This window comes from Epinephelus fuscoguttatus, linkage group LG17, assembly GCF_011397635.1.
Source record: "Epinephelus fuscoguttatus linkage group LG17, E.fuscoguttatus.final_Chr_v1".
In the NCBI taxonomy this organism is placed as follows: domain Eukaryota; kingdom Metazoa; phylum Chordata; class Actinopteri; order Perciformes; family Serranidae; genus Epinephelus; species Epinephelus fuscoguttatus.
This window is the reverse complement of record NC_064768.1, coordinates 27522524-27810881: the sequence shown is the minus strand read 5'-3', so window position 1 is coordinate 27810881 and position 288358 is coordinate 27522524. Positions and strand designations below refer to the sequence as shown.

The 288358-nt window shown below is 42.3% G+C and overlaps 15 protein-coding genes and 2 long non-coding RNA genes across 19 annotated transcripts; 5 read left to right on the top strand and 12 right to left on the bottom strand.

Annotated features, from left to right (window-relative positions):
- Positions 1–1769: 1769 nt before the first annotated feature.
- npvf (neuropeptide VF precursor) lies at positions 1770–3475 on the bottom strand. The gene is made up of 3 exons (XM_049602427.1): positions 3314–3475; positions 2107–2474; positions 1770–1845 (listed from the first exon to the last, which is right to left on the bottom strand). The coding sequence occupies exons 1-3, from the start codon at positions 3473–3475 to the stop codon at positions 1776–1778; spliced, it is 600 nt and encodes a 199-aa protein (XP_049458384.1). The 3' UTR covers positions 1770–1775.
- Positions 3476–63745: 60270 nt separating this feature from the next.
- nfe2l3 (nfe2 like bZIP transcription factor 3) lies at positions 63746–72086 on the top strand. Its single transcript, XM_049602659.1, has 5 exons — positions 63746–64631; positions 66930–67010; positions 67968–68081; positions 68266–68734; positions 69741–72086. The coding sequence occupies exons 1-5, from the start codon at positions 64116–64118 to the stop codon at positions 70517–70519; spliced, it is 1959 nt and encodes a 652-aa protein (XP_049458616.1). The 5' UTR covers positions 63746–64115; the 3' UTR covers positions 70520–72086.
- Positions 72087–72356: 270 nt separating this feature from the next.
- cbx3a (chromobox homolog 3a (HP1 gamma homolog, Drosophila)) lies at positions 72357–75996 on the top strand. Its single transcript, XM_049603099.1, has 5 exons — positions 72357–72506; positions 73375–73528; positions 73726–73882; positions 74053–74147; positions 75351–75996. Exons 2-5 carry the CDS (start codon positions 73383–73385, stop codon positions 75475–75477), a joined length of 525 nt encoding a protein of 174 aa, XP_049459056.1. The 5' UTR covers positions 72357–72506; positions 73375–73382; the 3' UTR covers positions 75478–75996.
- Positions 75997–81167: 5171 nt separating this feature from the next.
- LOC125904756 (sorting nexin-10A-like) lies at positions 81168–84899 on the top strand. The gene is made up of 7 exons (XM_049602368.1): positions 81168–81538; positions 83161–83208; positions 83409–83495; positions 83582–83682; positions 83771–83869; positions 84090–84284; positions 84372–84899. The coding sequence occupies exons 2-7, from the start codon at positions 83176–83178 to the stop codon at positions 84517–84519; spliced, it is 663 nt and encodes a 220-aa protein (XP_049458325.1). The 5' UTR covers positions 81168–81538; positions 83161–83175; the 3' UTR covers positions 84520–84899.
- Positions 84900–151718: 66819 nt separating this feature from the next.
- Positions 151719–176287, bottom strand: LOC125905223 (uncharacterized). Its single transcript, XR_007451628.1, has 5 exons — positions 176142–176287; positions 173301–173389; positions 172218–172303; positions 155228–155341; positions 151719–152217 (listed from the first exon to the last, which is right to left on the bottom strand). It is a non-coding gene; the product is annotated as an uncharacterized LOC125905223 (long non-coding RNA).
- Positions 176288–177070: 783 nt separating this feature from the next.
- Positions 177071–180016, bottom strand: hoxa1a (homeobox A1a). The gene is made up of 2 exons (XM_049603104.1): positions 178857–180016; positions 177071–178337 (listed from the first exon to the last, which is right to left on the bottom strand). The coding sequence occupies exons 1-2, from the start codon at positions 179461–179463 to the stop codon at positions 177970–177972; spliced, it is 975 nt and encodes a 324-aa protein (XP_049459061.1). The 5' UTR covers positions 179464–180016; the 3' UTR covers positions 177071–177969.
- A 4229-nt stretch (positions 180017–184245) lies between these two features.
- Positions 184246–186757, bottom strand: LOC125905214 (homeobox protein Hox-A2a). The gene is made up of 2 exons (XM_049603103.1): positions 185906–186757; positions 184246–185317 (listed from the first exon to the last, which is right to left on the bottom strand). The coding sequence occupies exons 1-2, from the start codon at positions 186267–186269 to the stop codon at positions 184584–184586; spliced, it is 1098 nt and encodes a 365-aa protein (XP_049459060.1). The 5' UTR covers positions 186270–186757; the 3' UTR covers positions 184246–184583.
- Positions 186758–189854: 3097 nt separating this feature from the next.
- hoxa3a (homeobox A3a) lies at positions 189855–197315 on the bottom strand. 2 transcript variants are annotated; one of them, XM_049603101.1, is made up of 3 exons: positions 195667–195810; positions 194442–195018; positions 189855–191599 (listed from the first exon to the last, which is right to left on the bottom strand). In XM_049603101.1, exons 2-3 carry the CDS (start codon positions 194899–194901, stop codon positions 190806–190808), a joined length of 1254 nt encoding a protein of 417 aa, XP_049459058.1. In that variant the 5' UTR covers positions 194902–195018; positions 195667–195810; the 3' UTR covers positions 189855–190805. The 2 variants fall into 2 exon arrangements, with proteins under 2 accessions (XP_049459058.1, XP_049459057.1); XM_049603100.1 differs by lacking the exon at positions 195667–195810 and adding an exon at positions 196958–197315 and having other exon boundaries at positions 189856–191599.
- Positions 197316–205304: 7989 nt separating this feature from the next.
- On the bottom strand, positions 205305–207846 carry hoxa4a (homeobox A4a). The gene is made up of 2 exons (XM_049603110.1): positions 206963–207846; positions 205305–206434 (listed from the first exon to the last, which is right to left on the bottom strand). Exons 1-2 carry the CDS (start codon positions 207378–207380, stop codon positions 206106–206108), a joined length of 747 nt encoding a protein of 248 aa, XP_049459067.1. The 5' UTR covers positions 207381–207846; the 3' UTR covers positions 205305–206105.
- Positions 207847–216150: 8304 nt separating this feature from the next.
- hoxa5a (homeobox A5a) lies at positions 216151–219416 on the bottom strand. Its single transcript, XM_049603106.1, has 2 exons — positions 217045–219416; positions 216151–216415 (listed from the first exon to the last, which is right to left on the bottom strand). Exons 1-2 carry the CDS (start codon positions 217628–217630, stop codon positions 216165–216167), a joined length of 837 nt encoding a protein of 278 aa, XP_049459063.1. The 5' UTR covers positions 217631–219416; the 3' UTR covers positions 216151–216164.
- A 2341-nt stretch (positions 219417–221757) lies between these two features.
- LOC125905220 (homeobox protein Hox-A7-like) lies at positions 221758–225223 on the bottom strand. The gene is made up of 2 exons (XM_049603108.1): positions 224345–225223; positions 221758–223404 (listed from the first exon to the last, which is right to left on the bottom strand). Exons 1-2 carry the CDS (start codon positions 224838–224840, stop codon positions 223103–223105), a joined length of 798 nt encoding a protein of 265 aa, XP_049459065.1. The 5' UTR covers positions 224841–225223; the 3' UTR covers positions 221758–223102.
- A 196-nt stretch (positions 225224–225419) lies between these two features.
- Positions 225420–250661, top strand: LOC125905222 (uncharacterized). Its single transcript, XR_007451627.1, has 3 exons — positions 225420–226783; positions 246505–246611; positions 248475–250661. It is a non-coding gene; the product is annotated as an uncharacterized LOC125905222 (long non-coding RNA).
- Positions 227981–233104, bottom strand: hoxa9a (homeobox A9a). The gene is made up of 2 exons (XM_049603107.1): positions 229524–233104; positions 227981–229146 (listed from the first exon to the last, which is right to left on the bottom strand). Exons 1-2 carry the CDS (start codon positions 230074–230076, stop codon positions 228902–228904), a joined length of 798 nt encoding a protein of 265 aa, XP_049459064.1. The 5' UTR covers positions 230077–233104; the 3' UTR covers positions 227981–228901.
- On the bottom strand, positions 233711–236725 carry LOC125905213 (homeobox protein Hox-A10). The gene is made up of 2 exons (XM_049603102.1): positions 235658–236725; positions 233711–234748 (listed from the first exon to the last, which is right to left on the bottom strand). Exons 1-2 carry the CDS (start codon positions 236517–236519, stop codon positions 234474–234476), a joined length of 1137 nt encoding a protein of 378 aa, XP_049459059.1. The 5' UTR covers positions 236520–236725; the 3' UTR covers positions 233711–234473.
- hoxa11a (homeobox A11a) lies at positions 241120–244334 on the bottom strand. The gene is made up of 2 exons (XM_049603105.1): positions 243419–244334; positions 241120–242613 (listed from the first exon to the last, which is right to left on the bottom strand). The coding sequence occupies exons 1-2, from the start codon at positions 244077–244079 to the stop codon at positions 242381–242383; spliced, it is 894 nt and encodes a 297-aa protein (XP_049459062.1). The 5' UTR covers positions 244080–244334; the 3' UTR covers positions 241120–242380.
- A 2914-nt stretch (positions 250662–253575) lies between the features above and the next one.
- Positions 253576–256160, bottom strand: hoxa13a (homeobox A13a). The gene is made up of 2 exons (XM_049602264.1): positions 255390–256160; positions 253576–254861 (listed from the first exon to the last, which is right to left on the bottom strand). The coding sequence occupies exons 1-2, from the start codon at positions 256048–256050 to the stop codon at positions 254614–254616; spliced, it is 909 nt and encodes a 302-aa protein (XP_049458221.1). The 5' UTR covers positions 256051–256160; the 3' UTR covers positions 253576–254613.
- A 7571-nt stretch (positions 256161–263731) lies between these two features.
- On the top strand, positions 263732–269026 carry evx1 (even-skipped homeobox 1). 2 transcript variants are annotated; one of them, XM_049602370.1, is made up of 4 exons: positions 263732–263926; positions 265087–265826; positions 266813–267048; positions 267561–269026. In XM_049602370.1, exons 2-4 carry the CDS (start codon positions 265463–265465, stop codon positions 268086–268088), a joined length of 1128 nt encoding a protein of 375 aa, XP_049458327.1. In that variant the 5' UTR covers positions 263732–263926; positions 265087–265462; the 3' UTR covers positions 268089–269026. The 2 variants fall into 2 exon arrangements, with proteins under 2 accessions (XP_049458327.1, XP_049458329.1); XM_049602372.1 differs by lacking the exon at positions 263732–263926 and having other exon boundaries at positions 265053–265826.
- Positions 269027–288358: the final 19332 nt, after the last annotated feature.

Sequence of the window (288358 nt, the reverse complement as noted above, 5' to 3'; positions counted from 1 at the left end):
AATCATTTCTGTACCTTGTGAAAATATTGTCTTTGTACCTCTTTTTAGACTTCAGATATCTTTACTTTGTTTGATTTCTTCACCCAGTGCGTTCCACAGAATCACCCCACAAAGTGGTACGAGATTTAATCTACCTCTTAAGTTCTACCCCTCACCTGTCCAAGAACATTTTTTGTATGTTGCCAGGCAGTAAGTATTTCTCGCCTTGCACATGACACGTGGCTTAAAAAAAACAGGATATTAGTGTGTCCCAGATATCCAACATTGTGTAAAATTCTTCTGTTCTTCAAAAAATATCACAGTGACACAGAGAAAAGATCCTGTGCACTGTTCCTGCTCAGCATTACAGTATATTGGTTATACCAACATTTAGGCCTTGATGAAGGTCCAGAGGGACCGAAACGTTAGTATAACCTACAAACTGATGGTGAACAACAGCAGTGCGCTGGATCATCTTTTCTCAACACTCAAGTGATACTTTCTAACGCACCTGCATCTGAGGTAGCTGGATGTTTGAATAGCTCCTTTTAGAAAATATGTCACAGTAGTAAAATTTCAGCTCTGAATAATGAAATGCATCACAGGTGAATTCCAGTTAGCTGCTTTGGTTTCAGGCTCCTGGTGTTGTGCATGCTGGCTCACTCTCACACTGTCAGCAGAGTCGTATTGTTAAAGGGGAACTACACCCAAAACTCATACGTGTTATTCCTCTGGTCTAAGGCAGTCCAAAAATATTAGTAAACATAAACAACTCTCCCAAATCCAAAAACTGGAGTACTGAATCTCTGAAAAGGTCTGAGATGCACTTCTCAGTAACTCATGTTCACACTTATTGACTGAACTTGCAGTTGGCAGCCCGTTATGTGGCTGCCAGCTGCATCACTTGCTCTCAATATGGACCAATTTAAAAAATGTTTGTTCGCATTAGTCACTTGGACACAAAAGCATGTGATCTAGGTTTGAAAATACCCAAATTCCCCTTTAATGTGATCAGCAACACCTGTGTAATATCAAGTCAAAATGTCTGCTGTAAAAAAGGCTTGTAGATCTTTTTCTCTTTAAACCAGTTACTATCATTTCTGATGCCTCCGTTCCATTTAGGTATCTAAGTAATCCATACTAGTGACCCAGGGCCCTAGAACTGACACACCTAAAAGGAATGCAGCCATAATTAATGTTATTAATTTGACAAACACCAGGGCTTTTCTAGTCCTGACAAGTGTCTGCCCTTGAAAGAGTCTATGAGTGCTGATTATTTTGTCAATGTAAGAGCAAGGATTCAAAACAGCACCACAGCATGTTGGCCAGATGAGTGCTAACAGTGTTATTCAACAGGACATTTGAAGAGTCTGTGATTTGTAACTGTGATGGTTTGGGAACACTGGTGGTAATCCTCCATGGTGTTTGTCTCCCTCTAGTGGTCAATGATTGTAATGACCTTCCCTGCTTTCTTTATGGCAGCTTTGTTAGATGCAAAACTCATTTGTCCATCAATATGAGGCAAATATCTTTAGATTAAAAATAAGTCTAAAGACTCAATAACAGAGCAAAAGAAAACCAGAACGACCACTTGAAACTTTTAATATTATAGTTTAACAGGTTTTCTGTCACAATAATAACAACTTTATTTATTTAAAAGTGACAATAAATTTAAAATACTTCACCTTATTTATTCTTGGACATTTTAACATTTAACGTTTGTCTTCACAGTAAAAACAGGGTATGCTGATATTTACATGTTATAAGACCTATGTGTTGGCCTTTCTCATCCTCTTTCATCCTTTAAAGCTCTTTTCTTGCATCTCCACCTCTTCGGAGCTGGTTGTAAAGTCAAAATCTTCAGCCCTGTGGGAAGAGCATACATAGTTTGTTATTCAAAACAAGCACAACTGATAGGTGTGTGAGGATGTTAAACTAAACTGGAATTAAATGAATAACAGCTGGTGATCTGTCACCTAAAGTATGATGAGGGAGGTGATAAGTGAATTTGTCTAACTGTATGGTGATGTAAAACATCTATACAGATATATGTGCAAACCAAAGCGTTATGGCATCCTCTTTTGAATTAAATATGAATGTCAGTCATTATGGACAAGAGTTGCCTACCAGTGTAAACCAGTGTTTAACAACCAAGTATTGTCCAGAGTCCTAAAGAGGCTCCAGTATGGACTTCTTCTCCCCAATCTCTGCGGCAATATTGGGTTCTGTGCTTCTCGAACATTGAGGCACTTGGCACACATTTCCCATGATCGCCCAAACCTCTGGGGCATGTTGGGGGTCGAGTTTGGGGCACTGTCATCACCAGGAACACTCTCCCTCCCGAAGCGCATCGGCATGTTGGCGTGCAGTTGGAAAGGTTTGGCAGTAGGCGGGAAGAGCCTGATGATGGACGGGAGGCTGATTTTGCTGGTGGTGGGGGTCACGTGTACGCTGAAGCTCTCAAGATCCAAACTCCTGCTGATTTCATTTTTTGTCTGCGAACAAAAACATGGTGAGGTCCAGATAGGTCTCATATACGAATATTTGTCAGTTCATTAATTAGTGAACCAACAGAAAATTATTCAACTAGTTTTATAATCAGTTAATCTTTTTCTTTTAATCAAAATTTCCAAACATTTGCTGGTTCAGATGTGAGTATTTGTTGCTTCTCATTGAAATTTATAATAGTAAATGACGATGGTAGCAATATCTTAGAAGTAAACTGCACAAAGCAAGCAAATTAAATCAGTCAGCTTAAGCTGACCTTAAGTTAGACCTTAGTTATTTGAGAGAATAGTCAAAAGATTATTCAATATTCAAAATAATTCTTAGTTGCAGCCTAGTTTTTATTACTAATTTTCCTTTCTAAGTGAGGGCACATCATTTTATGTTATTTCATACATATTTAAGGGCAAACACCATCAAAATACCCTCCAGTAAAAAGGTTTTATTTGACTAAATGTGTCTATTGTCAGTAATTTAAGTCCATTTGCAAATGGTGTTATGAAAGCAATAATGCATTAACTATTGCTTTGCTATAATGTAAAACAAAAATGGGTAAATGTGATATAGCAGATCCACTGGTATGTGTCGTAAAAATACAGTTGTATCCAACCAGCAGCCCCCAAATACCCAAAATACTCAGTTTACTATCATATACGACAACATTAAATCCTGAAAAAAGAAAAGGAATCAGAGATAGTTTTGATTTTTGTCTCAAAGATGAACCAGTTGTCGATCAGCAATTAATGAATCGACTAATCTTTTAAGCTGGAAAACCTAATAACGTGGATGGAATAAGCATCTCTGTTCTGCTAATTGAAATAGATCTTACCTGTTGGTATGGCTGTGTTCTCACGGTGTGTGTTCCATCATTGCTGCCCGGCAAAGTTTTATCACTGTGGATTGATTTCCCATGGACCTGCCGGTTGAATGCTGCTACCCCTCCGAGACCTCCCAGCATCAGGAGCGCTGACAGAAACACCGTGGTCAACATGTTAACAGCAGGAGATCTGTTCTTGCAGGACAGCACCAGGACACGTGTCTTATTTCCTGCCAACCACTCTGTTATTAAAGACCCCTGAAAACATACGTCACCTGTCGCATGTGATAAAGACACACACACACACACACACACACACACACACACACATGAAACGGACACATACACACATATCTTCTGCCTCTCATTTATACTGAGCAAATTCCTGTCTCAATAATCATCCAGCTCTGAAGAACACATCTGAAAAGACATGTGGCCTAATTGGCAATTCAAAACAGGCATTCAGTGGAAATACTGACAGCAGCACTATTCACATTCAGTACTTGTGATATACCTTGTATTGTCCAGTTCTAACCAGGCTGTATTTTTTCTTTACTGTAGGCTTTGCTAATTATTTCCAAGCCAGCAATTCCAATTAGGAAAAAAAAATCTTATGTAGCAAGCTTCACTGAAAACAATGTGCACATCAATTACACATCAATTAATGAAGAGCTGCATATATATTAGCTGCAATAGGAAGAGGAACACTGAAGATTACTGGTCAAAGGCTTGGTATTATGCTCTGGCCTGTACTAAACAAAGAAGAGAAACTAAGTGCATTATGGGAAGTGCAGGATCCAGTGTTTTTCCCCCTAATGACCCATAAGACACACTACACAGAGGACGGAGATGTCAATATTCTACACTTATCAGCCACAACATTAAAACTACTGACAGATGAAAAGAATACCTTCCATCATCTTTGAAGATGATCATCTTCATCTGGCGGGAAACATTGTTTACTGGCATTTATGTGGATGCCACTCAACATGCACAACCCACCCAAACATCATTACAGACCAAGCACACCCATCTCATTGCAACGGCCCCCTCAGCAGGACAATGTGCCTCATCACACCTCAAAGCCGGCTCAGGAATGGCCTGAGGAACATTGTTAAGACCTCAAGGCATCTACCGGGCCTCCAGATTCCTCAGATCCCAATCCAATCAGCAAGCATCTATGGGATGTATCAATACCCCAGAGGTCTTGCTTCCACAGGTCAGACCTAAGTCGGGGCCTCTAACCTGTCGAGGCATGGACACAGAACCTCTGGGGGTGTTTTGTGGTGTCTGGCACCAGGGTGCTGGTGGTGAACCCTTTGAATCCTGTGGGTTGTGAGGTGGGGTATTGGCACGCTCCATGGATGCTTGATTGGACTGGGATCTGGGGAATATGAAGGCTGAGTCGATGCCTTGAGCTGTTTTTAATGTTCCTCAGGCCATTCCTGAGCAGTTTTTGTGGTGTAGCATGGTGCTTTGTCCTGCTGAGAGAAAACTACCACTGGGGTGTGCTGTTGCCACGAGGGGGGCTACTTGGTCTGTAAAGAGTGTTTGAGTGTGTGCGTGTCAAGTGGCATCCACATGAATGCCAGTACCCAAGGTTTCCCAGCAGAATGTTGCATTGTAATGAGATGATGAATATTATTTTCTTCACCTGTAAGAGTTTTTAATGTTGAGGCTGATCAGTGCATAATTTTGTTAAAACAAATCCCAAGAAAAGACCAAAAACTAACAATAAACTAGAGACCATTATGCAGTGGAATCACTTTAGCTGCACTACAGCTATCCATGACTTAAAGCCACAGTGTGTAGGAATTTCTCCTATCTAATGTTGAAATCATATATTGCATTCAAACGGATAGCGCACTCTAGCGCCTCACTGTTTCAAATGCGTAATTGCAACAGCGGTAGCCGCTGTGTATCAAAAAGCTATGATAACATTGATGAAACCACGTCATCCGGTACTTCATGGAGTATTCATTCAGGCTCCTACAGACACACGCAACACAAGTCGCCCAACTTCACACACCTCATCCCTCTCCTCACATGACTCCGAAATTCTCCTTTTACAAGAATAAGTCAGATTATTGGTGGAGGGAATAGTACATCAATGATGACATATTTATGAATGCAGACATCAATTTTTGCCAAAAACAACTGAAAATGCTACTCACTGTCCATTTAAAGCAAATTTTGGCCAGGGGTGTAAAGAAGGGGCAATTTCCCCTTCGCCATTTCCGACCCTGCTACTTCCCGCCACCCTTGCTTGGACTACGCTCATCTTTCGAATTTGACCTTCATTTTAATTTCAGCTACACACCTGTAAAGTTCTGTGAATGCATCTTGCATGATCGCTACATCATCGTGTTTCTAAAAATCTGTCCACAGAGAGACGTATAAACATCTACTAAAGTTCTCAACAGCTTCTGTGGTAGTTCCTGCTACAGTATTTGTCTCAAGGTCAACGTTTTGCCGTGATGATACACATACAGACTTACAATACCAGCTGTTGTGACGTTGGCTGTTAATTAGTCCATCTCTCTATACTTTCCAACCCCAGCCTGGGGCCGGGCTTAGGAATTTCATAAAACAGCTGCGCTCTGTCTCAAACAGGAGTAAATTCTTAGCTGCCTTTTTGGTGCACTAGTGCCTCCTCTTTTAAACATGTAGAGTAAAAACTTTAAGCGGTAGTTACTTGATTTGGCATTGTACCAACATAAATTCGGGAGAAAGGCAGATGAAAATAGAAAGGTCATAAGCAATGCAGCAGAGGTCGAGGTATCCTGACACTCAGTTCCTACTTAGCTCAGTCTCCAGAATAAAATGTTGGCATTGTAAGGTTTCTCGCAAACCACAGATATGTTACATTTGTACGTACGTATACGTTCATACGTACAACAAAATTCAAATTACGTGTCGATAAGCTTCTACAAATAGATAGGCTTCTCACTGGGAGAATAAGGGGATGGTAGACAGCGTGACACCTGGGCAAGAGAGCAGACAGCAGCAGACCAATGTTTGAGACAGGACATTCACAGCCATGTTTGTAGTGGAGTAAGCCAAAACATGATCTTTCCTAACCCTAACCAAGTGGGATTTGTGCCTAAACCTAACCACACATTTACCACCTTAGAGTTTCAATATATCCGCTCCATATGAAACGTACAAATACAACGAAACGGTGGTTTGCAGAAATATACAACACCAACGTTTACTCTGGTGATTGGGTTGTCCTTATTAGGGTCAACCTCCACTGAATACACTCCGTAGCTTTTTTTTTATCAGACCCTCCATAAACACCTACATCAACTGGCTTTTTATTATACATTCCAAAAAAGTCCGAGCCAAACCCTAAATAAACCTGATGACATCATTGGGGTTGTCTTGACCAGACTTGACCAAGTTCCTGCAGAGCCACAGAAGACTTTAAATACTCTTCAAAAGGTACTCACATTGGCTCATATCCTGTCTTGCAGTTATGTGTTATTGGTTTTATTTTGACGCAAACCTCAGAGGAACCTAATGACAGAAGGAATTTTCCTCTTCTCTTTTTGTTAGAACTGCTGTTCATCTATTAAAACCTATTTATCTAGCGATTGCTGGGCAATTCAGCTTTGACAAGTATTTGCAACACAGGAGTGGGGGCGACACACTCTTCATTCCTGTTTCTGAACGTGTTGAGGGTGTATGTACATGCACAAATGACTCACTGGAAATGTGTTTGCATCTCAAGCAGACAGAATGTGAAGAACGCCTGCTGGAAGACACAGGTTGATAATAACAACCTGCGGGGAACTTTAATTTGAACCATGCATCATGACCCTGACATTGTTTCCATTTGCTATGTTGCCATGTCCAGGTCCACCTTTAACATGACGGTTTGAAGCATCTCAACGGAAAAGTATCCCACCCTCATCTGGTTTAAGTGATTCAGTATCAACCTTAAGATGTTTTTTATGGCTACGGTTTCTGTCTATCTTTCTGTATTATCATTTACCTCCCACCTCTCTCCAGCCCTTCTCGTTGTGCTCTCCCTCCCTGACCCTGGCCCCAGCCTGCAGACTATGGGGTTTGGGATTTACGATCCTGTCTCCAACACTTATCCAGAGTCTTATCCGCAGAGGGCTTCCCTATACCTCAAGCTCTCCCTTTGTTCTTTCGCAGAGCTCTCTGAGCACTCCCTCAAAGACCTTGTTCTCCGCCACTGTAATTCTCTCTTCTTAATGTTTTTAATGTGCATCCCTCGCCACCCCGGCGGCCTTTTCATCTTTCCATTTTCGTGCTTTCAGGCCTCCTCTCCCTCCCCTCTTCTCTGCCTCTACATGCTGTCCACTTGCTTGAAAACAGACGCTGCTGCTTTGATAGAAATACTGCCCTGCAGGTTTAATTTAACACACCTTGAACCTCCACATATATAACATGCTTTTGACTTATTTTGCACCCATGATTCATGTTAGTTGATTGAGATGTAGAATTTCCTGAAATGTTCATCAAAAACTAACCAAGAATACATAGAGAGAGACGTGAAGAAGTGAAGATAAAAACAGATAGACCCAAAGAAGAGACGGAAACAGGAAGCAGAATGAAACAGGCTGTAATGACTCCGCTGATCCTCGCCTGTCTCTCTCTCTCTCTCTCTCTCTTGGATCTGGCAGCCTTCCCAGAATTCCTCTCCAGGACTGGGACACCCTCGGATTCCCGGGGATGATTTGTGGGAATGTGCTGTTATCCCCCTGCTGAGCTGATTTATGTTGAGTTTTATCTTCCGCCTCACTTAGACATCAGCCGGGTCATCATCACAACACTTTACATGTCCGTACACTCAGCGAGGAGACACATTCATCAAGCCCTTGTGATGGGTTATAGTTTTATCAATGGTCAAATCCATTTCTGTGGGATCACTGCATTATGATGTATGGGAAGACATGCTGACGCCGGGCAGACAGACACATAGGCTCATACCACTGTATGTGTGGCTGGTGTAACTGTGTTGTGTTGTGATTGTGGCGGATAAGGAGTGATTCATGTCTCTCTTGCCCATGACCACATCCAATGAAAGACGTGACAGAGGTTCAGGGGACAGGAAGTGTACATACGGTACCATTATTTCCTCAGAAAGACAGAAAGTTTTATGTTAAAGTATTTAACCTGCTACACATGCAGAGGCCTGAGCTTTTTTTGGGAGCCGTAAGCAGAATTTGACAACCACCTACCCACCGCCCCAACCCCACTGAAAGGATGTCAGGAAAAGACAATAAATTATCCTGATTAGTTTCCTTCTTATGACAGCTAGTGAAAAAGTATAAAAACAGGACAAGGCTGGTAATATTCTATTTTTCAACAAGTCAACAAGTGCCAAGAAAAGAACAAAACCCACAATGTGTTAGTGTGTTTGTCAAAACTTTCAAACTTACACACTCTGTTAGAGACTCTCAGTCCCGACATACTTGATTACTACTAAAGGCATGAACAGTGGGTCAGAAATATATAATTACATTTTTAAAAAAGGCTAAATATTTGATTAAAAGCTGGACACTGTAGTTTAAAGCAAAAATTACTAAAACAGAAGCAAATATTGCATTCACTGGGGACTATTTTCAGCTGTGGATTTGTTACCATTGTAAGTATTTATGGCATCACGACAGTCTATGTGTCTCAAAACAAACTACAATATCCATGTTCATCGTAGTGAAGAAAGATGTCAAGAGGTGCAGTGATGTGTCACTGAAATGTATCAGGTTTTGGATACATTAAACTGTATTCCTTTGTGACAGCACTTGTTAGTAGGATTTCCAATTTGGTGGCATTTTCATGTCTTTGAATAATATTTTTCTTAGCTCCTAAAAAGCGACTATTTTGAAAACAAAACAAAACTTTTCACCTCACATCAGCAAATACTAATGTGCTGATTTGGGGCCCCCTACATGGCACCTGGGGTCCTTGAGCAGCTGCTTAGTTTGCCTGTGCCTTTGCACAGTTTTGCATGCAGACATTAGAAATATGCACATATTTCTTGACTCTAAGTTAATATAATATGATTTCACATGACATAGATTTGCAACCAGTGATGCCTTTTCTCCTGTGGGATGGAATGAGCTCCAAAATGTTAATTTGGAAGCACTCCCTTTCTTGAATACTTTTAAAAGTCTATTAAAAACAGACCTGAAGGAAACATATATTGCTGCTTTATTTAATCCTTGACGTAGGTGAAGTTTGTATGGATGTCACTGGTATGGCCTGTAAACCCCTTTTCTTTTACTATTTTACCTTGTGTTGCTTTTATATATTGTATGTGTTTTATGTTGGTTGTGCCACCATCTTGACCAGGACACCCCACAGGAATAGATCATATATCTCAATGGGATCTTCATGGCTAAATAAAGGATAAATAAATAAATAAATAAATTTAGTCAGTTTTAGTCATTGTGCAAATAAAATGAAATAAAATAAAACAAAATAAAATGAATTAAATTAAACAAAATAAAATAAAATAATAAGTCCAACAATTTTGATTGTGGTTTTTGCCACCTGAAACAATCATGTATCTCTTTTCTTTTTTTACTGTATTAATTGAAAAGTACATTTGTAGCCTGAACTCACTCTTTGTTGGGAATAAAGAGCCAGAGATACCTCTGCATCACATAACAAGCCAGTTTGGCTTAAAATGTACTTTTGCTAATGCAATAAAGGCCTTGAGTCATTATTAAATCTGGCACAATAAGGTCTTGATTCATTCACATTTTCAGTTTTAAATCAATGCTACTTTTGTTCATTAAATACAAACAAGAATCAGATTGTTTGTATGATTTACCCATTGTTTATTTAAAATAGTGTATTCCCTCTGATTTCTGTCACAGTTCACACATAAAACCACTAGATGGCACTCTAAGTTTGGATGATCACCTCCAGAGTTTATAGATTAGTTTTTCAGAGCCTCCTGTCGATTTCTGTTTGTGAAACTATGTTTTTTCTGTTAGGCAGGCAGGTTAGTTTTAGTTCTTTTGTTAAGGAAATTAACCTTTTGTTGTATTGACTGCAGAATAGTGTGAGACTTTAAACATTAAAGTGCACAGTGTAAAACACGTCGTCCACCAGGAGGCGCTCTGACACCCATCTTCTTGGTCTGCAGAGGAGGAGGCGCATTTAAGAAGAGGCGGGGAGTCAGAAGAGGAGGCCGCCCCAAGAGAAAGAAGGAGTGCCCCTAAAAAGGGGGAGGGGTTTTCATAATTGTTAACAAGGGGAGGCGCTGAACGTACTGACCAATCAGAGACATGCGGAAATTCACCAATCAGAGATGGAGAGGAAAAGCCAGGAGAGGCAGGCAGGAAACTGAGCAAATGACCCTTGATGAGAGAGAGGAGGTGGAGAATGGGAAGGATGAGGGGAGGAAAAGGGGCCCTGGGAGAGGGGTGTGTGTGCATGTGTGTGAGAAGTGTAGGCTTGGGTGAAAAAAAAAATCTGCCATAGCATTTTGTCTTGTGTTTTTATTATAAGATATATTCCTTTTCCCAAACATAAATGCTAAAGCTCCGTTGAAGTGTAGAGAGATAAATAACACGTAGATGATGAAGAAAGTGAGTGATTGAGCTGCGGTAATAAAGAAGCAAAAATAGAATGATGAAAGAAATAGGTGAGAAAATGTGATATGTGCAAAGAAGCGCATGGAAATTTGTAAAATATGGAAGACAATTTGATACAGGTTGTCTGGTAATAACAGATTAACATGGCGCTGGATGAGTAGAGACGAAAATGGCAGGTAAAATGACAAATTCCTACATTTTAGGTGAAAGAAAACAAGTCCCTGCTGCGTTGTTGTTTTTCTCCCCCCTACTTGATTTAAATGTTTACATGGCCATTTATCTGTTGACTGAGTTTCATGATCCTTCGGCCCTGGGAGCCTCTTAAAACCATGGTGCATAAATCCCACAGACACTCTTGTCAATAAGAAAATAAGCATATTTTTCTTCACTCTTATTGCTAAAATAAGGGCTTAGTTTTTGCACATTAAGCAGTAACAGCAATGGGAGGATAAAGTGAGGAAGAAATAAGAAGCAGAAAATAAAGTTGTGAGCAGAGACAGAGGCTGAGAAAACACTCCTTCTCTCAGTGTTTCTCCTGACCTCTGGGCTCTCTCTCTGTTCCCAGTTGGAAGGCCAGTTTGGCTGCTGTTCAGCAGGTCAGAGGAGGTCAAAAGTCATTGCAGACACCCACACGGAGATCTACACCGTGACCTCTAACCTCTCTCCACCGTGCAGCTGAACCCTGCACAGCGCCTAAAGCAAAGCAGGGAGAGAGTGGGAGAAGGGAACACTAAATTTTTGAGCACAAAAAATCAGATCAGTTTTACTCTTAAGATATTTTCAGTCTTGTAAACTGTGAAAAAAAGCCAGGCTGAAGTAAAAATAGAATTGAAGGATTCTCTCTAAGCATAATTATGGAGATGGGACTGCTCCACATTATCGCTGATTAAATACAAAACTTTCATACACTAAGTTGAGACAGGAAGCATGTGCTGCCTTGATTCGTTCACTGCTCACTTTATGTTGCGTGTTAGATGGGGAGGAGGCTCAGCAAAAACATGAGAGGAAAAAATACCAGACCTTGATCAAATAAATATTTCTTTTCTTACCCATAGCTACTTTGATCATTTCATGGTGGGTCTTTTTGCTGTTTTGCAGTTTTAAATGGGAGTGCAAGGGGACAGTTCTCAAATAATAACAGCCTTTGATTAAAATATGAAACTTTATTATAAGCAAATGTGGTCATCACACAAATAGGATGTGGGGAAAAACATCTCTTGTTTGAACATGATACGCTTTGGTTAGTTCATCAAATAAAACTAAATAAGACTGTTGTCATTTCAACTAATGCCAAATTTGTTTTTGTATTATTCAACTCAAGTAATGCCAGCGTGCATGTGGACATACTGTATGTACTGACGTCGTAGTGGTGGGAAAATCACACAAAACCCTTAATTAAATCAAAGCAGTTAAACACAGCAGCCCTCTAAAAGTCCTCCATTCAGAAAACTGTGTCAGTCCCCGTCCTGAAGTGCATGCACTTAGCTGCATTCAGTTACAGTATGAGCACTCATGTTTCACTTCCAGGAAGCTTTCAACCTCTGGTGCGTTAACCTCCATGAATTAAGAGCGTACAGTTGTTGTGCTATATTAAGTGTGCTGTTACATGTACACAGTGCATGTGGAGCTTTATTTTTCTGAATCTGTGTCACTTTTTATTAAAAAAAACACTGTATATCATGAAAATACTTGAGCTTTAAGAATTAAAGCAACTGTACTAAAAATACATTTTAATGCTATCTGTAACAATTGATGCAGTGGTTTTTGAAACATTCAGATCATAAAATCTGCCCACAGGGCTAAGAGGAAATTTGGTGTATCTGATTGGCTTCAATAAAAATGTCTGCATTGAAAGAGCTCATCTGGTTGGTTAAAGGGGTGTTTTTCCATTTGTTATCAAAACCTTGTTCCATAGCAGTCATATCATCTTACTTCCTGTGGTTCAAATCTGGACCACGACAGGTTGCGGGGTGGCCTGCCAACCATTTTCCAATTTACAGTAATAATAAACTAATTTCACACTGGGATTTTTTTTATTGTACTTTGAATGTATAAATGAAGCTAGAGTGCATAAAAAGTATGAAAATAGAGGGTGTTTCTGAAAAAAAAAAAGTGTCAGGGGAGGATTTCCTGGACCCCCGACAGGGCTGAGCCCCGTGTGAACTCAAATCCTAAAAACGCCACTGCATACACATGACCTGTGCCGGGCTACTGTGACTGGATTTGCCTCTTAGCAAAGGTGAGTGAGGACAGCAAACGTTAAAAGGTTCATTTATTACATTATATGCATTTATTTTTATATACTGATAAATGTTATGTATGCTTTTTTTTAAAGTGGCCCCTGGGCAAAGCAAGCTGAGTCCTAAAGAAAGTACATGCATATTAAAAAGTATGCATCTAATTGATTTGTAGATTTGACATCAGAACCAAACATGTAATTGATCCTAAGTATTTTTGATTTGCCTTCTTTATCGTGCAGCAGTTTCTAAGCTGTCTGAATGCTTTGCTCATAAATGGAACCCACAGAAACCTGAGTACTGAATATTTTTCCTGATCTAATATTTGATGATATTAAAGAACACAATGATTTAAACGTTTTTGTTGTTGTTGGGTTTTTTTTAAATACTGCTGATATACAAATGTAGAAAAAAATTCCTTTAATTCTTGTAGTTGTTCATTTCTCATTATATAATTTATCATATGATAATATTGGCAATCATTTAGCCACCTCTCTATGAGGGGAAACAGCTTTGAAACAGAATTCTGTTTGACAAAACACAATGAGTGAGTACAGCACTCAAGTGCAATAGCTACTGTCCATATTGAGTTTCTCTCTATTTCCACATATGCACAAGCTCAGTATACAATGTGTGTGTGTGTGTGGCCAGTTATGTGTGAATAAAATACTGTTATCCTCTGATGGTTTGTGATGGTTCTGCTGTAAAAGCATCCCCACTTTCCCCTCATTTCCCCTCCCTTTCCCACTCTTCCCCCCATGCCATTCCCGGCAGCTAGAATTGGAGTATACAGAAAGTGCGTGTGTATGTGTGTGTATGTGTGCGTGTGTGTCTCTGATACACACAGAGGGAACTTGATCCGTACCATGGCTTTCAGCACGGTTGGTAGGATCCCCAGAGTTTTGAAAGAAGACAGAATTAAAGAGAGGGAGACAGGGAGAGAGTCCAATTTGACCTCAGCAGAGCTTTTCACACGCGCACACACACACACACACACACACACACACACACACACACACACACACACACATGCACATGCACAGTGTAGTGCAGCACTGAGTGGTAGGGACAGCTGTGGGATAGTGACATCATCTTTAGTTGCCGGCTGGTGTACTTGATCTGGGCTGAGGAGAAGATTGAAACTGAAACACCAAACTGCTCTCTGGACCCACATCCCCTGCCAGAAAAACCCAGTGTGTGTGTCCACGTGTGTGTGTGCTTGAATGCATGCATTTGTGTGTGTGTAAAGATTTCAGAGCACCAATAAAACCACCGCACTGAACCATACTCCACTTTCTCTCTCTTTCTGTCACTCGTTGTCTCTCTCCCTCCCTGCCTCCCTGCTGACTGATGCGTTGTATATATTCCTCGTGGTAATCAGATCCTTTTCTTCCAGAGGTTTCTGTAAATACAGTCTGCTGAGGTGCCAGCCTGCCAGACAGTCAGCCTGACTGTCTCTGATGGGGATTTAGCCAATGCTCTGAAGCCTGGCATTGTGCTGTGGAGGCCCCTGAGGGCACGAAGGAGCATATGATGCCTCCCCATGACAAGGCAGGCACACGCTAACTGTGATTTGTGTGTGTGTGCGTGTGTGTGTTTGTAAGGAGGAGAGGGGTCATCCAAGGTCTCTGTTAGCAGAGATGTGTAGATTCATTAGACATCTGACTTGATCTGAGCAGTAAATTAGCTGTTACATGGAAATGAGCAGAGCAGCGAGGTGGTGCACTGATGTGACTTTTTGCGGCTCGGTGAGGATGAAACAAGAGGGAGCACACACACAGACACACAAACACACACACGCATGTCGCACATTTTGAATGGCATCTCTGTCTCCCTCAGCCGTCAGATACCTACATAGTCAGATCATCACCACTATAATCTTCCAGAGCCTTCACCATCTAAATCATCCTCTATGCTCTCAGAATAGGTGCAGCCAAACCAGCGAGCAAGAGATACGTGTGTGTGTGTGTGTGTGTGTGTGTGGTTTTAGAAATTAAGCCTGAGCATGGGAAAAAGTGCAGCCTTAAACATCATAACAAGCAACCACCACCACAAATACCGAATTCCACAAAACCTCTTAAACAAAACAGCATGTTTGGGGCGGCACAAAATGCACATACTCACACAGAAGGAGGACCTTATTAGCAACTACTAATGAAGTAACAAATAAATAACATGGTCTGACATTACTTAGATTTGGAGACAGTGTAGGTTTTATTAACAGACAGAGCAATGAAGTCACATCATAATGAGTATAAAAGTCTTTGCCCCATGATGGTCATTAACCACATTTCTTGGTTTGCCCACTTTTAATGTCCCTCTGCATTACTGCGAGCTATGTGATTATTTGGACAAAACAACCCTGACTCAAGGTGCACTTAATAGATTTTTCTTGAGCTTTCAGCTGCGTCAGATGGTCTCAATCAGTGGGACTATTTGTAAAAAAAAAAAAAAAAAAAAGAAAAACTTGGTTGAAATCATAACAGGCACTGAGCTCACATGTCAACAGATGAATCCCCATGACAGTTGAAAAAAACTATTGTGTTACGGTTGAAAGCTCCAGAAAGGCTGGTAAGTGGACCATAGTTGTTTTGTAAAACTACTATTTCTCAAGTTTAAGAACGAACTTTGATGTTATAATGATGGAAAAAGTCATGACTGTCCTCCCCCCTAAAAAACAATCCCATAAATCACTGGCAAAAGCAACTTTTACAGCCGATATAGCAAAGGAGGAAGTCAGGTGACGCAGTATAAAGAGCAACAAAGTCTGTGTAGGGAGGAAGTTTGAGTGGATGGACCATTCAAACAAAGACAGGACTTGGACCCAGGAGACTGCTGTTTGTGTCCTGTGTGAAACCAAAAGTTAATGCTGAGTTATTTATGTAAGTTAACTAACATAACCAAGTTGTTTTGGTGCCTTAGCCTAACCAAACTGTGACCGTTTCACAACATTAACCACGTTTTTAAAACTGCAACTGTTAATGGTCATATATGTCATTTTTGTTTAAGTCTTCCACCACTGGGTGGGGCGCTTATTTTAGAAACGCTCCTCTGGGTTATAGTAGGGGGTAGGAACAAACAACCTATATGGATGTATGGGTTTGAGGATTTGTTGACAGCTACAGTAAATTTTGATGCAACAAACATGCATTTTTCATAAGAATCTCTTGCATTTGGTTATTAGAGTGTTTAAAGTTGTCAAAAACAGCAACAAATACAACAAATATAAATTAAACATGAAATAAAATAGGACCAGTGCTTGGATTATCTGTACTGCAGTCTAGTTACTTACCAGCCAACAGGTAACCTGATATGTACATAAATATGTCTAAAACCATGTGGTCACCTCTGTCCACATACTTTTGTGTACTTTTAGCCTGAGGCTGTTTTTCATGGTTTGGTCTGGAATATAGAAACAGAATTAGAGTAAAACCTACTTTCCCATTCAAATCAATGTATCAGGATGGTCAGAGCAGCAGCCATTTTATGTGTAACAGTGCTATTGCAACCAGTGCCGGAAGCTAACTTCCATATAAACTTGTGGATAAACAAAGTGACTTGCAGCAAGTCGCCCGCTAACTGAGGTGAGGTGAGGTTTTGTTGGAATGACCAAACAAGCAGTGGAGTTGTATGTTTTCAAATATGCAATCCGTTTCTTGCGCCACAAACAGTCTGGCAATCAACATATTTTTACATCTAACGTGGGGGATTAAGGGTTTATTTAGACCAGACCAGAGCTAGTGATTTTTTTTAACACTGGACAAACTAATGAGATGACAAAAAAAGACGGTTTTGGTAAGGGTTTTTTTTTTATGTCAAGTGTGAATGAAGTGTGTTTTACGATGAGTTAACAAGGCAATTAGTGTTAGTAGTGAAAGAAAGAAACTTGGATTGGTGTATGGTTGTATTTTTCTGTTTAATAAAGAAAACAGGTGTAAAAATAGACCAAAACAGAATTATCAATGGTGAATTGACGCAGTTTACGGCTCCGCTCTTTAGTACCAATTAAGGGAAATTGTTATGGTAAAGCATATGATTATCTCATATATGTTGGCAGCTGAGTGCCAATAGTTTGGAGAGGACACTTTCCTGTTTCAACGTCACAATGCCCTTGTGCCACAGCTTCAGGATCACAAAAAACTTGCTTTCCAAGATTAGCATGTATAGCCCTGAAATAATACCTCATTTAACAGCTTTGGGGTGAACTGGAAGTCCAGCTCTTTCCACCTTTACTAATGTTCTCGTGGCTAAAAGAGAGCAAGTCGCTGCAACCAGGTTCCAACAATGTGTGGAAAGCCTAACCCAGGCTCCATCCATTTTCTTGGTTTTAGTGTCCACATACTTTTGGACACATATGGGTGTACATTGGGCTGTTCTGTCAACATAGGTTTATATGTTTATTTTGCTCTGGCAACAGTGTTTTCAAACCTCCATGCCCATAAAGCCCATTCGAAGTGAACTGAATCGGCACACTGAGAAACAAGAGAGTGAGAGACAAAGAGACGGAGAGAGAGGAGCTAATGAAAGCGAGCAGAGGGCTACCACCCACTGGAGTAGACAGCATTCACTGTCTCACTCTGCAGAAAGTCAGCATAGACACAAAAGGTGCAAATGCCATCTGGGCTAGGAGGCTACGCTACATCCAGAGACAATAGGGGCTCATTCACGCTGCTCAGCCCAGCCAGGGCCATCTGCTCTTGGTGAGAGTGAGTGGGAGAGGGGACCCCCTGTACCTCCAGGACCCCCACAGGTCCCATAATACAGCAGGATGGTAGACAGAAATCAGCATAATATTAGAATCGGGGTATCAAAATATGAACGAAGATGATCCACTTCTCGACATGAGCTGACACAATAGAGGTGGTGACTGAATGAGGCGCGTGAGGCTGTGCAAGCCTCCTACACTGGGAATGAAAACACGTGTGGTGCTTTTCTGAGAAACAATGGTGAGAGGAGAGCAACTGTTACAACAGCGGGGGAGAGGACGGTGGAAAGGGAGAATGGATGCACGCAAAGCATCTATACATACAGCACGCAGGCACAGATGCACACACAGCACAACACAACAGTGGTCATTCATCACACAGTGGAAAATGAAACAAAGACACTGAGAGCCAAAGGCTTTGACTTTAGTTTCATCTTGTCTGTGACTGCCTCGCTAACTTAACCTGTTGTTGTTTGAACTCAGAAGTGTGGTACAAGATCGGCAATCTCTCTCTGTATCTATGACCAGTGTGTACTTTGGAACGTTGAATATTTATGCCGTGAAATCATGTCACGCCACCAGCATGACAGCAATGCAGCCAGTACGAAGAAGCATCTCAAGAATCTAAGTTTGGGATGTGCAACTGGAGGCACTGAACCCACAAGGAAACAAACCTGCACCGACACACGCAGGCAGATATACTATATGTGTACAGTGCGTGCCACACATGCACATTATAAACGTGCAGTCATGCAATCCATGATGACACTTACGATTCATCCACCAGCATCAAACAAGGTTTATTTTTTCCATCTACACATCATATCTTCCACTCATTACTCACAGAGCCTCTGCTGAGCTTTAAGCCTTTAGTTTAAGATCAAAGCAGGCCAGGGTTGGGATATGTTAAAAGTTTGTGTGTGGGTAGCCTTAGTTTCACAGAAAAGGAATTGCTGATCACTTTTTTTTGGTCTATTTTGTTTTGCATGTTAATTTCTGTAACAGTCCGTTAAGCTTTCCTTAAAGGGGCTGTATGTGACATTAATACAGCAGCAAGGGTAAGCAGAGAATGAGAAGAGAATGAAGTCATATCTGTGTTGTTATCCGAGCTTATCTGTTCTTTGTTGTAGTAGGCGGCCCAGCTGTGCATACGTGTTAGTGCATGTGACCCCCTGTGTTGTGTCACATTGGCTAGCTAATCACTACTGGTCTACACTGCGCTCATACTGTGGTTATCACTTAAAACGCCATCTCGACCCACAGTGGTGGAACAGAAACATTGCGGAAGCATAGCACCCAGCCCCCAGCCCCCAGCCCCCAGTTTCTCCCAAGGTTAAAGGACAACTTCGGTATTTTTCAACCTGTGCTCTATTTCCCCATGTGTATGTGTGCTTATGATTCATGGGTACCATTCGTTCTAAAGTTGGTTCAGTATTGAGCTGCGAAACGAGCTAAAACGGTAATGGGGGCAAATGTGTCTCGTATATAAGTGCTTACTTTTCGCCACTGATCGATTCAGAAAGCCAGTGCTATCTCTGTAAATAGCATATGGTAGCGGCCCTGGGGCAGTGGTGAGTGTGAATGAATGGAGTCAGCTGTCAGTCAGTGTTGGAGCAGAAAGGCGTAAGTTGTCCCCGCTTGGTAATGTAAATAAGTATGTGTGTGTGAAGCGTGTGTTACGCTAGAAGAGTCAGAGGACGGAGTCTTTTACGTGCTACCCCCTGGAGTGTTACCGGAGGTTTTGGAGTGCTCAAATAAACGGCCCTTTTTCCCGAACGCAAGAACAGGATGTTGCGCAACACCCCGTACAGCTTTCATACGCTGCCTTTGTCGGACGGCGAGATGCTGAAGTTGTGGCTAGTTGTGCTACAAATGGATGCTAACACTCCTCTCTAGACACTGCGCCTTGCAGACCATCAGGTCTGCAGTGCTCACTTCTCCCAAGATGACTACTGCCAGCCGAAGAAGAGAAGACATCCAATCCTGAAACACCTCTTCCTCAAGAAAACAGCTGTCCCACGAGTAAAGAGAGCTACAGACACAGTGGAGCAAAGCTCGTGACATCACACAGCCCAGAGGTAAGGGAAAGGCTAGCATGCTATTTACAGAGATAGCACACTTCACACACACATACTCATTTACATTACCAAGCGGGGACAACTTACCTTTCTGCTGACTGACTGACAGCTGACTCCACTCATTCACACTCACCACTGCCCCAGGGCCGCTACCATATGCTATTTACAGAGATAGCACTGGCGATCTGAACCGGTCAGTGGCGAGCACTTTTATACGGGACGCATTTGCCCCCATTACCATTTTAGCTTGTTTCGCGGCTCAATACTGAACCAATTTTAGAACGAGTTGTACCCATGAATCATATGCACACATACACATGGGGAAATAGAGCCCAGGTTGAAAAATACCGAAGTTGTCCTTTAACACCACAAGCTCTGTCAGCACTGTGGCAGCTAGCCTCTTGCTTAGCCACTTCCATGTTGAGAGCCATGTGCAGGCAACCCCAGCCCAAACTCTGAATCATAGATATAAACAGCACCTTTAAACTTGTATGTAATGTGAAAGGAGAAACCCACTGTGATGAACCCACCTGTTGCAGCAGTTCCTCTCAAGAAGGGTGTAGATGTCATTTCAACTTTGGTGGGGACACATATGAAGTAGGACGTATGAGGGTCCTCAACTGCAACATTTTGAGCACCAGGCACTACATTCCCTGCATACTGGAGAGGATGTATGGTGGAAATGTCTTTATTCATCTAAAGAAAAACACAAAATTCAGGTAATAGGTGACAACCAAAATCTAAAAATAGAATAGGCTATAATCAAACATAATGCAGTGATGTTCTCAGACATTTTGTATTGCTTTCAAAGATTTATTCTCCTGTAGGTCAACTTTTCTAACCTAATGTTATTCCAGATGAGTCAACACACCTGTGGCCATCATTTACTCTTCAGTCCTCTTTTGCGTCTTGTGTTTGGCACTGATTCACCACAGTGATAAATCAGTTCATTTTAATTCTTTTATAAACTGTGGACTTTAATAGCTCATATATATCTGCTCATGTTCAAAACTGTCTGCACATTCAAAACATACCCCACATATCTGTGTTCTCTGAGACGTCTAGAAAAATGTCATAATATTTTGAGATATAAATTGTAATATTCAGAAAATACACTTGTAGATTAATGACAATAAAGTCATGTTTTAAGAAAAAATCCTGACCTGCCCTATAGTCTGCTGTGCCTTTTGCTGATCCCCTTCAGACCGTCTGACAGACACAGAAGCTCATTTTAGGACTGTGTGAATGAGGCATCCTAGGTGGAATTCCGAATGTAACCTAAAACACTTTTGATCAGCCATGATAAGTGATCATCCTGTATTGAAAAATATATTGCACTGTCCCTTCCTGAATCAAGATGAGGCCTGATTTGTCCCATATTTTCGTGCACATAACTGTTGGAACGAGGATAATGGGAACAAGTTTACTAATAGCGAAAATTCTGTCCTCCCAAAATGCATGTCCATATGCAAACCTGTGCTCTTATTTTAGTGTCTTTCAGCTCATTGTTTTGGTTTCGCAGCCTGTAACTTCACTTACATGTTTTGGTCCGACCTTGCCACTTTTATTATTGTGATTTACAGCAGCAGCAGCAGACAGCTTTAGTCAGCGAGAAAGCGAGTCGCTGGTGAACACAGCGGAGCGTTTAGTAGCTGAAGAGACAGATATTTCCCTAAGGAGTTGGTGGGGAACATTGTGAATATTGGACTCAGATTCATCAGGTGGACAAACATACAACTCCTAGTAAATGTACATGTGAATGTCCTCAATGTGTAGGCTCAATATGCAGCTGTTTTGTTAACTATATCAACATTATGAGATGATACTGCGTTAATGTTGTGTTTACAGTGTGTTGATCTGCCCCGATAAAAGAATTATAGCATGTTTCCAAAAAAGGTGTTTCAGATTCTTATCATTTTCGCACACCAAGACGCCCTAGTTAAACTTGCAGGTCAACACATCCACAGAGATTATCTGACTGTATCAGACGTAATGAAAAACATGTCAGCATTCACTCTTCACAAATACTTTTATGTCAACATCATCATTTTCAATCCTCTCAAATCTGGCTGCCACTGACTCTTCGCACTCGGTGGATTGTGCCGACACGTTAACAAATGTTTTCGGCCTGTGTATGAAGTGATTTAGTGAGAATTGTTCACTCTCATAGGTGTGACTTTGAATGCATGCAACACTGTATCTGTCTGCCTTAAATTTACAAGCACACAGCTCAAAGGAAAACACCTGAATTAGTTCAGAGACGCGCAACGTCAAGCGAGCCACTGATGAGAGATCCCAGCTCAAAATTTATGCCTGGCTCTAATGATCGGTTTTGTTCTCAAACACAACCAGTCGGAGAAGGTGTGGAAATTCCCCTCAGCTGCTGACAGACAGTTGTCAGAGGCCTCAGATTAATGAACGAGTCTCTCAGTCAGCCAGTTCCCAAAGGCCAACACAGCTCACCCCTGAGGGCTGAGGTGGCCTTTAAGTGGTTAGAGGTTCAAGTTGAGCACAGGAACTGTGAAAGCTGACAAATACTTTGGCAAACAAGCTTTTATAGTTTAAAAATAGAATATTCATACAAAGAAACATGAAATAGAGTTTCTACAGTCACAGCTGGTAGTTAATCTTTATGTCTTCAGTGTTTATGATGCGATAAATTATTCTGCTTGCAAAAGATTTGTTTGTATACAGTATATTCTGAGGATTGAGCTTGTCGTATTATAATTTATCTGCATTGTATATGATTCAGCATCTGCCTCACATCTGGGCTAGCATGATGTGATGAAGCAGAGTGCAGCTCAGTGAAGCACTTCATTTTCCAATATTTTGCTGGTGTGCACCCACAGGGACAGACGATAAGGGCAGCAGTAGAATAAGCAAACACTTACAGATCGCTAACACTTACAGTTGCATGAATACAATGACACGGTGGAAGGTTCAGATGGTTGATGTTGCAGGTGTAATTGAATTTAATAGAGCCTTCAAGTTCACCCACAAGTTCTTGGTGATTTGCTGACCATCTCTGTTGACTGAGCCATTGGTATATTTTCTTTTACAAAGCCATTTCATCCTGCACACATTTTTTATATCATAAGCCCCTTTTACACTGCCAGATTTTCGGCAAATGTTGGGCCATTTTGCCGGCACACTGCAAGCATTTAGACACACAGAGCCGGATTGGTGAGTTGATCCGAGGTGCCCAATTTTCTGCCTCGTAGGGGTAAACATATTGGCGGAACCTTTTTGGTTTAAAGAGAATGAGGCGCCCTTCCGCCACAGGAGGGGCTGTTGATGACTTCTGGGACGAGCTGTTGATTATGCAGCACGTGCGACCCACTGGAGGTGGACTAACAGGAAACAGCTGATAGCAGGAATTAGTGAGCACCTAGTAGCAAGAAGGAAATGCAAACCTGAAAGACACTGTAAAGATGAGCAACTGGAGAGACAAGGAATTGCGCGCCTTCCTTGCCCTCGTAAACGAAGAGGCCATTAACCGTCAAATGACGGGGATGGTGAAGGACGGGCTAACTTATGAGAGAATTGCCAAAGGACTGACCAGCCACGGCTTTCCTCCCATGTTACTATTTATGTCATACACTGAGCTACACATTTTGTTACTTGCTCACGCGCCCCATTGCCCCGAAAATGGCACATTCTGTATGAGCAAAAGTAGGCAGGCGGCATTTCGCTGCACTCCCCCATTTTGTTTTTATACTGCCAATGCTGAAAGAAGACTGATTGGGCTTTCCTGCAAATTTGCACAATTCCTATTTAAAAAGGGCTTTAGATAATTTATTACCATCCATCTGAAAAGTGAAGCCAATGCCTTAAATCTGCATTCTGTCTAATGGCCAGCAGGGGGCGACTCCACCAAGTCTGAGGAGAAGTTTTTAAAGAAATGACCCTACTTCTCACTTGAATTATTACCTCTGTAAACATTTTCTTTATGAGTTTATGGTCTCAGTCGCTAGTTTCAAGTCTCCTTCAATACAGCATGATGTTTATTTTTTAAATTGTGGTCCAATTTAGAGTAAAATAGATGATAAAGCAATTTTATGCTTCAGGGCATGGCTACCTCATGATTGTCAAGTCGCTACCACAACAGTATTCTTGGGTTCTCTGTCAGGAAACTCCCATCTCCTCTCCAATTCCACCCTCTTGTCCAAATATGGTCACTTCTGGCTCCAAAAAACCAAGATGGTGAAGGCCAAAATGTCAAACTTGAGGCTTTGAAGCTTAAAAACCAATTGGTGATGTCACAGTGGCTACGTCCACTTTTTTTTTGTCTATGCTTATTATACAGACTTCATTTACATTATCTCAGATCGTTAGACATGAGTCTGCTGTCTGTATGTCTACTCTACTAAATGTTTCCGTTCTTTGTTTACTTTAAGTCACATTTTAGTATCATCTGTTAGTATTATTTTATTGGATGTCTGAGCTTGTCAGACTTTAGCAGGGTCTCCTCTACAAAAAATGTTTCCAATCTCAATGGAACTTACCCGGTTAAAGGTTAAATAAATAAATAAGTGTAATCAATACGGGTGCTATACATCATTTTAACAGCCACAACAACCATGTTGATAATTCCTCCCTTAACAGTCATTTGAGCCAAATATGTGCCGTGTGTATTTGGTGGTGATCCGAAAAGTCATGTCTCATCTGAAGAAGCAACATCTGTGTTCCAAATCATGTGCGGGTGATTTACATCGAGCGTCCTTACTGCCAATGAGTCTGGAATTTCATTTCTGCTCGTGAAAGTGAAGATGGGTTCACGTGGAAGTATTCGAGGAGAACCTTTCCAACGTAACCAGTAGAAACCCACCTACGGGTCTACAATAAACTCCTCAAGTCGGGAAAGCTAAATCCAGCAAGCTACTTTGTTCAGCCATTGTGATGACAGTTGACAATCTGCTGGCTAACAGATTGAATTTGCAGAATGTATTTAAAAAGTGTGCTCTTTGGACACACTGAAAATCAACTATTGCTTACAATGTCATGGTTTCCACAGAGAATTCAGAGTTTTACACTAGTTTAGATGATGGTTTCCGAGCAGTTTATCATATGTTTACATACAATCATTCAAAGACAGTCTCTCCCTCTCACGCCTTCTGTTTCGGTGTGTGTGTACCCGCAGGGCAGAAAGAGGTTTGTGACAGGCTTTGACAGGTACTGCATGGTGGCAGACCTCCCAGCTGTCAAACAAACAGACAAACCAAGGAAACTAGAAGATAAAGAGCACTGATACGAGGAGAGTGACTGACTTATGGTCGAGCAGACTGGGATGGGTATGTACAAATGACTGAAAGGCAAAACATTATAATAATAAATTACCTTCTGTCACTCCCCAATTTCTGTTTTCCTCCACCCTACCTCTCATTTCTTCACCTGCCTTTGCTGTATGATTTCTCATTTAGCTCTCTCATCTCTCAGCACCTGGCCCTCACCTGGATGAATTGCAAAACTGCAGCCTTCTTTGCACAGGCTAAATCTAAATACACCATTAATTGGTGCAAACTTGCCTGAGCATGAGGGAAGGCGATCTGTGTGTGCAAGGAGCTGCTGCCAAGTATGAACTCGCTGTCAGAGGCAGGGGGGAAAGAAATTTGCAGGAAAAGACTTTCTGGAAAATGTAATACAGCGTGGAAGGAGTTGTAAAAAAGAGAGGGAGATCTCTATGTTTTTGTGTGTGTGTATTTCCTTGGTGAAAAGCTGTTGACGGTTTTGTCGGAGTGTGCTGTCAGGGCTTGTCACCTTGACAACCAGGCCTGTATTTCACTCACTCGCTAAAGAGAGACACCGAGAGAGGGCCCCTGGCTTCTAACCCCCTGTCAAACCCATGCATACACTCACACACTCTCTCCCTCTCACACACACACACACCCACACCCACACTAACTCTCTCACACACACATAGCAAATTCATCCTCCCTATTCATTTAGCTCACCCAGTTCACAATTCATTTCACAGAAGTTACACAACCTGTTTACCTCGCACTGAAATCCTCCAGTGTGTCTCGTTCAAGAGCGACAGCTCACCTGGCATGTAAGGTGAAAACAACAGGCACATAAGGTCATGGGAAACAGCATGCTTCTGTGTGTATCTGCATGTTGGGAGGTGCACAGGTGTGTTTGGCCTTGTGTAAAAGCATGTGGCGGTTGAGTCATTTTCTACGACAAATCTGTCACCATAACTCGGGCAGAAAGAAGTCGAGATCACAGCGGCAGCCACAACAACGTCACCGTGCACAAAAGACAGGATGGACAGATGAATGAATAAGGGACGTACTGAAAAGTAGACGAGTGCGTGGCTTGAAAGACGGATGGCCTAATGGACGGATGATTTAAGTGACAAGACAAATGACAGATGCTGCCGGATAAATGGATGGATTGACAGATAGATGGAAGGGCAGACAGATGAATAGAGACGCAAAGTGAAAGAAAGAAAAATGAAAGCCACAGATAGATGAGCTCTAAGGTAACAGCGGAAAGAAGACATCGTGTTTAGCTAGTGAGTGATGAAAACAATGACCACCAAATTTGACTAATACTGCTGATTTATTTGCACACATTTTTTATGGCTGTAGCCTGAAGTGTTGACAGCTTCCAAAGTAAGTGCGAACCAGCATCTAAACTAGTCCTGGCTCTCTGTCGGAGAGTGGACTTCCGATTTCTTCTGCTTGACTGGATGGGTAGAAAGGAGGAATGGGATGGGGGGGTGCTGGCATTCCCCTGACTCTTCTCAATAGAGCCATCTGATGCTGAAAAGGGTAGATCCCCTCACTCCCTGCCTCGCCCCGTCACATCTATCAATGCTGTGGCTGAAAGGCAGGACGAGAGAGTGCAAACGGAGAGCTCTCAGAGAAACACACTTCCCATCACACACACACACACACACACACACACACACACACACACACACACACACACACACACACACACACACACAGGAGATTGAAAGGAGGGGTGGGGACGTTTGACTAATACATCTGTACTTCATAATTATGTTGCGTGCCTCCAACCCTCATAAGGCTTTTGTCAGTGCCTTGCTGTGAGTGTTGACGTCTTGCTATTTATGTCCCCGGTGTTGCCCATTTGTTGTTGCTGTTGTCTCGCTTTACTGTCTTTTGTCACTTGAGACAAACTGTCTTGTAGAGGCTGTGATATTAATCAGTCGTAGGGCATATTTATTGTGGATCCAGCACACGACACAGGCATAAAGCAGTACTTCATTTTGGCTTGTAACTGTCAACACTTATAATCATTAAATTTTATATCCCCAAAACATCTACTCACATATATAATTAGAGACATGTCTATGAGTAGATGACTCCCTCTAATGAAACTCAAGTTTGTTACCCTTGTTAACATGTCCATTTGATGTCTTTTATATGCTGCAATCATGGGCAAAATAAGAAGCGCAGGGTACCAATGACTCAAAAACACAGATTCTGACTTCCAGGGTTTGTTACATCACAAACCCAACGAACCAATCCTGTCATCATGAGAGGGAAGGCTTTCAAAGTGCCACAGTGAAATGAGGGATATCAGAGGAGAGGCCAGGCGTGCAAGTGAAGTTTCACTTTCACTTCAACTTGTCAGAGCTTCTTCTTCTTCTTCGTAATCAGTTTCCAGTTCAAACATGTATGCCTGGATTACTCCAATATTACCACTTACCATTGTGTAGTGCACACTAGTTAGCAAAACAGAAAACAAGCAGAGGTTCTAAACACATATGTCATTTGATGAACAGAGATGAGTATCAAATGTCAGGAGTGATTTTAAACTGTAAATGCATAAAATCTGATTTCACACATTACTTTCTGCACTGGCATCCTGCTTTTATTTCTGCGTTAGCATATCTTAGTTGGGATTAATGGACAGTTTATCCCTAAAGCAGGATTTAAAGCTTAATATTTAGCTATGTAACAAAACATTATGGACTATAGTGGAGCTCCAGGTGGAGACTACAGATGTAGTTTGCATTGTAGGGGGCACCGTGGTGGCTGTTTAGCCCCCCAAAAATGCACGTGGGTATTTAAATATTATCCATATTTCATATTTAATAGGTGGCACGATGGTGCAGTGGTTACTGTGGCATTGTCGGAGTTTGCATGTTCTCCCTGTGTCAGCGTGGCTTTTCTCCTGGTACTCCTCCCACAGTCCAAAGACATGCAGGTTAATTGGTGACTCTAAATTGCCCATAGGTGTGAATGTGAGTGTGAATGGTTGTCTGTCGCTATGTGTCAGCCCTGTGATAGTCTGGCGACCTGTCCAGGGTGTACCCCGCCTCTTGCCCAGTGTCAGCTGGGATAGGCTCCAGCCCCCCTGTTACCCCAAACAGGATAAGCAGTGACAGAAAATCAATTAATGAATGAGATAATAAATTAATAATATCAACTTTGTTGTGTCTTCTTCTTGACAGATTAACAAACAACAAGATAACTTTTTCTGGTCTTTTTATTTGCATGTAAAAGTGAATTTAATTCCTGCACTAGGTCAGACAGCCCCTGCCTCTCTTAGCTGGTGGCATGGGTGCATTTGTAAATCCAATCTGACACTTGACACTAATATAAGAGCACTGTTGTTTGAAGGAATAGACCATTCTATATTCTATATGAATTAAAGTTAACGGTTAAGTTGAGTACATTCACTGCACTTGGTGCTCTGCTGCTCCATCTCCTCAGACAGTGTGCTAATAGTTTGCTCAGCATCTCTGAGAGTGTGGTACTCTGAATAACCAAACCGTATTTTCCACCAGCACTTCGAATTTACAAACGAAAGGCTCATCTCCACAGGTAACGCTAAAGGCCAGGATCTGTATGTGGTTTACTGTTTGGTTTTTTGGTTTGTGCAGGTTCAGTTTCTATGGTAATTCTCACAATATTCCATCACCACTCAGGATATGAAAATGCAACAGGTATCCTAATTATTAATTTTCGTGTAAACAAAGCACAAAGTCTCTGTTGTTCGCATCACATTTCCTCTAGTTTTTTTTGTGAACCCCCAACTTTTAGGTTCAAACTGTGCCTATAGTGAGGACTGCAAGAACTGTGCAGTAAACTGTTAGCCTGTGCTGCAAGTTTTCGGTATGGTAGAGTTCATTAACAGTGAAGACAACATGAACACACTAAAAAAAACATCAACCAACACTGAACTAGTAATAAAACCTATTCCATAGGTATCTGTGGTGGGACTCTCTTAGTCCCTTGCGTCAAATATAAAACTATGTAAGTGCAGAGGGCTTTAGCTATTGCTTTAAGGTTTTATTTTGAAAAGGAAGACTGAAATTGGACATATAGTGATCAAGACACTGTGGGAACAGTTTGGCATTTTGGGAAATAAGCTTAGAGATAGTCCTGCACATGTACCCTGGCAAAATGCTTAACTGACATTTTTGCACTCTGGTTTTTGTACAGATTAAACAAAGATACAGTATAATGTGTTAACTGGCTGCTTGCTCCAGCTTCATAGTGACGGGACAGACCTGAGAGTGGTATCGATCCTCTTGTGAAACTCTTGGCTAATAAAGCTAATAAGATTATTTCTCAAAATGCCAAACTATTCTTTTGAAAGAAATGGAAGTGAGTCGTCCCTTCTATCTTGGCTGCAGTGACACAAAATGTGAAGCAGTGACATTTGCAAAATGTGATCATCAGCTTACAACTTTCAGGATGTGTTATTGGTATAAAATATATGAGGTAAATATTTGAAAAGGCAGATTAGCCATTGATACACATCTTATTTTGCAAATTGTCTCTCCTATTATGACTCTTGAACCACATGAATGAGCCTTGAACTTTTGGAAAGTTGATTTTTGTGGCACATGCATGTAAAAAATGTCCCAGTGAAGCACTTATGTGGTAAATGTGCTACAAAATACAGTAGCTACAGTAAAATAGAATCACTGTAATCCATTAAATCTTCTTAAAAAACAGCAGATGCAATAAATGCACCGTAAAGGTCAGAGATCATGAAAATGTTTCATGGTATCATATCCAAACATATTATGGTCTTATTTGTTATTGTGTCCTATTAAATGAAACAAACTCCACTTCTGTCCCACCAAAACTTTTGTGGGAGAGATAAAGTTTTACTACACACACATTGTTTATGCTCCTTGGCTCTGAAGAGCAGCATTTTGCTTCCTTCAGGGTTTCTCAGCATTATTATGATTTACCGTTTGCATAGAACAACATCTGCCAAAGATATAAAACCAGCTTAGCTGTAATTTTCTTTTGATGCAGGGACTGATTCATTCTTTGCAACGTGTGCATCACAGTTAAAGCTACAGTGATCATTTTTAATCTGAAGACAGAGAAACATATTTTTTCTGTCTGCATGTTGATAGATGTGGAGCAGCCTGGACTTTTCACTTGTCAGTCAGTGAGTTTGATGTTAAAATTGTTACAAATGTACACATGCAAATAATCATCCCTGTCCTTTTCTTTTCTTTTCTTTTCACACACAGAACAGACAAACACACACACACACACACCACACCCAGACGAGAAGTAGAAGCTTCGGACTTGTTGAATCGTGTGATTACAGTGAAGCTTTGTGAATTTCTCTCATGTCACTCTGCACCTCACAGCTGTGGGACAAGAAGTGTTGAAAACCTAAATGATACAGTGTAAACTGGCACACACACACTTAGAAACCAACACACACACACACACACACACACACACACACATACATACTGTAGGTAAACACAAGCTCCAGTTTGTGCACTCTCTGACATGCGTCCGCTGACCCTTCAGTCTCGTCCACACACACACATTCAGGTCTCTTATTCATTAATCTTCATTTCAACACACACTCTGGCCGCCGTCAGCACATATGCTCCCAACAATCACTTGGCACTGTGCGCTTTCTCTCTCTCCCCCACACACACGCACAGACACACACACACATAAACAAGCTCTCAGAGGGTGAGATCTGATTGCTGACACTGATATCAGGTCCCCCCCTGCTGCTGAGCTGTCCATCTGGCTGCCCGATCAGAAGACAGAGTGGGGTCCTCACAGCGGGGCTCCCGTCACTGCGCATTAGGAGAAGGCTGACGGCAGATCCGAGCTGACATTGAGGATAATATTGGCATCAACAGAATCCTTTGGTGCCGGTATCACATCAGGGTTATGGTGGAACATGATGACATCCGAGGTGGCCAGGTCGAGTCGTTTCGAGGGCACAGCGTTCCCAGATGATCCAAGGGATCTTTTCCTGGAGTTTGCAGGAGTTTGGGCCGCGTCCAGGGGACAAATTCACGTGGTGTGTGTGAGCTATTAGTGGATAAACTTTAAAAAGCTGGGACGCCCTACTTTTAGTCCAGAATTTCATTTGACAAGAAGTGCTAGCCTATTCTTTTCCATCTTACTTCTGTGGTCTGATCAGTGAGTTCTGTTGAATCAAATCCAGACCTCATGAAACATGTCATGTCGGTAGAAAATCACGAATCACCCACAGAGATGAAGTGCCAACCCACTCAACTTTTACAATGTTGTTTACAAAGATCCCCAAATAGTGGGAGCCGTGTGTTTGTTTGAATCATTTTGCTAACAGGGATGACTGAATCCAGTCCTCTCCTTGCCTCTGATTCACTACAACAGAGACAAATAAACTCCAAGCCTGCGTTTGGCCAAGCAAATCAGTGCTGTTGAATGATTCAATCCCACCGTTTATTATGGTTTTTACGCCATGCATTCCAAATGAAACCCTGAGCACGAACAGGCACGTAGGAAAAACCAGGCACTTATGCTTTGTATATTTCTCTCTCTCCCACTCTCTGTCTGTAGCTCCCTCAATAAGCCTCTTGTTCTGAAAGATAAATTAGTCGCTGTAGTACTGTAATAAATGCAAACAATGGCTGAAAAAATTTTGAAAAGCTGTACCCCCCGTTTTCACACCATTGACTGCTCATTCACAAATTGTACTGAACAGAGAGGGTTGTGTGGGCTGTAGTATTTTACGTTGCTGTCCCCAGCTGTGACTTGGCTGTCAGTGAGACATTTGGGGTGCTGGCTGGGGGCGACAGGAAGGTTTAGGTGTCGTAATCAAACTCCCCTTATTCCCCCCAGGCTCGTTACAACGCTCAAATTCTGCACTAATTGGCCAGCGAGTCACACGGCAGCCAGGGACCCTGTCTGCCCGGTAACCCCCTAGAGAGAGACAAGAGGAGGGGAATTTTATTATTTTCAATTTGTAACAATATATAACCTTTAAGTTGATTTTCTGCATCGTGAGAAATGTAGCTGTGGAAGCGGCGAATATAACAGACTCCCATTATTGTGGTTTAAGTGTAAAAGTGACTCAGGGGCTGAGCATTCGCCGGGCTGTCATGTTCACAATAATGGATAATGTGTGTTTTCATAAAGATTTCTCAAGGATATTGCAGATGGATTTTGAAACTAAATGGATTCCGACGTGGCCAGGTAGTAAAGATAATGAAGTGTAACACATAAAACTGGGTGATGCAACTATGGTTTTTCAATAATTGGAATTGGAAGATAAACAATCTTCCTTTATCTGCTCCTCTATCTCTGTAACCACCCCCGCCTTCGCCGGGCCCCCTCCGCCTTCTCCTTCAATCTTCCTTGTTCCCCTGGTGCCTCCCTTTCTGAGGTTTATGGCTCGCAGTTCTTTGACTGCTGAACCATTACCCCAAAGAGCAACAAACTGATCCGCGGTCACACTTTATAAGCTGTCAGCTGAACCGTGCTCCTCCGCCGACAGGTGAGGAATGTTTTCATTCACCTCTCTGCCTCTCTGTGGGTGTCTCACTGTCTCTCTCCCTCACACACACACACACACACACACACACACACACACACACACACACACACACACACACACACAGAGTTAAATGCATCTTCTTCTCTGCACCTGGGTGCGGCACTTGAAAGATGAAAGGAAAGGGACAGCAGAAGACAGAGGATGAGAGGTGGAGGCGAACGGGAAATGTGATCCATCATCACACTGGTCTTCCTTTTCAGCTCCTGAGCCACAATTCCTCCATCCCTCGTTTCTGTGGGGCAGTGCTTTAAGTGGAAAAATATAAGTGCCAGTGCTCCCCTTATTTACACGATGGCATGTGTATCGGTGGGGCCGTATCAATCTGCGAGTTGTTTCACGTCAGTTTTCAAGTGGCACCATGTGAACGACACGTACTGGGCTGCTTACAAGCACTGCTCTTCTAATCACTAGTGGTGGCCGTGGTGGTTTTACAGATGCTAACGTTACATCAACAGGCTCTCCGCTGCTTTGAGTGGCACTCATGTTAGCTTACTGCTCCCAGCCTGCATGTGGTAACGTAGGATTTGACTTTTGAAGTTCCTCTGACTCTGTACGTGTTCTCTTTGTGTTCCCCTTTTGGAGGAGGCCAACATTATTGTAGCGTAATATTACTAGACCAGCTGCCTGAACGCCGACAGGTGAGCCACGTAGTCATGGGCAGATTATGGGACACTGGGGTCTTCAGTCGTTATGTCTTTTTTGTTTGTTTTTTTTGTGTCCTCTCGAGTTCATTTTGTATCTTTGTGGTTGTTTTGCTCATTTTTGTAGTATTTTGTATCTCTTTACAGTTCCTTTGCACTTCTTTGTGGTCGGTCTGTGTCTCCGTGGTACTTTTGAATCTCTTCTCGGTGCCTGCTGGGCTTGTTCAGTAATCCATCCATGCACATAGTGACCCCTGGGTAATGCAGTTTATTTAGGGGCATTATGAACCGCCCCAAGAACCTGATATTGAGATGGCAGAAAAGAGTACCTGCTGCTTTTGAGAGGTGCCAGTGCCAAGTGTAGAAGAGCTGGTAGTGCATACCGTTGAGTACCAACCCACTCCAAGCACTGCTCTTGGGTGTTTCTAAATCAAAGCAGACTTTTATCCACCTTTCAGTGCCTTTTACCAAATAAGTCCTCCAACACAAGTGGCTACAGAAGTGACTTGGTTAGGTTGTGGAAAAGATAGTGGTTCAGGTTAAAATGACTACTTCCTTAAAGTAAGAGGACCTTTGCTGTTGGGCTGACAGTAAACACCAATTGTTGGGTTAGGTAATGAGTGCAGTCATAGTTAAACAAAACCAAAGTTGACTGTTGGTAGAAAACACGGGAGGAATAGGGGTCTGATGTTTTGTTGTCCCATCCATCCACCCTGACCTCCTCCTTCGGCAGACGCTACATCCTCCTTCCCTCCTGATGAAGAGGAGTAATAATTTCTATGTCTGCTCGAGGGCCTTCATACTTTTGAGCAACTGATTCTGTCATTTTTCTGAGTAAGACTGTCTTCTTTTACCACACAAGAGCTCCGAAAGCACTTCCAGCCCAAACATCGCCAAATATAAACTTCCCTCTGTAATTCTGGCATGCCACTGCCAGACAGCTATTGGCCGTTTGATCTTTGCGCTGATCCATATTAACTGTGAATTAGTTTGTGCTCGTGTGGCTGATTACTGTGCGTTTGATGAAGGCTTAGGTTTCTCGCTCTGACTTGTGCCCACCCAGCAGCCATCATGAGTAGCTGCTAACGGAAGAGAGGGATTGTGGGAAAACACGGAGGCCTGGGGTCAGCGTGTCACCTTCGCTCAGCATCCTTTGGCCTCAATGCCAGTCTGCAGACGCACACACACACACACACACACACACACACACACATAAAAATGTCCCAGCCATCAGCTTGTATGTGACATCAGAGTTCTGACAAAGACAAGCTGGCCCGGCAGTCTCGATTTTAACAAGCTCCAGCTGAGGGTGGACGTAGGCCACTGTGAGTGTGTGTGTCGGTTGGTACCCACGGTGACACAAGGCAGCCTGTGTATGTGTCTGCTCCTTCATTTCCTGTTCCTGTGAGGCAGACTTTCCTCTCACAGAACATGGCAGCTCACCGTCGGGGGGCAAATGGGCCTGTTGTGAGAATTTGAGTGTGTGTTTGTCAGCGTGTGTGTGTTCTCTTACTGACGGGAATGAAAAGTCATGCACTGCAAAAGGAATCAATCGCACTTGTTGCTGATTGAGCCGTGACTCCACCCCTTTGCTCTCCTACTACTTCTGCTTCTTCTCCCCCCTCCTCCTCCTCCTCCTCAAGCTCTCCTCAGCTGTGAGTGATTAAGTTGAGCCAGAGGGGCGGGTGGTGGTGGGGGGCTGGAGGGAAGGTTGGAAGGGTGAGAGGAGGGGACAGGGTACTCACTCACAGGCTGAGTAATGGCTTCCAGAGACCCCCGACTCCCTGGCTCTGTGCAGCACGAGGGCTAATCAGGAGTGACGGCTCGGCCCGTTTGGACAGTGTAAAGGCAGCCCCGCTCCTGTCAGGCACAGACATGGACAGCCAACCCCCCCACTCTCACTCCCTTCACCACAGGACCCCCACCGCTAGGCTGCTAGTCCCTGCCACAACCATCTGACAGGGAAATGTTGGGTAAGAAGGAGGAGGAAGGGCAAAAATGGGAGAATAACTTGAGCAGATTTGAGGTTGAGAAAGAGAAAAGACAGCCAAAGAATAGCGCACAGGGAGGTACATGGAAAACTGATGCACAGTGGAGTGGTTGCTGCGGTGTGTTGGTTTCATGTTTGTGCGTGCTTGTGTATCAGACTGACTGTGTGTGTTTAATGGAAGCTCGGTGCAGCTGGGGAAACCCATCGTGTTCATTTAACAGTACAGATCTCAGGCAAAAGCAATACTGAGGTTACCGTGCCTATGTGTGTGTGCATCTATGCGTGTGTGTTTGCGAGGGTTACGATGCGGTCTGCTGATTCGTGCTGTTTCCACGGTGATTGGTTTCCATCACGCGTCCGAGGGCTAAACCATCGACAGCGCTCCCTCTTTCCCAGCGACCTGACTTCTTTTCATTTTTCAATTTCACTTTCATCAACCGCTGCCGCCTGTTTTTTCATTTTTCTATTTCCAGCCGATGACAGAAAGCGTGTGAAGTGTGAAATTAGAAAGAGCGCGTGTAAATAATGGCGTGTAACACAGAGAACACACACGTGAACAAATGCGTATGAACACACACATACGCTATTGCATAAGCCATGAGACAAAACTCATTACCTTCAAACTGAGCGATGGGAAAAAGTGAGCCGAATGCAGAGACTTGCCTCCAAATGACATAATTACAAACAGGAGATGATAATGGGAATTCTTCTTCTTTGATTTTATCAGGTGGGATTTCAGAATACTGTGCAAAACATGCACAAAGAGGCCTCTGTTACTTTATGGTGCTGTCTGAGACATTATGAGCAAAGTTGAAGTGTGTTATTCCGTCCTTTTGGGGTCTCTCTGTGAAGAAGCCCCTGTTCTATGTTGCCATTTGGTGCATACACACACTTTCACACACATCTTGTCCCCCCACCTGGGTTTAACTGTCTGACAGAGTGAGATGTTAGCGCAGTGGAGGGCTGGAGAAGGAGGTCAGGGGCGCAAGGGCAGTCAGGTCCCTCAGACGTCCATCAAAATGACAGGTACCCCAGCCTTAAAACTCCCCTACCCACCCCAAAACCTAGTTTCCCTCCTTTTTTGCAGACACACACACAGACACACACACACACACACACACACACACACACACACACATGTGCAAACACATACACACTGAAATACCAGGCCTAAAAAAGTAGCCCCGCAGCGAAGGAGACCAGCTCTCCGCAATTAGGACATTCTGCGGCCATGAAATCATTCTGAAAATTAGCTCCAGGAAGCGAGAGGAGGGAGACAGAGTCCTAAAGAGAGACAAAAAGAAAGGGGAAAAAAATGAGAGTGAAAGAAAAAGGGTAAAGTTTGGGGAGAAACAAAGTGTTCTGGATCTCCTCAGCAGTCAAACGGACAGGCCACATGTGCTGGCAAGGCGAGAATGAAGGAATTTCGAATTATCCCAGATAATGACGGCTGTTAAGATTAACAATTAATCCTCTGGCCTCATGACATGTTAGATTTGGATCTGGGGAAACGGCTCTAAGAGGTGTGAAAGGGCTCCAACAAGGACTCAGTCAGCTGAAATACTCTCTGTGTGTATGTGTGTGTGTGCCTCCGGTGGCTGACAGTGTCCAGGCCCTGGGTCCTGACAGGAGAAGGAACCAGGGTTCGGATCTCAGCTCACGACCGAAGAGACCTGCTCTATGTTCTCCTCTCATCCTGGACATGGCTACAACAACGTCCGTTGTATTTTCTGCAGATCTGCAGCGCTCCTGTCGCCCCTGGTTTACCCCACTGTGACCTTCTGCCATTACACAAACAGCATCTGCCAGCAATCAACCCCCGACAAGCCCTAAGTAACGCTGGGACAACATTACCCAGTGCCACCCCAAGCCTCAGGCCATGCTGTCTTTTACACTTGGCATTTGAGAGATAGACTTGGGGATCACTTGCTGCTGGCCATTTCTACTAACTTTAGAATAAATGGATGTGTGTGTGGGAGCCCAGCTGTGGGTTGTTAGTAGCGAACTCAGCTCAGTGGGGAAGGGGCACCAGATGGTTGGATGAAACGATGGAGAGTTGAAAGGAAGAGGTGTAAATCGCAATTAGAGATGACGAAGAAAAGCCTTCAGAATGGGCAAATGTGGAGAAATTGCAGAGCGCAGCACAGACATGGTCCAAAGCTGAACTTTTCCATCGTCCTAATCCAGCGGTATCCCGCTGAGGCACAAAAACGATCACATCAAAATAGACACACAGTTGCTAGGAAATCAATAAACAACAGCTTCATTAACTGACGTAGTGTCTATGCGCACATGTGGGCATGTGTCTATGGTATGTGCGAGGGGGCCCGTGCCCATTCATGCATTACTGTGATTGTGCAAATGCAAAACCATTCTGCGTAATTTTCTACCTCGGCATGTTCTTTAAACTCTGGATTTTTCCCATGTAGCTCTGCACATGTTGGAGGAAAAAATTGGAGGACATGTGGCTCCATGGTTCTGTAATTCGGATGTTGTATCGTTACAACATGTGTTTTTCTCGACATGGGGAGAGTCTGACAGTCGAGCGTGGATCACGCGATCTGGTGAGCTGCTAATCAAGCAGTGGGAGAGGTTGGGAATTCCTTGGGAGGCAGACAATGGAGGCAGCGGGGTGTTTTTGTGGTATCCGGAGCAGCAGGCATTGGGAAATCAAGTTCAGCTGAACAGTCACACACACACACCCACACACACACACACACACCATTATTTGACAAACATTTGGCAAGAGAAGTACCCATCTTGATTAAAGGCTGTATGCTTGTGTGATGTATGTTTCTACTGATGACAAGTTTCTTTCCCAGTGTTGTCAGCGTGTATGGACATGCGAACTTTTCCTCTGTGTGAACGTGCTTGTGTGTGTGCATGTCTCCTGTCTGATTAGCCGTCGTTTCTTTCAGGTGTCCCTCGTCCTCCTGTTCTTTAATCAGAGTTGAGGCCCAAGGAAACCCTGTTCCAGGAAGTGCCGGCCTGATACTGCACAGCTGGCCTGGCTGTGCCCTCAGTGCCAATCAGACATCTATTCATCTGAGGAAAAGGAAAACCGCCATTCCCATCCTAAGTCATTCCTAAATCCAGCTATTGTAGAATCCTGTCCTGAATAGGAGGTGTGGTCTTCTGTGTTTGTTTTGAGCTCAGTGATTGGCATCTTGCTGATGGGTGTGACAGAAATACACACCGGTTACAGTCCATGACTCAACACCCCTGCATAAAATTTTCTACGGAATGTTCTTTTTTTTTTTTAACAAGTCAAACTCGAGTTGCATCTGAAGTGCACCATGGGTCATCGAGCCCTCACTCAGGCGCTGAGTGATGATGTCATACTTAGGAAACCACCACTGGGACAGGAGGAAGGAAAATAAGAGCTGTAGCATGAAAAGAGGGGAAAAGACAGAGATTGGAGGCGACGGTTGTGATGTGAAAGAGTGTTTCTGGGCGCCGTGGCTGAGAGTGTGCAGTGCGGTTGCTGGCAGGCTGAGGGTTTTTAATAAACAGCCTGTTGAAACATGACAGGAATATTGGGTGAAATCATGGTTGTTTTACTGTGATGACTGCAGTGACTCCTTGGACCTGGGAGACAAAGCAGATGGGTGAAATGGGATAAAAGCACGGATGTCGGTTTTTATGATTGTCAGTGGTGACACATTTTGTCCCGCTAAATTTCAACAAACTGGTGTGTTCAGTTCGAAGTAACAATGAGCCTTCCGATTCTTTTATCACCAAATATCAGTCCTTTGGCTACCAGTCAGGAGTCAGCTTCTCAAATTGTTAAACAGCAACCTTCTTCTGACAATATTTGCGCCTTTCAGAAACGGACAATTTTACTATCAGGCCTACTTCACACAGCGATTAGCCAGGTGCACAGAGGTGAAACAGGCAGAATTTGAACTTTTTCATTCTTCACACAATTAGTTGTATAAGTATTTGTATGTACAAGCAAGTGCAATGCTGTGGATGCCTTAGACAAGACTGTACAAAAGTGTCAGCTCTAGGATGGCAGGTTAAGGCACCTTTGACTTTGAATGTATAAACCTAACTAGCTTTGAACCTTTGCCTTCAGATGAAGCCAGAGAACATGTCATACAAACAAGAGCATGTGAGAGGAGTGTGATTGAGTGGGGACCCCAAGCAGAGGGATTTTGGATGGAGTGCAGATTTTTTAAGAAGTTGGAGCATCGCCTTATCTCCTACGCCACCCTCCCCAGTTTCACTCCACTATTGCTCACACAATGAGTTCAAAGCATGCCTGACCCAGAACGCATCTATGTATAGACTAGTGTATAAAGTAAAATTAAGATACGATGCAGTGATTTTCTTTTTTTATGAGAGAGTGGTGAATGATTATAGTGGAGCTGGGTTAATTCTGAATCCAGTGTGAAGCGATATTGAGTGAAACACCTGGAGCAGTAACACAGGTAAGGTTTAGTCGAAGAAACATGGATGATCTGTAGGTTTAGGCAAGTAAAGTGACTTAGGTTAGGTTTAGAAAAAGTTACGTATTTTGAAGACATACCTTAAAATAACTCATACTTGGTTTCACATGGTGCAAGAGGCTCTTGCCTTTTGCCAGGCTGCCATTGTAAATAAGAATTTGTTCTTAATGACTTGCCTGGTTAAATAAAAGTTAAATAAAACACTGGTCTCCTGGGTGAAAGTCCTGTGTTTTGTGACCCATCCACAAGCCCAGCCTGCCTCCTTACTTGGACTACTTCCTTCTTTCCTCCTGTCAGCACATTGGTCACATGATCACAGCCGTCCTGATTACAAGAGTTATAAACAAATTACTGGCTCATGATTACATGGGTTAAATATGAATTGTGGTGCATTACCTTTTGTAGATATATGTACGAACACTGCATTCCCTTAGTTTTTATATGACATACACTTTTAGCAATGAGTGGATCCTTAAGTGTTTACATAAATTAATTTCAGCTGGGTTATGTGAACCGCAATATATATATATTCTAATCCTCACTTTGAGAAAAAAAAAAGCATTGCGGAACGTAGTTCCTGTGGACTCCGGCAACACTAAACCCCCGAGCTTGCCAGAGAAGGACTAAATGTACAGAACCATGGAGAGAGACTCTCACTGCAGCCTGTTTTATTTTGTTCTGAAAATGTCGGCGTGCAGCCTTTCTGTGGCTGCTCTGTGGACGATAAACGAGGCGCAGACTTCCATCTGTGTCACCACTAATGAGGAAATACTGTGAGTACTGGATGAAGCGGTGAGTGACAATAACCCCGCCCACATTTAAAGGTACTGTTTGCAGTGGAAACGCTGTGGTCTAGGTACCAGGTCTGAAGGTTTACTTTTGGTTCCAAAGGTACCATACCAAAAATGTTTGATGGAAATGGGGGTTTAGTAAGTCATTTTACGTTAAGTATGTAACTTTATGTTCAGTATATAACCTGGCAACGCTCAACCATGTTTCTTCTCCTAAACCTGACCTACGTGACTTTGTGTTATGTACGTAATGTGATTTGTGGGGCAATAATTCATTAGATATCATACGCACTACTGTATGAGGATACTCTGGCTTGTTTGAATCTACTCTCAGTTTTTCCAATAACATCGTGTACATCATCGCACCACCTCTAAAACTGACTTTCTTTTCACTCTGACCACACCTTAAGGCTCTCAGTATGATTACACAACAGCTTCTTCATGTAGTCACGCAGTGTGTCTCTGCCATGCAAATACTGCAACCACAGAAAACAGAACAAAACAAGGTATACCACCCCCCCATGGCACTAAGTGCTTTCAAAGGCAATTTGGAGGACAGAGAGGATGCTGATGTGAGCAGAAAGCAACCTTGCCTACCCTGATCCTTCAACAGACGTATTATGCTGCTGTTAGGGTGAGGGGTGAGAGGTTAGAGGTGAGAGGTGAAGGGGAGGGGGAGGTTGCCTCTGGATGACGGCTCTCTCCCTCATCCGCAGACCAGCTGCCCCTGACGCGTACACATACACACACTTATGCTGACATTCATGCGTAAGCACACTCTACACATTAACCCACTCAACCTCTGTCCCCCCAAGCTCCAATCACTTCTATTTTCAACAAACACTTTTTCACCATTTGATGCCAACATTTTTCACCTTTTTTTCATACAGGTGCTCGATGTCTTTGCTAGATCTGTCCTGCGGTCACAGTTTGACATTTCCCCAGTCCCCTGCTCTCTGTGTGATGTCTGATAGGTTGTCGTATACAAGCACTGGTTTCTGTCTGATGGTGATGCCACACTGAACAACAGTGGCACTTTAATTGCAGCTAATAAGGGCTGTTTTTGGTGCAACTACAGAGCACCATGGCGCTGCAACACTGAGCGAGCAGCGATGGGTGCTGAAAGGGTTTGAGAGGTACAGGCCTACAGGGCAGATGTTAAACACACTGTGACTGAGGGGAGACAGAGCGAGAGACAGGGCTACTGTCAGAGCCCGACCGCAGCACAAAACTGAAAAAACCATACAGCACCTGCCACAGAGAACAAAAAGATGGTGGGAGAAATGCTTTTGTTGTTTTAAAGAAAGTGAGTTCATCTTTCAAGGCCTCAAAGTGTGAAACATCTGCACGCCGAATCAAGTCTAATCAAGCTGTGATCAAAGATCTCACATCGCTGGGAAAGGAACTGCATATATTTGGCGGAGAGGCCACGTTCTCGATTTCTTCCCCGGTGGTGCGATGTAGGTCTGAGCCGTCAAGGTGATGGAAATGAGCACAGGCGCTGATCCGTGGGCCCGATCGACACGTGTGCTGGCCCGTGAGCACTCCCAAAGATCTCCCCTTCTCCTCCTCCTCCTTCTTCTCTGTCATCTCTCCGTCTCTCCCATGGTTTCCTCCCATGGTTTATTATTACGGTATAATCGCTTCCATCTGCCTGTCAAGCCACCGGGTAGACGGAGATCAGGAACAAAAGACAGTGAGAGCGAAAAAGAAAAAGAGGGCAGGAGGGATTTTTCTCTCCAATACAAACACATCCCCTCCCTCCCCTCTCCTCCTCTCAAAGTCCCTCGTCAGACCAAATCAAAATGCTGCAGAGTCACTTTTCTCTTTCTGTCCGAGATATTATAATTCAGTATGACTTCTGGACAGCTTCATGCACAATTAGGAATTCAGAGGCTCTGGGCAAGAAAATGTGATTCAAATTAGTGCTGTATTACATTACTGTTTACTTATGATCTCTCCTGCCATCTCACACCCTCTCAGTTTCTCTTTGAGGCCGTTTCACGTGTGTATATGTGTGTGTTTTCAGACGCATGAATGCACTTACACATATGATGCGTACACATACCCAGCAGGGATTTATCTATATTCATAAGGAAGTAGTTTGCAATTTAAATTCTTACAGACTCAAAGCATTGATAGGGAAGTTGTAAAGAGCAACCAAAATATATAAGAACTTGCAACGTAGTTCTACTCCCAAATCACACGGCAATGACCGGTAGCAATCAGCTGTGTTACAAACACACGTTTGATGTGTACATCTTGGGTCAGCAGAGGGGCGAGGGAATACTCACTCACAAACCACACAGGACCCCCAGTCCTCTGATCTTGAATCAGATTAGCCCATCGCCCCAATTACAGCCAATCAAAGCCAATTAAATGCAATTATGACCAATTATGGATAATTAGAATGCCCCGGAGATTGATAGCTCAGAGAGATGGGGCAGCCGGCTGTCACTTTCAAGATATCGTGACACTCATCGTTTTTATTTTTCATTTTTTTCGCTGCGGTCACTCACTCCATCTCTGTCCAAGGCAAAGAGCTGGATCGTTTCAAAGGATGCCTGCTGACTTCAAAAAGACTTCACGATAAGTCAGCCTAAAAATATAAATAACACAGGACTGCGTCTCCGTTTTGCTCGCTTGCCCATCGACGTTCTCTCCTCCATTGCCTCCAAATTATGGAGGTTCCCGCTGAAAACTGGAACAGTGGAGCACTGAAATGAATGACCACCAAACGGCAGAGTGCCGCCAGTTCAAGATGGTTTTCCTCGCTGCTTTCTGAAGACGTATGACCACTTTGATTGTCAGCCATTTACCACAAAATAATCCGCTCTTTCGACAGTTGGGTATTTTGGTAATGTGGTTTGCAAGCTTCAAGTCAGTGGAGGCAAAGAACTGCTTTCATTCCCACTTCCAGATCATTTCGAGAGTAACGTTCTTAAAAATATCAAATGCCATGCCCATGTATTTTCTAGGGTTTCCTTATATGTTTAATGTTTTTGCAGTAGTTCAAGCCCTCTCACTGGGTGCTATAGAATGCCGTTGGGTTGTGTTATTGTATGGCTTTGAGTTTCGGACTGCCAGGGTGTTGATGTTTGACTTGGATTGATACGCGTTATACGGACACACATTAGACATTGCACAGACATGGAGAAATGTGGAAAATGAAACAGGTCTTCAGTTTAAAGTCAAGCTGACATTCTTGAGCTCCACAGGTCCATCGCGTTTGTCCGTCAAACCGCGGGGCTCCTGTCAGTCAAAAGGTCACCCTCTGGCCACACCCTGTCCTGCCCTCTTGTTATCATTCAGTCCACTTAAGGTAGTTACAACATAGCCTTTCATTTCAACAATTCTGTTTTCCATTCCGCAGAGCAACTGATGTTATCGTTTTGATTAAAATCACTCCTCAGATATTTGGCTCTAACGGCTGACAGAGAATAATGAGACCTGTTCCAGAAAAAGTCCAGCCAAGATAAAGTGCATAAAGTGCGGAGCCTAGTCTTTTAGTGTTTGGAGCATTTTGAAGATTGAAATAATTACTACAAAATACTCGTGTAAAAGCTTCCTTCTGTTTCACTTCGTCAGATTTCTGAGATAGTGCCTGCAGGGTTTTCTCTTTGCATGGGAGCGAAGCGGGACTGAAATAACCTCTGCTAGTAAAGCTCCATGGTGACCCAACTTTGGATGAACCCCATAGTTGGTCATCAGGTGGAATTTGGGTTGTTTTGGGTGTCTTTTTTTTAAATTAATCAGCCTTTCTCTGCATGTCTGCCTCTCTCTGTCACACTTAACTCTTTTCTGGGTTTCTTTCTTTCTCTCGGGTTATATAAGTTCACATATATCAGTTTGTGTTTGGGGTGGAGGGGTTCAAAGGAAACATGAGGATAAACAAACACAGACTTGCAGAACTGTAGAAGGCTCGGCAATGACTGCCCGGCTCAGACTGACTCTGCCCTGGTTTATTTGTCTGTGTCACTGAGATAAACATCACGGCAACCCTTCGACAAGAAAAATGAACCCACGACAGGATGAACGCTCACACTGCTGAGCAGAAAGCACTCACACATGTAGTGGTGTACATACTCAGATGTAAAAATGCACCCACAAACACACACTCCCCTTATTTTACATACACATGCACAAACACACACACATTCCTTCATGCCTTCCCTGGCCCCTGCGATAAAGAGACCTCTGTAAGAGCTGTCAGTCAACGCCGGTCACCATGGAAGTGACTCGAGCTCGTAACAAAGACCCTTAAGAGTTTCTCACAAGGCAAAGGGAAGGCACACCGAGCAAAACAACAAAGGAGAGGACAGAAACAGACAGCGAGAGACTCTCTGGGAGACCCATCAGCGCAAGCGAGGAGCAGAGATTGACTGACTGAGCGAGTGAGATGCCACGCAGATGAAGATGGATTGAAAGGAGGTGATGGACAAATGAGACAGAAACATATTGAGATAAAGAGGTTGGGAGTTGAAGTTGGCAAAGAGGAGAGAGAAGCTGGAGAGAGAGACAGAAGCAGATTTTCCTCTATTGGTAGACATCCCACCACACTTCATTAAACACTGCTGGAGACCCATTCCTCCTTCCTTACACACACACACACACACACACACACACACACAAATGTATATATACAAAAATACAAAGTAAACACACACATATATGGACTCCACATGTACCAGACAAACTTTTCCAAACTTTTCGTGTATATTTTAGGGGTTGAAGGCCCAGCGTGGGTGGTGGTTGGCTGAGGTGGCAAAAAGAGCCAGAAGGAGCGTGGGACAGTGGGTCAAGAGGTGAGGGGTCAACGGGTGCAAAGGGGGCCGGGGCAATGGGCCTGTGGCTATAGGGTCAGATGGGTGTGTGGGCCGCGGGCAGAATGCCAGGCTGAAAGGCACTTGGGTGGGCTTACTGTGAGTCTGATGGGTGAGAGGGGCATGGAGTGAAGGGCGGAGGCCCGGAGGGTAAGGGGTGGAGATACACACTGGAAGATTTCCTAAAGCCAACTGAGCATCAAAGTAACCTAACTGTGTGATGTTTCCAAGAAGCTGATGCGCCAGTAAAATCTGCGTTTGCCAAGAAACCTCCGACTTTGGGTGGGGCAGCTTTACATTGAGCATGATGTATTTCAGGAGTGTGTTCATGAAACAGTGTAGGTGGTGAGGACAGAAGATAAGCGGTAACAGAAGGATCACTTCCTCCTAAACAAACACACACAAACTGAAGTCCTTCTCACAGTACGCTGTGCCTATTTTGACTCAGTTTAAACCACTTTTCACCCCAGTTTTGACTGAGAGACAGAACTAAGAGCTAGTCAAGCTGCTTCTTAAGACTCAGTGACACAGTGATAGAAAACAGCACAGAGCAGTGACAGACAGAGTGAAAGGGAGAAAGAGAGGGGAGGAGGAGAGACAGTGAAAAAAGACAGAGGCCTTCAGTGGAGGAGAAAAATACCCACAGAGAACGAGAGAAAGAGTGACTTTTTTTGAAAAGAGGCTGAGAAGATGAGAAAGAGCCAAGGCGAGGAAGAGGAAGGAGAGGCCAAGAAGAAGGAGAAAGAGCGAAGAAGCAGTGCCGAAAAAAAAAAAGAAAAAAAATAAAGAGAGAGAGTTAAAGAGATTACTTTCAGGTTCAGAGACGCTCTTTCTGGCCGCTTACTGGCTGTCACTCAGTGCCTGGCTCCTAGGGGGAGGGACGGCTGGCTCTCATTGGTGTCATTCACCTGTCAATCGGCCTGACAGGCGGACCATAGGGCCCCATGTTGTGGTGCGGAAACTGTCTGTCAGCCACGCAGCAGCTGCATATGACATCATCCAAGATCAGGTTTGGAACACGCATACACAAACCGTTTGTGTGACAAAGAACATATATGTTAAATTTGGAAAATTCAAACTATGGAAATAACATACCATAAACACCCTCTGCAGCCCAACAGCACGCACATGCACATTGAGACACACCGCTTGACCCCCTGTAGAGTGCACCTCACGGCCTTGCCAATCCCCTGGCTGTCCTCCCCTCCACTTTGCTCCCAGAAAGCCCTCGTTACTGGCAGGACAACAACCCTACGACATCTGCACACCAGAACACACTCACACACACATGCATCTGCACATACGACAGCTGGACAGTTAGACAGCCAAAGAGGAAAGACAGGTTTTGTGCATATGTCTTAGCTGTAATTAGCCACGCACACAAACGTAGACGGAGATCAGTACATGAATAAACCCTGTCTCGCTTACCTACACACACACACATACACACATGCACAGGACACACACATAGCTCTCATAGAGAAGGCTTGGCAACGAGACAGCACCCATCTGTTTTGAGCTAATTTAACATGGTCACTAAAACAAAGCAGACAAAGGCCCGTCTTGTGAATAATGATGAAGTGACTGTCAACTGAAAAACACTTCTGGCTCTCGCGTGCATGATTTACTCCATCCGTCTCTATTGGTTCACGTGGCACAATGCAGCGTTTTGGTTGGAACATCAGCGCATTTAAACCAGTAGGATGGGAACTCCTGTGGTGTACTTGTACTGCGTGGGAGGATTCAGGGTCTGATTGATGCATGTACACATTGAATTTGTGTATTGTAATCACTGTCTGACGGTACTGACAGTTATTGTCTGTAATATACTGTAAAAATAAGAACTTCACATATATGAAAAGTTGGTTTAGTCAAGGTTATGATAATCTTAATGTTATATTGTCACAGCTAACGTACATACTGTAAACATTTGATTTATACATTTATTCGTGTACTGTACTTAATGTACATCCAGTTTTTGATTTCTTTTTGACACAGAAATGCACTTTTTACTTCATTATTTCACAGCTATAGTTTTAAGTTAGTACTGAGATTAAAATTCTATGTTCAAAACATACAATTCGTTTATAAAATATGATGCATTCTTATAGATTCAACTACCCAAAACCATAATAAACCATTACAATTAGCTCAGTCACCTCTCTGTCAGCTCTGCTAGATTTGGGCTAAATTTATGCTCTTATTTCTAGTTTGCAAATATTGGTGTTACTTTTTGTGGCTGGCTTTGGACAGTGGTGGTGTGTGGCTGCCAGTCAATCATCGAGATGTTAAAATCAACCACCCAGTCTGTGAACTCTCCTCCTGTTACTTCTGCAGGCTAACCAGGTTGGGTTTTTATCAAATGTAAACATCAGTAAACATCAAGAAAGAGATAGAGAAGATGCCTAGCATCCTGCTACCTATTGTACAGGCATACTGTACATATCAGAAACTGTAACATCCTGTGAATCCACTTTTCATGTCTGGAACCTCCTGACTACAACAGGCTTGAGACATGCCCTCGTTGAGGACTTGGCTCAGATTCTGGAGTTACTATCTTATCCTGAGGCCTCCTTAAGGAATCTGATCCCGTTTGATTCAGCGGTAGGAACCTCTTGCGACTGCATGCTTTTGCTGACATCGACCCCAGCAGGATTCAAAACCCTGGACCTTCAGCATGGAAGACGAGTGCTCCAACCACTACACCATTGATTCACCAAAACTTGTCTAAATCTTGGACAGCGCCATTCAACCAGGAGGCTCTTTTTCTATATGGCAATCTGACAGAGCAAAGGACTGTAACCACGAGGTGCTGTCCTGTTCCTGTCGTGGATCACTGCTATATGGATAACCATGGTAGTGCAACAATCTGGAAGTGCACAAGTTAAAGGAGCTGATGGGATCACATTTCACTGGAGTTGTATCTTGTATGTGATTAATTTTAAAATACATGTAAATATAGTGGTCCAACTTATCTATTTAAGCTGTGCTTGTTATACTATGTACTGTGCTAGCGTCTACTCTACTGACACAAAAGGTAAGCAATGTACTGCTGTGGAAGGGGGCTGCAGCAAAACGTATTTTAACAATCTAAAAACAATCAGTTTTGAGCAGATGCCATATTTAGAAGATTTCCTCCAATTTACCTCACACACTAGCTAACTGAGGTGGCGGTAGATCAGCAACTCCCTTGTTCTCTGAAGTAAAATGACTGTTTCTGTGAATGGAGTCTGGTGGTTTTGAGATAACAGATTCAGTTTGCAATCAAAATACACTAGCTGACAGCAAGATAAAGTGGCAAAAATACTGTTTTTTTTTGTTGTTGTTGTTTTTTTTTAGATGGCTAAAAACGAACCAGCTGAGACAGCGTTTGACACCTTCTCTGTCAGCCTATCATTTTAATGCCCCTCATTTTAAATATGGTTCCTTCTCTGCCGTAGATCTTTCTTGCTGCCATCGTGTGCGCCCTCTACCTCCCCATCACCACCTAGTCTTTACGGATTCATCAGCCTCATCTGCCACAGCAGTCAGCAGCCTCGGAGTCATCATCCACCACCTCCACCAGTGTCTGGATTCCATGAGAGGCTGCCCCTCAGATGTCCCTCGATCAAAAAATATCTCCCTCACAAATCATCTGTTAATCTGTAGACTCATATTCTTTATTTTATATTATCTTTACTTCATTCTTTTTAAATAAAGGGTGAAAATAATGTTCTTCTTCCACCACTAGAATTAAGACACCAGTATATTTTCTTTATTGTGTTTGCCATGAGATCAGGCTTGTGTACATACAGACAGGCCCACATGTGTGTTCCTGCAGGCACACTGAACACACACACAAACATACACAGCAGATGGGGAAATGGGAGCTGTTGAACCATATCATTGTGACAGCTATTATGACAGATGACTGTATCATCTTAGAGAGGAAATCCCTCTCTCGCCGCGCTTGTGTCTTTGGAGGTCTGATTACTCTGTCTCTCACCAGCTTGCCTCTGGTTTTCTGTATTGGGGTCAAAAGGCGACATTTCAAAGGTTGCTGAAAAAAAAATAAAACCATTAAGCACATATAGGCAGACTACGTAAAGCAACGATGATAAATAAAAAAGGTTAAACGTGCCTATGTATTGCAACCAAATAGAATGGAAGTCTTTTTATCTCAGTTTTATGAGGCTGACATTAATCTTTGACATAAATAAATAAAAAATAAATTCTATCAGATGTTGCTTTTTTTTTTTTTTTTTTTAGAAAAATATGTTTTCTTTGAAAAGCTGTTTGTCTTGTTTTCATTACTTATTGCAGGTCATAGTTTAGCCAACTATTTATTTACACTGGTAATTATAGAGAAAAAATGTTTCTTGTCTTCATATAACCCCATTGATGTTTAGCTTACACCAATCAAACACAGGCATGCAGACATCCTTTGAAGACAACAGGCAGCTCTGCTGAATGTCCTCGCCTCTGTCTGTGATGTGTTGCCTGCTGACAGTTTTGTGCATTGGCGAAAGCAGCCAGGAGGCTGTTCATACACCATGACAGTCCACAGATTCTCTGAATGCTTTGCATGGATGCTCAGAGGGTTCAGAATGGTTGCTGCGGACACCGTTGCTCACAGCTACATCTCATTCGGATCACAGACTCACAAAAGAACATTCTGCTATTTATATCGCTTGTATTATCTCCGAAGTGTATGTCTTGGTGTATCAGCTGAATGAGATCAAGCTGATGACTGTAAATCTGTACTCTTATGGCAGTGACCTTTGGAGTTATAAAAATGAAATACGGCATGGACAAAACCAGTGATTTCTCGTAAGAACTGCTGAGTGGGAATGTTCCACCGCAGATACATGCAGGGAGCAGGGAGCCTTTTGTACAGACTTCTCAGTTCCTCTCTTCTTCCTCACTTTCCTTCTCTTCCCCTCATCTGTTTTTCCTCCCTGGTTCTGCAGCTTAAAGTGATGTTGTTATTCCAGATGGCTTGGTGCTGTATGGAGAACAGACAAAAGGAATACTTCACTGAAAATATGAAAGTATGTCAGCATGCGGACATCATTATGGCAGCCTAGATCATTTAAGCGCCCCTAAAATTACCTCCAGGCCTCATGGAAAAAAATAATAAATGTGTGTGTGCATGCACGAAGGCTCATATGTATGCCTCTGCATCTGTACAGAACTCAGATGTGCAGATTTCAAACACATGTCTGCCTGTTTCTCAGAAACCTTGATAGCAAATCATATCTAGCGCTAACCCAATTAGCTTTACATCTGGTTTAGAAGTCCAAATCCTGTGACAACACAGAGATAAATAAAAAAAAACATAAGACCATGTTAGACACACAGTCTCCAAGGCAGAAATGAAGTGCAAGAGCAAGATATATGTTTTACAGTCCCTCTCTGCTCACTGTTTTATATCACTCAGGTTGGCGCAGGAAAGCCAGTCTCCATGTGGGGCTCTGTCTCTCCCTAAATCTGCCTCTGGTGGGTCCTGAATGTGCCCCTGTGCCAAATGAGCAGCGTAAAGCATGCCCCAAGGCATGGCCCAAAACGACACCCAAACAGCAAAGCTGTCAGCCCATGAGCCAATGCACTAAAACATGAGTGCAGTCAAACCGTTGGGTTTTATAGCCTACAACTCCCAGTCACAAGCCCTCTAATGCCCCGTTTAACAAGCTGAAAATCCTCCATTTATTCCCCCTCCATCTCCCTTTAGGAGCTCCTCCATTACCATTCACAAACAAAGGAGGGCTGAAATACACTCCATGTAGTGCTTATGTGCTGGTGTAAATGGTGTTAATGCACGGGTGAGGTGAGGGAATAGATGGCGCTCCGTGTTTGCATGTGCACATGTTTGCATTCATGCATACACAGTGTATGCATGCAACAGTGTTTACACAGGAAGTTTAGCCCCAGCAGGGAGAAAAAAGCTTCTCTTACAGCAGTTAGATCAACAATGGACACTGACACTGATACTGATGATGGTGTGTGAGCAGTTTTTTAGGCTAGGTAGGTTTGTGTGCAAGCCATGCGCATACAAGGCTGATCTCATGCACCGTTTGTACATATACCTACTGAGAGTAATGCACCACAATTTGTACATAACCCACATAACCATGAGTCAGCAATTTGTGGTGCATTACTCTCAGTAGGTATATGTACACACAGTGCATGAGAGTAATGCACCACAATTTGTACATAACCCACGTAACCATGAGTCGGCAATTTGTGTATAACCAATGTAATCAGGAAGTCTGCAATTATGTGACTAATGTGCAGACAGGCGTAAAGAAAGAAAATTATCCACCTACGCAGGCAGGCTGGGGTGGTAGATGGGTCAAACAACACAGGACTTTCCCGAAGGGGAACAGTGTACAGAACTGCTTGAAATCAAGTGAACTTTGACTTAGTTTCAAAGTACGTCACTGACATATTTCTTTTCCTAACCTAACCAATGTACCTTTACTTGCCTAAAGCTAACTTATGTAACTCTATGTTAAGTAGGCTACATATGTCTTTCCTGGGGCTCTAATTTGTTAAATATCATATGAACCATTGTATGAGGGTACATTGGTGCATAGAGATACACAAGTTGTGCTTTGCCTCATTTCAATGCCATGGTTCAGCTTGACTCGACTCGACTAAACTCAATTTTTTTTTTCCATTTTGTTTTCCACTGCGGTAAGTACCTGCTCAGTGTAGGCGGGATTCTCAGCTGATTGTCGTAGTGCAGGCTGTTCTCATGCATTGTTCATGCATGAATGAAAAGTAATGTAACAAAATTCATACATGTCCCACACAGTGATGAGCCAGTAATTTGTACATAATGTATTTTGGAAGGCTCCAATCACATGACCAATGTGCTGGTGGGAGTAAGGAAGGAAGCGGTCCTGAGGTCCATAAGGAGACCGGTTGGGGTGGTGGCTGGTCACAGAACACAGGACTTTCCCCCTGGAGACCGGTGGTCACAACCGTGTAAATCTGAGTGAACTTTGACTCATTTTAATGTACCTCAATTGTGCGGCTTAGAGTAAATTGTAGTTTTGTGGGCTGTCATTTTTTTTTAAAAAAAAAATCCTGGTTGGGTGAATAAAAACATTGAGGTCACTATTGACGGTAGCTTGGCTATTTAAAAAATGGTGGGTTTGTGCAGGATGCCATGTGTTGCACTTAATTCTCTCTGACCAGTCAGTGGTCTGCAGTGTTTCAACTCCAACATCAAGTATCGGCTAAACTCGCTTGGAACCTTGACCGTGGTGGCAACAAAAAAAAGTACCAGGCATGAGGTGCTATCCACGACTCTTGCTAATGGAAAAACAAAAAAGACTAGAGCTGTGCTGTTGCAGTGGAAATGTGGCATGACTGGATTGTAGCATAAGGGGAGGGAATTGAGAGAGGAGAAGAGGAGATAAGAAAAAAGAGATAGTGCTTTGGGGTTTAGAAGTTCGGGGGAGGATAGGGGTCACTCTGTCTGCTCGCCCATCATGAACACAGCAGATTGGATGAAGTCTTCATCAGCGTTACACTCCACCAGTCACAGCCGTGTGAAACCAGCACCGTGTCCCCAGTACACACACACACACACCTCCTCCCCCTGCAACAATGGTGTCACTCATGGAGGCCAAAGAGACACAGGGAGGGCTCCATCATGGGTATTAGCTATGGGGATCAGTTGCTTTAAACAAGAGAGAAGGGGTGTGCTTTTGCAGCTGATCATGTAACAACTGCAGACGAATACCTTTGAAGTTTTGTCTCTATTTATCAGATGTATTTCCCGTTCAAATTGGTTTGCAAGGACTATACTGAAGCAGCACAGGCAGGACAAATACTCTGGATTGCCTGCTTCTAAAACTTGTTGAATCATTTCCAGGTGTATATTTTAATTTTGTTTCATTTTCATCATAGGTTTCACCACTTTCTTTTGAAGTGGTTCGCTCTTTCCACTTCATTTCATTTAACAACACATACTGTGGGGTCCTACTTTACCATCTCTGGGAGAAGAAATTAAATCAGGTTTGAATGCACGACACAAAATAGTAATGAAAGCCCTGTATTAGGCAGATCTGGATTCCTGAGTGGTTATATTTTCCAATGAGGTTTTGTTTGCTTGTTTGTTTTGGGGACTGGCAACATGCAAACTATACTGTCTCAGTGGCCTAACGAACCAGTCGTCTTGGAGTGGGAAACGCACTCTGCGAGCCAAATTGTTTTTCCCTCATAACACCATCTGTTTTCTCCTAGTCAAGCATGGCAAATAAGGGGTCATCATCATTAATATGCGTGCCTGCAAAGTCCCGCTCCACAATCTCTGCGCAAGTCCCAGTCAATTTAAGGTTACGTGATTTATCAACACTAAAATTAACTCACTGTATTCCAAACTTTCCCTTCGAAATTCCAAACAGTCTGTCAAAGGAAAAAGTGTCATCCCAAGTAAAGAATAAAAAAGATGGACTAAATGGGAGTTAGAAATGCCCAGAGGCATGTTGGAATTATGAATTCCTTCACAATTTTTAAGGATGACCGGCAGCTCAAAGCACAGACTGGATCAGCCACACTGATCTTCACCAATATGTCTCCAAACAATTTTTTTCTGACCATGTGTTTATAGCTTTGGGACGACATGTTTATGTTCGACGCCGTGACAGGACTAGAATCCTCAAGAGTGCTATGATGTGGACAGGAAACTCTGAATCTCTCTCCCTCACAAACATCGTACACATTTTCCCTCTCCTTGCCCAGCACTCTAAAATAACAGCTTTGACACGATCTGTGCCGGGTTGCCGGTAACTTGAGAGCAGCCTGCTCGAACACGGAGCACTGAGGAATCCCGTGGCTGTGAAAGAGAGGCAGTCAAGGAACTGGTCCACACTGAGGCGGGTAGAAATCGATGGGATGGATGGTATAGGGGGCCTACACAGGACCCCACTGGGCCTGAGCCCCTGGTGAGACAGACCCAGGCCATCTGGACAAGGTAGCGGCCAAAGATGCTGACAGGAGAGCCCAGTGTTTGTGCCACAGCAAAGAGGAGCATTCACCACCATGTCTCTTACATTAGAGATGGAGTGGACTGGGATTTTTTGGTGGTAGCACTGGTGTTGAGGTATATACCCCAAGCGCGCACACACACACACACACAAAATCCCTCTCCCTTCTTATGGTCAGGCCTCTGTAAACATCTGTCAGCTATTGCCTCCCTCATCCACCCCTCCTCCCCAGACCCCAGTAATTCAGTGTGCTCTTTGACCTTCCACTGAAGAAAGAGCAACTGTGACTTTCTGCCAAAAACTAGTTCAATTCTTTGACAACTCATTCAAAAGGGGAGACAGATTTAACTGCATGTCTGTATATGGATAAATCGGTATTATCATAACAGCAAATACTTGTTTGGCTCAGTGTTCACAGTCCAGGAAAGAGGCCTTTGAGAGCGCAGCTGTACGTTAGTGATTACCAGAGAATGTGGCGAAGTGGAAAGCCCTCGGGTTATTTAGTCTTTTCAAATGTTTTTAGACTTAAATACTTGAAAAGATGCCTAAAATTATCCAAAATAAGAGATATGTTCATCTGAAATACTGTGCTCAACCGTGCCAGTTAGCAGTTAAAAGACTTTTAATTGCATATGCCAGCAAGGAAATTTGAGCTGCTGCATTTAAAAGACAGAATATGTTATTTTTGAATCATACAAGATTTAGATTTTCTTTCCTTTTAACCAGTCAGTTCAGCTAATAAGATTTGTCTTTGGTTCAGAAAGTCAAGGCTCTGATCTACTGTCATCTCACCCACTCTACCTCCCATGGGACCCCGAGCAGCACTACAGACCCGCGGACACAGACCAGAGCCCTCATCAGCTCTCCCACTCCTGCCTCTCTCTGGGGCCTCAGGTTTCCCTTCCATCCCTCCTGCCCTCTCTGCTTCCAGCAGCCCCCGCAGGCTTCCCTCCTCCCTCCCTGCATCAATTACAGCCTATCCCCTGTAGCGCCGGCCCCTCCCTCTGTGACCCCAGGGGTTACCGAGTCAGGGAGGTCAGAGGTCGTTCTCCCCACTGCTACCTCAGGCATCTCTCAGAAGTCTATGCGTCTGAAGCCCTGCGGCCCTGCATGGTGGCACCCTCGCCCAGCCAGGGGGCACCCCTGTTTTCGTCAACAACGGTCTGTTCCCATCAGTCTCCTCTTGCAGGCTAATTGTTTCCCCTAAACATCATTTTCATATGCAAGTTTGCATTTAGAAATTATGTTACCTGCATAACAAGTTCCATGATAAAGTTACAATGCAACTTTACATGTTCAGTTACAGCATCCTGCACGTTTCCCTCCATTACCTGAAGCAAATTACTCCTGCAATGCCATCAATGGCCCAAACTGACGATTTAGTTAAGTTTCAACAAACAATTTCTTTTAAGTTTCTACCATAGGTGTATATTTGGGGGGAAGAGGGGGTGGTACAGGGTACACATACCCCTCAATATTAAGAATATGTGCATTTGTTTCCCCCCAATAAAAACATGAAAGAAGCAGAGGACTTTTGACAAAATTAAACAGATTTCCTTCATAAATTATTGCAGATAAGGCACAAATTGGTGCATAAAAATTAGGTGTTTGATGCCCAAATATTTTGGGCGGAGGACCCCCAGAACCCCGCCATTTCATGTGTGTCCCCCCCAGTGTCGAAATGAAACATACGCCCTTTGATTCTGCTGTGTCACTTTATGTTGGTACCATGTTGAAACGAGTGTTCTTACTTTATCACATGCAGTGTGTTTTGTGGATCCACAATTTATCAAATCAAAATTAAAAAACAACTGAGAGACATTACCTTCGAAACGACATGTCATGTCTCAACCAAACAGCGATGATATCAATATGGAAAAAGTCCATTTGTGACAGTGAAAATCAATGACTAATGGGATAAAAGGGTTTACACACATCAGTTTCCTGGAAGATACTGGAAAATCGTGGGTACCTTGCTGAGAAAAAGTGCCAGTGTGATCAATTGTAATGCCTTTATATTCATTTTCCCATGATTTATCCTCAATACTAAATGTTGTAGCAAGTTCTATACACTTTAAATCTTTTGAGTTTAGCATTAATTTTACCAAGGATATTGAAACAGAATTGCTTTTGAAATCAATGGCACTGATTCAGAGGTAAATCTCACAGCGAATGGCCAACAGTGAAAGGATGTAGCACACAATCAACCTGGTTAAACAGCAGGTCGATGAGTCAGGTCGTTTCGTTGACCACAGAGTTTTGACGTGGAACTCGGCCTCACAGAGCACAACTGTATTTCTGTCATAGTACCCAGACCGTGCAGTGTCAATACCAGACACATTATCTCTAATGGGAGAGTCTGAGGGTGGAGGGAAGAGGAGACAGTGGAAGAGAGAGAGGCAGAGAGACATGGAGAGCACAGAGGGACGGTATCTCTATTGATTAACTGGAAGAGGACCTCTACTCCACCCTCTCCTGTCCAGACATATGGGGTAATAAGGACCACTCTTCTCCACTGCCATCCCCCTCTCTTCTCCTCTTCTCTCTCCTCTCTTCTCCCCTCACCCCAGCTAGAAAGCCTTTTAATCAGCCCCCCGGGGAATACATGGATATGATATGGGAGAAAAAGGAGGGGAAGAAAGAGGGAGGAAAGGGAGACAGGGTGAGGGGAGTCCATTAGTGAAGCAGACACAATAGCTACAGGAACAGAGCGGGCACAGGGAGGTTTCCTTCAAGCGCAGAGAAAGGCAGAGAACACATATCCTGTGTGTCTGCACATGCATAATACGCACAAAGTCCCTCCGTCTTCTTCCTCAAAGTTACACATAAGTATCATTTCAACATCTCTGCAGTGCCGCACATGATGGCGTGCACATACACGTCTGAGCTGATACCGTTCCAAAGTTACCAGGTCACATCATACAGGATCTGTTTTTCTGCTCGGCCGGGGCCATTTTCCTCTGTTTATGCAGGGCCTTTCTGTTTTCTTTTCCGAGGAGAAGGCTGCCAATCTCAGCGAGCCAGACCGACTTTATCAAGGCGGCCATCTCAGTCTCTGACATCAAATCCATGACTGCTTCTCATGCTGGAAAAAAAATGTTTAAAAAACTGTCAGCGCCTCGCCCCACTGCTGGGCCCCTCGGCCCCTGGACTCCAGAGATGGTGAGAGAAAGGGAAGGAGGGAGGAAGAGCTCTAAAATTGTGCGTAGTTATGGCAGCCTTGATATTTTTAAATATTGAGCGAGACATTACTGATCATAATTATGTCTCCAGTCAGTTAAACAGCAAAGAGCCCTGTGGAGCTGCAACATTTCAATTAGTGAGCACAGGTTCCAGTTGTAAGGGGAGAGGTAAGGCTTTAAAATCCACAAAACTGGGATGGTGGCGCCTCCTTGTGGCCATTACTCTACTAGCGCTTTTTTTTGGTCACAACAGTTGCTTTGCAAAATATTATCACGTTAGAGAATTAAAATGGGGATAAAAGTCAGGTATTATTGTATGTTACATGTGGAGTGTGGAAATAAAAAAACAGCAGCTCTGCATCATTGCCAATAGGAGATGTGTAACTGCTGCTGGAATAAAGCAGAAACACTGTAACAGCGATGCATTTTTCACTATTACAACTCAATTTGCAGAGAGCGAGCCTGATGTAAAATTACTTCCATGTGTCTCCGCTGCGGGGCGCCACAGAGCCTGCCAGAGTTGCTATCAGAAGGTTTTATGGTGATTTACGCTCTGTGATTGGCTGCTGGAGCTTCCAATAGGAGGTCCGGATTCTGGTTCGTTCGTTTGATTGGCTAAGCGCGGGTGTCAATCAAGCAGCGACGGGGTCTGGAGGCAGAGAGCGGCCAGTCTGTTGTTTTGCTCTCTGGAGGACAGAGCTCCGCTGGCTGTGCCCTGGCAGACACACACACACTCATACACACACACACACACACACACACGCACACTCACACAGCTGCAAGTTGAAAAATAAAATAAAAATAATAATTATAAAAATGATAAAATAAATAACAAAATCAAATAACTACAATTACCAAAATATTTTTAAATTTAAATTTTAGTAGCCTATATTTTTTATATATATATATCTATAGATAATTACATTTTAAGGCAATTATAGCAAACCTTTAATATGATGGTAAAGCACCTATTCATTGACCACACAGTTAGACATGAGTATATATGTGGCACTTAACATTTTTGATCAAAATAACAATTATTGTTAAAATAATTTGGGTAGGAAATTATAATATTGTCCATGAAAAAATATTTTTAAATGTTTTATTTGATTTTCTAATTTAATTAAGGAGGGAAAAAATATATTCTAACGTAAATTTAAAAAGTCACATTTGTTTTGACTATTGACACCTAACTGGATATAAAGTTTTTTTTATCTTATTACTTTTTTAACGCCATCATTCTTTTTTTTTTTTTTTTGTCATCAGAAAAATAAAATCTTCAAATTATCACGTGTGTTATTTCAAATGTAATATATGTCCTGCAAAATTAACTAATCAAATAGGACTACATGTATGATATTTAACTGTTTTACTTTGCTAATTTTATCATTTAATTTACCTGGCAACTGACAAACACTAAGTGGATTATTGAATAAGGTAGACTACCTGGGTTTATGCTCAAAATTAGTATCTCTCGTCCACTTTTCATGGAGATTGTAATTATGTACTGCTCTGCCCCAAAAGTCTGATTGACTAATAATTCAATAAATAAATTAAATAGCCTAAGTAAAACATGATATTAAGCAGTCATTTTAAAACTCATTAAAGTCCTAAAATTGGCTCTAGACCACTGTGTGAGGACTTTCAACGCGACTTCAAGTTGTATTTCCCGATAATGATAAATAATAAAGACAAAATAGTCCCATGGAAGTCACCTCGAGTTCCCTCAGGTTTCCCGTGAGCCTTTGCGGGACCCAAACACGAGCGCATGCGCAGTGGCCTCCCATCATGTACCGTTCCACCAATCAGGCTCGTCCTCAGAGGAGTATGTGGCGATGATTTAAGAGCTCTCCCCCAATAAATCTGTCAGAACTTCACAAAGTTGATTTAAATGTGTTTCACATCGTTATGAAAATACTTGTGGATTAATCAAGTGGCTGCACGCTGGCCTCAGATCAGTCGGAGCAGATTACTCTTCACAGATTTTTTTTTTTTTTAAGCGACGCGATCTGGAGCGTTTAGGCTGGATTTGTCGGGCTACCGAGCCAATGTGTGAAGCTGGCATGAGGCGGACCGCACTTGTTTTCAATTGGGGGGTTTGTTGTAGCTTTGCGAGACTCCTGTGCAGCTTAGGACGCTCTTACACAACATTGCAGCCAGTGATGGACTACACTATGTCTCAGTGGACAGTTGGGCATTGTGTGAATATTACATTACTGTGGTTGGTGTGTGACAGTGTTGCAGCTGCATCCTAAACGATTCAGCCCAAAGTCAGATAAGCCCTACTAGACCTGTGCTCACTCTGTAGGAGGGCTCGGCTGTCTGCTGCTGAGACGGACTGCCAAGCTGACACAGGCAATGTGTGTTGAACTTGTGTTGTGCTGCATTGCTCATTATTGTTCCTGTAATTTCAAACTATTTTATAGACTTCCTTTTGATGCAGTGACATATAAAAGCCTGCAGACTATTTCCAAAAAGGAGTATTGTGGATTTACATTGCACAGAAAAACTGCACTGGCCTCAGAGGCAAGTAGGTCCGTACAGTATAAAGACTCAGAGGAAGTGTGTGTGTGTGTGTGTGTGTGTTTTTACTTCAACAGGTTATTCTCACATTGCATTAACCGGGTGAAGTCTTCTCATTTTAACGTCTTGGTGGATTTTTGTTTCCTTTTATAGCCTGCGTGCGATTCTGCCATAGGCGTCACGTCAGGTAAAGAAATAAGAAAAATATCTCAAATTAAATATGCATTGGATAAAATGCAGTCTATGCAAAAACAAAACAAAACTCCGTGTATTATTGTTTTATTTAGTATTTTAACTCGCGAGGCTGTTAAATATAAAATATATAATGTATATAAAAAATATAATAATAGAGCTTATATATTTAAATATATTTACAAGTTTACAAAGCCAAATTTTTATTCTCTTGATTTCTTTTGAATAGGGTGTAAGAGCGATCCACAAACAGATATCCATTGTTGTTACCATTATTCGCCAGCAGGGGTCGCAAATGATCCGGATCACTGACACTGACTGTGTCTCGGCCCTCAGCAAAGTTCTGCCCGGTGATTTGGAGCCTGTAGCCAGTCCTGTGTCTGCTGACTATTTCTGTCAGCATGAAACATACAAAAAAGCAAAATTGGATTTGTCCAATCATAGCTCACGGCATAATATACACAGTATGGGAGGTAGTGTGTTCACCTACAGTTTGTGGGTGCTTGTACTTCCCTTTAATATTGTTATTTTATTACATTAGATTAGATTAAACTTTGTTGTCATTGCACAAAGTACAAGTACTGAGACAACAGTTACAGTAGGCAATTTTCACAGTGCAGGTAAAAGTAAGTAAGACATTACATACAGAATAAACAGCTGAAGAAATGATATAAATACAGTACATACACTGTAGATAAGATTACAATATGAATAGTGCTGGTACAAATATGAGTACAGTATCGGTCAGACATATCCAGTATGAACAGTAGGCTAGTATAAATATGCATATATTAGAGCCCATATCAGGTTAGTGTACGTAGCAGTGTGGCATATGAGTCAGAATAAGCCTACTTCTGCTTGTGCATTTTTCTGTACTTTCACTTGAGTTAATTTTTGAATAGAAGACTCTAAGTTTTTAAGTTTTATTTAAGTGAAGGATATAAATGTTTCTTCCATCACTGGATATACAGTGCAATTCATGTATTCACCATTTTCCTCCACAATAAATGTTTTTTAAATGAACAACTAGTGTCTGTGTCTAATTCTGTCTTTTGTTTATCTGATTTCCCTAATCACACGGCATAGACTAAACACGTTTGAATATGCCTTGCATAGTAACAGATCAAGTGTTATTCTGGACAAACAGACCCTGGATGTCTGAGTGTATAAAGATGTGGCAAAATTACCCCTTTTGATATTGCCTTGATTAAAGCAAACTAGTTTATGCCCAAGAACTTGGAGGACAGACTGAGTGCCTCCAAAACAATGATGCTGTGTAACCCTTATCATTTGTTTTGTGCATGTGGTTCCTCTATGACTTCTGATTGTAAAGTTTAAATAAACAAACAGGAAACTAACAGATATATCATATAAGGCTTTCCGTTCCTTATTTTACTTTAGGATCAGTTTGTGTCCCTGTTGCAGTGACGGTTATCTGTGCAGGAGCCTATGGACAGTACATGTAGGTTATCAGTCTAACTCAGCTGGAGTGGCCAACCTCATGTGCAACTTAATCTTGTTTCAGCATGTACAGCATGAGCAATATGAACAGTATGGGGTCATTGTATATGAACAGGCTAAAGTGTATTCAAAACCATAACTATAACAATATGATTCCAATTAAATCAACAACATGCTTGACTATAAAATAACGGACATGACAGACCTTGAAACATCCAAACAGTTACTTCAAGGCCAAGGATATAATCTGACCTCATTACATCAACAACATCATCAGTCTGAATTGTACCATATTGATCTGAGACTAATATTTTAATTCAAATTACATAACATGTATTTTTGTGATAATATTGTGCTCAATTTAATAGTGAGTTCTATCTAAGAAGCCAATGCACAAGTATACCTCAAGATTAAACTTTTATAATGTAAAAATAGCCTCTTTCTTATTTCTAAGCCTATTACCATGAACAGTGCTGGTGTTATTTGAAGTATTTTATCTTTGTCCTCAGCAAAAGTACCAATTCCACAGTGTAAATGTGCTCTGCTACAACATTTCAGATTGTTATAGTAATAACCCCCTGAGGCCCCAGCTTTTGTTTGGTACGCATTTTTAATTTCTCTGAGCTATTTGGGATTGGGAAGACCTGGTAAGTATGAAAAACTAAGCATTGTCTTTGAACAGGAAGTAGTTCTTGGACAAAAAGATGTCCCCATATGGAGACAGTGGGTTTATTTTTATTAGTTGCAAGTGTGTAAAAAATTATAAAACTTTCCATATCTGAGCAGTGTTGTGCAAAACCAAAATTACAAACAATGCAACATTTGTTTAATTTGTTGTAACTCTGCAGATTAGGTGTCACTGTTGAAGTCTAAAACTGTTCAGAAACGGTTCATTTCAAGGCCGGACATAGCTGTGCAAAATTGCACAACAATTTGTTCATTTGTAACCCTGTATTATATTTTCTCTGCTTCCTACTCCAGTCTACGAATGTCCCTTTTGTCTGTAGTAACAGTCTGTCACACCTAACTGGCCTGTGTGAAATGCTAATTACAATATTTTAACTTGTTACTGTTGCTAAAATTGGTCAAATGTGTTGCCATATCAAATTACAGGTGTTTTTTTTTAGCACAAATAAACAAGTTTCAACCCTTAAATCTGATCAGCTTTTGCACCTTGTCCACTGTGTAGAAATCGGCTGTACAATGAGAAAAAAATTGCCCACAAACGAGGACAACAGGTCTAAATTAAGCGGAATTAAGCATAACATACTCATATGAGGACACATGGTCTCGGGAGGTTAATACATATGTAGTTGAATTATTATTGCTGGTGCGGTGTACGTAGAGGTGGAGCTGTTTTAGGTATTTCATATAGTGTTGGGTAGACAATAATTCATTTCATAAACTGGCATGTTTTTAATGAAAATGTAATCTGGAAAGTAGGCAAGCTGCCATTAAAATGGCCTACAGGAGCCTACTGGAGTGAGGACTTAGTTTTCACTAATGATCATGGGTAAGTATGACCTCATCTGTTGTAGATGCACAGTGGGCAAGGTGTTTTGTAGACCTCAGGATTCCGCCGTTGGCCTTCCCCTTTGTTAGGGTAGTTATGTAAAGTTGAACAAGTTCAAACTGTAGTTCAGCCACTTACCAGCAGGCCAAGCATGGCACAAATGCAGGTTAGTAGCACAAATGTCCCGGAACTGCAGCTTAACCAGTTCCAACTCCTGAGAAATCCCTTTATGATCAATGAACTGATGAATTCAATTATTTACAACGACAAATAAATATATTTGATTTGTATTTCTGGAGTAATATCAGTTTGGTCACTGCTATTATCTCTGTAAATGATGTATGTGGTTTTAAATGGGTGAGGGCTGGAGACAGTTAATAATCTACCCCTGCTCTCATTGGTCAAATCGACAAGTGACATTACTATTGTCCAATCACAATCTGTTGCGGCAAGCGCTTGCGTCCAATCAGCTTGAGCCATGCAAATTCTGAAACGAAGTTTCCTAGTAGTAGCACACTACTGTGACAGCATTTAGCTTTCAGATGTTTCACTTTCTGTTTAACTGTTAACGCCAGGAAGGTTTCGGTAGTTAGCGGTCACCGACGATTATCCTCTTCGCTGCAAAGGACTGAAGAGCAACATTCCCGCTATGTTTGCGCCAATAGGTTCCAATTAGCCGGTTATTAAAGCTGATAGCTAACTGCTAACAGCTAGCATTGCTATCTAACGATTTCGCCGGTACAGGCGGACCTCTTTGTCTGACAGGGGAAGGCGTGCTCTTTTGTTAGGCTTTTCCCTTTGTCCATACGGGAAAGAGGAACCGTTGGGCCACTATTTCGCAATTATCTGCAGATTTGAAAGTATTTAGAAAATGCAAATCGCGAAAAAATACTTCACAGAAGGCCTGATTCAGTTAACGATCTTACTCAGTTTGATTGGAGTTCGGGTGGATATCGACAGCTACTTAAGCGGCTACTATACGCCTCTGATAGAGATTAACTTGGGTCCTAGCTCAGCCTACACCCAGACACCCTTTCATAATTTGAGAGACACTCTTGACGGATACAGTGTGCACCCAAAATGTCCCGAATTGGACTATTTCTTTGCAAGTCGCCGGCTACTTGACGAAGTGAGGAACCTCGGATCACCGCGGTTCCCCACACAGTTGAACGCATGGCTGGTGCACCAAGTGTCTGCTACTGACAGTGCTGACTGTGGGCCTTCAACCAGCAGCAACAATGACACCAACACGGTGCTAGAAAGCAACGGGGACGAAGCAAGACATGACAATCAACACCTGTCTGACAGTGGCCAAGAGTTGTGCCAAACAACCACTGATCGCGGACATGGGCCTTGTAGAGCTGGAGCCAGTGGGTTTCTCAAAGAGGCAAGTGTGTGTGTGAAATGTAGCACAAAATTAAAAAGACTGCTGCCAACTAAGCTAACTTACATGACCAGGACAGTTGGCTGTCTACCCAAAGTAATTGACTGAGATGGTGAACTAGAGTTAAAACTTCCACAAAGCTAACGGAACAGCTAATGCTATCACAAGCTAACTAGCAACTCTAATCCATGCTAAACAATGCTGTGAGTCCATCCAACAAGGAATTTATTATGTAACATGTCCTGGTGCAGGAAACAAGACAAGCCAATATGATAACCTGTTGGCAAAACTTGATATGTACATTTACTACCAGTCCTGGGTCACAAATTGCAATAGTTAAGTTCTTGTCTGGTTAGATTAAATGACTTACACTCATTATGGCAATTTGGTGAATGGGTTAAAACAATACCTAACTGGTTCTGTTAAAGAAGTGACTAAATATAACCAGTTAACAAGACAGTCTAGTTAGTTGTACATCATCACAACAATTCAGTTAACTGTCTGCTGCACCTGTCACCCTTCACATTGGAAGTTGTCACACAAAGCCCTGTCTGAATAACCAGGACAGTAGAATAAACATCACAATAAATAAGACCAATGTATTATGGGACCACACAGCTGCAAAACTACTATTTGTCAAGAGGTTTACTCACTAAAAGCATTGAAGTAGTGACAATGATAACCAACTGAAATTGTGTTGTTTGACATTCCTTGTTGTCAAGTGCCATCTGTAATTTGTGACCGCGATTATATTTTCAAGACTGTAATCACACCCAGTGCTTTCTATTCAACTCTCCCAGTGATCCAGTTTTTCTAGCTCAGGCTAGAAACAGCTGCTTGGTGCATGTTATGTCCTGAGGGCAGTTGATGCCGCCAATTGTGTAACTATATCGCGTTTCTTCAGACTCAGCCGCCAGCTGTGGGCCCTGAGAGGTGGAGAAATGAGGCTTAGACCCGCACCCTGTTTGCTTACACAAAAGCGGTGGTCCATACTTGGATCACTGATCCCTCCCAGGGTTCTTATTCACATGGATAATGTGATGTTGACACATCTTTTATTCCTTACCAGCTCTTTTGTGAAATAAGTCAAAGCTAAACCGCTTGTAGGGTAGGATTTTGTAGTTTTTGGAAATACTGTGTCTTTAAAGGAGAAGACTACAGCAGTGATATGAAAGTAAAAATCAATAACTATCTACATGCACTCAGTCATTTGATGCAGAAAAGCTACTCTAGTAGAATTTGACAAGCTCAGACAGAGCCTAGGCAGACCAGGGCTGCTGCAGTTTATAGGCTGTCATATTTTTGCCTCTAGCATTAATGTACAAACTGACTCGGCAGCCTTTCTGTTTTTGGAATGAGTGAATCCATCCTCTGTTATCAGTTGGGCATTGAAAATAATTTTTTGTTTGTGTGTGGCTTTGTCGAGCATGTTGTGTCTGTGGCAGACAGCTTGTGACCTACATTAAAGGCCTTACTTGGTATATCAGGAGTGTCTGACAGCATCTTAACAGGGTTAGGTCTCAGGCTTGTTAAAGGGGATCAATATCTTTAAGGTATCACCTGAAATAACCCACTACCAAGCAGTCAAAGGATTCCTGCACTTGGTTCTTTTTGTACCCAGATCTAGGGAAAAAAAGACTATTCGTAAGGTTTTGCTTGCAGCCAAACACTGCAAATGTTTTTTGCAACATGTGATTGGCCCACTACTGCAGCAGTTACAACCCATACAGTCCCTGTAGTGGTGAAGTCAAGCACCCTCTATTTAACAGAGCTGGTGGTTGAGCGTGCCGAGATGTCACCAAAACGTAAAAGGATGGTGGCATTTTACTGATAAATATTGAATAAAGTAGAAAACAATGTGTAAAATGAAGTACTCTACTGGTATTGGTAGCGGTACTTTAATTTTTTAAACTATACTTAGCCGTCTCTGACAATAATTAGCCTTACTGTTAGCATATTAAAAAAATCTAAGCCCCACTTTCATACACAAATACACCAGCTCACACATGCCCAGACCTCAGTTAACAGGATGATGAAAGTAGTTAGAGTTGAATATAGTCTGTTCAGTCAGTCTCTGCTCCCTCTGCAGTTGCAAACCTTCTCTCTTTCACAACAGCTTTCATTTTCTAAGCTGTATCTAATATCTAATATCTGCAATCACCAAACCAGAAATGTCATGCCTTTGGATGTCAGCAAACAAATTGACCGTTTTTCTTTTCTCCCTCTCTTCTACCCTGAATCCTTTGACTCTTTTTATCCCCAATTATATCTCTCTCCATCTGCCTGTCTATGCCCTACCAGGAGGAGGATGCCACAGTTAAAGAGGAGGAAGAACCTGTCCCACTTACTCAGCTGGCTCACAGTTCCTCACTGGAACAAGAGGTTTGATCTTGGTTGTTCTAAGTTGCCTTTATTGGTAAATGTATACTGTTATAAATGCTTTATGGTTAACTGATATGTAGCTGTACTTGTTTTTCTTTTAGGAGTACACATTACAGGATTTATCTGTGTGTCACAATACGCTTGTCATGCTTACATAAGATTTACAAGCACGTGACAGTGGTGAAAATGACGTGGTGTCTTTTTATAAACCAGAAATTCACGTTCTCCCATGACTTCATTACTCAAATCAGTGTTCTGATGACTGTGCTGTTTTGTAACACTGTGTAAGATTAGGGACGGTTAAGTACAATAATTACTGTATGTCTCACGGGGAGTCTTTCATGTTTCAGTTCCTTTTCCCACTACTGTATACAGCTAGCTTTTTCAAGAGAAAGGTGCCATTAAGCATTTTAACGGTTTTCTCTTGTATTTTTATGTCACATTTAAGCATATAATGTGATACAATTATAAACTGGTAGAAATACTGTAAATCAACAATACAGCTGTATCTGCCTCAGAAGTATGTCAGTCAAATTGGATTTGGCTGTTCAATATGAACACATGAGAGTTTGAATGGGGTTAGGTGGGATGTGCAGGGTGACAGTAATGTTCATGTAATACAGTCAGCAAGCCAAGTTAGCCCTGTGAACTATTGTGTGCTAACTACGCTAATGACGGATTGGAAATGTGGCAGAAAACAGCATTAATTTGGAGCCTGAGCGGGCAAAGTCTCTCTTCCTCTAGACTCACCCTGGGTTTGGCCCCCGCAGCTGTCTGTACCAGAGAGCAGCATGAAAATGAGGAGGGCTCACTGTGCATCTACATCTGGGGACCGAATCGTCCCCAGAAGTTCACGGCACACTGACTGACAAAAAAAACAAACCAAAAGCAAAACAAAACCGCTCCACTTCCTCTGTCAGTGCTGTATTGTATGTTTCTTATTTCTGCCTATTTCAGAGTCTGCTTGAAGGCATCACTGCACTGTCTGATCCAGCACGCCATCTTCCTCTTGCCATTGATATTGACCAGCACTGGAGCAGTTTACTCTCTCTGTCTGTTACTGACCTTGACGTAAGTCTCACGTTCATTAGACACCTGAATTTTTCATGAAGCTTAGTATCGATATGCACACAGTAATGCAAAATCTATGAATCATCACAGTGTTACAGTGTATGCAGAGCTTTAGCGTCCTGTGATGATCTATGTATTGTTAAGTTTTTCAAAAATTCAACACAAATGTATGTTTCATGTTTAGGACTTGGACTCCCTTGTCACTGAGCGTCTGCCAGACCTCAACACAGACATCACCAGCGCCATCAGCCAGGATGTCAGTCTGCACGATGCTATGGTAACCAGTGCTGGAGTGTTTGATGCAGTGTCTGAAAGAATTGAGCCCAGGCCGGTCACCCAACAACAAAGACCCCTCTTCCGACTGGAATCCACAGGCTCCTTACACTCAAACGCATCACCAGGGATGGCAGTGGGCCTGGCTGCCCTCCCCTTTGCTTCAGTATGTAATTTAACTGGAGATGTGTCATCACATAGTGCGCTGAGTGGCTGTCTAGATGAGGCAGTGTTTGACCAGATCAATCAGCTTGGTTTGGAAGGCTTGGACACCCAACTGATGGGTTCTCTGGAGAGCATAGACCCACAGGTCCTCGGGGACTTGGACTCGGACTCTGGTCTCTCCTTGGAGAGCAGCTCTGGAGGTCCAGTCTCCCCAGGTTTGTTCAAATCTCTGCAAATAATTGTAGATTAAAGGGTAAGACTTGTATTTTTCAACCTGGATCCTATTTTCTCATGTTTTTATGTCAAGGTGACAAATGGTAGCAAAATTTTTTTTGTTCCAGTATTGAGGGGAATGCTGTAGCCAGCAGCAGTAAAACAGGCTGTCGTCTAACTACTCTGGGCATGTTGGCACTGTCAGTTGCATCCACTAAAAGGTCTTCTTTGTGTCACTGTCACATTCAGATTATTATTTTAAGTGACTCACAACTTATGGAGAGGATCCACACAGAGACAGATCTTTTTGTTTAAGACTAAGATCCTGTTTTTTAACACGGCAACAGCCTGAAATCAATATCGGCAAATCTGTTAGACTCCATTTAAGTAAACAGTCATTTTATTATTGTAAAAAAACAACAACACTTTTTTCAAAGTTAACAGAAACAAAATAAAACTCAAAAAATCATCTTGGTTCCTCTATCCAACATTCACCAATTCTGCTTTGGTTGAAATAAACTTTTAATGCACCCAGTTAGATGTAAATATATGCCAGCTTTATACATGCTAAAGTAACTGTTGATTAAAATGGAGTCTGGTAGGTTTGGCAATGGCAATGACAATTTTGGGGCTGTTTTACGTTAAACAAAAAGGTCGACCTCTGTAGAAATGGCTTCCATAAGTTGTCAGGCACATAGAATAATAATCTGTCAATGGAAAAAACATGCACTTAAAGAGGACGTACATTCACTGATTGAATGCACGTGCACTGAGTGGTTACATTGCAGCCTTATTTATTCCTGCCAGATGCTGCAGTCTCACTCAGTACTGGACCAGTTTCAAAAATTATTGTTCCCATTAGTCACTTCGACACAAGAATATGGGAAGACAGGGTCCAGGCTGGAATATATTGAACCTACCCTTTAAGTCTTTATTGCCATGGTTTGTGAAGCCAAGAAATTGTGTGTTATACATGCTAATACTATTATAACTTCCTCACTCATTCAGACTCATCCGAGATGTCGTCGTCATCCAGTTCATACTGTGAGGATGAGTGTGGAGCTACGGGCTACAGCAGTGAGGCGGATTCAGTCCCCTCAAAAGGCATCATAGACTACAGCTCTGTGTGGTCACCTATTGATCTGAGTGAGAGTGTGTGGCATGACCACAGCTACTCATCTCCTGCTTCCTTCAACCAGCCATCAGTGACGCTTCCTCACAAAGGTATCAAAGAGGAGCCTCTCAGCGATGATGATGATGATGATGGGCCAAAGTTTGAAGACAGGGAGCTGAGTCGTGATGAGCTCCGTGCCCGTGCCATGTGCATCCCGTTCTCTGTCCTGCAGATCGTCAACATGCCTGTGGAGGAGTTCCTCGAGGTCCTCGACAGTCACGGCTTCTCCCCGGAACAGGTGACCCTCCTGAGGGACATTCGCAGGCGGGGGAAGAACAAACTGGCAGCGCAAAACTGCCGGAAGCGCAAACTAGATGCTATCATGGGTCTGCAGGAGGAAGTGGAGAGGCTGCATGCTCAGAGAGATAGACTACTGAGGGAGAAACAGCTTACAGCCAAGACAATGGGTGCTGTTGGCCAGCAGATAAGGCAGCTGACCAGAGATGTCCTGGCCCGGCTGAGGGATGATACAGGACGGCCCCTGAACCCAGAAAGATTCACCCTGCAGTGCGGGGCTAATGGGAGGGTTGTGGTTCAGCGTGTAAGACGGCCTGCTGTCTCCACATCAACAGGCAACAAAACAGACAAGAGAAAGAAGGAGAAAAAGCAATAATGCAGTATTGCCAGCTGAGACTTGAGCTTTTAGGTTTTTGGATATTTCTGAACTTACTTGCCTGACTCTGGTTTTGGGATCTCCTCTTTTGTAAAAGTGTGTGTGGATTCACCGCTGTTGGGAGCCTAAATCGGCAAAAGCTGCAAAAAAGAAAAGAAATAAATAAAAAAAAATCTCTGTAAATAAAATTTCTCATGAGGGAAATGTAGCTTACACACTGGACATTTTGTTTTGCTTATGGAGTTGGACAAGGCACCCACAGCAGTTCAAGGGATCAGCTAAGCTGCTGGCGAAGCAGCCGGTCTCTCTTTGTGCCTGTTAACATTAAAGTAATTGAGTCTTTCTGTTTTTACAAGCAAAAACATGGACAACCAGGCATGTCTTTAGTCAGCATGGCCAGCAGTGTGACACTTGCTGGAAAGAGATCTCGGAGGAGGATTCTGTTCGTTTGTTTGTTTTCTTGTTGCCTCTCTGTGTATACTTTCTCAGTATAAGGAGGAGGGTAAAGATTGTATTTATTAAAGTTTCTGAGGTGTCTGAAATCCTTACATGCAACATGAGACTGTCGAGGACAGTATCTTTTCTTCATAACGGCAAGTTTATCTCAAAGTGGTGAGAATTATGGGACATAACCTATCTAAAGTTTACAGGTTTGATTCAGATATCTGAGGGCATGTACTGTTCAGTAGAAATTTGTACTGAGATGTTAAAAAAAAAAAAAGGATTTCCTTATGTCTGAATGACATACAATATACCAATGATTAAACTGAAAAGGCCTTAATTTGCATTGGAGAAGTGTTTTGGTTACTGTGTGTGCACACGTTCCACAAATGCACACAATGTTTTTAAGGGGCTACCATTTTATGTTTTGAATTAGCTGATTTGTTTTCAAGCACAATTTTGCTTCATCCTTTCATTTCAGTTACTTGAGTATTTTGGCAAGATTATATTCTACCTCACGCCTTAGTATAGATTTTGGTTAAATAAAAAAAAGTGGAGAAAAAAACCCTTCCCCTTTTTAGGGCGACTTAAATGCACTCACTAACCACAAATTCTTCATTGTGAAAATTTGGCCCTGAAAGGACCTAAACCATCCAGTTTCTGAAATAAATAAATAAATAAATAATAAAAATACAATCACCAACTCTATTTAATATGATTGAATGTTGTTTGGATGTTGCTTTTTTTTATATATATTCGAGATTATCTGAGAGTTGAAGTTAAGTGTTAAGACAAGATTATCCTATTCATGGGCACACCTCTATACAGTGGGCTAAGTGAGTGATTTAAATGGAGAAATGTGCATGAAAAAGTTAATAGTGTGACTCATTAAGTTTTTTTTTTTTTTTTAACCTAAATCCTCACAAATTTGTATTTAATTTTCTGGTTTGACCAAGAGTTTACTTTTGTTTGTTTGTATACATTTCACATTGCTTTTCTTTGTTGCTGGTTGCAAATGTTTTTGAATGCATGGTGACTGTTGATAGTATGATTATGCCTAGGGAGTTTGAAATGCTTTAGCAGACATTGTTTTTCTGATTTAAATGAAAAAAAGAAAACTGACAAACAGCCTGTCTCATTCTTGTGTCATTGTTTTAGGAGCATTGCTGCCCCTCTGTGAATAAACAGGACTGATGGCAGGATATCCACATGATAAATTATATTTTATGATGACAGATATTAAAGTCATTCTTACGGGGATATTATAAAATAATATATAGTCTGATTACTTAAGTAATTTAAGACCTAAGGCCCTTGATGAACTTCCGTTTACTCCAGCTATTGGAGGACGGAGCGGAGGCAGCGCCCAGTCGATCACGAGGCGCAGGGATAAAGAGCGAAGCGCGTTTCCCTTCCAGGCTCCCGTAGAGACATACGACGAGCTTTTGGCGCCTACCCTGCAGTGTTGCAGCTGCAGAGCAGAGACAAAGCGTAGGCAGACCGCGTGGTAAGAGGACATCAGTGAAGCCTTTCCTGGTCTTTTAAGGTGCGTATGCAGGAATAATTTATCTTAAACGCTTCACAGTGCAACGCTTCACGTACATTTCATTGATTAGCTTTTGCAAGCTAACGTTAGCTTACTTTTGTAACTCCTGTAGCAGGTAGTTTGCGGAGAAAGTGAACCGTAACGTTACGTTGCCCCAACAATATGAGCTAGCTAACTTTGCCATTTAAACCTGCTGTCGTGAGTACATTGTCTGTGTATGCTCACGTATCTTACAGTATCGTGTAATGTTTGGACAGAGCTAAGTTTATGTAAGCTGACAGCTAGCTAAAAGTAGGAGCGTCTACTCCAGGATGATGTGCGTCCTCGGGCCTTGAGCGTTTGTATCGAGACGAGCCTGGCGCTAACCGTACTTTGCTTATTGAAAATGCTTATGTAACATCACCAACTAAAGTTGTTTCTTCGCACAACGCATCTTTGTCAACGTTGTATTGCAGGTGGCACAATTAAGTCTAGTCTAGGCCTGTATTATCATCAGCTACAGCCGGGGCGAAGGCTAACTTACATAAACTTAGCCAAATCAAGACATAATGCTATCTTAAAATATGAGTTTGCACAACTCTTAGCTAACGTTACCTCGGTGCAACTTAGCATCATTAAAATGCTAGTGTGCACGCGTTGCACGTTTCTAGATACTTATTAGTCATACCAACATCAGTTAATACACGGAGTGGGTTTACAACCTCTTCATCTGTGGCTGATTGGGGCCGTGTTGGTCCCACTTTCTCCCCTTCAACTTTATGTGGATAACTTTAAGAGCAATGGCTTCATGCTCATCCATGCAAACTGTTGGGATAGCACACAAGAACCCGTAAACAGTTTGAGCTCTCGCACCCCTTTTTGTTTTTAGTGCAGAACATGGGCAAGAAGCAGAATACCAAGGGTAAGAAGGACACAGCGGACACACAGGAGGAGCCTGAGGAATTTGTGGTGGAAAAAGTACTCGACCAACGTCTTGTGAATGGGAAAGTAGAATTCTTCCTGAAGTGGAAAGGATTTACAGAGTGAGTTGCCTGGGACACCTGCCCCCTGCTGAGCTGGAAGTGCTTCCCTGGTATGGGGTTGTGCTATGCTTTTGTCCACAGTAATTTTGGTTGCATGAATAAGCTGCTGTTCTGCATAGGAACTAGTTAACTGTGTTGTTTGCATCTGTATGGAAGTCTGTGTGAGATGCAAATGGTGACTCTTCCTGCAAATTTAGGGCTGACAATACATGGGAGCCAGAGGAGAACCTGGATTGTCCAGAGCTGATTTCAGCATTTTTGGAAGCACAGAAGAATGTTAAGGAGAAGCCTGCCCCTGTTAAGAGGAAGGCATCGACAGACGAGCCGGAAACAGAAGCCAAGAAGAAAGATGTGGTGAGTTCCCCAACAATTTCACATGCCACATTTGGCTTCAGAGATGACACCAATGAAATTTAGTTTGTCAAAATTCAGAAAGATGTAAATTATTAGATGTCACATGTTAACCTTATCTTGTTTAGACAGTCCAAAAAGTGTTAAAGCAATTGTTGTCACAACTGTTATAGGCAGAGAAACCACGTGGCTTTGCTAGGAACCTTGACCCAGAACGGATAATTGGCGCAACGGACAGCAGCGGGGAGTTGATGTTCTTGATGAAATGGTGAGTATAGTAGGAAATAGTCCGCTTTATGTGCACATAGCTCAAACTGTAATCCTTTTTTGGCACTATAAACATTTAAATTTCAACTCCCAGGTCTGAGCCCAACCCCACCCACTGTATTTTATTATTATTAAAGTTATTTAATAACTTCATTAGAGGTCATTGACATACAAAGGTCCCAACTAGTCAACTCTTTATCCCTTTATCCTTCCGTTACGCCAGCTTTGCTTTTTTGCACAAAATAATGGAAGCATCGTGCCAGTGGGTGATTTTAAAATGGCATTCTGGCCTCCCGGAAGGAAAAGGGGCATGGCGTGTAACAACAGCGGCGGCCTCAAGTGTAACATACACAGGTCAACAGCACTTCCTAAACAATAACAGTGGACTTACATGGCAGAAAGGTAAAGAGCTCCTGGACTTCGCTGTCTCCCCAGTTTACAGACATTTTTGGCTGCTGTATTTCTTCTTTGAGTGATCTGCTAATTTCTGCTAGCTGCTGTGCAATCCTCTGGTAGTGGGTCACACATTAAACATGTCGTTTAACAATCACACCCGTCCCGTCCATGGTCCTGTTCTGCCAGCTGTCACTTTTACACAGTTGTTGGTACTGTTACTACCTTTGTTGCATGCTTGAAAGCAAAACAACCTTGTCTCTCCATTCAGTGGTTTTTATAAAGAAGGGTGAGGCAGAATAAAAGGGCTATAATTTATGCGTCTACTCAGGAGCCTAAGTAACGAAATCTCGTTTAATATGTGCACCGATGGTGTATTTGTTGAATGACAATAAAGCAAGTCTAAGTCTGACTTTAAGCTGTAGTTGGTGTGTTGGGTTGTTTTCAACCTATGAAATGCAGATTTTTGTTGTAAATTTGTGAAGCAATGTCAATACTAACACCAGCATTTATGTCTTTCATTACAGTACAGTCACATCTTGTAGTTAACGGCTTAAAAAAAACACATTCAAGTGTGAAGTGGCTCTGAAATTCTCATCAGTAAATCCATTATTGCTTGTGATGATGCTCCGGCTTTGTTTATGTCCCTCAGAGATATGTAAGCTTTACATTCAGCCAGATACTGCTGCTGTTACAGAACTTCGCCGTAGTTCAAATAAATTTTAATCTGAGGTGAAAAATAATGGATTTGTCATAAACAGAGGTCCACAGTTGCTGTAATGTTTTTCTCCCTCTTTGTCCTTTTCTTTAGGAAAGACTCGGATGAAGCAGATTTAGTCCCAGCCCGTGAGGCCAACACTCGCTGCCCTCAAGTGGTCATTTCCTTCTATGAGGAGAGACTGACATGGCATTCCTGTCCAGAGGATGAGGCACAGTAGTGCTGTCCTCTGGTCCCCTGCAGTTCCTTGTTCCACTTAAACCTTTTTCCTCAGGACTGAATTTTCTCCTCGGGCTTGGCTTTTTAGTTTTAGCTATCGTAGTTATTTTTGACGATGTTTCAGCCCTTGCAAATCATTGGCTGTCAAGGAGAGCTATGTTGTTGTACGTATTAGCTGAACTGATTGTGAGAGAGCAGGTGGTGGTGTGGTGTATGATGAAATAAGTCTTCCGTTATCATAAAAAAATTAATGTGACTTCAGTTTAGAAAGCATATTCTTTGATAAACCCCGCAACCGCCCATATTCATACCTGGTTCAAGTTTTTAAATTCTGAATGGCTACTCTGGTCTGTTACCGTGTCAGCCACCACTTGTGTCACCATCTAAATTTCATGTAAGATGATGTTTTTTTGTTATTTTCCCACAGTAGTGCTAATGTTGTGCTCTGAAAGTGAATTTTGTATACTCTGTCTGTAAATATTATTTGAAGTTCTAATAAAGGTTTTATGTGACCAAATTCCACTACTTGTTTTTATGCTTCCATGGAAACGTGTTAATGGGAAAAGCATAATAATATGCATATTTTACTGTGAATATTCATCTAGAATTTTACAACTTGAATTAAAATGGAAATGTTGACAAATTAGTGCGCACATTTCTTACAGCTGGGTTTTTGTTTTTAAGGTTTACTGTTTGTGTCTCTGCTGTAGTTTGGGTTTATTCATGCACTGTATAATGGTCCATGTACATGTTCAGATGTGTAGACCCAAATTTACTTTGGTGCCAGTTAATGTAATGAAACTAAATGATGACAAAATCCCAAAATTGGTTGTGTTTGACCACAGACATGACAGCATTGTTTAACCTCTAACTGTGACTGTTTTTATTTTCTTGTCTGTTGTTGCTGACTACAGGTCAAAGGGTGTAAGATGTTTCATAATACCACGCCACTCTTGGAAGAGCTGAGTCATGTTCCTCACTGGCGTGAACTTAATAGCCCAGACAAAGTATAAATACTGTAGACAAGAGAACATACCCTATAAGCTTATTAACACTGAAACAAGGTCTGCTGTACATGTAGATTGTTTGTTTATAAAGATCTCTATTAGCTTTGCATTGCAGCAGCTATCCTTCCTGGGATCTACAAAGTTACATAGCAACAAAACAAAACATCATTCACACTACACAATTGATGTGGTTTTGGATTTCGGTAAAGTAAAACAACTTCAAACAGTGCCTTCTATCTATCTGTACAAGAGGACAGTTGTGCTCAGATATGCACTCTCACTCCTTGTCTATCACCCATTTTAAATGTTATCACTCGATAAAATGACTGTTTAAAGTGGTTATCAGCCTCATAGATACAGGTTAGCAGGGCCTGCGATGCAAACTAGTAGGTTGAGAATGACGTTATCAGCCCAATATATGCTCGTTGGCATTTGGAGCAATTGTATGTGGTTAGGATTTTTAAAAAATACATAATGATTTGGCATAAAATATGTTACCTGTTAAAAGCGACATACTGTAAAACAACTTAAAATAACTCACGGTGACCTCTGGTTTGACACGGCACACAAACCCTGGTCTCCTGCGTCTTGTCCTGTGTTTGTTTGACCCCTCATCACCCCGTGTCCCTACACAGAGCTTCTCACTCTTTATACTACTTTAACATCACCCTACTTCCAACACCATCACATAACAATAAAGACAGGCGGCCAATGGGCTGATAACCCCTAATAATGCAGTTTAATCGACTGTTAACATTCAAACAGACCACCCACATGTGCAAATGGACTCAGTAACAAACTGATTTTACACATGTACAGTACTTAAGCACAGATTTGAGGCAACAGTGTTTCAGCTTTTTTACTTTAAGAGACTTTAAACTAATTTAGTATTTAATTACCAGTTCATTTGTACATCAAGAAAATTAGGAGGTCAGTGTGATGCATTGGTTTAGTTTAAAAAAAAATAACAGTATTTTTTTCTATTGTGCCATTGCTACTTTCACCTGAGTAAATCACATCCACCCCTGCCAGTCTGCAGTGACACCCTTTAATACCATTAAAGCTCAGTCAGCACCTCCTCTGACAAACAGCTGAAATCAGCAGTGATGGGTGTCTTTGAGCAACGTCGCCAGATGGCATGGCTGCGTCTGCAGCAGTGTGGAGACCAGTCTTATGACTGGCATTAGGGCACGGGAGATGGACTTTGGACCTGTGTGCATTAGTGTACATGACGTCTCCAAGGCAACACACAAGGGTTTGGGCTTTCTGTAGAAACATTCCTCATCCCTGAACAGCCAAAGTGACAAATGGTACTGAAAATGATTCTTAATTAACTTGTTTGTTATCCTATAATGTTTAGTGCCAAAAATGTTGATAAGGATCCTACTAGAAAAAAATTATGAGTCTAAGATGGAGGAACAAAAATGTCCATGTAAACATATTGTTAAAGGAAATGGGAGACGAGTTTAAACAAATGGGACATGATTCATATTACATCTGGAATATTCTGATTAAATCAAACCTGTAATCAGTGCTTGAGTGTCATCATTGTTATGGTAATCTCCTCAGGTCATGCCATACAACACACTACTGTACACACTAATCAACATGGATGAAGAAAGAGACTGTGTGTGGACATCCCTCCCTGTATTGCCTGAATATTATCTGTTGTTCTGTGTGTACAGCACATGATGACTGACTTAAGTCCAGGTCATGGAGCCAGTTCTGCATTTGCTTATTAGCCACAACCTGACAATTAGAATATTTACATACTTCAAAAGAAAGCCATCCTCCTGTGACTGATCACAACCAGTTGAAGGTGGAAAGCAGCCACTGAGACACCTTTTGTTTGCTGAACCAAAGATAAAAGGACCTTTATATGCAAATATGCAGACCATACCCTCCAAGCAATACCTATAGCTGAGGTGGAAGAGTACAGGTCACAACCCATTTTTTGTGCTCACCTCCACTCCACTCCCCCACCTGGAATATACCTCTGAGAACTTTGGAAAGAACTTTTTAATTGAACTCCTAAATGTAGACTGTAATTGCAAGCAGTGTTTGTATGTTATATCTGATGCTTTGGCAACTTAAGAGACACTTGCTGAATTGAGAGTTAAACTGTAAAAATCCTTCATGTTGGTTTAAATGAACTGTAATGCGGTGAGGACACCCCTGAAATCCTGACCCCCTACGGCCTGGTGCTGCTGTACTATGTTGTGTTGCAGTTATCTCATTTTCTCTAGGGGAATTGCATACTTTTAAATTGCTTAATGTTTAACATTTGCTTGTTGGGTATGATGTATGTTGATTTTGCCTAGTGTCAAGTCTCTATTTGATCATGTGACAAGACGATACAATAGTCCAGCAAGTGGATGTGCCTTTTAAACATAAAAGCAGCTGTAAGAAAGGACAAGCAAGAAACAAGCAAGTGGTAGAAGTAGCAGAGCTCCCTATATTAGATTATTAACAATTGCCTGTGGTATGTGTGTGCGCCTTATAACTAGTAACTGGTGTGCACTAAGGTCCCTGTCACTGGAGCCTGTGGCAACTACCTTACACCACTGAGTAAAGACATTTCTCTTTGTTCTGAGATAACATAAATATAATTTCTCTGCACAACTTGTTATCACAGTTTTTTCTGGATTGCTGACGCACATCTCTTGAAATTATGATTTATTTCCCCAAACTCTAATCAAAAGTGCATAACTACTCAAGTATCTTCACAAACTTCAATATCAAAACCAAACTTTCTATTCAAAACCATGCAATCTAACATCTAAATCAAACACTGCCCTTGGAAAACACGCACTGTCCGTGACACACTAGAGGGATCAGTTCAAAACACTACAACATGTCTAGAATAGGTTTTCAGAGAACTAATGTGGAGCTTTGTAAAATCACAGCACTGACTATCCAGACAGTCCTTTCAGGAACAGCCTGGTGAGAGAAATTTCAAACAGTGCTGGGAAAACAGTGAGGGAATTCTACTATATGCTGCTGACCTTTGCAATGTCACACTGACAAAACACATAAGGAAGAGTCCATGCACAGTGAAATACCCAATTTCCAGACACTTTAATTCCAATTACAGCAAATGTGCAGGTTACTCAGCATCAGCGTTCAGACCAGTGGATGGTTGCCCTCAGAAATGCCCTGTGGGTATCCATCACTGTGGTAAAAACTACACAGACAGCGGTACCTCATGACATGTATCATAGTAACAACGAGGCAAACAACTGTTTTGTCTTCTGAAAGTATGGACAATGGATGTAACCATGTAACGGTTCAGGCTGGGTTGCACTAGCTGTCCAGCGTCTCTCATAGTCCTCACAGGTATGAGTGCATGATGAGGGTGGCACAGAGTCTGAGATTACTTGTCTTTGTTGTTGTCTTCCTCTTCCTTTTTAATGTCTTGCAAATTTGACATTGTGTAAACTTCAATTAAAAGCCTAGTCCCAATTAAACGCCTTGTTCCTTTTACTACCCTGGTGTGGCAACACATTCTGACAAATAAATAGTTGACTCAATTAGACACCTGGTCTAGTTGCCAAGCAGTTAATTTTTTTTATTTTATTTTTATTTTTTTACAGTAGGTCTTTTGGATGTATAACACGGTGTTGTTGGCCACCTCAAATTACGTTTCCATTCCTTGATTACCCTGTAAATTATTCATATTACTTTAGTCTGTAAGGGTCCTCAGATCAAAAGAATCAAAAGGCTTTTTCATATAAACAAATCCAAGCTGTGAGAATTGTTTTAACAGGATGAAGTGGTGTTGTGTCGGTGCCATAACTCACACCCTCTCTGATGTGCTGTCTGTCGGAGCGAGATCAAATGAATGATTCATAATTGATTTATAATCTGTAGCCTAATTTTTAAACAAGTCAGAGTCATACTGATTAAACAATTTAAATGTATTTCCCAAGTTTTGCTGAGCAACATTTTTGTTTGAGAGGAATTAAAAGCCTGTCCCAAATATAGGCCTGTTGATTTCAGTGATTTAAGCAAATAAAAGCCTGGGCTATTAATTGAAGTTTTACGGTATGTTCACATTCTATGTAACATTTTGTCATATGGATTATCTTTCTGTACACATGACATCTACCACATGTCTATCCATCCTGGGAGAGGGATCCCTCCTCAGTTGCTCTTTCTGAGGTTCCATCATTTTTTTGTACCATTAAAGGAGTCAGCCATTGTTGTTTTATTATATACACCTGAACTCTTCCTACTGTGACATGTCAAAAGGCCTTCTGTGAAAAGGGCTTATTGAGAGCATGTGTTTCCTGAGAGAACGGTGCAATGAATGCTTTATTTGGCCACCTGTTTGTAAAGTTTACAGAAAGAGTTTTGAAAATTACAGCATGTGGAAACAGCTGATTAATGTTTAAAGTCTTGGATAATGGTCTTTTAGTAGATGGCATAGCCTGGAAAGCAAATAAATTCCACCTACAAGAAGAAATGGACTGATTTCAATGCTAATTTTATATATTTGTAATAATAGGTTTGGCTGTGGCATATTTTTTAAAGCTTTAAAAACTACAATATCTTTGATAATTACATTAGTGGTAGCCTATTGATGGTGAATTTATTATCCTAACTCCGGTCCAGGTATTTTCTGAGGCCATCATTCACCCACCCACTTTGCACTACATCACCATGAGGTCGCCTCCTCCCACCAGGTGATACCATTTAAACTGATCCCCACAGAGAGGACGGGTGAGGGGCAGGTGCTCATTGAGGACGCGACCAACACACTTATCTCAAAAAGGGAAAAATTCTTGTCAAACAATTCACATTTATTTATTTTACGACGTTTTATTTTGTGATTATTTTATGAAGATATGACCTGTAAGGCACTGAAAAGGCGCGAGCAAGCATTGAGGCAGAGGTCACACTGAGTGGTTAACAGTTTGCACTCAGTATTAGCAGTAGTTCAGTCCGTGCGGTGCTGAGCCTCGAGCCAAACCAAACCTGAGCTGCTCCTGTTGGTTCACAAACACCGGATTACTCCTCGGGAAGTGGAGACGGAACGCTAGGATCAAATTAGAAGTAAGAGAAATGTTTTGCTGTTTTGTTGCAGACGTTTACTGAAGCATGTGCAGAGTCTGTTTTTCTCTCAAAGGCAGAAGAAACTCGATTACCACAATCTAAAGTCAACTACAATCTCCTTTTTTTTTTTTTTTTAAGTTTTGCAATTTAAACAAGACAATTTAAAATGGTTTAATAGCTACTCATTGTCCATTTACTTATAGTACTTTAAATAAAATCAGTCACTGATACAAGTATCTTAAAATGAGAGTACCTCTTCAGGTTATCAGACTACGCAGCCTGCCTGAGTTCTGCCTTGTTTCAGCAGGGAAAGATTGACAGATGACTTTTCCAGTCCTAACTTGTTATTTATTGTCAAACTTGCAGCCCAAAGTAACGTGATCATATTATGCAACTCACAGTGGCTGAAACTCCATTGACCCATATGGCCTGAGAAGATTGTGTGGAATTATTTATTGCCTCAAGAAGCAGTGATTTTTTTTTTTCCTTTTTAAGCCTCAGACCTGGTTAATAATTGCACAGATTTTGGGGGACTAACACAGAAGACGGGTCCCCCTCATTAATCAGAACATGTGTGTTCGTCTACTCCAGTAGAAACATGAAAGGAGCAGAGGTCTTGAACAATATTTAAGACATTTACACCATAAACTGATGCAGAAAATATCCTGGCGGAGGATTCCCAAACCTCCATTACATACATATCACCCCACACTGTGAGAGGAAACCTATGCCCTTGTATAGCACTGTTACCACAGGCAATAAATTGTCATAATCAGCCATCTGTAAGGCATCATATTACAGGGTGTATCCAATCAGACCAGTTCATAATTGCCGATAATTGTGGGGTTTGGTTCAGTAGCTTTTTGAGGTCAACTCAGGACTTTGTTGTCAAACATTACTTATTGATTTGCTCTGCTTGGACTCAGTGTAAACACACAGTATGTGTCTCATCAAAGTGTCAAGGTGCAGAGGATCCTGCAGTTGTTGGAGCCTTTAGATATGCTTGTCAGGATGGAGCACTGTTGCAGAATCATACGGAAAAGTTGCAAGTCACATTTGAACATCCACGCAGCCACATGTCTTAGAAGAAAATGGTGTTTCGGCAGTTTTGCTTTGCTTGAAATGATGCGTCTTATTGTAAACTTTCATGATGGTTGATTAGTGAATAGATTTCTGCCTGTTGTGTTTCCGAAAAGGTTTTCTCATCGTTCCCAGCTGTGGTGTGTGTGTTTTGTGAGTGCATATTAAATTTAAGATTTCCCTCTCTCAAGCTAAATCCTCCCCTCTTGACCTTTGTCCCTGTGAGCTACATTAGCTCCAAATAATTGCACTTTTGAGTCGCTTAAGTAGGTCTATTAATCGTCAGCCAGGCCTGTGTTCTACAAAACAGATCTAGGGTTGGAAACAATGGACGTTGGCTGCCGGACTGTGTTTACAACTGTTTCTACTGTCTCAATGAAAACTTAACATAACAGATGAACTGCAATGACCTTTTGTTTTTGTTTTTTTAAATTGACTCTTCATCACATGAATTGCAACAGTCAGTAGTGTGTCTGTGCTGAAATAAATTGGAACACATCAATTTCAATGTGACATAATCAAATTATTTCTGTCTCTGGCAGGTTTTTGAACCCAGTATGGAGAGTATGCTGGACAATCTCTCAAAAAATGTAAGTGGTCAAGCATTCTCCTTCATGCTGTCTCTTCCTGTTTGTCTTGTATTTGTTATGCAACTTAACATTTTGATAGCATGCCAAAACTGAGGCCCAGTGGGAACTTTCTGAAACATATTTGGATGTGTTTCATTTAAAATGCATGTGTCTTTATAACACTTCTCATGTAATGAAACGCTTTGTTTTGATTTTTTTAGGAGTTTGTCAGCATTTGTGTTCAGGATCCAAGAATTCTCAAAGCTGACCCCTGGCACACACACGTCGACTACGAGATTTGTTTATATGTAAGTACTGCTTGGGAGAAAAATTTCTGGGTAATTTTCACTCGCAGCTTATGTGATAATTATTGAATTGCTGTCTCTTTTTGCAGACTAACAGCATGTGCTTTCGAAAGAAGACTTCCTGTGTCAGGCGGCGTTACCGAGAGTTTGTTTGGCTGCGTCGTTGTCTGGGACAGAATGCTCTAATCATGTATGTTCACAAGCTCGTACCTCAGATTCATTGACTTGAATTGAGCATGCGTAAGTTTTCTCTAAGTGCATCGTTGCTCTCTGCTCAGGGACCTACCCAAGTTGCCGCCCTGGAACCCTTTCTTCAGTCCAAAGAACACAGAGCAGGTCTTGCAGAGGATGAGGGGCCTCCAGCAGTTTTTAGAAAGGTGAGTTGCTGTGCAGTTAAAGCAATGGCAGCGATCTAATATAGTATTGCCACCTAGTGGTGCCGTTTTACACCCCAAAGGCTGTTAAAAATCAATCTGCTAAAAGCAAGAGCGCTGTTAAGATTGATGGTGACCTTGCTTCACACTTATTTTCTTAACTATTTGCAAATGTCCACATTCACTGGTTGACATTGTGCTATTAATATCCTCCTTCATCTAGTGTTCTTCAGACACCTTTACTGTTATCGGACAGTCGACTCCATTTGTTCCTCCAGTCAGACCTCAGCATCACAAAGATAGAAAAGTGTGCTCATGGCAAGTCCAGGTACACTGTGGCTGAAGCCATACAGCGCTCCAGCAGCGGCTACATCAGCAGATTGGAGGACAAGGCCTCCTGTGACTCTGACTGTGAAAGGTATGAGCATGAGCAAACTGGTTTAAAGAAGAGCTTTCAGTGTCTAATGCTGAACTGACCCCTCCATCTCTTTTCCTCCCACTTCAGCTCTTCTTCATCTGGCTTGGGACTGAGTGTGGACACTTCAGTGCAAGAAAGCCCCATCCCCTTCTTGGAGTGCTCGGACAGAGACTCAGAGCTGTTCAGAACTCCCCACCCTGCTCATTGCAACCTGACGCACAGCAGTTGTGCTTGATCAATGTGTTGATGACACTCTATGGAGCTCTTGCTTTCTTGGTTAACTCCCAGAGTGAAATGCATCGTTTTACCCTGTTGATAACTGGATTATTCCCCTCAGACATTTGTTGTTTTAATAGTTTGCTTTAGTTTTCTCTTAAAGCAACACCAAGGTTATTTAATTTAGTGTGTACTTGAAAAAAATATTATTTTAAAAAAGTTATTGTAAACCTACATTTATAATGGTGAATGCTTAAATAATATTTATTTTTATCTGCATTAAATTTGTAATAAGGTTAGCAAGGGATGAGTTTGAGTTGTAGAGAGGTTTTTTGTTTTTTGTTTTTGTTTTTTTTTAGAAAAAATATTTGAATACTTATGAGCTGTTAATTGATGAATAAATTGTTATTTTTAAAGACAGACTTAAATTCCATTGAATATTTAGTCCTTATTGAATTTGGTCAGCATGTTTCTTTATCTGGGTGTTGAAAGGCAACTAAAATCAGTGTAACAGTCATGCATTGTTTTAACAGCCCAGTAGAGGGAGTATAGACATCATAGGACTGGTAAGTGCAGCACAGTGAGATGTAGGTCTACAATGCTGATAAAGGTTGATTTTTACTGTAGTTGATTGGGTGCTGATCACCTATGGGGTGAATAACATTCCACCACTGACCCAAACGAACCACAGAGGACACATCCGAAACAATCAGATCCTCGGGATTTATTAATATAAGACATGCAAACAAGACGATAAAATCCCAGGCTGAGAGGTAGCAAGATCAGCATGCCCAACGGCAGAGGCCTCTCTCCTCCTCCTGGCACAGGAGCCCTTGAGCACCTCCTTCCGTGGCCAAGTGCACCTTGTTGGGCAATGTAACACACCTGGGCAGAGCTAGGATAGGGAAAAGGAAAGGAGAGTTCATTGTTATAAATTACCACCACACTATTTCATCATTGTTTTACATGTGGGGGTGCTGATTTCAAAGTTATCCCATTTTTTTTTTATTCTCTCTTTTTAGGCATTCTTGATGCAAGACACTAGGGTGCAATTGAGTGGTTCTTAGTCCATATCAATAATTTCTTAATCTGCAGTGGGTTTCAAAGATGCCTAGGAAAAAAATAAGTCTGGTGTTTTGTCAGAAAAGAAATTAAGTTTTGTTCAGTGGTGTCTCCTAATGATGCTGGTAACGTTCCCATCAATGACGATCGTCCATTCTGCCCTCTTATACACTCTTATTTGGTTGTCACAGTTGTACAAAATTATTCATATGCCAAATGGGACAGAGAGACTGCACTTTTTTGTTAAAAATATTCTAGAGAAGTTTTACTGAGATGAACTTTAAAGTCTAAGGTATCAATGAAGCTGAATCAACACCCTCACTTTTCAACAAAAGTCGAATTGTACAACCTTCATGAAGGCAGGATTTACTGCAAAGCTGTTAGGCTGCATTAGTTTCAAATAGGTGCACCTCATTAGCTGGTTTCCAACCTGGGGGTCCCCACCCCTTCTCAGGGTCACCAAAGCTTCTCGGGGGTTGTGAGGCCTCGATGATTTTAAGGGGTAAAGAGATCTCATCCATTTCTGTGAAGAAAACTAAAGCCCCTTTTCTACTGCACAAAAAAACACTAACACCTGCTGACATCTGGCTTCTGTTTGTAATGGGAAAGGTTATAATTGGTATTGTCACCGTCATGGTAGTTATCAGCTCTGGCTCCAAATGGCAGTGATGAAAATTCAACACTGGGTAAATGCGCTAATTTGAAGAGTTTTTACAGGTGAGATGCAATGACACACAGCCGCAAAATACCATACATCTCCGTCCAAGCAGCGCTCAAACATTGTTCCAAATTTAGCACCGAGCTGGAAAGAGAGACTGTATAAGAGATAAACAACAAGGACTAACCACCATAATGTTTTCACTGGCCTCCATGTTGCTTTCTGTTGTTTACTAACCTGTTTTCCGGCTTGTCCGTGATGTTGAACGTGACACACCAGAAAAGAAACACCAACATGCACAGAAAGGCATATTTGTCTGCTGCAGAGCTTTGTACACAGCTCTGGTCTACTGGCAATGGGTAAAGAGACAATGTTTAGTGGGTTTAACCATGTTTCAAAAACTGTTTCTATTATGCTAGGCGCATGGATTTACTGTAGTCTGCATTGCACCTTGAGTCTTATTTTTATTTATTGTTTCTACATGTTGTGTGTGGGACTACAGATGGAAATCAGCGTTTAGCTAAATCTGGTGCAACCATGGTTTTATTTCTTGTACAGGATTAATGTCATTGCACACTGTCCTCGTATAAATCAAATAAACTAAACTTAACTACACTAAATTTAACATAAAAAAATCTCAGAGTAAGTTTTATGCATCTAATATAATATGAAATGTCATTAAAATATGTTACAAAGTCAGAGGTCGTCAGTTTACTCAGTGATAGAACAGGGGTACGTTAATGAAAAAGACTGGGAACCACTGATCTAATGACTGGGTGTATGTAGCAAATTGCATTATCTGACTAAACTTTCTTCCAGGTTTAGTGTCCTTCACTGATCTCTACAAGCTGGAATCTCTGTTGCTACTGTAAGCAGGTGTTAATGTACCATATCTACTGTTTGCTGAGTCTATGTGCATGTTAGATTTTAAGTTAAAGTTGTGATAAAAGAGGTCCAATGGTCACTTTTCATCCCTGTGTCACCACTGTCCCATGTGAGACGGTCTAATTAAAGGAAGACAGCAAATTAATTTAACTATAACAGACTACTCTTGGGAATCACCTGCAAGAAACAAGACAGCTTCAAACTGTGTGTGTGTGTGTGTGTGTTTTACAGGGATGTGGATGGGGGGTGGCAAGAGTGCAGGACAGCCCCGTAAATTGAAAGCTGATGAAAGAAGCGAAGGCTCATTAAAGGAGACAGCAGCTGTCCTCACCACCCCTCCCTCCCACCAACTGCTGGACTGACGTGGGCCGGCCCAACAGTAAACCTGGCCTGTCCCCTGTCTCTGTCCTCTTCTCTCCTTCCCCTGGATGGTGCTGTCTCCCTGTGCGCACAGGCCATAATGAAGCTGTCAGTGACTTCACACACCAGCCACTGAGCTGTATTCATACGGCAAACACAGACACGTACATACACACAGTGGCGTGTCTGAAAACACTGACAGCTGTGAGCACAAACACACAGTTATATACGCTGGTGGGAACGCTGTGGATGAATGAACATTTTGTCTTTTCCTCATCCACTGTCATTTTCGGGGTCCCACTGGTTTGTGGTTGGAGCTCTCCATCTCTGTTTGCTGTTAAGGCTGACCTTATCAACGTACCCCATGACAGCCATACAAAACGACACACACACACACACACACACATACACTGTTTGGTTCAGAGCCAGTCAATTTTCCTGACAAAATGAAATGCAGCTGCAAGTGGTGGCATCTTGTGTTTTTGTGTGTGTGTACATGCACGCATCCGCCTTTTTGTAGCGGAGAACATCCAGCATTTGGATATTGAGTATTCACGGTACATGTCTATTTCAGCTCGGTAATTTATAACTCAATTTCCAGTGTGCATCGATGCGCTTCATACCTCCAAAACACCAAACAAAGCCCAAACCCAATTGTATTTCAAAGCAATTAGGGTGTCCACTGAGTTGTGAACGGTCCACGTCGCGCCGGCTCTGGGCCCGTGTGATATTTTTAATTGTTAATTTTCTGTCACATTAGTCAACTTCAGTGCCTCTGGACAGGTGACCGAGCTCCTGTCGGCAACACATAAAATGACACAGGACATATTCTGGGCTTTTTCATGCAGCATAGCGGATGGTATTTTTATGCGCGGGGTTGAAAGGTTTCGCTGTATGCGACGAGTTAAATGACGGGATGGTATATCACATTTACAGCTGTTTTATGGTAGGAATCCTTTCTAATGCTTTTCAATATGTGTGGTGGCCGTCAATATTAGTATTAGTTTATGAGTCTAAATTATTAGCTCATTTAGACTTCCACCTGAAGCCACTGCAGGGAATGGCTTCACCTCTTTGACCCTACAAAAACCAACAATGGCAAAATCCATATGAGCAATTATCCTGTGTAACTTTCCCCCTGCACACCCATAGTGTCTTTCCACCACTCTTCCTCTTCACTCTTTATTTTCCCCTCTCTCAACCCTCATCATCTCTCTATAGGCTGCTAACTTAATTAGCTGTTCTCTTTTGTTTCTTTTGCTGACACTGCACGCCCCGGCTCACTGTACCTCAGCTGTCTTAACTCTTGAGGAAGGAGGCCTGGGTCTCGACCTCGCAGCCAGCTCTCCTGCACGCCTACTCTCCCTTTTGCGCCGGGCGTAGAGGGGTGGGGGTCAAAGGTGACGACTTGCATTGTATTTGTGATTATTACCTCTAAAGTGCTATTGCATATAGAGCATCATTAAAAGTCAATGCATCTGCCTCTCCCTCCCCGACCTCGCCATCACATGGCTGAAACACACACACTCATTTCGCACGCACTCCGCACATCGCCAGCCATTTAACAGCTAAAATACGACCCGTGCACAGATAAATGTCACAGGGCCATCTATCTGCAAGTGTTAAAAGTCGGCTAATGGAGATGACATATTAGCGGCCCAAATGACTGCCATAAAAACTCCCACCCTACCTTGCAGCGCCACCCCGGCCGCTGTGACTGCAATAGGATATGCCACTGGCACTACAAGTATCTGTCTGCGGAAAGACGAAAGAGGAATGGAGGGTGATGTCATATCTAGATGGAGTTCTTTTGATTCAGTATATTCTGAGGGGTGCAGGTCTCTGAAGCAGTGATTGGAGGAATAACGACTCGAAGATAGATGTAGCATATTTACAGAGGGCCACAGTAATGCGGCATTACACACGCTCTAATAACACTTCTGATGTAATGCTGATGACCTCTCACCTTTGACCTTTCATAGAGTAGTTGGACAGAAATTATGAGCCGGGCCAGCTCTGTGTGTGTGTCAATAGCAAAGCTGCCACTACAATCAATACTCCAATACAACTTGAAGATCCTCCACAGGTACGTGCTCACCTCGTCTCCTCCTCCTTCATCCCTCCTATCTCTTTATTAATTACCCCTCTCTATCCATGCGTGTCTTCCTCTCTCTGAGTGAATGGAGCAGTTGTAATTGCTTCTCTCTGGAGCAGTTAGAAGCGGCACAAAGGAACCGTATAGAAACCACATTTGCATTCAAGATGAGCTGAGATGGAGAGGAGGGAGGGAGCGCTGCCCTCCTGCCCTATACTGAGCAGCACCACTTACACTCTCTCTCTCTTTCTCTCCTTCCCTCCCTCCTTCTCTCATCTATTGTCTCCCTCTCTCCATCCCTCCCTCCACCTTATCTACTCCCTCCACCCCCACCTCCTGCCTTTCGCAGCATGGCTCCCCTTGCATTGTCTTTCCAGAGAGTTCCAAGGTCGACGGGAGCTTGCTCATCAGAGCAGGGTATTGTACACTTAGTGCTGGTATGGACGAGCTAATTTGTGTGCGCGAGTGCGTGCATGGTCCTGGATGTGTGTTTGTGTGTGTGTGTGCATGTCCCGAGGCCTACATATGTGCATATATGTGTAGAAATATGTGGTTGTGTGTGTGTGTGTGGCAGTATTTCTAATGGCTGGTAAAAAGGGGTGAAGGAGGGGAGGCTGTAATTAATAACTCATAAGCTCAGAATTGCAATTTTTTATAACCACCAATATCTCACCACCTCTTAGACCTATGTCATCACTCTCACTCACTCCTGTGGAGCACACACACACACATGCACACACACCAACTCCTGAGGGCTCTTCTTTTCCAGCTTGATAAGCATTTCTCGTTTGTTTCAGCGTTTTGATCAATACAGTTAAAACGCCAAACCAAGCATAATTAGGTCTGAGATGGCTCCCACTGTGACTGAATAGGCTTCACCTAGGGAGGTGCTCACCATTATCATCATCACTCTATGTATGTGTGCGTGCCTATGTTCATACCACACACAGCGTGATCTAATAGAATTGACAAAGTGCACATCGGGACGTAGATTAAAGGAGAACTCTGAGCTATAGGTTGATTTTAGCAGGTGATGGAGTCATTCACTGTGCTTTTGCTCACCTTCATCTTCATTCCAGTAATCATTTAGACAACCTTTACAATGCATCTCTGCCAGCAGGTTCATTTCAATATGTTACAGGCCACCTCAATCATTTTTTATTGGTTTATTTACTCAGAACGATACATAGATGAAGACGAGAGAGACCATAAATTGTCCACAATTACCATTATACACAGTGAAGTGACTCTCCTTTGTGCTATAATCCAGGGTGAAAACCTTTGTAAAATCCATCTACGACATTAAAGAAGGACGACTTCAGGTAGTTGGAGCACATTTACTCTCACATCCACTGCGTTTACCCCTCATTAATACCAGACTAAACCTTAGAGGAGCTCCATGTGTATCATTTTTGTGAACAAAATCCATCATTCGATGCCCACAAAATGTGAAAGTCCCTGTCTGCTAAAGTGTTATCCTTTTATCACCTGTGACTTCTAGTTTCTGCATCATTTTGCAAGGGCTGATGGATACTTTTTACCACATGACAGATGTTTCATTTTGGTATAAAACTCAGAAGCTCATTCCTTTAGCGGGTGCATCACTCATAACAAAAAACTGAAATACTTTACGGGCTGCAAGTAATGTGACTGCTCTTTCAACCTGCCTTTGCACATTTGAATCAATTGTAGCAATTTGTAGATGACGTTCATACCATCCTTCATCTCTTCCTGCTCTCTCTCAAATAGAAAGAGCACTTTGTCTACAGGGTCACTGCAAACACTAAAGGCTCAGACACACCAAGCCAACATCAGGCACTAGTGGCATCACAGGGCTGACTGTTGCATCGCCTCACCCTGCCTGTGTCTCAGCCAAAAAGTTGTAAGCCTCCACAGCAGCAGGCGGTAGTAGTCTGTAGTCGTCTTTAAGAAAGGAACTGAAAGACCGACAGGACAGATTCAAGATGCTAGTTAGCCAGCTAGCAAAAAACAAGTAATTTTACTTCACATAACAGGTTTGTTTTGATCTCACGTCCTCTTGACTTTAGCTGTTTGTTTACCTTTTCACTTCTGTTTCTCTTCTCGTGCACTGACTTTAACTGCCAATCAATGAGATTTCATTCACTGAGGGGCTCAGATGCTGCCAATGCCGACTAATTGTACTGAATTTCCCGGGAAAAACAGTCGACAAAGGCTGACTAGCGCTAATGATGTGGGACACACCGCAAAAACTAGGCCGATAGGCACTCGCTTTGGCTCGGCTTTGACTTTGACCAACCGCCCACCTTCTGCTTGGTGTGTCAGGGCCCTAAGAGAAATGTAAGAGGGGCAGATGACAGTGACAGGTTTGTGTCAACATAGACTGGTGTTGCAGTTGAACTGTCCCTTTAATGACTGAGCAGGAGGAGAGGACGTCTCAATTCTGATCTCAGCCAACAAAGAGCTTAATGTGATGTGTGTGTGAGTGTGTTTGGAGGGTTGCACAGGTGTCTATGAAAGAGAGAGACAGAAAGAGAGTGAGAGACCCAAACTGCTGCTGTTTGGGGGGATAATTTCAGAGTAGAGGCGTATGTTGTGCATGTGTATGCATCTACAATCTGTGTATGTGTGTGTGTGTGTGCCAGGGAGCACGCAGGGCGGGAGGAGGATTTAGACCCATCATAAAGGAATTCTCCCCCCCAGCCCGTAGCTCATCCCGACACTTTTATGCCTTTTTATTTTCAGGCCCATTGCAGCCAAGCCCAGAGATGTGATTTATACTGCCTGGCAGCATGGGCACTGCAGCAAGAAAGACAGATGGAAGGAGAGGAGGAGGGGGGGGGGGGGTTTCGAAGGGAGTTGCCGAGGGAATGAGGGGAAGGGGTGTGAGGGGGTGAGGGGTAATAAAGAAAAAAAGGAGAGATGAGGAGGATGGGGTCAGGAGAAAAAGAGGAGAGACTGAAGTGAGAGGGTTGAGAGAGGCAGAAGGAGAGAAAGGAAACAAAAAATCTCCTTGCTTTTGAGGCAAGGAGCTCTCCCCTCATCTCCCTCTCCTCCTCGCTTCCTCTCTGCCACATCTTCACCTCTACATCTCTCTCTCTCTCTAATGAGTTATTGGCCCTGTCTGACTCAGGAAGAGAAGCCCCATCTCTCCACCAAACTGGCGCCCTGACAGCCTAAATCACCCCCTCCTTCCCCAACCCTCCATCTCCACCATTCCTCTATTTCTTCTCCTCCCCCCCAGGCGACCGGGACACTCCTCCTCCTCCTGCTTGCCTCACGCCTGCCTGAGGTGTGTGAAATCTTCATGGCGCTCCCATTGATTGGGATAGGAGGTATTGGGGGGGGGGGGGGGGGCAAGCGTTTGACGGGCTCAGGTCTGAGGCTATGAGGAAGACGAGAAGGCCGCCGCCCACAAAGAGACAGCTCACTTACAGGGAACATGGAGAGGGTGGGGGCGGGGTGCAGGAGATGAGAAGACAGAGGTGGTGGACAGAGGTGGCAGGGTTGTGAAATGGGAAGCTGGTGAAAGCCAGGAAGGAGAAGGGGATCTTGATGTTGCATTCAGGTGCATGCTTTGAATATATGTGTGTGTGTGTGTGTGTGTGTGTGTGTGTGTGTGTGTGTGTGAGAGAGAGACTGTGTGTGAGACTGTGTGTGTCTGACACCTGCCCGCCAGTGTGGCGGTTGTGCTGTCTCTGCGCTGTAACATCTCTCTCTGTCACACAGCCGCCTGAGAGGAGATGAGCTGCCATGCCGACTGTCATTCATCCATCACAAAAGACAGCACACGCACAGACACACAGACACACAGACACACACACACACACACACACACACACACACACACACACACATACATACACTCTCTGGGATACCAAGCTATGCCTTTTTCTGCTTTCATGTAAATTTCCACTTAGATAAAACACTTTTTTGTCTCTGTCGATACATTTTTTTCGCCTACTCTCTTTCTGTCTCAGTTCCCGACCATAACTGTCACAAAAGTATTTTACAGGAGGAATTGCCTCCCAAATTCAGCTCTAAATGAGAGCAGGGACTGCTGAAATGCCTTCGGTTTATTACCCCATTAATCTGTGGTTATTTCACCCAGAGACTTCAAATTTGATACTGAGCACTGTCTGATTCAGAGCATCCTGCGTAATCTCTAAAGAGAAATGCACTTCTATCAAAAGCAGAGGGGCACACTGGCACAATCTACTCTGCAGCTAGGGTCAGTTGTAACATCAGTTGGGGTTAATTGTAACGATCATAAAAAGTGCTCATTTTCTAATTAAACTGTAATTACTTTTGTCATTAATTTTAATGGGGTCATTTATAATGTCTCAACCACAGAACCATGCATGCTGCATGCCTCTGTGTGTTTTGAGAAAGCAAATATGGATATACGTACGTGTGTGTCTCCGGAGCTAAAATGGAAACAGCATGACACCAAATTAGAATCTCAGTCTCGGGTAACTGGTGTTTATCCCAGAGTGCAGCGGAAGGGCACATGTCACTTTGTTTAATGTAGATGAAAATTAGACACGAGAGTGGCAGCAGGAATTTGTTTGTCGAAAAGCAACATTTGCTCAGATTAGCACAAGGAATTATGAGCTTATGTGTTTGCTTTATACAAACAACTGAGCTGACATTAACTGGCAAAATGCTGTCTTGTATTAAAATAAGGTAAGTGGTTAGGGTTCATCTGAATGGCTTTGCTCAGAAAATACTTGCTTGAGAGCCCCAATTCCAAAAAGGTGGGATACTTGGTAAAACATTAATTAAAACAGAATGCAATGATGTGTAAATGTTTTATGACTTATATTGAATTGTTTACAGTACAAAAAACAAGATATTTAATAATCAAACTTTATAGTTTTTTGTAAAGACACACTCATTCTAAATTTAAAAAAGTTGTCCAAAGGGCTTGTTTACCTCTGTGTTAGGGCACCACACTCAGTAAACATCAACTGAAGACGCTAACTTTTGAAATTTTGAATCCACAAAAGGGCCCCAGGAAATCTTCAGGATTTAAAGACTGTGTGGAACAATGGGCCAAAGTCTCATCGGAACACTGAGAGATGACTTTACTCGTACAGGACACATCTTGAAGCTGGCATTGCAAACAAAGGCTTCGCCAAGTATTTAATACATTTCAGTTAGCGTGTTGAATATTTTTCACCTGTGTCAACCCACTTTATTGCACATAACTTTTATGGGTTTAGATTTTATGATTTCTTTATCAGAGTAGTTTTATTGAGTTAATACCAATGTCTGGTCTGAATTTTATATGAACTGCTGCATTGGAAAAAAATGTGTAATGGGAAAAAAATGACATGTTGAATGCATATTTTCCCTGCTGTATGTCGAAAAGGATCTGCAAACTGCTGCACTTCGCATTTGTATTTATGTTTTACACAGCGTTCCAACTTTTTTGGAATTGGGGTTGCTGAAACTGTGCAAAGATAATTTTTTTCTGTAAATAGAGTTTACATGAAACCCCTCATTTTAGAAGAGAAGACTGTTGTTATGCTGTACCTCCTGCCCCTGTCTGTGGCACACACCCCTATACCCAACCATTTTCCTAATGATGTGAGTCTTTGAAAACTGGGCCACCAGCATTTAGTTTCTTCTTCTATAAAGGGCTCATTAATTTCCTAAAACAGGGCACTGTAGTTTTAAGCAAACATTACCTCAATAGAAACTAGAGTGATGTGCACATTTCTATTTTCAGCTTCGGATTGATATATGCTTGTGATGACAACAAAACAACTACTGTGCCCATGTTCATCATGATAAAGGAACATCACCTAGTGAAACAGATTGGCTTACTGATATTTTTTGATAGTTTTTGACCCATAATAGAGGTCTGTGGCACAGAGGGAAAACAGAGGATCTGCAACATATTGAATATCACCATCCTCCTATAGTTAAGAGGTAGTTTTTAGGTTGGGGCTAAAGCATCATAGGCAGCCAAATAACTCTTGTGTTATTCTCACAATTGTGAGTTTTAGAAAAGTATCCTAAAATAGCTCTGAAACACCACTATGTGATTCTGGGTCACACTTCCCTTTTGCTCAAAAATCCATGTTGCAATTGTTGCAGGGGAGGCAAATAAAAATATAAACCACCTCTTTCAGTAGCTCCCTCCACCCCTCTGGCCTCGGTGGGAGGAGCCCTTGTGATCTCAGAAAGGTCAAATAGGTCTCTTAACATTAAAACGTTTTAAGGTGAAGGCTGCTTGGCTGATGACAAGGCAATATTTTTTCTGCTGGTGAAGATGATAGGGCGGTTTATGGGGCTGAAGGTACTGATTCTTTTCATTTCGTCACCAGCAGTTGAGCGTCAGGTACTTAGCAAGCGGCTGCAAATACCTGCTGAGTAAACGCGTTTCAGTCACTGCCTGCTACGTTGCGTTTTTACTTACAAAGGACCAGCCCATGCATTGGGTTTTATTTAACCATAACAGTCAGTTGGCGCTGGAGTTGTTTTAGCTCGGTAGAATTTATGGCCGCCCTAATTGCTTGCCCATTCCGTCTCATGGCGCGTATCTTTGAACGAACAAACACGTGCTGCGCTGTTTCTCCAACCACTCGTCGTCGAAGGCCTAACTGCCCTTACTGGCACGATGAATTTGATAAATCCCCTTATCGCCCCGGGAGACAATTAAAGCGCATGTGACAGGGGTCCCTATCTCCGCTCTCCTCCTGTAGCGCTTCATTTAGAAGCCATTTGTCTCCGCTATGGATTTCCTATTTTTAATGGCGTGCGTATGCAGGGGTCGGGGCCGTGCTGAATAATAGATGCCTTTCGCTCCCTCTCTTTCCCTTTCATTCCCAGCTCTCGCTCATTTCCTCATCGCCAGGGCCCCATGGGAGGGTGTCGGTGTCACTCTGGAAACCAAGGTGCAGCGCTCCTGGTGCTCTCCAGATTCTGGCAGGAGGCTATTCAATCTAGCGGACGATGCTTTTGGTGAAAGCTAGCGGCAGACAGTGAGCTGATATCAACGTGCACACGTTAACCCTCAGCCTCCCCTCCCTCCTTCCCCACATTCCCAGTAAAGGACGTTTATCACAGAAAGCGGGGCCGCTGCGCGGTGAGGTGATATATCGCCCTGGCCGAGCGCGAATGAATAGACTAGTAATTATCCCGTTAAAAGGGTGGCCAGACAAAGAGAGAGCCTCGCTATAATTTAAATTGTTTTGTTTCCCCCCACAGTCGAAGCCTGGCCCGCTGACTGACATCACGGAATGGGAAAAGTGAGCCTATTTATAGCCTGAGACGTTCAGCTAATTGTAGAATTTAATAAGGTTTCTGGAAGAGTGGGTTCTGTAAAAGCCAGAGGCCTGCACCTCCTCTCAAGTCTGCTCTTATATCTCCTTCACATCTTTCTTTGCCTCTGCACTTCTGCTGGCTCCCACATTTCTCTCGGTATCTTTCACTTCAGTGTATCCTCCCATCTCGCCTTCTTCTATTCCACCATCTTCACTTTTGTATCCTGACCTCTCCCCCCCACACCTCACCTCCCAGCAACCCCTCAATTTTTCTCCCCTCCCCCACCCTGTTATCTCCTATCACATAAAATCTACCTTAGACTAATACTCCTCTCAGTTTGCCTGCGTGACTCTGATTGTGTGATTCTCGACGTGTCACAGCGGCTTAAGGTGCGCACGGACATGTGTGTGTGCGCGTCTATGATTACAAGTGAAGATGCGTCCAAGAGTGTGTGCATGTGTGTGTGTTTGTGCATGTGGTCTCGTCTGGTGTGTGTGAGACAGGGGTAATTGAGCTCAGAGGGTTTTCTGTCTTTGGTGGCAGAGGGGAAATTGGAATCTTCAGAATCCATTAGAGAGACCCTCTCACAGTGTGTGTGTGTGTATGTTTTGTGTGTTTGTTGTGTATCTTTACACGTGCGTATGTGTCATGTATGCATGTTTATGTGGTGACAGAAACAGAGGGAAAAAGAGGGGCACCTAACAACTAACATGCAGCAAATGTAGAGTATAGATATCAAATATAAAGCCACAAATTAACCGAATGATTGTTTTGCTTTGTATTGTGTGTGTGTCTGAGTCTCTCTCTGTGTGTGGAGTCCCTGGTGTGTGCACGCCAGCTCTCTGACACTAACTGACTGAGTACCTTCATAGACTGCAGGGGAAATGGGGAGAAAGAAGAGAGGGAAGGTGAGCGGAGAGAGAGGGGGAACAGTAGGTAGCCAACAGCAGATGGTCTCATGCTTCCTCCCTGCAGAGCTATCACTCTCCTCTCTCTCTGCACTCCTGCCTCATGCTCTTCCCTGCATCACACGTTGGATAATGTATCACCTCACCTCAGCGTCCTTGGTCATGTATAGTATTTACCTTATTTACTGTCTTACGCTTAACTCATATCTTCTGTCGGCGGGGTTTTCTAGGGTTAACTTGATTTCTGTCACAGGTGTGGTTTGTTATTCTCAGAGGATAATACCGGTGACATTCCATAATTTTTCTAATGTCAGCAAAGCCCATAAAAATACCAAAACCAACAATGAATTCATCCCACTAGCAAGTGTTGCCTGCGTAGACAAAGTCTGATATATCTTATCCTTCTGTGCCATAGATCTATACATCTTTAAGCACTTGCCCTGTAGCACTGAACATGTTTTTTGTTTAAAAGTACTGAAGCCATGGAGTCAACATTGAGAGGGGGGGGTAATCTTCTAGGGAGTCTGCCTCTCCACCTCCAACTCCCCAGCTTTCCAGTACACTATGCAAATATGCACAAAATGAAAGCTACTACTGTCCACACAAATTACAAATGCAATGCAATATTAATGATTGACACTTTACTCAGACTGTCTGACAAATATAATGTCATAAAGACAAGCCTTCTTTTAAGTTAGCATTAAGATAACGGCTAGCGGCTAATAATAAAACGGCTAAAAAGAAGAGAAATGCATAAGAAACATAAGAAATTACTGTTAGATCAGCTCGGGGTCGGAGGGCGTCTCACAAATCAATGTACAATGTTTCACAAAAAAGTGAACATATTTGACAGCATAACAGCATTGCTCCAAGGGTCAGTGCAGCCAGTGTTCAGGGTCCCAAAACAAAGAAAGACAGAATATAAAGTTAGTTACAATGACATGCTGTTATGTTTATTTATTTTTCATACTGTATACAGATAGCCTACACATAAATATAGTGTACGATATGCTAACCCCGGATTTGTGAAACATTGTACATTGATTTGTGAGACGCCCTCCGACCCCGAGCCGATCTAATAGTAATTTCTTATGTTTCTTATGCATTTCTCTTCTTTTTAGCCATTTAATTATTAGCCACTAGCCGTTATCTTAATGCTAACTTAAAAGAAGGCTTGTCTTTATGACATTATATTTGTCAGACAGTCTGAGTAAAGTGTCAATCATTAATATTGCGTTGCACGTGTAATTTCTGTGGACAGTAGTAGCTTAGCCTTGAGCTTCATGCTAACTTAAAAGAAGGCTAATCCGAACTGAGCCGATCTCGTTAATGTTTGCCGCTTGTCAGGTTAATGTTTTAATACTTTATTCAGCATACAGCTGAAGAGAAAACTTTTGATTTATTATGTTTATTTCTCTCCTCAAACTCTCTGACGTTACAACCATTTCCTCAAACCTCCAGCCACAACCATGGCTACAACCAATCAGGATTTGTGACTGCCATAAAGCCAATCATAATGCGTGACATCATGAGATAGTGTGGGAGCTGCTTATTTGGGCTCGCTCTCTAAACGTCACCTTTCTCTATATATATTTGTCTAATAAGTTATTTAAACGCATGATAGTTGCTTCTTTCGGGCTTGTTTCCATAGCTCTGGTTGCTTGTTTCTCTCCCAAGATCTGGCAACACTGACAAGCCAGCAAGCAACAACAACAATGGCGGCGTCCATAGGATCGCGGGGAGCGTGTTGTGTTTGGACCCAGGCCCTGGAGGCAGATCTGATTCAACACTGGGAAGAATATCCATGCCCGGTGGAGAAATCTTGTGGTGTGCACACACAGGTTGTAACGCAGTTGGCGAGACTCCCGCTGACAGAAACACACAGGTATGAACACTCAAAAGATTACGATAGTCTCTGCGATGCAAAATCAGGGTGAAAATCGTGTAATGTGAACTAGACTTTAGGCAACTCATTGTTCTTCAAGGCTGGTTATCCTTTTCCTTAAAAAGAAACATACACATTTAAATTGAAGGGTTACATAGAGTGGAAGAGGACAAAATATTTACTGGGAACAAACCTGCTCAGGTTTAAAAACACCGCATAGGGGCCTCCCATGTTATTCATATGTGACTCAAGCGGGGTCAGCCCCCACTTTGGCCAATCCTTGGTGGTGCCACTGTCTTGGGACCCAATTGTAAAGTGTTAAATGAAAGGCTCAGGGCTGAGTACTGAGAGATTGTCAAACACATTGTTTTTTTTTGTTTCATGGGATTTGTTGACAACGTGTAAAACATAGAACTCTAGCTTTTTTTAAGTGTTATATTTTGAAGAATTTTGGTCTTATATCCCTAGGTTTTTAGATATACTGTAGATAGGTGACACACAAAAAAATCGATAAACGAGTGAAAACAAATGCAGTTGCATCCATATACTTCCATACAGGACATGGGGGGTCACTGATGTGTTTTTTAAGTATGAAAATTATATGAATCATATAATGCAGTGTGGCTTTCACTGTCACCTCATATCTGCCCAATGATGAGTGACACGTGACAGTGCTCTCCATCACTATCCAACACCTAATGAAATAGGAAGCACCATAAATTTGCAGAATACATATCAACAAGCTGTTTTGGAGGCTCATAGTGGGGCATTAACTTACTAGGACTGCATCTGTTTTCCTTTAACTTATACCTCTATCTCGCTACAGTGGGGTTGACATCTAAGAGAGAAATATCTCAAACCTTAGCCATAAAACCACACAAATCTGTAGGGCAAGGGTTTTTATGTAATTTAGGGATACAATCCTTTATATTTAAATGAAATCTAGTGCACCAATATGATATGGAGTTTCTCATTATTAATTTTCTCATCAGCATTATACAACATTGCATGGGCCATAATCCAGAGACATTACCATCCACATTGTCTCTCACAGGAATACTGTGGTAATAAAAGGTGAGAAACGTGTAAAATGTTGCTTTCTTGTCAATTAAAGTGATAAGTGTGGGTTTTGTTTAAGAGCAAAGTGTGTGTTGCTGAGGGAAACAAGCTCAGATCAATACAGTCACACTGTTAGCACTTGAGTCGCAGCTTCTTGAACATCCAGTGTGTGTGTGTGTGTGTGTGTGTGTGTGTGTGTGTGTGTGTGTGTGTGTTTGTTTGTGTGTGTTTTTAGACATGCCACCTTCTGTATTAAGTCCTGTTTATGTCGCTAACTGCGCCCAAATTAATATGAAACTGCATCCATGCAGTGCAGGAGCAACTTATGCATATGTATGTACCTCAATGCGTGTGTGTGTGTGTGTGTGTGTGTGTGTGTGTGTGTGTGTGCGTGTGTAATGATTAGCCTTCTCTTAATGGGAAAATAACGTCAGAGCCACTGGGACATTTAATCCATCTGAGCTGATTCTGTTTCCATCACAGCTATTGATCAACTCCAGTGACAAATCAACACAGGGGCTACTTGTGTGTGTGTGTGTGTGTGTGTGTGTGTGTGTGTGTGTGTGTGTGTGTGTGTGGTGAGGGGAGCACCTTACGCAGCATTTTACTATGTCACAAACACCTAATGCAACAGTAGACCCCAATAAGGTGCCTTCTTCTCTCTTTCTTCTCGTCCACTTTCTCTCCTTAATTCCTTCATTTATTTCTTAATTTTTTCTTCCTCTCTTGTTTTGTCTCTATTTTCCTGCTCACAGTCATCTTCCCTCCATCCCTCCATCCCTTCCCTCCCTCCCTTTCTCTAGTCGTTAAGTGGTATTGGCTTTAAAGGGGCAGCAAATCAGTTGCTGATTAATACTGAATTTTTGGGGCCATTTGTCTGCACCGTTGCCCCTGTCTGTGACACCCGCCCCCCTTTTTTCTCCCTCCCTCTGCTCTCCCTCTCTCTCTCCCGCTCCTCTCGTTCTCCTTCCCTCGGCGGTGATGAATGACCGGCCGATTGCCGAGGGATTAGAGTCGTCACGGTTACCTGTGCCTTGACAAAGTGGTCCTGATTGGTGACCAAGGCACTTCGGGGGGGGGGGGGGGGGTCACATCTCACAATGGACTAATGTGTGTTTATGTGTGTGTGTGTGGTCAGTTTCAGCTGAGGTTGTGTGTGGTCTGTATGTGTACAGGCAGGGTTGGTGTACGCAGTTTATCATGTTTGTTGCCGTGATTAGGGGCACGGCACTGCTGCGTATGGGTGTGTATGTGTGTGTCTGAATGGGGGCAGGGGTGAGCTGCTACCCTCCCAGACGCTGATTCTGTGCGACAGAGATTGGCGAGGTCCCGGCAGCGATGTGACCACAGTGACACCCGAGAACCAGGTAAATGGGTGCTAGTAGACACTGATGAATCGGCACTCAGAGGAATCGAACACAGGCCTAATCAGCGCATGGATCCCCCTGCAGCAACATTTTTCAGTTTTGTCCTGCCTTATCAGGTGCAGGCCGTCAGCTGTGTCAAATCCCATTGGTCCGACCCCTCTGTCACTTACACCTGTTGGTGATTAGGTGCATTACAGATTATCAAGCAAGGCTGTGATTTCTGCAGTAGGCCCATGTGTTCATAGCTGAGTGTTTGTGTGTGCAAGTTCAGCTGGACAACATTGTATGTCTATGATCATCTTATAACAGCTATTTTTGACATTTAGGTTGTTTGGAAGGTCTTTTACATCGGCTGAGAGAGAGGAGATGTCAGAGGTTTTTGTGTTTATGCTTAGCATCCACACCACTTTGGCATTTGCGAACCACTAAGACAGAGATTTTTGAAAATGCTGCTGACTCTGTTTTAGTTTGAAAACTCCAAAATTGCTTTTAAGTGTGGACAAGTGGAAACAGAGACTTTCGAAAACGACAACACAGCCACACATTTGCTTCCCGATTGGATCTTAGCAGCCAAGAAGTGCCAAAACATAGGCCTACCTTTTGTGATTTTTATCCTTCTTGTGTGGGAACTCATTTCCACTTGTCATGGCTCTCTTCACTGAGAGGTAATGGTCCCGGTACCACTCCAATATGTTGCGTTACTTGCTTTGCAGCAACTCCCTTCAATGTTTTCTGCCACCTTTATCACCTTATACTCAGGTTTGTTGTTAGTTCAGTGTCATCTCAAAAAGTTATTTTAAAATGAAATGTGCAAGTGTGGATGTAGCTTATGGTTTCTCATAATGTTCTTTACCTGGATTCTGACTTAACACATCATGAGCATTTGATGCAAACAACAGCTCAGAGAGCCAACAGGAAGCTGTTAAAATATACATAAGGGGGGGATCTTCAAAAAAAATGGAGACAGATGAATGTCATGAAGGTCACTGAATGGTTCAATGAGTATGAGAATGATACAAATCATATGCTTTGACCTTCACAGTCACCAAATCTCAATTCAATTGAACGCCTACATGGGAGATTTAGGAGCAATACAATAGACTGTGATCTACATTGCAGTCAACACCAGATGAGTAAAAATGTTTTGAAAAAAAATGCAGTTCATCCATCCAGTAGAGTTCTAGAGATCTGTGGAGTCTAAACTGGGGAACACTGACGTTTTTTTTGGTAGCTTGTGATGATCCAACATCTTAACTAATGCATGCTTGAAGCAGACCAGTTTATGTGGTGTGTTGTCTGACCATGTCTAAAGAAAAAAGTGTTTGTAGCTGTTCTAAACAGCTCAAAGGCAGGGCAAAAAGAAAGAAAAGAAAGAAAAGAAAAACTCAAAGGCAGGGCAAAAAGTTACTCGTCAAAGAGGGAGGAAGATACAGTGATCGTTTCAACAGTGCACGGTCCATACTCAGAGGAATTCGTAGCACTGTATTCATTTGCCCACAGGAAAAGTGCTGGATATGGTTTGTAAAGAATTTAAAAAGAGAGCATGACAGAGAAGTTAAAATCCCTCCTACCTCCTCACCCTCACAAACCTGAACAATCATTGTGTGAAGTAGATCAACGTATCCTCATGGAAAAATTCGTAGGATATCCTACAAATTAGTGCCCCTACTGGTTACGTTACGTTTAGGAAGAGAAACATGGTGGGGTGTTGTAATGTGATGCTGTAAGGTGGCACGACAATGTGATGTTATGTTACTTCAAAAACTCAACATCAACTTTTAGTTTCACATGGGACAAAAATCGAAGCCTCCTGGGTCAAAGTCCTACGTTTGTTTGACCTGTCCTCCACCCTGAACTCCTCCATACTGAATAGTTGCTTGTGGGACTGTCGGATACAGAAAGCTCTATCCTTTGACAATCGGACCGGCGTTTACTTTGAAGGTTGCTGTTTCTTTCTTTATTGTTTCATCCATTTATATTGCCTGAGGAGCAGGAAGTCAGAATCATAACAGTGAAAGCTGTATTTTCATACTTTTCTGGAAGACACAAAAAATCAGCAATGGATTTACTTTCAAAAGCTGAATTTAAGGCGTCTCAGCCAATCACTACCGGAGCCTGCTTCACTTCTGTCCAATAAAGGCATGCCTCTGGAAAAGTGTTACTTCCCAGCTCATAAAAATGACTTCGACATTGTGTGGAAAATACATAATCTGATGTATCTGTTTCTAGAGTTGTTTTGCCTTGTGCCAGTGTACTGTACGTATAGATATAATTTGGATTGCAGAGAGTGTGAAAGCAAGTACAGCTCTGGGATAACTAATCTAATCACATTTAATTTGTAACTATACTCATAACAACTCTACAAGGATCGAACTCTCAGAAAACACATGATCAGAAGACGAGACTTCAGACAGACAAAAGGAGAGGGCCTTTCTCTGGTGGGTTTCTCTGAGAAGCTGTCAGAGAGGGGGATCCAGGGAGGAGGAGGAGGAGGAGGAGGAGGAGAAGATCCCTGTTGTCCCTGCAGGCTACATAGAGATGAAGGATGGAGAGATGGAGAGGCGAAGGGATGTGTAGTTTGGTTAGAAGAAGATTATGTCAGGGCAGTAGAGGCTGAGGAAGAGCCTTGACTAATTATAGTCATCTATTACAGACACAATTAAAACCTGGCTAATTTACTGCAGCCCGACGCTCGCACACCCAGCTGATTTATACCACAGCTCAATGACACCCGGAGGACATACTCACACACACGCACACACACACACACAGACACACAGACACACAGACACACACACACACACACACACACACACACACACACACATCGACAGACTTGCATATACGAGAAAGGGAACATATGGGAACAAAATTGTTCTCCATGTTTCTTTCTTTTGGTGTAAAATATTCCAGGTCTATATTGACATTGTGTTCAATTGTGTTACAGCACAAAGATTTGTGAAACTAACAGTACCACCTGTGAGGTTATAAGTTGTCACCATAAAGCTTTGTCGCAGAAGACATTTTGACTTGTCTTCAGGCCTCGTCAAAACAGTGTTAAAACTGTGATATTTCATGAAGAAATCCATTCATTTTGATGGAATTGTCACAATCAGTGGATTTTATTTGAGGGGGCAAAGTAAATCTTGCACTACAGAGCCCAAAATGGAGGACGCTATCGTGGCGTATTAGCTATGTTGCACCATCCACTTCTATTTGAGCCTCCAACTGATTCCACAAAAGAAGAACTGTTTGCAGACAGGTACAAAACAAGAGTTGATGGTAAAAATGCACCTTTTGAATTAACTGCGTGAACTTCCCCTCTACAGTAAAACTTTTAATTTAATGAAATGATGTACAAATCCAAGAACGTAACATCAGGGGGAGCAAACGACACAGTGCAGTGAAATAAACACTATTTTGAGTGACTTGCATGAGCACATTTGAGCTGGCTGGCATATAATTGGCTAGCTCACCAGCTACAGTGGTTAACTGACTAGCATCATGTCATCAAGCTCTGCAGGAAAAGCATAGATGTTACCTTCAAAATAAATGATGAAAGCATGCATTGCCTTTTAATATGGCGGGGTTTATAAACACACTGCTGCTGACTGGATAACAACTCTGGCATGCCCACCAAATGAGAGAAAACAGACCTCAAAGCCCATTGTACACCTTTTTGTGGAAAACCAACCTAATCTCACTCCGAAGTCGTCGAAATCTAGTGCTTTGGGCAGTGACTTGCTGCATCAGACGCTGACGAAAAAAGGCATCTTTTGATGTTGGCATGATATGTCATCGGTCCCTGTGATAGTTTAAAGGTGCTTGACGGCATCAGGGGGAAACAGGGCAAGGACGAAAGTTAAGGTGGCAAAAGTCTGAGTAGGGTGGGTGGACACTGACTTTCACCTTGGAGAGCGGTGTTTGCGTCCTGTAAGATTATCAAGCCAAACCCTGTTCTTTTTTTTTACTAAACCTAACCATGTGCTTTTGTTGCTGAAACCCAACCATGTGCATTAGTTGTTAGAGGAAAAAAAATCTTGCGTTGTTGTATTCACGTAGTGAGTTTATTTTGAAAAAGACTGTATGTAAATGGTAAATTTCCTGTAACATTGGAAGTGTATTTTGAAAGAAGACAATGCATGTAACAGGCAGAACTTGACACTGCGTCCCAGAACGTCAACAACCAACGCACCAAGGGTACCTTTCATGTCGTATCTGGACGTGGAAGGTCCATAACCAAACATCAATATGTGATGGGAAAGCATGTTGTTCAACAGAGACTCCATAGCAAATCAGTGACACGCTATTGTCAGACTGAACATGTCTCAGGATTTTTGCAACTGGCATCATTAATGTCATTAATTACACCTGTGCTTTTCCTAATGTGTTTAACTCAAAAAAGGTCTATACAGACGTACATGAAAAACAAAAACAGTTTTGCAAGCACGGGAAAGTCCAAAGATGAATAATTTCTTTCACCCTGTCTCTTCATTTCTTAAATTTCTCTGATGCTATCTGCCCCCTCCCTCCACTGTGTGTTTCTACAGTGAGGTAAATGTGTATGACTTTATCTTTTGACCAGTGTGTAATGGCTGTCATTTTGTGACAACCACCCCTCACACACACTGTGAGTGCATGTGTGTGTGTGTGTGTAAGAGAGAGAGAGAGAGACAAAAAGAGATACTGAGGAAGGGAAATAAGGATGCAGAGGGAGAGAGAGAGCAATATGTCAGCAATTTTTGGTCCTCCAATAGGTTATCAAGGTGTTGGGTTGCTGCGGCAACCAAGCTCCGCCTCCTCCTGGGATAGGCCATGTCTGTCTGTGTTTGCTCCTCCCTCTGATTTATTAATCAAGGCAAAATTCTGACAGGAGGCCCGCCCATCTGGGTGGCTCTGCCAATAGAAATCTCCCTCTCTCCCTCTCTCTGTCCCTCTCTGTCCCTCGCTCTCTGATAGCAGCCCTCAGGTGATGCGGCACTTCAAGGGTTAAGTCGGCAGCATGCTGGATCTCTGCAGAGGTGACAGATGCTTCCTATCCCACCCAGCACCACAGGGGAACCGGAGACACTCAGCATACCAATGAGCCACCGTCTGACACACACACACACACACACACACACACACACACACACACACACACGAGCGCGCGCGCACACACACACATAATACATGCAAGCATGCACACACGGGCATAAATATGCATATGTGAACACACACAGATCACAAACGTACCCAAACACACACACACACACACACAAACACATGCATATGCTCAGATGCATTCACTCTGTACCTGCTGGGGTATATAAAAGATGTCATATTTATGATAATCATCTACATGCGCATCATTTGAACATCTTCCTGCTTTGTACGACTGGCGCTAAAACAAATAGATGTGCATGGCTCCCCTTCCAGCAGGAGTCAGGCAGATGTGATCCTTTGTCTCAACACATGACCTGCTACGGAGGGCCACTGCACACGGCTATACAGTAGCAGGCACACACTCTCTGCTCGCTCACACAAACGCACACATGCATGCGTATAAATTCAAACATATGGTACAAACACAGTATATGCACACAGCCGGACGCATACACTCACTATAAAAGTGACAGCTGTCGTTATGATGGAGCACTCGGAGAAGGGGAAGTGAAGGCTTATCCACCGCTCAACATGGTGTCGAGAAGACCTGCTATTCATTTTCAGCTTAATATGTTCCAGCCCATTGGAAAAACATTGCAGCATATAATGTAAGCAATTTCATATGCGCACACCACCTCTCACAGCTTTCTCTCTGAAGCGCCCGGCAAAATGAAGAGACCAGATTTAGCTGATGGTTGACTGATTTCAAAAATAACACAGCCCGGGAGTGCGTGTGGGTGGATGTCTGCGTGAGTCTGCGTAAAAGCATTTGAGTTCATATGGTTATGTGTGTGTGCGTCTATTTGGATATGCATGTGTTAATTAATCTGGTGCCATCCATGTCTCTGTTCTGCCTCTCTGCACATTCGCTCTCCATCGCAGCAGCACTTGATTGTGGTGTTTATCCACCAAAGCAGCACAGATGATCAGCAGAGTGGCATTGGATGAATGTCTCTACCATCACAGATGCAAATATGATATAAACACATAACACAAACACCATCGCACACACACACACACACACACACACACACACACACACACACACACACACACACACACACACTCACTGCCATCTCTGAAACCAAAGTAGCCATTCTCTCTTTGAAAACATTAGTTTACGCATGCACGTACACACACGGCCATATGATGAATAAAAGTCTCTGTCTCGCTCACAAAAAAAATGCTCATACACAAACACACATGCGCACACATACACAAACAAGCACAGTGAGCCCCAGCCGGTCCCCTAGCATCTTTATATGGGTAAATAAATGGTGTGCTTGGCAGTGGGTAAATGCATGTGCTCTCAGCCTGCGGGCCCAGATGGCAGCCCAGTCGTTTGCTTTACCTTGTTTTGTTTAATTACTACAATCAACTCTCTATTTCTTCAATTAATCACCACCAACCTGTTCCATTAGTCTCTCTCTCTCCCTCTCTCCCTCTCTCACACACGTGCGCACACACAGCTATATGCGCCATCAAATATAGAAACATGGCAAATACACAAAGACATGTTAATATTAGCAGAAACCACAAGGAAGGCATTGATGTAAATGCCACACACGTGCGCACACACAACACATGCAGCCGTGACCCCTGTCAGGTTATTAACATCTTAGGTGAATAAACTTTATATGAACCTTATGAAGAAAAAAATAAATAAAAAGGAGAAAACAAGCAGGAGCAAAGTGACGGAATGGAGAGATGGAGAGGAGGGGGAGGAGTGGAGCATCAAGGCAGCGTGGAGGTGGCTGACAGCAGCCGGGCACACGAGAATAACGGGGCGGAAAGCACTTCATTACGTCCTTTTATTCCGTTATAATCACCGCACGGCCATCACTCCTCGGCGACACCGGGGCCCAGGCACTGACACGAGGATTGATGCACCGGAAACGCGGGGCTCCTGCAACACAATAAACAACACCATTAACCGACGTGGCCCAGTCGACGCCGTAAACAGTTCATATTAATTATAGTCTGCCCGAAGCGCGCCTCCACGTTGCATTTAACCCGCCCTAATATGACGACAGCCAAGAAGATTGTCAATTATAGTTTTATGTGTAGATGATCACGGATGCAGGTTTAGCAGCTTGTAATAGAATTAGATGGAGTCAATTTGAAACACAAAGCGAGGCAGAGATGAATTGATACACAAGCAGGCCCCGGTGATTTTATCATCAAGCAACGAGGTGCATTCACTCCAAGTAAACACTTTATACACACTTTAGAAATTGGCTTTACTCAAGTAGAGCTCTTTTGTGAGTGTCTTAGGTCTTGTGTGTGTGCTGCTGATGAGGTATGTGAGAAAAGGCTGATGCATCCCTATTAAAACAGACCTAATCACAGCTTTAACGCGGCCATCAAAACATTACAGTGTTAATTTAGTGTGGAACCTCTCTAAACGTGATCTCAGGGTCTCTGTGTTCAGGTTTCAGCAACCAAAATGTGACATTAGGGCACAATTAACACGTAGTGGGAACTTGATCACAACACACAGCAGCGTCCTGGCAGATGGATGAGAGAGGCAGCCACTGGTTGTCTTCTACTGCCATCTATAGGTCAAAGTGCGGCACTGTGGAAATGCTGAGTTATTTCAAACATTTGTCCATTGCAAATCTGCATCTGTATCTTCCATTGTATTCTATGCTTTTACTTTTTAATTAAAATCTTTTCAGACATTTTGTGAATTAATTTTACACATTTTATTTGAATTTATCTTTTTACATTCTTCATGTTTTACTTATATTTCTGTTTAACTAATCTGTCCTGTTTCTTTTATGTGTCTTGGTAGTCCTTGCTTTTTTTTTTTAAAACTGGAGACATTTTTACATGTCATAGTAAAAACATGCACAGGTGAATATAATATAATTAATAATGGCTGAGTTCTGTTTAGCTGCTTCAGTGTTAGGGACCTGTTATTGTGCATGCCGGCCCACCTTGGAGCAAATATTAGTGCTTTTATTGACACCTGTGCTTTTGCTATACATCTTGTTCCTTGTGTATTACTACTACTACTACTGCTACTACTAATGGTAATAATAGTGATGATTTTGACTGATTTGATTTGATTGATTGATTGATTCTTAAAAAATGGGACTATATGTATTAATAAACAATTACTTGTAAATACATGAGATTATAGCCAGGCAGCTAATTTCCGTCTCCAGTCCCATGGCAGGCTGATGTTAAACACAGAGAAGGCAACAATGCCAACAATAAGAAAATAATCTAAGTAAAACAGAGTAAGACAAGCAAAACAACATACACAGAGACATAGGCCTACAGTAGTAGACCCAGAGTTGGGAGACCATAGGAAGTTTTAGATATCAATTTATAAAGTGCCTGAGTGCTAGTTAAAGTGACGAGTGCTAAAGTGTCAAGTGCAAGAGTGCCAAGTGCTAAAGTGTCTGCTTGTTTAATGATAACAATAATTTAATAATAATAATAATAATAATAATTATAATAATAGTAAGAACTGCCTCTACCATAGTAATGTTATCTGAATCTGTACCATATGGTCATATGCAGTAGTATGTTTATACCTGATCTGTTTTCATTCTATTAGCCACTTTGGCCACCTTGTGGTTGCAGTGTTTGCAATTTCTCATTAATCGTTATTTATGGTTTGCCGTTTTTCCTTCTTGTTTTTTGTTAGTTTGTGTTTGTCTGCTGTCTGTCTGTATGATTTATGATTTATATTGTTTTCTTTCTTTCTTAACTCTATAATTTCTCCGTGGTTACTTTAGTGATTATAATATATGATGGCACATCTCAAGTGGTTTAATTCTAAAATAGAAATTAAAACTGATGATCATCATCACAGTTCTCACCAACATCATCTCCATTGCTTCTTGGGACGGTTATTTGGGAACCTCATGTTATCTGAATGTTAGAGGATAATTACTTAGTTTACATGCCAATGTGTATTAAAAAGATAGGCTACATCCTCTGGTGTATATTATGACCATTCAGTCAGACAGAAAGCATGTAAGAGATTGATGTAATGAGATTAGGGTGAGATATTATTCAGAATTCAGCTTGACCTTATTTGCCCTGCTAAAGTGAGAGACTGCTACAGCGTGTTGATGTTAGTCAGACTGCAGCTATGAGGGTTTTGACACAGAAACTATCCTTGCCCTGCACCGAGAGGAAGAAGCATCTCTAAACAGGCATCATCAGCATGCATCTGTCCAACTTTGTGTCAAAAACACTCTAAACCGAAACAGTTCCTGCCGTTCAGTTTGGTCAGAAACTTAAAACACAAAGACAGGAATGAAAGTGAAAGTGAGCCTATTTGTCTAGGGTGATTTACAAGCCTACATCTGCATCAAGCTCTGGGCAAAGGTATTTTCTGTGTGGACTTTGACCTCATGGAGGCAGCGATATTCAGAGAAAATACAGCCAAAGCAGTGACCTACTCAAACTCCCACACGTATTTTTTAAAACCATAAAGAGTTTGAAATCCACTAAAACAGAATGTAAAAGATAACATATGGCCATTAAAGAGCATTATAATTGTAGCTCATGTTTACTCAGCACTCCCTGAAGGCTGCACAGAGCTCAAACTCTGCACCACTCCCTGCTTATATATCCTTCATTACTGCACAGTGATATCAGGATGAAACAATGCAATGATTTTGTGTCACTCCATCTTCAAAGTGATTGTGTCCATTCTCAGATGGATTGAATAACACGGAGGAATCTTTTGTTTGCTTGCGTTATAAACAAACTGTAAAATGATCCAGCGCAAAGATGCATCTCAGGCCATCTGTGAAACACTATCCCTCACGCTATTAACAGGATCTGTAAATATTGTGACGTTGGAACTGGTGGAAAAGCTTATGTCAAACATTTTCAGAACAGAATGAGATGGAGATGGCAGCTTATATTATGAGCCGTTGGTTATTTCCTCCCTTGTTATATATTCCCCCTGACATCTTTAGTCTCCTAATTTCCAGTTGGAAACTGCTTTATGTGGCATTAAGGATGGAAAATTACAGATTACTGTTATTTTTTTCAATATACAGTGAAACATCACCGCAAAATAAACTGTAACTGCCCTCCTCTTATCACATTATGAAGACAATAACGCAGTCTCTGGCCAGTATTACTGTGCTCAGCTCAGTCCAACATAATGTGGCCTTGGCCTACATGTGCAACCCTCGGTAATAGGCACTAACCCCCTCCTTCCCTCTCTCTGTTACATGCACACATACACACTCACACACACACACTTAAAACCTTTTGCCTTTAGCCCTGTTAAACTCAGGATATGAGTCCTGAGTGAGAGCAATAAAACCAGTCCAATAAAACGGCCCTCTGTTTCTCCTACTAGAGCTCCTTCTCTTCTCTGTACATGTACTGTATACATGTATGTATGTATATATATATGTATGTTTTAGTGTAGTCTATTTACTGTATGCGCAAGTATGTGTATGTATGCACACATGTATGTATTTATGTGTGTATGGATGGATGGATGCATGTATGTTTTAGTTACTGTATGTATGTGCAAATATGTATGTGTGTGCAGTATCTATCTATCTATCTATCTATCTATCTATCTATCTATCTATCTATCTATATTATGACATAGTTTGAATTTACTGAAGTAATCCTATTGTTTGGATAGTAGATTAAATTATAAATGGTTGTACTTTCAGTGACCAGGATGTAACTCTGATCCACGGCTCAAGTGCAAGTATTATAATATCACTAGTAAAAATTCACATCCAAAGTAAACAAAAAAGAGTCAGCAGGTATGGTTTTAATGTAAGAGTATGTTAGTTCATGTTAGTTTAATGTTTTTGCCCAGTGACACTCCACCAGGACACATGGCTGATTCTGGGATTAAACCTCATGCCCTAGAGAAATGCTTCAATTTTAAGATACATGATAAATCATTTTACTTATTAAAGGAGCGTGTCCGAAATGTCACCAGAAGACTCCAAATACCAACATGAATATTATCACAATTTTAATACTTATACTGTAAGGCCTATTTAAAGAAATATTTGAAGGGATATAACAGACATACTTTGCAGTTATAATATTATGGATACTCAAAATTTAAAAATAGCCACTTCTAGCACAGTATTTTGTCAAGGACTACAGATTCTCAGCTCTCACATCTGATGTTGTTATTGCAGTTTTCCGTCGCTAGATGGCAGACTTGAATGAACAATTCTTGCAGGAACAGAGGAGCGCGCCTGGAGCTCCAGTGAGCGCGCAGCTGCCGACTGCCTGCTCTCCTCCTACCTGCCTTCCTGCTTGGATCTTCCTCCTCTGCGCGTCGTCTCGCCGCCGTGCCGTGCCTGGGTGAAGAGTTCATGGTGCGGGCTCGTCGGCGGATGATGCGGGGCCCATGTCTGAGTCTAATCTCATTTTGCAAGCACGGTGAGAGCGACATGTTATATTACTGGAATCAGTGCGGGGGGACCTAAAGAAAGCATGCCAATAAACAAAAGTAACGGGCAGCCTCTCATTTATAACTATTAGGAACACTTAACCTTATGGTCAGGTTATGGTTATAGATAAATCCACCAGCCATTTACTGCAACGTTTTATTGAGAGGCTACACACTGAATCATCGGTATTAGATTTGAAAAAATAACAGATATTTTATTGAGCCTATTTGCATCTTTTAGTGTCCACTGAAACTTATGATGAAATAGACTCAGCTCTCGTGGTTCCACACAAACACAAACACACACACAAACACAGACGCACACATACACACAGTCAGATGCATTGAGTTATTCCACTATTAATGTACTGTTGATCTGACTTTTCTTAAAAACTCACTCTACAATACTCAGTGCACCTGTTCACTGTTTCTTCCAAATAAGAAGCTGTGTCTCAATCACACACACACACACACACACACACACACACACACACACACACACACACACACACGCACATAAAGCCACAAATTGTACCATAGTGTCAGAGCCAAACGGGGGTTTGCTGTGTCCTTCAGTGTAAAGATGCACTTGAATGATAATGGCCAGTGGGGAGCACTCTGTGTAATCATAATGACCTATCTCCTATGAGTTATATCAGGATTTGTCCATATGAATCATGTTTCTGCATCACATACATACATTTAGGATGATAAAGTCTACTTTTTGTGTTGCATCGGAGGTGTGTGGTAGTATGTGTTGTTATGCAGTGGAAAGAGGTGAAATTGCTTCAGATAAGAGAGCAGCAGTGGTCATTGTGATTGGATTTTTTTACTATGCATATAAAGAACAAACTATATTTTGGTTGTAATGTCCTGTAGTCAGATAGATATCCCTGATTTTGATGCAGCAGTATGTTTTGGCAGAGAACGACAGACCATTACAGGATGAACTGAGGGATTACTGCGCAAGGGGATGGAGTGACATTTAAAAAAATAAGCGTCGTATGCATAGGTGTAGATTTCGGAGGGGATGCAAGGGACACATCCTCCTCACTATTTAGAGCATATACATTTTTATCCTATTAGAAACACAGCAGAGGACTTTCTGGACAAAATTAAAGACATTTACAACAAAAACGGATGCAGAAAAGGTACATATTGGTGCATAAAAATTCAAAATGCCGGAAATGTTTTCTGGTAGAGGAGCTCCAAACATCCCGTTTCATATGTGGCCCCCCACCCAGTGTTGAAATGAAACCTGCACCCCTGGTCATGTGTCATAACAAAGCTCTTGTTCTTTTGACCACAAAGTCAAAAGAAAATGCTTTAATTCTTAAAAAGATATGTAGAGTAAATTCCAAAAGAGTAGAGTCTCAGAGAGTTGGATGTTTCTGCACTTACAGTAAAAGGTTTAATTAATTGAATATTAACCTCTTGGAAAACATAAACATGTTGTTCCTACATTTCGAGGAAAATATCGCTGCTTCTTTCTCAAAAAATCCCTGATAAATCCCTCCGCTACTAAATCTGATGCTTTGCATGTACGTGCAAATCCTCCACTGATAAGAAGTAAAGCTGTTTCACGATATGTAACAGCTTCGAACATTAACCATTTTCTCCACAGCATGCTTTTTTAAATTTATTTTATTTTCAAATTTTAGCAACAGAATAACAACACAGAACTAGACAAGACAGCCCCCCTCACCCTGAAACACACACACACCTATTACAGATTCACCCTGCCAACAGTGTTAACAAGGTCAAATAAATAAAGAATATAAGCCATAAACACTATAAACAATATATCATGAAAGACACTATGTAGGACATTCTATTACAGTTAGTTACAGTGAATGTACATCAGGTCTGGGTCAATAAATTGTAGAGTGAGACTCTGTACAATCAATATAGGGTTGCCATATCTTGATGAACTGATCATATCTGCACCTCAGAGCATATGTTATTTTCTCCAAAGATTTACATTTATTCATTTCTGAGAACCATTTGAGATGAAAGAGGGCACTCTGAATTACATGTTAGAGTTATACATTTTCCTGCAACAGCAAGTGCAGTTTCATAAACAGTGTTGCTACTGAGATTTAGACCAGTGGGGTTGCCGAGTGAACACAGACGTCTGTAATAGTCATGGAATCATGCAGGTCTTTCCAAAAATGCTCTACGTTCACACATGCCTTCTGTAGTGCCACATCTGAGACACATTTCAGATATTGCACTGTTGTATTTATGCAGCTTGTTATGAGTGAGAGAAAGCTGGTGCAGAAAATTATAGTGAATAATTATGAATCTTGAATTAATGGTTGCACAAACACTGTCTTGACAGAGATCTCCCCACAAGGCTTCATCTATGGTCACATTGGCTTGGGGCACTTCTGCATTAACAGTGAGTTTTGAATTCTTATGGCCCCTGGTTATCACGAAGATAAGTTGTTCAACACTGAATAAATCTGGTTAGGATGTATGCTTATTCTTGTATTTACAGTGGCTGTGGGTTCTGCAGAGAGAGAAGTCACCGAGAAGAGAAGAGGCTCTACAAATTCAGCATGAGTTTCGGCTGCTCCAGATTTCCACCAGTAGTTGGCAGCAGAGGACTAAAGCTGTGGACCACGGCTTCATCCAAGTACTCAAACCTCCTCTGCTGCTAACAGCGCCTGCATCTTCATCTCTTTTGGGACAACATGCAATTAAGTTGCATTTATTGTATATGCAACTAATTCATTTGCAAGTATGTGTCACATATTATTCTGAGACAGGATTGCAGATTGTGCTGTTAACACTTTAGCAGCTGTGCAAATTAAATATAGGAAGACAATGTGATGTGGAATGTAGTGATAGCATAGAAAGAAGGCTGAAAAGCAGTGGTGATACGCCATGTTATATATTTTTCTTAATACGAGCCTTTATTCTTCTTGTGTTGCACTGATAGAATAATGCTCTCTCTCTCTCTCACACACACACACACACACACGAGAACGAGATGGACACTACAGGCTGTGCTGCATGTGTCACCAGTCTGACCCAGACTGCACTTCCTGCTCACCAGACAACTATCGCCCTGTAGTGTCACACACACGCACGCTCACACTTGCACTCACACACACACGAGCAGGGCGAGCCGACACCAGATGGAGGTGCTGACATAGACAGAGCTGATAACAGGGTTACCCTCATCATTCCCACTTACACCCTGACGACTATGGGCCTCACACGCACACACACGCGAGTCAGCGGCGTGTTATCTGTGGTCATCGGCCCCTGCTCGCGTCACACTCCTGTCCCTTTATCAGCACCTCTTTGCCCTGAGCTGTATTGCTCATCCTCCTGAGAGAGACACAGAGACAATGAGACAGTGTGTGTGTGTGTGTGTGTGTGTGTGTGTGTGTGCATACAGTGGTTGTGTTTGTGGAGAAAGGGATAGACTTGTGGATGCCTGAAGAACTGATGGAGAGGGGAAGTGTGGACAGATAGTGCAGGGTGCAGAGGGCAGCAGACAGACACCCAAGCCTGGCAAGAGAGATGTTGTGAGAGAGGAACGGGGAGTGAAACTGCAGAGGATGTGTGGTCTGATTATTGAGGCGACTGTGTCGCCGGCCAGATGTGCTACACCTCTGTATCTCTCCCTCAGTTCGCCTGCTCTAATTCTGTCTCTCCGCAGCAGGCTGTACTTGGTCTTTTCTCACTAGCTTTGACTCCTGGCCTTTTGCTCGGCGCTGTATCCTTCCTGCTGCAGGGCCCCTTTTGCCTTCATTCTTTCCCACAGCCGCTCTCACTCATCTGTTGTGTCCTCATCCCCTTTTTCTGTAACCATCTCAGACTTTACAGTTAAAAAGACATAGAAAGTGGGATGTTAGGCAATACAGCATCTGTGCTGTTTTTAGGGGGTGGAAAGGGAAGTTCTTAGCTGCATGGGCATGTTTTGTGTAAATCTCTGTTTTTCTTTTCCCCACTTTTTCCACCTCTGAGACCCCCTCTTCCCTCACCCCCCTCCTCCACCTCCCACCTCTCTCTGACCATTTAGCTCTAACAAGTGCTCTCATAGTTAATGAAATTTCCCTGTCTCTGCTCAAATTTCTGCGATTAATCTTACTGTCCCTTCTCCCACTTCTCATCCTCTCACCTCTTAATAACATCTCCTCCCCTCCTCTCCTCAGAGAAACAAGAATTCCTGCCTTTCTCTCTCCCTCTCTCATCTCTTCTCTATTTTAGCTACTACAGACCCCCCACCCACCCCTCCTTTTAATTTGCTTGTGTGTAATCATATGCACAGGAGAAGAGGATGAGGAAGAGGAGGAGGAGGAGGAGGGCTCAGCCAACATTTGCCTAAGGCTCTGCAGCCTGGATCGATAAGTGGTCTTAAGTTTATCTGATTTTTATCAGCGGAGCCGACAGGGGGGCAGGTCGATGGGCTGTGCCCGCGTCAAGTTGACCTTTTCAGGGACGACGGCGAGAGAGCTCCCCCTGGGACCCCCACGGTCCCCTGTCACCGTCTGACTGGCACAAGTCTGTTGCACTCAACGACAAAGTCTGCAGAGACGTCTATATCAGCGCCCGGTGCGGCTGACAGGGCCTGGCTGTTGTATTTATAAACTGTCCTTTGGCCGTGACACTTTGCCAATGATCGGGCCCTAATTTATGCAGGCAAATCTCCTCGGTGCAAAAATGAAAGCTAATAGAGTCATTAGCCGCTAATTCGAGCCGGGATACCTTGTATAAATTGGCTTACTTTGTAAAGCCCTCCCCCGATAATACCCCCCTCCTCAACCCACCACTCTCCCCCGTCTCTCTCTTTCATCTCTCACCCAGACCACAGCATAGCATCACACACTCTGAGCACACACATTATTTTAGTGCTTAAATGGTTGATGGTGTGTGTTTGTTTAATGGCGTGTGAGGCAAGATGTCTAATGTGTGTGTGCTTGTGAATGTGTGTGGTGCAGAGCAGAGGTTGATTCCACCTCCATATAAAATATACATACTCAATGTACCAGAGATGTTACACTAAAGAAGTGCACTGTGTGCATGCACGTGTGTATGAGCATGTGCATCTGTGTATGTGCATGTGTGTTCCTGCCATCAGTGCGCAGAGCTGTTAGTGCTGATGTGTTATTGTGCCGCCTGATGGCTGATTATGACATTAAATGTTTATGAGCATTGATCAGCGATAGCCCCAAAGTGAGAGCCATTTCATATCCTCACTGGCCACTGCTTAACGGCATACTGATGGATGCACAATAATCTCCGATACTGGTGAGACCTGCACGTGCTGCATAAAAAGCACATTCACACACAATCACATATTCAAACACACACATACTCACATACAAAGACTTGTATATCCATGCTCTTACAGTTATACACAAAAATTAGAGAATGCATTGTAACCATGAAATCTTAAGTTACACTTAGATTATTACTTACTGGTGGACGACCATTTTCTTTTCTCGTGCTGTTTACATCTTGCACTCAACACTTTAAAAGATTTAAAAGCTGGACTGAATAGTTAGTGGATACTGCATGTGAGTGACAAAGGCAGTAAGACACCACTCTGTCCAGTTTCCTTGTAGGTCACAGTTCCCTCATTAGTTTGTGATCAAACAAGGAACTTTGTTGAATGTATCCCTATGAATAAAGTCCAAATTGGACAACTGGCTCCAACACAGAAAGCAGTGTGCCCTTTATGTAGTGAAAGTAAGGTGGTGGATGCCTGATTAAGATTTCTGTTTAAATGCTGCACAATAAAAATTGCTGGGAGCATTTAATACGCTGTGCAGATCTTTTGTCTGATTCTTGCCTTGGTTGCCTAACTTCATCCATACCTTTACCATAGTTTATTCACCATAATCATGACCTTAGTGTTGTCTCTTTATAAAATGGTGTGCCTTCATTTGGAGGTCGGGAGTCAATAATTCTGAGTGAGTTTTCCTGACTTCCTTCCTGATTTCTAAATGTGCCCTTAGTGCGTCTGCACAGTTTGTATGTCAGGTCCCTGAGCTTCACAAGCATCTGCAGAGGACCTACATCAGTTACAGCAGTGCCATTAGCAAAGAGAAACGCTGTATAAAGTAAGTCATCTGTGCTTGTCTTTGCTTTTTCAAAATTGTGTAAATGGGAGCTGAGCAAAATAGTTTGAACCACAGCCAATAGCAGAAAGTTGTGGAGTATGTGTGCATTCGCTTTTGCTGCTAAAATACATTTCACAACACAAAAACTACATAAAGTGAAAACTAATGAGAAGGTAATTCTCTGTTGCTGTGGCGTCATGTGTGTTTATGTTGGCGAACTTGGGCTTGGTGGATCTTACCCAAGTTTCGGACTCTGAATTCCAACTTGAATGACTGTTCCATTGCACTTTTCTGTTGGGAGATGAGGTTTTTTTTTCAGCGTACAGTGGATTACAGGGTATGGTCCATACTATTTTGGAACGCACCTGCTATCGGTGTGATGACAATTTAGCCTCTGGAGTCAATGGAAAATATTTCAGGGATTCCAATGTAGCCCGACTGGGCCAAGACTTCCTCTTCTGTGTCCCAGTCATTTTGGATAATCTCTATTTTCCATGTTGGATGGGTCTAAACTTTAGCTTCACAAGACAGAGAGTACAAGGTGTATCCATAACAGCCTCTCAGAGTTACCAGGCGAGTCATTTTAACTTACATACTGTGCGCAGAAATGCACAAAATAGCATTCAGAAGGTTTTATGTTTTTTTATGCTAGTGACTGTGGCCGGTGGTGGAATACTGTGGCAGCAGTGGGCTGCTCCCAGGTGTGTGTATGTCTAACTGTGCGGCTGTGAAGTGAGGGATAGCTGAAAAAAGAGCATGCACACTCAGCAAAGTCCTTCCCAGGATTAAAAAAAAAAGTTATAAAAAAAAGAAATCTGTGATTCTGACTTATTTTTATTAGACTTTAAAATGTTTCAGAAGAGAGAGGGAAGGTGATAAAACAAACACATGCTAAGACGAACATGGGTTGGGATTTGCAGACATGCAGTCATTGTGCTGTGCAGAATGTGCTGCTTTGATATCCAATAGCTGTAAATTTAAGGCAGCTACCAAGTTGACTCAAACAACCACTACATATGCCTGTTTATGACGTGAGTTATTGGAAATTGGAACAGACTTTCCATATGAGCTTGTGTGAAGTTATGACATATTCAGAAGCTCATGGAGGAAGACCACGCCAGCTTTTTAAAAGAAGATCCAACATTCCTGCATGTTTTCCCTGGAAAGACTCACAGTCCTGACAGCAGGTCCAGGAAACATCCCACACACCCTGCAACAGCAGGCAGCAGATGGAAAAGGCAACGTGGAGTCATAGAATCTATTTCCAGACGCACTGGGAGTCACATATGGGAATAGGATCACAGACTTAACTCTTCATTAAGATAGTTAATCATCTATATTATTAACAATATGAGAAAATGAAACAATTGTGTTTGGCTCAAACTGGGGAGCTCATGAGATGGGCTGCCCAGATGTTCATTAATCTGATCATATTAATAACAAATCATCCCAAAACTTTGGAAACCACTTTCACTTTGAGGGAATCTGCTTTCTGTAGGTGGAAAACATCACTCACATGTTCTGCAAAAAGGTTAAAAAAATTAGGAGTTTGTTTGCAGAAGGCTTGCATGTCTTCCACTTTGATCTGCGTACATGAGCAACACTGACTGAGACTCAAAAGCAGAACTCAGCTCACCTCATTGCACCCCTTAATTTGAATATGCAATCAAACTTTTCTCTGACTTCAAGGATTGAGAAATAAATAATTAAGTCAATCCAATTACTTAATTAATTATTTCATTAATCATGTGCTCACACATTTCCATCGCCTCCATTCGTCATGCGGCTCAATGGCTTCATTACGGATCAATGTGGAGCCGTCCACATCAAGAGTCGCACTGTCATCATCAAGATTAATCAAGATGTTGCCTGCATGCGGAATGGGCCTCGGAGCCATTGCTATGGTAACCAGCGTGTAACACTGGGAGCAATCTCAAAGTGTTGAGAGATGACACAGGGACTGAGTGTTAGCATGAACTAACTGATGTTTAAACTGAACAAAAAATGCAAGTTTCTCTCTTTTTTCTTAAACTGGTTTGTGTGTGTGAGTGAATTAATGAAAATGACATCTTTTATTAGTTTGGAAATGAAACTAAGAGATTAGGTGAGTAGTGATAAACAATCCAGCATTGTGACAACACATTCATTTAATGTGTTCAGTTGATGTCAGAGCAACTGTCTAGAGCAAGGAGTAAAATAAAAAAAAGGTTCTTGAGCTCACCTGTTAACCCACAAGATTATGAAAAAAAGAAACAAGTGCCAAATAAACACCCACAGCACAATCCAGAGAGGAAATCTGAAGGAAGGTGAGTTGACTGCAACAATCATTTGCCACTAAAACCTGGATGTCCCTCCGCATTCCTGATTGTGGGCAGAAAAATGTTCCAAGATTGAAGACTGCAAGAGAAATCAAATACCATAGTTATGATATCACAGACAGATGAAAGGATGTGTAATTCAGTCATCCAAGAAGAGCCATTTACTACATATATAACCAGCTGGTGCATCAAAACTTTCATCGTCAGGTGATCTGTTTTCTCTGTACACTTTTGTGAATCAAATGCTGCAACATGGATCACACTTCAAGGCCCCTTAAACATAGGATGTTTTTTTTCTTTTCTTTTACTCCTGAGTTTATGACACTATGTTCATTTGCACAGACACAGTTTAGCAAAGGTTTAAACAAATAATCAAAAGTAATAACTCATGAAGACATCAAATAATGTAGTAGAAGTAGAAGGACCAGAGTGGAGATAAAAGTTACACACTGCTGAGGTAGAGTACAGGATATTGCAATGTTAGCATGCTATTAATAGGGCCTGCCTGTCTTTCCAATATAACATGTTTATGCTCAAAAGACAAAGCCCTCCAGCAGACATAATAATTATGAAGGAATCAAAGGATGGAGTCAGGTGACGTTATTATAAGATGCCATGTAGAGAGGATAGATGGGTCAACAAAACATCAGATTCTCAGACAGGAGACAGCTGTTGGTTTTCCATTTTAAAATGACAGTAAATGTTGTTTTTTGCATGACCAAAATTGTTCCCTAATCTTAATCACTTGCATATTAATGCCACCATGATGACAAAGGTCACTTAAACCGCGGAAGTAATTTTAACAAGGGCCATAACGCTTCTCTAAACTGTCCTCCCTCAAAAAACAACAGCATAGGCAATGCGTACAAGAAGCTTATTAGGCCTATGACCCGTATTTACATTTGTTCTTAGGCAGTAATCTCGAGTGGCCATAGTCATTTTGTCAGAAGCAAAGGGGGAAGTCAGGTGACTTAGGGCCAATTCATAGTCGAAGCAAAGGCACACAGACACGAATGCATTGGGATGCATCAAGACGCATTGGCCACCATGATGTGTGCTTGCGTCTCAAAATGTCCGTTTTTTTGATATGCGACGCAGCGACGCGTGTACTACCATGCGTTGCCAGCGGGGGTGATAATGCAAGCGACGCACTTGAACTTAACCACTTTTTTTTTATTCACAGAAGAAGCAGGTGTGAAATATGGCGGGCGAGGAGGAAAAACTTTGTGGACTCATACGGGCACACCCCCATTTATATGACAGTTTTAGTGTCCTGCACTCTAATAAAATAGCAGTACTAGCTAGCCGGAATGTACCTGTGACTCTGCTACCCCCTATTGCGCGAGTGATGTATTGCATTTCAAGTGTCGCCCGCGTCTCTTGCGCTCATTGTGTTGACTATGAAAGGAAGTGCGTTGCTCGCGTTGCGTGCATCAACTATAAAACATCCCTTAGTTAGTATAAAGGACAACAAAGTCCATGTATGGAAGAGGTCAGGGTGAATGTTCGGGTCAAACAAACAGAGGACTTTCATCTGTTCGTGTCCTGTGTGAAACCAAAAGTCAGTGTTGAGTTATTTTAACTCACATATGTAAGTTAACTTAAGTGATGTCACACAGTTACTTATCAGTTAAATAAGGTATATAACTTCAGGTGCGTAACAAACATACCTATTATCCCCAAACCATGATCTTGTCCTAAACCTAACCAAGTAGTTCTCGAGCCTAGACCTAGCTAAACTTAATGTTTCACAACATTAACCATGTGTTTAAAACTGCAACCATTAATGATTACTGATACATATGTCACTGTGGGAGTCACTGGAAAATTACCTATTCTGTCACTTAGGTATGAGGATGTGTTGATGTCCAGCCACCTGTATGGGCACTCATTTAGGAAATGCTCCCTAGACTGAACTGTTCATCTGGATTCACCCAGCGACAGTTGTGAGAAGAGCAACTAACAGCTAGGGAAAGACCTGGTGACAGCCAGGAGGAAAAGACCCCACTGGGCCTGCCACAGGCTAGAACCCGGCACTGTTAGTGTACGGGTCCCACCCATCTCTGGCTATGAAAAGCTCAACAAAGAAAATACCCCCAGAGTCAGCCAGACAGGGGGCGGAAGTAGACTCACCGGCAGACAACACAGCAGTTGAGCCAGGAACGGAACAGGCAATGAGAGTGAAGATCAGCACTATACCTGAGTCTACAACACCAGCTCCAGGAATCAAGCTCCAGAGTTGCAGTTGTGGCTGGGCCAAGGTAACGTCCTCTGCAGGCCTGAGAATATATCATAGGTGTTTGAAGGCAGTGGGACAGGGAACTAGCATTGACCATTATTTCTTACGAGGCAAGTTGAGCTAGTCAAGTGAAATTCTGCAGCAGAATGAAAATCAAAGTCTGCAGGACATCAACCCCCCTGTCCCAGATGAAGAGGAAGAGTCAAGCACAGCAGAGCCCCTTGAGCCCAATCCACCACATCCTGCAACCGAGACTAAGATCCAGGGCTGAAAGTGATAAAGTGGCCAAAATCCTGTGAGAAACACAAGTGGTAAACGGTCAACACAGACTGTAGTAAACTACTGGAGCAGCTTGAAGAAACTGGAGACAATGCCTTCCTTATGCTCCTTCTATGCTCGTGGGTTGTATTTGAGGGTAGCAACAAACAACCTAGGTGGTTGTCAGGGTTGGAGGACTTGTCAATAAAGAATCTATTTTAACTCAAACAGGGATCTCTCCTTAAACCTGACCAAGTCACTTAACCAGACTTAACTAAACTTTAACCATATTGTTGTCCACAGTGATTTGTAATGCCCCCCCCCTCCCTACCTGTCTGAGCTCCTCCACCGGCACACTCCCTCCTGCACTTTCAGGTCCGCTAATGCCAACCTCCTGTCTCATCACCAGGACCAACCACCGCACCTGGGGGGACAGGGCCAGGGCTTTTCCATTGCTGCTGCCACCCTCTGGAACGCACTCCATGAACACATCAGAGACTAAACCGACACATACTAAAGTAAGCCACATCTTTTCCTCTCATTATTAGCCTCGTGTTGAGACAAGGAAAGTATTTTAAGGTAGAACTCTGAAATGCAACTGATGAAACCGGTATGTAATGTCATCTTTACAGTACTTGCAACACTTGTTTCTGTTGCTAAAGATTACTCAGAAGGCTATGATGCTGTAGTTCTTTGTTTGAATTTAACCAACAGCCTTTAACATTACCATTTCTGACTACTTCCTTTCTGCACTATGAAAGCAAACATAGGCCTGCAATAATGATCCAGAAGCCCCTGGAGGAGCCATTAACTCTACATTGACACAAAAAACATGCAACAGAATGCAACATGAACAGTGAGCTTGTTAGTGATGCTACAGTTGTCATGCCTGTTAACATTTAAGTCACAGGACTTACTATTTTACAATCAGTTGAGAGAGCAGACACTGAAATGTGTTAAGGTTGACAGGACTCATAGGAAATAGATTGCTTGACTAAAATTTGGATAGCAATCTTTACATTAGGAAACGTATGTTGTGGTTTAGTCCTGCTGTTCTCTGGTCCAGAGCAAAAGACGGCCTGACTGTGAACAGTTCCAGCTGACATGAAATAAAGGAAAGAGTGAGTGAGTGGATGAATGTCAAAGGTCTGACTAAAAATTGCTTTGGATGTCTCTGCTATCTCATCTGTGACTGCACAGTTAGCTGCTGCTTTTGCATTGTGTGTGGTGTGTCTGGATGTATGCGTGTTTCAGTCTGCAAGTGCCTGTGTCTCAGAGTGTAGATGGGCGCAAACACAGGAGCTGCAAGATGAGAGAGGCGGGGAGGGAGGGAGTGAGGGAGGGAGAGATCTTCCCTGTTTAAGTCTAAATTCCTCGTTTATTTGTTTGATTAATTTGCGCGACGGCATGCTGTAACCCCGTTCTGTCACACGCCTCCTTCACTGGGGTTTATTTTAGCAGGGCGGTAAGTGGCCCCATAATGTCACCGTAATACTGGGTCAGGCTTTTCCGAATGGAGGGATGGGACTAGGGGGGAATGAGAGAACAAGGGATGAGAATGTGTGAGACGGGAGGAGGAGGAAAACGTCCCTCGTTCATCTTCCGAAAGTGAGTGTTAAAATAACACCTGGCCTGACTGGATTCACTGTGGGTGTGCTGGAGGGATCTGCACAGCAGGCTAACAGGAATTGTCAGTGGAGATGCACACACACTCACTAAGAGAGGGGCTAAAGTCTATGCTAGACATTTAAAGTGAGAATTCATATTGCCAGCACACATGTGACGAACCTGAACCTGCAAGCCTTCATCTGTCACTACCCTCGGAGGTCAGAACCTCTTGGAGAGGATGCAAATGGTTGAAAATGTACCATTTCACAGGGCTGTGTGTGTGTGTGTGTGTGTGTGTGTGTGTGTGTGTGTGTGTGCATACATTTTGTGAGTGCATGTGTGTCTCTGAGGTAGACGGTAGAGTTTAGAGGGATAGAGGGAGAGCCATCTTGCATATTCAACGCTCTGTCGCCTGGCTGTCATCGGCCAACTGAGCAGTGAGGAGATAGGGAACTAGTCAAATTACCGGCCGTGCTCGATTCTGTCTCCCGCACTGACAAGTCTGTCAGAGATGGGATTTAATCTCTTAATAACGAACAGGGCTGGGGATGTTTTTTTTTTTCTTCTTATATCGCTCCCTCCTACTCTCACTCTTTTTCCTTTGACCGTCTTCTGATCACATCTGGTCATGTCGACAAATCACACACGCATCTCCGGAAGAGAAATATCCATGTCTGAATATCTTATATTCCCTGCTCTCTTCCTCTGTATCTCTCCATCCCTCCATCTCTCCGTCTCTAATACAAGCTGTCGTGCTAGATCATGATTGATCAGGGCCTTAGTGGCCAACGCCAGCTCTCCCTCTCCCCGCTGCGGAAATGAATGGGGATCAGATGCGCTCCAGCTATGAAGTTGGACGCTGAGTTATTGGTGACTCGAGCTCAAGAGAGGAAGAGAAGGAGAGATGAAAATGAGGAGGAGGCAGATGAAACGAGATGAAAATCTTCTCTGGGATGTATCAGCTCTTAGAAGTTTTGTGATTTCCGGGAGGACTTACGAAACACTTGAAATCAGAATACCAAGTCCTTGTGCCTGTGATACAAGAACAGCACTTACTCTCATCTCTCTGAATTTTTGTTTTTGTTTACCCTTAAAGACTTAACCTCTGCATATAATGCAGATGACTTGCTGACAACATGATGAGCTGGGCTTTGGGATTACCCACTGATATAAATGTTAAGGCCTCATTGTGCATCAAATAAAGTGCCTTTTGGATCATTTAACAGGATCTGAAACCCAGTGTTTGAATGACCAAGTTGTCTTTTTTATCTTTCAACCACTTTCTTTACTTTTTTGCATTCACAGGTGATTGAAAACTCATTAATGATTTTGAGGAGGCACTGTCTGAAAATGTGCGCCCTTAACCCATTTGTACTACTGCATTCCATTTCACCCCTCACCCTACCTTGATATATTGAATTTGTGACATCTATAAACATTTTAGATGCGGTCAGGTGACACTGACATGTTGTAGCCTACAAACTAGTTTGTTTGAGTAGTAATGGATGATCAAAACCTCTCTGCTTTGATATAAACACTTGAATAAGGTTTAAAAAAAGAAGATGAGCTGTTCTTTGCAAGTCACCCAAAGAATCCTCAAAGCAAACCCGCAGGGTAATACATTTTGTTTTCACCTTCATATCTATCGCAATTGGTTCTATCCAAAGGTGCAACAAACACAAGTAGTCAGACAATCAGGCAGGTTATATACAAGCTGACAGATTAACTAAACTACTTCATTTGGAAAAACAAAACACAAGTTTGCACAAACTCCGGCAAGTACAGTTGGTCAGAGTTGAACTAGGAGGTTGGTCTGTAAACTGTGATGATGTTTACAACAGACAGTTTTGGAAATAATTCAGTCATCTGCCTTTGTTTGGTCTGCCAAATAAATTCTAACTTTCAGGTTTGACTGCTCTTGTTTGTTGTTCAGTTTAACCTAGCACTGAGCTTCAAGGCATCAGCATTTATTTCAACGAGTTAACACATCCTCATACAACGGTTTGAATGATATCGTAGCATCCCACAAATGATATTACATACTTAATGTAAAGTTACGTAGGTTACGTTTGGGAAAAGAAGCATGGTGATGACATACTTTAAAAGAACTCAAAGTTTACTTGGATTCACATGGTTCTGAACGCCGGTCTCCTGGGGGAAAGTCCTGTGTTGTTTTATCCATTCACTACCTCAACCTGCCTCATTTCGCTGACTTTTGGTCTTTACACAACTTCCCTCTTTACCCCCATCAGCGTATTGGTCACATGTTTGCAGTCTTCCCAATTATGTGAGTCATAATTACGTGGGTTATATACAAATTGGGGTGCATTACTTTTCTTAGGTATACGTATGAACAGTGCATGAGAACGGCCTGAATGGAGAGATCAGTGAAAATAAAACCAAAGTTGAAATAAATGATATTTTTCCTTAAAACTAATTTGTTTCATTGCTTTTGCCAACCAACTGATTACTATTTATTGTCCATATTAGGCAGGGGTTTGTTTTATAGCAGGAGTTTTATCACTAGCTGTTTGATGATGAAAATGTTGATGTCACTACTGTTCCAGCCCCTCCCACTCATACCTGCTGGCTGTGAACTCTGCATGTGATTGGTCCTGTCGTCCCAGAGCTTTAACATGAATGGTGCACACACCTCTCACCCTCAGGGTTACAGCTGCCCCCCCCTCCCTCCATTTCCCATGTGGCAGTCACTATGGCGACAGTTGTAACTCTGGTGATTAATGCCCCAGGAAATGAAAGTGTTGCCAGGGACGATGTGGGAACATTGTAACTTCCTGTGTTCCGCTGGGGCTGGAATGCTTTGGTGTCCGACATCGAGCTTTTAGCTAATTAGCTAAATCAGCTCGCTGGGGCTTAATTAGAAGCAGCTCACAGACACACCCGTGTCCAGGGGCTCTTTAATTACCCTCAGGTTCATTAGGAGAGAAGGGCCTCAAGCTCTAATTAACTGGCTTTGTGCAGCTATAGGTGTGTGCGCTTTTGTTACGTGTGTATGAAAGTGTGTTTGTCACAAACTAAAATTAAAAGACCCACTAAACTGTGCTCATATGTGGTGAACAGATCACAAGTTTTCGTTTAGACTCAGGAGGGCAGAGCAAAGGAAATGTGGGTGAGAGTAGTGAAAGACAGGGTAGATAACTGGATAAGAGATTGCGATAGAGATTTCTGCAGCCAGTGAGTGACAGCTTTGTAGAGGAGTAGAAAGGGGATAGAGAAGCAGAGTGAAGGAGTGTAACAGAGTGTGTGAGAGGGAGTGATGAAGATGGAAGGAGAGAGATGGTGCCAGTCTTGTGTAAAGGAGGAGTGTGTTATCTGTCCTTTCATGGTGGTTGTCAGCCGGAGAGGCCAAATGCCTTCATGTTGTCTCACCATGGACAAACAGCAGTAATTGGAGAGACAAGGTGATGGAGTGACGACACACTCACACATTATACACACAGAGAGCTGCGAAAACAGCTGCACTCATCACACACCTCTGAAATATTCAATCAATACCCCAAAAATATATTTCACACCTACAATGCTAGATTTGCATTTGATTTGTCACAGTAGGACAAACACAGGTGTTGGCAATAACATGTACAATTGCTCTGTTCTGTTGTGAGCAGTGAGCCAGCATGCGCAACACCAGGACCCTGACACTGAAGCTAAACCTACCAGGCTAAGCAGAAGGTTTCTTTAACCAATCATTGCAGCAGCTGCTCTTCTCTGCCGCTCTACGAAAAACCTTTCTCCCCGCATACATTTTAGCATGTCATAGCAGGAAAAGCACAGGTGTAATTAATAACATATATGACTGCTTTAGATTTAGAAGTGCTAGCTCTGTGGTGTTGGTGCTGCACATGCTGACTTGCTGTCATGGCTTACTGGGGCACTTCACAGAGCCTTCATTAACAAAATTAGTATCACCTACTTTGCCTGCTACAAGAAGCCCAAATGCCTGCTGTGAAAGTGGTCTCTCACAGTCACTAATGTGGGAAGGAAGAGGCAGATTGTTGGCTGAGTCTTTGGACAACCTCCACACTGAGCCGGCTTGAAAACACGGTTTATGTGAGAATGACTTGCATCCAAACTAACATCATACCACACCAAAGCTGAGTTATTGTCATATGATAATAAACTGTTCATGATTAATGTAAAGGCAAACATATCTAAGTTTTGTGTTGATAAGGAAAAGACTTAATTAAAACTTTTCATGAATTCGTTCATATTTCACCTTGAATCTCTGTTTTACCAGTTTATTGAAGCACTCGCTATCAGTATTTTGAACTTATGCTGTGCGACTCGCAGTAACTAATCAGTTCTACGCTGGGATAGGTTAACCCTTTGAAACCTGAGCAAATTGGCTTGATTTCTTATAACATCATGGGGAGAAGACAATGATCATGAAAGAAGAAATGACCCCAAAAAATAGCAAAAAGAAATTAGTAAAAATAGAAAATTAAAAATAGGAAAAATTGTTTTAAAAAAATAAAAAAGTAAGTTAAAAACAAACAAACAAGAAAAGAACATGGAAAGTGTGCTTAAAAATTATAATAATTCTGTAACATAATTTTAGGAAGTAATAATAATAATAATTATAAATATAGTTTTCCCTAGTTTTTTAAAAATAATTTTCTAAATCTATTATTATTATTATTTTGCATTTTGTGGGACATTTCTTACTAAATCGTCAGTGCCCCTTTCCCCATGTTTTGAAAGAAAACGCATTAATTTGCTCAGGGTTCAAGGGTTTAAATACTTGTGAAAGATGTCTGTAAGCAGCACAAGAAAAGTGACATTGCTCCAGGCTTCAAAGAGTTAAACAGAAAATACACAACTGGATTTATTGATCAAAATAGCAACAGTAACGAAAGGTAGGTGTGGCTTTAAAGGATCTTCACCCTCAAGAACGTGTGGTGTTAACCAGTGGTGGTAACACTGGCCCACTGTGGATCCATTGCACTCAAAATTTTGCCATGGCATAAAAAAAAAAAATTACCTCAATTTCCATTATTGTCTCCTCAAAGCTCCAAAGCTCCACCAAAAGACACATATTTATCAATTTATTGGTGAATGACAATTGTCGAAGTGTAAACCTACAGATCACCAGCAGGTAAGGAGTTTCTATGAATGTTTTGATACATTTGACACTTCTTGTTGCGAGTTTGGGTCTCTGCTGTGATTCAAATTGACCACAGCTGCTATCCTCAGCAAATGAGTGCAAGCAACATACCTTTCAGTCACCTTTCAAGCCTCTGGGAGCCTTTTTAGACCTGGTATTAACATGCATTTTGGGTGATCCAGTAGATAAAATAAGTAAAAAATGTTGTTACATCCAATATTATAAGAATGTGTAGCCTATTATTTTTGTTTTTTGATTCGTGGAGAAAGTATTTTGATTATTTTTAATACAAAATTACTCCACTCAAAAGTATTTTGTTACAAATTACATTTGCTTCTTATCAGCCTTAACAAATACAAATTACAAAATACTCAAACGTAATTGAAATACGTATTTTAAATACAAGTAATAGAAATACTGCCCATCCCCGACTAGCAAGCATGCAACAGAGCAGCAAGCAAAATTGTGGATGTAATGGACAAACAGCAACATGTCTCAGCTGTACACTTGGATCAACAAAACGCATGTTAATACCGGGTCTAAACAGGCTCTAGGTGGCTGAGTATTTGATATTCAAAAGATAGATTTTTAGTGAAGTAGTTCTTAAACAACAGGTCCCAGTGGTGTTTTTTTAGTGCTGGGTGAGAACTTAGTCAAACTTGCTGTCACAGTGTTTGTGTATGATGTATCCGCATCTTTTTGTGATCTTCAAAAAGTGCTGTGCCATACTGTGTCAGTCCCAGCTGAGACAAGCTTCGTATGGATTCATTGATTGACAAGATGACTGGAAGCTGCCAGACTTGAAGCATTGAGTTGGTTCAGTCGATTTGTCCTTGGCTGACAGAGAGGACTGTGATGACACACAGAAAGAGCACACTATCAAAACACAGAGTCAGGGTTATAGAGTACAGCAACACAGGGACAGTGATGGGAATGCATGCATGGTGAGGAGAGTTTTGATGATGATGATGATGATGATTGTTATAGTGGGGATGATGGTGAAGTTAAAAGCAATGATTTTGATGTTAATGTTAATTCCCTCATGAAAATGTAATGTTTCAGGTTCTGGTTACATTCGTTTAGCCGTGGTGGACCAATGATATCCACACATTGAGATAGCCTATACAGATTTTATATTTGCAGAAAAGAGAGCACTGATAACGGATCAGTTGAGTTATCGGTGGAAGGAAAAAGTTAGATCAACACATGACAAAGTTAATGGCAACGATGTTGATGTTTGTGATAGCGATGCTAGGTAGGTTATGATGCTAACGATGATGTCTGACTCAGTGGGAACATTCATGAAGCTGATGATGATTGCGATAATAATGTTAGTGCCATTGATTTGGATTTTGGTGGTGATGGATATGTTGGCAGCAATGTTACTAATAAGGTGATGAATGTTTCGGCGGTGATGCTTTTAATGACAGTGAATGATGAAAATGTTGATAATCACATTGATGATGTTAAGGTTAATGACTTGTTGTTACCCCTTTCCCAGTGACAGCTTTACCAGCCCCTAACCGTGGTTGGGAACACGCTGGCTTACTAACATTAATTTAACTTGGCTCGTTTTTACCTGGTAACTAGCTTCTAGTGGTCAGGACCGCTCTGCAGAAGAAAGGATGGCGAGGCGTTCAGTTGCTGTTCACTAAAAATGGCTTTATTGCAGTCTTCACCACAAAACAACAAACATGGCCTTCTCATGAGGTTGAGCAGTAGCCCTGAGCTTATCTAGACACTGCCTGCCGTCTTCACCATGACCCACCGAGAGATCCGCTTCCCTCTGCAAACACACAATGAAGCGCACATCACACCCTCACAGGTTACTCACATGGCCACTGCCCTTAAAGGGGGAAAAAGGTGAACTGGTAACACTGTGATGATGAACAATGAGTATGATATTGTATGATAAAGGTAGTGGGGGTGGTAATGGTCGTGAAGATGACGAAAGTGATGATGATGAAAACAACAATTTAATGGCCAGGATTTGGGCGTATATTCTCACAGTCATAGTTATGATGTTCAGATAATGAAAAAGTTTTGTACAGTTGATGATGATGATGATGATAAAGAGTAGGCTGTTCTCATGCATTGTTCGTCTACACTGTATGTATACCTACAAAAAGCAATGCACCACAATTTGCATATGACCCACATAATCATGAGGTAGTAACTCCTGTGTAACCCACGTAATCGAGAAGGCTTTAATCATATGAACAATGTGCTGATGGGAGTAAAGAGGGAAGTACTATAAAGAGCAAAAGTCAGTGTGTGGAGGCAGGTCTGGGGAGGTGGATGGGTCAAACAGCTCAGGACTTCCCTCCAGGAGATCGATGATCATGTCCTGTATGAAACCAAGTGACTTTGGAGTTCTTTCAAGGTACGTCATCCCCATGTTTCTTCTCCTAAACCTAATCTACACAACTTTACATACCTAAACCATGACATATGTGATGTCATTCATGGGACACTAAATTGCAGGATATCATAAAGCTGTAGCCACTTTTGTTGTTGATTTGTGTTGATAATGGTGATATGTGGGTAACGTAGATAATGAGGTGATGACGTTAATCCTGTACAATATATTGATGCTAATGATGATGATTATACATTTAATAATTAAGGGTGCTCCATTTAGGATTTGTGGCATCAGTCATCGATTGCTGGAAGCAGCATCAGTTGATATTGATCACTGATCCAACACATTCTCACTCTGACCTTGTCACATATTGATGTTTGGTTTCCACGTCCACATACAACGTGCAAGGTACCCTGTGTGCGTTGGATTTTGACGTTCTGAGACACCGTGTCAAGTTCTGTCTGTTACATGCATTGTCTTCTTTGAAGCTACAATTCTGTTTTTACAGGAAATTTAACATTTGCATACAATCTCTTTGAATGTAAACGTGCTGCGTCAGTACAACACCGCAAATTGACGTTTTTTTTCCTTTAACAACAAAAACACATGGTTGGGTTTAGGAATGAAGAACGGGGTTTGGCTTTAGATTCTTATGGGATGCGAACACCGCTATCTCGGGTGAAAGTCGTGGTTTGTTGGACCCGTCCACCACTCCTTCTGCCCTACGCACTCAGACTTTCATCACCTTAACTTTGGTCCTTGTCCTGTTGTGTTTACTCCTGATGCTGCTGGGCGCCGTTAAACTATAATGGCAACCGGCTGCGTATCATGCCAATGTTAAAGGATGCCTTTTTTTTGTTGGTTTCTGACGCCACAAGTCACTGCCCAAGTGCCAGATTTCAACGGAGTGAGACCGGGCTCACTGATCACAGGGTCTATTTGAAGCCTTTTATTTATCGTGTAGCATTATTTAGGTATTTAGTCTTAACAACATTGTATATCAAGAATTAAATTTAAGACATTAAATCTGAAATCTCTTTCAATAATGATAATGATGATGTGTTAAGGATTATTGCAGTGAAGATAACAACGCTGATGTGGACTCCACATGCTCTTCATGAAGAGTAGCCTAGTGATCATATATTTGATAGTAACAATATTATATTATACACCTATTGTATGATCTCACACCTATTGTATGATCCTTGGAGTGCAACTGATCATACACACACACACACACACACGCACACAGTGCAACATGGCAGCCTGACAGTCCTCCCTCTCCTTCCGACTGTAGAGAACGCACCTTCAGCCATTCATCAGTGTCACCCTGTCGCCGTCGGTTACGGCCCGGGGCCCGTCGCGTCTTCATTACGGTCCGAATAAATCTGAAATAAAACCACAGATGATTTATTAGCTTCCGATGGCGTCGCGCTGGTTAGCATGGTCTGCCGCCACTCGGGCCTAGAGAGACAGTCCTCAGACTTGAGCAGCAGAAATCCAATGTGACAGGGAGACGTTTGTGTGATGATATCAGTCTGTGATCACAAGTTCTGCCTGATGAGAGGAGGAGGGCATTCAGGAAACTGTCACACACCAGCAGCGTTTATTTGCTGCATGTATGTGGGATGTTTTGTCAGTAATGCTCAGACCCACAAGGTGCCTTTCAGAGAGAAGCACAGAGCTTTCACTGAATATTTTTGCTTTTGTTTGATCTTGTTCAAAATCCCAGACATCGTTTTTCTTATAATGGAAATAATGGTTTTGTTTCCTATTGATGCTCTAAATTAGGTATTCATTTGGGATTTAAACAGAAAAACATAAAAAACAACGAATCAATGATAATACAGTATCCTGACAAAAGACCATGAAGTGATTTTCACATAGCTTTCCCCATCAATCCGCATAAAAATGAAAAGTCTACAAAGGGCAACAGACCTCAAAGCCTATTGTACATCTTTTCGTGGAAAACTAACCTGGTCTCACTCTGAAGTTGTCGATAACAAGCACTTGGGCAGTGACTTGCAGTGTCAGACGCTGATGAAAAAAGATGTCCTTTATCGTTATAGTTTAATAGTGCTTGGCAGCCTCAGGGGGAAACAACAAACACCGACTGTCACCAGGGAGAGCAGTGTTCGCATCCTGTAAGATTATACAGCCAAACCATGTTCTTTTTTCCTAAGCCTAACCATGTGTTTTTGTTGCCTAAACCCAACCACTTGCGTCAGTTGTTGAAGGAAAAAAACATCAATTCACAGTGTTGTACCGAAGTAGTGTGTTTATTCTGAAATGAACTGTATGTAAATGTTAAATTTCCTGTGAAAAAGGAAGTGTATTTTAAAAGAAGACAATGCGTGTAACAGGCAGAACTTGATGCGGCATCCCAGCACGTAGACAATCAACGCATCCAGGGTACCCTACATGTCATATCTGGACATAGAAAGTCCATGACCAAATGCTGATATGTGACGAGGTCAAAGTGAGAATGTGTTGGCAGAACTCTGTGCATTTAAATTGGTAATGGAAACACAAATCATTGCAGCAGGGTTTGACTCAGCGCACCCAAAAGTGAAAATGGAAAAGCCCTAAGAAAGACAGGGCACGCAAAAGGTCAGACAGTAAAGTACATTATTGATACCCCGCTAAAAAAGTGTCAGGTCAGTCATATACCTCTTTTCCACTAAATTTTCGCATGTGAGTTTTTTAATCACTCACTTTTTAATCCATTTTTTTTGTGTGTGTGTGTGTGTTGAACGTCACAGACAGGACAGCAGTATGGAGGCCAGTACTTCACTCTTTCAAACTCTGGGTCGCCTAATTTCAAACAATGTTTGAGTGCTGCTTGGGTGAAGACAGACAATGTTTTGTGGTGGCCGGTCATTGCAGCGCACTGGCAAAGAGGGTAAAACTAGTGCGTCTACCCTTGTGTTGTATTTCTCTCACTGCTGATTGAAGCTGATTGGAGCTGGAGCTGATAAATACTCGTGTCTACTGCAGAGCTGTTTGACCTGTGAATGAATGTGGATTATAACCTTCCCAATTAAACACAAAAAACAGATGTAAGCAGGTGCTAAGTGCTTTTCCATGATGCTCCACTTCATTTCAATATGCATATGAGTGAATGTGAAAAGAAGCTGCTCTGAATTGTCAGTTTGTAATCCTCTAAGATGGATGTCACATAATCTCTTTCTAAGTCCTTCATTGTTGCGTCTGTCCAGCTAAAAGACAAAAGGTTAGTATTTAGACAGATATTTGTGTTGTGCGCAGTAGAGCCTCTAACCCTGGATCGGTCCCAGAATGGCCGTTTCAGCTGAGGCCAGTCCAGATGACAGAGCTCCAGCTGACTCCAGGCCAGTTCAGCGGGGAGAGACACAGCTGAGACCTGCAGGTGTCACATTGTCCTGGTTGTCACTAACCCAATTACACCTGGATCGCAAGGGACACGCTCGCTCCAACGTGCAACATGAGAGCTCAGACACACATAACCACACACCATACATACGGAAACAGGTAATACATGCACATGCAGATATGAGAATCATTCATGTGTAGTGTGGGGGAAAGATGAGGTAAGCCTGCACACACACAAAAAAAACTGACATCCAGTAAATTAATTCCTTACTTGTCATTAATTAATTATGCATTAGAAAAGGCAAATAGAGAAGATGATGGCAAGATAAAAGAGATGTTAAAGGAAAGTGGATTTTCAACACCCTTCCACCCTCCTCTGTGTATCTCTCATCCCTCCATTCTTCATTGTTCTTTCTCTTCCTCCTATTGCTCTTTTACTTTCAGCTTCAACCAATCCTTCTGGCAGTCACTCTCCTCCACTCTCTGGTCTAATGGTGTTTGTGTGTGTGTGTGTGTGTGTGTGTGTGTGTATATGTGTGTTTATGTGTGTGTGTGTGTGTGTGCTCTAATGGTGTTTAATGCCCAGACTAATGGTTTCAGCAGGGAATCCTTGTGCGGAGCTTGAGTCCAGGCCTGGGCTGATCGCTGGCAGGACCATCCCTCATCCTGATACCGCATGGAGGTGAGAGCCAGGGGAACACGCACACAAACACATTCATGCACACACACACTCACACACATACACACACACGCACAAACTGTCTCTGCTGCTCACTAGCGAGCTTGCTCACAGATTCTCTTCCTTTGTTTCCCATTGACTCTTATCCTGCATCTCACGCTTCCTCGCACCTTTTTTCCTTATCTTCTTAATAGTATCAAATCTTTTTGTATATGTCTTCTTTTTGTCAACAAACCCAATGAAAATACCAAACCCACAGTAAACTGATGCTACTAACAAGTATTGTCCTGCGTAGCTAACGCCTGATCTATTCCTCTCTGTCATAGAGCTCCGATACTTTGGTCATGAAACAATATCATTGTAATTTTAAATATTTTGCGATATGCCAAGTATTGTAATGACATATATAATGATATACTGCAATGTATTACTTTTTTTCAACTGTAAATTATGTCACCAAAAGAAAAATGTGTCATTATCAATTTTATCTAATGACATAAAGTTTTAAAGACAAAGTTTCTCACTTTAATCATTTTTATTGTAGAAAAATGTATCTAGTCGACTGAAAAAGCATTTTTTTTTCCTAACAGGCTACCAACATTTTAATTTGTATTTATATCATAAAAAATCAATACTTGGCATCCTTGTATCAATACAACATTGCCAAAAATGGTTTACTATTCCTGTTTGTCGTACATTTGCTAGAGCCCAGCAATTTTAGGAAATTATTTTGTTGAGTTCAAATGAAATAAAGGATTTATGTTTATCAGGAACCAATGGGCTTGGGGCTGACAGCCACAGACAGACCCCTTAAGTCAGAAGGTATTTAAGGATGGAACAACAAATTGTTGATGTTTTTCTTTTCATGGCATCTCTCCACAATATGAAATTACAGAATGAAGCCAGGCTTGAATTAGTGTTTCCTTTCTAGGGTGTAACGATCCATCTGGATAGGTATATTGGTTCAGTGATGACTATCCAGTATCGTCGATGCAAAGAGAAAACATCAATCCATATCGTCATGTTTAGGTTATGCTGTTATTTTGAAAGTCTGTGTCACTGTCAAACAGCAGCAGGCAGACGGCAAGCAGCCAAGACAAAGGCAATGAGGATAACATCATTTACAGATCAACAGAGAAAGCATATGTCGTATGTAAACAATGCCGTTACCAGATAAAACACTGGATGAGAATCTCACTTGCTATCTTCTCACTACAGCAACATTAGCTCTTACAATGTTCGGCTGAAAAACACTTTACGCTAACTGAAATTCAACTGAGCTGTTCTGTTGGGAGACACAGGGACTTAAACCAATGGTGAGTGAGTAAGAAAAATAATAACAGTAGATAAAATTTGCTAAGCTATGAGTAGAGGAAAAAAAGTCCACTCGCCGCTAGGCTAATTGTTTCAGTGTACACATGCTTAAACTAATAATGTGTAACTAGCAAAAAACAATTGTTTTGTCTGTGAACCATGGCATTTATTACTAAGCTGAATTTGATATCTCTGTTAAATTATGTTGTTGTTAATCCATTATGTACGGCTGTTTGGAGAAGTCTGCCTTCAGGGCTTTAAGCCAGATAGACCTGGAGTTTTAGGAAAAAGATAATGGTTTGGGTTAAAATCAAAACATTTCTTCCAGAAAGGTCTTTCTGGCAGAAATCCCTGCAGGTTAACTTATCCCATGTGCTGTTTTACGTGTGTAAGTGGAGTCAGTTTAAAGCAGGGGTCAGTAACCTTAACTATTAAAAGAGCCATATTGGGTCAAAAAAGCTCTCAAATAGTCTGCCTGGAGCCGCAAAACATATTTAAGCTTATACTGAAGGTAACATAAGTCTAACTTTGCCCATCAGCATGACTCATAGGTCTAAATGAGAATTTATTAATATGTTTTACTACAAGGTGGCTACTCTGCAGTGATCTATCTACGATTGTTTGGTACTTGGCGGTAAAAGCAAATGAATATGTCAGTGCACTGTTAAATTCTCTATTGTCCTCCAAGACTTTTTTTTTTAATCTGCTCCATAGCTAGCATAGTAGATTATGTTAAATGATCATATAATATCGTCTCATATCGATTGCAGACCCCTAAATTGCATCAAATCAAAGTTATATTGTGGCAGACTTTGTGATGATTACTTTTTTAAATTCTTGCTCTCACAATACCAGTACTAACAATTATTAAATTTGGCATTTATGATGTGTACACATGCAAAGAGCTACAAATGTGCTGATTTAAACAAATAGACCATCATTTAAAAAATAAGACTTGACTAAACTGTTACCATGGGTCTTGATTTAAAAAACAAATAAAAGCGCAAATACAACTCCAGGTATTACAGTTAGGAGACACAAAAGGGCAGTTGCCTGGCCTTGCGGTTGCCTGCTTCTAGGATTAAGGGCCACTTTGGACCTTAGAGACCTGAATCACATGACCTTAACTGGCAGATGGAGAGGGCTAAAGATCCTGTTAGATGCTACAACGAAGTACAGAAGAGGCTTTTGGCTTGTTAGCAACAAATGTGCGTGCATGTTTTGTGGTCTCATGTGCAAGGATAAATGTACTGTATGTGTGATTTCTTGTATGCACATGAGGGAGTTATGATACATTTGGAGGGGAGCAGAATCAGATTAGCGGAAAGGGTTAGTGTGGCTGGTATATATAAAAGAAGGAGTGGAGGGGTCAGAGCTTGTGGGAGAGAGGAAAAACAGCAAGGCTAAAGGTGATAAGATCAAAACAGTACGGCTTTGGTTAATATGGAGCTGTGGGTTGCACAAAATGGCTTGAAAAGGAAAGGTTAGGGGAGAGGAGCAAGATGAGGGAGTGCAGAGGTGGAGAGTGCAAAGTGGTAAAGGCGAGATATACGGTGGTGCTGGAGTTGGGGGAATAGAGTGGGAGGGATGGGCTAAGATAAAACAGGAGGCAGAGGAGTACAAGGGAGGCAGGGCTGAGGAAGGAAAGGAAAAGGTAAGGTGCGTGTTGGAGGCGAGACAAGGGCAGAAGGTAATGGAGTGCTGGGGAGGAAGTGAGGGGAAGGCAGGGGGTATTTGGGTGCATGTGTGGGTGTGTGTATAGGGGTGTAGGCGGTATGGGGGTATGCTGGAGCAGGGCAGCGGGGCTAGGGGGGTGTGTCAGTACAGATGCTCTGTGACCGGGTGTCACAACTCGGGCCAGGAAGCTGAATCCAGCGATTAATCACCGGGCCCCTCCGCTTGTAATCAAACGGGCTTTGGCCATGATGTATGAGCCATGTCACAATTACTGACTCACACTCGCGCACACTCACACACACACTGTGCACTCAGAGTTGATCATGTGCACACATGCGTTCACACATGTATGAGGATGAATACACACACACACACGGCACACTGAACAACCTCTGGCGGCTCACTAGGATTATGGCTGTCTTCCAAGGGACCACTGGGGCAGACTTCAAAGACACAAACATAAACATCCTACAAAGCCAACGCATTATAATCTTAGTCAGCAACACGGGGGTAGCAGAGGAGAGAATGTCAGCACGGGGAACGACAGGAGGAGAAAAAAGAGAGAAAGAAATAGAAAGTGAGTCAGTGGGAGTTCAGGACTAATGAGGAAGACTGATATACTGAATAACGGGAGTAGAAGAAAGATAGACGAAGAGATTGGAGAAGTAAAGAAGTCTAGAAGTGAAGGTGAGAGTGGCTGTAAATGAACGAGTCGGGGAAGAGATAATGAGAGAGACAGAGAGAGAGAGAGAGAAAGGAGGAAGTGAGGGCCGAGGAGGGGATGAAGAGGCGAATCCATGGGGATGGGGGTAAAGCTCTTGGTCAGCGGTTTCCACGATGGTGGTGGACAGGCCAGCTGACAGGATGAATAATTTAGGACGAGGTGTGGACATCGATCCCACAATGCACTTCTGCCTGACCACATTGTCCCAGGCATATATTCTCAGACACACACACACACACACACACACACACACACACAGATGAGGGATTAAGGGGGAAATGTTGGTGCCACAAATGAGCGTCCTGATCTCTGGAGACAGCTCTGGCAGTCATGGGACGCTCCACATGTCAGCCACACAGTTGTGGAATGAAACTATAGTGTAATTACCTAAGTACTGTACTTAAAGGAACAATGTGTAACATGTAGCGGATTGCAGGATGTGATGATTGCAGATTACAACCAGCTGAAACTTCTCCTGCTTAGAATTCCTTCAGTGTTCATTGTTCAGGAGTGTTTTTTTTTTCCAGGAACTGAGTTATCCACAGACGTCTCTTTCTCTCCAAAACAAATGGACCCAGTGATTTAAACTGTGCTCACCTTATTTATGACCCAGACGTTCAGGAGGTTTTTGCAGAGAGCTGAATTATTCACTGAGGTCTCTTCCTCTCAAAAACAAACAGATCCCAACACTGAATAAAGCAGTTTCACGTTACAAATTAGTGTTGCTCGCCTGGCACCTGCTAATTTGTGCTCACCTTTTTTCTCTAATAACTTAAGATCCAGACATTCAGGAGATTTTTACCAGGAGCCAAATTATCTGCAGAGGTCTCTTCCTCTCCAGAACGAATGGACCCAGGGTCTCATTTATAAAACAATGCATAGGATTCATAGCCTACTAAAAATGTACGTACGGATAAAAGCCAAAAATGGCTTGCACCAAAAAAATATCCAACAATTTCTACAATCAGGTTTCCACCTCACCATCTGTGTCGCCAATTACCCCTTTCCAAAGTGTTCATAAACACGGGTCAACATTTCTCCTATCAAGTCTGTTTTATAGATCACAACTTCCACACCACTGGGAAGTGGTGTACACCTTTTTCAGGCTTTATTTTGGACATAGGCAATCTTTGTAAATGAGACCACAGATAATTTCAACTGGTAAAAATACTGAATAAAGCATTTTAACCTTAAAAAAAAAAAAAAAAAAAAAAAAATCAGCGCTTTTCCAATGCTGCTGATTGTGGCCTCTGTAGCAGAGGCTGATGCAAAAAAACATGCAAATGCAAATGGCTCTATCTAGAGCCAGTGTTTGGTTTGTCCATTCTGAGCTACTATAGAAACACGGCAGTGAACATGGCGATCTCCATAGAAGCAGAGCTGCCTCCAACATAAATATAAATGGCTCATTTTAAGGCAACAAAAATGCAATGCTTCTTATTTTCTGGTGATTATACATTAACGAAAAGATATTTATTATATTATATTTAATTTCTGCTAATATATCTCCCTAAATCCTACACACTAAACTTTTAAGTAGAGTTTTACAGTACTTTCCATTTCCATTTTTTCTCACAGCCATAGATGCTGGCTACTCTGCATATATTGCAGATAATTTTTCATATAAACTATTTTCTGCTTCTGAAAAAAGATGCACAGTTCAATAAAAAAAAATAATTTAGAATTTGAGTATACTTTTTCTACAAAAAGGGAAAAAGATCTGGTAGGAATGTTATGTATAATATATTGTCTTGTTTTTATGGACACTCATTTCTTCATTTCTATGAGGTTCCTTTAAACATTTAACTTAAAAACAGGTTGAAATATTCTGACTTGGAAACAGAGACGTCTTCACAGAGCAGAAGGGTTTTGCAGATTAAAAGGCCAACACTTGCAGTATTTTGGGTGCAAAGAAGCATTTCATTCGAAGTCATGTTAAACAACAATGGGATATTTCCATTCCACCAAAAAACGGTGACTACTGAAACAATCTGCAGAGTCCCACTAGTGTTCCCTAGAAGACGCAGTGTTCATTTCAGACACTAGATAAAAGTGTTGAATAGAACAAACAACATACGGTGATTTAGTAGTTAATCTAATAGTGGAAATAGGAATGTTTATCCAGCGGGTTGTGCTCAAGGAAAGGTCATTAAAATCTAAAGGGTTCATCTTCTGGAGAGCAGGAGTGGGATCGGGAAATATCATGCTCTGAAGTGAAATGTGGTTACATTAACTGAAGCAATAGTCCTAGAATATACTTGTTTTAAATACACACACACACACACACACACACACACACACACACTCTCTCTCTCTAATTGCATTACACAGCTAATACCTTAACTTCAGTGAAATCCTGAATGCAGGATATCAACACTGTTGTACTTCCACCTTGATGTTAGAAAAAGATCTGACTATTTACTCTTGGCAGTGCTTATGTTTGTCTTTCTCCACTAGGATACAACTTCAACCACTGACAAAGAAACAGAGTACATGGAAAAGAACGCCAGCACTCTTGTCCAAAAGGTCATCGAACACGCTGCTGTGAATCTTGACAAGCTCATGCTGACAGTCCGCTGCTGTGATGCAGAAGAACGCATCGCATCTGAGGATAACAAAGACACATCCTGCCGTAGCACCTCTCCTACCCCTCTTCAGTGAAAGCATAATGACAGTCTCTTCTTCTTGTTGGTCTATTCCTGACTCAAACATCTCTACTCAGGATATCAGTAAAGAGATTAAAAAAGTGTGGCAAAGCTTTTTGTACCCAGAGTACCTGAAGGAAGAGGTTAGAGGAAGTCTTGCAGGCTTTCCATCAGGTTAGAGGAAAGCGAGACGCCACCCTCCTCTGCTTCCACCACTGCAGCAATCAGTGAGGTAGCCAAAATGCTCGTCTCCCAAGTGATTGACAAGATTTCAGGACACTGCAGTCAACTGCCACAGATTTTGCCAGCAAAGCCAAGAAACCAGCCGGCAAGTCCTTCATCAAACAAGTAAAGTTGCCGTGGAAGTGTCACTTTGGCAGGAAGAAGAACAAGAAGGTAAAAAAGATTTTAGAGAAGCATGTAGAAAAATCCTTCGAGGACAGCAGAGCTTCCTCCAAACTTGACATGAGGTCCGCCCCTCCGGAGCTGGTTGAGGAAGAAAAGGACTCCATACAGACTGAGATGAGTAACCTCCCATCTATAGCCTCCACTAGTTCATTTGCATCAACCAACAAGGTGAATGAGGGTGCTTTGCATGAGAGCTAACCACTTGCTGAAACTGCAACAAATTTCCAGGAGGAGCTGAGAAGTTGGAAATCTACAGACTCTCATGATGACGGTTGCTACAGACACTGTGAGATGTATATCTCTGACTTGCCAGACAGCTGCTCTCAGGCCTTTGAGGAAACGTCCAGTCAGGCTTCCATGGCCCAGACAGTGCAAGTCTAGGCCCACTGAAGGCCAGGGAGACTATGACATGACTGAGGCTGCTGGACAGATGACCAACTAGATCCAGAGATCTCAGAGAGAGAGGCAAGAGATTTGAGATAAAAGGATGACATTGGGATCTCTGACACGAGATCAACCTTCAGATTCTCCACCAGGTCAGAGGAGAGCAGGAGAGCGACTGCTTCCTGTTTAGCACCTCAGCCATCTCTGAGGTAGCATCCATGATTGTCAAGTTGAAAAAGGCTGTCAGGATAATTAAATACAATGATTCTAAGTGCAAAGCTGAGAGCCAGGCCAGCAAGACATTTTTCAAAAAGATAAAGACAGCATGGAAGGCACAATTTGGCAGAAAGCAGATTAAAAAGCCTGCGACAGTTTCAAAGTACTTTTGAAAAAAGAAGTGCTTCTCCAAAATCTGACCCAATCTCCTCTGTTCTGAGGGTAAAATTTACCCTCCACGCCATTTTCTGACTGAATTTTGAAAGCCTTATTTTTACTTTCTGACCTAATATTGTTAATTTAATTCTAAAAGGGTCAGAAAGAGCAGAATGAGGCTCCAGCTGAGCACCAAAGGTGTTTTGGTCCACAGCAACTGAGCCCCTTAATTTAAGATCTGCAGAGGTTGACAACAACTATGCCATGAAAATATATTTACCTCCAGGACCCCTTGAGCAGAGGACAAATAGTCCTGAAGACTTCCACATCTCTGCTAAAATACAGAGATTCTTCCAGAGTCTCAGTAAAGAGATGGTTATTCATGTCCCCACCAAAACTCTAGCGGATGCTTGAATACATTAATTAGTTCTATTGTGTCTTTTTCAGGCAGTGGAGGGAAGTTAGACATGGTCTTTATGATCAAGATGTGAAGGAGCAGCTGAGTGAGATGTGCTGAGGTTCATCTTGGACTCACGCCAATCCCTCGGTTATCCACCACATTTGGCACCTTCACCCTGAGGAACCCGTGGTCCTCGTAGCATCTGATAGAGTATTTCGACCACAACATCCAGAGAAGTTTGGAAAGCTCCTTTTTTACATAATTGGTTTGACATCCCTGCAAGGTTTTTGCCCAAATTCACAGCGGAAGAGGTCATTCATGAGGCAAACTCTGCCCTATTGGTGGCCATAGAACCCCCATTGGATGGATGATCCTCCTGTGCCACTGTTCCTGCTGGCTGCCAGGTGTCAAAGGACAGAGCAGGCAAGACAACCTTGCTAAGAGCACTTGCAACTATGAAATACGTCCTCACAGGATAAGGCACTGCAGTAATAAGAAGGATTCGGACATAGACAGGCTTAATGGTTTCGTCTAAAAAGGACATCAAGAAGGAGACGGAGGAGAAGAAAAACTCTCACGCCAAATGCCTTTGTCTACAGATGCACCTGTTTTGCTGCAGTCTGTGCAGCAGTTGTCTTGACAGTTTACTGGACCTGGACTTTCCCTCACCTTTTAAAGTAACATTAGACATACTTCTTCTTAGTTATGTTTCTCATTCAGTTTTTTTCACACTCTTTGCTGTATGAATAGTTAAATATTGACAGTACCACTGGTTTGTGGACACCTACATGATAAGAGCAAACTGGAACATGACTTTCACTGTTTCTAAGGAAACAGATTATTGGTCTGAAGTCCTGATCGCTTGCCTTGGAGGCTGCAGTGTTCATTACAGCCGCAAAATGTCCAATCTTCACCTAGAGAGGCTGTAATGCTTTATGAATGATGTTTGTGATGGTCGGAGCACTTCAAAGCTTAGATGGACATGAAACTCTCTTGGTTAATCATCAGTACAAAAGATGAACTGCTGCATTGGAAAATATCTGATTCTGTCTGTGGAGCCCAATCCAACCAGTGGACATAAAAACTGTGAGGAGAAGTCAAATATGACTTATCTACAGTGTATTTCAGGAAAAAAAAAATCCAATCACAGAGCTGAAGACTGCGCTTTGATGTAAACATTCATCCATTTGAATTACTTCATTTTCAAATTCTGGGTCATTTGGGAGCAGGAAATACATTGAATCTAGCACCTGTTTCCCATGGGACTTGTACAAAACAGCTGCCTCCTCTATCCAAAAGCCCAGTTCAGACCAAACATTCGACAACACCACTGTAGTACATTAGAACTCCAACAACAGCCTTCCATCCCTGCTGAGCACGAGTCCATTTCATTAACGTCCCTGCAGTTGTTGACACACGTTGATCGTGTCACTGCTGCTGCTCGCTGTATGTCTCACACTCATACTCACTAATTGATTAATCAGTGCTGATTATTTAGATTATTGTGGCATATTTCTTATGAATACTTTCCATCTGGCACTCAGGTCATTTCATTTATGTTTTTACCTACTGAAAATGCAACTGAAGCAAGTATCTCACTATCACTGTTCTCATTCATATTTAAGAAGCTACAAATTATATTCAGCAAAATAGTCTGGAAAAGCTAACCGTTAGAGTGGAAGCACAGAGGGTTGCCATGGAGACAATATATCATCTCCTCTAAGTCTCACTGGTGTAAACTGGCTGGTTTCAGGGTTGCAGAGCGGCGTATTGCAAGTAGTTGGGAGTTTTAACATGTCTCGTCACAAATCTTTTGTCTGAATTGGGCTTAACAGATAGAAGTGCAGGCACACACAACAAAACATATATAAATCAAAATGAATAACCAATTTTAAATTAATCAGTAGTGTGGGAATAAACATTTACTTTTACTACAGTGATTTTTGTAGATTTATCCATAGTTTCTAATGTAGAATTGCAATATCACAAATACCTGCAGAGATTGTAGTGCAGGGAGCTACGGCAGACAAAATAACACACACACACACACACACACACACACACACACACACACACACACACACACACACACACACACAAATCTATTCTTTGGCCTTGTGCTGACAGACACTGATGGCTGTTATTGCTGCTGCCTTTCAGTAGCCTCCTCTGCGTAAAGTCCTTCCTGTTTGGTCCACTGACTTCCTGCCTACTGCAACCTGATACTTCCTGGTTGAGTCAAATGTCTTTGACCCCATCAGCCTGCCGTCCAACCCAAACACAGACACTTCCACCTCACCTCTCCTGAAGGAAAGGAGAAATGGATACACAGAGGGAGCAAATTTTGGGAACTTAATTTACTTGCAAAGTCTCTCACTGAGCAAATATGCACAATCAAATGGCTCTTGTTAATATTTTATGAGTTTATTACTTTGCCCAGCTTGATATTAAACATCGGATATGATGAACATCCACTTAAGTTGCAGTCTTACATTTTTTTAGTAACATTCCCTCAGCCTCTGGCACAACACAAGACCATTTTTAACCTCGTGGAACAATGTTTCTCCCAAATCTCTCCGGCTTTGCAGGCACCTCTCCTCTTCATTCATCACACAGCCTGAACGAGTGACCGGGGAATGACCTCGCTTGCACGCAGACACACACACACACACACACACGTTGTAAACACACACACACAAGCTCATACACACACTAATCCACAAACACGGTATCAACTCACACAAAAGCACAATTCATTTATCACGAACGATGGATACCTTGGAACACATGCTCAAACACGCGTGTGCCTACACACACATGCATACACACACCAAAATGCATGCACACTCACACGTAGCGGTTTCTATCACATCCGTTACAGATGGGTTCTCCTCCTCCTCAGTCCTAAATGAATATAAATATGTCTGTTTGACATCATTCATCTGCCAGAGAGGAACACATTTACCGCATCCAGCCAAGAGAGGCAGTGTTACTCTCTGCTCTGCTGGGGAGGGATGCATATGGAAACAGCAAACTGAGGAGGAAGGGGAAAGGGAATGGGATGAAAAGACTTGTGGAGATAAGGATGGTCCAAGGGCATCTAATAAGGCCAGCGCAAAGGAGTGAATTAAGCTAAATACACTTTATGAAGTTTCTCTTTTTCTTTCCTTCACGCACACAGACAAAGAAAAACAAACAATATTCCCTCTCTTTTATTTTATTCTGCCGCTGTCGCCCCCTAATCAAATCTGATCCTATCTCTCCCCTCTTGACAGGTTGCATTCACAATAAAGCATTTGAAAGCCCATTAGCTCCACTTTTCAGCGGCGTAAAGCCAACAGCAATCCGATATCATCAGTAACAGTCCACGGGAAGATGACGGCCAGACGACAAGTGAGATGTGGACAGACTAAAGGAGCTGAGAGGAGGAAGAGATATCGGTGATGGGAACAAATTGAAACAAAATGGCGGGTGATATGCTGCGGGGAGATGCTTAGGGAGATGTCACACGGGCCAGTGGCGTGAATTTACGAAAGAAGGCATATCATCATGTAGTGTCTTAGATAATGATCGTCAGGAATTGATGTTTTGGGAATCTAAGAAGAAAGTAATACACTCATTAAGAGCTGCTTATAATCAGATGTTTCAGGTCATGAAAAGATCCTTTCAATTATCATCTGATAACCATTAAAGTTCACCAGATATGACCCATGTCCTCAGTCACCACGTCTTCATAATGTAGTGCTCACGAAGCCCTGAGGGAGGCGACAGTGGTTTCAAAGTGAGCCGGCTCCTGCTGCAATCTGTGCTCCATATGTCATTAAGCCCATTAGGGAAACACTAGGTTAACATTACAGCTAGAGTAGCAGCCTTTGCTATGGGAGCAGCCGCGGGTCGACATAAAAGCGGCGTCTCACTTTGTCTCTCTTCCTCTCCTTTTCTGGCCGCCTGTATTAACAAGCCATTGTCTTTTTCTCACCACTACGCTCTCTGAACTGCATCCTCCATTTCCTCGCCTTGAGTCATTTCTCTTTCACTCAGCCCTTTTTATGCTTCTCCCCGTTTCACCTTCACTGGCTGTACAGTGTGCCACTGGGGGCAGTAGAAGAAAAGATGACGGCTTTTTTGAAAGCATTTTGGCAGCATTGTCTTTCAGCATGGAGTAATGACAGCCCATGTTAATGTCCTAGAACATTTGGTAGTTCTCTTAGATGTTCGAATGTGTATGATATTTCGAAGAGGAACATTATGAGTGTCTTAAGAAGAGAGATGCAGAATTTTTTAACTCGGATGACAGAACTCGTCTTTGTCTCACCGAAAAATGACCAATACAGTGTTCCCTCCAGGAAAGCAGGAAACCAAAACGGCATGTTCACCTAGAGGTCAGGTGGAGGTCAGCGTGGAGTGTCATGCCTCCACTCAACTCCCCCTCCTTCTCCTCCTCCTCCTTCTCCATTCCTGTGACAAAGAGAGCCAGTTTGGTTGCCAGGGAAACAGGCTTTTTCCATGGCGATGTTGGAACACGTGGGAAGGGCAGGGCGGCTTTGTTTCGCCCTGTGATGAAGGATTCTCCCCATGCATGTTTAATCGCCAGACTTATGGTCCCAAACCCAACAGCCGAGCCCATCTACCACAGCCTGATTATGTTCAATGGAGCTTCTGACACCCTCATTTTGCCAGTTTTATCACGCTGTGCAGCTCCCTCCGCGGGCACCTTAGCTATTGTTGCACAGCGTTCCTGATGAGTACAGCTGAGACCACAGATAGTCAGACCAAACAAGGAAGGTACACATGTGTCTCTTTAGCAGTAACCGAAATACGCCTGACCAAATAAACACACTCGCTTTACATACAAACGCTCCGAAACATACATAAGACCGGGCACACAATCCTTTTTGTCTTTTCTCGTATCTCGGCACCCACCCACCACTGTTTGGCTTAGCACAGTGGGGGGAAAAAAATGGCCGATCACCATGGCAACGGTGTGTGCCGTTCTGCTACAGCTGTGATGTATGTGGTGACACTTTTGACCCTCTAGTGAACTCTATAATGCAGGAGCTGTGTAGAGTCCGGATAGACCCTGACTGCTCTGCCTATCCTGCCACTATAGTGTACCATAAAGCTGTACTGTTAGCTTTAAATGAACGGGGTACTATGACAACAGATTCAAGACCCAATCAGACAAGATCATGGCTGCATACCATTGTCATAGAAACAAAATACAATCTCAACAAAGTCTTCAGCAACACCAGTCTGCTGTGACAACAGGAATACTTGGAATTACAGGGATTATGTGTTTTGCGATGAGTGTTATGAACTGCAGATGTTACAATACTTTGTTGACTTTGTAGATTAAAATGTAACCAGGCACCTTTGATTACACAATGCATCAAATTGCTAAACACTGGGCAACCCTGTTCACCTTTACCAGTCACTGTAAACATTTCAGTGTTTTCTGGAGTCCGATTTTCAGCTGAACACTGCAGCAGTAAAACGGCGTCAGATACAGATTTGCCACATCCACTGTCTTCATATCAATCTGAAAGTCTGTTATGGAGTATTCAAGGTTTGTTTGGCCCTTGTACGTTTGTTTCTAACTCCCCTCTCAGTTATGTATGTTCTTTATTGTCACACAACACAACACTTCTTCAGAACCTCTGTTGGCATGCCATTTCCACTGACATTTACAAATCATGCACACCACATACATAGAAAGCCCGGATGTGCATGTGAACACAAAGCGCCACAAATAGTCCTCTCCAGTGATGCATCTACGCATGTTATGGAACACACGCACTGCCCTGTTGTGTGATGAGACACAGAAAAGTCACGTATACATGCGTGCCTCTCCCACCACCACCATCACACAAACACACGTGTCACTGCCACTGCAAAAACACAACACACAAAAACAAGGCGACACAATACAAAGCAATACTCATGCACACATGCTCCCTCAATCAGCACTTGTCTCCTCCTGTCTGGTTGGTTTTGCAGAAATGTAGCTGCTCTTTTGTGTTTCCACCACTAGGAGTGCTGCAGCTTTGCACAAAACCAGCGCTCCTCAAATCTGCCACAGCTGCTGCTGCCTCACACTGAGCTGCTGTGGAGCAGAAGAAGGGGAGCTGACACCCAGTAAATGCAGACGTGCAGACACCTTCTTAATCATTCACATTGGCCTTTTTTTTATTAGGAAACAATTGGTTCCACATGGCACCAGTCGTATAGAACATATATAATGTGGGACATACAGATAATGCAGACAAGTGGCTGTGCTAACACCAAAAATATGTTCACAAAGAAAAAGTGCTGCTCTTAAAATAAATCACATTTTCAGTTGCTTAGAAGATGACAGTCACAAAGGGAAAAGAAAGAGTTATGCATCCTCAGTTACAACAGAGAGCACTGCCTGAGCTTTATAATTTTTGTTGCAGTCACATAAAGTTTCTTATGTAAACTCTGCCTCATTCGTTGCCAAGAAAATGTTTTCTTTTGCTCCGGCAAGTGCAGCAGGAGGAATTTTCCACCTTTTCAACAAAAAAGTGAAACAAAACAAAAACAAAAGGGACATTCCATGTCCTGTTGCAGCTCCTCAGTCCTGTTTGTCCAGGTCACAGCCTGGGAGGGTCGTGACCCTCTAAGATACACTCAGACCTGCCATACCACTGAGAAGTCAACCTGCAGGTCTGGAGAGACAGAGAAAGACAGAGAGAGAGAGAGAGAGAAGAAAAATTTTAAAAGACTTTAAATCGTCAGTGCAGCAGTACATGACGTGATTTATCAAGTTTATGCACATACAGTAATGTTCACATCTTTGAATTGTCTGAGTACATAGAAACATGTATTCTTTATTTATCCACATGTTAAAGGTATGTCGTATTTGCACGTTATTATGTAGCGGATACATTAAAACTTTAAGTTTCAGGGTTAGGGCTTAGGGTTAGGGTTAGCCCTGTGGTTAATGTGTGGTCAGGTTTAGGCACAAAAAACATTTCGTTATGGATAGAAAAAGATCATGTTATGGCTCAAAATACCCAGTTTGGGGGATTTCCCGACTGGAAATGCAGCAATGTCTTTTTAAGAAACAATCTCTTTTCCTATGACTATCCTATCAGGAAAGTAAGTGATATCTTGTTAAAAACAATTGCTTTTCATGACGCTATCCCCACTGTAGGAACAGCAACATGTGGTTAAAAAACACCCCAATTTAGGAGCTAAAAAGCCGCAGGAAATACAGCAATAAGTCCCTAAAAACGAGTCCTGTGTCACTCTGAAGTCGTCAAAATCCTGCGCTTAGGCAGTGACTTGTGGTGTCAGAAACCATGAAAAAAGGCATCCTTTAACGTCAGCATGATACGCAGACGGTTGCCATTGTAGTCTAACGCTGCCCAGTGGCGTCAAGGGGAAAAGTGGCGGGACAAGGATGAAAGTTAAGGTGGGGAAAGCCTGACTAGGGCGGGCGGGAGTGGTGGATGGGTCCAACAAACACTGACTTTCACCTGAAAGAGCGGCGTTTGCGTCCTGTAAAATTTTAAAGCCAAACCTTGTGTTTTTTTCCTAAACCTAACCACGTGTCAGTTACCTAAACCCAACCATGTGTTTGTTGTTGAAGGAAAAAAACATCAATGCATGGTGTTGTACAGATGTTGCGCATTTATTGTGAAAGAGACTGTATGTAAACGGTAAATTTCCTGTAAAAATGGAAGGTTTCTATTTTGAAAGAAGACAATGCATGTAACAGGCAGAACTTGACATGGCGATTTGCAGAAATGTACAATGCCAATACTTTCTTCTGGCAACTGTAGGCTGGATAATTAGTAACATTACATGTAGAAAAAAAACTAAGTATATCTGCATACAATTACTTAATTCTCTGTTCAACATGCAACTTACAGCTGCGTAACAGAATTCCTCAAATTCAGTCATGGCTTTTGGTTTGGTCCACCACCCCAAGATTTTCAGTGGTGCCATCTGGCCACCCCTATGAAAAATTTCTTGGGGCGCCAGCATCCACAGGTTAAGATAACAATGTACTCATTAAGGTAATTGCTTCAGCATTGCTAAAAAACAAGTCAGACAGTAGAAAAAACCCTCATTTTCTAAGAGAGAAAACTCTTTACTTGTAGGTTTTACTTTTCCAAATCATTTATAAACTGACCTATTAGTTTAATTCTAACATACCTTACAGAAGTGATGTACACACAGTTTTAAAGGAAGATTAATACTGACATTAGGAATGAGCTTACTTTGAGTTTTACCCCCAAGTAAAGTGGTTTGGATAATCTCTCTAAACCTCTGGCTTGTTTACAGCACAATCTGAACGATCAAGTTTCTTGCCCTGTCAGATATTGACTGCGTTCCCAGATCACAGCGATACTTTGGTGAGTACAGTGTTATCTTAACCAATAAGAAAATATTTTAAAAACTACAAAAATAATATTGATGTTGTCTTAAAATGGAATTATCCTTTGTCACTCACTTTCTGCATGTGCTTACATCCATTACATACATGTTACATACATACACGGCCCTGCCAATCATGGCCATCACGTTTGGGGACAGTCCCCTCCAGCCATCCACCCCTCCCTGTCCCTGCCTGTGGTCCTGCCACTGATGTTGAGCGGGTGACCTTTTCTCTCGGCTAATCCACACCAAAAAGCCCTAATTACTGCTGCCGCTCCACCAACCTCCCCAGGCCCAATAATCAATACAGCCGATTGGCCGGCGGATCACCGCATCAGACACTCGTATGTATGTGTGTGTGTGTGTGTGTGTGTGTGTGTGTGCGTGTGCATGCGTGTGTGTGCGCGTGTGGATCTTAGAGGGATGCAGTGATAGTGTTTTCATGGTGTGATACAGCAAAGTGACCAAAAATAAATAAAGACAGAACAAGAAAAAGAAACATTGCACAAACCACAGAAATGTAAACAGTATGACTACAAAGTAACCGTCACACTAGCGTGCCTACACACACTTGTACACACAAATTCCTCCCTCCAACCTGAATGTTGTGACACCAGTTGACCTTATTGAGCTGCTGCTCTGTAAAGAGTCCCTGATTAGAATATCTTCCCTTTAACCTTTAGCAGAGTGACGCGCTTCTCGAAAGCAAAGAAATAAGCCGTCGGTTTATGCAGAGACGTGAATGTATTCTGTCGTTATTTCATTACGGTGTGGCATTTCACTTTACGTCCTGATTGCATTGCTGCAAATGTCGCTTTTCAACAGTAACACTTGCCTTTTAATGTTTTTTTTGGAACATGCAGGTGTGCGCTTCCGGAGATATAGTATATGATGAGCTGACAACATAGAATGTATGCTGCCCAGAGCATTTCGTACTTCTATCACGACATTTTCTCACCTGTATGTGTGTATATGTGATGCATCTGTGTGTGCAAAATGCCCCAAGGACATTTCAGGAGCAACAAAAGGCCAGACACAATGTTATCAGAAAGAAAAAGGAAGTTTCATTTTAGATGCAGCTGCATGAACACAGACATACATATCTGTGAAAAGAAGGAAGCGATCTCTCTCTCCTTCTCTCCGCCTTGTCTTCCCCTCCTTTCTCCTTCTGTCACTCTTGTTGACAGTCTTTGATTGCATTAGACAAGTTAATGAAAAGCAACACAGAAGAAACGACTGGCAGCCCTTTCGTGCAGCCTGCACCTGCCAAAGTGTATGTCTGTGTGTGCATACCTGCCCGTGACTATGTCTGGCTGTCTCGTGTCCTCAGGCGTGCCAGTCAACACGATGATGAGACAGTAAGAGAGTGATGAGAAGCTCATCCATACCTTCGGGGTGAGGTTGGTTCTGTAGACGTGAAATGGTTATGAAATACTGTTCCCACACTAGACGCAGTAAGAAAGCTGGAAGGTAAAAATAATACTTAAACAAAAACATTGTGCTGTATTTTGAGACATCATTATCATGAGCCCTAGTAAACAAAAAAAAAAGACAATATTATGTATTTTTAATGAGACTCACTGAATTACATGATTGACCGCCCAGTTTACCATATTTTTGCTTACCAGTCCATTAAAAATGTTAAACTATCTGAGCCTTTGATAGAGCTGCTGAGCTACATTACATGTCATTAGCTAACAGTCTTATTAAACAAACTGAAATCCCACAGACTGCCTCAAGGGGATCTTAGACTATAATGCCAAGTAGATTATTTCAGTGTGTGCATTAATATCCTTAAGAAATAGATCCTAAGTTCTGTATAAGGCCTAGCCCAGTATTCCTAAGAATTACACCCACTGAATGATTCTGCACCTCATGCTTTACATGACATTGAGTGCCAGCAGGACGTAACATGCCGTTTATGTCGTAAGACAGAGGGTAATACCAGGCTTGGACTTAAAATCCTAACTGATTTTGAAATTCGGTTGCATCATGCACATAAGGAGAGACTTCACAGATGTTCTTCTTTCTAATCTCAAACATGCACCCACTACAAAATGTGAAAGAAATAGCGTATCAATATTCTTAAGATTATCGTACAAGAGGGAGCATAAATGCACCACATAATGTGATCTCACGTAAACAAAATGGAGACTTGCTGCAATGTTAACAATGCTTCGCAATGAGAAAAACAAAAGCAGAGGGCTTAACAAGTCCGGATGGGAAAAAGGTTGGGGAGATGTGGTTAATACGAGTTGTATAATTCTTCGGCGAGAACTAGAGTTGAGATTTTAACTATAAGTTTTAATATCTGTCAACAGTAGTATGCTAGCTGATGTTAGCCTTAAGGGTTAAAATGTTTACTGTTGCTTGCAACACCGTCAGCTGCGTTGTTCTGATTTAATTGTAACCGTCATCATCCAGATTTTCGAAGTCAATTGTGTAAGAATTAGGGGGATATTATATATAATATAATAGGTATTTTAATTAGTGTATAATCACGTGAAAATAAGAATCGTGTTTCTGTTACATTAGAATGTGCCGTTTACATCTACATAGTGAGCGGGTCCTCCTCCATGAGGTCCACCATGTTGCACTGCCATGTTTCTACAATAGCCCAGAGTGGACAAACCAAACACTGACTCCAAATAGGCCATTCCCATCTTCTCATTTTTGCATAGTTAGAAGCCCCTCAGCCACAAGCAGCATTGGAAAAACGATGTGGTTTTTTTAAGTGAAGCTGCTTTATTCTGAGTTTTACTGGTTTTAATCACTTGATCCATTTGTTTTTGAGAAAAAGAGACCTCTGCAGATAATTCAGCTCCCACTGAAAACCTCCTCAACAATTAACACTGAAGGAATTCTAATGAGAACAGGGATCAGTTGGTTGCAATGTGACAATCCTCGGTGCTAGACGCCACTAAATCTCCCTAAATCTTACACACACGCACACACTCCTAAATATCTATCTTGTTTGAAATTATTGGGGCGGATGCAGATGAGTCTGCAAGCAGTTCGCAAGGTTTAAGGATGTGAATCTGTTAACCTCTCACATTACCAGATAATCTGGCTTGAATGTTGATACCGAGCAAGGTCCCAAACCAAATCTGATTTCTCCTCTGATTTTCAGAAGGGGTCAATCTTATATTAATCGTCCCAAAACTCATGTTTGAGGCCAGCTTTATGGTGTGGAGATCTGGTGGATGATGGGCGTGTAAGAACTCAGATTTTCATGCAGGAGACTGGAGTTCATGTCTTAAGACCTGCAATAAAAAGGTGTTATGATCATATTGTGGCAAGCAAGACTTTTTAAAAGTGTTAATTGACTTTCTTGACTGGCTTTATGGTTGCTGCGTCTATTGCACTAGTTTTTGGATCAGAATGAGCTAGAAAATTGAGGGTGGGATTTCATATTGTAAGTAGGAAGATATATATAGCGGATTTTTTTTTTATTTAGGTTCCAGATAAGAAGGTTGAACTGATGAGAAATGCAAAAAGCAAAAAGGCAATATGTGATAAAGACAACCATTCACCATCACAAACCAATCAGAAAGGAATTGGCTACCAGTTTGTGGTTGATTTTGTGGTTCATCAAAAGTAAATCAATTTTGTAAGTGCAGAAAAAAAAAAATAGCTATCACACGTAGCTACCATTGCAGTAACTATTAGCTACATTTTGTTCGTCCATCACCAGCACTTTGACCTGCAGTCAGTTGTGGTTAATCTATCAGCTCTGGCTAATGACCAGGTCAGAAGGAGTCAATAACTGACGAGTAGCCACTGTTATGACATTGTATGTCATATACTAAAAGTATATTGACACATAAACATAGTTTCTTTGACATGTTGTTGTAATTCTTGGTTATACAGTGTTCTGTAATTAGGAAATAGTCACTGATGATGAAATGGGCTGCTAAATCCCTCCCAACTTAATGGTAAGTATCAAGTCCACAATGCCACCCACCCACAATAATAGGTGTATTATATTGATTTAATGGGTGCATTGCAAGATGGAAATGACTACCCTATGTGTTAAAGGTGCAATAAATAAAAGCACACCACAAAATGACCATCATACGTCTGTAGAGGTTAATGGAATCAATAACAGTGACTCAACAATTGTTCTCTGTGTACTTCTGTCTTTCAAAACTCATTGTCCAAACTTACATAACAAAGTTGCAATCAATTGATGTTGCAGGTCCCCAACTGCTGATTGAGGTCAGTTTAATACACGACTTACTTATTGACCCTTGAAAGGAAAACTCAGTGAGAAGGAAGAGAAGAAGGTTAGCTGATCCTGGAATCTGAAATAATAAAGAACCTAAGCAATAAAACAGACCATTATAACTGAGATCTAGTTTCGTATTCAGGGTCATATCCTTTGCCTCAAGTAGAGTCTTTGTCTTTGTGGTGTCCACATGAGCAGAATCTCCACAATGAAGTCAGTGAATTAAATGTTTTCTTAACCGACAGGCACGATAGCAACAACTAAAAAAATAAGACCCAGTATGTAAAAACTGGAAACTCAAATACTCCAAATGTTCCAGTAAGATTGGCAGCACAGTGTGGGCTACATGTGCTCCTGCCAACAACCTGTGTGCATATATGTGCGGCATGTGCACGTTTTTGTGTGAGTGTGAATGCAAAGCGTGTGAGCATATGATGGTGGACTGAAGACATGCAGCCCCACAGAGAGCTGCCCCAGTCAGCCCGGCCTGCTGAGTGAAACCCTGTGGTAATGTTTAGCTTAAGGGGTGAAAAAGAAGGTGAGTGGGGGGAAAGGAAGGAGGGAAGGATGAGAGGATGACAGGGTTGGGGGTTCTGTGGGTAGACACAGAGCGAAGAGAGTGAAGAGAGCGAAGAGGGTAGCGGTTGAAGGAAGGGAGGGATGGGTCACGGAGGAGCGACGGGGAGAGGGAGGGAAGGAAGGATGAAAGGTCCAACCGGGACGGAGTGCAGGAGAGGTCTCGTCAGTCAGTCGTCTCTCCCTGACACCTGAACCTCCGCTGACCGGGTCGTGACTGCCTCTCTGGCACAGGAGATATCACTAGGGGGGCTGACCTTTGACCTCTAACCTCCTCATCGCCACCACAGCCCTTGCCCCGCCTTCTCAACCACCCCCTTACTCGCTTCCCCGCCTTAATTTCTTTTCAGCTTTCTCCTCCGCCCCTTCGCCATGATTGTGGTTACCCAGAACTCTGAGAACGGTGTTCGACTGTTTCGTTATGAGCTCTAAGTTAACACAAAGACTTTGTTTCTAATGACAAGGTTAGATTCTGATCTTTAAAAAAAATTACAAAAAAAAACTTTCCAGTACAATATTTAATTAAAATATCTTTCAGATATTTATGTTTGAAAATGCTGCACTTAAATAACACAATTTTACACGAGGGAAGCTTATAGCAGACAGGTATTAGCAGTGTATGAAAAAAGGCAGCCCCACAGTCATGTCAATTAGGCCACTGCATTAATGCAGCATCCCAATTCAGAGGGCTGAATGAACTGTTCTACCATCTAACTAGCAATCATTGCAATGGAGGATAAAATATTTGCCAGTGGAATAATAATAATAATAATAAATCATTATTATAAACCCTATTATTTTTATTATTATTTTATTTATATACCCTAGTATTGTTGTGTGTGACAAGCCTTAAACTCACACATTTAGTATTTAAAATGGCTTTCCTGGATCACATTTTATCATCTTATTGGAGTCTAATAAAACATAGTGATGTTACTGGCCTCAGTGCCCCTTATAGCTACCTGATAGAGTTTTTGATGACAGAATAGGTTGATTTCCACTGACTTCCAAAATGACATATGATGAGGCCCCAAAAAAACATGCCTTAAAGGGCCAGTGTGTAATATTTGGCATGGTTTATTGTCAATCTGAATCTGAATATTCTACCCATTAATATGTTTATACAAGTGTATAATCGCTATAAAATAAAATTCGTTTGGTTTTCGTAGCCTTATAATTATGCTTTTATATATATATATAGCAAGGGCCTTGCTTTAGAGAGGTCGCCATCTTGCGCCGCCATGTATGTACGGCAGACCGAGCGGACAATACAGCCAGCCAGAGAACGCATTTCGTGTGTATAAATAAACCAACGAAGACAGCGGAAGGAAGGAAGAAGGAGGAGGAAACAGCAGAGAGTGTTAGTAGTTCGTTGATAGAGAGTAGTGAAAAGTTTTTTTAGTTATAAAGTTTGTGAATGGACCACACTTACCACGCAACAGGAGAGAATGAACCCGAACCGTCATCTGCGAGGAAAAGAAGACGCAACTTCACTCCTTGTGATGCACTCTCTGCGGCGCTTTTCCTCCTGATGATATATCTCCCCAACGATGGTAGCAGTAGCACCGAATCCCATTCTGTGCATTCAGCCTCTCTTCTCGCCCACTCAGCATCAAACACATGGAGTTCCTCATCTGTATGCTCCGGCTCAAACAGGTATGGCTCTGGGTCTGTGTCCGCTACAAGAAACTCTTCAAAGTTCAAAGTCGTCCATTGCAGCTACTATAGTCCGGAGATATCGCTAGGCTAAATAAACAGCTGAGCTCTGTTTACCGGCTACGCTGTCAGTCAGTGTGCGGGCTGGAGATTGGTGGAGCAGAGAGGGGAGGGGGGGTCCCCACTCAGTATGGTAAACGAGTATGTGTGTATGAAGTGTGTCTGTTACGCTAGAAGAGTCAGAGTTTGGGACGGAGTCTTTTACCCCCTGGAGTGTTACTGGAGTTTTGGAGTGCTCAAATAAACTGGCCTTTTTCCCGAACGTTCCTCTGGTCTCCTGCTCGTGAGGGATTCATTACAATATCGTAACATGGCTTAGATTTCTAAATAAACATTCACCTTGTAGCTAGATAGACCTACTCCTGAAAAACTTGTGCGCAAGGCTTTTTGTCCCTATGAGGCCACCGTCATTTACCCGACGGGAGGGGTGAGCGAGTGAGCCCTGCAATCTAGAATGTGACCACTGATGTCACTGTTTTCAACCCATTTTACACACTGGCCCTTTAAGCACATCCTTAATGTCATTAAACAGTTGCAGATCTGCTCTAAAATTACCTGGTTAGATTTACGCAACAAAACATCAAATGGTCTGGCATTAAATAAGTACTTTTGTCACTAGTGTATTGTCATGTATATCATGTGACATGTGTAACATACATCATAGCATGCTACACATGTTAGCATACAACGCTACATTGTAATTTAAAGAAGTCAACCTTGACTTCAGGACGCAACCACTAGTCTTCTGGTTTGTTTGACCCATCCACCCCATACGGACTTCTTTGATATTTGTACAGCATTTTGCAGGCTTTGTCACTATTTATGCAGCATCACTTCCCCATTCTGCTCCTATGATAATAACTACAGCCACTAGTGGGTGCAGCCTTACAATTATGGTCAGTATGGGTTTTAATAAGCTGCTTCACAGTCAACCTATGTGGCTGTTTTTTGGTGAAAGTGGGCTCGCTGTGGAGTAATGTTTTCACAAGTAGGCACATAATACTGTTGCGGTTTTTGAGCCTGGTCTCTCTCCCAAGTCATCAAAATCCAACGCTTGGGCAGTGACTTTCTGCATCAGAAACCAATGAAAAAAATGCGTCCTTTAACGCCGGCATGATATGCAGCCGCTTGCCATTGTAGTTCAATGGCACCCAACGGCATTTTTTTCTAAACCTAACCATTAATTACCATTAACATTAACCATAAATTACTAAAAATATATAATGTAAAGACACATTTTGACACCTTAAACACACAAACAATAAATTACACTGTCTTTTTCTTTTGTACAGTGAGCTACTGGGACTTTACATGCTCTGAAAGACAGCCTTTTCAGATGGTGGGCATACACGGTAAGGACAACACACACACACACACACACACACACACACACACACACACACACACATGCAGTCACACCAACATGCACACACATATATCCCTGGAGAGTCTGGCCTAATCCTGGGTTTACATTGTTAGGACAACATGGATAATCCTGCTAACAGGGGTGTTTATCTAGAAGCTGCAACCACTGAATCCCGAACACACACAGTATTGACCCAGAGAGAAAAATAGCAAGAGGGTGAGAAAGCAAAGAACGAGAGAGTGAGCGGGAGAGTCAGGCAGGACAACGAAACAAGGTGAATAAAGAAAAGAGAAAAGCCAGCGGGAAATAAAAGGAAATGACAACAAAAGGTTGCACTGGAGGAAGCACACTGTCAGAGATGCAGGAAAGGGGGTTGGAAGAAGGAAGAAGGTCTGTGCTGTCAGGTATGCAGATGAGAGTGTGGTGGCATCAATGCAGGAGTGGACACAGTCAGTCCCTCAGGACCACACACACCAGCCATAACACACACACACCAAATAGCACACCAAAGAGCATATAAGCCTATATTAGACATAGAAAACACGGACGCATGAAAGGAACACATGTCAATACAATAAACTAATCAGAGTCGAGATAGGGACTTACTGTGGTCAAACACATGAACTCGAAGGCAACTTGATGAGCACGTTTGAAGTAACTCAACTACTCTAAAGTGATAATCTACAAGATTTTTATTTGTTCTTATTATTTTTTTATTTAAACAGCATTGTCTTTCAAGCTAAGTGTCAATAAATGTGTTGTTTTTGCGCTGTGACAGATGTGTGGCCTGCCCAGGTGTACCGGTGTACCCTGCCTTTCGTCATGACAAGATAAGAAGATAGGAAATGAACTGACGGATGGACAGACCTTCCTGGAGTTCCCCTTTAAATCAAATGATGTGTCCAGTCCTTTCGTTTGGATCTCTCCATGAACTTTGACTTCATGCTGATGACACATTTCTTTTTTTGTTTGGCTGAGGATCCTATTATTCACTCTCACAACTGAATTTATCTTACGACACAAACTGCTGATGCAAATGCAAAACACATTACATCCAGTCATGGATGGATTACTAAGCAGGCAGAGGCCCAGGGGCCCAAAGTGCCAGAGCCCCCCTTGCCTTCACCAGCAAAATGTAGCAATCAAAAAGACCAAGAGACAAAAAAAATACATAAAGGGGCACAATGACATGTTTGGTCCTATGTAAGAGAGTTGGAGGCTCCTTTTGTATATCTGTGTCCAGGTGCCTATTGTTTCATAATCCGACTAGAGAATATGTCCTGAAGACAGGTTTCATGAACTGGGCATGGGTTGCATCAGTGATGTGTAGGGTCAGAGGTAGCATTAAACAAATTATTTACATAAAAGTTTGGTTGATTAGTACTCTAGCACGAGCCTCTTCTGATGCAAGAACCCCATTTCACTCCATTGTCCCCTTGTGGCTCTGCAAGACTGCTGGAAGACTATATACTGCCTTGAACTGCAGTCTGTTGTTCCCCATATTCATTAGAGACACATCAGTGGATTCGGGAACTTGTATTACACAAATGAATATACAGCTTTATTTGGCAGAATAGTTTAGCTCCTGAGGGTGCTCCCTAATTAATACAATCAACAGGGGTTTCTGCAGAGAGCACAATGAATACTGCCAATGCCACACACAAAAAAACCCACACAGACACATGTCATTGCAGCATGGGTTACACAAAAATGATCAAGGCAACAGATGCTATTGTCAACACCTTTAACACCTTAAAAACGACGACTGCACATTATAGTCTTGTATTCAGCAGACTATGGGAACCGTTGCTCCTTTCACAAAGTAAATGAAAGAATGTAAACACAGTTACTGTGGCTACAATAATTTAAGGTACAATGCTGCTTGTTCATGTAAAATACAATCATCTAGTGTTGTGGTGGTGCTATCAACAAGAGAAATCTGAAGCTTTACTATAAATCAGAACGTAGGCTATGCTGTAGGGAACTTTGGTGGTAAACCTGTTAACACCTTGCCTCAACCAGAAAATTGGCTTAGTAGTTTGATGACAATATATGTGTAAGCTTTTCCAACTAGCTACTGTTTGCGGCAATGCTATGTCTGCTGACTTTCATTTCCTCTGGTGTAAAGTTAAGATAGCTGTCTCATCAGCTTGCTGCCTGCCTGCGAGAATGAAGGATGTGAATACTGGGTATTGCAGGAAGAGTTGAAAGAGTTTAAACTAAACTATAAGTAGAAAATTGGCATTTAATGGGAGTGGGCTACTTTAAAATGTTTGCCTTAGTACAATTAACATTCAGCAACTAATGAGAATGAAACAGCTTTTCAGTAATATGCATAAATGAAAGCCAATGAGTTCTTGACATCAAACCACTACTGCACTTCGACAAAAGACACAATGCACTACGCATTCATGCATATACACAAACCTCTATACTTTTCCCCACAGGGGCTTGAACTTCAGTGGCTAACTGCCATTCCAGTATCTAATGCTGCCTGTCGGAATATTGCGCTGGCTGGCGTTAACTTCCTGTTGGGGGAGGCAGGGCGGGCAGGGGATATCGGCAGAACAGCGGCAAGCTTTAGCATGCATGTCAGGGTCGGGGGACGCTCCCTGAGCCAAATGCCAGTCTATAGATCGCAGAGGGGACTAAAGATCACATCATCGTCCACCCGGACACGGGTGACACCGGACAGCGGACGTGAAAGAGAGGGAGGACCGAATGATCCCTGCCAGGACGAGCCACTATAGACAGCTGCTGTCATTACAGGGCAAACATGCACCCGTACGAGTGCACAAACGCACACACACACACACACACGGGGTAACACACACACGTACACGAGCCGTGACGACGACGTTATAGACAAGCGCTGTCATTAGAAGAGTCTCTGTGGAGCTCAAATGATAACGAGCGAGGGGGAGTGAGAGGAGGGGGTTGTTGACGAGGGTGACTGTCCAACTGTCTGCAGGTGAGCATGTGGTGTTGGAGAGGTCAGCTCACTTTGCCACACACACACACACACACACACACACACACACACACACACAAAGGAGGCTACCTTTAAACAATGGACACAAAGTACACACTCAGAGTACGAGTGTCTGATTTGCTTTTAATTATTTTTCGCTTGCTGATGCTAAAAGAATATTTTGGTTTCTGGGCAATTTTACAATTCATCTCTGGTACCAGAGTCGTGCAGTCTCATGTTTACACTTTACTTGTTTTTATTAAGTTTAGCTTGGGTTAATTAAATTTAAGGTAAGGCAGTTCTACCCGAAAACTGGAATATGTATTAATAAAACTTTCCAAAGCTAGTTAAATTATAACATCATGTCATCACCTCATTAATGTTAATTGCTTAATTTTGGAATTAAAATTATAAAATGACACTAATTCTTAATTCTTCCTGTTCAAAAGAAGAAATTAAAATGGCATATTTTTTTAATGAACTGCCTTAAAATTTTTTGAATGATTTAAAGCTATAATGCATGCCAACACAGAGCTTCTAGTTTTGCTGCCTGTTCTGCCTGTGCGGCTCACACAAAGTTACCAGGTGAAGGTGGGTGTGGGAAAGTAAACTTAGCTTTGATCAGTTTTGTTGCTGCTTGACACAGACAAAGCAAAAAGTAATAACCAGCCTTAGACCCTGTGATGACAGTTCATAAAGGCTGTCTATATAACAGAGTGACATCAACATTTTGTCGTCAGGCTAACACTTGTTAATAACATATAAAATGTGCCTTCCTCTGTCACATATGACAGATGATTTAACAAAGACATAGAACAATTATATTCACAACAAGTAACTGCAGTGATACTGTAGCGACCAGCATGTCTCTCCATCAGAGTGCTGTGCAGTCATGGTTATGCTACATAACATGGTTTCTAGCTAAGTTAACCAAGCAGCTGGCGGAGGAAGAAGAGGAGAGGGATGGTAGAAAATCTGCAGATGTAAGTGAGTCAGTCAGTGCGTTTACATGCAAAATCCAATTTCTGACTGAGTACGTCTGACTCCGCCTCCATAGGTGGCACAGTGTCCTTTTTAATATAGTGCATATTGAACTAGTTCAGGTTGACCTGAAGAGGAAGCTAACGACGAACAAAGATGGCAGCGCATTAATGTAGTTTTCTCATTCCTCCAGAAGTCTGTCTTCTGCTTCTTGGTCTCCATGGTGTTTGTTTGTTTGTTTGTTTGCTTGTTTGTTTTTCCAGGAGTTACTGAACTGCTGCTATGTCATCTTCTTCTTCTTCTTCTAGGTGAAAGCCCGCAAAAGAAAAAGGGATGCGTGCACAGAACGCAGAGTCCAACTCCAGTAAGACTAAGTGGATACATGCAGTAATAGTTTGATTTTCAATCGAATTATCGAGGTGCGTTTGTCGAGCTACGGATAGTCCAATATCAGTTGGACTAAGCTGTTTACATGCATTTAAAAGTCTGGTTTCAGTCGGACTAAGCCAATAATTCGATTTTCTTAAGCTGAATGTAAATGTCCTAAATGTGTTGGTTACATGATAGTTTGTTAGTAAGAGGATTACAGCTAGGGCTGTAACAGTTCACTGTCACGGTCTGGTGATCATGGTCCAGTGCATGCAACTACATGCAGAATGAATAGCACATAGACTGATGCACACAATCTGGAACCAAAGTTCACAAGCGCAAGCTCCACTGGAAAACTTTTAGCTGTATGCTGTTAGCAACAGAGGCTAAAGTTAGCACAACAAGCTGATTGGCATGTCTGCTATCGCAAATGCAAATGAAACGCTGGAGATGGAAGACTATCTTGTGGGTTACCAGTCAGCTACAACAGCAATGAAGAGGGAGTTGTGTATGAGATGAGAAAGGTTTGTCTGCATTATAGGGTATGTGAATGAAAACACATCCAAAATGGTCACACATATTTGATGGCATCGCCCAGATGTCCCAATCACAGGGACAACAAATGTCTGGGTGCGTTGAATGTACAAGTATAGCTACAGCATAGCTAATTGAAACACTCCTTAAGTGTAAGTTTTATTTTTTGTTAATCTATGTATTGTGGAATGCCTCTCAGTTTTATAGCCGGTTGTGATCTCTTGCCTTTTGGGAAAGTGTTTGTTTAGAGTTTGTACGGTGTAATATAGGCCTACAAGTGTTTTAAATGGTTCACCAAAGTTGCCAGTGGAGGCAATATTACCTCAGACCCCAGAAAGAGTATTTGTCTGTCTTTAACTCTTGCACTTTTGTCTGTTAAAAACATATAAAAAGAATGTATCCTTATAAATACATCACCAAACCAGAAGTCCATGGTTTGAACCGAACCGTGACTTTTAAGAGCCACTACAGCTCTAACTGATTACCACAAGTTAATAAGAGCTTCTTGGAAAAGTAATATGATTTTTGATGGATACTGTTTTAGTTTAAAGTTCATTGCCTATGTTGCATCACCACTTTAATTCAATGTGCACATGTCACAGAGAGAACTCAATGTACTGCAGCTTAAGAACACAAGCAAAAACCTACAACACAAGCAACTAAAGAAAACATCCTCACCACTTTGACAACATATACTTTGCATTTAGGAGGATATGCAGCAAATAAATAAAGCATCAGCAAACTGAGAAACACATCCACCAATTTGACAAGGTGCACAGTATGGCAAAACATGGAATCAGTACAAGTTGAACAAAATAGAAATGAGTTACAGCATAAAAAAAGTTTGTGGGAGACACTTTGCTTGAGTTTTGAGTTTGATCATTTGTAGCTATTAAATTGAATTCACAAAAACAGAAGATTACAATGTATCATGTAGTCTGGTGACCACTTCCAAACTATCTGATCATTTGTTAGAGCATGTTTATTTACCTTGCACGTGTAGGAAGCTGCACAAAATTATAACTTTAAGATGTTTTGGGGAAATGAGGCTGTGGTCACCTCTGAGGAGAACAGAGCAGAAAAAAGACTGGAATACAAAAACAAAACGAGAAGCTAGGAAAACTTCCACTTTCACAACACTGTGGTTTACACAGGATGATGTTTTCTGATGGCCGCTGCTGCTCTGTCAGCGTCTCGGCTCCCAACAGCGTGATAACAAGCTTTTATCTGGTGTGTTTACACAACCATAAACATACAGTATCTCGCTGATTTCACTCTGAATCAATTTGTCTTGCTAAGCTTACTGTTACGAGTGTTGTGAGATTCAAATCTAGACTGCTCTTTGCCTAAAGGGGACAGGCAGCCTATCAGTGCATAGTTTCACTCTGCCTCTCAGACTCTCACAGTGTGATGCGCCTCAGGGCGTATACAAACGAGAGGCTTAGAGTTACACTAAGCTTTACATCTGTCACTGAAACATCTCTGTCATTCTTTACAATAACAAGCTGCTGTATTAACACAGCCTGTTTTAACATCCATGCTGGCTTTACAGCTGTGTGTGTGTGTGAGTGTGTAATTTCTGGCATCAAAAAGCTCATGAAATGCACTGAAGCAGCCAAGTATTTGAAATCAGTAAATTTTGCTTTGCTTCTGATGAGAGCTACTAAACAAATGGCTCAAAACTGTTAAAATATGTTAATTTCAATTACTTCAAAATGCTCCAACACATCAGTCAAACAGTCGGACAGAGGGGAAATCTTGACAAGCACAACAACCGCGTCAGATTTTGCCGAAAATGATCTAAACGTCTTGTTGTAACCTGGTCTGCTACCTTGTCAGCAACCATCAAAGAGGTCGAGCGCTCCATTTTGTGTCAGTTAACGCACAAATTGCTCCCTAATCCCTCCCAGATTGTGTTTCCAGTGGTCTTCTGTCACAGCGCACGTGAGCACCATTGCTCTTCTCATGAAGCGGACTGACAGGTGGTTCACAGGTAAAACAGTGTCAGGTGAGCTCAAACAATCCTGACAATCGTTGCACTGTCGCCCTGAGCACAGTCAAACACCCACACACTCTCCAAATTCTCCCTGACATGGAGACGTTTAATCTGAGGTGCTGAAACTTCTCCTCTGCCCTGAAGCTGTGTGTGTTTGTGTGTGTGAAAGTTGGTTCAGTGTTTCTTTCTGTGATATGTTAGCAATTATCTCCTTGAGGCCGTTTCTAACACATGCTACTTCACTTGTCTAGTTATTCATGAGACCAAAGGCTCAGGTCTGTGATATCAAAGGCTTGGCTCAGGCTGTGTTCGCTTATTGACAAGCACTCAGGAAAGGCTGTCGGGTGTGTTGCTGGCTGTGCAGTTTAGGGTGTGGGATTATGTTTTAGCTTTGTATCTCGATCTTACATCTTGGCCTCAATGAGAAAGTGACAACAGGCATAACAAAAGGTACAACTGTGAAAAATCACAGTACAGACAGTACAAAGCCGCTCGTTTATTCTCGTCTTAGTTTGACAAAGAAAAGAAACGTTTTTGGAAGTTATTTTTTAGATAGTCATGATTATTTCAGGCACACTGCATACTGAAGACAGACATGTATATATCATCTGACTCCCTGTGAAAATTATATAGCCACATTATTCAATTAGCAAGTGAATTTTAAGTGAGTTTTTTAAATGTCACCATTTTGGAGCGAATAAACGAGGCTCCACAAAGTGTTGTTTTGTCAGAAATTGGCAGAATAGGCTATGGATTTGGCTGTGATCCACTTTTAACAAGATTAGAAAAAGGTCTTTGCCATCTCGTCTTTCTGCGAGTGAAAAACTGGGAAAGGTCATCAGGAATTTGTTTCTGTTCGGAAAGTTTGAATTTTCCTTTTACGTCAGTTAGTACTGGCCATGTTTCATGCTATTTGGAGACAAAGAAAAATTGGTGCAATGATGATAATGCATGGAAATATGCTGACAGTGTCATGCGAATTAAGTGTTTGCTCCATCAAAACAAATTCCGAAAAAGCATGTCAAGATCGCATTTATGGCTTCAACTCTTTTTGGCAAAGTCAAAACCACCTCAAGTGAGTGTAAAAACTTTTTTGTACAGTTGAGGAAGTTTTATCTGCCAAAGAAGGCTTGAAAAAGGACATTATTATTATTATTCTCAAAAACAGAATTTGTGACTTCACAATCTGTTTTCTGGGTTTACATGCACTGCGACAAACAGGCCACCTGGGTAGCTAACATCACATATACTGTAGATCAGTGTTGGATGGTGTTACACTACTGTAATGACCTTTTGGAGTAAGAAGTGTAAGAGACTCAATTTGAAATTACATTACAGCTACCAATCCCAGGAACACTCGGTAGCTTTGACAGTATGGGGGTGGACTTATTTGCTGTGCATTTAGAGGACATGACTGCGAGCTGTGTTAGTTTAGCGAAGAATGCAGCACAATGTGCTTCCATACAGCTTGATGAGCAACTCCAGACAACATTTCGGCTACTCACTATAAACAGACAGGCTTATCTGCATATGGAAAAGTGAAATAGTTGTCAGACAATAGCAGATGGGTTCCGGGACTAAATGTCAGCTAATGCGCCCACCTGTTTACTTGCATGCAACCAAAAGCTCACACTAATGATTGGTCAATACAGACTACAAACGTAAACCGGAAGGCTTATGATACCAAAATCGTGTCCAGTTGCCTACAGATTCTGCATACACATGCAGATATCTGTTATTAGAAATTATCTTCAATTAGTTGTATTTAATTTTATGATGTCACCTTTGCTTCTAGCCAGCCAACAAAACCTTTACTTACATTTAGTTGAGAACAAGACTTGTCTGGATTGCTGCACGTGGTAAGTCAGTGCTCAGCTAACATTAGCTGTTGATGGTCAGTAAATACCCTCTTAGCCTGTTCGCTTGTTTCCACATTGTTCTGTAGATATTGGGAGTTGGTTCATAGAGATATGTAAGAAGGCGGTTCTAACGTAACAGTCAGGTACCAACAAGACAATGTGATTAAAAGAGCGCCACTCAAACCTGAAATACAGGAAAACAACAGATGTGTAATAATGGAGAGCACACTGGACAATGGAAATAGAGAGTTTTGACTATGTAATATTACACCTACGTGCTCCTGGAATAGTTCTGGTAACCTGTGTGTATACACAAACCTAATAAAGCCACCACAGATGACATCATTTATTTGCTGCATCCATTTCCATTACACTTTGTTTTGCAAATTTTCAACCTCCCCCAGGCTTAAAACGCTGTGGCATTCCCACTCACGCTTTTTTATGTGCACATTGAAAATATGCAGAAAAAGAGGTGAATTGGAACACTCCTAATATCTTGCTTTCTATCTCTACACTTGTTAAATACAGATGTGACGTGTGTGTGTGTGTGTGTCAAGGATTTTGAGTTGTTTAAACGCACTGTAAGAATGATTAATATGAATGTTTTAAACCATATGTCACCAATTACAGTGCAGACGACCTTTCTTTTTATCATAATAGAACTCTATTCGGGCGCCAAAGAAAAAATATTAAGTGCTTCAAGCCTAAAATGAAATTCTTTTTGCTGTTTAAGACATCAAATCCTCTGTATCTGTAGATAAATTGCCCTCACATTGTTGTGGTGGTGACATCTGCTCCCCATATCAAGGAGCGAGAACCCCCTATTTGTGATGAATTGTAAAATGTAGGAATGTATTTGCAGATGGTGTTTTAAGGGTATGATTCGTAGAAAATATTTTCATTTCAAGTTTGATTGTGCATATGTACGGATGGAAAACTGACCTGGAATTGGTTTTGTAACAACAACATGGTTACGTTTTTGTGATGAAAATAGGGAGTACTCAAAAATCTTTGAGGTCACAAATATTATTCATGTTCCTCGGTGCTTATCTCTATCTTAAGTGTGAGTGTGTATGTGTGTGTGTGTGTGTGTGTGTGTGCGCATACATGAGAAAGAAAGAGAGACATGGGATGAACAGCCTGTCTGTCAGGTGTTGATACTCACATTAGTCACGTAAAAAACAAAGGATTCTGGGAAGCGACGTTCGCCAACACAAAGAGCATCCAGACTCCACTCAGCGTCACCCGATCTCTTCTGTGTGTGTGTGTTTGTGTGTGTGGTGGGGGGGCTTTCTTTAGAGGGTGAGGGCGCCTCATTGGCTGCCATGCTGGGGTCAAGCTGAGGTCAGGACATGTGTGATGGATGGACCTCTGTCTCTAGACCACTGCCCTTCTCCCAGTCCTCTCTCCTCTTCTGGGCCTCAAACCTGCTAAAGCGTCCTGGCTGTGCTCTCCCCTGTTCACTTTGAGTCACTCCATTTGGCCATGCAGGACCGCTTCAACAGACAAAAGAGGGCTTAAAGAAAACTGCTGTGAGGTGAGTTCTGCTGTAGACGTACAGCGCTACAGTCAGCCTCTAACCTACCACCTCATCTCCACCTTTCCTCACGCTAAACACCTCGACACAGTTTACTGCTTCAGTCACTGTTTCATCGCGTTACATGCTGACCTCATGATGTCATCTCACCTCTCTTTCCCCGTCTTCTCTTCCTCCATCATACTGTCAATCCCTCTATCGGCTCCGTCCTTTTATCGGCACATGGGGACGCACATCTGTCGATGGAGGAATTCATTTTAGCTGCCAATCACAACAGGGGAGTGGTCAATGAGCGCAGATGTGCCAATACCTCGACTGCCCTGATGAGTGACTTCTGTCTGTCTGCCTCTTTGTCTCTCTGGGCTTCGAGCACTTTCTGCCTGCTGTTGTGTGATCACAAGCAATTGTCTGTCTCACTCCTGTTTTGGTTTTTACCATGCCCAACTGTGTGTGTGTGTGTTGAGGGTAGAGTACCATAGCTGACCATAAACAAACCACAACTAAGATCAATGTGTAAAAGCACAGTCTGACTCTGATCAGAGGCCTCGAGGACACACCGGCTATATTTTTGTTCATGTCCCTGCACCTTTCATTTGCATAATGCCCTGGAACACCTAGGATTTCTCCATTACAAAGGAGAAATGAGGCTGAACCTCAAAAGCTTTCGTCAATAAGGTTTGATGGCAAAGCCAAATGGATATTTACCATAGGTGGTACAATGACAACGTCCACTGAATTTCCTCCCTGTCTATAAGAGCCTTGTCATTTGCTTCTAAATGCTTTGCTTTTCCCTCTATCTTTGTGATTCTCTCTGAACTTTATGGTGACTTTTTTCTGTCTTTTACAGCCACACACACACACACGCGCACACACACACACACACACACACACACACACACACACACACACACACACACACACACACACACACACACACACAAATAAACCTCTAAAAAAATGAGAAAAGAAAATCAAGCAGGTGAGACCTCAGAGGCATCCCTCTGGCCCTCCATCTGTGAAGGCTTTTGTAATGTGTTTCCTCTCTATTTCTATCTTTGTGTCCTTGTGTGTGTGTGTGTGTGTGTGTGTGTGTGCCTGTGCATGCATGTGCAAACTCGTCCCTGACCTTCACATCCCGAAGCACCTGTATTTGCACTCGTTTACGAACAACCTCAGAACAAAATGTCTTTTACATGTGACTGCAGTGAAAGTGTGTCTGAGAGTAGCCTATACCTGTACAGTCAGGTGGAGGCCCGCAAGTCTCTTTGTCAACTCTGCTTCCCTTTGGTGCCTCACAAATCATCTCTCTCTGTCCTCTGATACTGTTGGAGACAAAGCGTCACATTGTCACACGTTTCTTGTTCTTTAACTGCTTGAATTCAGTTGTAAGCAACACACATAATGTGAAATAAAATCTTTTTCTTTCAGCTACAGACAGGAAACTTTTTGAAACCTTTTGTTCACAGCATAGATTCAGGTTCTGAGATCTGAGATTTGAAGCGGTGAAATGGTTCCTGAAATCCTCCAAGATATAGACAACTGTGATATTATCTTTAGTATGAGAAACTCAGTGAGATTATTATTACATAAAGAACAAATAAATGTGAATAAATAATATAACTGTGTGTAGAAATCTGAGATAAACATCATTTTAAATGTTAAAGAATTGTATTTATTGTAATTCCTGCAAAATGGAGAAAAAAAAATCTAAGTCACAAACATCTAATTCAGGTTGCATTTGTTCAAATAGATGTAAGAATATTTTAGTAACTGTGAACAAATCTTTTTTAACTTTTATTATGATTAATATTATTATTTTTTGCTTTTTCTCCAAAACACACTTTTCATATTTACAAGAGAAAATTTTAAACAAAAGAATACAAAAAAAGTATCTAAATGGGCTTTGTGACGGCCTTTTTTTCTTTATATGCAATCCAAAATTATATTTTTGCTGTGCATGTATTCATATTTGAGATCAAATATTCATTTAAAAAATATATTTTAATAAGACAATGTTTTTTTTTAAGTATTCTGCATACATCATAGGTAGGTATTTTAAATAAATCTGAATACTTTTTGTTTAGTTTCTCAACATATTCAGTGGATTATTCAAATTAAAATGCAAGTGAATGTATTTGGAATATAAATTCACTGTTTTCCTTCATGTCAAATGAACAGCTTTAAGTTTCTTTCCGCTGCTGTGGTCATTATAAGGGCTTACTTATTCGACCAAAGTCAAAAAGTTATATTTTAATATACTGTATCTCAGTCATTTGCATGGCAGAAATGTCTGGCACAAGGTTGATAATATTTTAGGCCACACCAAGGGCGCGCAAATGGATTCTCTCTGTAATTCCAGCGTCACCTCCTTAAGTCAAAAGCTTTAAACATCTATTCCTCCTTCACAAAGCCTTAATGGTTTTCGTCAAACATCTGTCATCGTCCGTGTGTTTATCCGAGGGCCCTAATGGGAACCATCAGCCGCGCGGGGCCAGATTCTGGCGGTCGGACCAGTAAAAACGTCCTGATAGATCTTCTTTTCTGAGGTCATTTTTAGCATTTAGTCCCGAGTCTGAGGGTGTTTTGGTCAAACAGGCCGTCGGAGTTGGACTGTGACTGCGTTGCTGAAGTGCTTGTTTGCCCAGTGTGGTCTGTAAACTGTTGTTTAGGTGTGGGTGGTGCTGTGACAACAAACTGAAACTGTGACCGAGGATTGACCCCGAGGTTTCTTTTGAGGATCAGCTGCGTTTCTAATCCACTCTGTGTGGCTGCTGCATAGCGCACTGGAGCCTGCAGGGAGAACAGCGGAGCTTAAACATCCCAAATTTGAGCTCCGGGAACACCCAAGGGACCTTTAGGAGGTTTGTGGGGCTCTCTAAAAACACAAGCTTTAATTTTACTGGTATTTATCTTATGTAATATTGCACACAAATTCGCCAATAACGATTTTAATGATGTAAGAAAACAACGTTCTTCATAGTGTCACTCTACTACAACTTCTATTTTGTAGAATTTAAAATTGATTTAACGTGTAACATGTTATCAGGTTTGGAATCACACAGACACACGAAAAAACATGACATCAGAAATTAGAAAATGTGGCCAAATGAGCAGCTCTGTGCCAAAATGTTTTCAGTCCCTTTTACACAGAGGGGGATTAATAATTGCAGGAAAACTAGAAGGACACCAGATGTTTAGATTTAGGTTCATATCTGTATCTATATATATGCAGATTAGGTGGAAACATAATTTTCCAAAGCCACCTCTATAAAATCTCTCTGTCTCAAATATTCCGATCATTTTTGATGAAAACTAATTTTTAAAATCCTTTGTAGGAGTTCTGGCCGACATACGTCCTAAAAAAGTTGATAGAATTTTAACAATTATTTTAACAATAATAGCAGCATTTTAAAATGTGTGTGTTCAAAATGATGTGGGACTGTAACATTTCAAAAGAATTAAATCGTTTAGATGAAGTCTTGTAAATGTAATCTATGTGACTCGGCCTATCAGTTTAAACTTTCTCAGTGACCCAGTATAATAATTTCAATGTGTTAAATAGTTTAACAAAAACATCAGAAATACTAATTTCTTGTTAAATGTAAAAATAAATATTTACAATCTCCTATCAAATATTGAAAATGTAGAAATACATATTGCATTAACATTGGTTAAAATTACTGCCAACTTCTTTTTTTTTTTTAAATCAAGATTGTAGTTTAAAAAAATAGTTTGTCATACAGAGCACATAAACATCCTTTTGACTTTTTTTTCCAGTGGTTTTTTTTTTCGGGAAATAAAAAACGATAATGTTTCACCTCACTCTCATCCAGACTGACCTGACAAACACAAAGAGGCCTCTTGAGCAACAAGTCTGTGTACTTCACTATTTATACCGAAACAACTCCTCCAAAAACAAAATGAGGGTGTCTGAAGTTACCAAACTAACCTTGTCACAGGTTTCATAGAGAGCATCCACTGCCCTGGATATCAAAAACATCTCTACCAACGCATTCATAAAATCGAAAAACTTAGGTGAGCATAAATAAAACAGAGGGTGACTACGTAACTTACTATGTTTGCTGAATTAGACTGAGCAGCCTGTGCTGCAGCTCCAGCAGGTCTCCACAGCTCCAATAGTGCAGCTCCTGCAGGTGGATCCAAGGTAAAGGTGAACGTCGCTCATTAATCATGGCTCTTTCGGCGTTTTTGCCCTTTTATGGTATGATGGACTCGCAGCCTGCACACCAGGAATTAAAACAGCAAAGGAATCAGGGAGCACCTTTTTGTTTTGTTTTGTTTGGGAGCTAGACAGAGGAAAGGCCTGTGGGGCTCTTAGAAAATGCAAGTAAAATAAAACCAAATGTTCCTCTTTAGAGTCCAATTTAGACACATTTTATCGACAAACATTTATAAATATTGTTTCACTTTTAATATAAATTAGATGAACAAAAAACAACAATGTGAAATGGATTATTGTTTAACAAACCAGGCGTAAATGTAACGGAACCTGAAATAATTGCTCTCAAGCTTGTGTAGTTGACTGCGTGACATGCTGTGCTGCAAGTTTTCACTGCTCATCCTGTCATCAGGTGGGGATGATGACACCTCCTTGTGACTTGGGGGAACTGAGGAGTTAACGCTGACAGGGCCAGTGGGGCACCCATCCTTGTCGATAGCCTAACCTCGATGTTTTAATCGATAGAGTTTCTTTTTTGTCCCCTCAATAAGCCGAGAGCTCGATAAGGTTGTCATCACAAATGACGCTGACGTCCGCGCTCTCATCTCCTCCGTGGATAAACATGCCTTTATTATGCCAATAACTCTTTACCCCAGGGACGGGAGCGCGCACGGCCGCATACATTGAGGGACTCTGCGGTGCGTAAAAGAGACACGTGCAGCTTCTCAAACGATGGGAAAATGGACAGAGATTTCCTCTCTTGTCTGTAGAGCTTAGAATAAAGGTCTGATGGGCGGATTCAGGTGGAAGATTTGCTATAAAATCCTCAAAAAGTCTCTTAAATTCTGTCTTTCCCAAGATTCCCCCTCAGCAATGACACAGATGAATGGTTTGTAGAGGTAAACGCACTTTAATACACATGATTGACCCGTAAACGTCTCTCTGGACAAAACATTTTGTATGTGCTCCACTGGATTATATAGATAACAGAGAAAAGCCTGGAACATACGTGGCCTCACACGACCTGTTCCCCAACTGATAAAACTCAGCGCCCCGCTAATAATACATGAAAGCATTACGCATCATGCAAATCTCACACAATAGACATTCAGACGGTCGCGACACACAAACACACAGGCCTTAAACACAGAGGTGACAGTGATTAAGGAGGTAATATAACAATGCACTCTGTAATGACTAATAAACGAGGTCATCTCGTTGATTGTGTGATGCCTAATTGACGACATCCAGTGCAATCATCCTGGCCGTGGCCATTACGCACAACTTTGGCACATTTGAGGTATTTGTTTGTATTTGTTTTGTTTTGTGTGCAGCTGTGTGACTTAACATTGGCAAATTCAGCAGCACTGGTCAGAAGCAGGTGTAAGGAAGGTATCTAGATATCTTTTGCGCCATCAGAGTCGTGGCGTGGCGCGTATTTAACGTCAGAATTTCAAAAGAAAGTGGAGATATTTTAAACCACTGGCCTACAGTTGTTTGTACAACAATGTTATCGTTCTTCTGAACACAATACACAATATAAAACAAATCTATAACTCAGGTGGTCCATATTATTGTTCATGTCCCAAATAGTGCATTAATTCATCCTAAATGTCCACGTTTGTCATCCATCAACCAGGACTTTGTCTTTGGTACACTGGGTATGAGCTTTGATATATACAGGCCGCCTATGGCCCAAAGAGGTAAGGAGGCAGTTGGTTCTTAGTTGGAGGAGTAAGGATCAGACACCGTGGAGGATGTGGGAGACGGAGTAGAGGGAGCTGAGATAGACTTCTCTGATGCTGCATCGTCCATTTTCTCTTGTGCGCTCTCCCCCGGGTCCGAGGATGGAGCTTTGGTCGGCAGCAGCCCTTCTTTCTCCCTCTTCTTCTGCTTCATCCTCCGGTTCTGGAACCAGATTTTCACCTGAGTCTCATTCAGCTGAAGCGCGGCCGCGATCTCAACGCGCCGAGCACGGGTCAGGTACTTGTTGAAGTGGAACTCCTTTTCCAGCTCTGTCAGCTGCTTGGTGGTGAAGTTGGTCCGGACCGTGTTCGGCTGACCCCCATAACCGTACTCCCCAGACCTGCCTGCAGACGAAGAAACAAATCACTGTGAACTTGGAGAGTTACACTACATGTTCTCTGCTCTCAACACATGAGTTACTGCTTGTGCCCAGAAACAACTTTTACGCATTGAGAAGCAACTTTTACGCAGCAGAAGCAACTTTTTAGGCAGCAGTTATTTAATGTCAGCTACTTTGAAATATGCTGTGATACATGTGTTCATATGCTTGGTATAATAGAACACTAAAATATAGCATCTGCTACAGTATAGTACATTAAAATACTTCATTATACAATGAGAGGCATTCCCAGCCCTCTGTCCTTTCCTTTAAGACAGCATTACAAATTATAAAGGTGGCACAGTCAGATAGGAAGTGTCAAATAAAAGGTATACAATTTTAACTCAATAGCTTGGCTCTAAACGTGCTTATATTCATGTTTGTCCCACACAAAAATATCTCACAACATTGTATCGCTTGAATGCAGAGACTTTGGATCACTTATAAACCTGTGTTGTTTACAGACATGACACATGGTACCCACCTGTTTTCGGTGGGTTCCTCTTGACCTTCATCCAGTCGAAAGTCTGTGCAGAAGATGCGCCCTCAGACAGAGGTGAACAGCAAGCCTCCAGGTGAGCTGCATGCAGTGGTGACAGCGGGTTTGAGCACCCTGGAAAAGGGGCTGCTTGCTCGTGCCCGCCGCCATAGGCAGCATGGGCATACTGCAGTTGACCCAGGGGGGCGGCACTGTAACCTTGGCGATGCTGAGAGACCATGGAGGAGGAAATGTTACCCGAGTACATCAGTGGGCCGCACTGGGGGAATCCCGCTGTGGAGTCTACTTCCTGGTTGAGGGCGTAATGGTTATACGTAGCACAGAAACTTTGGGGTCCATAGCTGGAGCTGCAGGCCGGATGGGCCCCATAGGCGAGACCCAGAGAGCTAGCAGGAGATTGGTATGACCCCGGCTGGTGAGGGACGCCGTCCGGAGAAGCCCTGCTCCCCATGAAGCGGTCATCCGTCCCGCAGTTGTTGACGGTAACCGCGCAGGACTGGAAAGTTGTAATCCCGTGGTCCGAGTGGAAAGCCCTGACAGAGCATGAGCCTCCTTCACCGCTCATCACTGAGTAGTCTAAGAAGCTGCTCATTGTAGCATTGTTCTGCCTGGGCCGAGGGACCGTCCGCTTTACAGACACCCTCTGATCTAGTCCTCTCTCCCCTCTTACCCCGAGTGACCGTGCCAACCTTTACCTATACTCTGTCCTTATCAGAGGAGGGAGGGGGGCGCACGGGCCGATATCAATGAACGGGTGTTATCACGTGGGCCCGGGTCAGCCAGTGAGGTACTTGTCCTTATCCCCTTAGCCGGTGACAGATTGGTGTTTGAGTGGCTATTTAAATTCCAGGCGCTCGTCGATCAAGGTGACGCGCGTCGCCACTAATGTATTGGCCGAGCAAACAATGAGCTGGGAGGCAGACGGCGGTGGACAGCTCCGGGGTCGCATGAAGAGCGGGGAACGGCAAATACGGCGTCTTCTAACCCTTGCTGTGCGCTCTCCCGCCCGGGGAAAGATTAACGTTTCACCCCCTGCAACCTCTCCACGTGGACGACCTAGCACCCTGACCTCAGGTACGGTATTTTTGGAATAGAGAGGAGAATAGGTGTGTGTGTGTGTGTGTGTGTGTGTGTGTGTGTGTGTGTTGGTGCGTACATGCTCGCAGGCGGTTTGTGCATGTGCCCTCCGTGCGTGTCTGTATCCGCCCGCGCGTAACAGCCGTGATGTCATATGTATAATGGTGTCATTCTCTCCTGGATGGATGGATAGCTCAGTGCATGTGTGCCACTGCCACAGGCTATGTGGGCTATCAGTGTCCCATTCCAATGCGAAGTGTTTCACGCTTTAACACTGTGAGGGATTTGCTCAGCAAATATTTTCACAGTGTGACAGTGAGGGAGAGGCAGGAAGGCTTCACTCCTGACACAAGCAAAAAGTACTCCAGTTTGGTCAAAGAGAGCTTAATAACTTTGTTCCCCAGCAAGGTCACATTAGAGATGTTTGGCTGCTTTTCAGCACTTGCTTGGAGGTCACAGGTGATGTAACGACAAGAAAACCTATTAAACATTAAGATGATGTAGTATTAATTTTTTCTCTCCCGGGGTCACGGGGTCTGCTATCTGCTCTGATTTCACTCCCACATGTATTCATTATGCATGTATAGTGATCAAATGATCTGATAATGCGAGGCCCGTCGTGGAGCTAATGCGCCTATATAGCCCGAGGTGCGACTGTGGGCTGATTATCCTGTTAAGTTCATCAAATAAAGCTGTTGCTTTATTGCTTGAAATTAATGGCCACGAAAAGCTGCGCTGGAAGAAAAGGCAGAGCAGGGGGAGAGTGTGCGTGGGAGAGCTGCGGTGGAGCGACAGCAGAGTGCAGAGCCAACCAACCTCTCACTGAGGAAGGAAAAGAAAGGGGAGGGGAGGAAGAGAGGATCACATGGTGGGATGAGCGCCCCCACTGGCCATAGGTGGTCAAACACCCAAAATACTTATCAATGTGTTTAAAAAATGTGTATATGAGTGTGGATATGTATGGTGACGATAGATAGATAGATAGATAGATAGATAGATAGATAGATAGATAGATAGATAGATAGATAGAGGCAGTGGCAGCAAGTAATTAAGTACAATTTGAGGCAGTGGTGGAAAGTATAAGTACAAACTGAGGTGGTGGTGGAAAGTAACTAAGTACACTTTGAGGCAGTGGTGGAAAGTAACTAAGTACAATTTGAGGCAGTGGTGGAAAGTAACTCAGTATAGTTTTGAATTACTTGTAGGCTACTTTACTTAGATGTACTTTTGGTCAGTGTTGGAAAGGTTACTTTTGTATGTAATAGATCACAGATTACCAGTTACCCTGTTAAAATGTAATACATAATATAACTATTTCAATTACTTCATCAAAGTAATGTAACTAATTACATTTGATTACTTCTCTAACAAATTCTTTAAACTGGGCAAAGCTGAAACATGTCCAGAAATAGGCTCTGCCAAAAGAAGGCATTGCCGCAAGGTATAAAGATGCATATGAACTTTTTACCGAAAAGAATATATTCAGATGTAACCCCTTTGTAATCACCAAAATTTTGATTAGTAACTGTAATTTGATTACATTTTTTCTTAGTAACTGTAACTGAATACAATTACCTTTACTCCCCAGAACTGCATATGATTACTCTTCAGATTTAGATTGTACACAAACAACTAGTGATAAGTTAATGAAATGATACACTGTAAAAAAAAAAAAATAAAAAAATAAAAATAAACCAACCATCTGTATGTTAAGAGGTTAGCTTTACCACCACCTCCACCTGCTTACATGTTATCGGGAATAATAAATTAAAGATCTAATAAACTGATATGTGATATAACAATATAACACTTATTGGGGGGATTGTGCCGTTATGTACTTCTCTAAAGGGTGGGAATCACCTGGCAAGAACACGATAGTATCATGATACTGAAGTCACGATACAATATTATTGTGATATATGAAGGTTTTTTTTTTCAATATTCTGAGAATTGCATTAACATATTGCAATTTACTACGTTCAACTGCAAATTATGTCACCAAAGAAACTTTGTCAGCATCAGTTTTTATAAAGCAATTGACTTTATTTTAGTAGGCTACTAAAGGTTTAATTTGTGTTGCAATATTAATGATTTATATAATTAAAAAAAAAAACTTGGCAGTTTGTATCCATATGATAGTGCCAGCAAAATGTCATGATACCTTACTGTATCAATATCCCCCCTACTAATAACTTCAACTTCAGTAAAATTTCAGATATGGCTTGTCCTTGTCATGGAGTGTTACAGTGTGGTGCTGCTACTTTTACTTAAGTAAATGATCTGAATACTTGACCCACTGCTGCTTTAAGATTTACAAGTAAATGCGATTAAATATTAGGGGTGAATGGGTGGTAAGACCATACAGCATAGTATCGAACACTCAGCATATTGTATCGCACAAAATAGTGTATCATGACTTAAGTCTTTTGATAATATGGTATCCTGGGGCCTCTGATGATTCCCTCCTCTATTAAATTTAAGTAGCCTAATGAAAATAGACATGGCCATCCTTACACACGTGATCCTAAAAGTTTGCAGCTGTTTTAATCAAGCTCGAAAAAAAAAGTGAGGAGCTGATGCAAACTTCCACAAGTGAGAAAAAAAAAGCGCAGTGGGGTCAATACGTCCCCCCGCCCCTCCTCTCTCCTCTCTGTCTTCCCAGCTGCCTCTGCAACAGTAGAGAGTGGGCGCAGTGGATCCTGCCTTGTCTGCCTGCATGTGGAAACTTCAGCCAGGCCTTGGAGCTTTCTTGGCTCTTTGTGTGAAACACATGTGCGCAGAAAAGGCGCGCTGTCTCGGAATGATTTGGTTATACTGGCCCTGTGGTTAGTCATTGGTCGCTTGAGTGCAGGAGTGTAGAGGATCTGCACCCCCACATACCCCCCTCCCTAAACACACACTCACATTGACACACACACACACCAGTTACCCAGTAGGCTAATATTCAGCCAGTCGATTGGCTTCTTATGGCTTCCAGATTGTTCGATAACCCGCCGCTGAACGCTCGAGTTTATGAATTTCGCACATGTAGATGAGTTTGTGAATCGATCATTGCAGGCCGGCGTCGCAACCGGTGGTTGTTTTTGCTTGTTTCATACACAGGGCTGTTAAAGTGGAATAACCTATTGAGTCAATCTGTGCATGAGCTAATAACTGATTCCTATAAGTCAACCCAAGTGCAATACAATAGAGCAAGACCAGTCATAATCCCTATATTGAACTGCAACACTTCAGAACAGAACTGCTCCAATAATGTTGTAAAATCCCCCCAAAAGCAGAAACTCTGCTGATAAAGTAAGCCAGATATTGCATAATGGTCCTCTCTGCGCTGCTATTCTTAGTAAATTTATGCCTGATAAATTACATCTAGTCCAGAAGGAGTCTGTTTTGAGTTTGGGCTACTTTTAACACACGGGGAAAGAGTGCAGCCTCATAACCCTGAGCAGCCTGCTACTGCTGCATGCTGCCGCTGTCCCCGAGCCAGAGCCGTGTTTAAACAAGCTATAAAAATGAATTATTACCAAACGCATGCAGAGACTCAGCCCCCTTTTAGCACAGGAATTGGGGAGTTCCGTATGAAAATGTAAGTGGGGTTTTATTTGTGCACATTACGCCACAATTGGTCTCCTTAATGTCCGTCTCATTCATGCCACGGAGTGATTTATGAGCTCCTGAAGGCAAACATGGTTCGGGTATTTGCCTGCAACATGCTCACAATGTTAAGAGCCCTGTCATGCTAAGATCCGTTGCTGGCGTGTTTGCTTTTACTCTCCACAGTATGAAGTCTGAAGGTGAAAATAAAAATAATCTGCATTAGGCTTTCTGTGGACAGCATGAAATATTGCCAGCATGTCTGTGTAAATCTAAAAGAAAATCAGCAAAACAAACGCTGCTATTTTGCACCAATTATTAGTTAACACACTGCTAATTTGCAGATGTTTAAAAGTAATTTCCTACATTGAAAAAGTTATCAACAAAGTTTTAAATTAAAAAACTGCATTTTAATTAGTTCTATAAAAAGACAGACGCCTTATATTTTACTTAACTATTTGAAACTATCTGCATTATGCTGAAATTAAATACTACAATAAAAGTTCAATCATGTGTTTGCCTTCACAGCTCAACGCGGACTATTTATATCCATCGCCAACCTGTTGTTTCATTTGCATAATGCGTCTATTTTTTATGCCCTACTTTCTTTATTTTGCATATTTTCTACGTGAATAATTCAAGCACAAATACCCAGTCAGTAAATAGAAAAAGAAACGACTCAAAACACCAGAAAGAAAGGATTGTAGGAAGTTAATTGTATTCTAACAAAAATATCCAAGACATTGGAAGCTATACAAAAATAAAACGACCAGGTTCCATAGGCCTAATATTGTATAATTATTCACATACACTCATAATTTCCATTCCAAGAGATCAATTTGTTATGGTAATTACAAGTCACGTTTAGAGTAGAGCTATTTCAGTGATTTCATTTCATCCTTACCTTGAATTAATCGTCAAGTCAAATATCAACAGAATAAATGTGCCGAATATACAAATAACATCAGAGTTAAAACCATCGTAGCCTGATATTAATTGTCCCGAGAGAAGGGGAAAAAAGAAAGGTACTGTGATTGATTTCAGTTAATAGTTCAGATGCTGTAGGTCGATTGTAGTTAGAGACTCCGAGAAAAAATAGAAACTGTCCGTAGAAATGTCCACGGGGCTGTCCAGAGACTCTGACAAGCTCGGCGAGGCTGCATCGGAGAGCTGTAGGCAGGAATCCGAGGAGAAAGGTTGAAAATCGTGTATAGAAACATCCAGGGCCGGGGGACTGTCGCCATTGTCCGGGCCAGATGCCGAGCCTGGGCCCATTGTTGACATGCAGCCGGGAACAGTGGGTGACGGGTTGGGAAAATGTTTCAGATTTTTGTCATTGCTGTTCAGCGGCGCAGCAGCAAAGCTCATGGACTCGCTATTGTGGAGCTGCTGAGTGGAGCTTAGAGAGTTGTTCTGAAAGGAGCAGGTATCTCTCTCCAGCAGGGCCCCGCTCCGCTCGTACAGGGGGGCCTCGTCCTCCTCGTCGCTCTGGATGCCGTCCTCGGCGCCCGGCCCTTTCCCCTCCCCGTTGTGGTTCTCCTTGCTCTGGGTCTGCCGCTTGTGCTTCATGCGCCGGTTCTGGAACCAGACTTTCACCTGCCTCTCGGTCAGGTCCAGCAGGGCCGCTATTTCCACCCTCCTCGGCCGGCACAGATACTTGTTGAAGTGGAACTCCTTCTCCAGCTCCAGCAGCTGTGTGTTGGTGTACGCTGTCCTCAGCCGACGGGAGCCCCCTCCTCCTCCTCCTCCTCCGCCGCTCTCCACAATCTCAGGCGAGCCTGGAAAATAAGCATCACGGTAGCACTGGGATTAAAAACGCAGGACACAACAGTTACATAACCCCGCTGCCCGTGAATCAAACATTATGGCTCTCACAAACCACTAGAGAGTGGCTCACAACACGCTGCAGCAAAATGGCCGCTGGAGCTACTGACCCAAGCTTATAGCCTGTGCACCTTTTATCCAGAAATCATTACAGCATATCATCAGATTGTTTAACACATAAAATAACATGCAGCGTGAGCGTGAAGCAAACACAGTGCACTATAAAAGCAGTGAGGTCCAGGCTGGTGTGGGATACTAATGAATGCTCCTGCTGCCCTCCTCGGCAACGGCACTCCATCACTCTTCATTACTGTCACACATCAAAACTCTGCTACGGCTAGGGGAATAAATCATCTTACATCACCAAACTTTACCCAAACTTTTTTTTTTTTTGCTTCATACACAATCACAGCAAAGCAATAGCCATAAATCTTTCAGAATAAAACGTCTCTATCCTATTTGTTTTTTTAAGGAAAGGCCTGAGCTCCAGTTTAGCAACAGATAGCAAACACTTCCGCAGTAAGTGTTTTAAAATCACCCACCTTTTGGAGAAAAGCACACGGGTCCATTGGAGATGGTGGTTGCGGTGGAGGTCGGCAGGTGGTTCCTCTTGGAGGCTTTCTTCTCCCGCATCCAGGGGTACTCCGGGGGTAAGGAGGCGGTGGGCAGCGGGCTGCATCCGTCGGGGCTGTGTCTGGGCCGGCCGTGCCGCGGATGGCTGCCCGGATTCAGGCTGGGAATGGTCTGCTCAAAGGGAGGAGGAATCAGTGTCGGGCGTGAAAGCGTCGAGCTCTTGATTGATGAACTTTGAAATGAATCAGCGACAGGGGGGAAAGATGTCAGGCACTCAGCAAGCGACGGCTGACTATTGATAAAACCGCTCTCTCGCTCGAATTCGTAATTCATCTCCGCTCCCTGAGAGCCGAGGAAAGTTTGCACGCGTATTTTTATAAATGTTGCGGCTCAGTGAGGACGAGAAAGAAAAAATCATTAAAAAAAATCTCCTGGTGGTGTTTTTTTCTATATCACTGATTACGGCCGTATGGGGACCGAGCTACTATTAAACTATTGAATTCATGGAGACAAGGTTGAAATTGGACCGAATTGCCTGTCACATGATTACCTCTGCCCAATGACAATTTGGGGTTTAATCAAAAGGAGCCACTGTCTGCCTGATTGATCCAAAAACTCTGATGAAGAACGCCTCGCTCAGCTGGGGGACGACTGTTTTTATTTACATCTTTGTCCGCTCAGTTTATCCTCCTCTCGCCCCTCCAGTCCAGTCCACTAAGCTACAAAATGTGTTTTTTAAGAATGGCTGACGCTCACTATTACAGGGAAGGAGCCCAGCCTAGGGTGCGCGGATTCGTGCACTCCTCTTTCTCGTATTGTTTGAGGATGTCAGTCGAGAACGCCCCCCACCACACACACACACACACACACACACACACACACACACACACACACACACACACACACACACACACACACACACACACACACACACTTCACGCCAGTAGCTATTCATATAGGCGAGAGTCAGGCTCCTGAGGTGAAAAAAAACATACCCAAAAACTGATATTGAGACTTCTCGACAGAAACAAACCCCAACAATCCAGTCTGCTCAGTGAGTGTGGACTCCAGAGTAGATGTGATTCTTCAAAGATGCATAATAATGAAATATGCAGTGCATCCATTGACATGTGTTGCAATAAAAAGCCCATCCATTAAGTTAATACTGACGGATATGACACGTTACGACCATTTCTTCCAATAACAGCTGTTGTAAAATTTACAGTTCAGGTCCAGGAGCTTGTAAAAAGATATGCACGCATGTATGCATGCATGCATGCGCACTCGCAGACATTGCTGTAATATAGGCCATTTATGTAGCATTTATAGATATGATTTTAAAGCACAAAGGTTTTTCGTTTATTCCACAAAAGGTCGATTTTAAAACGAGGTCATGCGCGTTCATGTGCGTGCACAAACCCATAAACGTCAGGTTAAACACACAGGAGCCCTTTCTTTCCTTTGTGATTGGTTATAGTCACATTTTTCAATAACCAAAAGCTGCCACAGTTGTTACTATATTTTATATATTGTCATAATATTTAGAATGTCCATGTTAAGAGTGGGAAACCACAAGGTTAGAGCAGGGTTTACTGGGAGGACAGCAGCTGCAATGCAAAGGAAGGCATCTCACTGTATTTCCAGTATCAATTCTACCTGACATTGCAATGAAGCAAACACCATCGACCATTCACAATGAATCCATTTGCAGCGATATTATGTAAATGGAATTGTTATTGAATGGCGCTTCCCTGCAGTGTTTGGTTTTATAGCCCTTCCAGAATAATCTGTAAAAGCCACATTTGGGATGTTTTTCGTCAAGCAGTACATGTTGGATTTTCATTCAAAGAAAAAAAAATATGGCTTGGTGAGTAAGAGAGAGGAAGAGGAGAAGTGGTAGGCCTCTCTCAGTTTGTTGCTTATATACCAAACAAAGAGTCCTGGAAGCCTGCGCGCGATCAATCTTACTCGCCAAAAGGTCTGACAGCTCGGTGCCCTCACAACACATTTAAGGCTTCTAACTCTCCCCCGGATCAAATGCAGCCAGGAAGCGGCGAGAAACACTGGCCACTCAGATTAGAACCAGTTTCTGCTCGCAGTTGTAGCCGAGCTGTCGCTGGAGGGATGTTTTAAAAGATAAATAAGAACCCAGCTACACAAGATGCCACCATTTCCTTTCTGAGGAGGCGACAATGCGCCAACGGTGAGTAGGGCGAAGCAGCTTCTCCACCTGGCTTTTATCTCTGAATTGTGAATGCATTTACACAAAGACATGTATTTTCGTTTTTTGGTGTAGGATTGTGAGCAGATCAGACCGCGTGGTGAAGAAGGACAGTGTTGCTAGGGGAAGAGATGGATGGCTTTTTTTTTTTTTTTTTTTTTTTTTTTTTTTTTTTGGAATTACGCACAGGCTTTGTGTGCAAGGAAAGGAGTGGGTGGCGGCATTTAGTGGACCCCAGCTTGTCCTACACACTTGTCTTTACAGCAGGATTGATTTAGGAGCACTTTCCCACGGATGGAAACGCAGTGAAAGAAATACAAATCTTCTGTTTCAGTTACACCGTTATTTATGTGCTACCTGTGTATGGCGCATATGGGTCAAATCAGTGTCTTGCTGTGTGTGCGTGTGCATGTGTGCGCGTGTATTTGTCAGTGTGTGTGTGTGTGTGTGTGTGTGTGTCTGCGTTGGATGCAGAAATACTCAGTGCATCAGCTTTTTTTTTTTTTTTGTTAAGTGTGACACACCATGGTTCAATTGTTCTAGGTTTCCCTGCTAACCATATGTCAGGGCTGGTAATGTTCATGCCCTCTTATATCAATCACATTGGGCTCATAAATGATTTCTGGGTGCAAAATCAGTGAGGACAAATAACAGAAAGGCGTAACATAATCACCAAGAGTAAACATTGTACAAAAAGGTTTGGGTGATTTGATAAGAAAGTGGAAAATTATTTGCTTTTTTTTTTTTTTTTTTTTTTTAAAAAAAAAAAAAAAGAAAAATCTTTGCATTTTCCTCCTGAAATAAAAAAGATTTCTAAAACAATCGAAGTATTTTAGCTCCATGTGTGCAGGTATTTTTTTAATATATTTTTAAATTTAGCAATGCAAGGAAATTATTGCAGACAAAAGGAAATTCTTTTTTTTAAAAATAGGATCAAGCCCTTCATTTAAAAAAATACACAAAGAAATCCACTGCATTTTTGAGCCTCCCACTGATAATTTGCTTTGCAGTAACCATCCACGCAGCCGAGGCTTCATCGCGTTGAACTGGCTTTAACGCTGCCATCTGCAAATCTGTAGTATAACGAGACAAATTAGCCCCGTTACGATTCTACTTCAACCTGCATCCTCTCTGGCTGCGTTTGACTGACTGAACATATCAGGGAATTATTTTTCAAAGGATTTCTCATTTAGCTTGTTGTCTCTTTGCAGAGTCCGGGTGACATTTTTATTATTATGGATGTGCCCACGCAGATGAGAGGAGGGGAGAAGGCCACCCGAGAGTTTTCTTCACGTCGAATCAAGAGGAAGGGAGAAAGAAACATGCAGCTTTTATTCAGTATTTGAGTTTATCTGCAGCCCCATTTTGTAAATGAATATTAAATATGGTCACTGGTTTCATATTATTTTGTATGCCTGAATATTATACGAATATATAGATTTACCAATTGTCACACACGGTTTATTATTTTACCAATTGTATATAAATGTATTTTTCATTTATTTTGTTATCCACTCTGGAATTTTATACCTTCATGAAATATATAACACCAGTAACAATAATTAATTGGATTTTTATATTATTATTTTTATTTAATAAACTGTCTTGTATTTATTTTTTGTGATCATATGAAATGTTTTTATGTGTGTCTAAATTAAAACTACAAGCTCTGCTGCAATTATATTTCAATTCTTTTATTTATTTCTTCGAACTGGAGCAGCGTGGAATGTATGACATCGAAAAAAGAAAATTGATGATGTCTGTTTTTTTTTTTTCTTCAACAAAGAAACTGCAAATGTGTGTCCTTCTTTCCACCCTTATTGCATGACTGATTGATTTTACATTCGCTGAGAAAATAAAACACCTCCTCGAAGAAGAAGAAGAAGAAGAAGAAGAAGAAGAAAAATGGAAACATAGCCTATAATAGCAACATGGTGTGCTGCTGCTGCTGCTGCTGCTGCTGCTGCTGCGGAGCTTGTGCAGACTACATGTATGGGCTGGAAAAGGGCCGAGACGCTAATTTTCCACCAACCTTGTCCCCCACACAAAGATCGCAGAGGTGTCAAATAATACTAAAGGACTCTTTTATCTTAACACCGAACAAAATAAATAACATTTGAAAGTCCAATAGAACAACACAAAGCAAGGGAGGTTGCGTGTAAGCGCATGACCCTTGTTTCTGAAAATGTATTTCCCTCATAATCCCAACTCGTGGGTCTTGAAGGATCCTTTCACAAGTGCAACAAAATGCAAAACACAATTCTTCAACTGCGGATAAATAAAAGACGGACAAATTCACATTAAAATGAATAACATATGTTCATAATACCCTGTTTGAGTTTCGATTTTAAAACAAGATTAAAAAAAAAAGATTAAATAGGCCTATGCATATACTGTGCCCCCCTCCCTCCCACTCTAGACGTCCTACAGCCCAGATAAAGGTCTTTGTGAGACAATGACACGAGCAAATAGAGAAAAATTCAAGCAAGTTGTGATTATTTATCCTACGCTACTTCACACATCAAACTATAGAAAACATAAACAAAGACAGAGAGAAGGTGGAAGCCGTGAGGAGGCGCGGAAACAAAGCAGTAATGTGTCTGGAGGTGGATAACACAATGGGCGGAGTGATCCGGGGAGCGCCACCGCTACAGATGCGTCAGCTTGGGCGCTTCCTGGATTCTTCCCTGAGAGTAGTGCGGCGTTAGGTCTGTGTACGTCGGTGTCGGATCACACACTCCGTGATGCTGACTGTTGCCCATTGTGATTGCTCCATTGTAGTCCATGTTTGCGGACGGCGGGTGCGGGAGGTGGGTCAGACCGAAAACTGAGGTCCCAGAACTGGGCATTGAGTCGATGTAACCTCCGCCGACATAAACGGGGCTGCCCTGCATGTGAGTCCCGTAGTTGCCATTGCCTTGGAGAGGATGCGCGTCATACTCGGGCGTGGCCGAGTCGGTCCCGGGATACCTCTTCTGGGAGGGCGGGCAGTTGTTGAGGGAGCTGTTCAAAGGAGGGGGATATGACGTGGCCATGCCGTATGCATTTTGATGAGGTTTATTGTAAGACGTCGGCGACTGGGATTCATAAGGTACACTGTTTACAAGAGAATGCATAGAGTTGAGGTAGCCTCCACCACCGCCACCACCACCGGAGGCCGGGCCCACAGGACTCCGAGGGGACTGTCCGCCAGGGGAGGGCATCATTCCAACACCTTTCTGATCCTTCTTGTATTTCATCCTGCGGTTCTGGAACCAGATTTTGATCTGTCTCTCGGTGAGGTTGAGCAGGTTGGCCATCTCCACCCTCCGGGGTCTGCAGAGGTACCGGTTAAAATGGAACTCCTTCTCCAGCTCCACTAGCTGGGCGCTGGTGTAGGCTGTCCGGGCCCTCTTCGATGCTGCTGACCCCGGAGGACTCTTGTCTCCGGGGCAACTCTCCACTGTCAGAGAGGAGGAGAGGAGAGTGTCAATCAGTAATCCATTACAGACAGAGAGAGGGAGAGGTACAGAGGCAGAGACAGGAGAGTGAGAGTGAAACCAGCTGACAACACGCACACGGCTGATAACAGAACTTTCAACCATCAATAGGGGTCGGTTTACTAGATAAATATGCCATGCTCCAGTGCTTAAATAGGGATTTCATCGTTGGGTCTTTCTCTCTCTCCAACGCCTCCCTCTTCAGGTGCGCGTGTGTGTGCGCGCGCCCTTGTGTGCTGCAAACATCTCAGCATTTTTGATGAATCCTTACTGCAAAGCACAAGGGTTAAAACAAGGGCTCCATAAGACAATTAACAGATCAGTGCATGGGCATTGTGTCTGTGTGCACGCTACACTAGCTGCACAGACAAAAATGCAGCTGAAGAATAGTAGGTCAATACCTGATATGGAACCAGGTAACCTCAGATTTCCTACCAAAACATTTTGACCCCCATCTCCCCCCGTACTCACAGAATAGCACACGCGTAATGCAAACACAAGCATTATGTATTCCTCGGGGTGTATAAAGCAGCTCGCCCTGCCCTCACTGATAAGCCTCCCCCTCTAAGAGGCTGGAACTTGGCTGCAGAATAGCAAGGTGTTGGTCTACTCGCCGCTGTGGCAGGCGGCCAACACTTAATAAATTTCACTACCTGTCGCCCAAACGTGGAGCAAAAGGAATGCAGCATGACATAACCTGACCTATGAGGTTATTACAGAGATGAAAGAGAAGGTAACAGGAGGAATATCCACATATGTATGGCAACCACGTGTGATAAGGATTATTATTGTATGAAGAGCATACTTATGAATTCATCTTTAAAAGGCTAGTTAGCTCGATTTTATAAAACACTGATTTGAGAAACCTGTTACGTGCAGCACTATCGAGCTCTGTCCAGCGTACGTGCGTAAAACGCGCGTAAAAGGCTTTTCATAAGTGTAAGCACCTCAACGTGTTGTTAGAATTGATGAATACCCCTTCCCAAACATAAATCACAATGAGGGCGAAACACTGCTTTGCATTTTAAACTCTTACCTCAGAGGAGTATATATAACTTAATTAGAAAATTGCCCATATGTTACAACATGAGATGGCCACCGGAAGGTAAGCATCTCTGAACTTTTAGATTGGGGTTAATGAAGAGAACCCAACTAAACACCCCACCCTGACCCACCAAGTTTTTCTCAAATAAAAACAGCACGATCTGGCTTGCGTATGTGCGTAAAGCGTGCGTAAAAGACTTTTCATAAATGCTAGCACGATAAGTTGTTTAAAAAGAACCCTGTAACATAACACACTTGTAACATAAATCACAAGGAGTGTCACACTACTTTGAATTTGAGCTCTTGCTGTGACTATGTATAGCGTTATTAGAAACTGGCCCACTTTTTTTTTTTTTTTTTTTTTTTTTTTACAAAATGTAAAGATCATTGGAAGATTAGCATCTCTGCATTTTTAAGTTAGCTTTATTCAACTTAACGCTCAAAACACACTAACTCACAAAGCTTCCCTCTAAATAACCAACAGGATCTAGACTCCGCACGTGCGTAAAATGTGCGTAAAACGTGCGTAAAAGCATTCCCATACATGTTAGCACGTCAATGTGTTGTTAGAAACGAATAAACAACAATTTCCAAACAGAAATTATTATTGAATTGAAATTGATTGGATTGAATGAAAAGACTTTCACTTGCTTTATATTTTCAACCTTTACATAGGAACCTTGCCCATTTCATTTACAACACATAAGGCCATTGAAAAATGAGTGTCTCTTACACTGAATCAACTTGAGTTGAGTCCATATAAATAAAGACCCCCCCAAAATCCAAACTCCCCAACATGACCTTCCAAGTCCTCCTTTCATCAAAACAGCAGGATCTGGCTTGTGTACGTGTATAAAACATACCCAAAAGGGTAGTTTAGGTGTTATTAAAAATTTTTTTAAACAAATCAAAATGAAGCCACATAACGTTTCTTACTGTTGAATAACACCTGTATCTTACTTGAAATAATACCCACATATCTACCTAATAAGACCGCCATGGGAAGATGAGAATCTCTGAATTTTAAAGTTTGCTCTATGTAAATAAACACCCCCTGAAACACAACCCACCCACTCTGACCCAAGTTTCCCTCTAATCAGAACAGCAGGACAGACTGAAACAACTGTTGTGCGTGTTTGTTTGTTGTCTCTCCAGGGAACATTATGTGATCAGTGGAGATGCGTGTTTACAGTAGGGACAGGTCAGCTGCAGGGCACAGGGACAACAAATGGTGGAGACTACTTCAACTGTTAAGCCACATAACTCTTCTAGATTCTATAACCTTATATTGTTATTTATAGTATATAATGTGTGGGGTATCATTTTGGAGAATTTCCAAGATGTCACTTAATCATTTCAGGATACAATAAAAGTAACACTTTCACATATACTCTGACTGAAGAGGTGTTGATTAAACTCTGTGGTCATATTTTGGCTGTAGTTCTTGAATAACTTTAGGGTCCACAGAGGGAACAAAATATATACATAAAATGCCATGTAATACCACAAACTACTGACTTCACTGACCTGAAAACGATACAGTAAAATCAACACCTTTTTGACGCTAGCACAGAAAAAAACAGGAACATTTTAACCCTCACAGGGTTGCGGTTTGCCCCCCCTCTCCCTCCTATCCCCTTACCTTACCACCCACCCTCACCGCCTATGTATTGTGTCCTCCCTCAACAAAACTTATTTAACTTTCTGGTCAGAGGCTATCAAGTTATGTGTTAACAGCAGCAGTGTTTTGGTTGAAAGTACCTGAACTGGAGCTACTGGTGGGTTTCTGCTTGGTGTTCTGACGTGATTCCTTCATCCAGGGGAAGATGTGTTTGCGAGCTGCAGAGGTCGGCGAGCCGTTCTTGGCACTGGGCTGGTTGGACCCGTTGCTTGTGTTTTGGCTGATAGCACCGGGGGATTGTGAGGGAGGGGGTGGGCCTGACACTGGCACCTGCGGTTGATTGCTTTCGGGATGAACCTTGGACTGCGCCGCCTGAATGGCTGTGGTCCTGTCGCAGCTCTCCGCCATCTCCCCCGGCTTCTGCAGAGCCACGGAGCCGTCAGGAGACTGCAGGGAGCAGGCAGGTCGATGGTACTCACTTTCCACATGAGAGGCCCGGGGATATTGGACCTGATTGGCATCATAACTGAAGCCATTTGCGCTTTGATATGGGTAGCCACTGTAAATTGCGGAGCTGTCGTAGTAGGTTGCCTTTTGCATCTCGCCGTTTCCCAATATTTATTTCAGAAACTGACAGGGTCTTGACACCCTTGTAGAATAACATTGGCACCCCGTGGTCACGTGACGCCTCTCCGCCAATGGCCTCCTCGGGTGAACCTAGGGTTACAAGAAGCACTGTGAGGAGAAGAAATGGTGGCGATCCATCTTACTTTTCAATGCAGGCCTGACACAAGAGACTATGGAAGCAAGATAGGGCCAACAGTTCTGTAGACTATTACCGTTTACCTTATGGCTTACACAGGGCACAAAGGCACGCACTAACCTTGTATTACCATCTGTGCCAAACCACATCAAAACAAAAACCTTTTCAAAAGCATTTCAGATTGCCAAATCAATTTTTAGACCTAACAAGAAACTGCGTGACATTTTAAATCATTGGGCTTATTAACAATGAAACTAAATAGAGTTACCTTTTAGACAAAATGCTGTAGGTGGAAAAAAAGGGGCTGTGGGGAAATCTTATTAACGAGTAACCACACAGGAAAATAATATTTTTGTTATATTGTTATTCTACCAACAGGGCTGTCAACAGTATATCTAATTTCCTATGTAGCAGGTGAAAGCATGCCGTGTGGTCCACAAACTTTAAACCCATTTTTGTTTTACACTGTGAGTAACAGGATAGACCTCAATGAGCTGTGTTTCCTCGGCCACCTGACGCAAAGCATAAACAACCGCATTCTCTTCCTTTTCTTTCTTTTTTCTTTGCATGCTGCAAGATAAATGGAAGGGCCACGAGGAAACCTGAAAAACCGGGCGGGCATCCGTGCATCTCCATGACCACGGTGTGAACTTTTCCTAGCAGGGCCATAATAATGGTTGCTGCCGGTGCTGTCTGCGCGGCGGCCCGTCGCGGTGATATATGGGGGTCAGTGGGCCGGGACGGCCTGCTCGGAATGAGCGGCCCGGTGAGCAGCCAAGCCCGGTACTCAGGCGGACAGAAACCCGGCATGGCACAGCTAGAGCCTGCTGCTAAACCACCATAATTCACGCAGGTAACCATGGGGATCAGCCTCTGAAAGATTATTGGGGGAACTATAAACCATAATAGACACAGATCCACGGGTCATCATCGGGAAATCTTTCATAATGTGGCATCACTAATGAAATAGTGGAATGCTTAATGTGGACTCCCGGTGTTTTAGAGATTGCCATTAAAATTAGCAAAGTGCGATGGATAACAATAATAATAATAATAATAATAATAATAATAATAATTACTTTCACTTAAAAGCTAGTGATTTTCAGTACAAATAAACTGTAAAACCAGCCCATCCATTTACTATTTGGTTATTAAATCATGCAGTTCTTTTGTCTGCACTCCAGATTTAACCACTGCAGTCGCTCCAATCAAGGAAGCTGATCATTTGGACACTAAATGAAATAGGAACTAAATAAAATCAAAAAATATTTGCTTGCAACCCTAATTTCAAATCTCAACTGCTGATGCTAACAGGCCCTGATGGTGTTATGCGTCTGATGGTAAATATAATCCCAACATTTATTTTGTTAATGTAGGCTGCAATAAAAAAAAATATTACTTGTTAATTTCATAATCCGTAGGTATGGATAGGTTTAGTATAGTCTCGGAGCAAACGTATAGCTAGAATGCATTTTTATAAAATGAACGCAAATAAATGAAAAGGAAAATGTCAAGCAACTGTTTGTGCAGCCGTGCAGAGCAAATCAGTCTAAAATGAGCCCTGAGCTCGCCCTTAACGCAGCTAAACCGCAGAGTGAAAGAAGGTGTCTTCGCTGTATCTGCACTCATGATGACCTGGAAAAGATATCAGAAAGCTTTGTGGTGTGTATCTCCAGGCGAGCCATTGCGATAGTCATAAAAGACAGAGAAAGAGAGACAAATGACAGACTTTGTGCGCAGCCCTCTCTGCTCCACGTTAGAGAAATCTGGCTGCCTGACTGTGTGTGTGAACTCTTCCTGAACCGAGATCTAAGTCATACGGTGATAAATCACCGCGCGACACACAAACTCCGCCATTTACAACCGAGGGGAGCCTATTTCTGGCCTGCTTACCTTATCCTCTGACGACGAATGCAGAGCACCAAGCGATATTTTCTCATTCAGCGACGAAATCGATCAAAGCAATAATCCAGGGGAAAAAAAGTTTAAAGGCAGGGCTGGCTGGGTGAGGCAGCAGCAGGAGCAGCAGCAGAGTGCGCCCTGCCATGCACCAGGCATTAGCAGCCACAACAAAAAAGGGAAGAGCCGAGAGAAACCCCTTTCCTTTTTTCCTTTTCTTTTTTTCCTACTCGACGTGGATGGGTAAACCGAGATTACGAAAGCAGGCGTGAGCAGTCGGGTCAGCGAGATAAGAGTTATCTGGCCCCAAGATTGAATTTATCGTCATGCTACAGAGCAATGGCCAGGGCTTCATAGCAATATTAAACTCAGCCAAGGCTATGCTAGACTATGTGATCCTTCACCAGTACCATGCAGACACCAGTGAACTGCCCCGAACCAGAGCGTCACCATAGACAAAAAAAATTATGCAAATAAGTAGCGCCTTGGAAAGCCAGTTCAAATCAAGTGGCTGCTTCTCCTCCTCCCCCAACCAAATGAGGTAGTGTGTCCAGAAAAAAAAAAACATAATGCATCGTTACAAATAGCATGGAAGTCCTTCCCTAAAGTGTTTTAAATATTTTTGTTATTATTTACTCCACGTCCTGCAGTGGAATTATGAGCCCAGCGGATGAGATGTTGGAGAGAGGGGAGAATACAAAGGAATAATCAGCCGCTGACCATGCTGCATTTCCATTTCCACGGGACATAAAGGGCTTCTATTCGCGGTTTAATAATTAACCCGCATTTTTGCATATAGTCTCAGTGTCTGGGCACAAGGGAAGCGCTATTCGTTTTCATTCCAGCACCAGGTCTACCACTGCTTGCATGGCTTCTTGTGTGAAGAATACAATATATTTATTTTGAGAATAGAAAGCACAACAATTTCGCATCAAAGCCGAGCTCCATGTATATCAAGGGAAAAACCCCACCAGGAGCTGGGTGTGAAAAATGGGAAGAAGGTTCATCACCAAAAGGCAGAGCGGAGGACATGCAGCGAGGAGCAGGGGAGTAGAGAGCCGGCAGCAGGGGGAATCCCTCTGCATGGTAATGCTTCTCTTTCGCAGCCAAAAGAAAGAACGGGAGAAAAAAATAGATTTATGTCCTCTCAGCTTCCCCGGGCTGTAAACATGTCCAGAGCTGCAGCTTCTCTGCTGGTTTCAGGCTCTGGGACAAAATCCAGTGACACAATTAAAAAGATAGAACACACGGACGGTGTGGGAGGGTGAGTGGGATAAAAATTCACGCGTGAGGATTTTTTTTTTTAGCCAACTCGGCTTTTTCTTTTCGAAACCAGAGTAGTCACATTGTATAATTATTTACCTCTTTGTGTTTTGCTAAAATGCTGATGCGTCTCTCTCTTTAATTTGGCCCTGAGCTGAGGGTGAAATGTCAGTGAGGTGGTGGTCGTTTTACTGCCGTGCATAATAAGGCGTAAAACAATGTGGGAGGGTATAAAAAAAATTGAAATGTTGATGAGAGTAGATCCATTTTTAAAACTTCAGCGCAGTAAACTACAGCAGCTTCAAGCAGATGGCTTTCACTGGAAGTAGTTTTTGAAAGGAGTAAGGCACCGCTCCAAGAGCTGCGATTCCCCTCGTCACTTTTATAGTGACAAATTACACCACAAAGACAAGTGGAAGAGAAGGAATTATTGCTCTCGGGCTGGTCATATTGCTGCTACGAAGAAACGTACAAGCCATAGGCTGCTTCTCTATCCCTGCGAGTGCTTTGGTGGGCGTGTGTGGTACTTATTAGAAATTGAATAAGGATATCACCATCAAGCATTCATAACGCAAATCAATAAAGATATATGGACTTACCGAAGGCAGTTCAAGGTGTCTCGGAGACCGTGCGATGGCCTGAATTTACTTGGCTGGATTTCTGCAAGGAGGAATAAATATTTTCAGTTTCTCAAGAGATAAAACAACCTTTTAGCGTGTTGTGGAAAATATAGTGCTGTGGATTTTATTTTCGAATAGGCGCTCCATATAAAGAGAGCATCTGGTTATAAATAAATGTTTTTACGCGTAAAGCTGTAGGCCTTCATTTAAAAATAAAATACAATTAAAAAAAACTAACAAAGATCTGCAAAATAGGAAATCTAGTAAAATTCGATGCATTAATTTTCAAGATAATATATAGGTCAATGTTTAGATTTAACAGCAGACTCCAAGTCTTTGTCTTAAAGTATAAATGTCTTTACAGCTTCGAGGAAGCATGAAATCTGAATTCGTTTCAGCATTTTGCACCACAATATTAACCAAAATATTAATTCTCATGAAACACAAGACTATAAAAACTAATAAACAAACTGCATAAATAAAAGCCAATGAACAAAAATCCTCCTCAGACACAAATATCACAAGCAAATATTCCTGCCTATCAGCCTAATATCACTAATAACATAAAAATGGGCCAATGCAAATAACGTGTTTGTTGTTTCCCTGCTGGCTGGTAAGCATTTTCTCCACAAACGGATCGAATAGTCATTAGCTCTCGCGCACCATCTTCCCCAAGTCCCCGCGCCCATAAATCAAGCAGGAGCACCGTGACCTCAGCGCGGCCGCGCGGTCCTGGATGGCACTCCGTCTTCCATTATATCCTCGTTTCCCTTGCGGAGCGACACAACCCCACCGCTTTCCTCTACTTTTTTTTATGAGCTCATCTTGATGTATCATTTACACACAGAAAAACCCACGTAAAGACACGAGATGTTTTGTTTTATAGGACCGGTTGCACCTTGGAGCGGCCGCGCGCTCTGTTTGGGTTTTTTCTTGGAAGCCAGTATTTAAATGGCCGCTTTATTTACAAAAGCTTATACAGGCCTATTTATCCAAACGGCTGCTCGTGCTATTAAAAACGGAAATATGACAGAAATATATCATTCCCTGCTGCTCTATTCTAAGTTTACACAGAAACTAGTTATGGCTTTGATAGTGTTTAGCCTGAGAAGCATAAAATGGAACAAAGCCTGAGACACAGTGGCACAGACAGATCCTTAAATCGTTGCTTGTATATGTTGTGTGTAAATTCTGAAGGCCTATTTATGTTTCGCTTGATTGGCTGTGATAAATCTCAGATATTAACAGATGAATATCGATAGCTTATTGGTACCTGTCTATTTTCTCGCCCTGCAGAAACCCTGGACCCCTATTTAACTGACCTCTGCCTCGCGCAGCAATAACTCACGACAGTAATGAACAATCGGCGGAAATACCTCAAAATAAAATCCATCCTCCCAAAGCTCGGGCTCTGACTCTGTCCGCGTGGAAAAACATATCCGTCCGTGACAGCGGTATAATACATCCACAAACCAGGGATCCTCTCTCTTTCAGTGCGCCTCTCTTTTCTTTTTCTCCCCTCGATAAACAAACTACAAAGCCCGGACTCCCCTCACGGAAAGTGGGGGTAACCCGCATATAATCAGCATCATATGGCCAGACCGGGGCTCCGGTTTTCTTCCCCGTGCCATAACATCGCGCAGTATTATGCGCCCCCGCTCACGTGACGCAACGTCAACTTAAATCCCTTTTATTTGAGCCCGTGAATCATTAATGGAGGCAGTCATTGCCCCTGAGGAGAAACGGATCAGTTTGGAGGGAGAAAAAAGAGGGGTATGTGACACTGCAATGTATCTGGCAGAGGAGCAAGTCTCTCGCAGAGAAGCAGCTTTTCCACGTGTCGCCCATTCAGAGGGAAAGACTGTTCTGTCAGTTTTAAAGTGCCATATATTTGGTGCCTGTTAGCGGCTGAAAGAGCTAATCCTGCCTGCATTATGCTGAGTTTCAAGTGCAGCCACAGCTCAGAGCCGGGCTAAAAACCAGAATGTTTGTCACTGCAGCGTGATAATTCGCACTATGTGAGATGGAGAGAGCTTCACCTACCAAATACCATTTAAGAGTGGCATAATGATTACTCATCACTCCAGCTAACGTCTTCTCCTTTCTCTTTACAACACAGCCAGGGCTGTGGAGAGCTTTACTCAATATCGCCCCCCCGTCCACAGTCCCACAGCTTGGGTGTAGTACCACTTAATCAGCATTTGGTCTTCCATCAGCAAAAGCCTGCATGCTGTTGGCCAAATGTGAGGGAAAAAAGTCACACATTTACCTGTCCTACATGAGAAGGGTGTGCGTCCCGGTGGTCGTGAGGGGTGCTTGTCAGTCAGCAGTGAGCGGAAAGTGGAGGTGAGGTAACCAAAGAGTGGCTGCTCGACCCCGCTGATCAGTACATGGACCCCCATTCGACCTAAATGCGCTTACGCGTTTCCTATGAGCAGCTGAGTGATGTTAGAAATTACAGGTTTGTGCAGAGTTTTAGAATGGGGGTGGGGATGAACGGCGGCAAAAGTGCCGACTTAGCCATAATCCTGCTGTAGTTCGCCAAAAGCATCATCATATAAACCAGTTGCTATATACAGAGCGTGGCTCGCGTGTCATGGTTGATATCTAGCTTCTGCCACTCCACGTATCGCCAAAAGCCCAAGCCCGGAAGAGCTTCTCTTCTCTCGGCACCGTTTGGCGCTTGTTTTTCGTCAACACCGAGCAGCGGGCGTGGAAAAATCCCACCACAACTATTAATCATTCGGGGCGGACATAGACAGCAACCCACTCCCACACCAGCCTTTGTCTTCTCAAACTACAACTTGAGCGGTAAAGTTTTAAAGACAGGGACGGAAGCAGACCAGCTCTTATTAATTCACCTTCAACACTTCTAAAACTGAAGAGAGGAGGAGGAATATTAATGATCAGGGTTAAACAGATTAAGTTTTACGCACAGGTTTTGGGCGCATGACTGAAAAGACTGAAAAGATGATTATTTTTTCGATGCTTAAACAAAATGTTTTAGTCTGTATTGTGTTATTTTGTTATGTTTTTGTTCTCACTATTTCAGATGTGGAGCTGTCACCAGTACATGGCTGGACATGACCGTGCACTGGAAGCTAGTCCCACGTTGCCTTTCGCCACCGCACCTGAACTTTTCCCTGACCCGGGCAGAGGCATAGAGAGTCGAGTGAGAAGTTATTTGGGGTTCAAAAACAAGGAGAAGATTGAAACCAAAGGCCCTGTGATGGTAGCCTACTTTTCTTTCACTTTTTGTTTCACTTGCCCATTGCTCAAAAGTAGCAGTTGACTGATTATGTTTAAAATCTGAAATGTTTTCGCATAAAACAAATGTTTAACACAAATCAAGGCTTCTTATCACTGTCAGCAGAGAGGAGTTAGAGGCGCAGACCTCTGGATGTTAGCCAGACGGCGGTCCATATCTTCCCACAATGTTGACACCCGGAGCTCTTAACAGCCAGGCTTGGGTTACCGATACACTCAGCCGAAGATAACTCTTTCTGCGAGGTTTACATCGGCCAACATCAAGGCTAATGCGAAATTCAACGCCTTAAGCCGACTTGGAGACATCTCTCATGGATGCAGACGGACCAGGACAGCGTAAATGTTTGCGTAAAGGTGCTTGTAATAAAGCTATCTGAAATTTCATGTTGAACTCACTGGCTCTTTTTTATGACTGAAAATGTACATCATATATATAATAGGCTTTTGTTGAATAGTTGTCAGTTACATTTTGGAGGTAAGTGCAAAATAGTCCATTAATTATAATATATATTATTATTGTACTCATTGTCACATCCCCTCAGGACTTTGTTAATGTTTAACCTGTGTTTAAACTGACTATTGTGTTAACTCTCACTGAAAGGGTCTCTCAAGCAACAGATAAGCCCTTTGCATTGTTACTGTTGTTTAAATACACTGATTTGCAAAACGAACAGTGAAAAGTATTAAATATAATTATTACAATTAATAACAAATCCAGACAGTCAGCAACTAAGCGTTGCCCATCTTTGAAGGAATGCAGTATTTTTCAGGTAAACTTTGCAAACAAAGGCAGACTGTTGCTTCTTTTCGTTTTTATTCATGTTAAATTTAAGTGACTGTATGACTTCAAACACACAGTTTCAGACGCACCAGGATTTCAGTTTCTTAAACCTCTGCAGCCACATGTGTTGCATCACTTTATTTTTAACAAACTGGCAAATGTATTTACTCTCATGAAGCATTTATTGGCAAAATGCAAGTGGAATTTTATCATCCTCATTTGTCATGGTTTGAAGATTTTTTTTTAAATGTATGGAAAATTAGACCTGCCCTCTGATATCATATGTACTGAGAGGTCCACAATTACTCAAGGTTCAACTTTGTTTTATACATAACGTTTAAGCACAATATACATCTGATAGATTTATTTTTAATTCAGTTAAAATGTTAATCAGACTATATCTGAGTTTAATAATAAGCAAATATTGACAGTGAAATTCGCAAGCTTAGAAAGTCTACAGCAATGTATAGCTGGAAATAAACAGACCATATTATAATATACATTTGTATGCGCCAGAAGAGCATGAAACTCCACTTCCGGGATATTCTAAACACATTTTTTTTTTAAGATCTCCACAAAATTTAAGAGAAAAATCAGCCAGATCTACTCACAAGTCATGACGGTCTGTGTCCAGCGGACAGAGAGTTCTGTCAGGGGAGAAGAGATCTGACTCGCACCCTGCAGAGGATCACTTCAAATGAAAATAAGGCAGATTTTCAGATCTATTTCTGACCCCCGGGGCATTCATTATTCAACAAGTCACGTGAACAGGGCGAATTAAAATTTCAGTACATTGGAAGTGACCTCTATTCGCGAATCAAATGACTTCAAATCTTGTAATTGAACTAGTTGGACTTCTTGGAGTCTGCGCAAAATTGGTGCCAATCAGCCTCAACGCCATCTTCTGCACAGCTCCCATGTCTGCAGCAAGTGCTGCACATATATGGGAAGAGGATTTAAGCATTTCTGCAGGATCGTTTTTCTTATGTAGACAAAAAAAGTGTAAGACATACCAACAAGAATAAAACACTGTGGCTGTGTGTCTGTCACTCTGAGGGAATTTACTGTGGGAATTTTGGTTAATGTCACTTTTATCTGATTTAGTATTAAATGCATTGCACACACATCCATTAAGCTATTATTGGCATATATACTGAGCAGAAACCATAAGTGCCAAAACATGTTGAAAATCACACTAAATTACATGAGCAATGCCTGCATGTTTCAGCTCATATCTGCCCTTTCTGCGCGAACTGACGGGGTGTTTCTGTGATTTATTGCAGAGGAGCTGTCCCTAAGAATAATTTTGGGAAAATTCATGGCACAGATTCACACCTAAACGCCGTTTTTGTTTCCGCGCTGTCTCTGGGTAAATCTTAAATGAGAAGAAAAAGCTCGCGGAGGTCTCGGCGCTGATGTATGGTCTGAACATTGTGTGTGTCGAAAGGTCAGGGGTCAGAAGAAGTGCTCTGAGCCGGTGATTGGCCAGAGCCGGCTGTGTCCCCTGGTTGAACTCTCTATTGTTTGGATGTAGCAGGTAGTGACCAACACTCACACTCTGGTGCACTGAGGTTGGCTGAGATCTCCTTAAAATGGCAAGTGAGAACAATATGCGTGGCCGGATACATTTAACAATTTGGGGTTGGTTTGATTCCCGTGTCAGTAGCAAAGCCTGCAACACTGCAGCAGCTGATAACTGCCTACTAAATTCCAACCACATTTTATCTTTATCCACGAAAATATGCATGACATTCATGCACATTTTACGGATTAGAATCTCAGACAGTTGAGCATTTAAAGACATAATTTAGTCAGACACATCATCTCTTTTTTACGCAATGTGTTGCAGGCGGGGATACGTTTTGTAAGACATACTTCATTCTGAACAGGTTATACACCTTAAACACCTGAAAATGTTAGAACTGTTTCCCTCTGTGCAAGTCTTACTTTAAGAGAAACTCCGCAACTTTACGCACGGATTAGAAAATGAATCACATCTGCAAATACTATGAAGTATAGCAAATGATTTTTGGTCTATTTTAATAAAGTCAAAAAGACATAAGAGACACATTAAAAAGAATTATGAAAGTGTGGCGCAGTAAATTATCCAGTGCTCGGACACACTATCACACTTTTACGCACGTATGTCCAAACACTGGATAACTGATTTAAAAGCATAAAACAGAAGTTCTGAAATAAATCTGTTTCCATGTACTGAGGTGAAAACAAGCATCATAAAAATAAAATGTTTCAGGATGAAAATAAAATCCACAAATTATGAAAATAATTTTTAAAAACGAGGCACCTATAAATTCATTTGGCACGTTAATACGCGCAGCTTTAAAAATACATGTTGCGCTCAAATCAAATCAGTGTTTGCAGTGACAAAATATCCAAAACCAAGTCAGCCTTATAAGTGAAGTACATATTTATTTCACAGGGACAGACTGAGCCTACACTAGCCTACATTACAACGGTCATTACTGAGACAACACATACAAATATTCACAGTTTAGAACACAGCACAACATGGGACGGACTAGCACAAATAAACCTAGACCTTACAACACCAACGAACATAATTCTACATGACGAAATGCTTCTCTTATTGTGCCTTCATTATGATTTGCCTATGTACATTAAAATGTGAAAGTCACCTGGACTACATTCAACAGTAAACCAACCCACTCAAACGCACAAACTACACTGTTACTCTGACTGATGCCATTCCTCTAAAACTGCCGTCTGGTTTTCTAACAGGCATCTAGAGTCTCGCTAAATATCTTTCAAGTATATTAGAGCTTTCCATGAGCAATAAAAAAGAAAAAAAAAACAATACCCAAAGAGAACATAGAAAAATGAGTTCAAACTTACTTTTACCTCACTCAGTTTTAACTGTAATGATACATTTTGATCCAAGTCCTACGTCTGAATGTGCGTTATCCTTCTTTAATAATAATAAACAAATATATAAACACTTCAGTTGCCACCGTGGCAATTAAAGGTGAATTTCAAGCTTATATGAAGAGGGCGAGGACGACCGGACAGGGAGAGGGTATAGGACGTGACAGGGGCCCAATGGCAGAGGCAAGGTGAAAGAGATAACACCATGTGTGTAAAATACTGAGAATCGGTCCATCAAATTCCACTTGTGATATTTGCCATCTCAGTCTGGATTGGGTTCTTTTGTGGGATGGGGTTCATTCAAGCACTATAGACCTGCGGTGCACGGCGTGGGGACAAGCTGCTGGCCTGTTTTGATCTGCTGCTGCTGGGCCCCCGTGGCTGAGGACGAGGCCGAGCTCGAAGAGCGGATCTTGGTGTTGGGAAGCTTGTGCTCCTTCTTCCACTTCATCCTCCGGTTCTGAAACCAGATCTTGACCTGGCGCTCGGACAGACACATGGTGTGCGCAATCTCCACCCGCCTGCGCCGGGTCAGGTACCGGTTGAAGTGGAACTCCTTCTCCAGCTCCAGAGCCTGCTGGCGGGTGTAGGCAGTGCGGGACCTCTTGGGCACTCCTCCATTGTAATTGGGATTGACTGGAGGGGGGAAAAAAAGCCATACACAGGCAAGCAAGCAGGTGTTACACGCAGGCTGATAGCGTTTATTCCAAACCTATAGTCCCTCCACTGGACACATTACACGGTTAAAAAAACATAACATTTCTGGGTTTGGTGGGAAATCACAGCCGCTGTGTTTGTTTTACTCTCTGCCTTGAATCAGTTTACGGACATGACCTTAATGTGGAGATGCGGAGTGTACAAGCACTCGCATCCAGGGACATATCAAGCTTAGAAATGATTAACAAAACAGCGGGGTTGGATATTACAGTTTGGCTCGGCTCCAGTGGTGGAGGTAGTTTGGGTTAAAAAGCAACAAAGGCACATGGCCCCGACAGACGAACACAGGCAATAAAATTTACGAGGGTCCTTAATTACCGACCCTGCTGCTCGATAGTCGTAAATTGCTGTTGTAAGGGCTGCTACTAGTGCTGCCTCAATAGGCTTGCGTGTGTTCCAGTGGTTGTTTCTCAGTGGTTCTGCTATTTAACCGTGACGATAACTCACCGTTGCTAACGTGGACCTTTTTCATCCAAGGATAGACCACCGGCTCCTTGCCCTTCGCTACGCCGGGATATACCTCACTGGCGAGGCTGCAGTCTTTGCTGGCATTTGCCCCTGCGCCACCGTCTGGGGCCACGGTGAGGCGAGGACCGTGGCTCTGTGGAACCGGTTGCGGCTGTGCGTGGTGCCCGTCGCCGAAATCATCGAGTCCGGTGGCGGGGACGTTACCGTAATCGTAGCCCGATTCTGTGTAGTTTGACCTCGGATAGGATGGCTCGTCGTGATGGGGGAAACCCGTATCTTTTGGCCGCTCGTAGTAATCACCAGGGTTAGGGATGTATCCGCTCTGCTGATATTCGTCGCATGGAGGAAAGGAAGGCTCGATATAGTTGGAGTTTATCAAGTAGGAACTCATGGTCATTAATTTGTGAAGTGCAACAATACTAATTTTTATCGCGCTGTCGTTTTTCTGATCTCCACAAAACCCTCCTACTCCCTGTCAAATGTACAAAGTTGCCTGGTCACGTGTGAAGCGCCACCAATCACCGCGTGTCCTGTGGGCATCATGTAAACAGGAACCAATGGAAAGCATGGCATTGGTACCACCAGCACTGCTCGGACTGGCTTACGTTGATGTTTTCCTTATTAAATCACAGTATATAAAGCAAAACCAATCACCTAAGTTGTTTACTGCATGGGGCCAAACTTATGTGGGTGAGGCTTGTCTGCATGTGAAAAAATCCTCCTCCTCTGAAACAGAAAGTGGACGTGAAATTCAAGCCCTGACATTATAAAGGTTATCACAAACAAAAGGCTGTTACTAACAGAGGAGGGAATATCGGATGTTTCAGTTTGCAACATGTTGAATCCTGATAAAGAGACGAAAAGAGAAATAAAAAGAAACCACGCCAGCACAAGGGGGCAAATTGTAATGTTGCATATCAGCCTATTCAAATGATCGAACAAGACAAGCTTCCTGCATGCACTGACGAGCCGCTGCTCTGCGGACACACAAGCCTGCATATAAAGCATATGACTTGTGCATCAGTAAAACCTGGTGAATACCCGCTTATGACACACACACACACACACACACACACACACACACACACTCATATATATAAACAACAGAAAACACCCATATCTCACGCTGCACACCTGCGTGCATGCACAAGGCCACTTTTTCTTCATTTCACGAGCACAAATGTGAAAACGTTTGTTTTCTGCAATCTGCAAAGACAAGGTTTTTTTTGCTCTGTGTATGCACCACATGAAAGTTATCCGGCACTGATCGCACGGCCATCACGTATTATCACCTCTCCTGTATCAACTGCCACTGAAAAGCAACACCCAAACACTGCACAGCCACTTGCAGTACATGTTGTACCTTTCATTATAGCCCCATGCCAAACCAAAGCATGGGATTTTTTTTCTTTAACCAGCATAGACCTCTTACAGTAAGACATGCCAGATTTGCTCTGCACACACATAATCTCACAGCCAGTGCAATTTTCCAATTCTGATGGAATTTGGAAATGTATAAAAAAGCTTTTCCACAGACAATTTTCCAACATTTCAATACAATTCTGCAATATTTTAATATGTTGAGAGCGTGCACTGCGCCTCCTGCAGCAACACTTTACTGTAAGGCTAAGATAACAAGTTGTCATATGTTGTAACTATGAAAATATGCTTTGAATAGAGGGGTACTAAAAGTTTAAATAAAAGAGGAAATATTCCACTGTACATTGATGAATAATAATAAAACAAGCAACATTTAATAATATTACAGGAGGGGAAAAAATCCACAAATTTATGATCATCCTTTGTCAGACTCCTGTATATTTAAATATTATTACTTTTTTTTTTTTTTTTTTTTTTTAATTTTTTTAAAATGGCATGTTTCTAGAAAATATAAAAGTCTCTGACCGTGCTCCCCGCCATCAGCCATCACGTCCAGGTCCTGTTTCCTCTCCATGTCCGAGGTGCCACACTGTATCTGTGTCCCATGAAGATGCAGCAGCTCTTCACAAAGCTCATCCACACTGTCCACGTCAACAAGGCCTCTGCACAGAGAAACAAGAGGCCAAACTTCGGAAATATTGAAAGCTTTCTTTTCAATGCTTTTTTTCCTTTCTTTTTTTCTGGTCCCCTCCTATTCTTTTCGCTCCTTCTAAACAGAGATAACTTCTGCCTGACCCCAAAGTGACACCGTTTCCATTTTGTTTCTGATTAATCTTGCCCATTGACAGTCTTTGTTAAACAACAAGGCGTGCCCCCTCTTTCCAAAGAGGCGACATTTTCATATCTGTTAGACGCAGTGACCTGGGGTTCACCCCGGACTTGGACTTCAGTTTTGCAGGGGTCTGTTCAGCTCTGGGGAGTTGGGGGAGCACTTAGCGCGGGTCAGCACCCAGCATGGTCCCCGAAGGATTTTAAAAATGTGCAAAAGACTTCAAACTATCGAGAAAATCACACGCCGAGGTATGATTTAGAATATGCGGAATAGGGGACAGTGCAGCTACAGAGATCTGCTGCACATGACCTTATACATTTGATATGAGATTTTTTTTCTGAGCTCCATTTTTGGATGCAGTCGACTTAAGTGACTTTTTTCCCACAGCAACCAAAGGCAGGCCTCACTTTTTGCTCTTCAAAACCCTGCTATGTTTTTTCATGTGAGCACACTGTTGCTGTAAGGCAGAGCTGCTGCTATCTTGTGTATCTTACAGGCTTTCTCGCACCTAACTCATTGTAAATGGCAGCTGATGTGCTTTCCGCCATATATCCACTGTATCCGTATGGCCGAGAGACCACCTGAGAGGCAATATGTCAACATAATGTCAGCGGTAAGACGACTTCACATCATATCTAAATTTACAGTCTGCTGCCATTCTATTATATATAGGTGCTGTATAAATATGGGCCAGATCAGCTCGGCTATTATCCACTTACTCCATTTTTGCAGGTCATTCTACTTGTTGCTACTTTTTTTCTTTAATGTCTCAGCTGTGAATAACTTCATTAAACATATTATCATGATTCAAGAATCCGATTCAGAGCTGCAGAGAAGTATTTTAGATAACAGTCCAGGTAATACCTCCGTTATCTGGTGCACAGGCCTGCAAGGTGCGGTTGTATGTCTGAGTGCAATAAAGCATCTGGAAAACTCTCCTACAATGCAGCAAAATATAATAGGATAATAATGATCCAATTGACCATTGGAGTAAAAGGCAGCATTTGGAAACTATGTTACACTATCTAAGTAATTTTCCACAAAATTTAAACACCCATTTTGCTCTTAATGTGAATAAAAACGGTTGCAGCTCTGTGTTGGAGATTTTATTTTAGGACTAAATAATCTAACAGCCAGATCACGGTGTTCCCTTTCAGTGCATATACTGCGAGGTGAAGGTCTATTTAACCAATATACATCATGCTGACAGTTTACTGTAAATTTAGATTATCAGAGAAGTGCTGTGACGATGGTGACAGATTGCAGATGGCTCCCACAAGGTCTCTCGTCTATACGGAGCTCTGGCGGTGGGGTATAAAAAATCCTCTCTGCATTCAAGATGTGCCAAGGATTCGGGCCAGAAAACACCTTTCATGCCTTTATGGAAATATTTTGATATTGGTAAACGCTCATAATAAAATCTTTTTTATACAATGTGTCACGTGTGGTCGTCCTTTCCAGCACTTTACAGAAAAGACTGGCAACAGAGCGAGCGTTCACAATAACTGAGAGTACTCACAGCTGCAAACTTTGATTAGACCACTAACGTAGTGACCTTCAAGCCTTCAACAAATTGAAAGAGGCGAACAAAAGAAGCTACATTCTTTGGAAAGTGCATGGATAACTTCCCTATTCCTCTAAGTACAGAAGCTGTCATAATTGAAAGTACTGAGCTGAATATTTCAAACAAGAATGATAAAACTAATGTCTCCAAAACGCAAAAACTAGAGCGTCTCACTGAGGTAAATCACAGATAGATTAAAAAGTTGAATGAGTCGGATTGTGCACTTTAAGGTGAGTTAACAATCAGGCCACCAACGTTTGAATTAAATCAGTTGAAAGCATGTGAAATGATGCTTTCTGTTAAATTATCTAGCTTAATTTTTAAAAGTGTGTATGAAATAATAACCCTCAGCGCTGTGGCTTTGGATGAACGCACTTGCAGCCTTTCGTGTGGGTTCAATTCTCTATTGATCTGTGAGCTTTTACTTTTAAATCCAATAAACAAAGTTGTTCTGAACAAACGACTCACCTTCTTTAAATTTCGTTGAACGTTGTTGAGACATTTTAACACTTTTGATAGTACAAAACATCTATTTGTGCCGCGCGCTGTGTGTTGTGCGTCTATAACTGCTATATTACTAAGAATAAAATAAGATTTTGCAAGTTTCTACATTGAAGTGTTTATTTTCTCTGACTTTAACGTTAAGATGGCAACAAAAAGTTGATAAAAATCGAAAGTGGCACTGTTTTATTGGTCATTTTTAATCAAATGGATCTCATATTCTATATTTTTTTATTCTGATTTAAACTGAAAATGCAAATGTTTTTGTGTGTTGCGTTGCCGACTACGTATAAGAAGTTGTGCGCCTTAGCCGAGACTCATTTTTAAACTTTTTCAGCATTATATCCATAAAATAATTTTGTTTTCCCGCCAGTTCGAGTTTATCAGCCATATTTATTTACTTCTTTTTTTCACTGGGCCTTCACATCTACAACCAAAGTGCTTTATGAAGTAGCTGCGTTCTTCTTCCAAAGCGGTTAAATAGGCCCAGTAAAAAAAATAAGGATAAAATAAACTACATCTTTTTTATATATATTGCAACAAAAAGAAATTTTTTAAAGCTTTCCATCTCTGAGTCAAAAAAACATCTGTGACATTTCTGTTTTCTTAAAAGGCTTCTATTCAGCGGATCAGGAAGAGAGGGGCTAAATGTTTTTTAAGGGGTCCGGGGGCTCAATTTGGGGGCTGTGGGCCTTCCCATTACCCTGTGACCGGGTCGAGAGTATCAATCCTCAAAATGCAAATTTTGCCCTCGTCCCTAAACATATCAAATGCAATTTATTCAAAGGAAATTCACCAATCAACCGCCCTAATAAAACGCCAGCTACTCAATCTTGTTGCAGGGGACGGGTGGGGGGTCCCCTCCCCCGGTCCCAAACGCGAGGTCACCGCGCTTTCAGGGTTCACCTGGAGTGCACCGTGCAACATATGTAATTCAAAGCTATTCTGTCTTTTGTGTGGAGAGTCAAGATCGCTATTATAAGGCTGGCATCAAGCTCCGAGTGAACAGATGACGGAGACTTGTTCAGCGCGTAAACTTTTGACCCCAATTTTTCCTCCTCTTCTGCAGCTATCTCGCTCTCATCTGTCCCAGCCCAGTGAGATATCTGCCCCTCTCGAAACGAAAAATTGATTTGAACAATGTGTATATCTCTTGCCATCGCGATGATCATTTTCGCAAATTTCATAATTAGAGAAGATGCCAGCACAAGACCTGAAATGCAATTGTGGCTTTATGATGTTTCCAAAGAGGGAGTGAAAAGATAAATCCAATAGGCTCCCACTCAAGACTAATAGGGCCGTAAAATATGCAAATCATTCATTAGCGTTATAGAGCAACCAAAGCAGCCAAAAGTCTTTGTTGGAGGCAACACTTAAAGTTAGACTCCCCCTCTCTCTTCATACACTCCTTTCCTCCAGTGTAAGGATGTTACCACGGGCTCTGTGTCCCTCGGTAAATTCATTTATACGCATTATGCTTATAGGCAACGCCAAGCAAACGTGTCATTAACGTGAAGGCGCGTGTGCGCGCGGTACCGTGGATGTGTGAGTGGTTTCCCTCTCTCCATACAGCAGGGTGACAGTGAACTTGGCCTAAAGCGAGCTCTGCTGGTGGCTCTGAGAGGATGCAGATTTATCTTGGTGCTGTGGCTGACCTCCAGATGAACCTACAGCGCTCCTCTCTCTCTTTCTCCCTCTGCCTGGCAGTATGCCGCACATGGGGCCCTGTCGAAATTTCTCCATTTGAAATATTGGCAAGGGTTTTAATTTCCAAATAGCCGCACTCTCAGAGTGTCCTGTTGTATTTTCAGCGTGTCGAAAATCCAACTGGAAAGAGTATAAATCCCGTGTTTTGTTACGATGGTGACTTCGTTACGAAACAACGCGTAAAAATTGTTCAACAACAAACAGATGGGTATCAGCAGTATGGTTTCAATTATTCTCCTATTTTGAAACCCCAAAATGGTATTATTATTTGTTGGATTATTAAAAAAGAAAGAAAAAATAAATAAATTTCGGGAGTTCCTCCTCATCTGGCCAGAATTTTCAAAAGGAGGCCAGATTTTAAATTCCACTCCAGCATTGGTGAAAAGGGATTTAAAAAGCTATTTAAAGTGATGAATACATTTATTTATTGGCAGAAATAACATGTAATTATTTTAGACGGAGTGGTGTAGGCCTCTGAACCCAATATAAAACTTGCTATTTAGGTTGGCTGACGGACAATATTGCAAATCCGCCCAGGCAACAACTTTAGGAAAGCTGGATGGATATTTGCAGGTTTGTTTGTTGCCAAAAACTCACACGATTCAAACAGCGATACCCACCCAAAAAAGTTGGATGTTTTCATATTTGGCCTGGAAATTTCAAATTGGAAACGGCGCATGAAGTCACACACTCTTTGGTTAAAAAAAAAACCACACAGGGGTGTAAAAAGAAAAACACCAACGCGTCCAAAAAATGAGTTTAAAAAATAGATATACATATTCCCCATTATCAGTCCATGATTTTAAGGGATCAGGGTCCACTGGTGGCCGCTTTCGCCCCGGCACTGATCGGACAAGAGGTCACCACAAAGCGAGAGTGACTTTTAAGAGGTCATCTGAACTTTTCAACCCCAAACACAAAACGATGGGCTGACACAAAACGGAATTCCTTTTCAAACGTCTCCCTGCTGCTGTTTGTTCCCATGTTGTGTTTACTTGACACTGTTTACAGCCCATCCTAAAACCATAAGCAGTGCCAACATGTGGAGCGCAGCGCTCAGCAAAACAACTGCAACTTTTTTTTCCCCAGGATCATGGACCTCCAACTTCCAAAAGTCATCAGCACATACAGAACCCAATCAAACGTCGCTAGCTGTAAAGCTGTAGGCCTGCATTAGCGCTTAACTTTATCAAGGAAATCTCCACACTCCACACATCCCTTGGAAACTTTCTGGTTCACGGTCTGTGAATCCTCCAATGTAATAAAACGACAACAACTAGAAGTTTGTGGGGGTGGAAATGGACACAGAGATAATTATCCAACATGTAAAAATGGATTATGAGTTACACCACAGATGGAGGGAAACAAGTTACACGGGGAAGGAAGCAATTAAATAGCCATGAGCCGGACCCAACCCTGCGCAACATCTGCCGAGACCAGTATTCAGCGCTGCACAACTGACAAATTAGTGTAATGGACTAATAGGGACAGATAGAGGGAGCGAATACAATAATATGGCTGTTTAACACAGGCTGGCTGTTCTCGGGCTACCGGATAGTCTGCAGAAACTTACCCAGAGACGCGGTCCTCTTCCTGGAGAGCGTCCGGTCCATGCTGAGGCAGACTGAGCAATAGAGACGGGCTGTACCGGTCAAGTAACACTTACAGCCTGCAAAGAGAGAGTCAGACGAAGCCTCGCCGTCAGTGCGATTATATGTTATGTGCAATATACTGTCAACTCCCCAAAACCATAAAACTTACTTTAATGGCTACCACGTGACCGTTTATGGCCAGTGAGCCTATCTGGCCGCGCTCCGGATGATTTTTACGATCTAATTCATAGACAAAACCCCCCATTCATTTAGCACCCAAATGTCAGAGAGCCAGAATCGGCCCTAATAAAGTTTACAGCTTGAAAAGTCGAGCTGATTCTCCGGGAATAGCCCAGGAGTCTGTGCGCAAAGGGGACGCCCGGCCACTGGAGCCGGTGAGTGGCCAAGGACCCCAAAGCCCCCCGCTCCATATGCAGCAAGGTGAGTAAAACATGAAGCTTTCATTCAAGGGGACCTGTTGGATTCAAGGATTTTAACTCGAGTAAACAATTATTGTCAGCTCATACAGGTGACCTCAAGATTTTAGACCAGACAACAAACTCTGACTCCTCTCTTCCATGACGCAGCGTGGCGAAGGCGTAAACGGATCTTTGGATATATATTTTTTTGTTTTACAAAAACGTACACTGTGATGTTGCCGTTCCAGTAGAAATTTTATTATAATGGCCATCATCATCGTCATCATCATCATCATCATCATCATCATCATCATCATCATTATTATTATTATTATAGTATATTCTTGACTTCCAGTCTTTGAAAAACATTTACAAAAAGCTAATCACGATGGAGTTATACACAGAGGCAATGAAATTTACTGTGGGGACCCTCCACATAAAAACAGCTAAAGAAAACAAAGACAAAACACATTTTTTTACTAAGATGTTGCGCCCAGGTGAAAAACACAAACAGAAGCTCCTGCAAGAAAAAAAAAAGATGCAAGGCACAGCTACTGTACATACAAGACTGAGTCGGCACTTCTGTCCATACATGTGTTCACAACGCACACAATAACCATACAAGGCTCACTGCTGGCTCTACTTTTGGAAGCAAGTTATCTGACAAGTTGGTACAATACATCAAACAAATAAATACATACATATACAGTACATACATAGAAAACGAAGGCTAAACACCAAGGCAGCTCAACCTCAACCCTCTATTCATTAGGCTGGTATTGTTCTGAGTGCATCACACAACTTTTTACTGGGTTTATTTGCGGTAGGTAGGTAGCATTTCAAGCTTTGACGTTTTTATTTTTTCGTCTGAACAAGAAATAATTTAAACAAACATTTATTTTGTTGCTTTTTCTACTAAATCTAGACAGAACTGTACATAATGCATTTTTTTACTCACATAAGCATTACCACGGTGGAAATAAAAAGGAAATAATATTAAGGAATATAATGGGACGGTTGTTGGACATACAGTGGAGCTCAGGTGGGGTGTCCCCTTCCCCGCGCACAGCCCCGGTCACAAGTCTCTGCGCTTTTTTGAAGTAGGAGGAAGGGGAAGTTGATATGACAATCTTTGTTTTATTTTTTTGTATATAGTGCTCGCTATGAGGGGCAGATGAGTTGAATATCAAGGCCTGTAGCCTCCCCCGCCTGCAGCCGCCATGTTCATGCTCTTCAGCTTGTTGTCTTTCTTCCACTTCATCCTGCGGTTCTGAAACCAGATTTTGATCTGTCTCTCTGAGAGGCAGAGGGCATGGGCTATCTCGATCCTCCGCCTGCGGGTCAGGTACCGGTTGAAGTGGAACTCCTTCTCGAGCTCCAGGGTCTGGTACCGGGTGTATGCAGTCCTGGCTCTCTTTCCCTCTGGTCCTGACAAATCTTGTACAGAAAGACAAAGAGGACAATACATGAGATACAGCGGATTTAATTATGATAATAAAAAAAAGATGCAGTCAGTGCAGGAACTTTTTTGGCTACATATCTGGCATTTTTTTCCCCATATTGTCTGTTTGGTTTCTGCACACGAAGTTGGCACAAGGCTAAGTTTTACACGAGGCTTAAAAGATCACCAAATTATTCCAAACAACCAAACAAAGTAAGAAACACACCTTTTCAACTGCACCTTGCGAAAAGGAATTTACATACTAAGCTGATATAAAATTGTGGCCATTTGATCTTAAAAATACAGTATAATAAAGAATATCCTGTAGATATATAATAAATGTTCAACTAACTTAAACCTCATATGATAATATGTTAGAGTACGCCGTACCTGGTCTGTGTTGACAGCACTATAGGCTAATACACCAAACAGGTGAGAGGCGCATATTGCGCCGTGAGCCCCTTTGCAAAGTAAATATATTTAGTACTAAAATGGTCTTATTCAGGCCTGTTCTGCTTGTAGTTTAAAAGTCTGAATACATATAAACATGATTACACCTTATCCAAACAACAACATTACGCCAGGTCTCCAAAATCAATACAAGATCATAAAAAAAGCAGTTTACCATGATTTATATGTAGTTTTCTCATCCACGGATATATCTGAGGCTGTGTTGACTCCGTGACATTTTGTGGAGTTGTTGGTGCGCTTCCCGCAGGCTTCTCTTCCTCGAGGGGAGAAGCTTTGGACACACAGTCCCGACTGAGCAGCAGCGTGCCTCCGTTCGAGCTCGAGCACGGGGTAGAGCACGGGGTCGTTATAGAGTTTTTCACGGCTCGGTGTTGAGACTGAGTCTCGGTGACCGGGGACGAGCTGGCGACCGAGGAGCACGGTAGAGGGTCAGGTGTTGGCGATAGAGACGATGTCCCGGTGCTGCTGGCGGACTGGGTGTACCTGACCGGCTCCACCGAGGGTGTTGTCGCCGCTGAGGAGTAGCCCGGTGTCCGCTCGTTGCCCACAAAGTGTCCGGTACTCGTCCGCCCGACTGTTAGGTCCATCCCGTTGTAGCCATAGCCATACCTGCTGGAATGCATGGCTGTTGAGTCTCTGTATTGCTCGTTTGCCGTATTATGGTCTCCATAATTATGTAACTGGAAGTCCGCGCCATTGGGATAGCGACCGCAGAATGAGTTCACAAAATAGGAGCTCATTTGTTGACAATTCCACCGTTTGCTCGTTGTAGGTATTGTTGTTGTTTTTTTATTGTTTTAGAGGTAAAATAGCATAAACCTGTGTGCTTGATTTGTGGCTCTTATGGTTTAGCGCGTCCTATAGCACCCTTGCACAATTTATGATGAATTATGGAAATGAGTGGGACCATGGACTTGATTCTCTCTTACGTAGGCACCCAAATATGGGGTACGGCGGAGTATCACGTGCTTTTGTTGACCAGTCGTAAATCCTGCTTGGTGACCTCCAGAGGTAAACTCGTGCACGGAGGAAATACTGGGTGGGATGTGAAGGGCGCGCGCCTCCATGCGCTCGTGGCTAGGGCAAGCTCTGAGCCACGGTTTGGGTGTTTTGAATTGTCGTGGTGCGCCATCCTCTGGCTCAACTGTTGCACTGCCTGTCTGCGGTGCTTTCTGAGGCGTGGGCTCCACACGGGGTCATTCAGAGGTTAACGACCATTGCGGCAAAAACCAACGGGCTCCTAAACAATATAACAAGTGACATGCTGAGAGTGCAATCTCTGCGAGGATAGTGTACAGAAATAATTCGATCAGAATCTGTTATGCATGTTATGATAGGCGATGAGTGCAAATAGTGTGCGCACTTAATAGAATAAAAGCCCATTTAAAGCAGGACTGCTTTTTCACAGTTTTTCTTATGATCATAAAACAGCTGAAGGTCCGTCAACGTGGGGAAAGACTGATGAATAAATGTTTTGCGTAAAGATAAAATCCAAGCATCACATTGTCGGATAATAACACAGATTCCCATTCAAGGCCTGTCTTTTAACAGTGAAGAATTGATAACTTTAAATATAAGCTACATATGAAGACACGTTACTGTCAACTTTACACTTGTTAAAATATAACGATTTACACACTCAGCCCTCAGATGATTTTATTAGCTCGTCGCATGTAACCCGACTTTATTACGCCTCCGTTTTAAGGCGAATCATCGTTCACATTGACTTTTAAATAGTCAATATATTATCAAATTGCATTTGTATTATTTGTATGTTTGTGAGGTATCAACACAAGATCGAGAGCAACATAAAATCCCTTTTCTATAAGCAGCTACCCAGCGTGGAGTTTTGTACAGTCACTCTGCAATTTAAAGACACAAAAGAGACGAAATTCACAAATATTGAAAAAAGAAATATTCGAGCGATTATTGGATAAAATGAAACCAATCCATTTGAAATGTTTAATGTAAAATAACCACAATGTTCAGACAATAATTCATATTTTTAGTTTCTGCATTGTGCTGTGAGTTATTTGTATTCACTGGGTTACAAAGCAGTAGCGTCCTTTGTTTTTACTTTTATTTTATCTTCCACTTTTTGAAAAATAAAAATATTAGCCTCGACTATTGTGTGTGATATAACAGTTTTAGAAAAGTAAAACGATTGTCTGATGGATGGATGAAGTACAATGCAGCACAGACAAAGTAAAAACGATTGATTCTCGCTTTTAAAAACTACTTAAGCATTTTAGTTTTAAGGGGAAACGTTGCCTGCGAAACAAAAAAAAAACTCTCTCCACCTTTGACTGTAATCTGGCCAATGCACTTATTAAAAAGTGTAAATCAACTATCCACTGTTCATGTTACTTCTGAGCAGGAATAGAAAAACTGGAGACCCGCAGAGAGCCCGGCACAGACTCTACAGAGGCATGACGCCTCGTCCTGCGCTCTCCGTTTGGTTTTCTCCTTGTGGAATTTTTATGGCACCTTCGAGTCTCCAAGGCAGCGACTTGTCCTCTGCTTTCCCCCACGTGCTATTTCCCCAGAGCAGCCCCTTTACCCAGCACAAGCCCAATCATGTGTTACTGACAAAAACAGCGAGATACAGATTATTTATTCGGTCCCAGGTATGTGCGCCCTTTGCGGTAACAGACCCTCAGCCAGAAGGCACGATGTGAGGAAGGGTGAACACCGGGCTCCCACATCCAGTGGGCCCACACTAAGAGAAGACCTACGCTCTGTGTGTGTGTGTGTGTGTGTGTGTGTGTGTGTGTGTGTGTGTGTGTGTGTGTGTGTGTGTGTGTGTGTGTGTGTGTGTGTTGGCTAAACAGTCATGCTCCAGCAGCTGATTTATGGCTGGCCAATGGCAACAAAGTTCCCACGAAAATTATTTCCCCCGAGTCGAGCCAGGGACACACCCAGGAACTAAATAAGGACCAAAAGAAAGGAGATGAAAGAACTGAGTGCGCACTGGTGTCAAACATGTCGAGCTGGGAGCAAGGGGGCCACTGCTGCAGGAAAACAGGAGGGCAGTGCACTCTGCAGGCACCCTCACACATTGGCACTCGTGAGTCTAAGAGAATACATTTAAAATCTTATATCTTAATCCAAGAATATCATTACACACGACTAGAACGTCTAAAACTCACAGTGGTCACAATAAGGATAGTTATGACATTTTATGAAATGCATAAGCGGCACAATTCTCAACCAAATAGCAGCAGACGCACTCTTTCCATCAGAAAGAACAGCAGTCAAAACATACACAGCAACGTTAATGTGAAACATATTTTTGCACAAAAAGCCGGAGTAGATTAATGTCATAAGCAGGTATGGGACATGCAAAATTAAAAACTGACACAATATTGGATACATGTGACTGTACATTCCCTTTTGCACGAGTGATATCTTGCAAAAACATCTGCTTTGCATTCAAGTCTTCAGAAGTTGGTTGCTCCACCGACGCATAATTTATTGCACGAAACAAATCACTGCAGTGTCTCAACACAGGCTCCCTAAGTGCATGTTTAGCAACACCGTTAACAACATCGACGTGTGAAAACAGAGTATAAATAATAAAATATTTTACTTTTCTAAATTCAATTGATAATTACATTCTTGCTGCTCAATTAAAGGTCATCCTGACGTAAAAACAACCCTGCTTTGTTCACTGAAAAATAGCCTGTTTATCAATCAGCGCACGATGATTCGAGGCCTGCGTGTATTCATACGCAGCACACAAAAATTTAAAGCATTATGCATGGACACACAGGTAGAAATAGAGGTCGACATGTCTGTCCAATGTGCACCGCAGGACATTTGCAGCAAAAACAGACCGAGCTGCAACCACAAATACCCCCACTGTCTCCACAGGAGGGCGTCAAAGAGCTCATCTTTTGGCCACCATCCACCCAATGAATTTTGCAGCCGAAAGCCCATCCCCATTCAAATCCAACAACAAACAAATAATATCTTGACAACATGCAAAAGCCAGCAGCACTGTTGTCACAGGTTATCTCATGCGGACTGATGACACTGACCACGCAGCATATGCCTTTTAAATCACAATAAAATAAACTGGAACAGGAAACCATTTCTCCCACATGATTTTAAACCTCTGGATATCTACACAGGAAGCAAATAAGGTGCAATGCTTTGACAAAGAACTGGTTATTGTTTGACTTGTTTGTCATGCAAATTCATAACAGGGCAAACACATAGACAAGTTTCAATTGCCTTACCTCGTGATGGCTTGTAAACAGGGGAGCTGAGGGGAGGGAGTTGGCAGGTGCAGACGGACAGTGACGGAGGGAGTATCCAGCTGAGTCCCCGGACGGAAACTGGGGCTCCCGGGGGGTCAGTGACGCACCAGGGCTCCTTCCACTCATCTTGCCCAAACGTGTCAGGAGACTCGACGGCAGGGCACCCAAACGATCCAGTCATATCCTAAAGGCAATCTCCTGCGCGTCGAGCCTCTGCCTCACCGAGAGAAAACTCCAGAAAAGGTGTAAAAATGTAGAAGGTCGGTGGTGGGAAACAGCCGCGTGGAAGCTCGAGACCGTTAAATGAAAGGCTGCTCTATTCTGCTATTGGAAATTATATATAAAAAGTTCATGTTCACGGCTCCCTACCACGTGACGAGCTGCGGCCAATGGGAAGCCGAGCCGGGTCGTAAAGTTGTATTGCTATGTTGTAAATTTTCATAAACAACAACGGATTTATGACCCAGCGCTGGAGGGAGAGATGGGGAGAAAGGGGAGGGAGAGAGATGGGGGGAGAGACAGAGAAGGAAGGGGGCAGGTCACCGTCAGGCGCCATCTTACAGAGGACAGAGGGAATGTAGAGTTCAACAGTAATTTCCCTTCATGTGCAGCCTGCCCCATCTCGCATCCTCATAGTTCACATTCCCCAACTTAAGTGTTTACCTAACACTCATAATGGAGCGCGACATGTTTCATTACATGCAACCTAATATCGGCCACAGTCAACAGCACTTATGGGTGCCTGTGAGCAACATAATATTACTCAACCGGCGCGTTATTATGACTGTGGATATTATGATGACTGTTGTGGTTGCACAATATTAAATTCGCAAATATTACATGCAAACAAATACACAGATAAAAGCTATTTTTTTATTCAACCATTATATTTTAATTTACAGCTTTAAGACATTCCCAGAGGTTTAAGACTGTCTTTATATTTATTTGCTCACATGTTGCTTGTACTTCACATTGAAAACGTGCGCACTAAATCTACCACAAGGTTTGCACATTTTAGCTTTTTACACGAACACAAAAAAAGCAATGCTTTGATATTAAAAATGTTAAATAAAAGTGCATGCGTTTATTGCTGACATTCACAAACACGTATGAAATTTGGAGCCTGACAATTTATCTAAAAGGAAATAGGCAACAACATTTTTACAGTACACGACTGAGACTTCAAAACATTTACGTCAGAGTATTCCTGTTTACATTAGATATGAGCAAGTTGGCTTTCTGGGAATCTGAGGTAGGTTACATAAGATCATCCGAAACTACTAAACAAATGTTTAACCTGGGATGTATAGAGGGGAAAATAAGTATCGAAAACAGGCATGTTAACATTATAAGTGCTAAGCAATTATATCTTGAATAAAAATAATAATACAGCGGGTCACCTACTGAAGCAGCTAAATCACAGTTGGAGGCATTTAACTAAAAAAACATTCACTTTTAATTAGCCTGAACTCAAAATAAGGCACATTTACGCAGGACGGTGTCTTTGTTCCCTTTAGAAAATACAATCGTCTGTGGTGCAGAATTACTCGAATAGGTAAAATACATTTAATTTACGCTGAATTCTTTGTGTCAGTGTTTAATATTAGCAGGTAAATATTAGGTAGTTTTTCGTTAAGGAATGTTGATTCAGTAGTACAATCAGGTTAAATTAAACACTATCGTATTGCATGTATAAAAATATAGTTTGGATAGGTAGTTGATGTCGCTCTTTGATGCGGAGCCTTTGTGTGTATTTAGGGTTTGAATATGAACACAGACCTACAGCCTGCTGTTAAATGCTTATTACATAATTGCCTTCAGCTGTCATTCAATTAGTCAGCCTACAAAGCTTTTAGTGCATGAATGGTATGTGAGAAACATCTCAGGTATATCTCTAATTCACACTAAACAGTGTTTTTCTTCCATTTAATTCTCTGCCCGTGTCTTTCGTTACTTTGCAGCTGTTTCTGACTCCAAAGCGCCGTTCCCGGTGTCTCCAGCTTCGGGCTCTCCGGCCTCTGACACCGCCTGAATGTCACCGTCCTTTCCCCTCGGTTCCTCCTTGTGGTCTTTCTTCCACTTCATCCTGCGGTTCTGAAACCAGATTTTAATCTGTCTCTCTGAGAGGCAGAGGGTATGCGCAATCTCGATCCTCCTCCTGCGGGTCAGGTACCGGTTGAAGTGGAACTCCTTCTCCAGCTCCAGGGTCTGGTACCGGGAGTAGGTCTGCCGCCCCCGCTTTCGGTTTGGATCTGTGGAAGATAAGATGCGCCAGCTCTGTATAATCTGCAAAAAAGGGTTTTTTTTTCTGCATGCATGAAATGTGATACTCCATAAACCATTAATTAAAGTGGTGTTGAAATTGATGCTGACAATAAAAACTTATAGCTGGAATCATTTTGAGACCCATTAATCTATTTGTGATAGCGCAGTTAATTGTGGCTCATGTTTTTTTTACATCACCACTACACGCACACACACACTCTTACACAACACACTCAAGTCTGCAGGGGAAAGGTTTTCTTTTTTCTAAGTTCACTGCATCTATTTAAAGTCGTCCTGCTGGGATGTTTGGCTCATGCCTCCTTTGATACTCTGCATGCCTTTCCAATTAAAAGCCAGCGATGCTCTGCGCACCGAAGGAGCCATAAGTAATTAGATTACAGCCCCAAACACCTTCTCCCTCAAAATTATAACACATGCCAATGTTTCAAATTGCTTGCATTCTAAATCCATTTGACTTCTTTATGTAGCCGACAATACTGGTGCATATTGATCCAGCAATGTGAACGAACGGGTTTCAGAAAATACCAGAGCCTCTGCAGTGCAGACCCAATTAGAAAGGAGCTGCAGAGTGCAAGAGAACTGATTTACACAACAGGCCGGTCTTTTTTTTTTTTTTTTTACAACCACAAAGGGGAGAAGAGGCTATAAGAGTAATAGGAGTGCAGAGAAAACCCCCAGCGGCAAGGTCTCTGCGTACTGAACACACAGAAGCGCTGGCCAAATGAATTTATGGCTGCAGAACTCATTAGTTGCGCAATAAAAGTTTTACGATTCTTTCCATGCAACACCAATGGCTTCACGAAATTAATTGAACCACTAACGGCCAATGTAAGTATCCCAATGTTTTGTAGAAGCATTGACCTGGGGGCTTTGAAATAGCACATAAGAGACAGTATTAGCACATACCTGATGCTCTCATCCAGGGGTACATCCGGTATTGTTTGTCCGGCGGCGAGGTAAGGGGTCCCGGCTCCGGGTGGTAGCAGCTGTCGGTGAACAGGCGGCTCTGGTCAAACAGGCTGCAGTGCAGTGTGTGCGCGTCCTGCCCCTGGCCATAGCCCGAGGTAAACATGGGTCTGCTCTGGTACACTGCATTATTGACGCTGTAAACTCCTGATAGAGATGGTGCAAACGCGATGGCCGCAGCCGTCCGAGCCGAGGCATAGTCCTCTCCACTGGGTCCAATACTGCAAGACGCCCGCTCCACGTTTGGGAAGAGAGAACTACCCGCCGTATATTTGCTAAGAAGACCATCCACATAATAAGAACTCATATTTTTTTCCTCTCTGATTTGTTGGCCCAGAATCCTCAGTGTCGTTTTTACGAGGTAGCGTGATATATGACAGCAATACACCCTAGATTTACACCAAACCCCATTTTTACTCCGGACCAAAGAACTCATCCACGTGACTCGGGCCTGGCCGCTCTCATCCAATCAGCACGCAGACACGGATTTCATTATGGCGCAGGACTGCAGAGTGGGATTAACACTTCACACACACAGACACATACACACATGTGAGAACACACCACAGACATTCACACAATCCCAGTGATCTAGAGGTCATTTAGGAGAGGCTGTATAAGGTCATGGCTTTATAGGACGTCTCTCACTGCTGCTTTACGAATAATCATCTGTTTTAAAAAGCTTTATTTATTTATTATTTCTATTTTATGTAGCTTCGCAGAATACCTCCAAACTACTAAATAAAGTTCTACATTCACTCAACCATGGACTACACAAATATATAGCACATAAAATGGGCTGTAACAGATGGAACTAAAAATATAATATATATATATATATATATAATATATATATATATATATATATATATATATATATATATATATATATATATATATATATATATATATATATAACTATATATATATATATATATAGTTATATATCTATTTTGCATATTAGCAAGATGTGTAGAAACATTGTTTTTCCCATTGGGTCTGAATATGATCATTTATGATAGTTTAACTTGGTGGAATTTGTAGTTATGGTCGTTTTAATTTATATAAGGTGTCTATATAAGATTATATTAAATATTATTTTATAATTTTTATTTATGATTATAATTGTGAATACTATGTGCACTAACAAGATTTATTTTCGGTGAGAAACTGACGGGAATGTGAATAAAACCCTTTAATTGCACTAGCTATATTATTATTATTATTATTATTATTATTATTATTATTGATGATGATGCTCAATTCATCAATACATGTTTTTACTGGCATTGCAGTGTTTCCCAGTTGATTGAACTGATTGAACTGATTGAATTAATTGATTGAATTACCAATAAATTAATAAATCCAAGCATGCCTAAAAAATAAATCCACAAATATAAAAGAGCAAATTGTCAGAATAAAGCTTCAATAAAAAAGACTATTGATATTACTACAACAATATAAAAACAACAACTTACTACTACTACTACTACTACTACTACTACTAGGCTACTTCTTCTTCTACAGTAATAACAATATTAATAATGACAATAACAACAACAATGATAATTTCACAATATTTGTGAACATGTAAAAAACAATTTCCAGCCGGCTGTGTTGTGTTTGTAACTGAGGCCTAAATCAAAAACCCTTCGGTTGAAAGATATATCTTAGTTAGGATATTAATAGATGCAAATAAGAAAACATTTTTAATGTTATAACTTCTATTAAACAACTTAACTTGTTTCGGTTGATGTGCGTCTATGAAGCCGTGTGAAAACAGAGAGGGACAAACATGAAACAGGGAGCGGCTGTCTGAATGCAGGAGCAGTAATCCTGCAGTCGCTGTGTGCTGACTGTTTCATTCCTCCCTGCAGAGCCGCAGGCTGGAGACGCAGCTCTGCGCTGAGACTGTAAAAAGGTGTGAAATTATTTTGCTGGACTCTTAAAAATGTTACTACAGTTTGTTCTCCAGTGCAGGTTCATTAGGGAGAAGGGTTAAAAGTAGTAGGGTGATGTTGTGGAACAGTGTCGCCACCCTCTGGTGACTTACAGGGACTGCAGGGCGGGGAGGCAGCAGTGCGCAGGCGTGTTTCCTTTCTGTTGCAATCCGGGATAAAATGCAGGATTAAAGTCAGAGAAATGACGCTCCAAAGGTAACGGTATGTTTTTGTTTCGGTTTGGATTTTAAGTAATCCGCGGATGTCTTTAAACAGACTTGTCCAGACTTATTTTGTAAAAAAGCATCATCTATAGGCCTACCACTGTGTTTGGAGCTAGCTGCTGCCTTTATTGCTCCTTCTCCTTTAGGACGGGCCCAGCAAAGGAGCAGAGGGCGGAAGGTTCCCAGGTAGAAACAAAGGATCGCTCCAAATGACCGTGAGTCCTGCGCGTCCCCGTCGGGGAGAATCCAATAAAGCTGATCATTTCCGCTCGGCCTTTTGTCCAGAGCGCAGTCCCACAGAAAGAGAAGAAAAAACAAATGGGTGCCATTCTGGAAACGGCCTAATTGTGTCTGGACGGCCATAAAACCATTAAAACTGGAATGCCAGACAGTATAGCAGACCAGGCGTTTTATTGCACTGTCTCTGGTCGAGTCTTTGAAGTTTGGGTCCATCTGCGTCCCTTAGCGCGTCACAACAGCACTCCAGTTGGACTAAAGTCCGAGTTACCTTCTAACTACAATAATCAGTTTGTGTGCAGTCTTTAATGAGAACTAAATAACCTGGTGTATGTGACAGAGCCGTGAGGATCGACCATGAGCTCCTAGCAGCTCTGCAGCTAGCTCACATTGGATTTACTGCGTCTCTTATTTTCTATGTCCTTGTGCCAAATATTTCCTCCAACATGCAGGGACTTGAACCAGCCTTAAAAAACGCAGAGGCCATATTTTAAAACTAAAACCTCTTCTCTAAAACCTTTGGGACAGACTATTTGAGGTCACGTTGCGCTTCAAATCCAAAATTCCTGGGGCTGTTATATTTCATAATATTTATTCAAAAAGCGTTCCTGTTGTAAAATGGCTGTGTTGACATGGCGCTAATGACGGAGCTTTTGGGCTGAGCGGCCTTGTCATATCTGAGCTGAACAGCAGCACATCGGCTGCATTATTTTGGGCTTCAGCTGTCGAAGCCCTCGATGTCTTTTTTTTGTTTTGTGTCCTCTCGCCTCGCAGCGCTTTGCACCCCATAAAAGGTTATAGCGGTAATTGTCTTTTATGGCTGTATACAGCTAACAACATCCTCTGCCAAGACGCAGCTCTGTCCCCAATCCAGAAACTCTCACACGCACACACACACATATTCACCTATAGGTGTGTGCGTTTTAATTGTGAGTGTGTGTGTGTGTGTGTGTGCGCCCTGCAAAATTAAAAGGCTGGAGATTAATTAGAAATACCTGTTAAAACTATCTAATTTGAGCCAACCCTCTATTATTAATTGCTCAAATATTCAAATATATTTGACAATTTCCTTTATATATTTGTGTGTGTGCATGCGTGTGTGTGTGGCTGACAGCAGTAACCTTCATATTTTTGCAGTGCAAAAAAAAGCACCAAAACAAGACTTTCTGCACTGCAAAAATTCGTGAAATGAGACATACAAAACATAATTAATTTCGATGTGAGGCCAGAATGAAATAAGAGTATGACGTGCATGCATTCGCAGATATAATTTGTTTTATTTAATAAATAAAGTACAAATTACATTTGTGAACCAAAAGTCAGACGGTCAGCAGACCGTGAGGTATTCAATAAGTAGCCTACAGTGTTTTTTTTATTTAATTTTCTCTCACTAACAAACAATATGTAATGTTACTCCCTGAAATTCATAGCATCTAATGCAAGCAAATCTACTGTAATCCGCCATCGGAGACAAAAGGTTATTGTAGGTAGTTGAAAGACATAGGTAGTCAATCGTGTCATGTAATATAGCTTCTATAATATAATTTAGGACCTACTGTTTGAGCATTTTCAAGGAGGTTTCTGAGGTTTATGCACCTACTTCAAAATGCGACCAGCCTGTGTTCTATAGCTCCAATGTTAGATTCAAACTCATGGTCATCAGTCATAGTTCTAAGCAGGAAGGGAGAAACAACAATAAAAATTAATACATTTTACAAACTATACGCTCAGGTGACTCTGAGATAGACAACAAATATAGCTACAAAACCAGGACACACACACAGCTAGAAACATCCATACACAAACAAGCACAGGGACCAGGCCAACTAATACACTTTTAACGAGGTATTAATTCAAATCAACATAAGAAAAAAAAAGAACAAATACAAAACGAGTGGGCACCGTTAAAATTGTGCAATATAAAGGTAGTCGCATCAAACTGAAGCCCAACATGCTTTTTTTTACAAGACAAATAAGCCTAATAGCTTCTGTTATATAGAACAATAAGACAATGAAGTTTAAAAACAAGGTCCAGCAGAGTTAAGAGCTTCCACACACAAAGCTCGCTAACAGCCTAAATAATGTGGATCTACGGTTCAGTCACTCTCTTTCTGTGCGCCGTCTTTATTAAACTTCTTCATCTTCATCCTCCGGTTCTGGAACCAGATTTTAACCTGTCTCTCCGTGAGGTTTAGCAGCCTCGCCACCTCGTACCTACGGTCCCTGGTCAGGTAGGTGTTAAAGAGGAACTCTTTCTCCAGCTCCAGGATCTGGTGCTTGGTGTACGGACAGCGCTTTTTTCTCGTGGCACTCGCGTGGAGCCAGTTGGACACTGGGTTATCTGGAAAGAGTGGGGTGCGACAGTGGTGTGAGGGTCCGGTGCCGAGTGACCAAATGCAAAAACAAACATCACTTTTATATATTACAAAAAAAAAATCCAATTTCTTCTGATGAACATAAAGATGATTATACATATAAACCTGCAGCTACATCCAAATAAAACATCCACTTGTTTATCTTTGCTCACTTTAAAAGCTTCAGAATGTTATCTAATATAGCAATGGGAGCTCTGCCATTAACAGTCCCCATAAGGAAATGGCACGTTCAGAATGGCATCTGTTCAGACGCGCACCCCCATCACGCACCCCAGTCCTCACAGCTTTATGCGGTATAAATAGTAGGTAGCCTATAAACATAAAGGACTCTGCAGCGACTTACTTGGATCGAGGCCCGGTTTCTCTTCACCTTCACCGCTTATGTCCCCTGCCTGGCCGGACAGTGCGTCCTTCTCCACCGGTGATGCCGTCCCCACAGTCCCGTTGGCGTAATCGGAGAGCAGCAGCGCCGTGTGAGAGCCGGGCAGCGCGCCGTCAGCTCGCGTCCCCAGACCCTCCGGTTTGATTCCGTAGTGATGGGTCGTCGGTAATCCGGCCATGGGCAGGGAACCAGACATGGGCTCCAGCAGCCACGACTGATAGCGACCATCTGTATCTGCACCGACCGGGCCTTGGGGATGCCCATAGTGGTGATGATATACAGACGAGACGGTGCCCGGGAACTGAGCAGGGACGTGGCTCCATGACGGCCCGAATACCGGAGGTTTGGACGGGAAGGTGCAGGTTCCAAGCTCGCTGTGGTCGCTGATGGAGGCGGGCTGCCTGGAGTGCTGGAGCCCGGGACCGGAGGGGTATCTCGGCACAGAGAGCTCCTCGCTCTCGGGCAGAATGAGGGAATCGACGTAGTAACTAGTCAGTGTTCCGGATGTCGACATGGCAGAAAAATTATACGTTCACATGTACGCAGTCGTACAACAGATACATGCAAAAGTAAAAACGGCGCACACACACACCAAACACACACATACACACGCAGTAAACCCAGCCTCACAAAATAACAATGTGGAGAAATCAAGTAGCAACTTGGCCCCACTGAGAACTACAGTGGGCTAGTAATGGGGAGACAGGCTGCCATGCCATTGGGTAGCAGACACACGTGATCATAAAGGCTGAACAATAAAGGATAAATCAATCCCTTTGGTCATTAAATACTCACCCGCTCCTCTATAACAACCTCTAGTTTTAAAGCTAAGAATGATCAAGATATGACTTAGATCTGTTATCTGCGAGACGGAAAATATGAATGTCTGAATGGAAAACATCTTTTACAGTAACTCAACCTACTGCTGCTGCTGTTAAAAACCCCTTCTCGGTTATCCAAAACGATACAGTATGTTTTTGGAGGCCTTATTTTACGAGGTACTTTATAGGACACGTAAGCACCCTACCATTGCTGTTCACCAAAACACATTTTAACCAGCACTATATTAAAGAAACGTAGCAGCTCAAAGCTGGATCAACGTATCAATTTACTACAAGCCTATACAGATTACACTCTTTTTTATTTTGTTCCCTTTCGGCTGTATTAGACATCCTCCAGTGTTCGTATATTTTCCCTTTTTTAAAGAAACATAAAACATATTTAACAGACAAAAACTGACAAACACACCAGAAGTAAGCAGGTCAATTCTAATATTAAGCTAAATAGTTATTTTGAGTTTAACACTCAGCTATACAAGAAAGCTGAATTGGAAACATTACGCATATAAGCACAATGCTTGTTATTTTTAACAATAACCACATTTAGTGATTTAGACGTGGATATTTCACGTCACTATATGTTGGGACTATTTCTTACATCTAATAATTCACATTGGAGCATGCATACAGTTTTAACGAAGATAATACAGGACTATATACACCTCTTATATATAAAAAGGAAACATGAGATTGTATTTCTTTAAAATGGGGAATATTTTATTTTGAAAATTAACAGATTAACAAAAAGAAAACAGAAGCAGCGCTATTATAATTCAAAGTTTGTCTTGCTAGTTTCAGTTATTCAACTATTATTAGTCTGGCGACATGTGCGATGAAAAGGCACTCACGTAGATAATAAATAATATAATAAAGCTCGCCCATGGCTGCATGTTAGAAAATATAAAGTAATAGATTGGTTACAACAGAGTCACAAAAATAGAAAATGCAAATATGAAATAGCATGAATTAAAACGAGCAAATAAAACCAAATATATGTGGTGAATATGTGTTATTAACTCACTGAATTTAAGCACAACTGCCTATTATTAATAAATATTTTCCACATTGCATTAATGGCGGGTCCCGGATTTCTCCCTTCTTTAACGAGCGTTTAACCCGTTTATTATTTAGACCGCCGTTATCACTTATACGGACCAATATGCTGCCATCATCACCGCCGTCGACAAATTATCTCTAATGCCTGCTTGCAGCCAGTGCGTCGGTATAACGTTACACTTAAATAGAGCTAAAAATATATTGTGGCGCTTGTGGTTTCCTCCTTTTAAAATTAAATGGTGCGAGCAGTGTCGAACACCAGGAGACAAAAGCACATCTAAATACATGTAGTATAGACTGAGATTATAAAATATAACAAATAAATAAAATCATTAAACTGATAGAAAAATGCCCGCTTGATGCATTAACATTAAAATAAATTAACTGATAAATACAAGTGTGAACTGAGTTGAAATTCTGAGCTTTAACTGGCACAAAAATGCATTTATCTGCAAATGGATTGATGTAACACAACATTTACAATACACTGAGAATGTCTGAGTATTACAGAATTGTTTTAATAACCTAAACTCAATGTAGACTTTCACAAAATGTGGCAGCTGTGTGCGTTTTAACGTCCACAATTCCCTGAGCCAAACGGCACATTGCAGATCACGTCCACAAAGCTGCAACCTTGAGTTCCCACACATTACGCTGCGTGTTTTATTTATTAAATAAACGGAGAGCTTGGCCAACACCCCGCAAGGCCACAGGCAATTCAACACCCAGGAATTCTCTTTACTCTGCTCTTTCCTATTGCATTTAGAAGAGGAGCAAAGAAAAAAAGGTGCAAGCTGTCGATAATGTGCATTCTGGTTGCAAGCTATCACCTCACTGGTAGTTGCACATTATTTGGCCAACAGACATCAAACAAGCCGAGGGGGGAAAGGAGCGGCTGTGCGCCTATTTGTGCACTAAAAGTTAGAATAGACAAACACCTTCAGAGGAGGAAAAGACGCCACTTTGCCAATGGCTCTCAGGCTGTAAACCTAAATCAGGGTGTTTTTTCACCCAGTTTACCGCAGGGGCTATTCACTTCTTTTGCCTCTGCAGATAACAGCCTGTCTGGCGGATCTAAATATCGCCATAAAGCCCTTCCCCTCCTTTTGTCTGAGCCACTATTGCGCAGCGGAAGCATCCGGTCTCATTGCCCACGGAGGTCGCTGTTGCCCCATTCACCTTCCCCTTCCCCTCCACTGCAGTGGTCGTAACCGAGGCCTTGTCTGGCGTGTCTGCGTCACTACTACTCACGGAAAACACTCACGGCTTTCCCCTTAATCCCAAGTCCACGACGCATATACTGCAGCTCAGCTTTGATCACGTTTAAATTCAGCACACATGCCCGTGCGGTCTTATCTTAACGACGAGAAGCAAGTAGGAGAAGTCTAAAGAAGAACATTACAGGAGACAAGTTAAGAATACACACAACAGCCAGTCACCCCTCCCCTGGTGTATAAACCACAGGGTTTTAGAACATGCTTCCAAAACACCTCTCCACAATTTTCATCAAATCCCATCATCTTTATGTCCCAGATTTGCTTTCCTTTTGGTTTCGATGTGTAGAACTGGGGCAATTAAGACAGTTTCATGTTGCAGAGTTAGAAATGGACCCCAACAACATGAAACTACCTAAACCACTCGACAGTCGATCCGGGCCTCAAGTGAAACACAATCAGCCAATTCATAATGCACAGTGGTCGTCGGTCCCGTCATCAAGTGTCCAAAAAACGTCTGTATTGAGAAAGTACAACTGTTTGTACACACTAGCCGGTGCAACAAGGCGCAAAATGGTACAAATTCACAATGATATTTGGACTTACCCGATCCCCGAAACGTTAATCCCAGTAATGCCAAACTAAAGCAGAAGGTAATGTTTTATCCACAGTGTATCTGTACAGTTCAGATTTCTAGCTGAGAGCCGGGCCTCCTCTCCGTCTGAAAGGCTCTCCCACGACTGAAGCTGCTCTTAGAGGAGAGGGAGAAAGCTCATATACCAGCCAGTCATAAAACTCTACAATAGCCGGCTGGGCATGCAGCTAGACGGCTTATAGCCTAATACCTTAATTATTTCCGATGGCCATTACATTAGCCTCTAGAAACATTTCTTAGCCGGTTCACAGAAAACTAGTGAGTCCCAAGCGATGGAGCCCATAATATATTGGATTTAGGATTTTCAACAAAGCTCTTTTTTCCTCTTCTGTAAAACACACTTCGACTAACTGTATAAACCCACAGCACAAAAATACAAGCAGCTACTCCTCAATGCGAGCTGATAATTTATTAAGCATTACACAAAATCACAATGTCATATGTACACAGAAATATACAGTAAAAACATTCCTACTTCACTTTGCACACCGTTTTTCGTGTAAACGTCCTCAACGTGATTAAAGATTCAATTCATACATTTAGCTCATACATAGAATAGGCCTATATCATGGAAGACTACATCTAATGGTCAAAGGTGAATTATTTTTCCCTTGGTGATACATGGGCATTATATTCCAGAGTGGTTTATAATTGTGTACAATAATGCACGAAATCTTTATATCATGCAGTTCCAATTAAAATAAAATAAAATTACATTTTTTTCGCTAAATTTGGAGAATAATTTTTTGCCAGCGTTTCGAGGGAAAAGTGGATAATTTGAGCCTCCTTCCTGGGCACAATGTGTTTTCTAAAAAAAAAAAAATGCGTTAATTTAACTCCACTGACGACAATATCCAACCATACGACATAAGTGACAGAAACAGGTCGACAATACAAAAACACAACATCAGAAAACAACCGAATAGAACTCATGACATTCATTTTTCCTCTTTCTGATTCTCAGTAGCTCGCAGAGGACGATGCATCGACTTTAAGCGTGTCTGGAAATAAAGGAAAGTTGTACCCCACAGTGAAATGAGTCATTATGTGGTGAGGAAGGGAGAGGTGGGGGGGTGGCTGGAGGAGGGTGGGTGGGTGTCATTGATTTCACCAGTTATCTTCTATTTCAATGTGATCACCTTGTTCATCATGAAAATCCGTAGTTGGAGGTGAGCTCCCGGATCCTGTTTTCCCGCGTCATTTTCTTCAGTTTCATCCTGCGGTTCTGGAACCAGATTTTAACCTGTCTGTCCGTCAGGTGGACGCTTTTACTGATCTCTAGGCGGCGCTCTCGGGTCAGGTACATGTTGAAGAGGAACTCCTTCTCCAGCTCCAGTGTCTGATGCTTGGTGTATGGACAGCGTTTCTTCCGGCCGCTTTTTGCTGTCAGCCAGTTGGCCGTGTTTTCACTTTTTGCGTCTCCTAAAGAAAATGGCAGATACAGGGTTTTACGCACTGCAACATGGGGGACTATGGTGTGTGCGTGTGTGTGTGTTAATAAGTGAGTGACCAAAATAGACACACACACACACACACACACACACACACACACACACGGGGCATCTAGGAGTGGGTTTGTGTTTATGGTTGTATACACAGTACTGTAACACTCTTTTACGCACTGCAATATGAGGGACTATGGTGTGTGTGTGTGTGTGTGTGTGTGTGTGTGTGTGTGTGTGTGTGTGTGTGTGTGTCTTCTGCGTAAAGTAGGTTCACCAGACTAAACAGTTGTAACGCCAGCAATAGTTTGAAAATATCACATAACGTTTTCCACCAATAGTTCTGTGAAACAGAAACGTTGTTTTCTGTCATGAAGCGTAGAAGAAAGGACATTATGGCACAGAAATATATAAAAGGAAAATAAAAAAGGCCTACACAAACACATGTAGGCCTACTTACATTTTACGCAGCGCTCAAAATAAATGTTGGCTAACGCTATGGATAGTTAAAATGTTTTATATTACACGTAAGTATCTAAAAATAATTCCTAAAGTTTCCATAATATTATAGGATTGCTTAATTAAACCAAATCTAGTTTTATCCTTAAATTTTTCACACATTTTTAAATTTCACGCCTAATCTTTCGGGGCGTATTCATGCACATATACACCATTCTAATGCACTCATAGTATAACCAACTTAGAGACAAAAGACCCAAAGGCAATAATATGTAAATACAAAGTTTCCATACCCAAGTCTTGACTTGTCACTGCAAGTCTAACCTGTAAAATAGAACTTCACAGGTGCCATTAAAAAGGCTCACTCTACCTGCGCTGCATGCAGATAAAACAACAGTGCAGGACCACACCTATGATGACCTGTGATTACCTTTAGTTGTCTTTGCTGGTCTGTCTTTGTCATGCTCTTCTGTCTCGTCAGCTGAGGAGGCTTCTGCATCCGAGGACTCGCGTGCCTCGTCGGTCCCCGGTGCAGCGTGAGACTGCAGGTCTGCGTTTCCCGAGGACACGGGCTCCTCGGTGTTCCTCCCTTCTTGCGCCGTGGCTGGAGCAGCAGTCGAGGTTGGTGGCGTGTGGAAGCGAGCAGGAGCAATGGGGTGTAGGCCAAAATGAGAATGGGAAGGGTTCGGCTGGGGGCCGTTGGTGTTGTAAAGTTTATGAGAATGTGCGTGCGTCTGAGACAAGCGGAAGTAGCCCGGCACAGGCACTGAGCCCCCGCCGCCGCCATCGGTAACTGTACAAGAACTCGAGCCGAGACCGGCTGTCGTTAACCTCGAATATGTAAGATCTTCAGCGGTGGAGGCTTTAGGACACTTGGGCTGCTCATACAGGCAGTAGGTGCTCTCTTCCTTAATATTCTGCGGGAACGAGCAGGGCGCGACCTGGGGACCCACCGGGTGCTCTTGGTCCATTCGACATGACCTCTGCGCGTCCATCCACATCTCCATACCAGACATGTACGCGCCAGAGGCAGAAACCATGTTTTGGGGACCCACATCGCTCCGCTTACCCATACCTGGGAAGTATCCATAGTTGTGTAGTCCGTAAGGCACTTCTGAAGCGGCACTATGAGGCACGCACACTGCGCTCCCGGCGTAGTGACCTCCGCCGCTCTCGGTGCGGCCACTGATCAGAGAATCCACTAAAAACGCATTTCCTGACGGGCTGTCCGAACATGACATTATTGTGGTGTATTTTGGCGAGGGGAGAAGATAGCCCTTTCTGGCTGACATTTCTTGTGCAAAACATGCTGGATATGATTAGAGGCACCCCCCCTCTCCGCCGTGCGGACTGTAAAACCAATGGAAATGCTGGAAGACGGGCAGTCCCTCCCATTCCGTGGCTACGTAGCAGCCGGAGAGATATCCATCATGGAGCTGAGGCAGAGAAAGGAGGCAGCAGAGCAATCAGTGTGTTCCCTCACCTCGCCTTAATGCACCACCATTACCCTTTACATGGGGCGAGGTCCAACATGATACAAAGTTTAAAAACATACATGTTTATAACAAAAACGAGGCAGCATTTCATTAATATTTTTTTAAACAAGCACTGAAATCACTTCACTGAAATCACTCAAACAACCAAATCATGTCTGAAGCACTGATTGCCCCACATGCAAATCAAATGTTACCACAAAGCTCAACAATATTTTCAACACAGTTAAAATAATCAGATTAAGTCTGAGTCATGGAAATGGAAAATAAAACTTAAAAAATCCAACTTCTTCCTTACACACACATTAAAAACACTAGTCTGCATTAAGGAGATATGGCTGGAAGGTGGCAAATCAAGTTTAAAAGCATAGGGCTGCAGAATCCCACTAACAAAGACACACAATAGTAAAGCAATGGGTCTTAGAGGTAATAAAGTGTTTTTCGCCTATAGCGAAATGACTTGGCAAAACGCCGTCTTATATGGTGCATCCTTTAGCCTCAAGACAGCCTGAGCTCTTCCGCACTAAAAGCAAAGGTGTGAAAACTAATGTTGGCTGGAGATAGAGCGAATAATATCAAACGTACTTACTTAATTACATCCTTTTCATTTTTGGTTCCACAGGGAAAATTTCTGAAGTACTATATATCAAGTTTACATCGTTGAGCTGTCTCGTTGTTCTCCTAAAACGATTATATTACATCAAACATAACCCGTTTTAACTTAAGATTGAAGACAAATATTGGATTGTGTAAAATTCATTAAGATTAAGAAAGCTATCCCCGTGCGTAAAACAACGACAAACCAATCTGCTGTCACCAGTAATTAAAAGCAATAAAAGTTACAGTAATGAAAAACAAACAGACGTTGATACAACAAATACTTGGTGTAATGTTAGACGAATTACTGCACCCTTTAGACATTACATTTTTAAAACACCAAAGGCTATGTAACAGGATATACAATAACTTCCTGCCTATAGTAGGCACCGGGTTTCTCCTCGTGATATAAAACTTCCCCGCATATAATTTTACATTTCACAGTAAAACATGAAACATACTTTCATGGATCTATTTGAAATTAGGATTTGATTTAATAGTGGTTCTATTTCGGTGCTTTTATTTATTTTTTCTTACTAATTTAGGAGATTGAAATTGGTTCATCTGTGCCCAAATAGCCATTACGCACATCGCACACATAATATAAACGTTAAATCTGGATGTACTTTCGTTCAGAGGTTTTGGGAACAGAGAGGATTATAAGAAATGAAGATAAATTGTGCGGTGCTACAAAATTACATTTTAAAAAAATCTCAATCGCGCGCCATATAGAAATGGATAGATTTGCTGCCAAAGTATTGATCACGGCATTTTGCGGTGTACAGACACAGTGTGCCACAGCAAAGCAGGCATAAAGCTTGCACGTACAAGTCATCCTGTCGGTCCAATTTGGGGCAATAAGGGCCACAATAAAACTCTCCTTCCATCTCGTAGTGTCCTTGGCCATGTGCACTCTATTGCTCTCTCCAGGTTGAAGTTAATCTCGGCCAGCTTTGCCATTACCAGGCCCAGGTGGCCGCTTGCCCCCTGGGTTTTTTGTTTGCAGCCTGTTGTACTGAAATGAGGAAATTCGGGAGAAATTCATAAATTGAGCCCATTTAGGTTTTCAAACGCACCGTCACTGACAGCTCATTTGTGTACACTGGCTTAGATATTTTATCGCGTCAACGGTGGACATTTGTCAATCGCCGCTGCTCAAAACATACATATTTCAAATGACTTAAATGACTGGAAGTTGGTTGAACATTATTTATGCGTGTATGAATTTAATACAATACTCTATTTCAAAAGCAAAATGATATGTTGTAGAAATATATAAAGTTAAGAGCATTCCCTGCAGTATGGGAGATTTAAAAGGCCGTGCGCTCCGCATTTGCGCCTGTTTAGTAAATTCGCCTAAAAAAAAAGGTAAAATAATTCACCACAATGTTGACCTATACTAAATAAAGACAAACTAACAGCAATGGGTTCAAAGCGTGTGTACTCTTCCCCACAGTGGCATGCTCCTTGTGGGAAATATGAGCCAGTAAGGAAACTAAATACATCAATTAATTATGTGTGCCCAGTATTAAATTGTTTTGGCCTGCACACACTTCATGGTGTTGTACTGGCACGGGGGCCTATCGATATCTTGGTGTTACAGTTATTAATTGTAGCTATTAAATCTTCATTTTCACAGCTGCCCGGCTATTATATCCTCAAAACAGTTTACTCTGACCACTGGCTTTGATCCGGCCCATATAATCGTGGCCGAAGAGGCCGTTTGAGTCGTATCATGTTCGTCCCGAGTGCAGTTATGAACAATAATGCGGCGTTTTATTACATCCAGCGGAAGCATTTATTTTTCACGAGAGACAAAGGAGAAAGAGACTCGGTCCACACGCATTAAGGGTCCAGAATAGCCACTAGCCTCTCGGAATGACACCGAATAGCCTCACAGCGTAGCTCTGTATCTATGACAGGAAGGAAAAGGAGACGCCTTTGCTGCCCTATCACAATTAAATCGACTTTTTCTAATAGCAGCCTTTATCCACTTGGCACGTACAGAGAATAATGTGTTCTGGAAGGACGTCAGATGTTGTTAGCGGATTCTTTGAAGAGGAGGAAGACGAAGAGGAATGAGCATACAAGCCAGCTGCTGTGATTTAAGATGAGCAGCATTAGCATGAGAACCATCTGTAAAATGAAATCATTTGTTTTGTATCCAGCACCCGCTGCTTACTGTTGTATCGTTAAGATACTAACTGTATCCATTTTTAATAATTAAGGCAGACATTCCCCCCCAAAATCAAAAACATTTGTGGTTAAACTGGACGGGGCTGCGGATCTCTCCAGGTACAAGCCCGGCCGTGCTATACTTCAACCATTAAAAAGCTCAAGCTCAGCAAAATGAATAGCACATGCAGCATGAAGGCTTGGCACAGATGTGTTGCCTTATTAGGGCCCCCAGGAAGACTTTCTCTACCGCACGGCCCAGTGAGCACCAGAGAAATGTGGAAACTAAACACAAAACGGCTCCTATCTCCAACTAACAGGCCTCGCATGCAAGAGGTGAGTCTAATTTGCTGGACATTCGGGAGGTTTCTTCTTGCAAAGGAATAACGATTCAAGCTCATGGCTGTGTTGACAACAACTTTTACCTGCCTGCATTTGAGGTGAGCTTTGAGACGAAAAGATCCACGGCCATGACATTGGTCCCAATAGCGCCGCCCGGTGGTGGAGGAGAGGCTTATCCTGAATGCAGCCGTCACCACTGTACTGATTCGAGGTGGATAAACCACACGAGGGGGAAAAGCCTCTCAAATGAAGTCGATGCAGCAGGCATGCAGAGGCTTTTCCTATCCGTCCTCTCCCTGTCGTTGCTCTCGCCTCCTTGGTAACACAGTTAATAACCTTGGGTCTCAGACGGTTTATTGCACTGCACTCCAATTGTACAAATGCCCCAGACTCTCAGACAGCTTTTATGACCGCGTTGCTGCGGCAACGGGGAGGATGTCCCGTAATTAGGGACGGAATTCCAGCGCGCAGTAAAGGATGCGCAAGGCAAGGCCGGACTATGGCTGAGAGAGGCAACCATAAACTTCAGCCTCTCTCCCTGCGTTTATGGCCCTTTTGACTGTCATATATGAACGCCAATGCGCTGCGGCTAGCTCCCATAAACACAGTGATAACAACAGCAAATATGGCGACCCTCGCCAAAGGAGACTGCTGTTGGAACAGTGTTTCCAAAGCCAATCAGCGAAATGACAGCTTGCGCACATACACAAACTACATGGAGAGGCAGAGTGAGAAACAAATAGAAAACACTGTACGTGGAGAATGTTGAATGTTTAGCAACAATAAATGTTATGGGCATGTATAAAGTTGGGTCTATAAGCTATCCACTGTGGTTCAATAACAAAGATTTCCTTCAGATGGAATGCAAGAGTTGTAAAATATCTCATATAGCTCAAAATATTGGGATACAAGGTTCAGAATAATTGCAAACACAGCAGCACAAACGAAATTTGAGCACCTCAGAATGCCATTTCGTTTTAGTTTATATCTAGTTGATCTTTGGATGCTCATAATTAAATATTCAAGGTTATTTGGATGCATTTAACAAGAATTAACAGCTTCATTATTTTATTGTCACTTTATGAACTTAAATTTCACATGCTGAGCAAAACAAAATGCTTAGTTTGCACTGGCTGTGCCTCTATGAGGCTGGATGGTTTATAATTTGCATGTGAGCCCTCAGATCTGCTGCACTTAAGTGCTTTTTAATTATTTGTTGCACATTAAGGCACCTGACTGGAATAAATCTGTTGCAAGGGTGAGTTGAATGTGTGGATTTTGCGTGCGTAAAATGTTTCACATGTGCGTCTTTTGATTCACAAAATGTGTTACACATCTACATTTTAAAAAAGAAAGAAAGAAAAAAGAAAAAAGCTTGTGGAAAAACAGAGCAATAAAAACGCAGAACTGTATTTTTTCAATTATCTTTTCATTTGTTTTTTATTTGGAAATATAGTATAATACACAATAGTTTGGGCATACCAAGCAATTGATTCAATGCGATGACCCTGACCAGCCCTGCCCTGACAACACACTTGAAAATGTATCTTCTTTAGACTGCAAGTACCAAAGGATCACGAGTCATGACAAAAATATTCTGTTATGCGGTATCAATATCAGACCGAAGCGGCCCGCTGCATATACCTGTGTGAATCTGTTGGGCGTGTACCTCAGTGCAACTCCACACGGATCCAGTGGACGAGCTTATCTCTCTGGTTTTGGCCTGCGTTATCAATACTCGACTGATAGTCTCCAAAAAATCAGAAAGGACAGCATGGATTTGAACGTGGAAAGATACGCAAAATATAAATACTTATAGCCCTCATTCCGCAGGCTGCAGGAAAGACGACAAAAGCTCCTTTTGAGGTCAGCCCAAGACACAACACGGAACCCCAAATAGCCTGCTTGTAATAATGGACTTGGTTAGCCGTGGCGTTAAAGGAGATAGTAAACGAGTGGCTACAAAATAAATAAGCACACAAAAACAGAAACACATTACATTCTGATCCGTTCGGACTCATTATTTGGTCACACCAATACAGATTCAAAGTCACATAGGCGCCGTCATCCTACAGCCACCACTTTTCTGATTTCAAAAACAGAAAAAAAGTTAAACAAATCTTTTGATTACAAAATACACTGAATCAGTTAATTAGCGACTGCTAATTTTTCGTGAAAGGAAATTAAACAAGGCGTCTGTGAGTCACAATAATATTAACATGGGCCCTCGCAAGCACACAGTCTTGGCGAGGACCAAAAAAAATCCTTTTCTACATTTTTTCCTCAAAACAGAGTCTGGAGAGCGAAAGCAAAGTCCACATACTGACTTTATTCATGCTCACTCGTTAGGTAACTCAGATCGCAGGATACTGTTGTCCTCGAACTTGAAATTAACCATTGAGCAGTGTTGTTGTTGCTCCTGTCTCGGCCATTGTGGTACACAATGTACACTGGGAGAGTCACAGCCGGAGAGTCAGTCTGTCTGTAAACGCAGTCAGTCCCCACAGCAGAGGACCAAGAAAGCTGTGATGATGCTGTTTTGACCCCTAAAGCAGAGGATTAGACGTATAATATTGTAATCTATCTCTGTTCAGTTTCTTCTCCTTCATGCGGCGGTTCTGAAACCAAATCTTCACTTGTCGGTCGGTGAGGTTGAGCATCCGAGACAGTTGCAGGCGTTTCTCCTTGTTAATGTACACACTGAAAAAGAATTCTCTCTCAAGTTCTCTGATTTGATATTTGGAATAAGGGCACCTTTTCTTGCGGGTTCTCTGTCCATCTGGAAGGCAGAAAAAGAAAGCCGGTCACCGAAAATATACACATTTCAAATTAGCCATGACTATGTTACAAAAAGATTTATACGCCCTGGATGTTGCCCAGATTACGCATGAGCGGATTTCCTCTACATAAAGCATTAATAGCATATTTCCCATTTCAACATTTCAACTGCCACATACAGTGATATTATATTACACTGGAAAGATTACCAAACCATTCGTGCTGGTTCGCTAGACAATACACTTGGGCTTTGACCTTTCCTAGCAAATAAAAACAACGTCACTTTCAAACACAAGCAACTAATAGCAACAGGAAAATGAGAGCTGTTGCATCAGACAGGCTATATGAAAATATTATGGAACACATAACGGGGGAAATGTACATATTGAAACACAGAGTCTATGATTGCTTTAACACAATAGCTCATGTGTGCTAAACCTTAAACCAGAGGCGCAGCCCTCATTACATGCAAGTGCTCTTTTAACACTAAGAAAGCGTGAAACAAGCACGTTTGTAACACATGGAATTAACGCGGGTCACTATAAGAATTCACAATCATAACTGGGTGCTTTTAGGAAACGTCAGGGAGTGTTACAGAAAAATCACCGGCCTGATGTCTTTCACGGCCAATTTCAATTCCAAACACGTGATCCTGCAGTTTATAACAAAGTTTTGTTGGGGGGTGGGGGGTCTACAGGCCCTCTATAAACCTTATATGCTTATAAAACAGCATATAAAATTTTTAACAGCAGCGCGCAAGATTGCAAACTTTCTCTCATAACCAAGGCGCTGACTTTAATACGTACTGCTGCTGCTGGATTTCTCCTCATTGTTGCCGGAAGATAACTCCGGGCTGCTCGTCTCATCCCGCTGCTCCTTCGCCTCGGTATCCCTGCACGATGGTGCGTCCTCGGGCGCAGAGCTGGGCTGCTTGGTCGCCGTTTTGTCCCCTGAGTAGCCATTTGTGGAGGAGCTTTCCGACGCGTTCCCGTACGCCGTTTCGTAAAATTGGTCGAAGGCTTGTGGCAGCACGCCATTCCTGCCCACGTTCCCGTAGAAATTGGTGGCAGCGGAGCCGGCGCTGGTATGGTGGTGGTGGTGGTGGTAGGCGGCGGCTGCGGCTGCCGGGCTGTTTTTACCGAACATGTCCCCTACGACGGCGGTTTGAGCTGAAAGACAGTCCCGGTGCACCATGTCCTCCGCGGTGGGGTAACCGTGGGGCAAGTTCCCCCGGTGCGGCCATTTACCGGACGCTTCAATGGCTGCGTAGTCCCTGAACGTCACCTCTCTGACGGGTTGGACCTGCGGCAGGTTAGAGGAGTAGGAGTATGTCATGGGGCGGGTGGACGGGGTCTGGGATAAAAACGAGGGAAGACCGGAGAAATCAGCCCCCGCCGACACGTAATAAGTGCAACTGGGCAAATACATGTTCGATCCGACGGGGACCCTTTCGTCAAAATCCATCATCGTAGTTCACCCTCTACTATAACTCTATGTTGGGGTTTGATTCCTCTATAACCGCCCTGAACATGGCTCTGAAGCGCCGTGCCTCTTGCCTCTTTGAAGCAGGTTCGCTAAGCAGAAATTTGGAGACGTAGGCTGACGTGGAGAGCCATCTCCATCCACTCCACGGAGGAGGAGGTCACGTGACCACGCGGCAGAAATTGACAGATTTTCAGGCTGTGTATACGCGCGTGTGTGTGTGTGTGTGTGTGTGTGTGTGTGTGTGTGTGTGTGTGTGTGTGTGTGAGAGAGAGTGTGTGTGTGTGTGTGTGTGTGTGTGTGTGTGTGTATATGTGTGTGTGTGTAGGAAAGAGAAGGAGTGTGTTTGTAAGAGTGTAAGAGCCATGACTGCTATGTGTCCTAAAGCTTGACATTGGTGTTTTATCGCTATGTCGGCTTAAAAACGAATTCCTTAACATGCAACGAAGTCAGAGGAGGAGAAATTGAATGCTGGCTGTTAAAAGACAGAAGATAGATTTCAGTCGAAGCTTTAGCTAAAATATTAATATCAGTTTCCCAAATGTTCTGTGTTTTTCCACACTATCTGCCCTGGAAAAATATGTGTGCGTAATTTACGCTTTTCGAGTTATCCTTGTTTTTAAATTATGCATCCAATGTCTGAAAAATAAAGGATTCTGCAAAACAACTTATCTGAATCTTACCTGACAATAACATTCACTAAAGCAGCTTTACTTTGCAGAGATAACATGGACCTGAATTGGAGGAATGAGACAACCAGCTTATCTCCAAAGTCTGCTTTTAGAAACCTCTTAGTCATCATCGTTTGGTGGTTTTACAACATAGCATTTGGCCCAGTGGGCTTTTGGTTATCAGGGTCATGTTCAAAGTAGCGGCTAATGTTTCAACTGGCTACAGCCTTGTGTTAGTACCAGTATAACAAACTGAAATTTGGACAAAATAAAAACAGAATACGATCTTGAAATATATGGTGAACAGAATACAAATTCAACCAAACACGCACAAAGATATTTTGCTGTTCTGTGAAACCTTATACCAATAAACAACTATTTAAATTGTAACCTGTAGATTAAGAAATACATTTTATCAGTGTAATATTTTGTATTTGCTTTTGAGTTACAGCAGAAGGAACCGACATGTACTTCTCAGAAAGAGTGTTTAGGCTCACAAGAGAAAAAAGAATTGATAGTGTCGCCTACCATCATTAAAACAGTCTGAGTCAATAGTCAAATGTTACAGCCTCTTGAAAATAAAGCATTTATTCTGTTTTTGAATTATTCTCATCCTACAGCTCTGTTTTGTCTCACATAAAGATTTAATGGAGCCAATAACAGCTCCAAAAACCGTAACATTCAAGCCCGCTCCACTTTTACGCACGGTTATTTCTTTACGTTCTGGTGCAAATATTTATTCAAATGTGCGTCGTCCAGAGAGAAGATAGTCTGCAGAAATATACAAGACACTTTAATGTTCTGATGAATAATATTTTCCATCAGATCACTTTTTTTTAATCCATTCCCATGACGCATATACATATTTGCGTAAATCCCATCAACATACACACAAAATCAAAAGAATAACATTGTTTCTTAACAGATCTTGTTGCGCAGGATTTTAAAAGAAAATATCTGCAGATATATATATCACAGTTATAGTTGTAAATATGAAAGCAACATTTTCTCCTGAAAGCCATTTTAAAATACTGATTGTGAATATCCTAAATATCTTGATGATATAAATTGTCATTGAGGAACAGGCAAATAATTCTGTATTAGAAATTAATTTTCTTCTGAGGTTAAAGCAAAATGATTTAACAAAAATGCCCAGTGTCTTTTTATATGAATGAATTTCCTCTATGTGATTTGGTAAACACGCCACAGTGCACATTCCCTGGCTCTGTGCTCTGAGGCCACCGTGGAGCTTGTTTTGGACAGGCTGCAACCTGACTCTAATGTGCTGTGAATGAGAGACCTGAGCTCGGATTAAGACCGCCGCGGCTGGCCTGGCCCCACAGCCCGATGTGCACATGGGGAACCAAGGGGCTCCTGATGGCACATGTGAAACACAACCTTAAAATATCACACACACTAAGACGATGCAAGCACCAACTAACGTCCGTTGAGTGTATGAAAACAGGGGAAAAGAGACATGCAGCTTGTGCTATCCACCGTCCGGCTTGCAGGACATTTTATTTGGATAAATTGCAGAGGCACAAACAACTCGAGTGTCTTTGCGACCACACGCTCCGCCTCTCAGTCAATCCAGACAAATTCTACGACTTGTGCTGAAGCTTTTAAGCTGTAATTGAGCACAGGATACCCAGGAAAACCAAAGCCTGCTCTGCACAGACCTGCGTTTTTATAGCTGCTATAGTATTCTGCTGTGCTTTTTTTCCTCTCCGGCCAGACAGACACCACAAAACAGGCCAAGCGTGATAGGAAGTCGCCACCTACACGGACTCAAAGTCAGCAGCTGAAGACTTTCAACGAGATGTAAACATGTCTGTGCACAACTAAGGTAAGTTTCTACTTACAATCAATAAGACTAAACATTTTGTTAGATCAATAATAAAAAAATATTCTAAAAACAAAGACAAGCAATGCACAATTAAAGCCAATGTTATGCCAAGTGTGTTTTGTATTAACAAAGTCGTTGTGCTGATCCTCTGACCATCCTTCTTGGTCATCAAAACGGCAGTCTGGAGCAGCTAAAGGCTCTCAAAGCCAAAGCTTTGTCTGTACGGTCGACTTCAAGTTCGGGGGAGGGAAAGGGTCCTTCGCAGAGAGCAAAGGGCCCTCTGTGCCCCGGATGGAGTTCCTTTAATTGCTTTTGCATTTACGCAGGCTTTAGGTTACAAGATTGGTCGATAATGTGAGACTGTAACTCTAAACTGAGGAAAAGTCTAATGAACTTCACCTTCGCACTAACAGGGAGTACATCATGGTATGCAGGCCCTTAGTGTAACCGCCTGTTGGTTTGAATTTAGCTCTAAATATTGTCCGTAAAGAGTAAAGCATTATTACTAAAGCATGCAATTTGGCAGAATTGTACCCATCAAAACTCTTTAGGCTGATGAGATCATCTTATGCGCTTTTATGCAAATGCAACATTCAGTTTAAATCAGATTTTGGACAAAACAGGACACATGGAGCCTAAAAGATAAACATCAAAGCGCTGACTTTTGGTAATAAATGACCACGAGTGGCTATGAAGGATTAGATGTAGAGATAGAATCCGTATATTTACTCAAGGACATCGTTTTCTTGATCTCTAAGTGAAAAGAGGAACTTAATTCCATTGCTATGTTTTCGTATTCGCGCGCGCACACACATATGAACACACACATATACACTTGGTTAATGTTATTTGGCTCAAATCAAACACTAGAATCAAACATTAAAGTCAAACAATTACATGAAATCACAGACTTTGACACAACACATTTCACTTAAAATGAAGTGTGACTCTTATCCTGGAGGGATAGAGGCACTGTGGTTTTGTCAGGAAGTGAATGCGACAATTCCGCGTGCCATAAAACCTTGTTAGACAACAAGTAAACAATCAAGTGTGGGGAGGATCTGAAAGTACAGTTTAACGCCACGTCAGGTAGGCCTGTGGGCTATAAAGCGAGCTAAATAGACGCATTCAGTGTCTTGCAAAGAAACCTCCTGTAGTTTAAGTCTTCAAGTGAAATAAAAAGCCCAGAGCTTTACTACGGGCTGGTTTTTGTTTTCATTTTATGGTAGAAAAAAATGGGCCACCACACCTGCGCCTCAAAGCATCTATTGACTATATTCTTTATCTCAAAATGAAAACACCGTCTTTAGTGCAGTGTGCTGAGCAGGAGGCCGAAAAGACACACACACAGGATGTCTGACTATAGAAAAAGAAGACGGGTGCTAACAGGGAGCTTTTGATGCACATGATCCAAAACATGTATTAAAAGACAACAAAATACAAATTAACTAAACATAGAGGCTTGTAGCGCGTGCATGGAGCAGTTACGCACAACCAAAACAAAACCAGACCCACCTGATTAATACATAAATAATTTGCAGCCAAAACATCTATTAAAAAATCTAAACTGCCATGTTAACATGTGGTTATTTTTTTCTTCTGTGGTATATTTACACAAGATGATAAATTTTTTTTAAATCATGTTTTTGAACTTGAATGGTACATGGTCTTGGCTAAGCTGTTATCATGTTGCTGGCTACATTGATACGCGCCTGGAGTTGCGGGGGGATTATAAAACCATCAGACTGAAACACGAAACAATCAGAGCTTGCACTTACTTGCTGCGCACAAATGAACGAGCAGGAATATGTGTATCAGTACATTTGAACCTGATTCGCCGCACAACTGTTGATTTATCCACAGGTGACAGAAATGTGGGGCCGACAGCGATGGCGACGACAGAGGGGCCAGGCGGACCACACAGGGGCCATGCAGGCAAACTGACCAACTCCACGGTCAACGGGAGCACCTCTGACTCACCAGTGGGGACTCACAATGCTGGATTAGCCTGTAGAGGGTATCCTGGGAAACAGGGCGTCAGCAGCAGACGGGCCTGTATGGACAAAAGGACATAAAGTGGACTTCTGTGGGGGAATAAATGAAATTATACAAAGGACAAAAGATAGAAGGAACAGAAAGACTGAACGAAATGTACGTGTAGTCATAGGGTTTGAACTTATTTTGGAAAAAAAGAACCCACAGTGTGCAGAGAAGGCGACTGCGTCAGAACACCCTCGACTTAATTTTGCTATTGATATCTGAACAGATATCACATTCAGAGCATTACAAACTCAATTTCCTATTAAATACCAGGCGTCAAATTGCGTGCGCATGCTAAAAAATAAAATAACTGTAATGAAGAAACTGATTCTGAGAAGGATTCAGCTCGCTGAGAAACAGACCTTGTGTTTTTTTTAAAGGGTGTTTTTCTCCCTAGGATGCTTTGATTAAAAAGAAAAAAGTCTGGATGTTTGATTTTACGCATCTCTGCTGCATTTGACTTTAGATGTGATCTCCCACAGCAATATCAAATTAAATGTGTAACAGTCGCAGATGCTGACGTGCCATTTGCACAATATTGAAATCAATCCGCGACGCTTGTAGTTTATTTTTGATGCTGAATTTTGAAATTTTAAACGACACAGCGTATCAAATGTGGAGAAGCAGGTCGTTTTTTTGTAAATGTGAAATTCTCGGTGACACATAGAATATAGTATGCGCCAAATAAAGCATTTAGATCACATATACTTCAGTCAAGTTTATTCGATTAAACGCACAACGCAAACACCGCCGCTCAGTTACGCGCCCCGCTCTTTTATTTCTACCTTATGAAAACAACAGTATTATTTCACTTTTGTGTTGCATCTTTTTTGATATACCAGATCAAATTAGGATGAACGGATCTCACTTCTCGGTACCGCAGTGTCATTCACGGGAATGAACTGATCCAAGTTCTTACAAAGGCGGCCATCAAATCATCTTACAATAACTCTTTATATGTAGTGTAGTTAAAACAGTAATCTGTTTTACTTGGGGAATTGTGGATTAAAGCTGTAACTGTCATATCAGACTATTGTCCGGACAGGATATGAACATGAAGCACCTGCAGCTGTTCTTAAAACATTTCCAGAGACGCACAGATTTCCAAAATCTGCCATGACGCTATTTTTGTAAACATTTCTCGATATGAAATAATCAATAAAACATGCTTTCTTCTGCAAATATATCATGTGCAAGTTCATGTTTATTCCTATATTATAATCAACGTGCAACATGTATTTTGTCTTGAGGGAATTTATTTAGTTTGTGCTTAAGCAAACAAAAGCCACGCGAATCAAACCGACCCCGTGTTACCACTGTAATCCGTACAGCACATATACGCTACATATCACTCCTTTAAAAAACAAACCTAGTCTATACACCCTTCACAAATGAACACAGTAAATTATTTGGCATTTATATTTCAAGCCACATGAGATCAGGGCAGGAAAACACCGTCTGCGGTGGGAAAAAGGCGCCGACTGAGGCTTTCACATAATCTCGGTCAAGTGCCTCTATTTGACCGCTGTCACGCTCCTGGATAAACGTATGTCTGCTCAGGTCTTTGTGGTGTATTACGAGATTATCCTCCAACCTCGCGCTTTCAAGCTTGACCAGAGCTATATTGTTGAGCGGCTGAAGGTTGCAGGCCCAGCCACTATTACGCACAGAGACAGCGAAGGTCAATGTAAAGAGCAATGGCTGGCGTTGGCCCTGTCTGTGTTCAACCGCGTCTGACAGGCAGGCGAGAGACACACCGGGCTGCTTGTGGGATATGTGGTCAATTTGACCTAACCACTGATCTGACAACCTCACAATTTATCTACCTGGATTATTTACAGATTCTGATCATGTAAAACAGCAAAAAAAAAATTAAAATTAATTTGAAGAAACAAATAAATGATCTGATCATTTCTTTAACAGGGTCCATTTTCACTGTTAGTCTAACATTGAATTTAAGAATAAAATGATGCAGGTTTTGAAATATATTTAGTTTGAAAGCGCGCCTTAACAGGCAGTTATTCCCTTCTTACCTCACCTCATTCACTTATTTGTTTTTAAATTAAATTACGCATTGAACTCCACGTGTAACCTTTTAATGTCTGAGGTTAATTGAACTCTTTCTGAGAACTGAAATTAACTGTAATTCACTATTTTGCCTTAGTGTGGCGGCAGAACTCAATTTTTGCGCAGCGCACAGCCCTGTGTTTCCTGCCACAGCCAGGATGGGCTGTCCCATCAAAGCTGGCTCCTGTGAGGAGGAGGGATAAGGCGGAGCATTGTGCTGTGAGCTTTGGACTGTCACGTCATGTGTCAGAGCGGAGGCGGGACTTGCGGGCTTGTTTTGGTTCTCAGCAAGCCAATCAAACTGCCGCTGTGCTCCCTCGCAGCCAATGAGCTGCCTCGCCATTCACGTCACTGAAGTAAACATCCGCTCTACAGCCTCAGCGCTTCCGCTCTTTTGTGTTTTTGGACTACAGGATGTGCGGAGCAGTCAGACATCACACTTTTTTTTCACCCATCTCTGAGTTTATTGTATAACACGTGCGCGCCCCGCCGCGCCTACGTCAGAGGACGTGGGAGCAGGGCGACGCCGCATTCCGTGCTCGCGGACGCGGGCTACTGTCTCACATTTCTGTGGTGTTTCTCTCAATCAGCCAGCTGGCCATGTGTGGATCATAAACACAAGATATTAGACAACTCACTATTTCATAATACTCTACAATCCAGCCTGTAGTGGAGTGTGTTGTGGAAATAAAGCAGAATAAATGTTTGTTTTTAAAGATTCTGAATAGCTTCCTGATTTTACAAAACTCAAACAAGAAAACTATGAATAATAAATTCAGCTCCCATATTAATGAGACTACATTAGAAATGTGCTTTGATTGTTGAATTAAACATCCATTAAGATAAGAAATTGACGTTAAAAATAGATTGTATGTCAAATAATAAAACAAAAATATGCATGGCTACTACTGATAGCCACGTCACTACAACTATGAGGTAGCCTATACTAACAGTAATGTGCATAATAATTATGACGATGATGATATAAATAATCTTATAATTAAAGGATTTATAAAGATGAAGCATTTTAAATTATTTAAGTCTATTTGAGCTGAGAGGACGCAGACAATCAATCTTCTGTATCTTTTAGTGAGTGAAGCCTGTCACGTCTAGGCCTTATATAGCGCAAAGCAAAAACCACACAAATGAAATACATAAATGAAAATTAAAAATAGAAGTATTTGTAGCCTGTGAGCAATACGCCATTCGCGTTCAATTACTGAGAGAAGCAAAAACAAAACATAAGCTGAATAGATAGGCCTTATGCACCCACAATTTAAGTCTATGTGCCGTCAAGAAAAGCCACATTACGCATGAAGCTGTTCCATTTAACAAAATGTCTTATATCACCAAGTAAATCAGCCTAACAGGTGGGAAAGCCAGCCAGAGGAGCCGCAGCTCAGAATAAGGAGGGATTTGGTTTCATGCCTGACATTTGACTGCCAGTAAGACTGAATCATGTTCATTAATGCAGCCAAAACAAGCATGGTGGGAAGTTGCGTTTTTTGGCTGCAGCTGCGTTACAACTGCACTGAGTCACTCAAAAAGGAAAATCTTTCAGAACCAGTAGGAAATATTCACAGACGCCACTGAAGGTGCTGTCGACAGTGAACGGTTGCCGTTGCGAGTGAATGGGGCCGGGGCAAAGCTTCTAGTGCACTGATTTTTATTCTTTTTATTTTCGCACACCACAAAACTACTAGCGAGGGTTAAAATTATTTTATACTAAAAGCATTTTACCTCATTTTGATACAGCAAGAATATGTCCATATATATTTTTAAGTATATATTTTTAATGAAAAAAAATCCACCAATCACTCAGTAAAATTAATAAATTAAATGCAAAAATATATATAGTTTCATCACATTGAGCGAGTGAATTTTTTGGCTGATTATATTTTGCTTCTTATTCCGGATTGATTAGATAATCACGGAAAGCTTAAAGAAGTGGTACAAACTATTTTCAAAGAAATAAAAATATTTCTACTGCATCCTAAAATTTGTTGACATGTAGGTATATATATTTTTGCATACACTTAAACTCCAAAAGCGTAAAAAAAAAAGACAAAGAAAGAACGCGGGTGAATCCTTAATAATTCATGTGTATTTGAACAAGATAAATTGACACCAGGCCGCCTGCGAAGTGTTTGCAACCAGTCGCGTAAATGTCGCCAACATTTAGAGATTCAAGCTGACAAATATTTATCTGATCAGAATATAGAAACACATACAACTTTCGACGTCAACGTAAAATAGCTGCGTCTCTGTAAACGCAAACTAATAATGCAATGTAAAAACAAAAATAAAGCAATTTATGAAAATAGTGATTCGTATTTAAAAACTAATCCAGAACTAGATGAATTTTACCTTTAACATTTGTTTATGAATAAAACAAAAATCAGAGAAATATAAATATAAATTCAACAAATCGACCTCAAACTGTCCTTCAGTATTAAACGTCCTTGCAAACATTTATATATTCAAGCGATTGTTTTCACTGTGCAGTCACAGTGAGGGTGAGTAAATGGGTATATTTTGATTTGTGTTTTATTTATATTATTTATCAAAATAAAGTTGTTTTTTATGCACCTTCCACCTGCGCCTGTGTTTATTACGGCTGACAAAACATTCAGGTAATTATTACAGAATCAAATTAAAAATTAAAATTATTATTACTATTATTGATATTAGTATTCATTTTTAATTTTTATTAATCATCATTATTATATTTAAACTCTGTATGGATATTTTTTGACCACTGACAGTCCACTGAGCATATCACAAAGTCGCCGCTAGATGGCGATGTCAGCCTATATTTCAACACACACCAGCCTAGTTTGACTGATTTCCCCTTCTCCCAGAGGCAAACACAACTCTGCTGCACATTGCAAATATTAGACTTTCAAAATAGAAAGTTGAATAAAATATTACGTGATAAAGAGAGCTGCTACAAACGCAGAAAAGTCGCCTCCACTAGTGAAACCATATTTTTCACATGAGGCCTTAAAGGGTATTTAAAAGTGTAGAAGTAATGGAGGATCAGTTGCGTGTCAAACTGTAACCTGGGCTATCAGCACAGTCTGATGCCATGAAAAGGATCCATGTTCAACATAACTTGGGTAAAATTCAACCAAGTCCATATTTTATTGGGACGGACTTTAACACCGACATACTGGGACTCACACACAAATAACCTGGATATCATGCCGGAATTTACTTTATATACAACCACATGAATACGCACACATTATAAAAAGCTATGATTGATATGAACACATATCCCGAACGATTATCTAAGCATTATAACAAGAATTGCACCATGGATTGGATATGAATGAGAGAGCACGGGTTCATATGATAAGACTAAACTTCATACAAGCTAAGCATGTGAGTAGAGTTTTTTCTTTAAAAAAAAAAAAAAAAAAGATAGTCAGGATAGATTAATATTTAACATTCCCAAGGTCCAAATCCATCACACCGTCACTTCCTGTGAATCTTCGCTTTTTTTTTTTTTTTATCACTCTCGTTAAAGTTGCAGATAAAGGCGTAGCTCGGTGGCGCACACCTTTCTGAACTGGGGTCAGTTTTCCTGTGTTGAGAGTGAGCATGCCAAAAAATGTTTAAAAAGTCACAAATACTGCAGCTACATATTTTCTCTTTCCCCCCACTTGACTCCTTAAACAATATTTATCAACAAGTGGCAGGAAATGGAAGGTCCAACATCCAAGGCCTCAGAAATTTTGTTCCGGAAGCTCCATTTGGCAACATACAAATAAATCATATTCAGTCAGAAAGGAGTTTTGTTGTTCCAATCCATGAGTCCGTGTGTGTGTGTGTGTGTGTGTGTGTGTGTGGGCCTTGTTTATCTTCCACAGATATTGTTCGTAATCAAAAACTAGCTGATGGTTTTCAATTTGTTGACAACTTTCTTCTCCTTTACGCGTCTGTTTTGAAACCATATCGTGACCTGCCTCTCGGACAGGTTGGTCTGGGCAGATATCCTCCTCCTTTTGTCCTTCGTGATAAATTTATTGGCGGCGTACTCGCGCTCGAGCTCCTTCAGTTGCACCTTGGTGTATGGCACGCGCTTCTTTCTTCCACGTCGATAAGAGCCAGACTCTCCTCCTGCGTGGGACACCGCGTCTGACGAAATTAAGAGACAAAAGAAGCTGTCATAAGCTGCTTCACAAGAAGTGGTCAGGCTTCATGTTCACTTTAAAAACAATATTTTTGCCTCCAGTAAATAGAAATGTTCTCCTAATTGAGCCACAGATTTCAACTGGCTTTCAAAAAAATCAAATATTTTAAAATTTCCTGGCTAGAATTATGTCTTACATCCCTAAATAAACAAGAGAAAATGAAGCTGCCCACTCCTCATTAATAATTACTTAAAAAATACACTTTTATGGACATGAAACTTAAATATTCTCAGCGCGTAATGTTCTTCTCAATTCTTGTGGTAAACTAAACATTTTCCATTCCTTACATTATCTAAGTCATTTTATTATAACTAAATTATCTGTTGTGTGTTTTATTCAGCAGGTTGACACAGCAACTGACATTTAATACACTCCATTCTATGTGTGCACCCTGTTTGCAGAGTAGACACACACACAGACATGTCAAACTGCTCTGTTCTGAAAAGGCTGGACCCTGAGGGATGTAGCCTACCTGGTATGGAGGACTTCCACATGTGTCCAGGCTGAGGTTGTTCCTTGGCGCAGTAAACCTGGCCGTTCCAGCCGTTGGCGGCGAGTGTCCACGGTTGGTAGCTCTCCATAGGCAGCAGGGACTCGTGCCTGGCTTCTGACGGCGCGCTGATAGTTGGCACCACAGGAACGTCCAGGTAACTGGGGACAGGTTGGTATGGGCCTGAAGGGTAGGTCGGGTAAAAAGCGAACTCCTTTGCCCGAGAGGTGAAGTCGTCGCCCGAGGCGGACGTGTCCATGTATTTCTCTCCATACGCGGAGGGGGGCTGCGCTCCGCACGACTTTATGCTGCTGTGATGCGACATTCTGCACGGGTAATAGCCGCTACCGAAGTACCCATATGGCAGGGACGCGCTGGAAGAATTCTGGGCTGCAGAGCAAGGGCTGCACTGTTTCACTGGCTCGCCCATACCAGAGGAGGGCACGTCGCTGGACGAGTAAGCCGTGCTGGGTGCCAGGGACGCGGGGTGCGCCATCAGATTCCTACACTGGTTCGCAGCAAAGTTGCCACCAGCAAAACCCTCCATGTTCTTGGTCACTTCATCGGAACCGCCGCTGTTGTCGTACAGGAACATCACCGACGGGTCGACCCAGCGAGGACGGAGGAGCAGTGACGTTGTCATAGCACGGCATCCAACATTGAAGCTTCTGGCTCTTTTTTAAAAAGCACAGAGACTGAGAAAAGGAGATACTGGTTCCCAGAGAGTAATGCCACTCTGACGCGCACAAGAGCGCAGAGGTTGCGCTGTCATTGGCTCAGGCGTTACCACGTGACCAGGCTATGCAAAGAGGACGGTAAACATCAGCCAGTACAGATAATTAAATGGAGAAAAATGCGGCGAAGTAAGGTGACCGTACCTATAAAGGGATTTAGCTTTCTTTCGTGTGTGCTTCACTTGAGATAGATGCTGTGCTTTTTTTTCTTAAAAAGTAAGATACACAGAAGAGCAGTCTGCTTTTTATTCACATGAGATTATATTTCAGGATTCCAAATTAATTAATTGGACAATAAATTACTTTAAATGTATATTTTCTTATGTGTGGAGCTCAAACAAGAGTCGATTATTGGAAAGTGGTGAAACATTTTTTTTGTTAAAAAGGGGTAAAAGCAGCTATGACTCAGCTATCTACATATCACGAATATGCACAGCCTCATGGCCTTTACGCACGAACACTGACCAGCCTTTGTCCGCGTCGATACAGGAACTGGGTATTATTACGCAGCCATTTGCCAAAGGAGATTCCAAGTAATACAAATATAATGCTCAGTTATGTGTGTTGCAATGTTGCGCGCGACCTGCGAGGAATTAAACATTCAGCCGCCCATTGACGCATAGACACACTGTGTAGTGTGTTATAAGGGTCCGTTCGTACTCTGTACAGATATGCGCATTCAGTATGGAAGGGAGCACAGCTATAGAGAAGTATGATAGTCGTCATATTTAAAGTAATCTAATTTACGCATGCAAATATCTCTAGAAACATAATCAGACATGTCCCCCTCTCAGTGTCCCCACACCACTATCAGCCCAAAACAAAGAAAATCGGATGTAACTTCATAGTTGTAGATGAATATCCCAGACACGAGACTTCCGACATGTTTACAATATGCAAAGACAGAAAACAGCTCTCCACTTGGCAGTGCTTGCGTGTTTTTACATAGGAGGTAGACGCGGCTGGAGGCCAAGGTCAAGTTGAAAGTTGCTGTCTAGCCATCCAGCCTGTCTGGCTATTCAGGCTTTGAAGGGACCGTCTGAGCGCGTGAAAAGAGCGGAAGAAGGGTGAGAATTCCTGTCCCAATGAAAGCTATTGGAGGACATTAACTTTTACTATCATTTTGTTTTCTTCCACCGTTTATTCTCACGAACTAGTCTGTGCCCGCTGCACTTGGGTGGTGCGTACTTCTGTATCACAGCATTGGAAATATAAAAGGAATGTTGCTGTTTTTTTATTAGCAGATCTTTGGGGGTGTTTTTGGCAGATACGTGTGAAAATCATTTTGATCTCTGAAAAGAGGGGACGTGATAGACGTGTCGTGTCGTGTCGTGTGTGTGTGCGTGTGTGTGTGTGTGTGTGTGTGTGTGTGTGTGTGTGTGTGTGTCTGGCCTGCTGGTTTGTGTTTACGACCAGTCGCTCTCCGTCTATTCTGTGTTGGAGGAAATGGACCTGGTGGAGCCTTCACTGGATTTGTTAGCAGAGTTTTAAAATCCAGCATGAGCTTTGGCCCAATTGAGAGTAATTGTACTGGTGTGTTATCTGCTATTAGGGGATAAAATCGACTTAAAGAAGAGGCTGCCACTCAAATGCGTAAAACACGGATGCAGATGTTTAGTTTCCCGCCTATGTGCGTATAGTGTTTATGTAAATTAGAAAAAAAAGCTTCTTTGGTCTCATCTGCTTCCTTTGATATGTTTAAAGCCAAACTTCCACGCAGTAACACCACCGTGACATAACATAAAATCAACTTAAATATATAAAATTAATCTGAATGAAACAGAAATTGAAACAAAAGTCTAATTTTATAACATATCACAAACTACACGATTTAAAGGCCAGAATTATGAATTGTGAACACTGGTCAGGCGGTTCTGATTTATAAGAGGAATGTTCTCAACCATTGGGGCTTTTGTGTTGTAGGTCTGCAGGCACTGGAAACAACAGTGCCTGCACAACAGTGTTGTGAAACTTTAAACAAAAAAAAGTGCCGACCAGAGCAAATCATATGCTGAAATTATTTTCTTCAGCCAGAACCAATATTGATAGTTGGTGTGCTTTTGTAGCCACAAAAAACATTCAAATGCACTTCATGATTTTGTATGTGGGGGAGGTGCATCATGTCTGTTAGACTGGATCTACGTGGGTCTGCTTTATTTTTGATGGTTTAGTTACATTCAGTCATGTGATGGACGTAATGTGTCAACTTTAAAGCAAATAACTGAGAAAATTATTATTATCATTATCTTTAATATCTTGGGCTGTGTTAATTAAAACAATGGCCTTTTAATAAAAGCCTTTTGGGGGTAACAGACAATAAACACAGGCTTACACCGCTTGTTATAGTTAGTTACTATAACAGATGAGTGTTGATGGTGCAAAAAACGCAAGATCCGAAAACACAATAGGCCGCTGTTTGCTTTCAAAATGCAAAATATCTTCCTCCCTACATATATGTGCAATATGTAATGTGTGCTTTCTATTCAAGGTATTAAAGAATTTTAAATGCACAATTTCTCTGTTAACAATTAATCGAATAAAGTGTGATAACAAGCAATATTCCTATTAAATTAAGTTTGAATATCTGTATTACCTTCGCGCGGAGGAATCCCAGCTAAAATATATGATATGATGCAAACGATGATACACAGTAGCCTGGATATGTCTCTGCGTTGTCATAAAAGAACGGTTAAGTAATGAAATAATTCAGCAGCAACATGCAGAAGCTACTGTGAGTCATGGAGTAAGTAACTGCACAAGGCCTAGCCTGTTGCATTCTGCCCTGTAGCGCTTCCCTCTTTGCAGGCAAAGTAAGCTTCAAAATAAACAAAGTCGCGTTAATCATTAACCGTCCCATACCTTGTCATGTTTGTCAGGTTAGATTTTACATCATCTCTCTGTATGAGCCCCAACATCGGGCCTTTCGGGTTTTTTATATGCTGTAGGTTGTTTCCATTCAGGCATAATTTATGTTGTGTCCATGTTTGGATCATTTTATTCTTTTGAACAACAGTCCTGCAATCACCACAGCCCCGCGCCCGCGCCAAGGTGGCCGCCGGCGCGCACATGTGGTCAGTCCAGACATGAGACATCCCAAAGTACAATGGACACACACACACTTTACTGGAGGGGCGCATATATTATCCCGCCAAGTAGACGCACATTTCACAATGGAGTTACGCTTATTGCTCACTTGTACAAACACTTATTCATGTTGATTTGGCACTGGATGCTGCTGAAAATGTTTGGAAGGTAGCACAGATCAGACTGACTGATGCTCAAAATGATATTTTCATGCTGTTTTATACAAGTTCCAAATAAGAGTAGTGAATTTAACCTATTCTTGATTTTGATATGAAACCCTCCCTGATGTATCTGAATGATCCTTGGAGGTTCCTAAAACTCCACTTTGGGACTTGGCAGCACAAGCATTTCTCTGAGGTCATTATCAAGGTTCAACCCCCTGTTTGTACTGGCATCCAAATTACGCAGCGCGGGAGAGAAAGAGTACATTTATTCCACGGCCTCAACGCCTGAAGCCTGGGTAAAGGTCTGTATAAAGTTATAGCTATAGCTATAAATTTCTGTCGTTAGTAGTATAAATTGTGTTATAAAACGGGCTGCTAAGACGAACTACACGCAGTCAAATTTCAGTCCTGTTGATGACACGTGTTTAAAGTAGACGGCTGTCAAAAAGTTGTCAAAACATAACAACCAATATGTTTTTGTGGTCAGAGCAGTGAACCACAGGGCGGTCACACACTTGACTTTTCCATATTTTCTGGACAGTCGCCTGCGGTGTGATTATGAAGGATTGCGTAAAAATAACAAGAAAAACGGACCCACTTCAGTCTCGGACACACACAGGAAGCCACCTAAAGGTCTATGGTTAACTGGAAAGTTTCACTCCTGAGGTGTTCTTGATGTGTGCGTTTGACTGACACGCTCGTTGCACGTTTCAATTTCTCCAGCAGAAGTCTTAAATGCTGCGTTAACTGCCTGCTAAAGCTATAGACTGTGAGCTGCATGGGAAATCATTTATTGGCATGCAGGAATCTCACCAAATATAAAGGTCTCCAGTTTGTTTCATTGAAAAGTTCCACATCTGTTGTATTTTTGGGCACCGGCGTGCGTGGATGATGGAAGAGATATGGAGGGGCGAACAGAAGCTACTTTAACTTTCATCTTTCTGGCAGGAGTCTTTGTGCCATTCTGCCCCTTTAGAAATAACCAGAATTACATATTCATATGAACACTAAACATAATTTAAGTACTTGTATTATTTACTCTCTGTAGAAGGGTTACTTTAGGCCTATTGGTATTATTGCTATCATTATTACTATTATCATCATCATCACCATCATGCCGTTGTTTCTTTTGTTGGTAATTACCTTTATCTTCATCAGGATACCATGTGTCTGCCATTTTGGCGTTTTGCTTTGTGCAGCCAGCACAGAGGCCGAAACCAAAAAACATATTTCTGACTCCATTTTTAGTAGCATTGTGCACCACAAAGAAAAGATGTAAATAAGGTACATTAAATACTGTAGAAACGTCGTGTAGTAACACACGATTTCATGCGTAAAATAAGACAATGCACTGGGGCTGAACACGCACACCTGTTAAATTTCAGAGTATTGGTTGTTGCCTTAATTTAAAAAAAAAAAAATACACATGCACATACAGTGAACTCAAAGCGCCGCTTACATGTTTATAAAGATGCTGGGGTGAGTCTAATTTAGCTCTCTGTGATATTTTGGAGAAGCAGTCAAAAGAAAAACGAAAATAGTCGCAGAAGTTAATTAGCAGCTCTCGAATCAATTACCAGCAAATTGAAATGAAAAAGGCAGATCAGTGTAAACAGTGTAACTGGAAACGTATGTAATTATTTTAAAACTGGCTGTCGAAGATTATTAAGGCAGAATAAAACAAGAAATCTATTAGATTTTGCGTGTTTTATTTTGTTTAATTACTTATATATAAAAAAAAAAAGATTATCCACTTTTTGGAAAGGTATCTCATCCTTTTCATAAATTATTTATTAATATGTGATGTATGTTTTGTGATCGGTAATTTTGACAAATATGTTGTGTACAAAATTTCGGCTCCACTCATTCATTAATTTATAATGTAGCTGATAACAGCCCACGCAATGCCGTGCTCAAATGCAAACTCATCCAAAAATACCGTTTTCACGTTAGTTATCTTTATTTCCAGTGTGTGCGCATTAGTCAACTGATCCGTGGCAAATAATGTAACATATAGGTCGATATATGATTTAGAAACAATGACTTCTGTACTCCTTTTTGGGGCTGTCTAACACACTGTAAATCACAGTCAAACCGGTTGGATGCCAGTCTGAATGCTACACTGCACCAACAGTGTAATCAGCATCTGAACTGCACTCATCTCAAAACGCATAAAATGTGAGGATAGTTCAAGAATTACGCACAGAAATGTCCATATCTACCTCTGGCCAAACGTCCATTACCACCATAGAAAATACTTAAAACAACCTGAAAAACATTGGGGCACACATAGATGACAGCAGCACTCTCTAAAAATAAAAACCCATTTGCAAGCAGACAGACTTGTAAATATCGCCTTTCTCAAAGATGCCAGGGACCCACCGACCAGTCTGAAGAATTACATGCACTCTTGTGAAACGTCAGGGCTTTGCACCTGGTGTGTTGCCTTGCTACTGCTGAATTGGTGGTAAGCCATGCCCCATGATGTTTTCCCCTTTTAATGGGGTAACACAGGCCTGATCTTAGTGGCTTGCTAAGCCTTACTTGTAATAGCGTCGGGGTTTGCAGGGATGGAGCAGGGAAGAGCGATAAAATCGGGTCTTACAGCGCAAGAGATTTCCAGCTGTATAGTCATCAGGACATGTTTCGCTCCAAGGTCAGCGAGTTAACTCTCTCGTAGCTGCGTCATCCTGTTTCAAGGCCAAGTTGAAGCAACGGAGACGGGAGGGGCCACGATAATGAAGGAGAGGTTATTTTCTTCCAGGTTCTTACTCCTTGTGTGAAACGCGGTGCACCTCAGCCAGCCGCACAATGCACATCCACGAAACCCATTCATGCGCGATTCTTTCACACGCTGAAACACTTTTTGTGCTAAAAGCAAATATTCTGGCAGCTCTGCACTGCCAGGGCCATGGATTGGATTACATGCGTACTGCGCAGGCTCCATGGTCAAGTTCAAGTTGGGCTGGCTAGTAAAACTGAGGGGCGCATTCTGCAGTGTCTGCCGCGGGGGGCGCTCCCCCTCTTTGATCTCCCCCCTACAAAACTAGACACTGAAGCAGAGCCGTGACTGCAGTCCAGTTTTCCTGCACTTCTGCCACCAAGAATGTGCAGGATTTAAAGATAAAGGATGCATTGACTGGTCATTTCTACATGTAAAAGCGGGTGAAAAAAAAAGGTTCCACAATCAGCAAACTCTCCGAACCCATCTGCTGTCCTTCACTATCTAAAACACACACAATATAAGTGACACTACTGTAAACCCACAAGGTCATTCATCTGTTGCGCAAAACCCTTTCTGAGTGTTATCTCCGGATGATCACAAGATCCCATCTGCCCTGGCCACAAACCATTGCATAATCCCCGGTAAGCAGCAAAACAATGGGACCTTTGCCATCTTTGGACACTACACTAAAAGACTGTAGTGAGCCATCTTTATTATTTTAACAGCAGACGTAAACAGCGTCTAACAACACCTGAAATTTTGAGTCTAATGTGCCCGTGCAGCCTTGGATGTGATCGGTTTAAATAGCCTGTGCATTTTTAAAATACACACAACAATGAATACACAAAAGATACTGATATGAAAGAAATGCACAAGCTCAGTTCATGTAGACGCGATTTTCACAAATGTACATCAGCAGATCCATAAATTATAGGAACCAACTTCCTCAATCTGAATGTGGTGACTTCTGCCGCTGTGCCATAAATTTCGTGATGAACAAATTCAATTAGCCTTTCCTTTTCGGATTCAAAAGGATATTTATGGTTCTGTGAAGTCCCCTCAGTAGGCTACATTTCCAATAGTCTGTGGTCATTCATGAACAATTTGCAGACTGATCTTTAACTGCTGTACAACAGCACTTTTGGTTCTGTCTCCAAAAGTAATACTCGCTCTATAGTTGTTTAAACACAAGGAAAGTTCACGTCACTAAAACTGATTAATTAATTACAATATATGTAACAAGTACCAAATTGAAGTGAGGTGTTGGAAAACTTCTCTGATTGAGTTATGGTTTCCACACGCAGACTCACATGTTTTTTTTTTCTAATTCTCAAAAGCAGCAATATGAAATCGTCAGAGAGTGAAGAGAAGAGAGAAAGAGAGGTTTACTTTTTTCCTTTGCTGGCCAGATGAAAGAGTCGGGGGGAAAAAAAGTCAAAGGAATTTCCCTCAACTCCTCAGCTGGCGCGCTGGGGGAGGGGGCGGCCGCCGCTGGGGTCCTTTCCCTAATTCGGACAGGCGAGGGCGCACAAGGACAGCGGAGGCTGCAGCAGCTCCACAGTCTGCCTCCCTCTCCTCTCTTTGAGACCACATGACTGCACCTCTCTACACAACAGCATGGCCGTCTGACTACAGCACCATGTCCTACAGCTGCTGATGACAAATTTGATCTAAACTCGGGGAGAAAGCTGTTTCTAGAGGTTCTGATTTGATGCCTTCTTTTTTTCTTATCACAACCTGAAACGCTCCCAAAGATTAAATATCTGAGGATAGAGTGACCTGACAATGTTTTATTACAATGCATATGTTAAGGTAAGTAACCAGGTTCACTACTTTGAAATATAAACGCGTGAGAAGGACATTGATCGTATAAGAGCTGCTCCCAAATACACATTGGATTTGTATATTTTCTAATAATTCCCCCCCGGCTGTAGTGATGATGCATTTAACATCTAGAGTGGCTTGAACATTTGGCATAGTCAGCTGGTGCTCATATTTTTGGGTATAGGTTGCAAGTGGAGCAAAGGCAGAGTGAGCTTGACCACAGCCTGAAGAGGCATTAACATCAGAAAACATTCAGTGGACACTCTGTGCATTGCACCCTTCAGTTTAACATCAAGCATAGATTTGATGCAACTGTTAAATCCACATGAGGCCAGGGAGAGAGTGTGTTCCCTTAAGACACAGCGAGTAAATATGTGGTTAAGTTCATCATCTCCACCGCAGACCCTTAAGGTCATACAAGCCCCATACATTACTCTACCTTTCTAATTGCTCAGTGAATATTTACTGAAAGACTATAAATACAAGAATCATCCCTCAATGTTTTTTGTAAAGTACTGTCACTGCAGCACACCATGGTGTTGTATTGTTTTTGATTTCTTACAAATTGAATATTAATTTAAATCATATCTCATGCATAGATTTATATACATGATAATATTAGGCTACAAGACTTCTTAAAGAGGTACAAATAGAGTTGAAATATCTGTCGGGATTGTTTCGTCAATGCTGTTGACTTTTAAGACTTCATGTCAAATGGCCTCTTATCTAAACTGACCGCAAGACTTGACCTTTGAGGGCTTTACTTGACTCCACTTAAGGTGGAGATGAGAGAGGCATTAAGACAGAGGGAATGGAGAGAAGGGAGGGGAGGGTGAGGGCGCATTACATACAAGGAAATATTTTATTATTGATAAACATTACATTTTGTTATTAGCATATGCTGCAACTCTGCACTGCAGTAAGTGCAGTCATGTAGGATTACATGTATTTTAAGTTCATATAAAATTGTGAACTGAAAATGTTATTTTGTTTTTTTCTCATATTTTGTTAGCTCTAATAATAATAATAATAATAATAATAATAATAATAACATTTTTGTTTTAACTCATGAATGTGGCGATACACAGGGAGAATGATACTGTTTTTGATAGCTGCTTTTTGTGCCCTCTCTGACACCCCCACCTCAGTCTCAACGCTGCCACTGCTCCGTCTGTTTACCCATATCCAATCAATGCGTGTCGTCATCAGGGGGGGGACCATCATGACGACTGGCCTATTAAGAATGACAGCTCTGGAGAAAGAGAGAGAGAGGGTAAATGGTGATCCCTCCCAGAGCTCCCTCTGCGCACTCTGGAGCGCTCTTCTCTCAGAGTCAGACCGGATTGCATCCCTTCTTTTCCAGAAGCCTCTCCTTCTCCTTAGGACTCAACCCCCCCACCCACCTCCACCATCACTACACACACACACACACACACGCACACCCCTCCAACCTGAAAATCATCGCCTTGGTTTTGACGGCTTGCACTCTCCCGCGAAGTCGAGGTTTTTTAAGTCGTGCTTGTGATGGAAAGCAGAGAGGAGATGGTGATGCTGGCGGAGGGAGGTCAGCTTGCCAAGAGCGGCTCTAATTTGTCGGGAGGCATCGGGAGCCCCGTGCGAGATCCGCAGGGGAAGCCGGGCCACAGGAGCTGTCTGAGCCCCGGCGCTGCGCCTTACTCCCGGGACAGAGCGGAAGTGGGGATGGAGGAGAGCGCACGGAGGAATATGTGCGCCGATATGAGGCCAGTTGGCACGTCGTCCTCTGGAGAGAGACACCGGAGTGATCATCCCCACAAAGACGGCAGCAGCTCAGACACCGAGTCGGACTTCTACGAGGAAATTGATGTCAGCTGCACGCCTGAAAGCATGGACTACCCAACAGCTAAAGGTAGGCTGGGAGCTGCATGTCACTGCGGGTTTTCTATGACTGCAAGCTTGTGCTAAGGAAGCAGATTGAATACCAGCGTGGATTATGCCAATCATAAATGTCAGTAAACACACGAGCGTTCAAAAAACATGCATTTATGTCATCTAAAAAATGTACAAGGGATTGAAATTTTAAATGTGACATGAATGAAACACACTGAAGCCTCAATAACAGCAGAAGAGAACCGCAGTCGGTGCTGCACAGCTGTTCTGTCAAGTGACCAGTGTGGCTGGAAACACGCTGAGGTGACACCCACAATTTAACCAGGCATTTTCCCCTATGAGTTTGACAATGAGTCAGTCGCACAAAAGCAAATCAGCCTATATGTGTATTTACTGCACGAGGAGGAATGCAAGATTTTTATGCAAACCACAAGCAAAAACCGTGAAGGGAAGGCCACTAACAGAGGAATGTGTGGGGTGTCTATCTGGCATCTTCTAAAGACTGCTGCAAATTACTACATCCTATACCATAATTACATAAACAAATATTGATATTAATATAAATACATGAATAATTTGTAGTTGCTGTTTACCCAAAACTAAAAGGATGGAAAGGACACAAACGAATGACAACAATACAACCTGATTATTCATATTTTTTCTTCACTAAAATTATGGTTCAACATTTCAATATACCCAGGGGAATAATATGAGTAATAAAAATATTAGCAAGTTGCTGTTAAGACTCCACAAAATGAAAACCCGAGCTACCTGAGCTGTATGTCAGGCAGGCCCTTAGTAAAAAGGGAAATAACGTGCAGTTAAAATAACTGAATTAGCCAACTATAGCGACCTCTTAGGGCAAATTAAGTTTATTAAATATGAAACGAATTTAATAAATAAAATGTTTCAGTGTGTTTTTTGTTCCATTTAAATTATTCTGCTAAATGTGTTTTAAACTGTATGCTAATTATATCTGATTAATTATTCTGCATACTGATTCAGGTCGAAATGGGGATTCTCCGGGACACCCGAGTGAGACTGGTGCTGAGCCGGGTAACATTGTCCCGGGTCCAGGATCCCTGTCCTATGCAGCGGATCAGATACGCCGGTACCGGACAGCGTTCACCCGGGAGCAAATCGCACGGCTGGAGAAGGAGTTTTACCGGGAAAACTACGTGTCCAGGCCGCGGAGATGCGAATTGGCGGCCGCCTTAAATCTACCTGAAACCACAATTAAGGTGAGATTTGTCTTGATGGAGCAGAGCTGATTCAGGCCTCTGGCTGTGAACACAGGCTTGTGTTTGGAAAGCTTGGAGTGCTGCAAAACTGCTTTGAGTTTTATCAATCGTTATTACATATCTGTGCAGAAAATATAGCAACATAGTCACATAAAGTGAGCCAAAGACCAAGAGGCGCTCATAACCAAATGTTAAGAAGAGCCTATAACCTGCAAACTAAGCGTACTGGAAGCAAGGGCCTCGATTTTTTAAGAATAAGTTCATTATTTAATTTTATTTTTTCAACTGGCACCATGACAAATACAAAATATAGCTGCTTTGTTTCCTGTAAATTCCCATATACTCCCCAAGATTAAATTACATTAAAGCAAAACTTGCATTTACCCAGATTCTAGTTCGTGCGTAAAAGCGGAAACACTGTTCGAGCTCCATGTCTGATTTTGTTATTGTTGTTTGTCTTTGGCTCATTGGGGGTTGTGGTTAATATTTGACTCGGTGTGTCTCTGTCTCAGGTGTGGTTTCAGAATCGCAGGATGAAAGACAAGCGCCAGCGTCTGGCCATGACGTGGCCTCACCCTGCCGACCCGGCCTTCTACACCTACATGATGAGCCACGCGGCAGCCACGGGGAACCTGCCCTACCCATTCCCATCGCACCTGCCGCTACCTTACTATTCTCACCTGAGTGTTGGAGCTGGCTCGGCTCCGGCCGCCACCCCTTTCTCCAACCCCCTGCGCTCCCTCGATAGTTTCCGGATGCTGTCTCACCCTTACCAGAGGCCGGAGCTCCTGTGCGCCTTCAGACACCCCTCCCTGTACCCGGGTCCGACCCACGGCCTCGGTCCCGGAGGAAGCCCCTGTTCCTGCCTGGCCTGTCACTCAAGTCAATCCAACGGTATCTCAACCAGGCCCTCCGGCTCGGACTTCGCTTGCTCACCAACGAGCAGGACTGACGCTTTTGTCACTTTCACGCCTTCAGTGCTCAGCAAATCCTCATCTGTGACTCTAGACCAGAGGGAAGAAGTGCCTCTGACTAGATAAAACCAAACCAGCTGTTCTTCTATATAAGCCTTTACCATAAGCTTTTTAACCTAACATATTATATGATCAGGACTGAAACAGCATGAAGAGGTAGCCTGTGAGCAGCCAGCTTAAACTTGGGGCAAGATAATTAGCCAGATCTTCAGCTATGTGACGCACAACTGATGTCCCATTACTGAAAACTAATAATCCCATTGCAGAGCCAGGACAGTGGGCTGAAATATGACGGCATGGACACAAAACCAGATTTGATTTGTAGAAGATTAATTTGGTGTATGAGAGAGTAGGGGTCCAGAGAAACGTTTAAATCCGCGTGATGGATGGCGTAGAGGTTTTTATCATTACTTGTCCTGTCTTTACGCATCCAAATCGACCTACATGTATTGTTAGTTACGCGAGAATGATGCTTTCCGTCTCTCTTTTTAACAAGGGGATTTGTTAACAGACTTTGGCCGTCTCATTATAAAGCAGCTCTCCGCGCCGGGGCCCTCCGCTGCGGCCCGGGCCGAAATGTGCAGATGCTGGTGAAATTAGTAAGTGATGTATATGTACGACCCGGTGAATTTTGAGTGTTGAATTAATGATAATATCAGGAAGGGATCGTTACTGCCAAAAGGTAACAAGGCGCCGGGGGAACGGATTACTACAGCCCGCACGGTTTGACGAGGGGAGGGAGGGGTGGGGGAAGAGAAGAAGGACCCAGAAGAGGATGGAGAGAGACAGAGGGAGGACAATCAACATGAAAAAAATAAATAAATAAAAATGAACCTTTTTTAAGGCCATCAAACACTCTGTTCTCTCCCTTAACTGTAAAAGAGCCGGTTCTTTTTTCCTCTGATAAAAATGTGATTAATATATTCCTATAGGCCTCTTTTTAAATATCTTTCTTGCCTTGCACTGCTACAGTGGCGCCAGTTTAGTGGCATTTTGTCGAGAAAGCGGACTAACAAGTGACTGATATGTTTTTGTTTGCTTTTTTTTTTTTTAGTTTTGTTTTTTTGACTGGGTTGTCCTAAACGTCTAATTTGCAATAAACACTGTCAAAGAATCAATGGAGCAATGGAGTGTTTGTCTTCTAGACACCTATGATTTATTTAAAACAGCAAAGAGCCCTGAGAAAATGAGATTAAAAAGAGTCTCACTTAATGTCACTTTAATCCAAGATTCAGACAAGCTTTCCTCCCTTCAGTTCATTCTATTTCGTTTGCAGGCTGTTAAGGATTTTCTATACTCACAATTATTCTACCACCCTCCCCCTCCAATAATAACACTAATTTTGTTCTCAAGTGGTCTGTGTCAAAACACCGGAGTGTGCCCCCATATCTCCTGATGGGACCGCTAGATTGACCGTGACAGTTAAGTGGTCCCCGGGCTCCGTTAAAGCCACTCATATTTTCTCTCCGACCACTTAATAGACACGCCAGAATTAGTTGTCTGAAGATATTGGAAATGCAAAGAGATCGATGATTCGGAGAGGCCCGCCACCAATCAGCGGGATCTTAATTGGCCGCGTTTGACCGGTGGCTGCGCAAATTAAAAGAGTTTTCTGAGCTTAATAGGATTGGCGAGGTGCTGTGGCCCGCAGAGAGGCACACAAATCACATTTTAAAAGGGGTTTCTTTGCGGCGTAGATGGGAGAGATCAGAAGTTATTGCAGTAATGTGCAGAGAAATGGCTAGCATTTAGCCTGGGCCTTAAAGTCCATCTGGCAAAAATATTGGCCAAATGCGTAATTGTAGGTATAATCTAACGAGCGAGGTTGCATTTTTCCAAAAATATATATTTTCTTAGATGAAATACTATCATACATCCTTTAAACTAACGAATATTTGCGAATCACATTAATATTTAGATGCTATCTCCTCTATGAATATGAATCCTGCAGACCAAAATGGAAAACCAGAAAATGTCTTGCAAAGTCAGTAGATATTTATCCTCCTCCGATGCTTTCTGAGGTAAAAGGTTCATCCTAATCAGACAGCACTGCACTCACACCACCGCACCGATGCGCCCTCCCTCTCCCCCCTCTCCCTCCCGCACACGCGTTTGATTGATGGCCTTATTAACTGGAGTTCTTGTAAGTGTGACCGAGCTGATTAAAATGCATATGTTTGGAATAATACACCGTTTAAGCCGCCCGGGTCGGGGCGAAACCACAAGGCAGATTTATGTAAACTATCAGCCGGTGTCTTTAAGCCTGATAGGGACACGGGTCATGCAGGAAAACGGCTTTGGTTTGTGCATAATAAAACCGTACCATAAAATAAAGATGAACGGATCGGGCTAGCTGAATATTCAAAAGGCGCAGGCTCTCCAAACTTCTGGTTTCATAGCGGGTTATTTTTAAAGCTTTTGGAGCTGATTTCCATTTGGTTACACAGGAGCAGCAGCACTATACGATCATCTTCTAAACCCGCGTCACACTGTGCCAGAATGACACATTAAAGTGAGGCAAATTACAACCACATTTACCCAGCCACGCATATGGATCTCCATCTCTGCTCGCTGTATAAACTATACGGCTGAATCCTCAGCGGCCTAATCCAGTATCAACATGCCATTTAATCGTTGAAAGATTGCGTGTGACTGAGCTTCAAGATATGATGGGCTCATAGATTGCGCACATAACACCAATTACATCAGCCGTATAAGATCCTATTAGTGAGAATGGGCTCAGGGCTCCCCAGCTCCCACAACTAGCACAAAGCATTTTGATAGGGGCGGTGCAGTGCAGCTGTCCACTGACAGCAAATTCAAAAAAAAAAAAACACCAAATGGATCTGTGGCTGCCGCTACCGCTGTTTAAATTGGATTACATCCTAATTTACAGGCCCTTGTCGTAACGCAAGGGGCTGGCGGAGGCGTGGACGGACCAATCACACAGTAATGATGATGAATGGGAGATTAATGCGCATACAAGCAAGACAATTTAAGCCTTCATCTGTTTAAATAGGCTTCCAATATCATTTGGAAACGGGGGTCACGTTAAATCAATCGGGGGACGCGTGAAAGTCGTTTTCGGCGGCGTCTTTATCAACCTTATTTACGGTGCACCGGAGACAGCTATATGCAGCTGGAAAATGGGCCGGCTGCTACGTGCTTATGTGACATACAAGAGCAACAAAAACAGAGCAGAATGGACTCGGGATATAAAAAGATGCTCTTATTTAGTTCAAGTCGAGTCGAGCCGAAGATGTCTCTCTGGGTTTTTGCGCACATTCATGCCAAAATCTACCTTTTGGGTTGAAAAACAACATCTTTAATCCAAATAAACTTAAAATGTTGGGTTTTTATTTAGATGTTCTGTATAATGTGAATTTAAGGGAGGGCAGGATTAAAAGAGTTGCACATTCAAAACTGTGCATATTTAGGTTGGCAAATTTGGTTTGTGGTGAGGTTCATTTACAGTGGGGTATTTAATCATTCATTCTATGTCACCAAACTTCACGCAGTGCGGATACACAAGGCCTAAACACACCATAGTCGAAATGCGTCTTTTGCTCCACAATTATCTTTCCTATCTACACAAATTAATTACCACAGTTCATTGACAACCCAAACTCCTTAAGATCCTTCGTAGATGTCCAGTTGTGCAAATCTTATAACATAGATGGCAAGAGACACTTAAAAAAGCCTACACCAAACATTTCACGCGCCAAAACAGTATTTTGGCGGCCAGGTGAGCCATCATGTCTCCCACAGGTGGAATTTTACCTCATTTGGCTGTATTGATGTAAAGAAAGGAAACAGGAAGGGAAAGGAAGATAATAAAGTTAAGTTATAAGCTTACACATAAGGTTGGTGTCGGATTGACAGTGGCGGTGTCTACTGCGCATCTGAAATGTTCCAACTGTGACACTTTCACTGTCCAGCATGACAAGCAAGCAGATTCAAACAGAATGAAGAAACTAGCTGCTTTTTATAGATCCGCGCTGCAGGTAAGACGTTGGAAAATACCATGTATGTGGGACAGAAGCACCGAAGGAATCAATATTTACAAAACAAGTCAACACCAAATGTGCACATTTTACATTCAAATAAATGTTTCCAGAAGCGGACATTATATCCGTGATGCAGTGACACACATTAACCGAAGTAATGGCAGAAATTGTTGCTGTCTCTGCACAGTGCTCCCCTCCTCATTAATGTGGTCTGCTCCGGGAGCTTTTAAGCAGGTGTGTGTCCCTTTAAAAAGATTTTGTCCCGACACCTTGCTGCTGGAGCACGGAAGAGGTGAACATGAAAAGTTACTTTACATTAAGTTATGAAATAGCACTCACCATCTGCAGCCTCCCAAACAATAAATTCAATTAAAAGATGAATTAATCCTTTGTGCAAAAAATAAGCAAAGTTTGGCGATTTAATCAATAACAGATCTAAGGTAACAGAGCCAACTGTCTCCATTTTATAGATCAATATCGTGCTAAAATGTCAAGATTTCTGACTTTTTACAATGCTGTGACAAATATCTTGTTTCTTTTGAATGTGGAAACATTTGAGGCTGACTGTCACATTTAGAGTTTGCATTGAGCAGGCAAGCGATGATATGAAAATTTCACGTCACAATTGCCTTGCCAAAATAATTGTGATTAACAATATTAATCGATAATCATCTAAATATATTTAAACTCTTAAAATGGCACTAAAAATACTGGAATCACTGTAACTTATTTTTGTTGAGACACATTTTTATTGCATTACAGAGAGGACATCTGTTTTTTTTTGGTGAGTATAATTTCTCATTAAAAACAATTTTCTTTTTTTATTTTATCAAAATGTTAGGGTGGATGTGCAGCCTGTTTTTGCAGACTCTTTTATTGTTGGTTGCCCAGTTGACTCTTTGCTACTGGACACGATATTAATTATTATCCAGATAATGGAAATTCACTCCAATCAACTTATTGTGAGTGGGTGTTTTCCGCGATGAGCACTGCTGCTGACATGCAATCATTTGTCTGTACTAACGAGAAATATGATTATTCTGAGACGTGGCATTTTTCTCTTACAACCATTTGGGCACAGTTTATCAAATGAACGCTACCCAACAGTCTTGGATTTTCACTAAAAATTGTATAATGGTCTTTGTGCCTATTAATGTGACACATTCCAAACACTTACTGTTTCTAATTCAGGATAAGGTTGAACACTGGTTTAAATTGTAACGATGCACCTTGACCTCACACTAATTATTTAAATAGAGCTGAGAGAGATTTAAGCTCCTCAGTCTCCTTTTATTCTCACTCTGCTCCTGGGCAGAATTAGAGCTTGCAGTGGCAGATCTCAAACTGTTGTCTTGTGTTAACAACTGAACAAAGATGTCATTATTCTCTAGGGCACTAAAGTGATAATGATTACAGGAAAATATTCCTTTATAATGCTCAGAAGCATCAGAGTTACAAAGATTTGTGTAGATAAGTAACACAAAATTGTGACCAGTTTGATTATTCATTGATTATATTGAAATTAAAGGGCACAGAGAAGGTTGGTTCCAGTGTCACCTCTTGTAAAACAGCTGTTGGGATGATAGGCGGTGAACCAGAACCAGTCTCCTGGGAGAACCTAGTGTTGATCCCTCCTCGTTTTGGTCCTCTTTGCCATCATTAGTTCTTAGACTTAGAGCCATTTGAGACTGGGAAACAGGGATACAAGGATTATTGATTTTTTAAAAAAAAAAAACACACAAGGATCAGACATCTTTTGCTGCAACAGAGAGAGAAAGAGATTTTAAAATATAATTTTTTGGTTCATTGCTGATGTTGGGGAACACAAGAGGGTGTTAATGTGTCTGGCAAAGATTTCGTGTGATCTTGTTCTCAGACAAAGACAGGCCCAGTCCAGGTTATTGTAATTTTCCAAAACATTGGGAAACCAGAACTGGTTTTGGATTACACATGGCATCATAGAGGGGAATCCAGATCTCAGGTTGTGGTTCTAAGAAAAGAATCATGGCAATGTACAGCAGCAAAGAGCATGCAGGTGTTCAGCATCATGCTCTATGCATTATGACCCCTCAAGCAAAATGTTGATTTACAGACTGGGTGTGTAAGCCAGCAGTTTTTATGTTGTTTTTTCCCCTAGTTTTCATAAATTATTCGTCTTCATATTTCACTTTGCAGGCACCCTGCAAAATGGCCCCAATCTCAGTCAGGTGCAGAAAAGAATTTTGCTTTCTCCAGGTGGAAACATTTCCTCCGCCGTAATTGATGGAGGAGGGAATGGCAAGAACGTTGACACTGATGTTGTTTGTTATCCTGATCATTCACAGTGGCATTCACAGGTGAGGAAACTGAAGTGTCCTCATTTCTGGACATAAGAGCACACAATTACCAGTTACCAAACATTGAGTTTTTGGTAATTTGTCTTTTACTGGCCAGACTATAATCAGGAAGCAGAAGGACAGAGACTGACAGCATGCAGCAAAGGTTTCATACAACAGCAAATCCTAATTTTATTCTCTATTAATGAGCGATAGTAATGAGGACAGCAGCTGCACCTCAACCTAACATCCTAATGTCATGTCACTTGCTGCCTTTGTTTGGACTTCATTTCTAGCACCTGTGATGTATTCCCTTTATGATGGCCACCCCTCTAGGGAAACTCAGTGTATCGAAGTAACCTGAGGATCAGAAGCCCTTTTCCTCTTTGATGTGACTGCTTGTTTAAATCATTTTGATAATCAGTTTTCAGCAATTGTCAATCATAAATTGTAGTATTCTGTAGAGATGTTGCGATACCAATTTTTCCTGACTGATACCGATTCCAATGCCTCAACTCGCAGATACTGAGTATCCATCTGATACGATTGCATTAAAGAAAAAAATCAACCGTTGTATATTCCTAACCCTGTATGGATGTGAAATGATTGCTATCATTTTTGTACAGTGTGGTTAGGGTTAAACCCTGAATATGAAAAAAAAATGATGACTAATGGTGGGCCTTTCCAGTGTAAAATATTGTCAAATTACTGGCACTTTGTTAACAGCAGACGATACACTTTTGACTAGAAATGAGTTCTCCTTCAGTGCTCAGTTGCTAGCAAACACTTGCTGTGTAGGTTACTGTTTTAGAGTGGAGAAGAAGATTTTTTTTGTCGAGGAAAACTGTCATTTTAGCCCTGTGTGAAACATCTTTCGAGTTCATCCACAGATAACGTGGTACCGGAGCAGTGCATTGACTGAAAATCATCTAATTAAGATAATGCATGAGTGGTCTTTATCGAAACAAGCACCTTTGTATTTTAAGTGCATGATAAATTGTTTGATACACTGTTGGTGCAAGAACTGAATTGGTTCAATGGCCAAGGTAAGAGGACAGGGAAGGCAGGAAATGCAGTTTCTTTTAACTAACTCAATGATGATGATGCTCTCCTGACATGAGGCAAGCATACACTGCACTCTAAGTAACACTTACACTGTAGCTTAATCAAATTATATTCGTTTAGTAGATTCTTTTGTGCAAAGCAATTTAATCCATTTGACTTAGCTGACAATGTTAATTTCCTAATTACAGTGGAGTTTGTCTGAACTGCGTAGCTCTACATTCTTATAAATCCATATGGAACCTCCTGTCAGACTTACAGTCCTCACAAGGCCCCACTCTAGTTCACTAACTGTAGTAGAAATCCATTTACTGCAGCTCAGTGCAGCAAAAGTTAAAGTTCACCAGCCAGCAAGCGTGAAAGAATGACTGCAGATAGTAAAGGCATCAGGACATGTGTGTGTTTCTGTGTGTACATGCCCACAAGGCCACCAACGTGAAGAAAAGTCTCCAAGTGTCATTACTTTGGGTTGAAAATCCAATATATGACATGCTGCTACACTGTGAGTTCTCATGCATGAGCTTATGCACTGTTATGTATGTTGTCCCCACCACCACACAGAGAGAAAAACCACAGGCTCAGTTTAGTAATACAGGAGAGGCTCCTTTGCTCCTCTGATGTACAATAGTCACTTAAAGTCCAAGTAATGGCCACATAATGGCCAAGTGTCACTTTATTGATAGTGCTGGGAGGATCTCAGCCACCGAGGCCTCCCAAAAGTCTTACTCAGCGTTGTGATGATGATCAACTTATTAAATTTCATTTGATTGTTCAGCTGCTTTCCCCATGAGATCTTTTTTTGTTTTGTGGAACGGCTCACAGAGCACACCACATCGCGCGATATTGTTTAAAATGATTTAATAAGCACTTTGTTTTACGACAGAGTGTTATTATTTTACGACCCTCGCGGCAGCCAATGGCTTTGCAGATCAGTCCAATTCTCTCCACACCTCATTTTATTTTACTGCACGCTGGCCGCTTTACTGCTCGGCAACGGCGGTGGCTGAAAGCGACAGGAAAAGTTGTGCCCCTTCTTTCCCAGAGAATCATCAAACAGACTCCAGAGTATAAGAAAAAGCCCGTTCCCACAGTCACACTGAACTTGCATCACTCAAACTGCAGCATGTCGTCTTTTACAGTGGGAATGGCTTGAAGTTGAGGCTTATCTGACGTCTTCTGCTATGATCAGCTCAGAGGTTTGATGGTAATCTGACGTCTGTGTGGGCCATTGGTGGTGTGGGTGTACAGTCGGAGTGTGCCTGCTTGTTGGTGTGTGTGCCCGTGATAGAGCACCTCATTGCTGCAGTGATGTATCCTCATTATGCCCACGTCCCATGACCGTCACACCCAGCCCACTGGTCCTCTCCAGGGGGACCGAGGTGTCTGGGCTTCCCCTTCTCTCCGCTCTTCCATCTCCCAACCCCCTGTCCTTCTGACTCCAACCCCCCCCATCCCCCACCAGGCTGAAGTGCTGAGTCGTCCTGCTGACCTCCAGCTGCTGCTGACCAATGGCTGCGGTTTGGTGATGTTACCGAACATGAAAAGCTCACATTTCAAACGTATGTGCAGCTGACCTGAAGGTCAAGTGTAGTGACCTCATAAAGATGTGGACAGGATAAACGGGGATGGACGTATGTCGTTTAGGTGAGGTTGGAGCTTTACAAAAAGTTTGCAACTAGGTGCCAGAACGTTACAAGCAGGAATCCAAAAGGTACAGCGCAGAGGAAATGCAAATACAGCGAGGGGAAACCACAAACGAGAATCTGGAATCTGGAGTTAGCTTTTTCTTCCATTTTTGCCTGCGAGTCTTAACAAGCCCCTACCATATGGGAGCCAGTCCTAGATGCTATCAGCGTGTAAGCTAACATAAACAGCTCAGTCCTGTCCCTTACTGTATTTGGGGAATACAGTGTGAAAATGCTAATAAGAGGGTTTTTCCCCTTATTATACTTAAGCTTAATTTAAGATTGATGCATCTGCAATGGTCACAAGTGTCCACAGCCAAAGTGTTGCACACCATCAGACACACCCCTTCACAGAGGTCTTGTGCAGTGGGTTTTCGCTCATCCGTGCCAACGATATATAAAGAGTACTGGATACAGCGTTTGTGGCAGGGCCCCATTCATTACTATGAAATTTGCTCAGTGGTGCAAGTTTGACTTCCCGGCCATAAAGTCACCCAGATCTTCGGCATCGTTGGGCCCACAGAGCAAGCGCATTACAGACTTTCCCGAGCAGAGCAGCTAATTCCTGGTTTAGCCCTCTGCTAACTTGAATGGGTATACAAATTATTTAATCTTGCAGCTCAGATAGACTTAAAAACTGTTATCAAAGCAAGTGGGTGAAATTCCAATAGTGAAACAAGTCATTTCGCTAATTAACAGATGTCTCTTTCACAATCTAAGTCTATGGGACACATCACAGGACAGACCTGGAAGTTTGGCCGCTATGAAAATAAAGCCTGGGGCACTTCCTAAGGACACAAATGGACAGAGAAAATGGAGAACCATGCTGTAGATGTGAGTTTTTGATGCACTGCCCCCTACAGTTTGGGACAGTATCAGTTTGCCCTGAGAAGAAACTCACATGAAGTATAAAAGATCCAAGCATTTCCTCCTCATAAGTCTGCATCTGCTCATGTCTCTTCCATCTTCCATGCAGAAAACATAACTGAGGCTTAAGTAGCTCTGCACTGCAATACAAGAAAATACTGTTTGTTTCCAAGCCTTCCACACATATTAGCGACTGGTGAGTATATTGACTTTTCATCTGCAAACTGTCAAGCATGATTTGCATGTTGCTATCAAGTGCATCATTAAGACCTTGTTTTAAAAGACGTTTTTTTAAAGTGTGCAGGGGACATTAGCTCAAAATGAGTGGCTTATTTCGTCTCCCTCTGTCTGAAATCAAGGACCCATTGTTTCAAAAAAGTACAGCAAAGTTTGTGTGGTTAATCGGCTCCAGACATCAGTGTAAACTGTATGTATTGTGCATGAATGGAGAGCTTGACGGGCACAGCAGCAGTAACTAAGGAGTAGAGGTTTAGATTCCAAATGGAGCAGCTCATACTAAAGATGTGCATTTTGATGCAAGTGCCAACCAAGCAGCAAAGGTTTGTTGTGTGTGAGTGTGTGTTGAGGCAAGATACGTTTGGGAGGTAAGGTTACACCATGGGAAAAGGAGCAGAGGAGATAGTGGTACCAGATAGTGCGAGCATCAGAAGAGGAGCTAAGAGCCTGTGCTTAGTGTCTTAATGGATGATCTCAAAGAACACTCACACTGTTTGGCTGCGAGCTGACCTCCCCGAAACTATAAAACTGTTTTGATTGACAAGGTGGGGGTGGGGTCAGCAGTGTGTGTGTGTGTGTGTGTGTGTGTGTATTCAGGGCTAAAATATCTCCATAATCAGGCTTTTCGGGATCATTTCACGAAGTAAATAAAACTATCTGCTAAAGGTAGGTTATACACATATGGCTGCAGGAGTCAGGCTAAAATGGTAGTCATGACTCTTCTGTAGATGCATTAACCTTGATGATAAGATCATGTTTTATATTAAGATGTTATTTGAATATCATCTTATATTATTTATTTTTCATAACAGCAGAAAAAAAACATATGTTTGGTGCGTTTTTGGCTTTTCTGTCATTATTACTTCTTGCATATTAAATAGTTAGAGACACACGGTGCTCTAAAGGACTTCATGTTATTTTATTAATATCTGATTATTTGAATTAGTGTATGTGTTCGAAGATTTTGTGTAACTCAGTCATCTTGTGATCTTGTAAATATGCAGTTTGTTTTCAGGTCTCTCTTGCAAAGAATAAAATCTTAATGAGACTTTCTTAATAAGTAAAGCTTACACTGATGAATATGATTTGTTTTTATGATTGCATTAAAAAAATTCCACAGCCTTTAATTCATAATTAGTGAAGACTAAGATAAAATAATTGTACGAAGTATACCTGAATTTTAGGTAATAAAACTAATTACCAACAACTGATTGATATAACACAGTTAGGTCTGTTCAGGACCCTGTTCGAGAAAACAGTGTTACTTGGGTCTCCCCTGGCGAACAGGAAGTGATGTGTTTTGTTTCTGGCAGAGGCCATAGTGGTTTGGTAATCAGTCAAAGAAGAGCTGCTGGGTTAGCATATTGCAACAATAGAAAGGAAATAGAAAGCGCAAGAAAAAGAGTGGATTTAAAGTGAACGCTGGAAAGTGCAGAGGTGAGCAGAGCTGAGCTCAATACCAAAGATGGCAACAAAATGAAAACAATGGAATCTCAGATTACCACTTAAATCAGCAAAATGTCCTCACACAGAAGGGCCACGTTTTGATGCAAATTTCTCTTAAAAGCAGTTGGATCAACCTGAAAGCAGTTAGGGAATAGACATGGATGAATGGCGAGCTGGTTTAATAAGACAGACAGACTGACGCTGACAGACCTGTGGCGTCTTCAGGTTGTGACTCACAGACCAGGAACCCAGATTAAGAGGGGGAGAGGGCGTAACAAGGGTGTCCTGTTTTGGTCAGGGGAGAAGGGGGAGGGAAAGACAGGGAGGAAGAGTTTAAAGAAGAGTTTAAGGAGGAAGGAGTCCTTGTTTTACAGAACTGTATTTGTAATGTGAATAGGAAGGAAGAAATGAGTGACATATTTTAAAAAGAAAACAAATGGATGGATGATTGAGAGCAAGACAAAGACACTGTGGGAGCGCATGCTGTAGAGATCAAGAGAGAGATGGCGGTAAGGAAGGAGGACACGGTTTATGGTGATGCTCTGTTTGTGACGGCTGTCTGCTGGATGAAAACAGGGCCTCTTTAACTCCTCGCGGGTTAATGGAACTTTTATGAGTTTGTCCTGCAATCATGTAACCCCTGGCGTCTCCTTTCCTCGCTGTCCTTCTCTCTCATTCCCTCGCTTTCTTTTCTTTTTCCCCTATCACAGGGCAGATCAGAGGTGAGCCGCTCCTGTGTTTCTGTAAACACTGCTCTTTCTCTGTACTGGGTTTATTGGGACAGGACCAGTTAGGAGTAGGTCTAAGGCGGCGGGTGACTCACTGGTCTGGCTTAGTTTACATTGGGTAAAGACTTGTTTGGGCAGTGGTTAATACAGGCAGGTGAGCAGTGTAGACAGCAGCAGTATGATGGCCGCCCAGAGGTCTTTTTTATCCAACCATCGTCTTTACCAGTGTGGGAAATAATTAGTCTGAAGTTCCAGAGACTGGCAATGGGTGTTAAATTAGGAATAAAAAAGCAGCAGCTCGTTTGGTTTATTACAACAACCACATCTGCAACCCCAGACACCAAGACTTCTATGACACCCCTCGCCCAAACCCCACAACTAAAAACTCTCCCACCAATTGGATAAAAGTGGTTAAATGTCTGGGAATGCAAGGTGCATTAAGTCCAGGGGAGGTGGGGGTAGCTGTAGGTGTGGTGGATTGATGGAGATTGGCGCAGAAAGGCGATGGGAACCCGACCAGGTCTCCCCATCATAAAGCACGGCTGAGGGATGAACGGCTGCGGGCCAGACGCAACTTTTAATGCCTGGCCATGACTCACACTGACTGTCAGTAATGAGTTTTATTCACTTCCATCATTTGAGTGTCGATTGCGATCATGGGGCTATCTGAGAGGTATGATTGACGGGATGGAGTCAGACGTGTGGGGTGGGAGAGGAGGACAGAAGGGAGCTGGATACTGATGCTTACATGTTCGTATCTTCGGTGGCAAAAGTGTGCAGCAGTCGGCTACTGATGAGTTCAGAGCAATGCAGAGAGAAAATACACAAATACGGTTATTCATGGTGCATTTTACAAACAAGAAAACGACTTTACAGTATTGAATTTGCCTCATATTCACAACTCTCTAACATTTGTCTCTCTATTTAATTTCCGGTGCTTTATTTCCACTCTACTTTAAGTCACAAAACCCCCAAAAATGAGCCCAAAACAAAAGTCCTCACAGCCTTTTATTATTTCCTCAAACCTCAGTACCTTCAGGCTACAGCAGCTCCTGAAGCACACAGCCAAAGACAGGCAGTTTAAAGATGATAATCAATATTGATCCCAGTTATAGAGTGAGTGTGGGGTGATGTGAGGGGAAGAGCGGGGCCTCCTTACTCCGTCTGGATGTTGATAGGATCAATGAGCTTTAGAGGATCGAGGATGGATGGTTCCTTGTGTGTAGGCTCAGCGGCGGTGACAAGGCCAGAGAGATTACACAACCTGGGCTCCACATCTCTCGCATCATCTCTCTATTTCTACCCTTTTATTTCTCCATTTGACAACAGCCTCTACACTATAATAAACATGCATGTGAAAATGCATGCATTAACAGTGTCTGTGCGAGTGTGCGTGCAGGGCAGATGCTGAGGTGACTTGAGATGAGGCAAGACTTATTTTTCACCCACTCGACGGTATTGATTTGGAGGCAATAAGGCGGTAATCGGCTGGGCAGTTACATTAGGAAGGCATGACATACGAACACCTTCCTCCTTCTTTTATAGACCAAGAACATTTGTAATAAATTAAAAAGGGTGCACACAAACACTCATGAAGTCACGCCAGCAACCCCTTTGTAAACTGTGAAATAATGAAAACTCAAGGAAAAATAGCCTCAAGAGGCGTTTGTTCTTTTAGGATTGGAACAGAAAAGACAGGAGTGTGGAGGCTTCTCAGAATAGCTGAGGACGAGTGTTGGACTCTGGCCGTGGAGGTAAAGATCCATCCCAATCGGTCATGCTTACCTGTGACAGTAACAGAGCTTTTTCTATTCCAATAAAGCCTGTCCTCGCTATATTTACCTGCTTAGCACAGTCCAGTGCTCTGGGGCCACTGTGACCTGCCTGCCCCTTCTCCTGTGTGTGTGTGTGTGTGTGTGTGTGTGTGTGTGTGTGTGTGTGTGTGTTTGTGCTGGAGAGAGACATAATGGTGACTTAGCACCTGGACACGTCAACAATATGTAGATTCAGCGATGTTGATACAGCATCTGAATTGGCAGTGAATGCAAATTTATTTGTGGCCCAGAGTGCAGGAAAATAGAGGGAGAAAGTTCACTGAGTGTGTGTATGTTTGTGTGTGTGTGTGAGCGGACGGGCGTGCAGTGCACAGCTTGAGAGAGAGAGATGAAGATTCAGCTGTGTGGGTGAGAGTGTCGGATTAGAGATGACAGCCAAGACCGAGGAATCCCATCATTCCATGTCCAGGGAGCGCTCCATTCAGCCAGTGACACGACCCTCTGGGGTGGGGCAGGAGGAGGGGGTGCTGGTTACGCCCTGACAGGGGGTCTTATGACCTGATGGATATGGCGCTACGGGACACAGGGAACACCCTGAATATTGCCTCTCGCACACACTGTCATCCAAGAACAGAGAAAGGCTCATTGACATCAGTGCTGCAGCATGCACTGATCTTACTGTCTAATTTTTTTATAATGCTCCACCACGTTTGTGTGTTACTGTGTGTTCCAGGATGTAGACAAACTGCACAAATGCACACATGAACACACACACTTTGCATGATCCCATATGACAGTGCCGCCACAACTATCATTGAACTGCAAAGCCCCAAAGTTGCATCTTCTTTTATTAGAATGGCATAATAACTATCCATCAACTCAGCCAGCCAACCGTATCTCTCCCTCCTGACGCCAGCAGCCAATCCACGACCTCGGTATTTGAGAGCTAATTTGTCACAGTCAGCAGCATCCCTCCCATTTCTTTCCTCTCCCTGAAGTGAATGTTATTGTCATCCCCAATCTCTGAGGATGGTTTTATCATTCCTGCTTAGTACAGCACTGGGACATGTGACACACAGGCATGCACATTCATGGGCATCTTTTCACCCACACCAACCACTCTGCAAGCTAGAGATGCCTTTTTATGAGCATTTAATTTTGCTCCTCTTTTCTCCATATATATTCCTCGCACATATTGACAATGATTGTGTGTGTGTGTGTGCTGTTTGCCTCCACTCCGCTCTAAACGAACCAATTATGGGTGTTTATGTAGCTTTAATGCGTGTAAGCGTCAGGAGAGAAACATTGCACCGCTCACCACCTAATCAATGAGGCCTTGCATGCTACGCCACCCCTCGCTTCTCTCCTCTCACTTGTCCTCTATCACATCACTCCTCCCTCCTCGGTCCCCCTCATTTTCTCTTTCTCTCTCCTCCTCTGCCTCTCTCTCTCTCTCTTCCTCTCCCTCGTTCCTTCTCTGTTCAATTAGCAAGAGACAAGAGTGAGCTATCAGGTCAATTGGCCATGAAGAGAGCTTTAAGCAGAGCAAGATGAGGCCATCACAGAGTTGCTATGCTCAGGACATCTTGAGGCTGGAGTTTGGTGTATTTAGAGTGAGCCTTTAAAATTTTTTGTTAGCATTTTAAATGGTGCTGCAGTCCTGAACTGTGTTTCAGTAGTCTTCTCTTTTAAATCAGAGAGATCGTGCAAGGTAAGTGGTGGATTTCAGATTGTGTTTCATTCATTATTGTGTTGTATTCCCCACTGTATAAGGGCCCTAACACACCAAGCTGACAGTCAAATGTTGGTCAATGTTGGGCAGTTGGTGAGCGCCTGTAGCCCTTGTTTATGCAGCGTGTCTGCATGGCGCGCTGCACCATTGGCACTAGTTGGCTCGAGTCACCTGTTTTTCGGCTGAGCTGGTGGAGCCCGTCGATGAATGAAATCCCTTTGATAGGCAGTACAGTTGTGTGCTAACTGCCAGCGTCTTTATTTCATCCTGTCTGTCTTCACGAAAACAGATTACCGCCGCTTGCTACTATGGAGAGTTATGTCCTCTCACGCAGGTGCAGAATGTATATGCTAGTTGGTCATCGGCTGCATTCTTTCCGGTCTGATAAAGTGCAACTTTTTGGCCGAGACACAGGTGATGTGAGGCGACACAACAGATAGCCTTCGTTGCCACTAGTTCTTTGATATTGGTTTGCCATTTTGGGGCCTTAAGGGTTCACACTGCCTTTAGACGACCTATAAATTTAAGAGTGAAGTTTGATGATATTCTACATTTTTCCTACTGTCAACTTTAATCCAATGAAAAGACCAAAACCAGCAGTGAGCTGATGCATCTAACAAGCTAAAGCTGATGTAGTTGGGTCCTCTGTGCCTTAGGCCTCCACTGTTGTCCAAAAACAGTTAAAAAACACATCAATGGGCCACAATGGACATGGGCTCTGTATCTGATTTGAGTCAATCCCACTAAAAACCTACATTGACAAACTGGTTTAGGAAAGTATTTAGCCTTATTTCACCTATTAAGTGGGAGACAATTGGCTTGGAACTGAGAGCCATGGGCCAGAGAAGTTGAGGAGTACTTGATATTTTCATGGGGCTCATTGACGACAACAAAAATAAAGAAAATCACCAGCCTTACCCTTTAAAAAGCCAGTTTTTAGGACTTAGGGGCATCTTTCATGTCAGCCACCATAGTTCTCCTACCTCTGCAGACTAGATGCCACTAAATCCTACACAACAGACCTTTAAAATGCGCGTAATTCCAGTCCCTTTAGCAAAGATCACTCGCTTTCTTTACACTATCTAGTAATGTAATTTCTCTCAATTAAATTTTTTCTAACAGTTTCTGTATAAACGTGTGAAAAAAGTAGCTGAGACTACATTTTGCCCTTTACAGGCAATATAATAACAGCTAAGTAACTGCAAGCTATCAAATGTCCACACCAATAAATGCTTGCCTATGTGGTTGTTTCTAGAGTTAGTCTAAATTATACTCACTAAAACATATTCCAATTTTCCAGAAATTGAACCGATACACCAGATTTTATTAGGCATGATATTAACGATTCACAGTTTCGTCAACCATGTCATTATACTGTACTGGGCCTCTGCTATCATTTACATTCATTCAGTCATGGCCACCCACTGACTCAGTTTTTAGTGCCACAGCAGTCCCTGGCCTCATGTTACTGTACATAAAAATGATTCCAATGACAGGTTTTTAATGTGGGAAGAAGAGGGCACTGGTTTCGGATTATTAGAGTGGAGGTATTAGCATTGGAAGACAAAGTTGGATCCCAAATCACTAATATTTAGGTCAAGCCGAATTTTCTTAGTGTGCATCTCATCTTCAGTTCCACAGTGTGATGAACCATACAGAGCATGCTTGTTGTGAACTGGACCCGGTGGTTTCCCTCATAGTCTGCTGGCTGATTCGCTGCAGTTTATACATTTGTTTGGACTCAATCTCATTTTTCATTTCAAACCATTATTACCACACACAGATAAATCGAGAGATCCTCATGCATCTTTCCAGAGGTTGTTGTAAAACACAACGTGTTATTCCCTTCTGACTGCCAAGACCTGGATCACACTACCTTTACTTTGCTCTCACCTGCCTTCGCCCATTACAGGTCTGAAACAGCACGAGGCGCCTCTGGAAACTGGCCTCACAGCTACCTTCTTCCTCAGCTGGTGGCAGAGATGAATGTGGCTCAGTGGGAGCTGCACCCCTCTGGGTATTTAGGGCCCACCCTGGTGTGTCCGATGGGAACTACGGGGCCGGAGCCCTGGTACCAACACTGGTGATAATTTACTGGGCCTGGGTCTCTGTGGGAACCGGGCCATGATGGATTCTGACGGAGCTGATGATCACTCTTCCAATGAGAGTAATTAATATAATGAAGAGCTACTGAGCATGTGCAGAAGTGTGTGATGAATAGCGTGTGCGTGTTGTCGTTACTCACAGGTGACAGAGGGTGTGTGGGGGGTAATATGAAGAGGGAAGTGTACTGTGAAAGAGGAGGAAAGGGCAGTAAGAGAAATCCAGAGCAGGATGGGGACGTATAAATGAATCAATATAATGTTGGAGGATAGCAGGGATGTTAACATCTTAGAAGGGGGACACATTGATTAAACTATTTGCACGCCCTTGAACACATGTCCAGCTTTGAGCGAGTAACAAAGGCAGGAGAAGTGAGTGGGAACAAGACAGCATGACAAGACAAGCAGGGGCAGATTATATGGGGTCCTTTCTCCCACATATCCACACTCATAATGTTGAGATACAACATTTAAACCAAGTAGTGGGTCCAGTGTTTCCCAACAACTAACTACACCCCCATAGATATTCTAATGAGGACTTCATAGTTATAATTAGCTGCTGTTATGTGCCTCACTGTCGTCGTGACATGTTATGTGCTGACCCGCTGTCTGCAATAGAATTATCTTCACTAATGAACCTAAGCGGAGCCAATGACTCAGGATGGGGGAATGTTGTCTACAAAACAGGAAGAAGACTTGTGTGGGTGTTGTGCTGATGTGCCAGCGCCGTGGGTGTGGATATGGGCTAAGGCTAAATGGCCTGACTATTATTGGTGGCTTCATGTAAAAGATATCAAGGCCACATTACTACACAGTGAGACAGTGGCTCGTTACGCACCGCCGGGCGAGCTATTATACCTGCTAGATACCAGCCACTAATTTAGCCACATGCCACTTAACGTGCGTTTGATATGAATCACGGAGTGCTTAGAGGAGCCTTGCCGCCCCCCTCACTGTGCTGTGACCTCTCCGCTCTTACTTCCTTAAAGAGCGAGTCGTTAAACAGCCGAGAGGATCCACTAGCAGTTATAATGGTGAAATAATGGACGCTGTTGCCTCAGGTATTTATCAAAGCAGCAACTCCCAGAGTGGAGGCTGTTTTATTGTCTAAATGGCAGAAAGGGGGGGATTTACCAGGAGGGTGATTAACTTCAAAGTCTGAGAACACACCAGCAGAAATAGGAACTTGGTCATCTGTGTATTACATACGGAAATTTAATTCCTACACTAGTTAAAGGTTGCGTGATGCTTGAAAAAGTAATAATGCAATATATTCTGTATCTGGACTGGACTATTGTTCCAATACCACAATACAAACACAAGCCTGCATCAAACAGTGAACTCCTGCTGACACATCAGACTGGTGTCGTATCCTGGTGTGGATGCAATTCAGTGTGGCGTGTCTGGAGTCCCACCACTGGCTGCCCGGCTGAGTGGGTGAGGCCCTCCGGCTCAGACCGGCTGGCTCAGGAGTCGGTCGGTCCTTCGGTCGCTCGCGTCCCCTTCAGACGTCAGCGCAGGCCGGTCTCACCAAGGCTCCTTTACAGCCTGCTTTCATGTGTCCTTTAATGAGGAAACCGCCGGCTCAGCAGCCTGCTATAAAACACAGGCAAATTAAAACACCCAAATATGAATCAGCTACGCTGCCTAATTCAGCAGGCCAGGCCAGAGGCGTAGCTCTTCTTTAGCTAGACCTCAGGAAGACCAGAGTCTGCTGTCTGCAGAGGCCAAGATGGTGCTGGAGGCTTAAAGATACTAAGTCCTGCCTGACAGCTTTTTCATGGGAAGAAACACAGTTTGTGATATCAAAGGCTTCTTAGTTTAAACCTAGAAGTACTTTGAATCTTAATCTTCGAAGCATGCAGATGAGGCAAGTGCATACTTCCCAAGGAACAATAACAGAGTGAGTCACAAGCCCACGACACAACCCCTGCCACCAACGGCTCGCCGCAGTCTGCTACAACTGTGGCTGCCACTTAGACGACAGCAGCTCCATAAAATGTCGCGAAGGAACACCAGCCCTCCGAAAAAAAAGGGAGTAAAATAAAACAAAACCGCATTTGTTTCTTTCCCCTCATTTCATTGTAATGATGGAAATAAGGGCATCATTCTGAGATTAGTGCTGCTATTTCTCCCCGACTGACGTTAAGCTTTATATGAGCGCCTGCTGAAAGGCTTTGGAGAAACAATGAAACAACAGCCCACTGAGGAGCAGGGTGGCTGGATATTAGCAAAATCCAAATGAATACGTCTGTTTAACTGTCTCTGAAACATGGACCGAGATGACCAAGATAAGTACACGCATGGTAAGATGGAGCCAGTTGAAAGACTAAAAGATTAAACAATATTCAGTGTTATTGTCCGGTTGGTCATTTTACCT

Coding starts and splice junctions, on each gene's coding strand:
- npvf (XM_049602427.1), bottom strand. CDS start 3,475: ATGTTGACCACGGTGTTTCTGTCAGCGCTCCTGATGCTGGGAGGTCTC. Junction 2,475..3,313: donor GAACACAGCCATACCAACAG/GTAAGATCTATT, acceptor TTTTGTTCGCAG/ACAAAAAATGAAATCAGCAG. Junction 1,846..2,106: donor TTAAACACTGGTTTACACTG/GTAGGCAACTCT, acceptor CTCTTCCCACAG/GGCTGAAGATTTTGACTTTA.
- nfe2l3 (XM_049602659.1), top strand. CDS start 64,116: ATGCAAATCGCGAAAAAATACTTCACAGAAGGCCTGATTCAGTTAACG. Junction 64,632..66,929: donor CCAGTGGGTTTCTCAAAGAG/GCAAGTGTGTGT, acceptor ATGCCCTACCAG/GAGGAGGATGCCACAGTTAA. Junction 68,082..68,265: donor TGTCTGTTACTGACCTTGAC/GTAAGTCTCACG, acceptor TTTCATGTTTAG/GACTTGGACTCCCTTGTCAC.
- cbx3a (XM_049603099.1), top strand. CDS start 73,383: ATGGGCAAGAAGCAGAATACCAAGGGTAAGAAGGACACAGCGGACACA. Junction 73,529..73,725: donor AAGTGGAAAGGATTTACAGA/GTGAGTTGCCTG, acceptor CTGCAAATTTAG/GGCTGACAATACATGGGAGC. Junction 73,883..74,052: donor AAGCCAAGAAGAAAGATGTG/GTGAGTTCCCCA, acceptor CAACTGTTATAG/GCAGAGAAACCACGTGGCTT.
- LOC125904756 (XM_049602368.1), top strand. CDS start 83,176: ATGGAGAGTATGCTGGACAATCTCTCAAAAAAT. Junction 83,683..83,770: donor GGACAGAATGCTCTAATCAT/GTATGTTCACAA, acceptor CTCTCTGCTCAG/GGACCTACCCAAGTTGCCGC. Junction 84,285..84,371: donor TGTGACTCTGACTGTGAAAG/GTATGAGCATGA, acceptor CTCCCACTTCAG/CTCTTCTTCATCTGGCTTGG.
- hoxa1a (XM_049603104.1), bottom strand. CDS start 179,463: ATGAGCAGCTTCTTAGACTACTCAGTGATGAGCGGTGAAGGAGGCTCA. Junction 178,338..178,856: donor GAGGAACCCACCGAAAACAG/GTGGGTACCATG, acceptor CTTCGTCTGCAG/GCAGGTCTGGGGAGTACGGT.
- LOC125905214 (XM_049603103.1), bottom strand. CDS start 186,269: ATGAATTACGAATTCGAGCGAGAGAGCGGTTTTATCAATAGTCAGCCG. Junction 185,318..185,905: donor CGTGTGCTTTTCTCCAAAAG/GTGGGTGATTTT, acceptor CTTATTTTCCAG/GCTCGCCTGAGATTGTGGAG.
- hoxa3a (XM_049603100.1), bottom strand. CDS start 194,901: ATGCAAAAGGCAACCTACTACGACAGCTCCGCAATTTACAGTGGCTAC. Junction 191,600..194,441: donor CACCAGTAGCTCCAGTTCAG/GTACTTTCAACC, acceptor CCTCTCTGACAG/TGGAGAGTTGCCCCGGAGAC.
- hoxa4a (XM_049603110.1), bottom strand. CDS start 207,380: ATGACCATGAGTTCCTACTTGATAAACTCCAACTATATCGAGCCTTCC. Junction 206,435..206,962: donor AAAGGTCCACGTTAGCAACG/GTGAGTTATCGT, acceptor TCCCCCCTCCAG/TCAATCCCAATTACAATGGA.
- hoxa5a (XM_049603106.1), bottom strand. CDS start 217,630: ATGAGCTCCTATTTTGTGAACTCATTCTGCGGTCGCTATCCCAATGGC. Junction 216,416..217,044: donor AAAACTACATATAAATCATG/GTAAACTGCTTT, acceptor TTTCTGTACAAG/ATTTGTCAGGACCAGAGGGA.
- LOC125905220 (XM_049603108.1), bottom strand. CDS start 224,840: ATGAGTTCTTTGGTCCGGAGTAAAAATGGGGTTTGGTGTAAATCTAGG. Junction 223,405..224,344: donor CCCCTGGATGAGAGCATCAG/GTATGTGCTAAT, acceptor TATCTTCCACAG/ATCCAAACCGAAAGCGGGGG.
- hoxa9a (XM_049603107.1), bottom strand. CDS start 230,076: ATGTCGACATCCGGAACACTGACTAGTTACTACGTCGATTCCCTCATT. Junction 229,147..229,523: donor GAAACCGGGCCTCGATCCAA/GTAAGTCGCTGC, acceptor CACTCTTTCCAG/ATAACCCAGTGTCCAACTGG.
- LOC125905213 (XM_049603102.1), bottom strand. CDS start 236,519: ATGTCAGCCAGAAAGGGCTATCTTCTCCCCTCGCCAAAATACACCACA. Junction 234,749..235,657: donor ACCAGCAAAGACAACTAAAG/GTAATCACAGGT, acceptor CATTTTCTTTAG/GAGACGCAAAAAGTGAAAAC.
- hoxa11a (XM_049603105.1), bottom strand. CDS start 244,079: ATGATGGATTTTGACGAAAGGGTCCCCGTCGGATCGAACATGTATTTG. Junction 242,614..243,418: donor GGAGAAATCCAGCAGCAGCA/GTACGTATTAAA, acceptor TCTGCCTTCCAG/ATGGACAGAGAACCCGCAAG.
- hoxa13a (XM_049602264.1), bottom strand. CDS start 256,050: ATGACAACGTCACTGCTCCTCCGTCCTCGCTGGGTCGACCCGTCGGTG. Junction 254,862..255,389: donor GTGGAAGTCCTCCATACCAG/GTAGGCTACATC, acceptor TAATTTCGTCAG/ACGCGGTGTCCCACGCAGGA.
- evx1 (XM_049602370.1), top strand. CDS start 265,463: ATGGAAAGCAGAGAGGAGATGGTGATGCTGGCGGAGGGAGGTCAGCTT. Junction 265,827..266,812: donor GGACTACCCAACAGCTAAAG/GTAGGCTGGGAG, acceptor ATACTGATTCAG/GTCGAAATGGGGATTCTCCG. Junction 267,049..267,560: donor TACCTGAAACCACAATTAAG/GTGAGATTTGTC, acceptor TCTCTGTCTCAG/GTGTGGTTTCAGAATCGCAG.